Source organism: Myxocyprinus asiaticus, chromosome 15 (assembly GCF_019703515.2).
Source record: "Myxocyprinus asiaticus isolate MX2 ecotype Aquarium Trade chromosome 15, UBuf_Myxa_2, whole genome shotgun sequence".
Classification (NCBI taxonomy): Eukaryota; Metazoa; Chordata; class Actinopteri; order Cypriniformes; family Catostomidae; genus Myxocyprinus; species Myxocyprinus asiaticus.
Window position 1 is genome coordinate 25275141 of NC_059358.1, and position 202921 is coordinate 25478061.

Below are 202921 nucleotides of genomic sequence, written 5' to 3' on the forward strand. Positions count from 1 at the left end.
ATTGCATCAAGTATGCATTCTGTTTTAAAATCTAAATGTTAAAATGTTGGCAACTAAATCAAGTATGCAGAAGCACTTTTGTCCTATAGCTGAGCTAGCTTGCATCTGTTCACAATAACACTCATGTCACTTGTCTACCTCTGAATCAGAAGAATAGCATATGTAACCCCAACCCATATTTGACCTTTTTTTAACAAATGAATGTTTCTGTATTTACTATTTTCCTTTAATTTCCCTGTGTTTACTGCACTCTTAAGGACATGTGTTTTGTGTCATATATTTTCTGCTGATCGAATTATGACAAAACATGCTCTTTCTTTTTGTTCTATAGTAAAAAGTATCTGTCTGGCAAATATATTGAAACATAAAATGTTTTACATGTCTTAAGATAGAATAAAGGAAAGGCAATGTGGCCACATGAACTAGAGAACTGCCATCATACTCCCTTAGGTGAAAGTTTACAGACCAATCTATATTCTGTGCTGGCACAAAGGTCATATCATCTTTACAGTGCTTGATTAAAAATCTAAAAATCTAAAAGGTAAATGGTAAAAGGTAAAGGTTACACATTTTATCTATAAAAAAAAAATAAATAAATAAAAAAACTGTGCAGTAATTTCACATCCCCTTACTCATTATAAAAAGCCCTGTTGAATGTAACTCAGACAAAGATGGAACTGAGGTTAATCAACTGGGGATAAATGAGTTATTATGAAAAATGCTGTCAACTGTGAATTAAAAAATAAAAAAATTTTGAGAGCTCTCATTATTCATTGAATACACTATGACTCTGTGTCTACAGAAAGATTTAAAAAAACATGATCTTTATGGTGGATCTGTTTCTAGGGTTCAGTTAGGAAACTTAGTATCACTAGGTTCAAAGCACAACATCATGTGACAGCAGGCTGAAGTGACAGTGGGGGGAGCGGCACTGACAACATGGCAATGAGTGCTGGACTTTGCTTTTTTCTCTGGACTATTTAACTCCACACAAATATAGATACAGCCTTAGACTATTGGGGCTAACTGAAGCTTATTGGACTAAGAACTCCCGAGAAAAGGCAAAGGGACTTGAAGGTAAGTTAAGCTTGAAAAGCAATTTAAAAAATGATTAAGTCAAATGGGAAAATGTGTAAATCATTTCTATGTCTTTTTTTTTTCTTCTTCTTCTTCTTTTTAGCAAACAACAGTGAAAATGAAATTGTATCTGGTGCTTGCCTTTGTTGCATTCACAGGTAAATCATGCTCTTTTCTATTGTCTCTGTTTGGTCATGATGGCAAAAGTCCACATCAATTGATGAACAGCATTTTAATTATAAGATCGATGTCAAGGCCTGCATTAAAGTTTGGTGTTGAATTTATTTTTTCTTGTTGAATTTAATTACTTTACAAAAAGAACACAACATTAATGAGCTCAAAGATGTGAGGAAAAAAAGGATTGATAACACTGTTAATACCATTATGGTGACATTTAGGGTTATGCAGTTATACTGGGAAAATATAAATATTATACACATACTGTAATCTTTTGTTGTTTGAATTGGAAAACTGTCTGATGGACTTACACATTGAACTGAATCATAATTATTTTAAATGTGTTTTGACTAGGTTGCCAAGCCAACTTGTTCTATGCTGATCAGCCCAAGCCACAACTCGAGCAGTTGACTGATGCATTCTGGAGCTATGTTGCCAAGGCAACACGTACCGCAGAGGACACACTGCAAATGATCAGAGAGTCTCAACTGGGTCAGGAAGTCAAGTGAGTATTGTGAAAAGTTACACACAGTATTCAAAATGCTAAAATTTTAAGTTGAATGAACAAATATATTTCTCCTTTCTATTTCATAGTGCGAGACTGACAGAAAGTGCTGATAAAGCCAGCGAATATGCCATTACACTCAAAAACCAGATGAATCCTCTGGCTGAAGAGCTGATGATCAAAATCACTAAGGAGACTGAAGTGTTGAGGGAACGTCTGGAGCAGGACCTGACCACAGTGAGAGACAAACTGGAGCCCTATGCTGAGAATCTCAAGAACCAAATTCAGCAGAGAGTGGAGGACCTCAGAGCAGCCATGGCTCCATATGCAGAGTCCCTCGATTCTGAGACCCTGAAGGCCACTCTGCTCCAGAGAAGTGAGGAGCTGAGAGGGAGCCTGGAGCAGAGCGTGAAGGAGCTGCAGGCTCAACTGGAGCCCTACACTGCTGAAATCAAAGAGAAGGTGGACCAGCACCTGCAGGAGTTCCAGAAGACCGTAGCCCCCCTGACTGAGGATCTCCAGGCCAAGATTGCTGAGAGAGCCCAGTTTGTCCAGCAGAGTCTTACACCCTATGCTGAAGACCTGAAGGAAAAGCTGGACCCCTATGCCCAGAACCTGAAGGACCAGCTCACCTCCCTCTATGAGTCCTTTACCAAGACCAACTAAATTCTTCAAAGACCTCTTTTGTCACTAACAGAAAAGTTTTTCCTTGCATGAGCATTGTGACTCCAAAATCTGACATATTGAACATTTCTCCAATACCATGCCATAAATCAACGACGTCTAGGCAACAAGCTATTTTTGGCCTGTCTTATATCTTACAGAACACAGACCTAACACTATTGTAAGAGAAAAAGAGTGAAACTTTTTACTAAAATCTCATTAGAGATTTTGCTCTTAGTCTTTATAACGGTTGTGTATTTATTTAAATTTGGCAACTTTGTTTTTCGTGACTGAAAATAATGTTTGTTTCTTCCAAGTTTAGCATTTTCTTTATTTATGCAACAATAAAACACCTGCCATTTATTAACTCTGTTTCTGTTGTGGTGTGAAGATATGTTATGTCCAGTTTAGTTAAACCATGAATATCTATAGATTAGTCCATTTGAGATGTTACATTTAAGATACTATTTGATTTAAAAAAAAAGTGCAATCTTCTTACGATCTAATTGATTAGCCCTTTAAAAATGCACAAGGGCCAAATAATATAAATTTTTATAGAATCTCCAGACAAAATAGGAATCTTATGACGTACTAAATAAATAAATAAATACATACTGTGACAGTCACACATTCTCTTAATAAACGCTTCCCATGAGAAGTGCTTTTAAAATAATATTACAATAAAAACTACACTAAGCAAAATGATATTGCAAGACTTGTGTGTAAAAGCATTACAATACATTGACTAAAAGCTGTGCTTTATAGTGGGATGTTTCTGCCTGGTTTAAAAGATTCAAATGTGGAACTCGACACAGTAACATACTACTACTACAACTACTACTACTACTATTACCATGACAACTTATCCAGTGAGTTGGATAAGTGAACTCATAAGAATGAGCATACTTACAATTATAGGCATATGCAAAATTAATTCCTATTGTCTTTTCACTAGATAAATGTTAGATAAGTTCAAGAATTTTTCAAAGGTGGACCTCTTCTGGTTTATTTCTGTTGTGCTCATTATACAACAGACCATATAGTTTGTTAATATCTCTACTTCATTATCAGTGGTGATGCAGGTGCACACAATAACTAATGGGCCTTGTTGTCCTAACTGACGTGCAGATCTGCACATCTTGGGACAAAGTGTCTGTACACTATCTGGAACAGAAAAGCTTGAAGAGAAAAACAGCCCATAATCTTCCCTCCACCATGGCTGTGGAGGTCATCAAGAATCTTAAAGGTTAATCCATCGAGTGAAGTTTTAGACATAACCCAATGAGTCAGTTATTTGGTGAAAAGATCAATGGATGACAAAAGAAATATACATAATACTAACACATAAACGTAAGAATTAAATGAACAAAGCAAAGTTAAACATTTTCGGTAACACTTTACAATAAGGTTCCATTCATAAACAATAGTTAATCCATTAGGTATCATAAACACACAATATTTGTTACAAATTTTATTAATCTTTGTTAATGTTAGTTAATAAATATACAAATGTTCATTGTTAGTTCATGCTAGTTCATGGTGCATTAACTAATGTTAACATTTACAACTTTTAATTAAAAAAATGTATTAGTATATGTTGAAATTAACCTTAACTAAGATTACTAATATGCTTAATAATTATTGTTCATTGTCATTTCATGTAATGATGTTTACTAATGTTAACAAATGGAACCTTATTGTAAAGTGTTACCAAATTATCTTACTATAACTGAAACAAACGCACGCACACACACACACACACACAAAGACACATACACACACACACACACAAATTGCTTCTATGAACAAATTTCCACATTTTATATGGTGAAACATCTATGGCAACATAATCCCATTCTTGCAATAAAATGAACACAGCAGGCTTAATATATAATAACTTCATAACTTGGAGAGGCTGTATGGGTCTTCCACCTACAGTATCTCTAAACCTCACATTATTCTTTCATGAATGCACACAAAAAAAAAAAAAAATAATAATAATAAAATTATATTTGGCTGAGCTTGATTCAATCATGGACAGTGGTTTCACATGTTTGAAATTATTTTTATTTTTTTATTTTTTTTTATTAAAATTACCAGGTAATATTAAATACTTAAAGTAGATGGAACTAACTGAATCAAGTATACCCAACAACACTTGATAAAATAAAATAAAAAACTCTTACAGTACTTTTGAACTGGCTACCCACTCAGTACGTCGAACTGTTTGACTCAAAAAGAACCGAATGAGATGATCTCACTGACTGTCGAAATTTGCTGAGGAATGACTTTCTTTCATCTGCAGAACTCAAATGAAGATTTTTAGAAGAATTTCTTAGCTACTACAGAGCTGAGATATTCTTCTAAAAATCTTAATTTGTGTTCTGCCAAAGAAAGAAAGTCATACACATCAGGGATGGTATAAGGGTGAGTAAATGATAAGAGAATTTTCATTTTTGGGTGAACTATCCCTTTAAGTAGGCATTTTTACTCAATAATGTTAAAACAAATTATTAATTATATATTAATTTTCTATTCATGTTTATTTTTTTTTATGAGACTTTAAGAATTGTGTAGCCAACTGTGATGAATATTTTAAAGAAAACTGAATTTTATTAACTTATGTGTCAGCATCATTATACTAAAACAATGCTAATAGCCTGAGACTGAATTTGAAATGTTAGAAAGCAATAAATATAATACTTCTAATGAATTGGTTTTCATCCTAAACTCAAGCTCCACTCTTCACTATGATGGTAACCCCCAAAACTACAACATACCAGAAATTCTTTTAAATCTCAACATATCAAAACCACAAACACTAACAAGTTAAAAAAAAACTTTATATTCATCTTGACAAGACACATTTTTAAGTTTAATCAACTTAGTTAATTTAAGTTTCCTTGGTTTCATAATTTTTTGAGGAATATGAACATGGGAGGATTGAGTAAAAGTGCCGACACAAAAAGTTTTTTTGAGCGTGAACACCTATTTAAAATTTCATCAATCTGACTGTGAAGTCTGATTTTTAAATAAATCAGTTTTTTCAAGATTTTATACATCTGAGTTTGAAGCTCAACCGTTATCATTGTTTACATAGAATTTGAAGGTTAATGGTGATGTAAGATACACTTCTGACATTTTGATGTGTTATTCTGACGACAGGGAACTACCCACTTAATTTTGTTCCATTACATTCCCCACAATATATAAACACAGATATGAAACAGCTATTTTACTTGTTCTTCAGACTGGATAGCGTAAATTAAAAACAGACTGACACGGGTAAGATTCACTTAATTTAAAATACAGTCTTTTTTAAAATGCTAATTTGTATTAAAGAACAAGATGTGTGTAATTACTTTACAGGCTAAAAATGGAAACCATGAGGGTTCTTCTGGTGCTTGCACTAGCTGTTCTTACAGGTTAGAAATATAACTATTAGAAATAAATCTAAATGTTTTTCAAAATATGAGATGTTTGTGTTATCTTAAACGCACCTTTCTATTTCTCATGGATAAAGCCTTATACATCATATTGACTTTTAAGAATGATTTGTCTAAAGGACACTATAATACCACATCTATCTTATTTAAATAATCTATAATGGTCAATTTTTGTAACAGGTTGCCAAGCCAACATATTTAACACCACTGATGAAACTATCCATGATAACACTATGTCCAAGGTTGAGGAGGATATCAAGTGAGTCCAGAAAATTTACCAGCAAGATTTTTATAACAATATTTACATTTGCCAGGCATCAATTACACTTTTCCTCTCCACCTCAAAGTGCTACACTATCACAGAACAACAACACAGCCAATCAATATGCCATCACCCTCAAGGACAAGATGAATCCTCTATCTGAAGACCTGATGAGCAAAATCACGAAAGAGGCTGAAGTGTTGAGGGAGCATCTGGAACAGGGCCTGATCGCAGTGAGGAACCAACTGGAGCCCTATGCTGAGAATATCAAGAGCCAAATTCAGCAGAGAGTGGAGGACCTCAGAGCAGCCATGGCTCCATATGCAGAGTCCCTCGATTCTGAAACCCTGCAGACCACACTGATTCAGATAAGGGAAGAACTGAGAGGGAGCCTGGAGCAGAGCGTGAAGGAGCTGCAGGCTCAACTTGATCCCTACACTGCTGATCTCAAGGAATATGTGGACCAGTATTTGCAGGAATATCTGTAGCTCCATTGCCTAAAGATCTCCAGACTCAGATTTATCCTACAGATATATGGTTGCTTCATCTGTTTCTTTACTGTATAACTGTTCGATACTTAACATAACTTTCTTGTGAGTGAAAGAAATGTTTGCTAAGTTTCTTGCAAAGTTTATAATTTTACTTATTAGTGAAAAAACTTCCACCCTGTTATGACGTGTAATATACTATGTCCGGTTTAATAAAACCAATGAATTTCTGTAGAAAAGTACATGTTTCTTTATATGATTATATACTGCTAGAAGTAATGATGCTAATTATATAAAAAAAAATAAAAATAAAAAAAACTTCTCTTATAATCTCTTATTAAATCTGATATATATATATACACAGCCCAGATCACTTGTATTATTGTATTGTAAGTAGTACAAGGTTTTAAAAATTATCATCATTGAAAATACAATATAATCTTTCCAAACACCCCCTCAACACTTGTCAAAATAGGACATGCATTGAACAAATCAAACAGTGTAATCTACAGGCTTTGAGAGAAATCTCTGATAAATGTTTTTCATTATTATTGGTCATACACAATATTTCTTCTCCCTTTTGCCTTCATCATCTAGGAATTTGACAGCAACATATGATGTTGGATTATTTGCATATACAGCTTGATTGGTCGATTTACACAGAAGGAGACTTTAGACCATCAGGTTGCTGTAGCCTTCATGCAGTGATTCCAAATTCCCTAGGCTACAGCTCATAAAAGAAAAAGAAAAAACACTGTTAGTCTCTTTTGTTCATCTGGAATATTTTTTAGAGGAGGCTCAGCCTCCCATGCCTCCTCTCGCAGACCGCCACAGAGCAAAACCCAGGAATAAATTCACCAAGGAATTTAAATTCTCAGCCTTGACATAGAGTTCATTTTCCAGTAAACACTGGGGTACTCTTCTCACATTCCCAGGCTCTGTGAATTTAAGCAACAGCCCTGGTCCAGCAGGACGTGACAAACTATGTTTTACTGTAAAGTATTTTTGTAATTTTGCTTATTAAAGGAATATTCTGAGTTCAGTACAAGTTCAGTCGAAAGCATTTGTGGCATAATATTGATTACCACAAATATAAATTATGACTTGACCCTCCTTGACCCTCCTTTTCTTTAAAATAAGCATAAATCTGTGTTACAGTGAGGCACTTACAATGGAAGTGAATGGGGCCAATTTTTGAAAGTTAAATACTAATTTTTCAAAAGTATAGCTATAACAAGACATAAACAATATGCATTTAAATATGATTTTAGTGTGATAAAATCACTTACTAACCTTTTCTGTGTAAAGTTATAGCGAATTTTACAACTTTGTTGCCATGACGATGTAACAAACCCTGAAACCCTAAAATGACTGCAAAAATTACAATTTAAACAACTTTACAGCTCAAATAATATATGAGTTTTAACAGAGGAATTAATTTAAATGCTTTTATAAAATTTAAGCTTCAAATTTCTGCCTTTAAACCCTCCAAAAATTGGCCACATTCACTTCCATTGTAAGTGCCTCACTGCAACCTTGATTTTTGCTTTTTTAAAGAAAAGGAGGGACGAGTCGAAATAAATTTTGTGGTAATCAACATTATGCCACAATTGCTGTTGATTGAACTTAACTTGTATTGAATCCGGAATATTCCTTTAATGGATGTGCAGCATATTATATAATTGAAAAGAAGCACCATTTTGTTAATAAATTAGTTTTTTATTAAAAAATTTCAACTTGACTTTAACTAAATAAATATGCACCATATACAGAAAAGCAGAGAAAATCTGTTGCAAAAATGTGCTGTATAGGAGAATGGACAATGCATAAATTATAAGAACTTATCAAACATTTTACTCATTTTCTGAGTAAAAAAGGTGTTTGCCCTGTTAGCTCTAAAAGATGGCTTTGGTAGTACAAACTATGTGAATGTTATCCAATAGCTTATGTTAGTGCATGGAATTGGACCGATGGATGAATGAAAAGACGAATAGATAAATCAAATATTTCAGAATTTCATGTCACAATTCTCATGAGAAAATAGTTCTGTTAGTGACAAAAGAAGAAGTCTTTGAAGCATTAGTTGGTCTTGATGAAAGACTCATAGAGGGAGGTGAGCTGGTCCTTTATGTTCTGGGCATAGGGGTCCAGATTTTCCTTCAAGTCTTCAGCATAGGGTGTGAGACTCTGCTGGACAAACTGGGCTCTCTCAGCAATCTTGGCCTGGAGATCCTCAGTCAGGGGGGCTACGGTCTTCTGGAACTCCTGCAGGCGCTGGTCCACCTTCTCTTTGATTTCAGCAGTGTAGGGCTCCAGTTGAGCCTGCAGCTTCTTCACGCTCTGCTCCAGGCTCCCTCTCAGCTCCTCACTTCTCTGGAGCAGAGAGGCCTTCAGGGTCTCAGAATCGAGGGACTCTGCATATGGAGCCATGGCTGCTCTGAGGTCCTCCACTCTCTGCTGAATTTGGCTCTTGAGATTGTCAGCATAGGGCTCCAGTTGGTCTCTCACTGTGGCAAGGTCCTGACCCAAACGCTCCCTCAACACTTCAGCCTCCTTTGTGATTTTGGTCATCAGCTCTTCAGCCAGAGGATTCATCTGGTTTTTGAGTGTGATAGCATATTCGCTGGCCATGTCAGCACTCTGTGTTAGTTTCGCACTGTGATGTGGAGAAGAATATTTGTGATCTCAGGGCAAGAAATTTTCTAAATAACAGTATCCAGCAGGTAAAATTTCTTGACTTACTTGACTTCCTGACCCAGTTGGGAGGTCCTGATCATCTGGACGGTTTCCTCTGCGGTGTTTGTTGCCTTGGCAACATAGCTCCAGAATGCATCAGTCAACTGCTCCATCTGTAGCTTGGGCTCATCAGCATAGAAGAGGTTGGCTTGACAACCTGTTGATGGAGCAGAGCATTTCAATTTGATAAAATTATTTGTTACAGTTATGCCCAATAAACATATTATTCCAGACAACTGTACTCGCATGACATAAATTAAAGGAGACATTTTTAATAACAATCAACAGTTTCATTTTGTGAAAAATATTTCAGCAATTTTCTAACCTGTAAAAACAGCTAGTGCAAGTACCACAAGAACCTTCATGGTTTTCAGTTTTAGTCTGTAAGAAAAATAAACATTTTCATCAACATCTCTATCTTTTCACTCCTTATCAAATTAAAAAATGGTGTATTTTGAATTTACAAAAAAGTAAAACAAAGTAAAAAGTAACAAGTGTGGAGGCACCTGGTACACATCTGTATTTATGTAGCATAGGGAGGGGATTGTGGTAGTGGAAACCCAAAGTTTAGTGGGTAGTGCCTTGCTGTCAGGACTACTCCACATCATAATGTCCTGACTGGACCTTCCGTGACCATAGATCCTTGTATTTAATGCAGATAATCAATACAGTAGGACTGTAAACTAGTGAACAGTGCTGAAATTCCTGTTGGAATTTTAAATGGGTCAAAACGGAAATACACATGATAAAAAAAATAAAAAAAATTAAAAATGAATTGTGAGCTTAGAATTTTTTTTTTAATTTTGAACATTTTAATATTATTTTTTAATCTATTAAAATTATTACAAAAAGTAAAATTCAATCTAAGGAGTCCTGTATAATCTCATTGATTAGAAAGGTGTGAGGTACTTTGTCCAACTTATACAAGACAGAGCCCTGAGTATAAAGCTTTGACCTAATAAAAGAAACAAAGGACACCAGACTTTGTTCACTCACTGATAAAATTTGACACATCACTCAAAGCTTTTGGATGTGTCTGCTGCATTCTAAGCAGTTATATTTTTTCCCTCTGCCCTTTAGCCTTAAAGCTTGTAGTTTAATGTAATCATCAGAACATCTGAAATTTACAATGATAATAATAATAATTATAAAAATTATTATTATTATTATTATTATTATTATTATTATTATAACAATACAAATAATCAGAATTGTTAAACTATAGTAAAGTCGTTCATCATTTTATTATGATTATAATTATTTATTTATTTATTTTTTACAAATTCTAACTACTGAATGATTGATCTAATTGGAATCAGAGTGTGTTTTTGACAGAAACAAATTATATTGGGTCATTTGCATTTCCATTCTGATTGGTCAGTTTACATGTCAGGTGAGTTTTTTTTTTAGGTTCCTCTGGCCTTCATCCACTAAATCCAACTTGCCTATGCTACCTCTTGATAAAGAAAAAAATAAATCAAATACATCTTTATAAGAATCTTAATTATGATGGAATTATGATTAACAGGAGATGGATTAACACTACAGTCAGTTTATTCACTTTAGTTGTTACATTAATTTACACTTTTTCTAAAAGAACTTTTCTGAGGATGCTGAGACTCCCTTGCCTCCTCTGACAAACCTGCACTGAGTGCAGCATAAGAAAATATCTAACATGGATTTCAAATTTATAAGCCTTGACATGGAATACATTTTCTAGCTAATGCAGAGGTACTCTTCTCACATGATCAATGTTCTGCTTTTTGTCAGGAATAATAAGAATATAATAAATGTAAAAAATATAAAATAAAAGATCTAGAATGAATGTATTTGAAAACCTCATTAATGAACAACCACAATATCATCACTGCTTTTAAAAAGACAAGTTTACAATGCCACTGTTTTTATTATCTTCACTAAATTTGAGGATTTGTGGTGATGGCAGGTCCAGTCAGGACGTTATGATGAGTAATCCTGACAGCAAGGCACTACCTACTGGACTTTGGTTTTCCACTAGAACAATCACCTCCCGATGCCATATAAATACAGGGATGTTGCAGACTCATCCACACTTACTCTTTATACAGGATAGAGTGAATTAAAAGCACACTGACACAAGGTAAGAAGAGAGCTTCACTTATATTTTTATTGTAAATTCAAAATATAGCTTTTTTTTTAAACATTATAATGACTTCATATAAGACATAGATGTTCATAAAAATTTCTGTTTTTTACAGACTACAACTGAAAATCATGAAGGTTCTTGTGGTACTTACACTAGCTGTATTTTCAGGTTAGTTTAATTTAGTAAAATGCATTACATGTGTGTACAGTTGTCTGAAAAAATGTATTTATAGGGCATAATCATAACATACAATTTGATCAATTTGAAATGCTCCACTCCATCAACAGGTTGCAAAGCCAACCTCTTCTATGCTGATGAGCCCAAGCCACAGCTGGAGCAGTTGACTGATGCATTCTGGAACTATGTTGCCAAGGCAACACACACCGCAGACGAAACAGTCCAGATGATCAGGACCTCCCAACTGGGTCAGGAAGTCAAGTAAGTCAAGAAATTTTACCTGCTGGATACTGTTATTTAGAATATTTCTTGCCCTGAGGTCACAAATGTTTTTCTCCACATCACAGTGCGAAACTAACACAGAGTGCTAACGTGGCCAGTGAATATGCCATCACACTCAAAAACCAGATGAATCCTCTGGCTGAAGACCTCATGACCAAAATAATTAAGGAGACTGAAGTGTTGAGGGAGCGTTTGGGTCAGGACCTTGCCACAGTGAGAGACCAACTGGAGCCCTATGCTGACAATCTCAAGAGCCAAATTCAGCAGAGAGTGGAGGACCTCAGAGCAGCCATGGCTCCATATGCAGAGTCCCTCGATTCTGAGACCCTGAAGGCCACTCTGCTCCAGAGAAGTGAGGAGCTGAGAGGGAGCCTGGAGCAGAGCGTGAAGGAGCTGCAGGCTCAACTGGAGCCCTACACTGCTGAAATCAAAGAGAAGGTGGACCAGCGCCTGCAGGAGTTCCAGAAGACCGTAGCCCCCCTGACTGAGGATCTCCAGGCCAAGATTGCTGAGAGAGCCCAGTTTGTCCAGCAGAGTCTCACACCCTATGCTGAAGATCTGAAGGAAAAGCTGGACCCCTATGCCCAGAACATAAAGGCCCAGCTCACCTCCCTCTACGAGTCTTTCATTAAGACCAACTAATGCTTTAAAGACTTCTTCTTTAGTCACCAAGCTATTGTCTCATGACAGCACAAATGACTTTAAAATCTGACATATACATCTAATCCTTCATTCATCCATCCACCTGTCCAATAACATGCCCTACTATAAGCTATTAGCCGAAATTCACATAATCTGTCCCTCCTTTGATAGTGTTTCTTATCTCTAACAGCTAAATGGGCAAACAGAAATGTAGAAAATGAGTAAAATGTCATCTATTTTATGCATTGTCCACCCTAATATACAATTAAAAAAAAAAAAGAAAAGAAAACTAAGATTTTCTGTATAATGGTGTGTGTGTTTGTAGTCAAACTTAGAAACTGTATTATTTGTGAGTAAAATGTGTTTGATGTTTCTGACAAGTTTACAAAAATGCCACATTTCTTAATTTATGTATCAATAAAAAACTATTTATTAACAGAATTGTGTTTCTGTTTAATGATAGAATGTTACACTTCCATATTAGTAAATTGTCCAATTAGACAAGGGCTGTCAAAATGTTTCCTAGGATAAAATATTTGTGGGTGTCCCCCCTCACCCAGCTCAATGAATAGGCAACACCATAGAGGATGTTAGTTGGTGCCTCTCATCGCAGGGCACAGGACAATGTTCCCAATTGTCGCACTTTGATAACCACCCTGTGGTGAAGTACTTATACTGAAGAAACTACTTGAAAGTGTTTTATAAACATAGTCCTCTTCCAGTCTAGACAGTTAATTAGCCCTATAAAACTTTAAACAGGTTCTTATATGGTAAGAATGGCTTCTTCCAAAATACCATAATTATTGTTGTGACCTGACTCCAAAGGCTGGCTTCTGTTGTTCATAAGTAGCCAGAGTTTTTTAGTAAAGTTTAGAATCTGACAGTTTTGTTTTTTTTTTTTAATGGTTTGGTTTGAACGTAAGGATCTGTTGTGACAAAATGTCCCTGCCAGGAAGTTTTAATGTGGAGTAATCCTGACAGCAAGGCACTACCCACTGGACTTTGGGTTTCCAAACAACAATCATCTCCCGTTGGGATATAAAAACAGATATGAAACAGCCACCTCCACACTACCACGTCGTACTAGACAGTGTTAATTAAAAGTGTACTGACACAGGTAATTAACTATTTTATTTGATTTGCTTTGCTTTCAGTATAATGTAAGGGACTCACATCTGTGATTTCTTTATAGGCCAAAACTGAAAACCATGAAGGTTCACCTGGTCCTTGCATTGGTCGTGTTCACAGGTTAGACAAATTACAAAAACAAGCTGACTAGAATAATTTATTTATAAGGAATATAGTTACACATTGCATTGTTTGAACATATTATTGACATCTGAAATTCTGTGTTTAATGAAAAGGTTGCCAAGCCAACCTACTCTATGCTGATGAGCCCAAGCCACAGGTGGAGCAGTTGACTGATGCCTTCCGGAGCTATTTTACCCAGGCAACTCGCTCAGCAGAGGAAACCATCCAGATGATTAGGACCTCCCAACTGGGGCAGGAAGTTAAGTAAGTCCAAAATATTAAACTGCAGGACATTGTTATTAGAAATAGCTTTCAGCAGCCATTTCTAAAGGCACACAAGAAACACATCATAATGGTAGACTAACAGATATTTTCTGTATGTCCCAGCCAGCTTGCCATTACCCTCAAGAGCCAAATGGATCCTCTGGCTGAAGACCTGAAGACCAAAATCACTAAAGGGGCTGAAATGTTGAGGGAGCGTGTAGGTGTGGAACTGTACACTGTGAGGTGTGCACTAAAGCCCTACTTTGAATATGTCATCACTGATCCAATTAAGAAGGGAGTGGATTACCTAAGATCTCTGGATTCTGAGACCCTGAAGGACACTCTGCTCCACAGTAGTGAGGAACTGAGAGGGAACCTGGAACAGAGCGTGAAGGAGCTGCAGGCGCAACTGGAGCCCTATTCTGAAGGCCTGAGGGAAAAGCTGGATCCCTACACCCAGAACCTGAAGGCCCAGCTCACCTCCCTCTACGAATCCTTGACCAAGAACAACTAAATCTTTTGAAGACTTCTTTAATTATTAAAGATTATTTTTGTATATTAATTAACATTTTGAATCCAAAAATGAAGATATATTTTATTATACTTTTCATGCACTCAGTCAAACTACTGTTCTGGTCTGTCACCAAAAGCTTAGAAGAAAAATACACATACAGAAAATTTCTAAATATTTCTGAATCAACTACATTCACAGTTGTATCGATCATCTTTGCCTTTCCCATGGTGTTAGTTAAATGTAGGAAATTTGTTTTAGAAAATAACGAAAAAGATGCTTCTTGAAAGAGCTTTTAATTTTCTATATGTAACTATGAGAAACCTATCATTCACTAACACAATGTTTTTTAAATAGATTGGAAGATTTGTTATATATTCTAATTAATAAACCCAATAAATGTCTGCAGAAAATAATTATGAGTCCTCCCACCATGTAAGACAAATCACTTAAATAGTACCACTTGATATGTGACATTTTAAAAAGCACAGTCCCCTTCCAACCTAAAATCTGATAATATTTAAAGTATAATTTTTTGTGCACAGTAATAATGTTTTTTTAAAACACAACAGGAAGTTTTTTTTTTAATTATTATTCTCTTTGTTAAAATTTTACTTTACTAACTTAGGCGGAGGAGCTGGATTGCTGGGTTCATAGTTCGGTCAAGTATTTCTGTAATGATTGGCTGCTGGCAATGATGAAGATGATGACAATGAAATTAAGAACCCAAGTGCAATTTATTAATAAACGTGAAAACCAAAAACCCTAACTATAAACATGAATGAAACATTAACATGAACTTGACATAAACTTGACTTAACATGAACACGTGACAACATTACCAATCACATACAATACTTGACAAAGGACAATGGAAAACATGAAGGTTTAAATACATGGACATGAGAGAACAAACTAATGAACAACAGAACTCTGAACAAGATAATTAAACAATAAACCAATGAAAACATGACACATGAACATGGAGGGAAAACATGAAATCACATGACAAGGGAACCACATGACATGAAACAGGAACTATAATTTTCTAAATAAAAGACATGAAATACAAGAATCAACAAAATACACATGACAGTGATAAAACTTTCTTTAAACTAAAAAAGTTTTTTTTTTCATGAAAGAAATAATAATTGAATACTTTTTAAATGAAGGTATTAATGGCCACACATCTGAATGTCTGAAAGTGAATTAGAATCTTTAGATGATAAAATGCTGATTTGCTTACAGATACTTTGTTAATTGGCTATGTTAAAGATACATTGCGACATAAATCAAGCAACAGCATTAACCAGAAAAACTAAATTATTAACTACAAAATTCCAAAATATTTTACTGTTACATTTCTCCACAGAGTTTCAAGGGTAAACTGTAGGGTATTGCAACATTGCTTATACATAATCAAAGTCATGAAAGCATTCATGGACTGTCCTAGGTTCAACTGCTGTGTGTATACATAATTTTCCTCTGAATTTACAAGTAGGCCTATTTTATCCAGAATCTCACAAGTAATCTAACAATCATGAACTCTCTGATTTCATTCCACTTCAGAGAGTCTTTTCATTTTGTCAAACAAGGAATGCTCCTTCACTTGACCACCACTGAAAGTCATTTCTTATTCCCTTCAAATATTTTCAACAAATGTTACTTTAAGGACTTTAAATTACATTTGAGTATATCCACGTATTACTTTGTAAACGCTCCTTTTTGCCTGAGAAATATTTTAAGTTTTGATGATGAGTGATGCTTTACAAACTCCAAGAAAAGGCTGTGGCATGAAGATTTGCTGCTTACCAATAATGCAACCAATGTAATAAACGACTGTTGCAAACATTATTCTGTGTAACTGTCTGCCTTGTTAAAGTTCCCATGGCCTTTAAATTTTTACAAAGTCAAATATCCTGCAGCAGCAATAGTTTGAATCTAGATCTAACAGTTGCCCTTATCTTTAGGGGTTAAACAGGCATGTACAACCTGGACTGAGTCCTGTGTTCATGCACTGATTGTGATGATGACTACAAAAATCATTTGGGGTCAGATTGATTTGAGTCCAAGGACATGTTAAATCAATTAAATAGAGCAGGTGGTTACTTTAGGAACAGAAACTACCTATTGCTAACTTTAAGACAAAAGGTGGGAAAACATACTGTTCTGTGTCCAACTGCTTATAGTGATTTTCAGAGTATGAGGGTCATAGATGCATCCATAAAACAAGATCAAAAATACCTATCACTTTGAGTGATGTGTCAAATCTTATCAGGAAGTGAACAAAGTCTGGTATCATTTGGTACAGTTATTAGCCAAAGGTCCAAAGTCAGCCTCTGTCTGGTTTAATTTGGATTAAGTACATCAGATAGACCTTTTCATTAATGACAGTATCCAAGATAATGAGTCTTGAGATAACTCAAAACCAAACTATGATTACAAGTTTACATAACACTCCAAGAGAAATCATTTAACATTTTAAATAAACACAATACTGTTGGTTACACTAAAGAAAACTATTTTATTTTTTAGATTTTAATAAAAATAATTTACTTTCTGGCTAATTTTTTTTTTTTTTTTTTTTTTTGTTGTTCATTTATTATAATGAAAGCAAAATTAATAGTCAGATTCCCTTTAAATATTTGTACAATACTGTATGAAATATAGTGTTATGTGTTAACTTTAGTTGTATTTTAGTTTATTGTACAAGAGCTATCATAGGCTTGAATTTAAGGTTTTAAATTTAAGGATCTGATGGCAGGTCCATTAAGGACATTATGATGTGGAGAAATCCTGACAGCAAGGCACTACCCACTGGACTTTGGGTTTTCAATCACCTCACCATGCTATATAAATACAGATATGTAGCAGATATCTCCACACTTGTTCTTCTTACTGGACAGCGTGAATTAAAAACACACTGACACAGGTAAGCAGACAGATTGACTTTTTTTATTCAAAATACAGCAATTTTTTTTCAACATGATAAAGAATTACTATAAAAAACAGCAATGGTAATGTAGAAGTGTTTCGTTTTTTTACTTACAGACAAAAAAACTGAAAACCATGAAGGTTCCTGTGGTGCTTGCACTAGCTGTATTTACAGGTTAGAAATTAAACTTTAAAAAGTATTACAAAAATATTTTTTCAAAACATGAAACTGTGTTATTACCAATGTTTTCGGGTGTAATAATTTATATTTAGGGTTGTGGCAGACACGGCTCTTGTTCGGAAGGGAAAGGAGGAAGCAGGAACCGGGTTGTCAACCAAAAAGACTTTAATAACAACTTAAACACAACACAAACATTGACGCGCACACACAACTCCGTGTGCGTCTCTCTTTCTCTCTCTAACTGGCATCCCCGGCTCCTCTTTATTCCTCTCCCGGTTGATTGGGCTGATTCAGCACTGGGTGTCCATCGTTATGGCCCGGCCATGCCCTCCTCCTCATCACAAGGGTGTAATTACAGTATAATTTGATCAATCTGAAATGCTCTGCTCCATCAACAGGTTGCCAAGCCAACCTCTTCTATGCTGATGAGCCCAAGCCACAGCTGGAGCAGTTGACTGATGCATTTTGGAGCTATGTTGCCAAGGCAACACACACCGCAGACGAAACAGTCCAGATGATCAGGACCTCCCAACTGGGTCAGGAAGTCAAGTAAGTCAAGAAATTTTACCTGCAGGACACTGTTATTTAGAAAATGTCTTGCCCTGAGATTACAAATGTTTTTCTCCACATCACAGTGCTAGATTAACACAGAGTGCCGACACGGCCAGCGAATATGCTATCACATTCAAAAACCAGATGAATCCTCTGGCTGAAGAGTTAATGACCAAAATCACTAAGGAGGCTGAAGTGTTGAGGGAGCGTTTGGGTCAGGATCTGACTACAGTTAGAGAACAATTGGAGCCCTATGCTGAGAATCTTAAGAGCCAAATTCAGCAGAGAGTGGAGGACCTCAGAGCAGCCATGGCTCCATATGCAGAGTCCCTCGATTCTGAGACCCTGAAGGCCACTCTGCTCCAGAGAAGTGAGGAGCTGAGAGGGAGCCTGGAGCAGAGCGTGAAGGAGCTGCAGGCTCAACTGGAGCCCTACACTGCTGAAATCAAAGAGAAGGTGGACCAGCGCCTGCAGGAGTTCCAGAAGACCGTAGCCCCCCTGACTGAGGATCTCCAGGCCAAGATTGCTGAGAGAGCCCAGTTTGTCCAGCAGAGTCTCACACCCTATGCTGAAGATCTGAAGGAAAAGCTGGACCCCTATGCCCAGAACCTGAAGGACCAGCTTACCTCCCTCTACGAGTCTTTCATCAAGAGAAATTAAATTTTGCTAAGAAGGCACAGCTTTGTCACTTTAAAAACTTTCACCAGTTGCTGCTAATGTAATTGGATCTTAGATCCATTTAAATGTGGAAGGATATATTTTCACTGTATGTGGTTAACATTAATAACTGCAGCTGATCTTAGAATTACCTAAAGTATTTATTGACATCAACTAAATAAAACACGAAAGTCCAAGAATGTGTTTCTAGATTGACACTATAAGTTTGTTGTAATGTTTGAGATCTTTTAAATTTAAACCAAAGAAATGTTTTGTCAAAAAAACCAAGTATTACAAAGGGGGCACTTTGCTGGTTACAGATTTGAACTTTGAATTTGTAGGAAGTTCTGCCTATTTGGGCAAAATTGTCTGTGTCATTGACTTAGTTTTGTTTACTGTGATGTTCTAATTTTCAAATATATGAGGAAGGTTAAATGATGTGAAACATTGTCACTTAATAAACAAAAATCATTTGCATTTAAGTTTTTGGCTGATACTGTACCTGTACTAAGCTAAGATAGATGCTAAATTATGCATGAATCCAATTTTTTTTACTGGTGACAGTCAATTTTAAATACAAAACAACAAATACTCTCCATGACATCAAGGTATGGTGAGGTAAATATTACAATGACAAACTTCTGCAGTTCTTCTCAGTTTCAGATATAGTTATAGTACACTGAAGTACACACACACACAAGAAAAACTGCAAACCTAAAAAATTTGCTAAATTAACTGGTTTGATTAAAGACAAAAATATTTTTTTAACATCACTGAATTAACCTGAATGTATAGGTAACACTACAAAAACTAAGTTTTAAGTGTTAGATCAGGTAGAATTAGCTTCTCAAGGTAACAATTGCAGGTTACCGCTTTTTACATAAGGACCAAATACAATGCAGTATCCTTTGTGTTTGTACCTGTTTGCAAACTGTTCTGCCATTGACTCCGTCAATTGTGGTGCACGAGCGGGAATGGGAGGTCTGTGGGGATTCACCCAGCAGAGTTACTCCCATTGAAGTCCCCAAATCGGCCCCAGCACTAACCGTCACGGTTATGTGCCCGTGGGCAGAAGGACCGGGGCGGGGAGCGGCTGGAGTGGCTTTTTTGGACCTGAACAAAGCGAACAAATATTTGTAGAGCAACCTCTGTATGTGACCTGTAAAGCTGGCACTTGCATGCCAATGGCAAAAAAGTCAGAAAATACAATGAGCATGAACCCAGGTGAGGGGAGAAACATGCCCTGAGTATTTATTCACATATTATCCACACTAAATATTATGTGACAAGACCAAAGAAATGCCAGCCCAAGGAGAGTTTTTCATAAAAATTGGATCTTTAGGAAGTTGGCTAAACCTGGCCACAGCAGGACTGAAAAGTGTGAAGTATAGTATAAAAATGATTTTTTAATGGCATCTGATCTTTTTTTGTTTTTATTTTATACTGTTGTATTTTATTTTATGGCATTATTAACTGTATTAATGTTCCTATTCATTAAATGTATTAAATACATTTAATATATTCAATTAAACACATTAAATGTATTTAATTAATACATTAATTAATAAATGTCATTAGTATAAATTTTGTTATTAAAATTATTGGTTTTATAGTAACGTAAAAAAAAATTGCCTCATTAAGTAGCTTCAATGTAGCTAGCTACTTTTTGATAGTAACTTGTAGTGTAGCTAACTGCTTTTTCAAAAGAGTAGCTTGACTGTAGCTTAACTACTTAAAATTATGAGTAGCTTGTAGCTTGTCAAACTACAGTTTCAAAGTAGCTTCCCCAACACTGTCCTCAGGTCTCAGTTGTTCACATCTGCACAGATCTACTTATTTACTACTCACCTGTTTTTCACAGTTTGTGTTTCATGTCAATAAATACCTGCCTTGGGGTTCAACACCATCATCGAGTCTGGGTTTCTGTGACAGTGTGTGTGTGTGTGTGTGTGTGTGTGTGTGTGTGTGTGTGTGATTACACAACTATAAATAAACCATATCAATAAAATATCTTACGTGTTGAGTAAGAAAACATCATGGTTACTTGCGTAACCTCCGCTCCCTGATGGAGGGAACGAGAAGTTGTGTCGATGTAGTGACACTAGGGGTCACTCTTGGGAGCCCGAGACACCTCTGGTCTTTGATAAAAGGCCAATGAAAATTGGCGAGTGGCATTTGCATGCCACTCCCCCGAACATACGGGTATAAAAGGAGCTGGTATGCAACAACTCATTCAGGTTTTATGCTGAGGAGCCGAGACAAGGTCCGGCCATTTCAGCAGGTAGTTCAGCATTGTGGCAGGAGGGACACAACGTCTCGTTCCTTCCATCAGGGAACGGAGGTTACGCAAGTAACCATGACGTTCCCTGTCTGTGACTCACTCGAAGTTGTGTCGATGTAGTGACACTAGGGGTCCCTATACAAAATGCCGCAACTGGCTGAACTGTGTTACATGAACTGGCGGTGTGTGACGGGCAGACAACTGTGTGCCTCATAGCCAGTGCACCAGGCCGACACGTAACCTCCCCCAACATAGTTATGAGTGTCGAACGGCCCTTTGGGGACAAGTCGACTACCCAAAAGATAGAGCCAGGCTAGCCCAGTCGTGGCCTCTTTTCCCCTTCTTTTTTCCACTCCCTAAAAAAAGAGGGATTATCCAAATTTCGCTGACAGAGAACGCTAGCAGGTCTCCTACCCTCATGATGGGAGTGAGCGCACTCAGGGGGGCAGTCTTCAAGGAGAGTGCCTTAAGCTCAGCTGATTGCAAAGGCTCAAAGGGGACTCTCTGTAGACCCTGAAGAACTACAGAGAGGTCCCATGAGGGAACGAGGCGTGGTCTGGAGGGGTTCAGCCTCCTGACGCCTCTCAGGAACATGATGATCAGGTCATGCTTCCCTAAGGACTTACCGTCCACTGTGTTGTGGTGTGCTGCTATAGCGGATACGTACACCTTCAAGGTGGAAGGGAACAACTGCCCTTCCAACCTCTCCTGCAGGAAGGAAAGCACCGATCCGACTGCGCATCTCTGGGGGTCTTCCCGTCGGGAAGAACACCACTTAGTGAACAGACGCCATTTAAAGGCATACAGGCGCCTTGTAGAGGGGGTCCTAGCCCGAGTGATCGTGTCTACCATCGCGGGTGGTAGACCACTTAGGTCTTCCATGTCCCATCCAGGGGCCAGACATGGAGATTCTAGAGGTCTGGTCGCGGGTGCCAGATGGTGCCCCGTCCCTGAAAAAGAAGGTCCTTCCTCAGGGGAATTCACCAGGGGGGGCTGTAGCAAGGAGCATGAGGTCCGAGAACCATGTCTGGGTGGGCCAGTAGGGTGCTACCAGGACGACCTGCTCCTCGTCCTCCCTGACCTTGCACAGTGTCTGTGCAAGTAGGCTCACTGGGGGAAACGCATATTTGCACAGTCCAGGGGGCCAGCTGTGTGCCAGCGCGTCTATACCGAGAGATGCCTCGGTCAGGGCGTACCAGAGCGGGCAGTGGGAGAATTCTTGGGAGGTGAACAGATCTACCTGTGCCTGTCTGAATCGACTCCAGATCAGCTGGACCACCTGAGGGTGGAGTCTCCACTCTCCTCTGAGGGAAACCTGCCATGACAGCGCGTCTGCTGCAGTGTTGAGGTCGCCCGGGATGTGAGTGGCTCGCAGCGACTTGAGGTGCTGCTGACTCCAGAGGAGGAGAAGGCGGGTGAGTTGTGACATACAACGAGAGCGTAGACCGCCTTGGTGGTTGACATATGCTACCGTTGCCGTGTTGTCTGTCCGAACTAAAGTGTGCTTGCCCTGGATCAACGGCTGGAACCTCCGCAGGGTGAGCAGAATTGCCAGCAACTCGAGGCAGTTGATGTGCCAACGCAGCCGTGGGGCTGTCCACAAGGCAGCGGCTGCGTGCCCGTTGCAAACGGCACCCCAGCTCGTCTTGGAGGCGTCTGTAGTGACCACAACGCACCTGGAGACCTGCTCTAGGGGAATGCCTGCCCGTAGAAACGTGAGGTTGGTCCAAGGGCTGAAGAGGCAGTGACAGACCGGTGTGATGACCACGCGATGTGTCCCGCGGCGCCATGCCCATCTCGGGACTCGAGTCTGAAGCCAGTGCTGAAGCAGTCTCATATGCATCAACCCGAGCGGAGTGGCCACCGCTGAGGATGCCATATGCCCCAGGAGCCTCTGAAAAAATTTCAGTGGAACTGTTGTTTTCTGTTTGAACGCTTTCAAACAGGTCAGCACCGACTGTGCGTGCTTGTTCATGAGGCGCACCATCAATGAGACTGAGTCCAACTCCAAACCGAGAAAAGAGATGCTCTGAACCGGGAGGAGCTTGCTCTTTTCCCAGTTGACCCGAAGCCCTAGTCGGATGAGGTGCAAGAGCACCAGGTCCCTGTGTGCACACAACACATCCTGAGAGTGAGCTAGGATTAGCCAACTGTCGGGATAGTTGAGGATGTGAATGCCCCCTTCCCTTAGCGGGGCAAGGGCTGCCTCTGCGACCTTCGTGAAGACACGAGGAAACAAGGACAGACCGAAAGGGAGGACTTTGTACTGATATGCCCGACCATCGAATGCAAACCGCAGGAAGGGTGTGTGTCGAGGTAGAATCGAGACGTGGAAGTACGCGTCCTTCAGGTCTACCGCCGCGAACCAATCTTGATGCCGGACGCTCGCTAGAGTGTGTCTTTGCGTCAGCATCTAGGACGGGAGTCTGTGTAAAGCCCGGTTCAATACTCGCAGGTCCAAGATTGGCCGCTACCCACCGCCTTTTCCCGGTACAATGAAGTAGGGGCTGTAAAACCCCTTCTTCATCTCGGCCGGAGGGACAATCTCATCAGACGTACCGGCGGATGGGGCCTTGCGGTGGGGCGGAGCCTGAGGTGCCACAATGTGTTGTGGCCGTGCTGAGTTCAGGGACATCAAAGTACTTACCTGGCTCCTTGTTCCACGGAACAGCCTGGGATGGGGGAGGAAGAGGCCTGTCCTCGTGACCCGTCACATCGGGGGCGGATTTGTGCCACAGCTGGGCGCTCAGGGGCGGGGAGACCACCGCTGGAGCATGAAACCTGCCAAATAGAGTGGTGGACGGTGGTCGTGATGACAGCCGTGCACACCGGATATGTGACCCAGGGAACAAGGAAACCGCTCTTGCTGCACTCTTGGGTACTGCAGCCACTTGGGCATGCAGCGCAATTAAATGCAGAGGTAACAAAAGATTCTCCTCCTGGCTCTCGACTGGGGGATGGAGTGGTCTGTTTACCAGCTCCAGAGCAGCGGGTTTCGTCATCCCTGGGTCGCCCGTCTCAGGGGCACTTCGAAGCCTTTCGCGGGTTCTTGGCGGCCGCGAGATGGGTGGCGTCTGCTTCCTGTGGTGGGCTCCATGCCAGGGCCGGGCCACAGGGGCGGGCTGCAGCGGAGCTGGTGCAGTCACCGCAGGGGGACACCCTTGGTGACGAGCAGACGGGGTGCGGGATCTTAAGCCGCACCGGGGCAGGATGTGCCGGATAACCTACGTCTGCTGCTTCACCGCTGAGAACTGCTGGGCAAAGTCCTCGGTGTCGCCGGACTGGCCAACTTGGGAAATGGGGACAGCAAGGAACCGTGCCTTGTCAGCCTCTCCCATCTCAACCAGGTTGAGCCAAAAGTGGCGCTCCTGGACCACCAAGGTGGACATCGCCCACCTGAGAGACCGCGCTGTGACCTTCGTCGCCCGGAGAGCGAGGTCAGTCGCCGAGCGTAGCTCCTGCATCAATACTACCCTCGTGCAGTTCCTTTAGCGCCTTGGCGGACTTGCAGGAGAGCCATGGCATGCAGGGTGGAGGCGGCTTGTCCAGCGGCACAGTAGGCCTTGGCCATCAGAGACGACATAAACCTACAGGCCTTGGACGGGAGCTTTGGGTGCCCGTGCCAGGTGGCGGCGCTCTGCGGGCATAGGTGCACTGCGAGCGCCTTTATCCACTGGGGGGATTGCCGAATAGCCCTTGGCCGCCCCACCATCGAGGGCAGTGAGGGTGGGGAAGCTGAAAGATCGGGACCGGGCAGTAAAAAGTGCCTCCCACGACCTTGTCAGCTCTTCATGCACTTCCGGGAAGAAAGGAACGGGGCATGGCTTTGAGCGGCGCCGCGAGCCCAGGAACCAATCATCGAGCCACGAGGGTTCAGGGGAGAGCGGAGGATTCCACTCTAGCCCGACGTTCACGTCAGCCTGTGACTGGGCGACCACACCCAAAGGGAGGAGCCCAGCTGAGGCTTCCGCATCCGACCGGACGAGCCCGCTCTCCGATGCTGCGCTCGAGAGCTCATCACTTTCACGGGCTCCAAATAAGAGGTCAAACTCGCTGTGAGACGAGCCAGCGGACTCATCCAGAAGCCCGATCGGGGCAGACGAGTGTGCTGGGGAATGGGAGGTCCGTGGAGGGATACCCGGCGGAGGTGGTCCCATTGGGGTCCCCAAATCGCCCCCAGTGCTAGCCGCACTGGCCTCATACCCGTGGGTAGAAGGACCGAGGCGGGGAGCCTCTGGGGTGGCTTGCTTTCTTACGAAGGTAAGCCACGACCGCATCATTGCCATGGACATGGTTCTCGCAATGAGTACATGACCCATCCATGAACGCTGTCTCCGCGTGAGCAGTGCCCAGACACGAAAGACAGTGATCGTGACCATCAGAAGGCAAGAGATAACGAGCGCAACCAGGAATAACACACAAAGGAAAGGCATCTTTAAAAAGACGCGTCTTTAAAAAGATGTTCCTTGTATGCCACTCTTTTAGAGATATATACTCTTTTAGAGAAATATACTCTTTTATTTCTGCCGAAGTGCCCAGGGGCATTCTCTGCAGTGCACCAGTGCAGAGGAGGGAGAAGCCGCTGAAATGCGCCGTCAGATCCAGTAGAGGTGAATGAACAGTCGTGGGAATTCAGCTCAGTGAGCATGACCGTTCGGCTCCGAAGAGAAAATCTGAATGAGTGGTTGCATACCAGCTCCTTTTATACCCATATGTTCGGGTGAGTGGCATGCAAATACCACTTGCCAATTTTCATTGGCCTTTTATCAAAGACCAGAGGTGTCTCGGGCTCCCAAGAGTGACCCCTAGTGTCACTACAGTGACACAACGTCGAGTGAGTGACAGATAGAGAAAGCCATTTCTGGGTCACTTTTAAATCTTTTCAGATCTCGGAGTTGTCACCACCTCTGAAAAGCCAAGCTGATGTTGATTTGGGTTTTTTTACGGACTCTGTCACTTTACCTTTTTGCTTGTAGACTCTGCTGTGTTCGGGGTTTCTTTGTTTTTACAACCGGTGATTTTGAATGATCCATGGTCAACTTTTCTCATTCGTTGTGACAACAAACTTTCAGCTTTAGCTTCTCCCACATGCACGCTACAGCAGCCGGACCTTATTTTCTCTGTGTATAGATGTGATGTCAACACGCACAGGCGAATGACTATGTATGCAATTTTTCACGAAATCCATCCTGACAGCTCTAAAATATTTATAATATAATATCATTATTATAGGTTTATCAAAGTGTATTCAGGGTGATCCTCGCTCCACATTCAAAAGCACCTAGCTGTTCAGATTGCAGGTACACATCTTGTTCACGACAACCAGCAGTTTAAACCATTTTTCTGCAGATATTTGTGTCAGACAGATTCAGAAAAAGACTTTAATCTCTCCACAGCACCTCACAAATAAGAGAACATTACTCAAAGCAGAGGGTTTAATGTCAGACAGTGATCGTTTTGAAATGTATTGTTGATGCAGCGCTTTGCTGTAACATCAGCGCATAAAAAGACTAAACCGGAAGCATAAAAGACACAAAACTTATTGCAGAGGGTTTTACCGTGCTGACTGTTACTTACTGTAAAGCACAGCAAGCTATCATCACGTTAAAATGCTTTCAAAGAAGTTGTGTCTCTCATTTAATTTTAGAATCGCATCTACCATTCAAATACCACCACTATAGACAATTAATGTTAGTAGTCGACCCCACTAATCAACTAGTCAGTGGTTGGACGACCACCATAGCACATCCCTGACGTACAGGTATACCTGATTTATATACACAGGCATAGCTAGACCTTATTAAGGGGGGCTTTATGAAAGCGTTCACGTCTCCATAGAGCTCGTAATTACAAGTTTTAAACTCTGAATTCTATGAAAGCTTCGACCTGACAGTCGTGATGTCATGTGAAAAGAACCAATATGGCAGCTGCCTTAACAGTTAAAGGTAGTGAACATATTTCGATTTAATATGCTATTTTATCATGCCACTGATTACTGGAGCATTTCTTTTTGTTCTTAAACATTTATCAAAAGCATATAGAGGTGAATTAATGAAGTGATAAACATTTTACTGTTATCAACAACAAAGTCGTTTTGGCGTTATAAGTGTTGCCATAGATACTAATAACTTATGAGGTCCAACAGCTCAGAGTAGAACCTCCGAGTTGCCATCTCGTAATTACAGTAATTCCAACATGACGTGAACACACCAAGCCTATGTCTTTCATCTCAGTCCCCCAACCCCCAACCAAACAAAATTATAAAAATGCAATTAAATCACATTCTGTGATTATGTGATCTCTCTTCATGTTTTCACAGATGCATTAAGATATCTGAGGTTATTTCTTTAAGCATCTGCCACATATCAGTCGTTAACAGACTTTAAAGTTTGTCACATTAAATATAATCCTTCCTTCTAGATAGTTATGGATCCGGATTTAGGCGACATAGGGCAGTAATGTTTGGCACAAAGCTGGTTCGCATAAAGCTGTCACAGATGCGCTCTCCTTTTCTCCATCTCTCCTCCAAACATTATTGAAATCACAAAATTCAATGCAACTCACTTGTATTCACCTACTGACTAACAGTTGCAAACTCCAATTGTTTATAAAGGAAATGTTCAGTCGAGCACGATTTGAGCTTGTGACCTCTTGCACTTAAAGCCCAGCTATTATAGCCCATCTGAAACTTCCACCGTACAGGTACTTATACAAGCATATATGGGCTGTCCTGTTTACCGAGCGGCTGTTAGAGTGACAGGTGTGATATTTTAAGGCACCTATTTCAATGATATCTGACAGGTAATAAGGACGTTTTCTGCATGTCATTTATTAATAATTAATTAATTAATTAATAATTCACTTACAGCACCTTTGAGGCAAGAAGTATTCCACTGAGGCACATCAGATCATCAGCTGAGCACCTTTAGGACTGAAATCCCACAGTCACCCCTGTTTATATACCAGAATACAGAATTACATATTACAAAAAGGGCAGGATACACAAGTTGGTAGAATGTGACCCAAAATCCAGCACCCAGACAAAAACTAATTTTGCTTCAATGTTTGTTTGTTTACACATTTTGTATGCATTACATATTCATCCATCTCTTTCCTTGACCGCTGTAGTTTTGACGATGACACTCTGTGTCAGATGAGTGTCTGTTCTACTTCTGAAAATGGATGGCAGAGAGTGAGCTCAGTGAGTGAGCTCAATGTCACTGACCACACCTACTTGGGCAAAGAGCCAAATGGTGAGATGTTTAACTGCTGTCACAGTCGGTCAGTCGATGTTGTTATTAAAGAATTCTGATTTTTTTTTTTTTTTTTTTACATTATCAAGACAGTTTGTGCTTTTTCACAGAAAGAGACCTGAGGGAATAAAACAAGTTTAATTTTTAATTGCACAAAATATCTGCTTCACTTCCATCCACTCTTAATACTGCATGCTTGCCTCTATCTACTTGGCAATTAAAATCCACTGTAAAATCTATACATGTTCATTGTAAAGATGTAAAAATAAAAATAAAAAGTCAACTATACACACTTCTTTTATGTAATGCCAAAAGAGAGCTCTTTCTTCCTGCACTTCAACACATAGACTAGAAAAGAGTTGGAATTAGGCAGATTGGAGAGCAAGGAAATGACCCCCAGAAGAGACTGCAAAATCCACTGCCTGCAGTTCTACTATTACCACATTGGCAATGTGTATGACCAGCTCAACGTCTGGATCAGAGGTTACCAGGATGAAAATGATAGCACAGGAACTGTCAGATTTATGGATCAGATCTCAGGTCTTTCCCACTGCTCAGATACATAAAACAAGACTTTATCTTATTGCAGTTCACAACAGTCAACATTGTCATTGTCAGCTTTGCAGCTCTAACCAAACAAAATATATGTAGGCTTATTTTTCTCAAGATGTTCCTCGGGTTTTCATTGTTACTTACAGTTTAAAGGGGACATATTATGCCCCATTTTACAAGATGTAATATAAGTCTCAGGTGTCCCCAGAATGTGTCTGTCAAGTTTCAGCTCAAAACACCTCACAGATCGTTTATACTACCTTGCCTTTATACCCCTGTTTTCGGGGTTGGGGAGTAATGAAATACAAGTAATGGGAATACGTATTTAAAATACAAAATATAAGTAACTGTATTCCACTACAGTTACAATTTAAATAATTGGTAATTAGAATACAGTAACATTCAAAAAGTATTTTGATTACTGAAGAGATTACTTTACATTTTATTGTCATTTGTTTCATTTAATATTTAGTCCTTTCAGATGGAAAAATTTAAACATATAAATCCAAAGTGCATTTGAACGGCGGTGAAACACTTTCTTATGATGTGTTACATTCAACAATCCTATATTGAGACTGCTATACTGTCTGGTTATTAGTCCCTGATTACAGGGTGTTGCCCCGGTGATATTAATTCTTATTAATATATTAATTTTGATATTTGATAGTTATCTTTGATGATTGTTGATTTGAAGGATTGATAAACTAATGTTAATTCTAATTTATGTTCTATTGATTTTAATAATTAATAATTATCTTTAATAATAATTAATATTGATTGATTTAAAGGACTAAAAAGCTAATATTGATTCTAATAAATGTTCTATTGATTTTAATAATTAATAACTATCGGGGCCTGGGTAGCTCAGCGAGTATTGACGCCGACTACCACCCCTGGAGTCGCGAGTTCGAATCCAGGGTGTGCTGAGTGACTCCAGCCAGGTCTCCTAAGCAACCAAATTGGCCCGGTTGCTAGGGAGGGTAGAGTCACATGGGGTAACCTCCTTGTGGTTGCTATAATGTGTGGTTCTCACTCTCAGTGGGGTGCATGGTAAGTTGTGCGTGGATGCCGCGGAGAATAGCATGGGCCTCCACATGCGCTATGTCTCCACGGTAACACGCTCAACAAGCCACGTGATAAGATGTGCGGATTGATGGTCTCAGACGTGGAGGCAACTGAGACTCGTCCTCCGCCACCTGGACTGAGGCGAGTCACTACACCACCACGAGGACTTTGAGCGCATTGGGAATTGGGCCTTCCAAATTGGGGAGAAAAAATGAATTATCTTTAAAAATGATTAATTATTGCTAATAACAAACCCGCTCCTGAACGAAAAAGAGATTTCCACCAAGCGAGCATATAAGTTTGTGCATTTTGGATTTTTTATTTACATCTTTGGTGATGCCACCCAGCAGTTTTTATGCAACATCCCAATATGTGCATAAATATGTGTGTGGAAACCCAGCGAAGTAACAAGATGAGGCCTGAAAGCCTTGTCAGAAATTACCACCGCCCTGTTGAAGGAAAAGTAATATGAACCTAAAACTTTTTCAAATAACACTAAAATAAGACAAGTCATATATCAAAGGAAAGCTCTCATTCTAAGGAATGTGGCTATTTATTTTGCTGCCATAACACCACAATTTGAATGATTAACAAAAGAACCAAAGTGCAACATAATCTATCAAAGACAAACATCTCATGTCTGCTCCGATCACTGCTTCTGTAAGCCCCTAGTAGCCACAAACTTCAAATCAGCACTTTTCTCCAAACTGGGCCATTTTCAACTTGTCTGTTTGCTTGCTTGGTTAAATAATCCCCTATTTTGTGTCTCAGATGTCCAGCATATTATCAGTAAAACATTTTCTTGACTACTGAGGATGTAATACATCTTTACAAAGTTAAGAATCTCTGCTTTCCAACAACAACAACAACAACCAGATTAGCTTCTAGTCCACTCATAGGCTGAGACATTAGACAAAACAGCTGGGTGTGGAATCACAAAAAAGGACTGAATTCCTATGGAGGAGCACAAGGTGAATGCTCAGCTGCGTTAGAGCGCCACCTGCATTTCAGATGTCCATTGTGATGGAAGGTGAAGGAGGACAATTTCGTTTTCATAGTATTTTCTGCCATCTAGTGGAATGAAATACCACTTTTAGTTGGAACACAGAGCCATTTTTCTCAAATTAGACCAATACTTTGATTAGTGCACTGTATGTGTAAGGTGAGCTTTTTGGGTATGAAAAATGCAGGCAGCAGCCAAAACATGCTGAAGATGTTAAAGGAAACATTATTAAGGGAAAAAAGGGCTGATTTTAGTAGAATGGAAAGAATTCAAATGGGCAACTAATTACTCATTATCTTAATAATCTAGACACTTGCCGTTGTGTCAGTCTTTTAGAGAGCATTGAGATAAATGTTGTTTACCAATCCAGAATACTTCTGGATTAGTCTACTAGAGAATAACTCTCTACCCTGCCCAAAAGTGACAGTGAAGAACTTCAGTGTTTCTCCTGATGAACAATCCAAGGATGGATCATGTGAAACAAGGTCAATATTTTATATAGGGTTATACTTGTATTGGGTATCTCTTGGGTTATACATATATATGTGTGTGTGTGTGTGTGTGTGTGTGTGTGTGTTACTTTAATTTAATTTTTTTAAATAAAAAGTTTTTTTTATTACTAAAAGAACTTTGTAAATACCTACAGTATATAAATATTAATATCTAAACCTTTCAAACACTTATTTGTGGCACAAAGAAAATGGAAGTCCGGAAGAGTTGACTAAGCAAAATGAGAGAATTTGGCATTTGATGATAGAAACCTGAGGCATATTTTATTTTTTATTTTTCCAAGAGCCCTTTCCATACCTCAAATGACCTCAACAACTACTACACCAGGACCCACTAAGCAGTAGGCCATAATATTATATGGTAAGATTTTCTTATGGGTAGATAAGTTTGAAAAGACTCTCACAGAAGCAACAGCAGAGTACTTTAATGCATCACCACAATACTGGTACATTTAAAAAAAATAATATAAATAATATATATATATATATATATATATATATATATATATATATATATATATATATATTTTAAATCAATATTTTCTATTTCACCTAGGAGCTACTATTTAGGCAGACAGTGTTTTGTAGTAATAATGTGACATTCACCTCAAATCTGTATTTCTATTCTCTTTTAATGAGTGTATGGACATCCTTTGTAGTTCCAGTGCCATGATTCCCTTATCTCTGATCCTCCTGGTGGTTTTGTTACTTTTGCTGGTGAATTAATCATGAGAAATCGCTATTTTCAGTCCTATGTCTGACTACACTAGATTTCAATATCAAAGTACTGTATCTATCTAGTACTCTTGTATACTGTTAAATGTGTATTTTTAATTAAGTGAACATGGAATATATTCATATAATTAATATGGATATATTGCAATGCAATTAAGGATTTAACATGTTAATCTTTGCCATAAATCTGATGCTTACATTATGTTTCTATGTAAAGCTCTGTAATGACGTACTGCGTGATTTCTCACAATCTCTGTCCGGATTTGCAATATTTGTCATGCAACGTACTACATCATTGTTTAAATGTTATTGGTTGTGAAAGATTAACTTTAAAACGTGAAGTTCTGTATGAATCAGGAAAAAAAAAAAAAAAAGACAAATTATCAGTTTGATAAATATGGCAGAATACATACCAATTTTGATTACAGGAAAGCATCTGTCAACTCCTAAACAGGCCACTGTCATAGTTTATCAGTAAATGAAGGCATTTTACCCACATTAATATTTTGTGCTGTTTGAACAATGTATATATTTCTCTAATTATGATTGTAATAATAGATTTATATATAAGCAATTATGAAATATTTAATAGGTAAATATGGATGAATGTTAATTAAAAGCTTTAATTTACTTCTACTGCTAATGTTTAAGATGAACACTGTGTTGGTGGTTTTGGACACGCCCCCTTTTGTTGTTATTTACATTTGTCTTTATTTGTGTATGAGATTGTAGTCAGAGTTGCCTACATGTGCAACTATACTGTTTTTGACCACATTCTTTGGATAATTGTGTCATTATCTACATGCAGTTTTTGTATTCCTTACAAAGAAACAAAGAAACTTTAAGAATAGAATTGTATTGTTGGACTGAAAATGAAAGCTAATCAGCCACACTACATTTTAAACTTAAGACTGAATTAGTTGCTCTTTAGAAGGTATGCATCCTGGGTTGGCCTGCAAACCACCTACGAGATTTTGGTGCCATCTAGTGGGTATTCCACTTGACTTCAGGTGGACATGAAGAAATGCTTTACTTTAGATGTGTGCCTATATTTTAAATTTAAGCACAAATGGGCCAAAACATGAGAGAAGACTTTCAGGTACACAATATAATGACAAACACTATTTCTGACACCATAAAGACTCTTAATATCTGTTATTATATTGTTATTCTGTACATTGTTATTCTGTTCAGTGTACTTATTATATTTATATGTATGGTTGCAATGTTTGGAACATGCACAAGATTTTCACACATTTCACATGTGTAATGGCATAGTGACAATAAAAGTGAGCTGAGAACCTTTGTTACAATAACTGTGGCTCAAGCGTTTTGACTGGGTTAAACCATAGATCACAAAATTGTAACTCTGTATAAACAAGACAAGCAATTCTTTATCATAACAGTTCCTTGAAGAAAAAACAAACAAAAAAAAAACTTTTGTCCAGCTTTGTGGACAATTTACTCAAACCACTCACACTTACCTACATAACAAGCCCTTCACTCCCTCCTTAAACAGTTCCACCTCACTCCTCTCTGGGACATACTGTTCATTTCCAATTCACCATGAAGTGTAATTTTTTATTAGTTTATTAAATGCATTTTTGATGTAGGATCAATATGAATGTAACAGATTAGCAACACTGATTAAGACCAAAACACCACATCTGTAACAGACAGTATTTTTCAATTTTCACTAACATAGTAAACATTCCGTGTTCAAACAGACAGACAGTACAAAGAGCATGATGCATTTGAATGCATGTACACTTGCCTGATCAGTTCTTTGTCCTCCTAATAAATGCTATAAATACATTTTATAGATTGATGTTTAACTGTGAGGAAGGAATTTTGAGGAATAATCAAAAACATTAATGTTAAACATTGTATTTCACAGTAGTAAGTGTAACAAGTTCTTAGTGTGCAGCTGTATTCCTACAACCATAATCAAAGCTACAAGTGCTGTTAAAGCTTTTTTTTTTTCTTTTTTTTTTTTTATGTTTTTATGCATTTTATTCTATACCTCAAGTAATACTGAGAAAAAGACATAAAAAATAAAATAAAAAATAAAAAACTTCCTGGCTTTTTTTTTCTCCACTTCTTTGCTTACATTTGTTTTCTTTTGTCCCTAGCATGAAACAATTTATGACTAAGCATACAGCAAGCATCATTATGTCAATATAATTTTTGGCAGATTCACAATGCTTCTGTAAAAAGGATTAATTAAACTGTATAAAATGTAAGATTCCACATTCATGTCTGTATCAAACTGATGTCAAATAAGTTCAGGCCATAGTATCTCTGACTGTACTATTACACCAACACATGATATTTTGAAGGTAAAATCTTCAGAGTAGAGTGTTTACAACCATTGTGAAAGAGTGGTAAGACACCTTCAGTGAAAGTGTTCATTAAAGTATGTAGATGTGTGTCAGTGATTGGGTCAAAGAAAGACACTTTTCCTCTGTCCCAGTCCATCTGCACTCTGACCCTCTGTGGCCTTTTCTTTACATCAAGGAGAGACCACACCTTCCCTGGAGAGTAGGTCTCATAATCACCATTATGGAACTGCAAACACCATACTCCATTCCAGAAACCCACCTCCTTCCTCTGCACTGACTGTGTAATCACCCCCAGGATCCAGTATGTACACTCTCCAACATCAACATCCCAGCTGTGCACATTCGAATTAATTACCTCAGAGCCCAGGGCACATGCAAATCTGTCGAACCTCTCTGGATTGTCAGGAAAGTGCTGCCTCTCAGGAGAGATTTTCAGGCAGGTCAAATCCTCAGACAGTATTAGTTTTGGATTTGCAGTATTTGGGTCCAGAGTAACAGGAGCTAAGAGCAGGGTACAGACATAGCAACATTAACCAGTTGCGTGGGTTTGTTGGGGTTGAGCTTCCTTTTTGGCAGAACAATGGCAGAAGGGTACTAGACTTTGGGAAACCTGGTTGAAACAATCATGATACTAGTGGCACAAAAAGTGTGCACTTCACCTTTGAACACTACTTAATCACCATTCCATTTCGTTTTGGTATGAAAGGAATATTCCAGATTCATTACAATTTAAGCTCAATCAACAGCATTTGTGGCATAATGTTGATTACCACAAAACATATTTTGACTCGTCCCTACTTTTCTTTACAAAAAGCAAAAATCTAAGTGACAGTGAGGCAGTAATCTGTAAAGTTGATGAAATCATAGTTTGTATGGTTGTTTAAGGGTTTTAGGGTTTATAATGTTATGTCGTCATGGCAAAGATGTGGCTATACATCTGAAACAGTATTTTAATGTTTCGGATTGGCCACATTCACTTTCATTGCAAGCGCCTCAATGTAAGCCAGATTTGTCCTTTTTTATGTTCTGTTCGGGTCTTATTTTACCATCTAAATGCACCAAAAAATAAAAAAAAATAAAAATGACAAGATTGCATCAAGTTTAGGCGGTTTTACAAAAAAAAGTCACACTCATATACTGTTCCCGAACAAATTTGTCCGACCATAGAAATCAATGGGCAAATCAGTGGGTGAGACCAGAGAGCAGAGACAAAATGCTGCGCACACACACACACACACACACACAGAGAAAGTAACTGGTGAGACTACAACACTGCCACAGTGCAGAACACACCCACACCTACAATAATCCACCCACACACTCACCCACCCTCACCACACACATAGATGCGAAAACACACACAGAGACAGACAGAAATCAGTGGAAATGAAAATGGATGAGACTACAACACAGCCACAATGCAGAACACAAACCGACATCACACATCATCACACACACACATCATCATCATCACACACACACACACACACTTATGGAACTAAATGTTTGACCCCACTTTGGCAAGAGTTTACCTTTTCAGACAAAACACTGAATTTTCTTGTTTTGTTTCAGAAACACTTACATTCCCATGCAGAAAAAAAAAAAAATATTTTTTTTGAATGATATTACTGAAGAGTGTTTGCAAAATAAATGATAGACAACAAAATATTTTTTTCTAAGGCTTCTCTTTGTAAACACATTGTCAGGTTTGGCTGTTCATTGAGCACTACATGTGACATTATTTAAAAAAAATAGCATTCTGAGCAAGTGGTCAAAAAAGGTACAATTTGACAAATAATTGTCTTTTGGAATGCCTACATATACATCCAAATGTAAAAATTATGATAGTAGCTATAAATTAAGTTACAACATTGGGTTGAAGACACCATTCAGCAATAAAGAGAAGACTGAGGCCTTCTATAGCCCATTTTAAGACGGTTTAAGGAAGTGATTGTTTTTGTTCCTTGAACATTTCCTGCTAGTTATGCATTCCAAACATGATAAATCACCCTCCGAAGGGCACTTTGAAGGGAGAACAATCAAGATAGTCATGCTGTAGGGGGCCTGTGTAGCTCAGCGAGTATTGATGCTGACTACCACCCCTGGAGTCGCTAGTTCGAATCCAGGGCTTCACACAGCTTCACTGAACGGCTTCACTGATTAGAACCAGAGACTATTTAGCAGAGACGAGTCACTTCTATTAAGAGAAATTGGAGTGTCCAACAGTCATCAGATGTAGAAAGCAAGCCCATCTGACAGGTAAATGAGCCAATCACCTTTTAGATACAGATATCATCTTACAATCATCTCGCATGCGCATTAGCTGTACAAGCCAGGAATTTTTTCAATTAATGATACCAGTGTTGTCAGATTTTACTTCTGATTTGAAATATGTTCTTTGATTGTAATCTTGACCCACCATTTTGAGGATTTTGGTATTTTCCTATTCAAGTACATAGGCGCTGCACTTGTATGCTGCTTGTTTACATAGAAAATAGCTGTCCGAGAGCATTCCAAAGATGTCTGCTGAGTGACCTGACTTGCTTAAAAATACTTAATTATAACAGGATTGTTCATTCCCAAGCTCTCCGCTGAGGAAATAATTGTGAGCATTTAAACTACAATACAATTTAATTGCCTCTCTCGCGTAGACACTCAGTATCAACAAACCGTCTGAATAAGTCACTTCGGGTAAACATTTGATGTTATTTGAGGAAATTATGTTAACTCAGAGCCGTATTTAAAAGATCTGTTAATGACACCGGAAGTGCTGCAGGAAAACTTTTGTTTGAATTCCTTTTTATTGTTTATATGTTTGAAATGGTCTATAGGCTATACTTGAAATTGCTATGAAATTGTCTTGCAGATGGCAGCAGACACTCCTAATACATGACACATAGAAGCCTTTTCATAAATATTCGACTTTGTTTTTCATTGAATTGAAGGTAAAAAAATGTTTTGCTTATTTCAAATAAAGATTTTATGTTGTAATTTGAGCGTATTGAGTTCTAAATCCATAAAGTCCCCCCAAAATTCAAAAATGTTAATAATAACTATGAAAGCAGTTCATTTAGAGGTATGACAAACAAAATATATAAATAAATGTGTTATCACATATTTTAGAAAAAGACAGGTTACACGAAGACTGTTCTAGTCATCTTTGTCCGGGAACAGTACGAATGTTACTCCAATATGAACAGAACACAAGGGTTAAAGAAAAGGAGGGACAAGTCTAAATTACTTTTCATAGTTATCACAATTATTCCGCAAATGCTGTCGACTAAGCTTAACTTGTACTGAACCTGGAAAATTGCTTGAAAACTTTGGTGTTAAAACAGGCATCGTGTACATGTAACATAAGTAAAAGAGGAGAGGATACTATACTGTACAGAAGCAGTATAAAAATGTTTACCATACTGAACAATCCCTTGCATTTTGCTCCAGATCCTGAACTGAAGGTTGCTCAGGTGTTTCGCCTCATGGAGAAGCGCTCCAGAAACCATCTCTGGGTCAGGCAGTGTGCACTTGGCTCTGAGTTAATATCCAGGGGTCAGTGGTGTTAAGAATTTGCATTCAGAACAAGAGAGAATAGAGATAAATGGCAGCTTACTTACCTTTTCATTGTGTTCGTGAAGTTCTTGGATCAACACACAGACAGGGAGAAAAAATTTAAAGACATTTAAGCAGCTCACGTTTTTAAAATACTTGAAACGGAATCAGAGGGTGTCCATCAGCATGATCTATTTCATGCTGAAAATAAGTTAATTAGACAGAAATATAGATTATAAAGGAACCTGTAGGAAGAGGACATCTGGAGCACTCAGCTCACTTTCCACAGCTCTGATGGTGTCAGAAAGACATGTTATCTCTCTGCTCATCTCCCCGATCTTCTGCTTTATCATCTGACTCTTCTGCTTCTCTTCATCCCTCAGAGCAGCTATCCTGGTTGTCTCTTCATCATGGAGAAACTGATGAAGCCGCTTAAAATCCTCTTTAATCTGCCTCTCTGTTTGATTGGCCTGTGTCTTAAAATGTTATTGCAATGCTGTATTTATAGCAGCACTATTTCAGAAACAACACATTGAATATTTTGGACAATATGTTGTTGATAATGGAACTAGTCACACACTTTTGTCTATACAGTTCGTCAAACTATCAGTAGATTCGTACTTACCTTAATGTGATTTGCTGATTGATTACAGGTCACCTCGATTTCTTGCATTTTATCAAGCCTCCCTCGTAAAGACCTCAATGCACTCTTGAGTTCCTCCTAGAATTAGCAGCTGGTCAAATTAACAAATGCGCAAGTGTTTCCAAAGTGATGGCTAATCTCAAAGGAACACTATTTTTAAACATACCTTCTGGTCATGTGCAGCCTCATCTACAGGGCAGCAGTCGTGATTTTTATGAATCTTAGAAGATAGACATACTACACAAATAGCCTGTTTATCCACAAGGCAGTAGAGTTTGAGTTTCTCATTGTGCAGATTGCAGAACAGCTCTGTTGAAGCCCCCTGACTGCGTTCCTGCAGGAAAGACTCACACACGTTCTTTAACACCAAGTTAGATGGAGGACTGCTCGATTTCGATCGTTTCCGACAAATCGGACATTGCTGTCTATTACTGCTCCAGAAGCGCTGCAGACAACCTCTACAAACACTGTGACTGCACGGTAAGACGACAGGATCCTGGAAAATATGGAGACATACAGGACAGGAGAGATCCTCTGTGCAGAAGGAGTTTTTAGAAGCCATTTTATTTTATAAAGAGACACTCCTTTTATCTACTGCTTCCTGATACATTCAATGTAAATGGATCGCTTTAAGATGTCTCCATATGTCTTCACTTCAAAATGCAGAAATGCTTATTACTTAAAAAGTTATTAATAGCGCTTCTGTAAAATATAAAATAAAAAATACGCAATCACATTTCCGTGTCCAACTGAGAGTATGAGCCAGAGAGAGTGGAGGCGGAGCAGAAGGATGTTTAACCCTGAGTATCCTGATCCATGAGTTTCACCAAACAGTGTCAAAACATGTATGGTCATTAGTACTACGGACAGAAGGTGATGATGACTAAAGAAATATAGGTAGGCCTACATCAGTTAGTGTAACTGGAAATGTGAAAATTATTATTAATAATTGTCTTGTAGGTGTTGCGGGGAATGAAAACACTTAGTGATGGCACATCTCAAGAGATATTTTAATAATAATAATAATAAATGTTTAAAAAGTTGTAGACTGGGTAGTGTTGTAACATTGGGTTTCAACACCTGTAACTCGGAGTGTCTCAAACTGATAACAGATTATCATATTTGTCTGCTGTAAATTAAGTCATTTAAATCTACAACTTATCCCTAAACTGTGTAAATGATTGTCAAGTACAAAGTGCTGTTGATCAACCTACGCACTAATAGAAGACAAGTATTGCATCTAAAGAACTGCATGAATATTCACCACATGGCAGCAGAGCTCAGTTTCTGGTACAAATTTCACATTATCCAAAAACATGCATAAAGAGGTGCAAAGACAAGGAGGCTTGCTATTATACACAAAAGACTGTCCCAATCCTTGAATTTGATTGGCCAAGCTGCGTTCAAAGAGTGCTGATATTTTAGAGCTTCTTTGTTGTTTGTATCACTATCTGTTTTCGTGTCTTCTCAAATGGTGGTGGGGATTTTTGATTCATCGTTATAATTTTTTAGTGACCATTTCTGCAGATGCATATTTACAGTGCTGGGTAGTAATGGATTACATGTAATTAGGTTTACATAATCAGATTACATTTACTTTATGGGCTGCATTATTACATATTAATCAGGCAACAGAAGTAAATTATTTGTAATTGATTTCCCTAATACTTTTTTCTTTTTTTTTATCTGTTGCATAATATTACATAAGACCATGCCTTCTCATGATGAATAATTATGCAAGTTACTAAGCATGCATAGCTGTAAAATACTATAAGTACATAATTTCCAATGACCTTCACTTATTATTGATTCTCGAAGTCTGGGAAAAAATGAGTAAAACACTCACAAAAAAAAAAAAAAATTATATATTCATATTAATATCGTTGTCAATATAGTATAGATTATCCTACTCAAATGCATATGACAGCAAATAAATGAGGTCAGAGGTAATCCAAAACTAATCCAGAAATAGATTAGACTACCTAAAACTGCAAATCAAGAGACTTCGTTACTGATTGAAATTTTAGTCAAGTAATTTTTAATCAGTATCAGGAAGATTACTGCAATTCTGAAGTAATCTACCCACTGCATATTTATGCCAGTCAGTGGCAACAAATGACTGTCCTTTATGTTATGAGTGAGTCATTGAATCATTGACTCAACTGATTCGTTAAAAAACACAGACAGTTGTTCACCACAGAAACATTGGAAATGGACGAGAACGATTCATTTATTTAAAGGATTCATTTAATACACTGATCCATTCACTAAAGAAACACCACTAGATTAAGCCCAGAGTATGAGAGCAGTGAAGAGAGCGGAGTTGTGCTCGATGCTTTGGCTTGTTTTGGAAGTATTTAAGCTGGCGTAGGAAATCTATTAACTAACTGGTCAGTTTTTGTCTTAGCCATAAGTTATTCATCATCATTATTTACTTGTTTGTTGAAGCAAAACCAATGCCTTTAGCCGAATATGTTGATATTCACAACAACTGCAAACTTGCTTGCGTGATATGGCTTTTTGAACATTGTAAAATGTATTTTCCTGTCTCTTTACACTTCAAGTATTAAATGAAAGCTAAGAAAAACAGCACTATCCAGACATGCACACACAAAAAAACACTTCCTCAAAGAGTCAAAGCTTTGCCTTTGGAGCCTCAACAGTATGTTCTTACATTTGAAAAGCACTAGGGTGCTGAGGTATTTATTTGGTGACACAGTTCTGCTGAGTAGGACTAGTGGATCCCCAATTCGGTACCAGAATGCAAAATTTAAACACATATCAGGTCTAAACAATATAGACTGATTTGCTAAGTAAAAACTGACTATGGACTCTCCTTCTCTGTTGAGCTGATGCCATTTTTATCTGTGATTCATGCTCACACATTGCATATTTAACATGTCTACAAATGTTCAATAGTATCCCTGAGGATAGTTTATGGGTTGCCATACAGAAACCTGTATGGATCTCAGGCTGGAGGCCCCCAGCTTGGTATCAATGGAGTGGGATTCACCCTTCTCAACTTAAGGAGCCTCTCGCTGCGCTGTCTCTCAGTTTCTATGGCATTCTGCTCCTCAAATGATTGCCGGATGAGGGTTTTGAGCGCGGGCAGTCTAAGGCCAGTTGTAACAGAGACTGGGACGATGTTTGTGAAATGGATTTGGTCTCTTGGAGTCATGTCCTCAGGAAGGCAGTGGCTTGATTCTATGAAAGTGAAGGATGATTCAAATGGTCTTTAAATCAAGGAAAACTGCATGCACACAATCATCAAAAACTCTTCAAATGTCAATGTAATTCGATAATCATTAAATTTTAGTAAGATTTGCTTGTGGCAAATACATGAGACCACCAAAATAGTTGCAGCATATACAAATCACTGTTCATGTACAGCATGATCCATAGTAATCAGAATTAGACTGCTTTTCATACACAATTGTATCAAACAATAATGCAACCACTATATCAGTCAGAGCATCTACTGTCGTGATGTGCAATTTCTCAGATGCACCTGCTGTACCCAAAATATCACTAAACAAAGGCTAAACCTCAAAGAAATGCATGACTAATATCCTTGACTTAACCCATATCATAGTCTTAATAGCCACTGTTTGGTTCCTATAATGTCTACCTTCTTTGTTCTCCAGCTGCATTTCTAGCTCTCTGAGCTTGCCTTGATTCTCAGGGAGGTCCATCTTATTTATGACCAGGATGGCTGGCTTGGCTAACAGGTCCTCCTTATACAACTCCAGCTCCTGATTAAAATTGAAAATCAAAAGCACTTTATGCAGCACAATCACGTATGTAGGAGCATTGTTTTCAGAAGAGCAGCAGAGTTTCTATTGTAAAGAGTCCACCATGTTGTTATAAATAAAGATGTTGTAAATAGCCCCAGCAAGTATTACCTTGGTTAAAAGTAGCACAGTTTCAAAAGCAGACCTAAATGGGGTGTTATTAGCTAGTTGAAACCCACAGATGTCGACCTGAAAAATCAAAAACCAAACACACAGTGGGCCTCTTTTATGAAACGTGAGCAACAAATTTCTGTGTTAATCATTCATTATCAGTTCTAACGTAAATTGATTAGAATTGAATGTGACAATATATCAAAGAATGTATAAGGCCCAATGTAATACAATGGGACCACTACCACTTTAATATTCAGGTTCACCACATTACAGAATGACCACAGTCGTACCACAAACTGAGCTGCTTGGTTCTCTCCACATGTTTGAGATACTTATGTCCCATGCCTTTGTTCCCATGAGTACCTTCAATCAGTCCTGGCAATTTGGCTACTGAAACCTTAGGGGGGAAAAAGCAGACTTCTATACTCACTCTGCCATTATCACAGTTTGAAGAAAACGTGGGAATGACGATACTGTACATAGTCTCATTTAACTTTTTTTAGGAGCATGCCAAAACCAAGCAACACTGTCACGCAGCTTGATGGAAGATTGGGAATAATTATAACATCAGTTCTTGCCTAATTAAAGGGATAGTTCACCCAAAAATGAAACATCTCTCATTATTTACTCACCCCCATGCCATCCCAGATGTATGAATTTCTTTCTTCTGCTGAACACAAACAAAGATTTTTATAAGAATATTTCAGCTCTGTAGGTCCTCACAATGCAAGTGAATGATGACCAGAATTCCAAAGGTCCAAAAATGACATAAAGCAGGCATAAAAGTAATCCATATGACTCCAGTGGTTAAATCCATATCTTCAGAAGTGATATGATAGGTGTGGGTGAGAAACAGATCAATATTTAAGTCCTTTTTTTAGTATCAATCTCCACCTTTGACCAGCCCCAACCTGTAGGTTGCTGAATGTGAAAGTCACTTCTACACCAGAATGTTGAAGTGAAAGTGTAGATTTACAGTTATATAAATAAATATTGTTATGTTTCTCACTCACACCTGTCATATCACTTTAGAAGATATGGATTTAACCACTGGAGTCTTATGGATTTCTTTTAAGCTATCTTTTGGGCCATCAAAGTTTTGTCACCATTCACTTGCATTGTGAGGACCAACAGAGCTGAAATATTCTATTAAAAATCTTTGTTTGTGTTCAGCAGAAGAAAGAAAGTCACACACATCTGGGATGGCATGAGGTGAGTAAATGATGAGAGAATTTTCATTTTTGGGCGAACTATCCCTTTAACATGACTTACTTGATACCGTATAAAACTAATTTCATCAACCCAGAACAATATATCCAATTAAATTAGACACTAAGACTAAAATTTACTCTATGTTGTCTTCTGAACAGGCATAAAAATGAGTAAACCTCACTGCCGTTGTCACAAATATAAGTCATGATGTGACGACATCCTTCTGAGCTGACCGCATGCTACTAGTTCGTAAAGCACACACAAACACATTTTGAGGCTGTCATCCTACCTGCTTGTGATCATCATACTTGATCTTTCCAATCTCAGGTCTTAAAGTTGTAACTACAGGCAGAAAATAAAGAAAAATAGTAACTTTAAACAACAGTCTTTATAATACTGGTTAAAAAAAAGTACAATTTTATGTAGCAGTCCTCCTCAACTTATTTCACTAATTTGATTACTATTTTGTAATTGATCAGTACTCACAGGGGTAGCTGGCAATCTTCGGCTTAGCATGAGACAAGGCAGTCAGTAAAGACGAATTACCGGCATTAGGAAGCCTGTCAAGATAAAACTAACTTTTTCAAACTAAACCTGTGAAAATGTTTAATGTGTGAAATACACAGTAATAGAGTCTGAGAAGATCCTCCCCACCCCTCGAAGAGGAAGTGCAAACTATGTCACCAAGGAATGACATATAGTAGCATAATTTGTACAAAACATCTTAATAAGAGTATGTGCAATCTGTAGGTAAATATGGCTGTCAAAGTGCAGCTCAAGTTATAACCCAGTGGGACAAGCCAGTTCACAATACAGCGAATGGAGAATAACATTTGAAAGCTGCACTGGAAGAGAAGATATTCTGCAGAGATTACTTATATTTCGGTCCATTCCTTATACCAAGCTATCACTTCAAATATTGTGCACAAGTCATATGGGCTACTTTTATGGTCTTTGTCATTTTTGAAACTTGAAAGTAACAACTAACTAACTAACAAACACATTATTGAATTTTGGATCAGTCACATCTGATTGATACCCGTTCAGTTTAAAAAGGTCAGTATCAGTGCCAAAACCGATCAAGGAATCGAATCGGTGCATTTCTAGTCTCTCTCACCCTATAAGTCCAAGATCTGCAATAAATTTAATGTCTAGTTCAATCTGCCTGGTTTGACCTATACTGGGCAAGAACCCAGAGTGAAGAGTGCAATCCTGACCATCTTTAGTCAGTCTCCTTCACAGTTCAATTCTCCTAAAGAGAAAAGAATGAACAAAGTGTCCTTAAGATATACTTCATTTTCACACAAAAAGAAAATGTAACCACAGTATGCAACATGATAATGAGCAAACAATACACAATGATAATGGTATACATTTTCAAAGATGAGAGAGAATGTGTAGAAGTTAAGAAAAACTTGTCAAATAAATACATGAAGTGATGTGAGATGTTAAATGAGAATAATGTGTTTGGGTGAAATAGCCAGAGGTGTAAATGGAATTACCAAGGAATCTTCCATCATCCGTTGTATCACAGATCCCAGTACGTGCAAAACTTGAGCATCCTCTCCTTTAGCCCCACTCAGAGCATGGATGCTGACAAAACCAACGGAACACAAATTTTACAATACAAATACAAAACCAATACTATCAAAATAATAATAATAATCTTGAAACATAACATGTGGTCTTGTGAAGATAAGCCTTCTAAAACAGGAAGTACTTGCTGATTAATTCAATTACCAAATATTTTAGTAATAGACCAAAAATTAAACTGATATTCACTGAAAATCCTGCTTTTTGTCCTAACTCTTAAATGTTATTCACATCCAAACCTCATTCAAACCAATTGTCGATACAACAGTTCGCTGTTCCTCCTGCTACGTGGAAAATAATTTATTGCATGTATCATAATTTGGTAATGCAAAATGATCAGTGAATAATAACTCCACATTTAAATCTGTTTCTCACACAAAGCTATTGTATGACTCTGTAAGACTTGGTAGATGAGACCGGGGCTAGTTGTCACATAGTAAAGTTGTCATACAAGGGTTATACCTCAGTAATGATTAAATTTGAATGTGCAAATGTATGTTTTTTCTAGCAGAGTTTTTATTTGTTGGTTTCAAACACCTAGTTTAAAACCCTCTAAAAGAAGAATATATTTTTGTGAATTTTACCCTCCAAAGAAAATTTTTACTATCATCATATTTGTTATAGCTCTTAGGTTGACAAGCAAACATAAACAAACCACACTGGCATAACACTACGGCAAGAGTCAATAATATTATGAAGGCACATTTTTAATAAAGGGTTTAAATGTGTTCTTTGGACCAATATATTTTTCATGAAAGTTAGGTCAAAGCATTTTGTTCTTTTTTACAGGGCTGATTTTCACATGTTTTAAATGTCATAAATTTATACAATTTATTATCAAATACAGTATTTGTCAGTCAAAACAATGTTTTGATATTTTACTTTGCTACCTTTCCATTTTTGTTGTTTCAAGAATCTTTTTGTGACTCATAATTGTTTTATATTTTGTTGAAAAGCCAATAACAGGCTGTTTAATGCATGTGTAAACTTAAATGGAGGCACAGGGATGACAGGGGAACGTGTTTCCCCTCAAATGTTCACATGAAACTTACAGCAATGGTTTAATGTCAGGTTCCATTGTGACAACTTACCTCAGATAGCGTAACAACATGCCTTGCTACTGGGGCAAGTTGTCACAAACGTCAATGTGTTTTCAATGAACTGTATCTCTTTTCCTGGCACAATAATAAATGCTTATAGATTTCTTTGTAGCCAAGACTTAAAGGAATGTGGCTGTGCAGAAATTGACTTTCAAAAATAAGCCATCTATCCATACATCCATCCATCTTCGACTGCTTTTTCGGGATCGGGTCGTGGTGGCAGCAGACTAAGAAAAGTAGCCCATCTGTCCTTTTCCCCTGCCAAATCCTCCAGCTCATCCTGATATAATCCCTCCAGCATGTTCTGGGTCTTCCCCTGGGCCTCCTCCGAGTTGGACATGCCCAAAACACCTCTGCAGGAAGGCATCCAAGAGCCATCCTAATCAGATGCCCGAACCAACTTAAATGGCTCCTTTCAACACGGAGGAGCAGCGGTTCTAATCTGAGCCCCTCTCAGATGTCAGAGCTTCGCATCCTATCCCTTAGACTGAGCCCTGACGCCCTACGAAGAAAGCTAATTTCGGCTGCTTGTATTTGCAATCTTATTCTTTCAGTCACTACCCAAAGCTCATGACCATAGGTAAGGGTTGGAATGTACACCGACTGGTAAATTGAGAGCTTTGTATCGAAGTAGTTCTCACCGCTGTTTTGGTTGTACAGCTGCAGTTCTGTGTACAAATACGGCCTTATGGTTTCGTTGGTGTAAACACTTTTGTTCTCCTCCTGAACATACTGCAGCTGTGCTTGGTACACATGCTGGACCCGTTGAACAGTCTGCGCCTGTTGCTGGATGGGCACCTGAGACGCCACCTGCTGCGAACTGACCACAGGCTGCATAGGCACGCTGGTCTGAAGGCGTACAGTGGACCCGAAGTCAGCACCTGCCTCTGGGGTCTGCATGGCGCCTGGACTAGTGTGAGGATGGTAGGAAGGTGCTGGTAAGGATGGAGCAGAGAGCAGGAGGTTGTTGTTGTTATTGTTGGTGGGTTACAGTCACCAGGATTATGGTGACTATGGGGCTGCAGCACAGGGCAACAGCTGCTATAAAGCGCACCGCACAACCAACCTTGACGCTGCTCAGCTCCTTCTTCACCACCATGGTCCAGTACTGCGACACATTACTGCAGACGCTGCACTGATCCGGCAAGGCACAGAGTAACGAATGCAGGTGTCATGAATTGCAGAGGCAGGACCCAAATGCAGAGTGAAACAAAAGAGTTTATTTATACCAAAAACAAAGCCAAAAACCCAAACTACCCCATAGGGGAAAAAACAAAGTCCAAGGTCCAGGATGGTAATCACACAGATGGGTCGAGGCTGGGTCACAAAATTAGCAAAAAACACAGGACCGACAGGACAAGAGAACAAGGTGAACTGGTACAGGACAGCGCACATGAGGAGACTAAAATAGGGAGAGAAATCAACAGATTAATAGGCAGGCTAGGTGAGACAAATTAACTGATAATGGGCAAACAAGGTGGCAGGGTATGACGCTGGAATGAGAGACACTAGGCAAAACAGAAACAAAAGAAAGCCACGTGCTCTCACAAAACACAAACACCTGAATGGCATGAGCGCATATTGCCAAGACAGTAAGGCAACATGCACTCCTGCCAACCGACAGACAGGACGAGAAAATGCATGGCAACACCAACAAAGCAATGCCATGCAATCTCACACTAGACAAAGCCTGAGCGTACACCGCAAGGCAAACACCACGTGATGCACGCAACAGGCGACAAAACGAGACAAGACACCTGTGTGAGAGTTTGGCCACAAATAAAACTGACATCTAAGACAGAAGTGACTGAACCCTAGCACAAGCATCCGGGCTCGCGACCCAGACGCGCAGCGCAAAGCAAGCGCAATTGACGTGAGTGCATGCTGCCAAGATGACTCATGCCGCCAAGAAGAGCAATGCACTCACGCCAATAAAAGACAAGACATGGAGCATGAGTGTGCGGATCCCGACCACAGAACTGAAACTGAACTAAACAGGAGAGTCAGGATCCAGACACCATGCCCTGAACACATGAAACAAGACCGACCGAAGAGCGCACAGCAGGGAAACCACAACCCGAAGCCATGCTCTCACACAGAGACAAAAAACTAAACAACACAGACACAGAACAAGAGTGTCAGAATCCTGTCACCACAAAAACTCAGACTGACAAAGTGACAACATCCTGACCCTACCCACTCTCTAAGGGACGCCTCCTTGCATCCCAAAAAGGGGAACATCAAACACCAAACAAGACAAACAGAACAGGCACTAACAAAGAACAGAAAGAACAAAAGAAGGGGAGGGGAGGGAAGGGAAGGAAACCAGGGAGGAACTGGTGGTAGCTTTGTGCAAATAAAGCTACATGGTGGACCGATGGGAGGTACAAGGGAGGAGGTTTAAGGAAGTGAGTGGGGTCCGGCGGCTAGGGAGGGGGCCTCAGGTAAGGGGCATGGTCTGGGATCCGGGGAGGAGGATTTAGGTAGGGAACGAAGGAGATGAGGGTGGCAAGGACAGGAAGGGCAGCAGACTGCCTGTCCAGTCCCTAGCGGCCGCTGCTCCACCTGTCCAGTCCCAAGTGGCCGCCGCCCAGTCTGCTGACACCTGTCCAGCGGCCGCCACCCAGTCTGCTGCCCTTCCTGTCCTTGCCTCCCTCCTCTCATCCCTGTGACAGGATCCTGACAGTGGGTTGAGATGCATTTTTAACAGTTGAAAGTTCTTTTTAATTTGACATGCTATCTAAAAATACAGTGCTCCTGTAAGAGATGCTAATCATGCTAATCACAGCGAATCATGGCACAGTGGTCAAAAACATCAGTCTAGTGAATATTTAAATGGAAAACAATTGAAAAACAGTGTGGTCAGATGCAAAAAAACATTAGATGTGGACGGCCCCTTATTCACATGACACAGCAGTCGTTGAAGTTTTTCAATGTTTCAGCTGATTGTTGGGAAATATCAACTTGATCCAGCGCTGTTTGTTCTCTGTGCTCTTAAAGCTGAAGTCTTTCTGCAACACTAGCACCACCAAATGGAATTGCAAAAATAAACTGTTTTCAAAACAACTTTCCAAATACACACCCATCTGCCATTGGTCAAACAAAGAGATAGTCTGGGTCGCTCAAAACAAACAGAGGATTTTCATAGCACCACTGATACACAGTGCTTACAGTTTTTGAAAAAAATCAACCAATGAATGGCTTACATATTTGTCTCTGCATATTAAGGTTGGATAGGAGAAAGTATTTTAACACAGAAAAAGTTATATACTTCAGCTTTAAGTATACCCATGCTGTTTTACTGAGTGAGAAACCGCTCCAAGTGATTCAGTGAGAGAGCGTTCCGACCGAATCGAACTGAATCGTGAATCAATTCAGACCTTTCGCAAGCTAATTTAGCCAATTCACTGAAAAGAGCCGACTCAAGAGAATGATTCATTTGCGAATCGGGCTTCGCTAAATAGCCAAAAGAAATATGGGATTCATGTCACTATAGCTGAAATATACAGAGAGAAAATTCTTAGGTCAGTCACTGGGGTTTAGAGTGACATGAGGGTGAGTAAATGATGACAGAATTTTCAAGCTAGGTCTGTATGACCTGTATCAGGCCACCTAAACACAAAAAAGCAATAGGTAAAAAAAGAATATATCCTCAACTGAAATTATATGATTATTGATTAAAAAAAAATAACAATTGTTTAATAGAACAGCGAATATTCATATTATTGCCTTTAAGGGGAATTACAAACATTTGAATTCCAAGTTCCACTCACATATTACTCAGTAATAGAAAGATAAATATAATAGTTTTATCTTATTAATTTTTATATAAATAAGGACCCACCTGCTGTTAGAACCAACACCAGCAGTGAATTGTTTGTTAGGGTGCCTGTCCTTGATTTGCTACAAGGTAACACCATTTTTGGCCATCACCCACACATCACCTCCATTGCCCCCATACCCCCCTAAACAGGGCAATCCCATTCCCCCACTCCCACCCTTGAAATACAGCCATATATTATCCACAAATTTGCCATACTGGAAAAAAAAAAAAAAAAAAAGAGACAGAGAGAGAGAATATATTTACCTACTGTTAGGAGAAATTAAAAAAAAAAAAAAAACACTTTTTTAAAAAGGCTATACAACAGTCACCAAGACAGTACTGTATGTCAGCATCAGCCCTGCCTTTAATAATTTTTTTTAATTAAGTGTGAACACTCCTTACACACCCTGAAAGTGTGGTCTCTGAATAGGATGCGTGATCAATCTTGCTTTTATTTAGCAAAATGGCTTTATTAAACTAAAATATATGGAAGAATACCAGGATTTTGGTGGAATTAAAAAATAGGTACATTGCATTACATGTTCATTATATTCATCAGTAGCATACAAAACAGAGCTATGCTAAAACTTTACAGCCATGACCCAAGCCTAAGATCTCCCAAAAATCATCATGCAGCATACTGAATAATCAATTAATTATGGTCCTTCTTTGGGTGAACAAATTTCATGGAGAAAAAAATATCTAGAGGCTAAATTTGTCATCATCCATTCCTACACAATAAAATGTAGCATAATTTTTTTATTATTATTATTTTCATAATAATATAATAATATACTTTGCCTCCACCATCCTGAAGAGAAAGAAAATGATTCCTTGAAGAAATTTGGGAATAGTGCTGAATGACTACATTCAACATTTTAGGGTTGATCAGTTCACCTGAATATCAGTATCTGCATGCTTAACATGTGATTAAAAAAAAAGTTAGCAAGCGCTTTAGACAGAGAGGACTTGTTATGAGAGAGACGTTACATCTAGGTTGTAAAACCTTGCGAATGTGTTTTGAGACAACCATCCTGCTGCAAAACAGATGTCTTATAAGGACACACCATTCATCCATGCCCATTAAGTGGCCATGCCTCTGGTTGAGTTTGCTTTAACACCAACTGGGCAATTCACACACTGCAACTCGTAAGGCAGGGTGATCGCATCAACGATCCAGTGGGAAAATATTTGGTTGAAGAGGGACATTCCTTTTGTGCGTCCTCCATAGCACACAAAGAGCTGGTCTGAACTGGCAGGTGCACTCAACTTATATGTGTAGCACTCACACAGGTCATAACAAATGCAAGGACTGTTCCTCAACCAAATTAAATGGAGGAGGGAAAAAGGCTTGAAGGTGAACCACCTGCGTTCTGAAGGGCATGGTTAGAACCTTAGGCACATAGCCTTATCTGGGTTTGACAGTGCCTTTTGAAAGCCCCAGACCAACTTCAAACATGAATTGTCAACTGGCAGTGCTTGCAAATAACCGACCCATTTTACCAAGGCCAGAGCCAGCAGTAATGCGGTCTTAAGAGAAAGCACACGCAATTGTAAGCAAAAAAGAGTACAGAGGCTCGAAGGGGGGCCCCGTGACCGCTTTTAGGACCAAAGTGAGGTACCAAGTCGGAACTATAGCCGGGCGAGGGTGGTTCAGCCTATTAGAGGTACCGGCTTTGGGTGCGTGATACGCAGATATAGTCGCAACATAAACTTTGAGCCCTGCATCCAATCACTCTTGAAGAAATGTGAGAATTTCAGATATGGGGCAGTTCCACAGCTTGGGCTGGGGATACCAGATTGTGCCCTGTGCTTGAGAGAGGAGATCCCTCCTCAGTGGTATTTTCCATGGAGGGCCATCCAGAATCTCTATCATTTCTGGAAACAAGGACTGATTGGGACACTTCGGCACAACCAATAGAATCGTTTCTTTGTCCTCTCGGACTTTACATATGACAGAGTAAAGGAGGCACACTGGGGGAAACGCATATTTGCATTTCGCAGGCCATTTGTGGGCCATTGCATCCACTCCTAGCGGAGCTTGGCACTTGGAGTACCAGAGGAGAAAGTGGAGGCAAATAGATTGATCTCTGCTTTGCCGAATATTACCCAAATCCTCAGAACAGTCTGAGGATGATGTCTCCATTCGCCCGGCATCACACCTTGGTGCGACATTAAGTCTGCACTGTAATTCAGACAGCCTGGGAAATTTGTCGCCCACAGGGAGAGGAGATGATGCTCGCTCCACAGGAGGAGGCGAGGCATCAGTCTCAGCATTGGCAAGGAACAAATTCCGCCTTGGCGGTTTATGTATGCCACAACTGTCGTGTTGTCCGAGCAAATCAGAACATGATAATTAGCTATTTCAGACTGAAAGTTTCCCATCGGTGCGGGGCCCGCGCTGAGGCGGCTGCCTTTGTTTGGGCCACGGCTTGCGTGGCTTTACCGGCGGTGACTTTTGGTGGCAGGCGTGGGGTTTTTAGCTGGGTGCTGGCTCAAGACAGAGCGGGAGCGAGCTTGTTGTGATGAAGTACTGCTCCGTTTTGGCATAAAATGTCTCATAGCCTGCGAGTGTTGCTGAGTCGTGACGTAGCGCTCAGCAAATCTATCCACAGAACTGCTGAAAAGGCCAGCTGGAGACACCGGAGCATCAAAGAGAGCGACTTTTTCCACGTCACGCATTTCCGTGAGGGTCAGCCAGATGTGACGATCCAAAACCACCAGGTTGCCCATTGACTTGCCAATGGCCTGTGCTGTGACATTCGTGGTTCTTAGCGCTAAGTCCGTAGCGGACTCTGGATCGTAGCCTTGCTCATCCATTTGCTTGAGAAGCTTAGCTTGGAAAATTGGAGCACTGTCATCGCATGGACTGCTGAACCAGCTTGGCCCGCCGATGAGTATGCTTTTCCAGCCAGTGCAGATGTCAGTCGACATGGCTTGGAAGGATGAACGGGGCATGATTTCCATGCCCTGCTACTCGCTGAGCAGAGATGTGCCGCTACCGCCTCTTCCACAGGGGGTAGTTGAGCATAACATTTGTCTTCACCTTGGTCCACTTTAATGAGGAGAGTGGAATTGCTGTGCTAGCGAGCTGAATAGGGCGCGTGCCAGGATTTTGTGAGTTTGTTATGAACTTCTGGGAAGAATGGGGCAGATCTGCGGAACGCTTCATGACGTCCAGACTGCAGGAAACATTCATCAAGGTGAGATTTTTCAGGTTCCTCTGGAGGAGACCACGAGACCGAGCTCTTTGACCGCCCTTGAAAGGACGCAAAGCATATCCTTGTCAGTGTCGCGTGCACGCTCCTCATCCTTGCTGGGGGAAGGAGCAGTGTCGTCCTCCATTGATTACTCGCCAGATGCGGCGAGAGACATAACATCATCCCCAGCGTCAGAACCGCCAAACATGATGAGGCCGTGCACTCCTGCAGAGGGCCGACACTCGTCAAACACATACTGTATTGGCATAGATTCGGTGCATGGAGATTGAGGGGCTCGCAGGGTGTGCGCTGGCACGAGGTGCACCTCAATTTCATCCTGCTTGACCTTGCCTCCGTGCCTCCTTGTGTGATCCCTCGGGAGTCAAAGAAGAGTCAGGACATTAGTAATGTAAAAAAATACTATTAAATTAGAAAAACATTTTCAGAACATATTAAACTACTTCAAAGAGTTCTCATCAAAAAATCCTCCGTGTGCAGCAATGACAGCTTTACAGATCCTTGGCATTCTAGCTGTCAGTTTGTCCAGATACTCAGGTGACATTTCACCCCAAGCTTCCTGTAGCAATTGCCATAGATGTGGCTGTCTTGTCGGGCACTTCTCACGCACCATACAGTCTAGCTGATCCCACAAAAGCTCAGTGGGGTTAAGATCCATCTGTGTTTCTTTGCCCACTCTAACTTTTTCTTTTTGTTTTTCTGTTTCAAAAGTGGCTTTTTCTTTGCAATTCTTCCCATAAGGCCTGCACCCCTGAGTCTTCTCTTTACTGTTGTACATGAAACTGGTGTTGAGTGGGTAGAATTCAATGAAGCTGTCAGTTGAGAACATGTGAGGCATCTATTTCTCAAATTAGAGACTCTGATGTACTCAAAAACAAACACAAAGACAATGTTAAGCTTCATTTAACGAACCAAATAGCTTTCAACTGTGGTTGATATAATGGCAAGTGATTTTCTAGTACCAAATTAGCAATTTAGCATGAATACTCAAGGATAAGGTGTTGGAGTGATGGCTGCTGGAAATGGGGCCTGTCTAGATTTGATCAAAAATGACTTTTTTCAAATAGTGATGGTGCTGTTTTTTACATCAGTAATGTCCTTACTATACTTTGTGATCAGTTGAATGCCACTTTGGTGAATTAAAGTACCAATTTCCTTCCGAAACAGCTAAATCTGTACATTATTCCAAACTTTTGGCTGCCAGTGTATATAATATAATACAATATAGGAATAGCAATAAACGATATTCAGGCCGAAGCACTGCATGAAAGTGTGTCGCTGAAGCGAGGATCCGTTCACCAACGAAGCGTCAATTGGCGAGGTGTAGAATGTCCGACGGAACACTGCAGGGGAGCGGAGATTCTTCCAAGCTTGCGAAGATTCTGTCCGCTGGCTCGTGTATTTCGACGGTGAAAAATGGAAAGGGCTTTTAAGACGAGAGATGAGTCGCTGTCTTGAAGGGAGAAAATTCTGTGGAATGGTGTTTGTGCGCCCGATTTTGTACCGGACAGCTTCGCGCCTAAACGGGCAGGGCTTAAACACCATAGCCAATTTTAGAATTGCCGTTATTGCAGAAGGGTTTCAATTAGGTCATGTAGAAGGACACTCCCATAGCATCAGCTTAGTGACACGTCAAGTGAACTGAATCGTAAGGGAATAACAAACATATGAAGGACGGGCTACAACAGCACACTGTATGTGGCATAATAACCTAAATGTTTTTTTTTTTGTTTTTTTTACTTGCCAACGTTACTAACCTTCCGGAAACAAACTCTCAGACCATGCTGAAATAACTCACAAAATCAGAAACTGCTCTAAAGTGACACGAAACCTATTTATTCCTTAGTTAAAGTGCAAATGATTCTGCATTGCTAAAGCAAAGAACTAACCACATGTGTTCTTCCGGCAACATGGCAGTGGGTTTGGCTACAACAGCTGTCCATTACACTTGTCTCACCCAGGATACAACGTATCACAATCATAATCTTCATCATTATCTTACTGTTATAAAGTCTTTACAGTGACACTGGTCACAGCTCTATGGTCTGTAGCAGTGGGCATGATTCTTCTGCCAGCTTTTAGATACGACTCTCCATGTAACACACAATAAAATATCAACTTTTACATATAGGCCTACTATAAATATTTTTGGGGTCTGTTTTTTCTTCTTTTTTTTTTTTTTTTACGATATGATCCTTTAGACCTGACTAAATGTTCTTATTTTCATCTATCGTTCAACAAAATATCAGGAGACTTTGTTATAATAAACAACTAACAAAATCATTTAATTCCATGATCTTAAAACAATAGTTCACCCAAAAAAATGTATTCTCTCATCATTTACTTACCTTCATGCCACCACAGAGGTGTTTGACTTTCTTTCATCTGCAGAACACAAATAAAGATTTTTAGAAGAATATTTCAGCTCTGTAGGTGTAAGTGAAGCTCTAAAAAGCACATAGAGGCAGCATAAAAGTAATCCAAAAACACAAGAAGAATGTGAAAGTGGAGATTTACAGTATAAAAGGACTTAAATATTGATTTGTTTCTCACCCACACCTAGTAGGCTATATCACTTCTGAATACATGGATCTAACCACTAAAGACTTATGGATTACTTTTATGCTGCATTTATGTGCTTTTTTGAGCTTCAAAGTTTTGGCCACCAACATTCACTTGTATTGATTTTTTTTTATTATTTTTTTTTTTCAGCAAAAGAAAGTCATTCACATCTGGGATGGCATGAGGGTGAGGAAATGATCATTTTTATTTTGGGGTGAACTATTCCTTAATTTCGTAAACAGTACAAAATAAGTTAATGATGTAACTCACTTCTTTATGCTCTACCCAGCTGGGCGGAAACATGAATAATAGTAGGCTAATCATGAGCTATGAGTACTTCTGTTCAACAAATTGTAATTTAATTATGTTCTTCATCTCAGGTGGTTTACTGTGAGTGGAATGTGCTACAGTCAATACCATGACGCTTGAAACGTGGGCGCGCAACGCTTTAAAGGTCCACATAAGTCTTAAAAGACTCGCTCGAAGCCAATTATTCGCCTCAGCGGTATGAAAGGAAACAGAGGTCTTCAGGTCAGTCACTGGACACAAAAAAGCATCTGTAACCACTTTGTAAGTCAATGTTTTTGAGTCATGTTTTGCATAAAAGCTATTTAACGTGCTGTTGCAGGTGGGAAATGTTTTGCTTTACCAGTTATTGCTTTTCTTGGTTTATTATTAACTTATAAACATAAACGTTAAGAATGAGTAGTGTGTTGAATTAATTTCTGTTTATGATATGCAACAGTTTTCAACTCATAACAGTTTTGACTACTGATTCCAAGGTTTCCAATGGAACGAATAATGGGATTCCTGGACGGCCATTGGAGGCGTCCTCTGTCACTGTGTCTGCTGATGCTTGCCGCCGCATCACCGTCCTCTCTACCCAATCTCGAAATATTGAATTCCGAGGTAGTGGCCGGGGGCAGGGATCCAGGTAGCCTGGGCGAGATAAACCGTGAATGCTGGGATGCATCGTCACTGGCGGTAATACAAGCGCGTAAATTGCGCGTTGCGGATACAGTTGGTGGGCTCTGGGACTTCATGACGTACTTGCGCGAGTCTCATCAACCCAAACATCAAGGCATGTTCATGCAGCTGGCACAGGTCTTTTGGGAGCGGTATGTGGACTGTGTTCTCTCCCGCGCGCATGGACTGGGCAGAAGGGCGCCAAGGCAAGAGTTCATCAACATGTTAACTTATCAGTCAAAAGGGGTAATGATCTAGTTAGTTTGAGGTGTGTAACTTTTCATGTCTGTCAAAATGTAAAAAGAGAATGTAAGAATTTTATTTATGTATTTTTATTTACTTATTTATTTATTGTGACTCTCGTCTTTTAAGCTGCATCTATCCAAAGCAAATTCGCCATATAAATAAATGTCCTTTAATCTGTTGCAACGGTGCATTTGTCAGACACATCACATGTGAACCAAATTACTGGAGGCTGTTAAATTGCTTATTATTTATTAAGAATATGTTGTCGATACCTATCCATTAAAAATGTCTACCACTATGATATAATTTATCTAATTTAAATTCACAGATGATAATATTTTAAAAATCAACACACACATGCCATCACCAAAGAAAAAAGTGTAAGCTGGTGGCACCTTTGAATATACTTCACTTGATAGATCATTTTCTTATTTATTATGTCAAATGGGAGCTGTGATAAAAACAAATGTGGTCTATTCGTTTGAGACGTAATAGTTTGGATGGCCAGGATACATTTACATACTACACCTGGGGCAACAGCACTGATGAGGAAAATTGCCCATACTCAAAATGACGCTTGAGTTCAGTGAGTCATCTGTATAAAACCACCACTCTGGCAGATCCCAGCTGTGCCAAAACAGTCCCAGACAATAAACACAATCAATCGCAATACTGCAAATCAACATCAAATTAACGTACGTGCTACCCAGTTAAAGTCAAATACCTCAACCACTACCTTGTCCACACTCCACAGTGTTACAAATTACACGACGTGTTTACTCGCATTTTCTTTTGCTTAATATAATCTATATGATTTTAGAGTATTTCCGTGATTTTCTCTATTTTCACCTAATTAATATGAGTAGTTAACGTTAAATAATAAAAAAAAAAAGAATAATAATTTGATTAAAAATGGTAGCCAAAGAAATGGTGACTAGTCACAGCACCTCAGATATTAATGTTTCCTTCCACATTCATACAAATGTGCCAGGCGTCAACCCATGTCCAATGTAGTAAAATGATTACTTATTTTTCTCTAATAGAAAATAATGCTGAATGAAGTGTTCTCCTTCATAAACCTTGAAAAGGTTTATTTAACTTTTGAAGTCGATTAAAGCGTGAGAAGGTTGTGTTCTACTTTAAAATTGTGCTTATCAAAGTCCAACATTATTATAACTGCTTACGCCTTCCAGAGGATATAACATACGTGATCAAACAGCTCCCGTCTTCCTCTGTGACCATATTCCATTTTTTTATTCTCGATTGACATCCAACAACTCAAATTCGCTCAAAATAAGAATTTAGCAGGAAGATGTAAAATAATGCAGGTAACTGCCATTACTAGTGGACCGTGGCGAGTAGCAGTACGGATCAGCACACCCACTCAAACAGACGTATTTTCAAACAAGACCGGTGAGAGGCGCGAACAGTTCTCATTGGCTAGTTTCCTGAATGACAGTCAGATTAACCAATCATTCTCAAAGCAACACGATGAGACAACCAATAGCAATTGTTTCAACGTGGTAACATATCAACTATAGGGAAAGACGATTTGTTTTAAAAGAAAGAAAATAAATGCGTGTAATTATATTTATTTGTAGGCTGTTGTATTTAATTTATTTCTCAAATGGTGTTTTCCTTGAAGTGTATGAATAAAAATGTAATAATGTATGGCAAAGTTGTTAATACATATATATTATGCTATAAATGTATATCAATCCTAATTAAACATACTAATCATTGATGTCAATGTGATGTCTATATGACATCAGTTTGACGTCTAAAATCACACACTGATTTGATGTAAATTTAACGTCAAACATATCGGCCTACATATATACATTAAACCAATTTCAGTGTGGGATTAACTTCCTATTTTCACCCAATTACCACTGGAAGAAATTGCCGTCCAAACTGAATTTAAAATGATGTTATACAGCATCTTGATCAAGTCTTGACTAATATTTGACGTCAAATTGATATCAAGGCGCCCGCTGGGTACTGCCGAAGTCAGCCATTAGACCGGACTACTGTTTTTCTCATCTATCACATAAGTGGAAAAAGTTCCATCGTGATTCGTAATGGTTAAGCAATTCCTAGGTGACCTGAATTCATAAGAGGATCCAAGCAATGAACCAGTCTAGCAAACTCTCAAACGAGGGCACTATAACTATGGAGTTACATGTGTGCCACAATTCTGCACGCACAAAATTATATTTTGAGCGCACAAGATGCTATTTTGAGTGCACAAAAAGGTATTTTGCACGCACGTGAACTCAGTTTTGTAAAGCAGTTTATCTTATTGCAAAGATGAATTCACTTTGAGGAAACAAAATAAAATTTTGCACTTGAATAAAGTTTATTTAAATGTGAATTTGCACCGAATTCTGAAATTTACGTAACTTCACTGTTTTTGTGTGTGCAAGATTTCACTCGCTCTCTCCTCCTACCCATTCTGCATGGGCTCATAACTTTGACTGCTTGTTTGCTCAACAAGGTCACAGCATTATAATGTGCCAGAATTTCAGCCAATCATAGATGAGATGGTAAATTTTGATTGGCTGGCTAGACCACAGATCATACAGCTAATAAAAACAAGAGGAAGAGGAGAAGGGGATAGTTTGTTTTCAAGAAAGGAAATGTGTAATGACCACATGAAAGCAACTCTTTTGTTGACTTAACTGTATTTATTTAACCTTTATTAAATAAATGTTTTAGCCTGTACACTGCCAATTGGCTTACTAGCTAGCAAACAATCTGGCTAGCTCTCTTAGTATGGTTCTCTTGGCTAGTATTTGGTTATCTAGGTTACACTTACATAGCTACTATCTTGGCCAGGTTAGCTAGCACTTTCATCTGAAATTACATTAATTTAATCGCTCCCATGTGTACAATTCTTGAAGACTAACAATAGTGTAGTTTTGGGGGAATTTAATTTGACTTCTATCTATCCCACAGGATATTCTGAGAGAGCAGTTTATTAAAATAAAAGTGACCAGATTACAGTCTACCACGGATCAGCAACCACTGAACCTTCTTCTTTTTGTTATTATTATATGAAATATTATTTTCTTTAATAAACATGTTATTTTGTCCACCTTTGCTGTGTCCTCTCCTATTTTTTCGACAGCCTTGTATATTATAAATATTATGAATATTATAAATATTGCCTAAATTAACATTCTGTTCTTGAAAATAAATTCAAAAAGCTGTTTATGTTTGCATTTCAAAGCTGTGGGGTATCTTGAAATGTTCTTGAAATGTCAACTTGAAATGTTGAAATGTATGCTGTTTTTATAAAGTTTATGCATTCTATCACAACCCTTCTGGTAAAATTGATTAATGAGAAGAAATGGAAGAAAAGGAAATTAGACTAATTATGTCTCCTGTCATAGTTTGAGGTAAATTAAATGTACAGTATATTAAACCTCAATTGTTTGAGACAAAAGTAAAACAATGTATATGTGTGTATATATATATATATATATATATATATATATATATATATATATATATTTTTTTTTTTTAAATAGAAAGAAATCCTTAGCATTGCATGATCCCAGGCTACTATATTTTACAGTATTCCTGGTATGTCTATAATCCATGGGGTAAATATCTTTTGTTGATGACTGCATAGAGTATATAAAGTGTGTACTGAACTTGGAGCATTGTGCCTGTTGGCTCTTCTGCTACATTTACACTGAGATGTTCATGGTTGCAGTAGCTACCTCAGCTGTCCAATCGCAGAGCACTTGTAAGCAGCTTCTAATAGCCAATCCTGACGTAAGAGGCAGGATTTACAGTCGGAATATGGTTGGAAAAGCAAATGAGCAGTCTAAAGTTCTGAGCACACGCAGAGGGCATACGAGGAGTGGGAGCGAGTGAGATCTTGCACACGCAAAAAAATGTATTAATCTTTGCAAAAAGATACATTTCTTTACCAAACTGTGTTCAAGCATGTACAAAATATAATCTTGTGCACGCAAAACTTTTTGTGCACTTAAAATATCATCTTGCGTGTAAAATATCAACTTACACGCTCATAATATCATCTTGCATGCACAGAAAATTTTTGTGCGCTCAAAATTCAATTTTGCACACGCAGAATTTTGGCACATATATAACTCCATATATAACCACCCAAGTGAGGGCGCTGTGACCCCAGCAACTTGATCAGTTCTCAACTTTTTTGACTCCATGACCCCCCATTGCCCAAGACAATATCCGAAAGCTGTTATATGTAGGCTTAAATATTTCCTCTTGTACTTCTGCAGTTACGATTACAAAGGTGCTTTTTTTTTTCAAACGTAACAACCTAATGTCAGTAGATACAATAATTAATCGTGATTAATTTTGCGATTCCACAAGTTTCAACTGTGTTTTCTTCAGAACAAACAGTTGTTGAAGTGAGTTGTTGAATTATATTCTGGGTTCAATACAAGTAAAATAAATAAATAAATAAAAATAAATAAATAAAAAATGAATATTTTTAATCGCCCCTTCCTTTTCTTTAAAAAGAAAAAGAAGAAGCAAAAATCGAGGTTACAGTGAGGCACTTACAACGGAAGTGAATGTGGCCAATTTTTGGAGGGTTTAAAGGCAGGAATGTGTAGCTCAGAATTTTAAAAAGCACTTAAATTAATTCTTCTTGTAAAACGTATGCATTATTTGAGCTGAAAAGTTGTTTAAATCGTTATTTTGAGGCCATTTGTGGTTTATATGCGTTACATCATCATGGCAACAAAGTTGTAAAAGTGGATATAACTTTACACAGAAAAGGTTAGTAAGCAATTTTATCGCACTAAAATCGTGTTAATAAGCATACTGTTTACGTCTTATATACTTTTGTAACAGTGGTTATTCTAACGTTTATGAATGGGCTTCATTTACTTCCATTGTAATTGCCTCATTTATATACAGATTTTTTTAATTAATTTTTTTAAAGGATAGTTCATCCAAAAAATTAAAATTCTCCCATCATTTACTCACCCTCATGTCATCCCAGATGTGTAGGACTTTCTTTCTTTTCCTGAACAAAAACTAAGATGTTTAGAAGGATATCTCAGCTCTGTAGGTCCATTCAATGCAAGTGAATGTTGACCAGACCTTTGAAGGTCCAAAAAGCACATAAAGGCAGCATAAAAGTAATCCAGTGGTTAAATCCATATCTTCTGAAGCAGTATATGATAGGTGTGGGTGAGAAACAGATCAATATTTAAGTCCTTTTGTTTTGCTATAAATCTCCACCTTTGACCAGCCCCAACCAGTAGGTGGCGATATGCACAAAGAATGTGCACTGCAATAGAAAAAAAAAGAAGAAGAAGAATGTGGACGTGCAAGTGGCAATTCGTAGTACAAAAAGGACTTAAATACTGATCTGATTCACACCCACACCTATCATATTGCATCTGAAGACATGTATTTAACCACTGGAGTCTTAAAAATTACTTTTATGCTGCCTTTATGTGCTTTTGGACCTTCAAAGGTCTGGCCACAGAGCTGAGATATTTCTCTAAAAAATTTCGTTTGTGTTCTACAGAAGAAAGAAAGTCATACTCATCCATTTTTAACACAAATTTTATTGTTGTTTAACAAACCAAGTCACTCAAAACTGTGCAAGTATAAGAAAAGCAATAAAGATATTGAATACAAGTCTTTAGACGTTATATAGCTATGCTTTTTGGACATTGTTATAGCTATTATTAAGCAGAAGGCGACAGCGAAGATTTATCTACATGCACGAATCGAGTAAATTAATGATCGATTGAGTTTCCTCCCGTTTAATGGAAAAAGCGCACGGTGCTGTATTTGACTGATGCAATGTGTGCACAGCAGACTCCGCGAATCTGGGCTCGCTTTACATGCCTGCCGGTGCGGCATGAGGCGCAGATGATGCTGGATGTAGACTGACGCTGCGCAGCTTCTCCCAATTCTCAGAGGCTGCTGGAGCAATTCATATTGTCCAACGATGTGTCACGTCGGTTTAATATTTTTCAGGTATCACTCATCATGACGTTATTCGGCGGTTACCCAGAAATAAGCTCTTAAAGACAGGATCTTTAAAGATAACTTGTCCATGTCATCCTGTGACTCGGCTTGGATCCTCCCACTAGGGATACGGACTATTTATACAGCTCACAGCATCCTGAGCCTTCTAGAGACACGCTGATCTGAAAAGCAGAGAATCTGAAGATTTTGCACTTGGAGGTAAGAACATCTGGTGTCACTAAAGAACTATGTTTATTACCATTCCAAACACAATTTAGATCTAAAATGACCTAAATTATGCAAGATTCATAACGCGCATCATTTTCTGTTATTCCTACCCGAGCTGTGCTGTCGGCTGAGATTCCACTAAGGTTCTCATTTTAACACGTGTCTTGGTTCTACACTGTGTTGTAAATATTCCCTTCTATGTGTAATGAAATTGGACGGTTTATTGGGGCGGACTGAAAGAGTTAAGAAAGAGGCAATAAAGACAAAAAAATGAACAAACACGTTATAAAATTATGACGATTTTATATTGGGTAATCGCTGCATTTTACATTTTAAAACATTCAGAGCAAGTAATAAAATGCAAACATTGTCACTCCATAAGATAATATCTGAAATGAGTAGTCCTACCATCCAAGTTTAGCTTAAGTTTGCAAGGATTAAACACAAACGAGTGCACATCACACACATTCAACAACATTAAAATGTGCGACAACCAAGTAGCTATGACAGAACCATATCTGAGAAACATTGGAGAGCTCTTCTCATTTTAATGTACATTTCATGGTTTTATCGATCACATGCTTACATTATGGCCTGACATATACGGTATATTCGGGTGTAATGGTTTCTACTCTCACATAATGCAAGATTTTTTAAGTGTCAAGATTTTTAAGCAACTTTGGTGCAATAAAATGTGGTAATTAACCATTTGATCGTTTTGTATCAGTGATGGAGAGAAAACGCTGTTGATTAAATTATGGTGAATTTTATTGATTTGTGGATGACAGAAATAATGTCTATCTATCATGCAAATAATATTTTTTTCAAAAATGTTTGTTTTATTGATTTCTTTTATCAATACTACCATTTAAACAGCACATTTATTGGCACTGTCTCTGTTAAATGCTATAAACATGTTATAAACACAGTAAGGAACCATCCATTGTGATGTGGTAGCCTCTTTTAACAATTCTTTTTGATAACAGGACACACTCATGAGTCTGAAAAACAGGGGCCTGGTCTGCTCATGTGAGTACCCCTTGTGAATGTGGTTAAGAGACTGTTAAATGGGGCAGGGCAGTGAAGTGGAAATGCCAGCTCCAAAACTTGCCAACCCGCCCTTCTACCCCATACAGACCCCTGTCCCGCCATCCTCACCCCCAGTTATGCCTGGAATCCTGTGCACTCTCTCTGAAAAGAGTAAACAACCAGGGTAAAGAAAAACAGGTTGTGATGGGTAGCTGCAATGTGCAGACTGTCAGCATGCCAAGCCCACTTTTTTTTTCTTTTTCTTTTTCTTTTTTTGGGGAAAAAACATAAACACGAGCAGTGTGGATTACAGGCCAAACTGTGGTGTAATCAGGGGGGATTTACACTGTCAGGCTGAGACAATGAGTGTGGTCAGATAGCAGTGCCTCACTCCATAAAACAGATTATAAATTGCTTTTGTCAGGAAGCAGTGACTGTGCTAATGCTAGCATTAGCTCAGGGGAGGAGGGGGTGGGGGGCGGTAGTGTCCAAGCAAGGCGATCTTTGTTTATGTATTTGGTGCCTTTGTTTATTTTTTGTGTACACAAAAGACCTTTTGCACATGAGATATGACAACCTGATGAGAGAAATGACATGGGTTGTTTCCCTTTTAAAACGTTTTAGTCATGTGAGAAAATGAATGGGCTTTTCATTTTTTTTATGTCAGTGACCTAAGCAACATAGCTTAGTTTAAGTAAAATGTAAAAAAAGAATCCAACACACTGTAAAATTGCCATGACCCTACCTAAAGCCTAAAACAGAAGCAACGTATAGCTGCTATTTTTTATATTTTAATTTGAATATTTTATTGTTAAATTACAGAGATCCTGTAAGCTTTTACAGGATATCACAACCTACCATATGTTAACATATATTATCACATAGCTCTCTGGAATCTGGAATACTTGATTCTGACTGGTCAATGGCGCCATCCAGCGGTCAGATATTGTTCTGTAACAACCGCACATCCAGGGATTAAGACATATCAGACCGCTCATCCGGGTTCTCTGAGCTGTCTTTCCTGCTTCTCGGATCACTGTGCGATCTCTACAAGTAAGCTAATAAAATAATTTCAACTCAAATCAATGTTTCATGTGCATTTATTTATTTATTTGGCAAGTAGTCTTGTAAGCTGAATAATGAGTCAGACGGTCATTTTTACAAAGTAAACACCAACAGAACTCCGATGCAAACCGGAGGTGGATTTCAGCTGTTCGGCGATGTATTTCTTCTCACATAATTACAGCGCAAATCAATGTTTCATGTCCATTTATTTATTTATATGGCAAATAGTCTTGTTATAGGCTGAATATTTAGAAGTCAGACGGTCATTTTTACAAAGTAAACACCAACAGAACTCCGATGCAAACCGGAGGTGGATTTCAGCTGTTCGGCGATGTATTTCTTTTCACATAATTACAGTGCAAATCAATGTTTCATGTCCATTTATTTGTTTATGTAGCAAGTATTGGAAGAATTTTTATACAAAAGAGCTTCAGCTAACATCTACGTAGCATTAATGTTATGTGCAAAGCTTGTACAGCCAACACTAATTTTGTGTCGATTGTCTTTTGTGTTTAATAGTGCCAGCTCTGATTCTGGCTGCCGCTATGCCCCTGCTGGAAGAAAGTTCCCTCTCGAGGGACTGTACTCCGACTGTGCCAGTCGTCATCATTGGTGAGTCAATGACAAAGCATGTTATCAGATTCACCATAGCTACAAAACAGATGTTCATATCATCTATACCCATCCTGATGACTCTTAGTTAGTACATATATACTGTACAGCAGGGTTTCTCAAACGTTTTTGAACCAAGGACCCCTTTCATAACCCCAAATTCTTCACGGACCCCTGCCCCACCACCACCATCACAACAAATATTATATTATTTACTAGAAGTATAAAAATGATCTCAGCGAGTTCCAATAAGAATGGCCAGGCACTGCTGTCCTTTTGTGTCAGGCTTCTGTGTGTTAAGTGTTTCACTTACATTTACATCCAGTGATTGTACTGCAATTTACAAGTGAGAAATACAACAATACAAATGATTCATATCAAAGACAGCACAAACAAACACCATAAAATGAAGTTAGGGAGACATTGTGTTGCTCAGTTGAGGTTTTTGCGCCATCCACAGGATTAATCATCACGGAGAACACCACAAAGCTCAAACAGTAGCCTACTGATTTTTTCATAAATGATTATAATTTCCCCCTATGTTCAAAGCATGAGTTTAAACATGAGTAAAGCACCATATTTTTATGAATAAAAATAAACAGTTGAGGACTGATTAATTCGTTTTTATTTGTTACTATATCACATTATTGTTGATAATTAAACAATAGTAATAATACAATAACAAATGATGTCATTGTTAACTGTCACTTTTTGCTTTTCTGCAAATAAAAAGGGAGAATAAAGTTTTCATAAGTAGGCATATTCCTACAGCTCTCTACCATTCAGCAGCAGATGGGATGCAAGTTATATTCACATAAATGACAGTTACACTGAAGTGAAAAAAATATATATACAGGTGCATCTCAATAAATTAGAATGTCGTGGAAAAGTTCATTTATTTCAGTAATTCAACTCAAATTGTGAAACTCGTGTATTAAATAAATTCAGTGCACACAGACTGAAGTAGTTTAAGTCTTTGGTTCTTTTAATTGTGATAATTTTGGCTCACATTTAACAAAAACCCACCAATTCACTATCTCAAAAAATTAGAATATGGTGACATGCCAATCAGCTAATCAACTCAAAACACCTGCAAAGGTTTCTTGAGCCTTCAAAATGGTCTCTCAGTTTGGTTCACTAGGCTACACAATCATGGGGAAGACTGCTGATCTGACAGTTGTCCAGAAGACAATCATTGACACCCTTCACAAGGAGGGTAAGCCACAAACATTCATTGCCAAAGAAGCTGGCTGTTCACAGAGTGCTGTATCCAAGCATGTTAACAGAAAGTTGAGTGGAAGGAAAAAGTGTAGAAGAAAAAGATGCACAACCAACCGAGAGAACCGCAGCCTTATGAGGATTGTCCAGCAAAATCGATTCAAGAATTTGGGTGAACTTCACAAGGAATGGACTGAGGCTGGGGTCAAGGGATCAAGAGCCACCACACACAGACGTGTCAAGGAATTTGGCTACAGTTGTCGTATTCCTCTGGTTAAGCCACTCCTGAACCACAGACAACGTCAGAGGCGTCTTACCTGGGCTAAGGAGAAGAAGAACTGGACTGTTGCCCAGTGGTCCAAAGTCCTCTTTTCAGATGAGAGCAAGTTTTGTATTTCATTTGGAAACCAAGGTCCTAGAGTCTGGAGGAAGGGTGGAGAAGCTCATAGCCCAAGTTGCTTGAAGTCCAGTGTTAAGTTTCCACAGTCTGTGATGATTTGGGGTGCAATGTCATCTGCTGGTGTTGGTCCATTGTGTTTTTTGAAAACCAAAGTCACTGCACCCGTTTACCAAGAAATTTTGGAGCACTTCATGCTTCCTTCTGCTGACCAGCTTTTTAAAGATGCTGATTTCATTTTCCAGCAGGATTTGGCACCTGCCCACACTGCCAAAAGCACCAAAAGTTGGTTAAATGACCATGGTCTTGGTGTGCTTGACTGGCCAGCAAACTCACCAGACCTGAACCCCATAGAGAATCTATGGGGTATTGTCAAGAGGAAAATGAGAAACAAGAGCCAAAAAATGCAGATGAGCTGAAGGCCACTGTCAAAGAAACCTGGGCTTCCATACCACCTCAGCAGTGCCACAAACTGATCACCTCCATGCCACGCCGAATTGAGCCAGTAATTAAAGCAAAAGGAGCCCCTACCAAGTATTGAGTACATATACAGTAAATGAACATACTTTCCAGAAGGCCAAGAATTCACTAAAAATGTTTTTTTTTATTGGTCTTATGATGTATTCTAATTTTTTGAGATAGTGAATTGGTGGGTTTTTGTTAAATGTGAGCCAAAATCATCACAATTAAAAGAACCAAAGACTTAAACTACTTCAGTCTGTGTGCATTGAATTTATTTAATACACGATTTTCACAATTTGAGTTGAATTACTGAAATAAATGAACTTTTCCACGACATTCTAATTTATTGAGATGCACCTGTACTGCATAAATACAATTAAATTACCTAATATTGACCACTATTAGACAGATGGTATGGTTAAAATAAGGGACACTGTGTGAGGAAATATGATTGCGTTTGACGTGAAGCTGGATCGTCAATTGTCATATTATACTAACTTATAATATGACAGTAGCATACTTTATCTAGCAAGATTAACCAAAATACTAATAATTATTTTGGTTAATCTTGCTAGATAAAGTATGCTACTGTCATATTATAAGTCAGAAATGGGGGCCTTGCTAAGCCAGTGCTGGTCAACTGTGGCTTGTGAAGATTCACACACATTGTGGTCGATAACTTCAAATACATGTTGTCAAACCCCTTCTTTTTACTGGATGGAGCAACAGCTACGTGTCTCAATGTCAGATGGATATTGTCCAATGTCATCCGCAGAAACTTCTGTAAATAACGCGTGTAAAGCGATATTCATTCACAGTAGGAGAAGTTGCTATCACCATGGAAATAGGCGGATTTCCCCACACTTAAATTTGCAGTCCAGAATCCACAACTTATAGCCTACAAGGCTGTTCGATTATATTGTTCAAAACTTCTGTTATGTCATATTTTTATAGTAGTCAATAGCTTTATATTGAGTAGTTTTTTTTATTGGTTTTTATTGCCTATTTGCTTACAACATTGCAACACAATGTTCACAATTCAGGGATTTCCCACGGACTCCCTGGCTATTTGAAAAGGACCCCCGGGGGTCCGCGGACCCCAGTTTGAGAAACGCTGCTGTAAAGGACATATAATAATCATCACCACATAAAAAATGCAATCTATTTACCAATAGTTATCAATACCAAAGTTATTGTCTCTGCCCTCACCCCTTTGCAGGTAACGGTCCTTCCGGTATATGCTTGTCATACCTTCTGAGTGGGTATACTCCTTATTTGGATGCAATGGCTGTGCACCCAAACCCCATCCTCTTTCGTAAACTACAGGAAGCCAAGCAGCTTCCCATTACTGAACAGGTAATAAGGGAGAGGTGGCGCCTTATAAAGTAGACAAAAAGGTTGTAAAGTTTAACTTACAAAGAGTCAGATGAGCAATAAACCAGTTGTCTGTCATGTCCACATGTAGGATTTAGAGTATCTCTCTGAGGGTTTAGAGGGGCGTTCAGGGAACCCTGTGGCAGTGCTTTTCGACACACTCCTACATCCAAATGCAGATCTGGGCTTTGAGTTCCCCTCAGTACTGCAGTGGAGGCTGGAAAAGAAACACCACATTCCTCATCTGGTTTTGGGCAAAGCCACACCTGGTGGTGCCTGGCACGTGAGTTACTTTTCTGGCATGGTAGGGCCTATGATACTTCCTGACCAGAGGTGGGTAGAGTAGCCAAAAACTGTACTCAAGTAAAAGTACAATAACTTTAAAAAAAATAATTATTCAAGTAGAAGTACTAACATAAATAATTACGAGTAAGAATGTATCCAATTAAAAGAGTACTCAAGTAGTGAATAAGTTGTTACTTTCACAAATGACATAATAGACGTTAACTCCCTTATATTCCATTACATAATACATATTTAACATGTATTACAGAATTAGTATTATTATTAATGGAAATTCTGTCATCATTCACCATCATGTTGTTCCAAACCCATATGACTTTCTTTCTTCCATACAACACAATAAGGAGATATTAGACAGAATGTTTGCCTGAGTCACTATTTACTTTTAGTAAATGTTGTTTTTTCCTCCATATTTTGAAAGTGAATGGTGAGCGAGACTGTCAGTCCCTAACATTCTGTCTAACATATTTTGTGTTCCACATTATGCAAAGTGTCACACTGGTTTGGAACAACATGAGGGTAGGGAAATGATGACGGAATATTAAATTATGGCTGAGCTATCACTTTAAAGGGATAGTTTACCCAACAATTTACTCACCCTCATGCCATCCCAGATGTGTATGACTTACTTTCTTCTGCAGAACACAAATTAAGATTTTTAGAAGAATATTTGAGCGCTGTAGGCCAAAATTTTGATGCTCCAAAAAGCACATAAAGGCAGCATAAAAGTAATCCATAAGACTCCAGTGGTTAAATCCATTGATATGATAGGTGTGGGTGAGAAACAGATCAATATTTATAATTTTTTGCTAGAGAGCAGGAGCGATATGCAGAGAATGTGAATCACCAAAAACACAAGAAGAATGTGAAGGTGATCTGTTTCTCATCCAAACCTATCACATCGCTAGTGAAGATATTGATTTAACCACTGGAGAATGGATTACTTTTATGCTGACTTATGTGATTTTGTTTAGCTTTAAAATGTTGCCACCAATACTTGCATTGTATGGACCTACAGATCTGAGAAATTCTTCTAAAAATCTTCATTTGAGTTCAGCAGATGAAAGAAAGTCATACACATCTGGGGTGGCATGAGGGTGAGTAAATAATGAGAATTCTAATTTTTGGGTGAACTATCCCTTTAAGGGCTCTTGTCAGATCTGGATTAATTTGTCAATAAGAGAGGTTTGGAAACATTTAGTAATTATTATGCTGAAAACGTGAAAATGTCCCACAAGGACATTATATATAATGCTGAAATATAAACCAAAGCAAGATCATGCTTTATTAAGGTCTTCTTTAGCTACACTATATTGCCAAAAGTATTCGCTCACCCATCCAAATAATTTAATTCAGGTGTTCCAATCACTTCCATGGCCACAGGTGTATAAAATGAAGCACCTAGGCATGCAGACTGCTTCTACAAACATTTGTGAAAGAATGGGCCGCTCTCAGGAGCTCAGTGAATTCCAGCGTGGTACTGTGATAGGATGCCACCTGTGCAACAAGTCCAGTCGTGAAATTTCCTCGCTACTAAATATTCCACAGTCAACTGTCAGTGGTATTTTAACAAAGTGGAAGTGATTGGGAATGACAGCAACTCAGCCACGAAGTGGTAGGCCACGTAAAATGACAGAGCGGGGTCAGCGGATGCTGAGGCGCATAGTGCGCAGAGGTCACCAACTTTCTGCAGAATCAATCGCTACAGACCTCCAAAGTTCATGTGGCGTTCAGATTAGCTCAAGAACAGTGCGTAAAGAGCTTCATGGAATGGGTTTCCATGGCCGAGCAGCTGCATCCAAGCCATACATCACCAAGTGCAATGCAAAGCGTCGGATGCATTGGTGTAAAGCACGCCGCCACTGGACTCTAGAGCAGTGGAGACGCGTTCTCTGGAGTGACGAATCACGCTTCTCCATCTGGCAATCTGATGGACGAGTCTGGGTTTGGCGGTTGCCAGGAGAACGGTACTTGTCTGACTGCATTGTGCCAACTGTGAAGTTTGGTGGAGGGGGGATTATGGTGTGGGGTTGTTTTTCAGGAGCTGGGCTTGGCCCCTTAGTTCCAGTGAAAGGAACTCTGAATGCTTCAGCTTACCAAGAGATTTTGGACAATTCCATGCTCCCAACTTTGTGGGAACAGTTTGGGGATGGCCCCTTCCTGTTCCAACATGACTGCGCACCAGTGCACAAAGCAGGGTCCATAAAGACATGGATGAGAGAGTTTGGTGTGGAAGAACTTGACTGGCCTGCACAGAGTCCTGACCTCAACCCGATAGAGCACCTTTGGGATGAATTAGAGCGAAGACTGCGAGCCAGGCCTTCTCGTCCAACATCAGTGTCTGACCTCACAAATGCGCTTCTGGAAGAATGGTCAAAAATTCCCATAAACACACTCCTAAACCTTGTGGAAAGCCTTCCCAGAAGAGTTGAAACTGTTATAGCTGCAAAGGGTGGGCCGACGTCATATTAAACCCTATGGATTAAGAATGGGATGTCACTTAAGTTCATATGCGTCTAAAGGCAGATGAGCGAATACTTTTGGCAATATAGTGTATTTCATAGCTTTTAAAGTCCTACGTGGATTCTTATTTCGGTGTAGTTACAGTTTTCAGTGTCGAAAGAATTTAGATCATTAGTTCTGTACAGCAGTTCTCTAAACGCAGAGTACGCAGCCTAGTGCCAAATGTACACTTAAAAACTGATGTCATAGGAGCCCATATTTACAGAATCACCCTGAAAATTACCATCACATTACACAGAAAAGCCCGTGTTATCATTAGAGCCAAAACTTACCTCAGCGTGCTGCCTTAAATTGAAGCTGTGATTTTAATCTTGATATATCTGCTTGTCTTGGTGTTAAATGAAGGCATTGCATGACGAAACTATTATTTTTTTCACTGTGCGGAACGAAGAAAGTGTTTCAATTTGTTTGAAGAGTTTGATGCTGCAGCGGTGATTGAGTGACAGTCTGTGACAGCATCTCAGCGCACGTCTCTGTGTGACCTTCCGCTCTTGTAAAAGTCCCATTCAATAATCTCTCAATACATTATGCACCAATTAAAATTAAACCCAGTAATTTAACGACAGGAACGCCGCCCATTGTAAAGAAGACAAAGTAAAAAAAAATGTCATTAGAAATTTACTTGAGTGAGAGTAAGAAGTACCCACTTTTAAAACTCTTAATAGTAAATGTAACTGAGTAAATGTAGCGCATTACTACCCACCTCTGTTCCTGACCTTATAACTCTCAGCCTTCAGAGCTGAAAAGACAGTTTCATTATCAAGAATAAAAAAAGAATAGTAGTTTCCGAGGTATTGGAAGTTGGCTTACTGTCTCAGGTTAATGGAGTGGTTTAGAGTTTGTTACATTGTGAACACCAGTTAGCGGAGACAAATACCATTAATGTTTGTTGAAATGTCCCTCATTAACAATGTCTTCTCTCTCTTGTCTCTAAGGCAATGGAGGGTTCAATGCTAACAATTAGTCTTGGGTTATGGATGGAGTTACCAGGAGTCAACTACAGAGATTTGTCCCCAGGCAAGAGGAGGTATGTACTATGGATGACAACAGCATATATGATGAAGATAGCTTCCATTAGCATGTTTCAAATGTCTTTACACAAAGGATATCCAGAAGATTTATGGGTTTTTCTTAAACACAAAAGACTATGGTTACATTTTTACAAGCATGTCAGGAAGTTCTTAGATTGATTGTGTGTGGGATTTTCTCACAGGGGGGTGTCCAATGATCGAGCCACTCCAGAGGAGATCTCTTCCTACTACAAAAACTATGTCAAGCTCATGGGCCTCCAGAAGAACTTTGTGGACAATACCTATGTCACCTCTGTTCAAAAACTCCACCGCAGTCATGAAAAAAGCACTGTAAATGGTCAGATGAATGGTGTCAAAAATGGGTTTGATTACTGCAATATGAATGGGACTGAGAACAGTCAGAATGGAGTGCTGAATGGGTTTATTAATGAGTTCCAAAATGTAATGGAGAATAATAGTGGAAGGGGTGAGATTGGGGAAGATGAGGATGAAGATAAGAGAGGTAAAGAAGGAGTGAGAGAGAGTATTTGGGTTTCCCAAGGGCTTTCACAGGGACTCTGGGAGGTCAGGGGCTACCAACAGCTCCATGGTGACACTCACATCCCATTTAGCCTATTTGCAGAGAATGTTGTCTTAGCAACAGGGGCATCTGACTCACCAGTTCGATTGGGAGTAGAAGGGGAAGATCTCCCCTATGTGTTTCACAATGTTCATGACCTTGGTGTTGCTGTCAGCTGCCATGGCAACCTGGGCCCTACTTCTGACCCTGTGCTGATAGTGGGGGCAGGGCTTAGCGCAGCCGATGCAGTGCTGTGCGCTCTGAACCAAAGGGTTTCTGTGTTGCATGCCTTCCGTAAGCGTGTCGATGACCCAGATCTCATCTTCAAACAGTTGCCAAAGACAATTTACCCAGAATATCACAGGGTCTATCACATGATGTGCTCCCATGCTTACCCAGCATCACCTGTTGCCAATCCCACAGCCTCTAATCCATCTCTGTTCCCAGACTACACCAGCTTCCCTGAGCACTGTGTGCTCTCTTTCCAGCCTGACATGCACTGTGTGATGAGGGGATTCAACGGTGTTCTAAGAGTCTTAAAAGTCTCTATGGTGCTTGTTCTGATTGGGACCTATCCCAACCTATTTTTCTTGAAGGAACAAGGGCAGTACCTCGGCTTGGATCCCAGTAGGCCAATCTCCTGCGGACAAAATCCTATCGACATAAATCCTTACACCTTTGAGTGCAATGCTGAGCCTGGGCTCTTTGCCATGGGTCCCCTTGTTGGTGATAATTTTGTACGTTTCTTGAAAGGTGGTGCTCTTGGTATTGCTAGCTGTCTGCTCAGGAGACTGAAACAGAGGATGAAGAAGAACAGGAAATTGATTGCGAAGGATGGAGGGTGTGGAGGACGAGGAAGAGTAGGCAGTGGGGGAGGAGGATTTGTCTAAGGGTACTAGAGGTTTTTCATGACTGGAGGAGCCTTGGGAAACATCTTTTTGTCTGTATGCAGTGAATACATTTATTCAAATGTGAATACAATGTTCAACTTTCATACCACATACAAGTACATTGGCAAAAATGAACAGATGCTAGAAGACAGAATTTCTTCCCAACTGTGTCTTAGGCTGACTGTCTTACAAAAAAGGTATTCACAGGTCAGGAAAAATGTGCCAATATTTTAAGTTTCAATGTTTGGTCTAAAATGGAGTATGCTTTACCTCTTATTGTTGCATAAATTGTCAGTTGCCTTGGTGTAACTTAGTTATCTGTTCTTGCAGAAATTACATAAGACAGCGAATCTCACATTCTTGATTACAGTGCCTAAGTCTAGGAGGCTCAAGGCTAGGGTATTTTTTATTTTTTTTATTTTTCCCCTTTTTCACCCAATTTGGAATGCCCAATTCCCTATGCGCTTTTAAGTCCTCGTGGTCGCGTAGTGATTAGCCTCAATCCGGGTGGCGGAGGACGAATCTCAGTTGCCTCCGCGTCTGAGACCACCAACCATCGCATCTTATCACGTGGCTTGTTGAGCGTGTTGTCACGGAGACATAGCGTGTGTGGAGGCTTCACGCCATCCACGCTCAACTCACCACGCGCCCCACCGAGAACGAACCACATTATAGTGACCACGAGGAGGTTACCCCACGTGACTCTACCCTCCCTAACAACCGGGCCAATTTGGTTGCTTAGGAGACCTGGCTGGAGTCACGCAGCACGCCCTGGGATTCGAACTAGCGAACTCCAGGGGTGGTAGCCAGCATATTTATCGGGTGTTCTAGCTCTTCAAACTCTACGCGTTTCACCACAAGCCCTGATGGATCTGTTTGACGTATGGGCACTACGACTGCTTTGTGATACTTTTTAGTACAGTCAACTCCAGGCATATGTGCAGATGATGTGCACAGATGTGTACAAGTAACCGAAACTGGGCTGTGCGGACTGTACTGATGACTAAATTTATGTTGCGCATCGTGTGCGAGATGCAGCGGCATGCAGAAATCTGAAGTGTAAACTTACATAGCCTTCACACTGAGCTGTGTGAGAAAGCAATATCTAAAAGAGCAAATACATTTTAAAGTCCCAGTTCTTGAAAATTAAGACTGCACAGAAGTTTTAATGTGAAATGCTGATGAACGCACAATAAGCACAACATTTCAAAAACCCTATATGATCTAATGCATTTTGTTGCCTCAAAGGTAATAATTATTGCAAATGGTCTTATCCCAAATCTCTTAATTGTCCTCTTTAAATTATGTCCAATTGGATTTGTATTGTAATTTAGAAGAAATAATAGCACTTTAAATACAAGAAACAAGGAAACAACCTTTTTACCCAGTGCTTCACAAGCACCCAAGTATGCTAAGCGGGCTCCTAAGATAACTCTGAACTGTAGACTGTGTGTGATAATGTCGAAGGGCTGATGCAATGAGACACTACAGCAATAGAGCCATGATCTGGACTTGACAAGGCAGGTCTTTAGAGGGATTACTGCTAAAAGACGAGAAGGGAGAAAAGGGGAGGCCACATTTTAAGAGCTGGACTGTGGATCTTAGTAGTTTAATATTCCATCAAACAAGATTCAAACCTTCCTTGTTCTTTCACCAGTAACCTAAAACAAATGTGCACAAGTGCCAAACCACAGAAATGCATTCAGTCCTTAGTGACTGTGGTGTTTTTAAGTTTAGGCAATTTCTAAAATAGATAATGCAGAAATCTGAATTTGTTCAGCTGAATTTATAGCCTTGTTCTTTACCACAGAATTCTGTTTAATCTAGCAGGTTTTAGAGATTTCACTCTCCAAGATAAGACATTCTTGCAAAGAGTCCTACTAACAGCATCAAACAGTGACTCTTATTATTTGAAACAACTCTGTTGTGCCAAATAAATTTAAGGAACATTTGAACTTGCATTCATTTTTTACATCAGCCATTAATTTTGTCAGTTTAGACAGCTGCTTAAGTTATCTTTCTTTTTGGTGTAGTGTCACTGGAGAAGACTAAACCTGACTGATTGATTGATGACTTTAAGACATCAACTGGGCTGTAATAAATCAAGTCAGCAGTCCTTTAACTCAAAGAATGGTTGATAGTAAGAACATGAAGTAAGCAGCTTCACACACAAGTGGGGGTGTAATGTTGGAGTTAAGGTAAAAATTGTGACTGTTCAATTTTGTAAAACTCAAACTTTTAATTTATACATGTATGTTTTGTACACTGTATTTTTATTCTAGACAAATAAACCTCTTATAAAATGGAAACATGTTTTTGCTTTGCAAGCTAATAACAAACCCTATCATGCTGAGTGCAGGACATTGAGGTGTTAGCCTTCGTTATTTGTGGGATTGCCAGAAAATAGGAGCTCCATGACTATAGAGGGCTTGTCTTCTCAGCCATCAGACAGAGAGATCGGCAGCATTATGAACCATTATTCATAATTTCCTGGCAGGTCTAGGGTTGTACCTGAGAGAAAAAAAAAGAAAAGAAAAACATTCAGAGAAGTAAAAAAATATATAGATTTTTTTGTAATTTCTACAGTACAACATTCCCACTCTTGTAACATTCTTTTTATAATGCTACCTCTTTTAACGTTCCTGCTTTACGGTGACAATAAATAATTGAATAACTGAGCAAACTGATACAAACTGTAAAAATCAGACACTGTTTAATAGTCATCAAACCAGCCATCCCCTTCCATAAAACATGTCTGGGAAACTTCATTAACCTGGGAGAAAACTGAAAACTGGCAACTGAAGCTGGAGAAAATGTTGGAAATATAGAGGTGCCATTTTCTTTTCACTCTTTTTATTTTCTGTGTTATGATGTCTCTCCATGCAAGGCTGGCTGAGCATCATGATTCAGAGATCAAACAGTTGTGTTGGACAAGTGTGTGTTTTTCTGCTTAGGTAGGAGAAATGGCACCACTCGAAAGCAACAATTCCGTGCCTCTGTTGAGGCCTCAACCATTCCTTCTCTCAGGAGAGGTGAACAACTGAGACTAAGGAGCTCTGAAAGGGTTTGATTGTACAAAGATAAATATCGCTTGTGCCAAAATTCACAAAGCAAACCTCCCGTGCATTGTCATTGAAAGAGGTGACAATTATTTGCAAAACTACCATTCAAAGAAACAGATATGACAGATATGAGTGAAGCTACTCATTTTACGAAAAGTGATATCAGGACATTGTCCCGACCACAAACTTAAACCATCACTGTATTTTCTGTCTAAATCACTCTGTTTAAACAGCAGGAGCTTGTTAGAAATATCAATAGGTCTTCGTAGCCCAGCGTGACTTCAACTGTGAACAATGATTTAAAAGCAGCTGAGAAATCATTGACGTCATACTTTCCATGCATGCTATGGAAAAATGAAGGAACTGCTAAAAGCAGAAAAAAACCCTTCAACACCTCATGCGTGATGCAATGACACTGTTGATAGGACACAGTGGCTCATCAGCAAACTAACCATATATACTGTATTATAACCATAAAAAGTATTAGTTTTTAAACAAAAGATGCAACATACGGTAAAACTTTTTGTAAATAAGTGAAGCTTTTCAAACGTTACGAAAAATCTGTGTGGGTCTCCCACCAAATGTCTTAATGCGTGTCTGATGGCAAAAACTGACTCAAAACAGGCAACAACACTGGGAACCAGAAGTCCCTCAGCCTTGCTCTGCCCCGCCTCAGTGCGTCAGAGTTTCCCGGTGTTTAAACCAGTGTCAGCCAGTCCATTGTGGACTAAGCCCTTAGTGTGTCATCACTGATGTTATTGTCTTTTTGTGATCCTTGATTCTCTGGGGTCAGGGGTCAGTGTCTGGTTGAATATAGTGTTTGTTCAGGCAGGTGGTGAGTGTCTGTCTGGATGAGGGTGAGGATCATACAGACATCAGACAGGGTACAAATGAGACCGAGACTGAGAGAGTGCTGACGTCACTGGACATCATGTCAGTTCATGCTGGCCGTCCATCTCTTTATGCTCTATTGCTCACACAAATACATAGATGGCATACCTGAACAAATCATCACCCAGTGTCTCCTCTCGCTCATTCTGTTTTTCCTCCTAAAAAAGACAGAATGCCATAAATGAGAATACAACTCTCTGTCTTAAATTGTCCTGCTTCATGTCCCTCTGTCATCTGTATAAGTTATCCTTCCATGTTTCTTACCTCTGCTGCCTGTTTGAGCCATTCCTCCAGTTCAGAGTTCTTGCTGCGATTGTGAGCCACCAGATCAGTGCCTCCGATAATGTTGGGCAGCCCCTTAATTCCAGGGACAGATGTCTAGAGATGCATGTGCACACATAGATACAGATACACACATACCCCCAACAGCCATTCAAACACACATAGACAAATGTCATGTTTTAACAGACACCAAGATACTTAGCCATAATATTATGAATGAAACACTCTTAAAGCAACTCCTCTGACCTTGCAGAACCTTTTGACATTCTTGCCATTGGGATCATGGGTCTGTAGAGGTGTGGGTCTTGATCTGGAGGAGGTGCTCACAGTCAGGGACTTAAACCGAATCTGTAGGAGCCTCCTGGGCAGCTCAGGATCATTCTCAGTTGAGGCCTTCAGATCAACAGGAGTGTTATTATAGGACTAAAATAACATATTAAAGACACTCTGGGAGGAAAAGACACCGTAAACATAGCGATCATGACCTTTCTAAAACCCTGAAAATATATTTTTAACCAGTGAAGGTCACACTGGCTCATAATGAAGTTCTGTGTTAAAACCTCTCACCTGCATTTCATGTTTGGCTACAGCCTCACAGTGCTGGGAAATGCCATTTTGGGGCCCTGAAGCCTGAAAGAAAATTGTGAAGGACCAAGCAGTGAGTTCATACAGACATAGATAGAAATAAGATATAAATGAAACAAGTGATGAATCTCTTCTTACCACAACAAAGGATACTTCGTCCTCTTTGACCTCTTCAAGTTCCAGTCTTTTTGAAGTATGCATGTCCCTCTCTAAACCTGGCGCTTGATTGGATGATCTCTCGGACCGCTTCTCGGAGGCCTGATTTGTTGCAGCTGGGCCTGTCTTGTCCAACTGCAAGTGCTGAATGTATTCTGCACTGCTTTGCTGATTCTTGGTGCTTTTTCTGCTGTTGCCCTCTCGCTGATTCGGTAATTGAGGGTTATTAACTGTGCTGCTCGGTCCTGTCTCAAGACACTGTTTCTTATTAGCTGCTGCCTGCAGGGGCTCATCCATCTCATCAGACATGATGGACTCAAGCTCTTCAAGTGACATGTCGAAATCAGCATCTGCAGCAGGTTCGCCTGGGTCTTGCTCAGGTTCCTTCCTCTTCTTACTGCTAGAGATTTGACTGGAGCTACCAGCCTGAGCCTTTTGGGCCAAACTGTGATCTGAGCTCAAACCCAGACAAGAGCCCAAACCCATACTGGCACTGATTTCAGATCGTGGCACTGAGCTGCGCTGGTTTTGGGCTGTATGTGAGGTTCTGTGAGATCTATTGGTGGAGGAGTTTTGCTGGGAATTAGAAGGACTAGAATCCTTCATCGGCTCATCCTCTTTTTTTTCACCGTCTTTTCTGGAGTGTTTGGCCTCTAACTGGACAGAGCTGGTAGTTTCATCACGTGGTCTACAACAATATGTAAAAAAAAAAAAAAAAGAAAGAAAGAAAAAGCAAGGGTGATAATTTTCCTAAAAATCACATCTAAAAATACTCATACAAAGAGGTATAAAGGTACACTAGGTTTGTGCAGTTGCAACTGTGTCATACACTGCAAACTCATCAACATCACTTTGTTCATTCTTGAAGTACAAAAACCTTTGTAACGTTTCTGTGTATTTGGACTAGATTCACAACTTTGGACTGCCACCTGAACCGCATCGACGTGTCCTGTGTGCAATACCTGTGCCTTGTTCTACCTGCACAGTGTGGCGCTTCTCGTCTGGTGTGCGACCGGCTTAAGGAGATTGTAAGGCTACATGACTGATTTTATGCACCTGTTACTAGCAACAAAGCCATAGCTTAAAGTGAAGTAGCTGAAACAGCCAAGGCTTTGACTTACAAGGAGATGCCCACAAACTTTAGGCAATGTAGTGTATGTAATGTGGTGTGCAATCAGACTTGCCTTTTCTTGGTGACAGACTGGAAGTAGTTTGTTAGAGCTGCTTGTTTCTGGGGGGACTGTTTTAGCATGGAGTTTCCACTGGAAGGAGCTGTCAATCTCTGACAGCCATCTGGTACCACTGACTCCTTGCTCAAGGGAGCAGAACCTGTTTTCTTCTTCTCATTCTTGTTGGAGCTCTCTGATGACATCTCTGTCTCAGTGATGATGCAGGCAGAAGGAGGTTCTGGGCCGAGGGATTTTTTACTGGATACTGTGGGGCCCTGTAAAGCCCTTTGTGTGGTGCGTGTCTTCTCTGGAGTCTCACCAACTGCATGGATCCCACTAATATCCATCCTGAAAAATGTTGACTCACTATACAGAAAACTCTAGAAAGCTATAGTAATACAACTATAGACTAGCACCGAAATGAAATTTCTTGGCAGAAACCAAAAATTATGGCCACGCCGAGCAGAATACCTAAACCAAAAATCCTACATTTAAAGTTAGCCTTTGTTTAGAATAACTACAATTCTATTTATGTTATAATATTTATAATAACACTGGGCTCTAACAATTAAAATCAAATCTGGTTTAAATTAAAAGTCAACTGTACAGAATAAATGGGGACGATCAAAGCAATAATGATTATTCCAAACTCTATTCCAAGCAGAAACCTTTTTCTCTTTTTTTTTTTTTTTTTTTACACACCATTTATTCAGAAACCAGAACACAGTTATCTCAAAATAAAAACAGATTTTTGGCTAATACAAGAATATCTGTACCCTATAATGTATTTCATAAGATATGGTTAGTCTCTCACTGTCTGTACTAAAAACACTTTTTATTAATAAGCCAATATCCATGAAGGCTACCATATCGAATTTTGACCACAATCTGCTTCAATAGTCTTTAGTAAGATTGTTGTGCAGTTGCGCTCATTGCAAACTTCTGACCAACTGGGAATGTGATGAAAGAAATAAAAGCTGAAATAAATAATTCTCTCTACTATTATTCTAACATTTCACATTCTTAAAGTAGTGATCCTAACTGACCTAAGACAGAGAATGTTTTCTACGATTAAATGTCAGGAATTGTGAAAAACTAAGTTTAAATGTATATATTATAAAACTGGATCAATTCACATGCACACTGTTTTTACACCATGTCTAATTTCGGATCTGTTAGTAGCAATTTCCAGTCATAATTGCAGTCAGGATTTTTGGCCTATTTTCTATTTCAGCTGAAAACCAATACATTTCGGTGCAGAATCATGTTATTTGCTAGGCTTATTCTAAAACGACGGAGTTCAATGGTGTTCTTTTCTACCTGCTCGGGTTCTGGGAAGGCACAGTGTTGACCACATAGGCTGTGATATTCTGGGAAGGTGCTGCAAGTGCCGTCTCATCCACAGCAGTGTTCTGAGAAAGTGTTGCGGCAGCAATGACTGGCTTTGCTTTCACAGATTCTGTGGGAAATGTTGAGAAATTGCTACTGATGTGTTGAGTTGAGTTTGGGCTGATAGCATGTCTATTTCTCAGAATCACTCTGAGATTTTAGCTACAGAATTGCACATTATTGATGTCGTCATTTAACACACAATAAAAAAAATACATTAATTCTATAAGTCATTATTCAATCACTGTTAACACAGTGGAAAAAAAAAAAAATAATATATATATATATATTTTATGAGTAATGTTCTGCAGCAGACTGTGTGCACTGGATGTGTTGTTATGCATGCCTACCAGAATTTATAGATGAGCAGGGATTGCAGTATGTTTGATTATTGACATGAATGGCAGCTAACCCAATCTCAGATTCTTTGATGAAGCGCAAGCCATTTCTGTTTGAAAGAGAGCAAACATGTGAGAGAAAGCTAAATCAAAAGTCTCTTGCAGTATTACTCACAAGGCTACCAACTGTACTAAAGTTTTTTTTTTTATTTTTTATGTTAAAATCCTCTCCTATCCCAGCTTTATATTCAGACACACCTAAAAGTAAGCCATTTGTATATGAAGTTCACGAAAAAATTGAAAATCTGGCTCTGACTGTGACACTTTTAAAACACTGCTTTGTTTTTATGAGCATCCCAACCAGCCCATCACAGCAACATTTGCTCAACAAATGGTGTGCGTTTGGGCCGAAACTATTGTCCCACTAATGAAAGTGTCGCACAATGATGACTCCAAGACATTACAGACATTACAGCTTCATTAGCATAATTTTCTATAAAGCTGCTTTGAAACAATGTGTATTGGAAAAAAGCGCTATACAAATAAAATAATTGAGAAACCACTGAGAAACCTTTATTTAAGCAATTCAGTTTCTTAGCAGCACAGAAACTAAACACTTTAGCTTTATCTTTATATGCAACGCAGACACAAACTGAAGCACAGACTACAGGGAGTCTGACCCAAATACACACACACCTGTGCAGAATCTGGCCCACAGACTCCACCCATTTCTTGGAAGTGGGAAGGATCACAGCCTGGGAGTTCCCAGATATCATGTCAACTACACAAGTACTGTTCGCCTCGAGAAGTGAAATGGGCAGAGACCCCTCCTCCAAAAGCTGGCTTACCCCGCCTCCACAATGCACTGCTTGACTCAGACGTTTCATCTGAAAAGAACACAAGATTCAGACACATGAAACATTAATGAGAACAAAAACAATGACTACACAGAAACTTTTTTTGTAGCAAGGATTTTATAAAGCTTCATTTAATTAGAGTAATATTCTGTATGATAAAGGAAAAAAACCTTAAGCTTGCATGTTCAATATTAAAGGTGCACTCAGTATTTTAGTGATATAGTTTGCTAATTGATAATCTTTTAAACAGAAAAAAAAAATTAGCATTTTTAAAATGATGTATTCTCACATTAGATAAAGACTCATATCAATCTTAGAGAAAAAGCTGCTTCATTCTACATATGGTGCAACAATAAAAGCACAAAGAACAAAAAGTACATTCATAAAAAGTTACACATGACCTGAAGCAATTTTGAAGAAGCTTCCAGAAGTTAAGAATAAAAGTAAAGCTGACATTATTAGCCCTTTAATTGTTACTTAAATTTCAAATGTGCTAATAAGCCTAAATATATCCTTATTCCAGGTAACACAGAAAAAAAATGGCCATGTAACCATATTGCACTGCTGTAGTTTCCATCAGCAGGTCTCCACTCCTCTCTGTTATCACACTAATGAACCTGCTGGTTACAGAGAATCTTCACATGGTCTTCTCTTCCTCTGAACTAATCAGTCTAATTCTTCAAACTCCTGATTAATAGAAATGGTAGGGAAGAACTCCCAACTGACAAATTAAAACATCACTCACTCTGCAAATGTAAATGCAGATATGGTTACATACTAGCCTTTGGACTGTATATGAGCCTGAGAAATTAAAGCCTGATCAATTTCTAACTTTTACTTCTGCCAACATGGCAAGAAAATATAAGAGTTTTTATGTAAAGTTTTCTTAATAGTGCGCTCATTAATATTCTTGTTTATGTTGCGGTGACACCTAGCGGTGTAGATGCAGCATCACGCAAAAACAGAAGGTCTCAGTTACCCCTGTCATTCTAAAAACTGCATTCAGCCATTATTAATTTATTGCAAGAGTGAAAGGAATAACCGAGATAAAGTGAGTCAAATTTGGCTGGTCATATGATCTCAACATGGTAGTGCTCATGAATGTGCTCCCAACACCATATGCAGAATAAACTTGCCTTTTCTCAAACACTTCTCTGTTTAAAAGTTTTCCAATTAGCAAATAAAAAAGTAATTAATTAATTAATGCATTTTTATGTCAACAAAACAGATTTCTAATTGGTCTGATAGTGGAGACATTTAATGATGCACAGCTGTTTGTTTTTTCCATTAACACTAAAACCACATTGGTTCTTGCTTGTGTAGTAACCATAAACACTGGGTTCCCACATTTTTTGACCAACGAGTTTCCATTTTTTTTCTTGTAATTACTGATTCGGATCTTTACTGAATTAGCATTTTAGCACTGAGCGTAATAGGAAAATCTATATTCACTATAGAAATTTCCCTGACTTTTTAAAGGGATAGTTCACCCAAAAATACAAATTCTCTCTCATCATTTACTCACCATCATGTCATCTCATATGTGCATTACTTTCTTTCTTCTGCTAAACACAAAGAAAGATTGTTAGAAGAATCTCAACTCTGTAGGTCCTCACAATGCAAGTGAATGGATACCAAAACTTTGAATCTCCAAAAAGCACATAAAGGCAGCATTAAAGTACTCCATAAGACTCCAGTGGTTAAATACATACATTCAGAAGTGATATGATAGGTGTGGGTAAGAAACAGATCAATATGTAAGTACTTTTTTCCTGTTAATCTCCACATTTATATTAAATCTCAAGATTCATAGCAAAAAAAAAAAAAAAAAAAGGACTTAAAAAGTGTTGGTATCCATTCACTTGCATTGTGTGGACCAACAGAGTTGAGATTTTCTTCTAAAAATCTTTCTTTGTGTTCAGCAGAAGAAAGAAAGTCATAGATATCTGGGATGGCATGAGGGTGAGGGAATGATGAGAGAATTTTCATTTTAGGGTGAACTTTTCATTTAAGATTTCTATGACTTTTCCACTTTTGTCACTACAATTCACAATTTTTAAATTCACTGATATTTCCAGGCTATTCATGACCATGTGAAAATAACAGCATATGTACAGGTGCATCTCAATAAATTAGAATGTCGTGGAAAAGTTCATTTATTTCAGTAATTCAACTCAAATTGTGAAACTTGTGTATTAAATAAATTCAATGCACACAGACTGTAGTTGTTTAAGTCTTTGGTTCTTTTAATTGTGATGATTTTGGCTCACATTTAACAAAAACCCACCAATTCACTATCTCAAAAAATTAGAATACATCATAAGACCAATAAAAAACATTTTTAGTGAATTGTTGGCCTTCTGGAAAGTATGTTCATTTACTGTATATGTACTCAATACTTGGTAGGGGCTCCTTTTGCTTTAATTACTGGCTCAATTCGGCGTGGCATGGAGGTGATCAGTTTGTGGCACTGCTGAGGTGGTATGGAAGCCCAGGTTTCTTTGACAGTGGCCTTCAGCTCATCTGCATTTTTTGGTCTCTTGTTTCTCATTTTCCTCTTGACAATACCCCACAGATTCTCTATGGGGTTCAGGTCTGGTGAGTTTGCTGGCCAGTCAAGCACACCAACACCATGGTCATTTAACCAACTTTTGGTGCTTTTGGCAGTGTGGGCAGGTGCCAAATCCTGCTGGGAAATGAAATCAGCATCTTTAAAAAGCTGGTCAGCAGAAGGAAGCATGAAGTGCTCCAAAATTTCTTGGTAAATGGGTGCAGTGACTTTGGTTTTCAAAAAACACAATGGACCAACACCAGCAGATGACATTGCACCCCAAATCATCACAGACTGTGGAAACTTAACACTGGACTTCAAGCAACTTGGGCTATGAGCTTCTCCACCCTTCCTCCAGACTCTAGGACCTTGGTTTCCAAATGAAATACAAAACTTGCTCTCATCTGAAAAGAGGACTTTGGACCACTGGGCAACAGTCCAGTTCTTCTTCTCCTTAGCCCAGGTAAGACGCCTCTGATGTTGTCTGTGGTTCAGGAGTGGCTTAACAAGAGGAATACGACAACTGTAGCCAAATTCCTTGACACGTCTGTGTGTGGTGGCTCTTGATGCCTTGACCCCAGCCTCAGTCCATTCCTTGTGAAGTTCACCCAAATTCTTGAATCAATTTTGCTTGAAAATCCTCATAAGGCTGCGGTTCTCTCGGTTGGTTGTGCATCTTTTTCTTCCACACTTTTTCCTTCCACTCAACTTTCTGTTAACATGCTTGGATACAGCACTCTGTGAACAGCCAGCTTTTTTGGCAATGAATGTTTGTGGCTTACCCTCCTTGTGAAGGGTGTCAATGATTGTCTTCTGGACAACTGTCAGATCAGCAGTCTTCCCCATGATTGTGTAGCCTAGTGAACCAAACTGAGAGACCATTTTGAAGGCTCAGGAAACCTTTGCAGGTGTTTTGAGTTGATTAGCTGATTGGCATGTCACCATATTCTAATTTTTTGAGATAGTGAATTGGTGGGTTTTTGTTAAATGTGAGCCAAAATCACCACAATTAAAAGAACCAAAGACTTAAACTACTTCAGTCTGTGTGCACTGAATTTATTTAATACACGGGTTTCACAATTTGAGTTGAATTACTGAAATAAATGAACTTTTCCACGACATTCTAATTTATTGAGATGCACCTGTATATAGAGTATAGAACATCATGAGGCTGAGTAAATAATGTCAGAATTGTTTGGGTGACCTATTCTTTTAATGGTATTAGTAGTAGTAAAAAAAAATAAAAAATTCTTGCCTGTTTAGAGTTCAAAAACAGAAAGGTTTTTCCCTTGAAGAGACTCTTTCTCTCAGGCCGTAAGCTCAGGTCCACATCCTCTTCAGCCAGGGTGGGCTCATCAACCTGAGGCCTAAATCTGATCCAGACAAAACAAAGGCATCCCACTGGCATCTCTTCTTACACATGTACTGTTTATGTGCTGTGTTGCAGCATGTGTTCAAATTTTTAAAATAAATGGTTAGAAGTTCTTCCGTGGAACACAAAAGGAGAAATTTACAAGAATTTACTGGTCACTCTTTTCCAAGCAGTTAAAATGATTAGGGACTGGAGCTTTCAAGCTTCAGAAACAGCACAGAAGCACCACAGAAGTAAAATAAATGTGGTCCACGTGACTTTTGGTAAGAGTACCCAGTACTTTCTTCAAAATTTCTCCTTCTGTGTTTAATGGAACAAAGTCATGTGGGTTTGTAACAACATGAGGGTGAGTAAAAAATGACAGCATTTTAATTTTTGGGGAAACTACTTCTTTAAGTCTAACAAGCTATGAGTGAGAGAGCGCAAGAGCGAGAGAGAGAGCGAGAGAACTTTTACCCCTCAGCTTTAGGCAGAGGTTGTTTCTGCTGCACAGCTTTGCTAAACACACTGAAGAATTCAGGCTTTACTATGTGCCGACAGCACAGCAATGCACAGATCATCTGCAAAGGAGAGAGATAGATTCAGGTGATATTCAACTGTATTCTGAAGGTTTCATCAGTAACTCATCATTGAATCATAGAAGCCTTCAATTTGATCCTTGAGGGGGATCCTTAAGGGACAAATGATGTGCATAAGAGGCTGTTTTTAAGGGGTCAATGACCTCCTGACCTTTATGGTGACCTTTACAGTGGGCATAACGAGATGTGTGCAGTCAGGTGTCCAGGAGTTGATGAGGCGTCCGCCGACTGAGCGCACATCATGAGAGAGGGAGACCTTCCCTTGATTATTAACACAAGAGGAACACACCACAACACACTCTTTCTCCAACCTGATTGAATAAAAGGGTGGTTAGCAACCCCAACTTCAAATTAACACATAATATTGTCAAAACACCATAAAAGTAATTATTAAATAATAAAAACACAACTTCATGGCAAACCAAGTGTTAACAGTATCAGCCCATTTCTCATGTGTCCACGTACACACACAAACAAACGAAAGCAAACAAACCTGAACTTGCTTTGGAAGACCCCGAATGTGAGTCGGTCTCCTGGCTGCAACGTCCTGGTGGAGCCAGTCTCAAGCTTCTCATCATTGATGAAAGTGCCGTATTTAGAGCAATCCTTCAGTGTGATTGCCTGCCAACAGCATAAGAGCAAAATCACACCATGTCAACGCCAAACATTTGTCAGGCTGAAACACCACAGTGAAGGAAATGGTGCCATCTAGAGTATGAAACTTGCAAGTACCAATGTGCAGAATATCTGATATTTCCAAATAGCATCCCATTAAAAATACTACAAATATTTGACCCTACAATCATGACACATATTTCTATATGTTTATTTCACATTTATAACAGATAGAGGCTAACAGTTTTACATAATGGCTTTGTATGTATAGCATATGACCTCTCAACTTCGCAGAAGATGACAAGTGATCTATTAAAGCACTTGACAATGCAGCATGGCCACATGGAAATGTGTTTTTTTTTTGTTTGTTTGGGGGTTTTTTTGGCTCTTTTTCAGGCAATTTTTAAAGAACTATTTATAAGCATACAGGTTCCAACTCACTGTGTGTTGCTGAAATGTTCTAAGCCAACCTAATTAATATACTAACAAATACTCCAATTCACACTATGTGGTCAGCCTATGCATTATTCTAAGAAGTTTAAGAATGACTTTCTAACAAGCTACTAGTAATATAGAAACAATGCACTGAATTTCTAAGAACAGTTAGAATGACTAAGTGAAACAATGACACATATCATTGCTGTTCTGCACCATAATTAGCAAACAATCGAAAAACAATAATTACAATTTAGAGAAGCCAATAAGTACATTGAAATTTAATTACTTTCATGAAATTATTTTCACAGCACTGCCTATGACCTAATCTTATTATGTTACACCGTATGATATTAACGGACAAGTTTGAATAAGGTCAGAGAAAAACATATTGTCAAAATGACATTTCACCAATGTAAAAGATTAAGGCATGTTTAAAAAGATAATTAGATTAATCTTATACACTTATCTGAACAGCTCCACAACCACCTCTCATTGTTATTTGTTAAATGGGTAGTTGACGCATAACCATGGACTTAATTTTCAACATAATCAAGATTTTAGGTTACATTTTTTATGAATGTATAAGAGAAAGTGTATATCTTAAAGGCGCTTCAAATAAAAAAAAATTTTTTTTAAATTATTTCTTTGTCTTTTTTTATTCTGCTCTAGCTTCTGTTTTACTCTAGCTACTATTGGAACTTAGCAGTGCGATACAGATATTATTAATTTTTGTGTGGGAAAATTGCTTGCTCTCCTCCTCATTTTATTAGCCACTTCTAATAAAAGCATCTGCTAAATGACTAAATGTAATTGCAAATATAATGTAAATCTTTGGTCCTGTAACTGGTCACCATATCTTACAAGTTTTCACTGTTTGTAAACACCTTTTTGCCCCTGCTGTGTGACAGATGAATATTTAAAAGTACATTTGGGGGGGCCTGGGTTTGCACATAAAGACGCTGACTACCACACCTGGAGTCGCGAGTTCGAATCCAGGGCGCGCTGAGTGACTCCAGCCAGGTCTCCTAAGCAACCAAATTGGCCCGGTTGCTAGGGAGGGTAAAGTCACATGGGGTAACCTCCTCATGGTTGCTATAATGTGGTTCTCGCTCTCGGTGGGGCATGTGGTGAGTTGTGCGTGGATGCCGCGGAGAATAGCGTGAAGCCTCCACACGCTCTATGTCTCCGTGGTAACGCGCTCAACAAGCCACATGATAAGATGCGTGGACTGACGGTCTCAGACGCAGAGGCAACTGAGATTCGTCATCCACCACCCGGATAGAGGCGAGTCACTGCGCCACCACGAGGACTTAGAGCACATTGGGAATTGGGCATTCCAAATTGGGGAGAAGAAAAAAAGAAGAAAAAAAAAAAAAGAGTACATTTGTTCCATGTATTCTCTAGATTAATATGAGGTCACAGGAGCAACAGCCATAATAATGCTAAAAGAATCAACTAAAAGCTTTTTAAAATAGTTTTGTATTGAGTTTAGCATTTTACAACACAAGACATAATTTTTCCATAAGTATTTCATTGTCAACTTTCCCACCACTAAAATGACTCATAGAGTGACAGGCGAGGTATAGAACTGTACATATTGGGCTATGAAGCATCTCGTCATAGAAGATGTCCTTTGTTTCTCAATCAAGACAATAGAGCACAGAAATTGTTAGTTTAAGACAAGCTCAGGAAGGGGAGTAACTTGTCTGAACACTCACCTGCTCAGTGACAGTGAGGTGGGCGTGCACACGGCTGATGGACTGGTCATTGGGCAGCAGGATCTCACAGTTTTTGCGACCAACCACATACACTTGACCAGGGAGAAGACACAAGCTTTCCTCTGCAGTGACTGAATGAATGATTTCAGTTGAAAGAAACAAAATAAAGTTAAGTAAAGGATCCCATCTGTCCTGAGCATTATTGCTGGAAAAAGTATAATTGTTTAGCAGACAAGAGCCTTTCCTATAAATCTAAAATAAATAAATACAAATTCACTGACGACTAATACATATAATTGTGTATGGGTCTGTCAGTGACTCTGTGACACAATACTTGGATGGTTGAGAAATTACATTTCCACGATTTTGAAAATAATAACAGTATATAGTTAATAATAGTACTATTTTAGATATAGTAACTTTTACGTTTTCACAATTTTAGGCTCCTTTCTACTTTGTGCCGTTAGCTTACACTGTCCTGCGGTGTGACAAATCATTTTTGAAGCATTATTTGTAGTCTCTCAGCTAATCTGAGGTCACAAAAACTGCATATTATACTTAAAAAATAAATAAATAAAAAACACTTACAATTTTCAAATAGTTTCAGATTAAACACATTACTACAGGACACGGCCTGACATGTCATGTCATGTCGACAACCCAATAACTGATCGTATGATATTAAATAATTCAATTTAAGGCAATCAAACTGCATGTGAGGTGGGATATATTTATATGAGGCAAAGCTGATCTTCCTTCAAGTCGGCCAATAAACAGCACGATATATCATATAAAGATAACACATTTTATGACCATTTTTATTGCCTCTATGGTTGATACCTGGCCTGTATTTGACTTATTGTACTGCATACAAATACTAAATTACCGACTGAATGTGTACACAAAACTTTACCTCCAGATTCGGTTGGTTGCAGTTTCCACATTACGTCGTATTCAAGCAATTCAACTCGTCTTCAGTCTTTTGTTTGTGGTACTGTCATGTACAGTAAATCTCAGACAAATGTGTGTTGAAAACTGAAATGGATTAACTGGCGCGCTACATTTACATCTTCTGGTGCGACGTGATCAACACCCGTTTCAAAATAAAAGTCCTTCACAGACACGCCTTTCAACAAAGTGACTTTTACTTTAGATTTAAATCTAAACGGGTTTTAATAATTGTCGTACTCGTCAAATAAATTTAATGTGTATATATTTATTAACGTGTTCTTTTTTATATTACATAAGTTTATGAAGAAGAGCTATTTTTAATGTTTTTTTTAGGTATCATATTCCCAGAATAACAGTGTTTTCATCAGTCAGTGTAGAAGTTGTTCATAAATAGTCAATAAAATCCTTAAATTACTTAAAATATTTCCAAAGGGCCATAACATGCCAGTGTGCAATAAAGAGGTAGAATTTCAAGCTCATTTTCAGACTTGGTTTCAGTGCTTCAAAGAGTTACTGAATGTGGGTATGAGCGTTAGGGTCAGTGCATCAAAGTTATTTACACATACATTATATGTCAATCGAATCAATGCCAAATTTAGCAACATTGCTTCCAATTCAAAGCTATAAGCTTTCCAGAGCACTTCTAGACAATTTCAAAGCCAAATATTCCTTCATATGTAGATCCATTTCAGAACAGAACAAAGTATTTACAATACATATACCCTCCAGAGAGAAGTCCATGGCTGTCTTTCCAAAGTATTATGCCTAAAGTTTAATCAAACTGTCCAGGTGAATTAGGAAATTCTTATTCATATCAGTCTGCAAGAGTCCATTTTCATTGAAATCTTTCACCATGTGTTCACAACTCCTACATATAGTAACTGTCCAAGAATGTTAATTGCCAAAGAATTCTCTATATGTAGAATCATAAATTCCCTCATACATTTATCTGCATTAGTGACATCAAAATTCAACATCTAGCTGTATACCAGTACAATTCACTATCATGTGTGAGTATTAGTGTGTGTGGGTGCATTAGATGTGCCTTTAGAAAGAAAAACAAAACTTCTCAATACATGCAGAGGCATTCTGTAAGAAAGTATTACACAGACTGGGAACCTCCACAATGTGGAGACAGACAGATGCAAAATATAGACATACCAACTGAATTCACCTAATTGTTTTGGGAAAAAAACATGCATTTCTACAAATAAAGTAAATTAAAATGCTCTCGCTGTGTCATTCTCAGCTATTATGTGAGGTTAAACACAGCCATAATAGAAATGACAGATGATGTTTGGATTATTTTGCTGCTACGATATTCGAAAGGTTAAGACTGTGAGAGATATAGTGAAAAGCGTTCAGTGGTTAGATACACCACAATCAGTTCATTAGTTCCACAATCTGAGAGTGTGTGTGGGGCCGTGCATATTTCCAAGTTTAATTTGCATTAGTGCATTTGAATGAGCTGTAAAGATATTAAGCAGTGTCATAGGTGCTGCATTCTTTCCCAATCCACATAAACACAGTGAGTTAGAAAAAGAAAAATGCATTAGATGAATAAGCATAAAAGTGCAAATAAGCGCATGAAAATCATTTTCTAAACCAGTGATTTTGTCTTGTTTACCGGTAAAAATATCTAAACATCCTTAAAACAAGATTCATTTACTTGAGAAATAAAATTGTTTAAGTTGGAGAATATATCTTACTTTTCTTACCCCACTGGCAAATAATTACATTTTTTCTTGTTTTAAATGTAAATCTAACAAAATGTGGTGAAGTTTATGCTTTAAAAAACAAGAAACAATGGGGTGAGAAAAATATAATTAATTCTAAGAATAACATATATTCTCTAAAAACATGTCTTTATATCTTACACAATTTTTCTCAGGTAAATTTATCTTGTTTTAAGGATGTTCAGAAATTTTTACTGGAAAACAAATACACTGATTCATTATTTTTGTTAATTACTATTATTATTTTTTATTTTATTGTTTTTTGTATTTTTTGCAGTGAAGACGAAAGGAAGCACAAAAGGTTAAGAATCAGCACCAGTGTGTTTGTCAGGCACAGAGAGCAGAGAGTCTAAGGGTTCAATTCAATACAGGTATGTCTTTCTGTTAGAGTTTTTATGATAAGAACAGCTAAAACCTTCATCTAGTGTACTCAGACTGTTATTTAAACAGCATATCCATCTGCTCCAGATCTCAACCACCCCACCTGCAAGATAAACATCCTCACCTCTACACTAATTCCCTCCTATCATTCTTTCCTCAACTTTTCTTTGCCCCTTTCATCCCTCCTCTCCCAAAACTGCAGTTATTATCAATTCCAGAATCCCTCATCCCAAATCAGAGGGCCGATTCTGAGTAAAGAGCCCCTGATGATCCGTGCGGCGGTGGGTGGAGCCTGCGCAGTGATATGACAGATGTGGAACTGAGGTCTCCACAGCTACGCAAGTGGATACCCCCGGTCCTTACAGGGTCATCGTCATGGTGGCGGGCGTTATGGTGATTGTCACTATGGGAGTGGTGGTGTCCACGGCAGTGGTGGTGGACATGCTGCTGCTGCCACCTGGTGGCTCCCCAAGAGTTACGAAGCACCTTCACACAAAAACAAGTATGTACTATATACATGTTGTTTTGTCAAAAATTTAAGGATAGCATTTCAACAAAATGTTTTTTATTACCTGCTCTAAAGGCAGACTTCCATCCCCTCCTGTCCTCCTTTTAGGCCCCTGAGTGCAGTTTCCAGCATGATCAGTTGCAAGGGCTAAGTTCCGTTTTGATCTCTGCAGAAAACGTTGCACTAACACTCTGGTGACCTGAGAGTAAAAGTAGGAAAATGTCACATAGTTTTGGCAACCTGGTCTCATAATGAAAACGTGACTCTATATACATTTTTGCTAAATGTATTATACGTGTCTCCAGGTGCAATTCCCTGCAGTTTCCAGGTGAAATGAACACTACAGGCACTACAACAACTGTGTTTATTCACTTTCACTCAAATCATGACTTTAATGGCTGATTATAAATACTTATTTTTCTCTCTATTACTCAGACCCTGCTATTTTATGATATCGATACATTTTTACTCAAACACATCTTTTGAAAAACGATAAATTTTAATGCTTGTATTACAGACCCACCTACATATATACACTTATTCCAACACAATTAGCTTGTGTGGTAGCTTATCTGATAGAGTATTGTACTTAGAAATGGAGAACCATGGTTCAAGACCAGCCATGAACTCAAGTCGACACGTAACATGACAAAGTCATAGATAAAGTGTCATGAAATGATGTAATTGGTTCAGAAAATGTGATTTTGTATTTTGCTTCTGCATTTTAAAACACTAATGGTTAGGTTTAGGCATTGATTTGGTAAGGATGTCTTTTTTAAATGTCTCCTTTATATTTTAAAACACTATTGGTTAGGTTCAGGCAAAGGTTTTACATTAAGGAGGTATGTTTTAAAACATCCATCTAAAATTCACAGACAAAAACCTTGTCTGAACACGACACCATATTACTTGCTTTTGGCGCCCCCGGCTTGACATTTCACTGGAAACATGCAGCCAAATGTGTTATATACAGCATGTACATTTTGAATTGCAAAAATGTTGTCATGTTCACATAAATGTAATGAGATCAGGCTAAGTTTTGCCTAGGTTATACTTTAGGCCAGGGGTTTTCTACTTTTTTCAGGGCAAGGACCCCTTGGTGGATAAAGAGACACAGAACACACCCCATTTTACATATTGTATTGAACTGAGTGTTGTATTTTAAGCTTGACCATGAATAACATGCATATAGAAACATATTAACCCTTAAACACATATATAACTTCAACCCCATTAAATGCATATATGGGTCAAAAAAATCTAGATGTTTATTCTTTATAAAACTACTTATTTTGTCAAGGAAAATGAACTCTCAAGATAATTTTATTAGTAATTTAAATTCATTAATAGTTAATGTATCTTTTATTAAATTCTGAAGAGTTTCAGACACATAAAGTTGGAATAGAGTAGGAGTTTTGAGTGTGTAAAAAATCCTATATCCTCCTGAGACCCGAGCATGACTGCTGTGTGCATTTTTCATTTCCTTTTTTGATTTGTAACTAGTAGCCCCTAATACACATGCAAAAAAAATACAATAATAAATAACCATAAGAGCAAATCATTTTCCTAAAAATTGATGTCTAAGGGACTAAGTTGTGAAATTTTCAATTATATCATGATATAGAAAGTCAGAGTTTTTTTTTTTATCAAATTGTTTATTATGTTTCCAGAAGTGTTGGTTATTCATGTTTTTAAGATGTTACAGACATTACAGCTGATTTTCTGTATAGCTGCTTTGGAACAATGTGTATCCGGAAAAGCACAAATAAAAAACTATACAAATAAAAATGATTTCACTTGATTTGTCTTTTATGTTACAATGTTTTTTCTGCTTTGGCAAAAAAAAAAACCTCAATGTTCTCTCTTTGCACTGTAAAACAAACAAGTGATAACCAGTGCTGAAGCATTTTACCAATAATAAATTAGCATAATTAATTCTGACACATGTAATGGCCAGCATCATCCAATCACTGCCAACCATGTTAAATAAAATGATATATTTTAAATTCTGAATCTATGAACTGATTATCATTGTTGAGTGGTCCAAACATCATCTGCAGCCTGAAACTGAATTTTGTCAGATGTTAAGAGTGAATGCACTTGGCTGCATAGGAAAGCTATATATGTAGGGTGCTCCCTTGCTCCCTATTTAGTGAACCTCCAGTGTGCTGTCTGTCTGCACTGGTGTCAGAACAGTTCGAAATGCACCTTATTTTCAACCTAACTCCATTTAAAGCCTCTAAAAGCTATTTTTTCACTCAATGTGAAAATGCATACTAAATATAGGATTTCTAAGGGAAAAAAAGGCCTATTGTCCACTATAGTGGTTACTGTGTTTAACAGCAGCTGTTTCGGGATAAATCATATGATAGACGACACTTTAATTTAGGAATACCTAGAGCGGCAGATCAAAAGACCCTTTCATGTAAAAATTATGTCCTAAAAACTAGACGCGAGGTCATTTTTGACCCTCATACTGTATGCATTCTAGGGTTAATGTATTGACATACCTTGTACTGGTGCTTACTTTGGAAAGCCATTAAAATAATCTTTATTGATATACATAACATCTGCTTACATATGCTTGTATTACATAATTACATATACTTGTAAATTACATTTGAATTTGACATAATACATTTTAATGTAGGAGGCACTATGATACATATAGCTGCACTTTAGCTTTTTAGCATTAGTTGGCAGACCCCATACGGTACCACTGCAAACCCCCTGTTAAAGACTCTTGCTGTGGCCAGTGAGTTGTTATGTTTACATTTAAAAGACTAACCTTGAGGTCTCCAAGTGAGCGTGCACAGTCTTTGGGTAAACGCAGCGAGGTGGCTTGGGCCTGTTTTGAGGGTAACCGGCAACTCACAGCCTTAACGCTTCCCTTCCTGGGCAGGGATGCAGGAAGTGCCAAAGAGGAGCGAGGCAGCAAACAAGCTCCAGATGATGGTCCTAGGCCACACAGGTGACACAAACACAGGTAGGAAGACAAAAAAAAAGATAATGCAATTGTATTTGAAAGCAATTTCAATAATTTAATCAAGGCAGTAATATGTTAACAATACACATTCAATAAGTGATACTCTACTGATTTTAATTTAGAGGTGTCTTAAGTGGGACGCACACTGTGCAACTGTTTTGTCCAGCACAGGATTTGTCAATGTTTTGACTGGAAAAGTTAAATAAGTCTTTCTCTAACTCTCTCACACATGTATTCAATTACTGTTCTTCCACAGGTTCTTCATTAGACAGATGTCATAGGAGCAGTCAAACTGCAGGACTGCAACCAAAATTGCTGACACTGTCAGAATTTCGTCAGAGGCTAAGATTCATTGCATACGCAATGAATCGATGAGCTTGTCACTCTAAGCTATTAAAGACTGCAGATTTTGTCCTATGACAAAAAATACATAAAAAAGTCCTGAAATTTGTCTCAAAGGGGAAAATCTTAGCAAAAATCATCAGTAGCTTTAATAAACTTGCCTGTGACTTGAGAATGTTAGAAACTCACCTGTCTCTGATGAAGTCTGAGATCCCCCCACAATGACTCCTTTACTGCCTCCTGTGAGACTGAAATCACCTGAGGACAGAAGAGCACACAAAAACACACACCAACTGTGACATTGTCTTTGTTTTACAGAGTTCTTCAAGAAATACACTTTGACTTTCACTATTTCACAATATCCCAGACAATGCATGCAATAATTATTTGTTTTACATACCTGTGTCAGTAGAAGAGCTAAGCCCTGGTTCACTGTGTGACTTCACAAGGGGTAAGAAGCCATCACTGTCTTTTCGATCCCGCCCAGTTTGCTCACGGATGCACGGCCATGGAAGGAGCACCGGTGCTGTGTGGTCTGGTTGTTCTTGAGCACCACCTGATGGGGTTGTGGTAGGTGGGTTGGTTACAGTGGAGGAGGAGACCTGTCTGGATGGCGTGCAGTGCCGGACTCGGATTTCTGGGATAGAGCAACGCTGAGAGCCCGCTAACAACTCCAACTGAGAGCAACTACTTGCCAACAGAGCTTGATGCCTCAGCACTGGTGACCTATGGAGGAAATATTAAAGCAATATTGTGCCCAAAAATTAACAGTCTGTCATAATTTACTCACCCTCATGTTGTTCCAAACATTTATGACCTTGTCTCCATGATGCAAAAGCACCATAAAAGTAGTCCATACAACTTGTGTGTTATATACAGTAGATAAGTCTTCTAAAGTCATACAATAACTTTATTTGAGAAACATACTGAAATGTAAGTAGTTATTCACAGAAAATCTTGACATTCGCTCAAGCACTCCTTGAGCATATTTATGAGAGTTAAAGAGAAGTAACAATGTTAGATACATGAACAAATCATTCTTTTGAGTCAGATCTTTTTGATGAATCCACTGATTCGGTTCACAAAACCAGTCTGAATGATACACTATATTGCCAAAAGTATTCGCTCACCCATCCAAATAATTGAATTCAGGTGTTCCAATCACTTCCATGGCCACAGGTGTATAAAATGAAGCACCTAGGCATGCAGACTGCTTCTACAAACATTTGTGAAAGAATGGGCCGCTCTCAGGAGCTCAGTGAATTCCAATGTGGTACTGTGATAGGATGCCACCTGTGCAACAAGTCCAGTTGTGAAATTTCCTCGCTTCTAAATATTCCACAGTCAACTGTCAGTGGTATTATAACAAAGTGGAAGCGATTGGGAATGACAGCAACTCAGCCACGAAGTGGTAGGCCACGTAAAATGACAGAGCGGGGTCAGCGGATGCTGAGGCGCATAGTGCGCAGAGGTCGCCAACTTTCTGCAGAGTCAATCGCTACAGATCTCCAAAGTTCATGTGGACTTCAGATTAGCTCAAGAACAGTGCGTAGAGAGCTTCATGGAATGGGTTTCCATGGCCGAGCAGCTGCATCCAAGCCATACATCACCAAGTGCAATGCAAAGCGTCGGATGCAGTGGTGTAAAGCAAGCCGCCACTGGACTCTAGAGCAGTGGAGACGTGTTCTCTGGAGTGACGAATCAAGCTTCTCCATCTGGCAATCTGATGGACGAGTCTGGGTTTGGCAGTTGCCAGGAGAACGGTACTTGTCTGACTGCATTGTGCCAACTGTGAAGATTAGTGGAGGGGGGATTATGGTGTGGGGTTGTTTTTCAGGAGCTGGGCTTGGCCCCTTAGTTCCAGTGAAAGGAACACTGAATGCTTCAGCACACCAAGAGATTTTGGACAATTCCATGCTCCCAACTTTGTGGGAACAGTTTGGGGATGGCCCCTTCCTGTTCCAACATGACTGCACACCAGTGCACAAAGCAAGGTCCATAAAGACATGGATGAGCGAGTTTGGTGTGGAAGAACTTGACTGGCCTGCACAGAGTCCTGACCTCAACCCGATAGAGCACCTATGGGATGAATTAGAGCGAAGACTGCGAGCCAGGCCTTCTCGTCCAACATCAGTGTCTGACTTCACAAATGCACTTCTGGAAGAATGGTCAAAAATTCTCATAAACACACTCCTAAACCTTGTGGAAAGCCTTCCCAGAAGAGTTGAAGCTGTTATAGCTGCAAAGGGTGGGCCGATGTCATATTAAACCCTATGGATTAAGAATGGGATGTCACTTAAGTTCATATGCGTCTAAAGGCAGGTGAGCGAATACTTTTGGCAATATAGTGTATGTTCATGAATCAGACTGATACAGTTCTTGAGTTAAGCTAACTCTAAAATGATCACAGCAATTAACAGCTCTTTGTAGGGGAAGATCTAGGTTAAAAATGACTTAAATTTCGGTCTGTTCCACACACAAATCTTTGTATGGCTTTAAAAGACTTATATCCTATGGACAGAGTTGAATGGACAACTTTTTTAAAGACCCCCTCCAGTGAAAATCAAGTTTTTAACCTTGTTTACATGTCTATATGGTGTTTTTTTATATGCTAGAAGACATACCATGAGTGAAATCAGCAGTTAACATCATGGCTGAGCATTTTTGCCTTGAAACTGCAGTCTACCAAAGACAATCTCAAAAACATGGATTCAGACAGCCAGGGTTTCAAACATCACAAACCTAAGGAACCAGTCCCGTCAACTTGCGGGGTGGGGCTTTCCATATCAATAGCATACACTACGGTGAAGCAAGGGGTATCAGGAGAAGCCAGGTGTAGCAACGTATCGGTATTTTGCAAGACATTTTCTGTTTTCGGATGAAAAGTTGCGAAAGGACAAATGGTGAGCCTTCATGTATTACCAAAGGATCTGAAAATCCGAGATAAATTGGTGCAGTTTATTTGGGTTGAGATGGAGGCGGGGACTAATTTGCATATTCATAGATCCGCGCATACTAAACGAGGCAAAGGTGTAGAGTTATATCTAAGATATTTTAAGGCATGAAGGGATTATTTTCATGGAAAAAATATATTAAATATGTAATTTTGATTAACAAATATGAGTTTTTAGGGGTTAAACCAGTGACTGGAGAGGGACTTTAATTCTTTTTGGGGGGTTTCGGGTTCTGTTTGAAGCTTGAAAGCCTCAGTTCCCATGATTAGCAAATAAAACAACCAGTACATTCTTCAAAATGTTCTCCTTTTGTCCTCCACTGAAGAGAACAACATTAATTTTGGGTGAACTATTCCTTTAAAGTAAGTGATTTTATTTAGTGATTTCACAATTATGTGCTAACTCCTACTTACTTGTAGGTGGAGGTGTTGTGTGTGCTCGGAGAGGAGCAGGAGTTCGATCTCTCCCCTCTGAAACAGTGTATGCCTGGAGAAGCTGCCACCATTCCCTCAGTATGTTGTGTGGAACATCGACAGCTGATATACTCTCCCCCCTCCGCTCCCTCACTGCCTCCCCTGGGCCGAGCCCGCACCCCCACTTCCACGAGACAGGAGTCCTCGGACGGGGAGCTGTCATCTGGAATATCCACAATCTCAGACATCAAAAGAGAGCCACTGTCCATAGACACTGAGAGAGAAAATACACAAATAGCACATTTAAAGATATAGTACTGTTTGCATAAGGACGAACAGATGAGAGGGAAGACTCACCTTCACCACTGAAAGCTGTGGATGTTCCTCTCTCTCCAGACAGCTCACCAGCTTGTGTGTCAAAGATCGTAGCCTACAGACAGAGAGAGTGGCATGACCACAGCATTAGTCATAAAACATGCACACATTTTCTGGATTGTTGATGAAGAATAGCTATAAAAGGACTACTCATTTAATTGGTTTATGAGGAGGCTTGTGCTACCCAACTACATTTCTCATCATTCTCTGTTGTAGCAAGAGAATGAAAAAATAGACAGATAAAGCATCAACCACACACTTAAAGGTGCACTCAGTAATTTTTCCTCATTACAATTTTTTTTACTCCGAAAGAAATGAACTGTCATTTTTTAAATATATGTATAAAATCATGATCACTCACATGAGATGAAGACTCCAGACATATCAGTAACCTTATGAAAGTTGTTTTATTTTACATTGAAACTGGGGGTCCCCTCATGGGGGCTGCCATGTTAGAATCTCATGACCAGTTGAATACTACTCGGTTAATCTCAGACACCACCCTGTTACTAGACACTTTTGCTTTATGGATTAAAATAATCATGGCTGACTGTGAATAGTACTGTAATGGTTCAAGGATGGGCAAGGAGGAGGCAGGAATCGGCTGAACAGTAAACAAAGTTTTAATGTCAAACGTAACTTAAAACAAACATAAACACAGACACACATGCAATGCATCCGCGTGCATCTCTCTCTCAAACTGGCGCCCCTGGCTCTCCTTTATATCGCTCTCCCACTGAACAGCTAATTCAGTGCCGGCCGTGCACCATCAAGGCCCGGCCACGCTCTCCTCCACATCACACTCCTCCCCTGCCCGATTCAGGCCAGGGTGCCACCGATCTCACTAACTCTCGCCATCTCTCTCTCTCTCTCGAACTGGCACCTCTGGCTCCACTTTATCTCATTCTCCTGCTGATCAGCTGATTCAGCGCCAGCCATGCACCAACACGGCCCAGCCATGCCCTCCTCCTCATCACAAGTACATTTTTACAATGGCATCTGAAACTGAAAATTATTGAAAACTAAACAAAAAATCTTTGTTATCTAATCTGTTGCATTAATGCTAAATGCTTCCAGTGTTTTTGGGAAGTAAAAAAGAGATAAAGAAATAAGAAACTGTCTAGCGGGTCAATTTTACAATCACTTGAACACACATCACATTGTTATTACGATGACCAACGTTTAGGCAGGAACTTCTCAGCAGGACTTGAATGCAGCAATAACAATGGAAATGTTTGAGCTATTCAATAATGTTTTTTTCTACTAAATGATGCAGTGTATTATGAAATCTGAAATTTGGTCACTGTTTGGTTCAATTCGATAAAATTATTTCTGTAAGATACATAAAAATGTTACTGAAATATATTAAAAAATATATTTAAAATTGAAGTGTGCAATTCCTGTGCCACTAGCGCCACCAAAAGGAAATTGCGTAAATAAAGATTGTTTTTCGAACACTCCTCCTGTCTGCAGATATTCGCCAATTACTAGTCCCGCCCCAAACTCATTCCATTGGTTGAGTCAATATTGTTGTGTTGGGCTGGATGGGTCGTTCAAACAAACACAGTAATATTTATAGGGCTACAGAGACAGTTTTTACAGATTTTGAGGAAATCGACCTACGAATGGCTAACTTATAGTTATCTCTTCATATTAAGCTGGAATGGGAGAAAGTATTTTAACACTAAAAAAGTTACACACTTCAGCTTTAACTGAGATAAACAGGTCTAGAATTTGTTTTTGGAAAATAAATGAATGCATAACATTGGTATTAGTCTAGTTTTGATTATTAACAAATACAAACATTTACCTCACTAGGAGCCCTTTGACCCATCACTGCCTCATAAGGAGGAGGGCAGTCAGTTGGGTAGAGAGGCACAGGACTCTCCATTGATCCATTATATGTGACACTGTAGGCACACACACAAAAAATGAGGCATGAGAAAAGGAAATGAACTAAACAAATGGTGTGACAGAAGAGCTGTGTTTTGACAGGACAGGCCAAAAGGACAGAAAAGGAGTTAAAGAGACAGCAACAATTTTAAAGACCAGGTAAATGGCATTAATGAAGTGCGACGTTTGGCTATGTGTCTGTGGATCAGGTTTTGCCAACATTGTGGGGACCAGCCAATTTTCGGGGGTAGGGTTAAGAGATAGTAAATATATTTTGCTCACTATAAAAACAACAGAAGTCAATGAAAAGTCCCCACCGTGCTAGAAAAACAAACATGTGTATATGTCTTTTCACCTCTGTGCATCAGTCTCTGAGCTGCAGGTGTACTCAGGAGGGTAGTATGGGGGTGGGGGAATGGGCGGAACAAACTCCTCAAAGTCCATCATGTTACTGAGAAATGCATCCTGAGGAGTGGTGCATTCTGGGTTAACAGAGCGAGAGCGATGGGGAGCCAGCTACAACAAATGGGAGAAAGAGGAGGGAAAAAGTGAGATGCATTTCTATACACGGTGACATCTGAGAGAACATTTAAGATATTAGTAGTTTTACACTCACCAACTGCAGCAGGTCCAGAGAGAAGATATGGATGCTACAGGTGACAGTTGACAGAGTGCAGATAATGGTGGAGAGAATACTGAGACCACAGGCACTAAACAGCAGATCCTACACACACACAAACGTACACTAGTGTGATTAAACTCATCTTTAAAGAACAGCACCAGAGAAGCATATTTGGGTAAAACTTGGAAAGACACAATGATAATAAGAATGATAATAATGGAATGGGGTGTCCACATACTTTTGGCCACGTAGTAGTGTATATGTATAATAGTGCATGCCTTACTATTACACATATACACTACTACATGGCCAAAAGTATGTGGACACCCCATTCTAATCAGCAGGTTTGGCTAGGCCCAGTGAAGACACATTTTAGTGCTTTGGCATACAGAAACATTCTAGAGAACTGGGTGCTTCCAGCTTTGTGGCAACAGCTTTACTGATTTTGGTGTGGAAGAACTTGACTGGCCTGCACAAAGCTCAAGCCCTAATGAACATATCTGGGATGAATTGGAATGGGTGAGAAACAGATCAATATTTAGGTCCTTTTTTTTACTATCAATCTGCACCCTTGACCAGCCCCAACAGATCAATATTTAAGTCCTGTTTTAACTGTAAATCTACACTTTCACTTCCACCTTCTGGTGTGGAAGGGAATTTCACTTTCATATTCAGCCACCTACTGATTGGGGCTGGTCAAAGGTGCAGACTGATAGTAAAAAAAGTACTTAAATATTTAAATGTTTCTCACCCACACCTATCATATTGCTTCAGAAGATATGGATTTAACCACTGGAGTCTTATGCATTAATTTGATACTGTCTTTTGGGCCTTCAAAGTTCAGGCCACCATTCACTTGCATTAATCTTCATATGTGTTCTACAGAAGAAAGAAAGTCATACACATCTGGGATGGTATGAGGGTGAGTAAATTATGAGAGAATTTTCATTTTTGGGTGAACTATCCCTTTAATGCCACATACTTTAGGCCATATAGGGTAGATGAATTGCAAACATGTTTAAAGTCAAAATACATACCTTGAGCTGGTGACGCACCGAGTGGCAATCTGCATGTTGATAGAGCACTAGTGTCTCCTCTTCTGATGGAGAGCAAGTCTGCTTGGGGTCACAGCAAAGACACAGGCCATTCTCCATCTAGAAGGAGTTACAGTTCATCTACAGTTATTTAGGAGAGGAGAGAAGAGGAGAGGAGAGGAGAGGAGAGGAGAGGAGAGGAGAGTGTACCTGACAGGTAAGATATGATCTGACCATCTGTGCATTCTGACATGAGAGCATGGAACCAGCCAGACTGAGAATCACACACACTGCAGACAGCAGCATAAACAGCGACACCTGAACAAAAAACAAAAACAGAATCACTGAAATACTATGAGCAGCAAACACACACACAAACACACTAAAACAATTCAATCAAGATAATAAAGATACATACTACAAGAGTGAAGGGCCTTCTCCATGATATCACACCCACCACTCCTGAGGCCACAACCTTGTTCAACAGAGAAAAAAAGCATGTTAAAGTTTTTTTTCTCCAACATCAAGATTTCATGGGAAATGTCTTATTTTTAGATGCAAACTAGTTTGCTTAAATAATTCTGCAATGAGACAGCAGATTTTTAAAACACCAAATATCCCATGCAGTCTCTCAATTAAATGTGTTATTTATTTATTTGAAGTATATCATGTCACACCGCAGGACACTGCTGCAACTACTAAAATATCAAGATATTCAAATAACTATCAAAGGCCTATCATTATCTTGGAGGGTATGTTTGTGCCTGAGAGGGAGAGACTTACAAAAAAGCCAGCCCAGAAAGGACAGGACTGTCTGACTCGGGGTGAAGAGGTGAAGGCCAGGCTTGTGAAGCTGAAGGCCAGCACCATAGCCCCTAACGCAAGGTGACACAAGCCCAGGTAAAGCAGCACGCGTGCACTTGTCCTCCCAGACATTCCTCTGCGACTACCAGACAGACCTCGAGACCCTGACATTGAGGCCATGCTACTGGAGTCCGAAGGTGAGGGCATTGTAGCTTGTTAAACAATTCCTAAATTATCTGACTATGTAACTCGGTTCAAAACACATAGGATGTTACTCTAGGAACATCATCCGGAAAAGGGAAAAATCGTGCATAAAACTGAATATAGCCTACTTGACTTCAAAAAATCACACAACCCAAACCCTACGCAAAATATCACGAGATTCTACCATTAGGGGTCTACTTAACATTCTAACCACAACTATTAAAACTGGACATCGGTATTGTCACATTTATGTTGTGTCAACATTTATTCCTCTGCGTACTCCTTCATCCCTTGATTCAACTCCGTCCGTCACCCACCTGCCCTCTCTCTCCCCCCATCCCCGCGGCATTGCGGTACCCAGGGCCTTTAGCAGGCCGAGCGGCTGCCGCATCCACAGGCCAGAGAGCAGGTTCGGGCTTCTGGCTACACCGGAGGAGGATGCGTGGAGCAGGACTAAAGAAACAACTCTCGCCCAGCACACACCAAAGTGTATCTCCCACTAAAGAGCCTCACATCCCCCACCAGAGCGCGAACGATACGTCTCATGAAGCAAAACGCTAAAGGTATCAGACGAGAAAATAAATAAATAAATAAATAAATAAATACATAAGCTAAAAAAAAGCATCCGCGTCGAAGCAGCTCGAGAAGAACTGTCAAGCTGTTCTCATTTTCAAATGATGCAAGCCGTTACTTTTAGATGATTATGAAATGTATCCCCCCCGGCGTTTCCTTTGAGGGAGTTTTATCCTGAATCGAGTCTCCCTCTTTTCCTCCCGCAGTCACGAGGACTATCATCCCGTCCGCATCCCGGACATGAGCATCACTGCGCCGAGCGCTACGTAATCGCGCTAGACTTCAAGTGTCTCAGGGCGTTCACGTGTTATTATTCCCAAACGATATCATTACCTTCAGGCACAATGTATATGTTATCCACTATCATTTCAGAGTGCCTCAGTTTTAGAAATATAGAATAGGTCGCGCATTCTGATCCAGAATATGTGTCCAATGCGGCACCACATTTTACCGCGGTATAAAGCTATAAATCCGCTATGTGCTTTCGTAGACATGTAAATAATGTTGCATGTGATTCTTCACGATTTGCGAATTCGGATGACATCATCCTCCGCTCAGCAATCGGTCATTTAAATTTTACGACTCTTCATTTTCTAATCCAAATAGCTCCAAAAGTTGAACACCTAGAAGACTGAAACCACTCTCATCTTGACCAGTCTGAGTTGTGAATTTTTTCTCAGCATTTTGTTTTCCCGTCAACTCTTTTTAAGTCCATGAGTCGGGATGGTGAAAATAAGCGCTCTTCACTTTTAACGGCTATTTCCAGTAAACACACAATCTGGGTTCATGCAGATTCACTTGTATTAGATAGGTTTCACAAATCGGGCTCTTTCACAATCACATTTGGTTGCGTTTGATTGCGTCTTAGCATTAATAATAACAATTAGCAATTAATAATAACAATATAGGCTGAGAGTGTTTTCAGTCTTCTTCAACTCGTGAAGAATCACATGCAACATTATTTACATGTCTACGAAAGCACATAGCGGATTTATAGCCAATCGAAATCTGAATTTCAAACCGCAAACTATCTTTACCGCGGTCCGCATTTTCCCCGCAAGAGGTGCTGATGCTGCACTGGATGGGGGGGTTGCTTGGTAACACGCTTCGACAGTCACAACTGTTGGCGACCTTCCCGCGCATGTGCAGAAGCATCGCATCTCTTTGCACATTATTCCTATCAAATGTTCGTTTTGAATCCACCTTATTTTTCAGCAAAACTAGGTCGCCGCCATTAGCAACACTGAATATGGGATAAGCTACTTCCATCTATTTTAGCTATGCAAAAATATTAAATTTTGCTGCTTTATATTACAGACTGGCAATAAATGTCGACATATTATTATAATTAATTACGATTTTCACAAACTTATTGGTTTTGAGCACATACAGTTTTACCATTTATCGCATTTTGCCATCGTTTTATCATACTGTTGCACTGGCAGAATGAATGAAATCAAACGCTGACACTGGATCGTCTAACATGCCTCCACAAACTTTACACAACCAGCAGAGAGAAGATGCCAGGAAAAAGCTGCTTTAACTTTCTTTGCAACAAAACTGCATCTTGTTTCATCTTGGCAAAATAATAAACACATTTTTCTCTCCGTTCTTGACAGAGAGATTTCACAATTTCTTAGCGGTGTATAGTAAACAGACACGCAGATCTCGCATTCAGCATGGCTTATGAAATGTCGCCTTTGGAAATAAATAAATAAAGGCATCATCGGAGTTTATGCAGGTACATATGAACGGAGGTTTACATGGAGACAAGAAAGACTGCATCGTCACAATCTCGGTAAAGAAAGGAACATATTTTATTACCGTCTCTTCAATAACACAGAGCAACAAGTGAATGATTTACTTACTCTTTTCCTCTAAATGCTGACGTCAGAAAATTATCCGACACTGGCATATAATTCTGCTGAAGCAGAACTTTCTCACATTCGCCGGAAATGCAGCCGCTGCTTCCTACTGCGTTGCAAAATAAGGTGGATGAGTTAAGTATTATTTTATAGTACTGTATTACTGGTTGAAAAAGGCAGAAAATTCATGTAACTTAAAGAAGTGCTAAAGACCAAAATAAGCTACACAAAATGTCAAAACATTATACACTTCTCTATTGTACAATCACAGCTTATATGAAAAAATTCAAAAAATCCCCAAATAACAAAATCATAAAAACAAAATCTCTCTCTCTTTATATACATTATATATACATATTAAAATTCTAATAGATCAAAATAAACTAATAGATCAAAATAAACCACATAAACGTACATTAAAATCAGACGAAACGTAAAAAAATTAATACAAATCTAATGCATATTTACTAGAAAATAATGCGATGTGAAAATTATTTACTTTATTAAAAGCAGTTCAAAATACAAGTTCAGAAAAAAATATTCTGTTGCAAAGCATAAAAAAGAGGGAATAAAAGGCAGTGAGAGACAAAAAAAAAAAAAGACAAAGACAAACGTTATGATGCAAAACCAAAACTCTGTAGATTACATCTGACCATAATCCTTTTGGGGAAACACATGGTGAATTTTAAGTAGAACAATATCATATTGCCATCCATAATCAATGAATTATTTTCTCATACCTCCCAATTAACATCCTAAAATTACTTATTCAATCTTTCTTTAGAGGTCGAAGTCTTTCAAAATTTGTTATGCACCTTTTCTTAGCAGCAAACATTCAAACTATTTGTCAGCTATTTAGAAATAACTCAAAAGTGCTGACTGGATATCAAATTGGACAATATTTGTCCACCTGTAACTATGCATGGAGATACAGTTACATGGGAACTCTTTTCCATTTTTCTACAAGGGCAGTTTTTTGTGTATTTCAAGTAGGTTTACATTTGAAATAATGCTGAAGTGAGCAAAACATTGAGCAAGAAAACCAACTTTGCTGTAAACTAGTCAACTGAACTGTTATTGTTGTGTAGTGCAAACTACCATGAAATATAAAAGTGATATTTTTGTTTCATTTCTTTTGTCAAGTATTTCATTTCACTCTTGCAATTTCAATCATTCTTTAAAAACACTTTCCATGTTCACTTTGCAAATTACTCTCTGGCATTAACACTGCAGTGCTACGTGTGTGTGTGTGTGTGTGTGTGTGTAGTGAGTCTGCCCTTTTGATGATGGTGTCTAAAGAAGAAGACATTTGGATGACTTTTTCTCTGTGCTGGTAAGTTTAACCTCTCGACCAGTAGGACCCTGTAAAACAGAAATATACTGTATGAAATCAAATCTACTTTTTTTTTAGTTTGTGACTGTTTTTGGTGACTTAGAAATCTTCAAAATCTCTCTCTTAAAATCATGTCACATTAGACAAAAAATAATCTACAAAAAGTAAGCAATGAATAGTAATTACTGAATACCTCAGAGCAGAATTATTGTGTGTTTGTGTATCTGTATGAACATGCACACACAACAAGCATCATTACTATTTATTATATCCATGAACATGCAGACTGGAAACTCACCAGTTTCTTATTTGACTTCAGCAAAATGTCACGAGCAAGAGAGTCAAAAGACTACAAAAAGAAAGAAAGAGAGAAGCAAAGCATGTCATAAATACAGATAAAATATGTGAAATTGAACTTGTGAACATTAAAATGCGATCAGTAAAAGGAACATATTCACTATTTAAAGGTGCTGTGTGTAATTTTTTGATATTAAAACACTTTCTCCTATCCCAGTTTAGTGTGCAAAGACTAGAGTTTAAGAAATCTTTAATGACGATGTCGTCTCACTGTTGCCTCCCTTAGTGGAATCTTAATGTGGGTGATAAACCACAATATGTCTGCCTTAAGCTCAACACTGACATAAGATTACCTAAAAATTCAATTTTTGTCACCTTGTTTACTCAGTGAGAACTTAAAGGGGTCAGGACATGCATGCCATTATTTTAATATGTAATACATGTAATTTGCACAACAAAAGCAGACATATATTTGTAAAACATGATAATTTTCCACCCTCATTCTAACCGGAGCGTCAGAAACACTCGATTTTCGAGCTACTTCTCCTTTTAGACTTGACAGTAAATGCCCACTGTTCTGATTGGCTCTCTGCTCTTGACTGACCTGATCTCACTGCTCACCACTACTGGGCGGGGATATGGAAGTGATAAAACTGTGCCGTACTTAGGCACCTTCACATGAATGAAACTTTCTGTGATACGGTGATGTTTCAACATTTATTATGGAACAGAATAATTTTTTTTTTTTAGCTGACTAACTTATTTCTTGGATCTTTCAGTCTGTACCTCATCAACGTTGATGCTCGATTTTGCACTAGTCTCAAAGAATCGAATACCATGTTCCTTTGCAAGCTATAAGGAAAGCAAAAAAATTTTGTTATAAAAGGATATTTTCTATTTTTAAAGTGTGTTTTATTTACATCTTATTCATTATTAATAAAACCAGTGTCATAAAACTTTTTTTAGGGTGTTATTCAAGTAACTAGACAAAAATAAAATCCAATTTAATTTTGATTTGTTATGTTAGTATTGATTGAAAGTTAAAATATGAATTATCAGATTTAACACTGAAACCACATATTATTGGCAAATCTAATTCGGTATGTATGATTGTATGATAGAGCTCACCTTCTCACCAATCTCCTTTGACACCTTCCTTTTTGTCTCGATGTCACACTTGTTGCCAAGTAACATTTGACTTACACCAGCCGATGCATTCTGGGTAACACAGGACATGGTTATGTTCTCACTTCCTCATTTTCTCCATAACTGAACCTTGTTTTTGTTTTGTTTTTTTATAAAAAAGGTCCTGTCTGTATTTACATTGAGTCTCTGTTCTGGTAACCTGTGCATGAGCTGCTTTCTATAGCTTCTTAAGAAGAAATGAAACTCCCATTTACAAAAGCTTGTTTCACTTTATGGATTTTTCATGCAGGATGCCAGACAGCATTAGATTATAATGGTTACGATGGATTATAATGTGCAGTTTCAGGAATTACTTTGTTAATGCTGTAGATAAAAATATAAAGTGCAATATCTTCAAAACCAAAACCTTCGTAATCAAAACCTAAGGTGCAGCTCCTATGATGACCACATTGTTAGCTTTTATCAAGCCTGTATGCCCTAACAAATAGATCAAGTTAAAGGGTGGTTCACCCTAAAATGAAAATGTTCTCATAATTTACTCACCCTTATGTCACCTATATTGTGTGACTTTCTTTCTTCTGCAGAACACAAAGTTTTGAAGAAGAATATTTCAGATCTGTAGGTCAATTCAATGCAAGTGAATGATAACCAGAACTTTTAAGCTCCAAAAAGCACATAAAGGCAGCATAAAAGTAATCCATAAGACTCTAGTGAGACACAGATCAATATTTAAGTCTTTTCTTCCTATAAATTCTCCTCCCTGCCCAGATGCGATTTGAATGAAGAATGAGAATCACCAAAAACAAAAGAAAAATGTGAAAGTGGAGATTACATGTAAAAAGGACTTGATCTGTTTCTCACCCACACTTATATCGCATTTGAAGATATTGATTTAACACCTGGAGTCTTTTGGATCACTTTTATGCTGTCTATATGTGCTTTTTGGAGCTTCAAATTTTTGGTCACCATTCACTGCATTCACAGAACCTACAGAGCTGAAATATTCTTCTAAAAATCTTTGTTTGTGTTCAGCAGAAGAAAAAGACATACACATCTGGGATGACATGAGGGTGAGTAAATGATGAGATAACTTTCATTTTTGGGTGAACTATTCCTTTAACTAAGCAGGGATACAATATGTCATACAGAGGCATGCTAAAGGTTCCACCCACTTTTTCTTTTAAGAAAGTAAACATTGGTTAATTTAAGAACAGCAAAGAAGTTTTTCATTTAGTACCTTTAACGTAGAAAAAAAAAAAAAAAAGAAAGAAACAGATCCAGGTATGACCTATGATGTTTGCTAAATTATTATTCATTCCCTTTCTTGCTTACTTCTTTGATGCTCTTCATCCAGTTCTGAATATTCTCAAAGGATTTTTCATCAGTAATGTCATACACAAGGATGATGCCCTGAAAAAGATGGCCAACACAAAACACCTTTACAGACACATGTAAGATTTGCCATGTTTCATTAAATGTAAAATTAAACAGAGATTTACAATAAGGACAATCTATTAAGTCTGATGTTTAGTGAAGATGTTCATCCTGTTCTCATGGTAAGTTGTAATAATAATACAAAATGTCAAGATCGCAAGAAATCATTCAAGTTAGATTGTAAAAAACTACCGACTTTTATTCCTACACAGGCAGGGAGACAAAACCAGGGAAACATATGCCTCATTAAGCTTTAAATAGCCTTGAGGTGTTTGTATTGCTGTTATCTGTGTGTCCATGCATCCTTAAAGTATGGTGAAATATTTTTTATAGCCTATATATCTAATGTGCTTTTTTGGTAACTGATATGTCAATATGGTATGGTCATGGAAAAATAAGCCATACCCTATGTTTTTGTGAAATGCCGCCACTGCTGGAATACAGAAAAATAAACGAACCAACAAACAATGTTATTAAAATTTGTCCTAAGTTTAAAGGTGCAGCAAGTATGATTTTAGCTGGCTCTTACTCATCCTACTGGTCCCAATATTGGTTTTGGACTCTGTACTGACACCTATTGTCCTGGATTCTCAGTGTTTGTTAACCAGTGCTGCCACTTTACACCAAATATGTCTGTTTATCTTCTGTTTTGTTACTTTTAGTCTGTGTTTTTATCCATCTCATAATACACACATCCCTATAATGGACATTCTTTTCTCTAATCCAAATGTATTTTTTGCGTGTTGTTGTGCGCTACACTGTGACTGTGCAGTTGCGCCTTGCGAGCTCTCCGCCCTGGCAGAACACCGATCGATGTCGCGCTGCTTATCCTTGAGAGCTGCAGGTAGCTGTTTGTTTCGTGGCTTCAAAAAGCACCTCTTGTTTGGACATTTTATCTTTCCACTAGCACTCATTCTGTTTGGACAGTCTGGGGGATTACATTCCTCTTTATCAATACCATACCATTACTCTGGACTATACTGTTGATTTGGGCTCCGCTGTTGTTTGTAATGAAGTATATTGTGTTTGTTGTTTTATTTTTTGGTTTGCTTGTTTTGTTTACATGCATTTTTTTTTTGCCTTTGCTGAAAACGCGTTATAAAGTAAACCTGTTATAATTATTAGTTTTTATTAGTGGCAGTAACTCAGTCAACTGCATGACACAGGTTGTCATGTGCTGTCAACATGGCAGTGCCCATGAGGGGGCGACCCGATCCATGTAATTGTAGATTCTACAAGATGGTGCCGTGGATGGCAGCCTCGATGTGGAGCTCTCAAATTCTTTTGTTGTTTTTGTTTGTTTTGTCCTTTACCAGGGACAAACATTCGGCAGTACATACCAGACAATAATTTCCTGGTTTGGACTATTCGGACGTTTTGCTGGACATTTTAGTCGGAGGCGCAGCTGTGTTGTTTAAGCACGCTATGAGACGCAGGCGAGGGAAGCGAGCCAGCACGCTGGTCAAGCTTCGTCAGCGCGGCTTTCGAACAGCGTTGCCGAGTATTCATCTAGCGAATCTCCACTCTCTTCCCAACAAAACGGACGAACTGCATCTCATCACCCGTACAAACAAAGACTTTTCAAACTCTGCTGCCTTGTGTTTCACAGAAACCTGGCTGAGTGAAGCCTTTCAGCTTTCAGCTGTTCAGAGTGGATCGCATTGCGGAGTTAACGGGGAAAACAAGAGGCAGTGGAACATGCGTTTACATCAATTAAAGTTGGTGTACAGATGTAACAACTTTAAAGAAGATGTGCTGTCCTAATTTGGAAGTGCTCTTTATCAACTGTAAGCCTTTCTACTCGCCACAGGAGTTTTCCTCGTTTATTTTGGTGAGCGTTTATATTCCTCCACAAGTGGTGTGAACGCAGCGCTGCAACAGCTGGCTGATCAGATCACAGACAAGGAACAAAATTAACCGGACTCACTTATTATTACTCTGGGAGATTTTAATAAAGCTAACCTCACCCGTGAACTGCCAAAATACAGACAGCACATTACATGCCCCACCAGAGACAGAAATACATTGGATTATTGCTACACAGCAATAAAGGATGCATATCGCTCTGTCCCTACAGCACCTTTGGGAATCTCTGATCACTGTCTGGTTCATCTTCTTCTAACCTACAGGCAGAAACTAAATCAGCTAAACCTGTAGTAAAGACTGTTAAGAGATGGACCAATGAAGCAGAGCTGGAACTAAAAGCCTGCTTTGACTGCACTTATTGGAGTGTATTTGAGGCTGTAGATACCAATCTGTATGAACTCACAGATACTGTGACATCATATATCAGTTTCTGTGAGGACATGTGCATTCCTACTAGGACTTAAGAGTTGAAGTCAGAAGTTTACATATACTTAGGTTTAAGTCATTAAAACGTTTTTTTTTTTTAACCACCCCACAGATTTCATATTATCAAACTATAGTTTTGGCAAGTCGTTTAGGACATCTACTTTGTGCATGACACAAGTAATTTTTCCAGAAATTGTTTACAGACAGATTGTTTCACTTTTAATTGACTTTTTAATTGACAATTCCAGTGGGTCAGAAGTTTACATATACTAAGTTAACTGTGGCTCTAAGCAGCTTGGAAAATTCCAGAAAATGATGTCAAGCCTTTAGGCAATTAACCAATTAGCTTCTGACAGGAGTTATACTGAATTGGAGGTGTACCTGTGGATGTATTTTAAGGCCTACCTTCAAACTCCGCGTCTCTTTGCTTGACATCATGGGAAAATAAAAAGGAAATCAGCCAAGACCTCAGAAAAAAAAATTGTGGACCTCCACAAGTCTGGTTCATCCTTGGGAGCAATTTCCAAATGCCTAAAGGTACCATGTTCATCTGTACAAACAATAGTATGCAAGTATAAACAACATGGGACCACGCAGCCATCATACCGCTCAGAAAGGAGATGCATTCTGTCCCCTAGAGATGAACGTAGTTTGCCAGTGCGAAAAGTGCAAATCAATCCCAGAACAACAGCAAAGGACCTTGTGAAGATGCTGGAGGAAACAGGTAGACAAGTATGTATATCCACAGTAAAACAAGTCCTATATCGACATAACCTGAAAGGCTGCTCAGCAAAGAAGAAGCCACTGCTCCAAAACCGCCATAAAAAAGCCAGACTACAGTTTGCAAGTGCACATGGAAACAAAGATATAACTTTTTGGAGAAATGTCCTCTGGTCTGATAATAGTTCAGAATAAAAACTGAACTGTTTGGCCATCGTTATGTCTGGAGGAAAAAGGGTGAGCCTTGCAAGCCGAAGAACACCATCCCAACCGTGAAGCATGGGGGTGGCAGCATCATGTTGTCGGGGTCCTTTGCTGCAGGAGGGTCATGTGCACTTCACAAAATAGATGGCATCATGAGGAAGGAAAATTATGTGTATATATTGAAGCAACATCTCAAGACATCAGCCAGGAAGTTAAAGCTCGGTCGCAAATAGGTCTTCCAAATGGACAATGACCCCAAGCATACCACCAAAGTTGTGGCAAAATGGCTTAAGGACAACAAAGTCAAGGTACTGGAGTGGCCATCACAAAGCCCTGACCTCAATCTGATAGAAAATTTGTGGGCAGAACTGCAAAAGCATGTGCGAGCTAGGAGGCCTACAAACCTGACTCAGTTACACCAGTTCTGTCTTGAGGAATGGGCCAAAATTCCAACAACTTATTGTGAGAAGCTTGTGGAAGGCTACCAAAAATGTTTGACCCAAGTTAAACAATTTTAAGGCAATGCTACCAAATACTAACAGAGTGTATGTAAACTTCTGACCCACTGGGAATGTGATGAAAATAATAATAGTTGAAATAAATAATTCTCTCTACTATTATTCTGACATTTCACATTCTTAAAATAAAGTAGTGATCCTAACTGACCTAAGACAGGGAATGTTTTCTATGATTAAAGTCAGGAATGTGTATGTAAACTTCTGACTTCAACTGTATGTGTAAGCATACTTGGCAATAAAGCTCATTCTGATTCTGATGTCAAATTAAACAGCTTTTATTAGGTTTCTGATATGACTAGAGTCTTCATCTATTGACAATTTACATCATTTTCAACATATTTAAAAAAATGCTATTCAAGTATTTGTGTGTAAAATGTTTATTTTAATTAGCAAAAATGTAGTCCACCTTTAACCAGAGACTATTTAGCAGAGACAGGCCACTTATTTTTAAATTAATGGGAGAAATTGGAACGGCCGATGGATGTAGAAAAGGAAGTCCTGCCTTACAGGTAAAAGAGCCAATCAGCTTTAAGATACAGACATTGCCTGTCAATCAACTCAAGAACACGCATGCGCGTTAGCAAGAAAAATGAGGAAAATAGAGTTTTTTAGTGTGATCTGAGCTAAAGAAGCACAATTTATGATACCATTGTTGTAAGATTTTACTACTGATATAAACTCAGCAAAAAAAAAAGAAACATCCCTTTTTCAGGACACTGTATTTTAAAGATAATTTTGTAAAAATCCAAATAACTTTACAGATCTTTATTGTAAAGGGTTTAAACAATGTTTTCCATGCTTGTTCATTGAACCATAAACAATTAATGAACATGCACCTGTGGAACGGTCGTTAAGACACTAACAGCTTACAGATGGTAGGCAATTAAGGTAACAGTTATAAAAACTTAGGACACTAAAGGGACCTTTCTACTGACTCTGAAAAACACCAAAAGAAAGATGCCCAGGGTCCCTGCTCATCTGCGTGAACGTGCCTTAGGTATGCTGCATGGAGGCATGAAGATTGCAGATGTGGCCAGGTAAATAAATTGCAATGTCCGTACTATGCGACGCCTAAGACAGTGCTACAGGGAGACAGGAAGGACAGCTGATTATCCTCACAGTGGCAGACCACGTGTACAGGTACAGGATGGCAACAACAACTGCCCGAGTTACTCCAGTTCCGCACAATCCCTCCATCAGTGTTCAGACTGTCCGCAATAGGCTGAGAGAGGCTGGACTAAGGGCTTGTAGGCCTGTTGTAAGGCATGTCCTTACCAGACATCACTGGCAACAACGTCGCCTATGGGCACAAACCCACCTTCGCTGGACCAGACAGGACTGGTAAAAAGTGCTCTTCACTGATGAGTCACGGTTTTGTCCCACCAGGGGTGATGGTCGGACTCGCGTTTATCGTCGAAGGAATGAGCGTTACACCGAGGCTTGTACTCTGGAGCAGGATCGATTTGGAGGTGGTGGGTCTGTCATGGTCTGGGGCGGTGTGTCACAGCATCATCGGACTGAGTTTGTTGTCATTGCAGGCAATCTTAACACTGTGCGTTACAGGAAAGATATCCTCCTCCCTCATGAGGTACCCTTCCTGCAGGCTCATCCTGATATGACCCACCAGCATGACAATGCCGCCAGCCATACTGCTCGTTCTGTGCGTGATTTCCTGCAAGATAGGAATGTCAGTGTTCTGCCATGGCCAGCGAAGAGCCCAGATCTCAATCCCATTGAGCACGTCTGGGACCTGTTGGATTGGAGGGTGAGGGCTAGGGCCATTCCCCCCAGAAATGTCCGGGAACTTTTAAGTGCCTTGGTGGAAGAGTGGGGTAACATCTCACAGCAAGAACTGACAAATCTGGTCCAGTCCATGAGGAGGAGATGCACTGCAGTACTTAATGCAGTTGGTGGCCACACCAGATACTGACTGTTACTTTTGATTTTGACCCCCCTTTGTTCAGGGACACATTATTCCATTTCTGTTAGTCACATGTCTGTGAAACTTGTTCATGTCTTAGTTGTTGAATCTTTTTATGTTCATACAAATATTTACACATGTTAAATTTGCTGAAAATAAAAGCAGTTGAAAGTGAGAGGATGTTTATTTTTTTGCTGAGTTGATGTATGAAATATCATCTTTGATCGTAATCTTGACTTGCCATCTGAGAGATTTCGGTCTTTCCCCATTCAAGTAGACATGAGCTGTACTTGTTTGCCGCTTGTTTACATAGAAAAATAGCCACCCAACCTGATCGAGAGCATTCCAAAGATGGCTGCCAAGTGGACTGAATTGCCTCAAATAGGACTTTGGTTTGACCCCAATCCCAAAGTCTAACCTAAACCCAACCATGATTTTAATAAGAAAATAACTTGTGTACCATGGAAGAAAGAAATAATCAGGGTTTGTAACTAGAAGAAGGAAGTGTCTTCAAGGTTACTTACATAAATCAGCACTTTGTATTGCACAACTAGAATGACTAACCAAATTTATTCACAGAGGTTTTCTTTATTAAAGTGTTGGATTTGAGGCTGCCTGTATTGTAATGTTGTCTGTTGATTGGATGGTCTCTATGGGAATAAAAGTTGTAGCATTTTGTATAGGCCAGTTCTTATGAGAGAATATGATTTCACCATTTTGTATGAATTATTATGAGCTGTCATGAAACTATGATGTGGATGCAAAGCTATAGCAAGGATAAGAAGATTTTCAAGAATGGAGTGTGTATTAATGTTTGTGTCTCACCATGGCTCCTCTATAATAAGCAGTAGTGATGGTCTTAAACCTCTCCTGTCCTGCTGTGTCCCTAGCAAATAAAACCAGAAATTTAAACCACTTAAAACAATCAGGTGACTTATGGAACAAAAACTAATTTGGCATGTTACAATATACATATGTCATTTGATATAGCAATTGGACTATGTACTTCCAGCTGCCACTCTCGCCGGACATAAATGAGTCTACTGAGTTTGCAGTAGGCCTTTAAAGCCTGATTGTGTTAGACTCAACTGGACTCCACTTTTGGCATATTTGCCCTGAGCTTACTGTTTTGACAGTGCAGTCAAACCAAAATAGACGCTAAAGACATCATCAGTATCTTGTGTACCGAAAACAGAGACATTTATTTACACAGACACTCTGTACATCTGTAAAGAATTTCAGTTATGCTGTTGGGACCATCCAATAACTGCTACAGAGACTTTTCATTGCTCTGATTAATCAAAAGTAACATTGAACTAAAAAAAATACAATTAAGATTTTACCAGACTTGCAGTTTGACTTTCTTCCCCTCAACCTCGATGGTCTTTACTTTGAAGTCAATACCTAGTTGGAAAAAGAAAAACAGTCAGAGAGAGTGGAGGAAAAGAGAGAGATAAAGGATGAGGAGGGACAGAAAGGATGGATGAACTGTTTAATCCCCGAGAGGCACAAACAATGCAGTTCTGGGAATAAAAATGGAACAAAATATTATGGCTACATTCAAAAATGCAGGAAAGCGGCATAAGATACAATGGCCCTTCTAATTGTCCCAGTATTTATTTATCATTATTTCCTGTGGAAGAATAGGAGAAAGCTAAAGTGAGGAAGGGAGGTTAGGGGGTCTTTTGAAGATTTGGGTGAATGCACTATATGCCAGGGGGGATTACCTCCATTTTATGCTGAAATGAAGTGGGTAGGAGAGAGATTGAAAAAAATAGATAGAAGAGAGGGGGCAGGCAAAAGAAAAGAGGGAGAGGGCCATTGTTGTGTCTAAGTCTGTTCCCCCTATGTTCCCCTTTGTCTAAGTCTGTTCCCCCATGTTTCCCCTTTGTCGAAGTCTGCATCTCCTATGTTTCCCCTTTGTTGAAGTCTGTTTCCCCTATGTTTTCCCTTTGTCGAAGTCTGTTTCCCTGATGTTTCCCCTTTGTCAAAGTCTGTTCCCCCTATGTTTCCCCTTTGTCGAAGTCTGTTCCCCCTGTTTCCCCTTTATCAAAGTCTGTTTTCCCTTATGTTTCTCCTTTATTGAAGTCTGTTTCCCTTATGTTTCCCCTTTGTTGAAGTCTGTTTCCCTCTATGTTTCCCCTTTATCAAAGTTTGTTTCCCTCTGTTTCCCCTTTGTTGAAGTCTGTTCCCTCTATGTTTCCCCTTTGTTGAAGTCTGTTCCCTCTATGTTTCCCCTTTGTTGAAGTCTGTTCCCCCTATGTTTCCCCTTTGTTGAAGTCTGTTCCCCCTATGTTTCCCCTTTATCGAAGTTTGTTTCCCTCTATGTTTCCCCTTTATTGAAGTCTGTTCCTCCTATGTTTCCCCTTTATTGAAGTCTGTTCCTCCTATGTTTCACCTTTGTCTAAGTCTGTTCCTCCTATGTTTCCCCTTTTTTGAAGTCTGTTCCCCCTGTTTCCCCTTTGTTGAAGTCTGTTTCCCTCTATGTTTCCCCTTTGTTGAAGTCTGTTCCCCCTATGTTTCCCCTTTGTTGAAGTCTGTTTCCCTCTATGTTTCCCCTTTATCGAAGTTGTTTCCCTCTATGTTTCCCCTTTATCGAAGTCTGTTCCTCCTATGTTTCCCCTTTGTCGAAGTCTGTTCCTCCTATGTTTCCCCTTTTTTGAAGTCTGTTCCTCCTATGTTTCCCCTTTGTCGAAGTCTGTTCCTCCTATGTTTCCCCTTTGTCGAAGTCTGTTCCTCCTATGTTTCCCCTTTGTCGAAGTCTGTTCCCCCTATGTTTCCCCTTTGTTGAAGTCTGTTCCCCCTATGTTTCCCCTTTATCGAAGTTTGTTTCCCTCTATGTTTCCCCTTTGTCGAAGTCTGTTCCCCCTATGTTTCCCCTTTGTTGAAGTCTGTTCCCCTTATGTTTCCCCTTTATCGAAGTTTGTTTCCCTCTATGTTTCCCCTTTATCGAAGTCTGTTTCCCTCTATGTTTCCCCTTTATTGAAGTCTGTTCCCCCTATGTTTCCCCTTTATTGAAGTCTGTTCCCCCTATGTTTCCCCTTTATCGAAGTCTGTTTCCCTTATATTTCCCCTTTATCGAAGTCTGTTTCCCTTATATTTCCCCTTTATCGAAGTCTGTTTCCCTTATGTTTCCCAGGTTAGTGTTCCCCATAGCGCCGTTAAACATTAAACATAGGAGAACGGCCTTCGACAAAGGGGAAACATAGGGGGGTAACAGACTTCGACACTAACCTAAGGGGAAACATATGGAGAACAGACTTCACCGGAAATACAATTAGGGCGGAGGATACATAGGAGAGTGCAGGATGATTCACAGGACAGAATGAGTTGTACTGGAGCAGGCTGGAATGAAATGACGTTAGTACTAGTACTGACATGAACAAACGCCCCGACAGGAGCACTTGTTTTACCAGGAACCTGGCACCAAGGCAAAACATTTTATCATAATCGTTAAGCAGTTACATCAAATAATATTGTAAATCATATCAGATGTAGATAAGTTTACTTTGCACATTTATTAAACACTTACCAATAGTTGATATGTACGTTGAATTAAAATTATCCTCCGCAAAACGAATGATCAAACATGTCTTGCCAACGCCACTATCACCAATAAGCAGTAATTTAAAGAGGAAGTCGTATTTCTTAGCCATTGTAGACTTTTGCAGACTTTTCAGCAAGTTTTAAAATACTTCTCGTTTGATTCTTAACACCCACACACAGATGTGGCGCTTTAAAATCCAGCCGATTGAAAAATGTCCTCGTTCACGCACATGGATTTTCTTTCCCTGGAAAACTGTCAGTGGTAAACTCGCTTTCCTGTCTCGCTCTGTAGGTCGGGATAAGAGGCGAAAAATATTCCATGAAACCAAACGCAAAAAAGTTTGCTCAGTCTCTTTAAAAGCGTCTGCTCCGGGTTTTCAATGCGGATGCCACGCATTCGCCATTTCGGACTAGACTGCGCTACTTTTCTTGTGTAAGAAAGCCGTTCAGTTTTCATCCATACACAGACAACAGTACACTTTTTTTTCTTCTCCTTAAACTTTCCCTTGCCCGAGTTCCCAAAAGCTGACGTAGAGAGAGGGAGAGGTTTAATAAAGCAGTGCCGAGGACAACCGATAACAGTACATGTCAACAGGGAGCGCCATTTGCGCACAAGACGAACCGATTCTGCGATTGCTTTTAATTAAACGTTGTTTAAACGTTCAGGCAATTTCAGGTACCATGGGTTGATTTATATTCAAACTTACAGATTGAGCTGAAATATGAGACAAGTGATGTTTGAAGAAAATAAAGAAAATTAAAGGTAAATAACACTTGTAATATTTGTATACAAGCTGTAACTGTGCAAATATATTTAATTGTATTAAGAATAGCCTACAAAAAGGTTTTCTATGAAATTCGCCTTAGCTTAGCCAGACAAAGGTGTGAGTAATTTCATTAAAAAAAAGAAAAGAAAAAAAGAAAAAAGGTTTGCTATGAAATTAGCCTCAGTTTAGCAAGACAAAAGTGTCAGGCATTTTATATATAAATAAAAAGTGTAATTTTCACCACAAAATTCTAGGACACTTTGTTGGGAATTTTCAGTACTTTAAATAAACAGGGATGCAAACTCATGAAACTACAAACTACACTTACTCAGTCATAGTAAGTGTTCCAGTGTATTTTCATTTTATTTGTTTGTTGTATTTAAAGCTTTTTTAAGTGTTTAAACCCATTTCAAGTGATTTTAATAAATACAATTGGGAAAATTCTACCAAGCAAATTAGCTTTTTACAAAAGGTGAATTTAGCCACACACACAAAAAGTGAATAGTTGACCTGCATAAATCTCTAGTGATGTGTATATTGTTAGCAGACGAATGTAATTCTATAAATTACAATACTATAAATAACTAAATAACTACTGAGAGTGTGAAAATGTTTAAAGAGATTTTATAGAGGTCCATTGTGCTAAAAGTGTCCCAAGTTGAAGAAATACCTACACACATATTTTGTAGGCTATATATTTTCAACATTGCTTGTGTAGCTTTTACTAAGTATGAAAGTGTGTCTATCAAACAGCTTTTGAATATTGTACATAACTCCAATCTTCTCTAAAAGCTTTTATAAAACGACAGTAAAGTATTTCCTGCCCCTGCTCAAAAGCCCCGTTCATATACGCCATGTATTTCCGCTAGCAACCTCTTTGACTGCCGCTCCACTCGCAACAATGCCTGTAAGTCCGTGCTTTCACAATCAATTCCATTTAAAACGTAATCACGCCTGGTTTGTGGATGAAATCGCATCGATTGAACAGAGGAGGTTTTGTCTTTATGATCGCACCGGCTACGACAGCTTAATTTCTTTTACTTTGAGCTAAATTGTAGTACAATTTGTAGAAGAGAACGAAGCGCATGTGTGTGGTAGCGACAAGATGGCTGCGTGCATATGAGAAAATCACATGGAGAGCATAGCTATACGCGCCTCGTGAAGCACAATCAAGATGTTATGTATGTTAGAACTAGTAATAGTAGTGATTAATGGTGTATTACTGTGTATTTATATAGTTTTGTTGTTGGAATATTCGTCTAGTATCCCTTATAGGACTGTCTAGATGAAAAGTGTTCCACTCTGTGTAGTGGCACTGTTGTACATTGTTTGACAAGCAGCTGCTCAGCTGCAGCATCAGGCCTATGAAACTATCGATCATGGAAAGCTAACCAGTAAACACACGTCACTGCGTTTATACGAGTGTCCGTGTTCTATTGTCTTTTTTACCAGTGTTGAAATGACGTTAAGGGGCTGTGTCCTAGATTTTCCTTAGCTTGGACTTAATGTTTTAGTTAATTTAGGTGATTGACACATTTCTCTATCTAACTTTCAGCTTGCAAAGGACTTGCTGCACCCAACGCCAGAGGAGGAGAAGAGAACACACAAGAAGAAGCGTCTCGTACAGTGTCCCAACTCCTATTTTATGGACGTCAAATGCCCAGGTAATCATATTTGCAGAGTACATGTTGAGTGTAAACAAGCAGTATTGTCAAAAGGCATTATGTCATCCTATGTTGCAAGTTCCACTGAATCAAGTCACTGAATTAAAGTGGCCTATTGAAAAGATGTCTGTCTAAGATAATACAGTGTGTGTTTGTGTGTGTATTTGAGTAGGATAAGGGTGGCAGGCAGTGTGCAAGGCATTAAAGGAATATTCCAGGTTCAGTACAAGTTAAAGGGTTAGTTCACCCAAAAATGAAAATTCTCTCATAATTTACTTGCCTTTAAGCCATCCTAAATGTGTATTGACTGTCCTTCTTCAGCAAAACCGAAGTGAAGATTTTTATAAGCAGATTTCAGCTCAGTTTGTCCATACAATGCATGTTAACAGGTGCCATCAGGCTGCTGGCTGTTTTAGGCAGCATAAAAGTAATCCACACGACTCCAGTCGATCAATTAATGTCTTTTGTAGCAAACCCGATGAGTTGTTTCTTTTACCAACCTAATAATTCAAACGTTTTTAACTTTAAATCATTGCTTCCACCCAGCACTGTATTTCTGTTTGAAATGAACTCTCTCGTGATGTTCATTCCTCTCTTGTTTACAAAGCGCGCACTTCCGACTTCTCGTCATGTCACTGATGTGTCGACTGCTGGCAGGAAGCGAATTGCTTCAGAAGACATTAATTGATTGACTGGAGTCGTGTGGATTACTTTTATGCTGCCTAAATGTCTTTTGGACTGTCAAACAGCCAGCAGCCTGGTGGCACCCATTAACATGCATTGTATGAACAAACTGAGCTGAAATCTGCTTGACTTCGGTTTTGCTAACGAAGTCATACACATCTGGAATGGCTTAAAGATAAATAAATCATGAGACAACTTTAATTTTTTGGGAGAACTAACCCTTTAACCTCAATCGACATTTGTGGTGTAATGTTGATTACCACAAAAATTTATTTGGACTTGTCCCCTCCTTTTCTTAAAAAAAATAATGTTCAATGGAAATGAATGGGCCCAATTTGTAAACATTAAAATACTTGCTGTTTCAACAGTATAGCCACAAGATGTAAACAATATGCATGTTAATATAATTTTAGTGTGATAAAATCACTTACTACACTTATCTTTTCTGTGTGACGTTAGATCCAATATTACAACTTTGCTGCCATGAGGACTTGATGCGTAAAAACTAAAACAATGGTTAAAAACAACTTTTCAACTCATACAAGTTTTAACAGATTAATTAATTTAAAGATGAAGTACGTAATTTCTGCACCACCAAACAGAATGGAGCACATAGCCTACCCCCAACTCATGCCATTGAGTAATGTTGTTGGGGTGGGTCATTTAAACAGAGAAATGTTCATAGCGCTTTAGAGACTGTGCTTACAGTTTTCAAGAAAATTAATCTATGAATGGCTTACTTATAGTTGTCTCTGCATATTAAGCTGGGAGAAGAGAAAATATTTTAACAGAAAAAGTTACATACTTCAGCTTTAAGTGCTTTAATAAAATTATAAGCTTCACATTTCTACCTATAAACCTTCCAAAATTTGCCACATTCACTTCCATTGTAAGTGCCTCAGTGCAACTCAGATTTTTGCTTTTTTTTTTTTTTTTTTTAATAAAGAAAAGGAGGGACGAGTCAAAATTATTTTTTGTGGTAATCAACATTGAGCCCATTTCCACCTGGTATTAAGATGCGTCTCGGGTGATCCAATCACATGTGGTCAGATGAGACACATCGCTTTTTACACCTGGTCATTTAAATGCCATTACAAAAAACCTAAACTCACAGCAAATTTGCCACAAGTTTGCCGCTTATTATTTTCACATGCAAATGAGCTAGTGTTTCGCCACAAATGTTTGTCAGGTAAACTTTTGGCAACAATGGACAATTTGCCTCAAGTTTGCTGCAAAGCTCATTTGCATGTGAAAATTATAAGTGCCGATTTTGCCATGAACTATCGTTTTAAAAATTTTTTTTTTTTATTTTTTAATGTAAGGGTACATCTCTTGTAACCACTTGTGATTGGATTTGGAGGGGAGGGACTCGACACTGTTTCATGACAACATACATCAATCAGTATGTCAGTGTGTTCCTGCATGATAATAAACCGCAACAAAGTCAGAAAAGTGTGAAAAAACGGCGTGCTGTTTCTCCCTGATGCAACTGAAATTTAATCTAAGCACAAAATCAACATTTTGAGCAGAATTGTCTGTTATTGTAGTGGATTAACCCATGCTGCAGATGTTTGTGCTTCTCATAAGTCTCTCTGTATGCTTATATCAGACACACTGAAGAACTTTGAAGTTCTCATGTTTGTGTGTATATCCTCTTTTTTTATTTTTCCGATCGGACTGTTATTTCCTTTTAAACCACTCGTAACCGGCAAAGTTTAAACTTTTGTTTTAGCACAGCGGTTGATCGATAGGTGAGGAGTGCTGATTCGCTGCTGCCAGGATGCATACAGGACAGATTAGCATTTATACATCAAATGTGATGCGGTCATATGTGTTTTTGATCACATACGTATGTAGTTTTTGTGATCCGATCACAAAATGTTTTAGACCCTGTTTAGACCTGTATTCAAGGACAGATTAAGAACTGAGAGGCCCATGGGCCGGTACATCATGGAGACCCCCCATGATGTGTCATGTGACTACGTTTATGTTTATGCGCTACAGGACGCTTGCCAGATTTGTTTGGATTTTTCAAATTGAAGGAACAAAAGTTTGGAGCAATATGTACTTTTTAATTGTGAACCGATCCAAAATCATGCGTTAATAATAGGGATGTGCGTGGTATTCAAATACCAAAATCACTATTCAGTTATTCTGCACATGTTTAGAGGTCTTCAACCCGATCTGAGTACGATGGTACAGGTTTTGGGTCAGGTTCAGGTCAGTTTTTCAAGTAGGCTATAGGGCGAGTTACGGGCTGTTCACATGTGCGTCGAGGCCATGTAAACAAGCACTGGATGGATGTCTTTGATCGTTGTGCCACAACTCACATTTTTTAACGTACCGTGCAGGACAGTTGCATTTTTTTAGAGACTGTGTTAAGTTTAAAAGAATTTCAATATTTATTAACGCATCGAGAGACCTGTGTTCTGTTTCACCATTTGTTGCGCTGCATCAAGCTTTTTCAGCGCTGGTGTCACAAATCAACATTCTAAAGTTCAGGTTGGAAAGAGGACTTAATTTGACTTACACATGATTCCAGATTGTTTTTCACCTGGTAAAGTTTCAGCGCTTGATAAACAGTGAGTGTTTCTCTCCCCTTTTGCTCTGGTGTGCAGACAATAATTACACAAGTTAAATGCTGAATTATTTAAAAATCAAAGCATTCTGAAGAAGTCCTATAATCTGTAGCATTCGCTCATGGAAAGTGAACCTGGACGGGGTGCACAACAGAATTATGCATTTTCCATTGATTAAGAATAGGCCTATTATGTTGCAATATTTTTGTTAGACTTTAATGTGATTTTATCATTTGAAGATCTATGTATTGTGCTATTTAGGCTCATAGCTCATTAGCATAGTTTGTGTTTGACGCAATACATCCATGGCAATACACGTACATTATTCCCGAGTCCCGACAAATAACAGAATAACCGTTCGTGAACTCTTGCGGTTAACCAAATATTACAAAATGTTACCGTGCACATATTTAGGGTATTAAGGCACTTTTCTCAATGACTGCTGAGTAGAACTGGATTAACAGTGCTAATATATCTCATAAACAAGTAAATATTATTAAAATACTCAAAAATGGCCCTATTTGATTGTGCTTTTTTACAAAAATAATTGTAACTATCACACATTAAGTTATTTTCTTCTTGTAAGAGAGTTTGGTGACCCCCCATGAAGCTCTGGCAACCACTAGTGGGGGTAGCAACCCCCAGGTTGGGAACTACTGCTATAAGGCATCAGATTATAACCACATATGCAGGACAGAAGACAGGTTAACTAATGGTTCATAACTTAGAGCACACCTGTATGTCTGCAGGCATAGTAATCATAATAACCCAGGGGTCTTCAACTCCCATCAAGAACTGTACATTTCCAGAGTGAGGAAAAGGACCCCACTCAACCTGCCCACTACCTTTTTGAACTGTTGCCTTCTGGCTGGCACTACAGAGCTCTGAGCACAAGAACAGTTTTTTCCGCTCAGGCTATCCACCTCATGGACAGTTAAAACTGCCCCATTGTGCAGTAATTACGTGCAATACACAGCTTAGTCAATTATATTTATTTAACATATCCTACCTCTTCTGCATTACATTCCCTTGCACTGTATATAACAAATTTATATTTGTATGTAAGTGTGTGTGTGTGTGTGTGTGTGTGTGTGTGTATATATATATATATATATATATATATATATATATACATACAAACTACCAGTCAAAAGTTTTGAAACACTTGACTGAAATAGATGGAAACTCCTTCAATACTGTTTAAAAAGCATCCCAGGGTGATACCTCAAGAAGTTGGTTGAGAAAATGTCAAGAGTACATGTCTGCAAATTCTAGGCAAAGGGTGACTACTTTGAAGATGCTAAAATATAACACAGTTTTGATTTATTTTGGATTTTGTTTAGTCACAACATAATTCCCATAGTTCCATTTATGTTATTTCATAGTTTTGATGACTTTACTATTATTATAAATATATAATAAAGAATGAGTAAGTGTTTCAAAACTTTTGACCGGTAGTGTATATTTTGTTTTTTTGTCTTGTGCATTTCTATATATACTTATATTTTCTATTGGCTTTACAAAAAAAGAAAAATTATCTCTGTCTTGTTGCTGTAGAAAAAATCCTTGTATGTGTGAGCATACTTGACAATAAAGCTCATTCTGATATGAAAAGACAAGATATACAGTATATCTAACATAGGCTGTTTTATAAGGCGCACATCTCGCGAGAGTAGGCAAGGACTTAGGTTTTTTTTAAAGATGCTGCAAAATTGCATGTTCTATGTACAGTACTGAGCAACGTTCAGAACAGGCTATCTAGACAAACGAAAGCGATTATGGCAAAGCGTCAGGGAGAAGAGAAAAACAAAAGTGGTAAAAAGAAAAAAAGGATTTATTGGGTTTTATTTATTATTATTTATTTGGCATGAGATATTATCAATGTCTTTTCAACATTAACAGATTGGCCGATTACAAGAGATGACACATTTCAGTAAGTTGTACTGTACTCTTTCAATATAACCCCTGATATTCACGTTTTTTTCTTTTTTCATGCTACGTTGGAGAGAGTGTTGTGCCGCTCCATTTGAATGTGCAGCTGCTGTGATCTGTCACACAAAACAATATTTATTGTTTGGATTTCATGATTAAATTGAAGGCTAAGACTAAAGTCAAGTTTCTCAGACACTTCTGGTTAAAATGTAGTGTGTCACATTTGTGGATATGTAGCTAATAGGAAAATCATATAATAAACGCAGTCTATATGCAATTTAGAACAAAGACAACTATGTTTGTGTTCTCTGGAACAGACAGTCCCTCCCAACAAAATTCTGTATATTTGGTGGTGGGGTTTCGATGTTCCACACACTCTGATGACATTATTATAGGATTATCGCTTTTACCAACAACTCAGGAAAGGGGGTAGTTCGGGGTTAAAATAGGGGTCCCCTGGAAAAAGGTTGGGAACCACTGCCTTATAGTATGCTTGAATATCTTTTCTGACCAGCATCCTTTAACTCTCTCTCTCTCTCTCTTTGCAGGCTGTTATAAGATCACTACAGTGTTCAGTCACGCACAGACAGTGGTGTTGTGTGTGGGATGCTCAACAGTTCTGTGCCAGCCCACTGGAGGAAAGGCACGCCTCACAGAAGGTATCTTTTGTACACATGGACACGCAGTGCTTTACAGGGTAGAATCCCACAGTGGCATTTTCTTCCCAGATGCAGTCAGAGCAAGTCATGTGCTCACAAACACTCATTAAAATATGGCCTTCAGAAGATTACTAATGTATTCATATTTTTGTGTAGGAGAAATATGGCTGGAAGTGCATTTGTAGATCAAAGATACACATACATGCACTTGTAAATGTACCAGCGCCTTGGCAACAGGCCCACACAGTCCACCCTAGTGTTTCCCACTTGATCATTCTCATTCTCTTCATGAGCTGAAGCTTGCTGATTGGGAAAGCTCAAAACCCTACTGCCCTGCTGGCACAAAGTTTTGCAGATTGTTTTTGTCGCATTTAACAGCATCAGCTGATGCCGATATTTATTCAGATTGATATTTTCTATTTTTTAAAGAATTGTTGTTTTTGTAGAATTGTAGTAGTCATTTATCCAAATGATTTTAATAAAATGTGTGCAGGCATGTTATGCACCTACACTCACCGACCACTTTATTAGGTGCACCTGTACACTTACTTATTCATGTGATTATCTAATCAGCCAATTATGTGGCAGCGGTGAATTGCATAAAATCATGCAGGTATGGGTCAGGAGCGTCAGTTAATGTGCTTATCAACCATCAGAATGGGGAAAAAATGTGATTTCGATCGTGGCATGATTGTTGGTGCCAGATGGGCTGGTTTGAGTATTTCTGTAACTGCTCATCTCCTGGGATATTTACGCACAATAGCCTCTAGAAATTACTTAGAATGGTGCCAAAAACAAAAAACATCCAATGAGCGGCAGTTCTGTGGATGGAAACGGCTTGTTGATAAGAGATGTCAATGGAGAATGGCCAGACTAATATGTAATCAAATAATATGTAAGCAGATCATGTAAATAACTACAAACTCCGAAACTGGCATTTCTCTGTGCTGTCAGCGCCTCTTCTATGAGTTGCGCGAATGTCCCGGTCTAAGGGGGAGAGATTGAAACCGCACCCGGCTGATGCACTCTGTCGTGGAGACACTCGTCCCTGGAGTGCGCATGCTTAATGCAGCTAGATTATAATGTGATGGCTTGTGACTTATTGAAGCATAATATGTCACTGTGCATTTCTTATCGTGAAGAAAATTGGCAATATGCAGCTTTTGTTTTTTTTTTTTTTTTTTTTTTTTAAAGAGTTAAAGATGGATTGAAGTGAACAGAAAGGTGAGAGAGGTAGTCTTCGCCCCATTGTAGACGGCAACAAAATACATAAATTTCTAAAACTCCTTTAAAACAACGTACATTTTCTTTAGCAGCTATACTGCAGAAGAAATTTTTTTTATCTGAGAACGTTGAATATATATTAAAAATACAAATATTTTAAAATATCTAGAAATCCTTTAAAAAAAAAAGATGCATTCACTTGAGAAGCAGCATATAAGATATTTAGAATTGCTTTTAGAGAATAGATCATGAATATAAGTATATTTTGTCTTTACTGCACTCGCAGAAGTATAACGAAGTGAAAAAATACACGTATACAAAATACACTTATATTTAAGATACATTCTCTTAAAGCAAGTCTAAATATCTTATGTTGCTTCTCAAGTAAATGTATCTTGTTTTAAGGATTTTTAGACCATTTTAAATGGAAAACAAGACCAAAACACTTGATAATAGGACTTTTTGCAGAGAATTTCTTTACTGAATTAAACTTAAAAAGTTTTATTTTTTTTCAGTGAATGTCATTTAGAGGCATTTTTAAAAGATGATTTTGTGCTCTTTATTGTTAGTAAGCGTGTTTAATACAACCTTTTAAGTCAGGGCACAAGCTGAATAATTGGTTAAGAGCTAATGGTTAATCATTGCAATAATCGTTCTAATAATTGTTAGATTAATCGATTATAAAACTAATCGTTAGTTGCAGCCCTACTCTGTACCTCAGTGAAAATCGACATTCATCAGTCCAGGCTATGTTTTTCCAGTCTTTTAACTGTCCAGTTTTGGTGAGCCTGTGCCCACTGCAGCCTCAGCTTTCTGTTCTTGGCTGACAGAAGTGGAACCTGACGTGGTCTTCTACTGTTGCAGCCCATCCGCCTCAAGGTTATCTGAGTTACCGTAGCCTTTCTGTCAGCTCCAAGCAGTCTGGCCATTCTCCTCTGACCTCTGTCATTTTTTGTTTTTCGCACCATTCTCTATACACTAGAAACTATTGTGAGTGTAAATCCTAGGAGATCAGCAGTTACAGAAATACTCGAACCAGCCTGTCTGGCACCAAAAATCATGCCACAGTTAAAATCACTGATCACATTTTTCCCCCATTCTGATGGTTGATGTGAATATTAACAAGCTCCTGACCTCAATATGCATGATTTTATGCATTGCACTGCTGCCACATGATTGGCTGATTAGATAATTGCATGAATAAGTAGGTGTACCTAATAAAGTGGTCAATGAGCGTATATTTTTTGAGGGGGCAGTTCTGGCTTACCTGGTGCCCTTGGTGAGATCATACATGCATAACGAAAAAAATATTTTTTTTGAATGGCTGCAGTAGAAAAGAGATTTTGTAGGTGCATGAAGCGGACCCCAGCTTGCTCTCTGCTTTGTGCAATTATATTACAATTCAAAGAACACTTTGCACTTTAAATTCTAAAAGATTTGTTCTTTCTCTCTGTTAATAGGATGCTCTTTCAGGAGAAAGCAGCACTAGTTTTTCATTAACCAATATGCAAGGACAAGGGAGACCATGGGAGGAAAGACAGGATTGGACTCTCCACAGGTTTTCAGTGACTCTGCCCATAATGAGGCCATGTTTCTGATCTATAATGCAGTGATGGAGATGAAAGCTAAGCCGAGAAGAGTACAAAACATGAAATGATGACTATGTGCTGTCTGAGCACAGAGCGTGCTGGATTGAGGTGTATAACTACCAAACCTGTCTCTCTCTCTCACATTAAATAAAGGTTCATTTTTATTTATATGCGTGTTGTTGAATATCTCTTGCAAGCCTACTCCCATTGTCACCAATACAAATAATGTATTCATGAAATTCAACTGAAGAGCTTTAGTTTCATTTAAGCTTCTGTTTGACTTTTGTATAACTTGATGTAAGAATATTTTTGTTACCTTGGTGATATGATGTTACTTGTTCTGTTGGACAACTTTCAGATTGTTTTCAATGTTTTACATAAACATGTTATAGATGAAATGTGTGTCTATCATAGGTTGGAAAAACAGACAGTCCTGCCTCAGACTTGCACCATTGGTTGAGCCAATGTTACTATGGGTCCTCAAGGAACATGAAATAGTTTGCACTTGTTTACTGTTGCACTGGATAGATTGAGACAAGAGTTGTACTTGAGATTTTGCACTTTAAATACTAGTTCTGTAAAATGTTAGGGAAGAAAGACGCAATTAGCAGTGCACTAGAAGAAAAAAAAAGACAAAATCTGGCAGTAAATGAAACTGTTAAATCAAAGATAATGGGCAGTCATTTCCTACCATGAAGGTCAAACACACCTGTATTAGTAGTGGTCATGTACACTACAGGTACAGTCTGTATGCAAGACATGGTATTGTATGCTGTGGAAAATCCAAAACATTTAAGAGAAAATTAATGTTGAGAACTGCAGTCAAAATATCAAAGCTTCAGATCCTCTTGGTTCTGAAGAACATGATGGCTCTATACAGAATCATAGGTCATCAAACATTTACAGTGTTGTACAGTATCATTTACGTGTACATTTAGGCATTTGGGAGATGCTTTTATCGCAAGTTACTTAGACTGCATTGAAGGTATGCATTTCATTTTCAGTATATATATTCAGTATATACATAATTTTAAATTCGCTTTGGATAAAAGGGTCTGCTAAATTAAATGTAACTGTACCTGTGTTTCCTGGGAATCAAACCCATAGCCCTAGAATTGCTAGTGCCGTGCTGTACAGTTGAGCTAAAGAAAGCATGAGAAGTTATAACTCTTATGTTTGACTCTACCTATGAAAAGTTTAGCCGTTGTGGCCAGTACAGCAAATGTTAGAATGAAAAATTTCCCAAATTTTAATGCGCCCCAAGCTGGTCTGAACACAGACATTGCAGTGGTTATAAAAACAAAATTTAAGGTATAGGTCAGTCTGTGCCACATCTGTTTATTAAATGTGACTACAATGTATTGTTGTGTAGGCCTATACTGTAAGTAGAATGTATTAGCTGTAAGATGAATCTCTGTCTTGCCCTCTAATCTGACTTTTGGCTGTCCATCAGGCTTATCACCATCACAACATGTGTCTGTGGGGAGAGATCTGTGTACAGGATAATATTTGCAGTTGAAGGTGCCTGATCTAGAAAATGTTTGCTTGAATAGATGAAATGAGGAGGAGGGTGGAGTCTTCAGCTGAATGGGTGTGTTCAGATGTCATGTCTGGGTTCTCTGAGTAGACCTAATTAGTAAGTGTGGAGAAAAGTGGACAAAACAAACAGTTCTACAGACTAGGTTAAAACACTGGTGCTCTGTATAGCAGAGATGACAACTTGCAATAACATTGTGTTTTATAGCATATTCAAAACAGGGCTCGTACTGTTTTTTCTTCTTTCTTTCTTTCTTTCTGCAGGCCCGGCCATGAATGTAAGATATCATGACAGTGCTATTTGGGCAGTGGCAATTCTGACAATGGGCCCAAAACTCTCACACTGGACTTGAACCATCCTAATTTTGGAGCCCTGCTATATAAACTAAATTATGGATTATAATCCCTCTTTCTCACTCTCTGTGCTGAGCATGTCTCTGGTGCCAAACACAGTGATGTCAGCCAAATGCTGCTGGGAGGAAAGGCTGATCTGGGTGACAGGATAATAAAATGCTGGCACATATTGGAGCAGAACAGAAGACTAAAGTGAGAGGTAAGAAAGGGAATGGAAGAAGAGCAGCTGATAGTGTCTGCAGAGAGACAGACAGACAAAGAGGAAGGATGGAATCTGATTGGGGCTGCACAGATATCCTGCAACTGTACTTGGCTGAAACAGAAGAAATGATGGACAGGTTAAAAATGAAACATAAAAGCTTGTCTCCTCTTGTTCGAGTGTGTTATGGTGTTGAAATCAAACAATACAACAAGTATCTTAAACTTTTCACCAATGTCTATCTCAGAAGGGTGATGCCTTAAACATAGTCTGCAGTATTTTGAGCTGTTGGTAGGGGGCACTCAGGTGTAGGGAGCAGTGCAGCTCTTTCTTAGGCTGTAGTTTCTTCTCTATGGTCTCCTACTGGTCGAAAGCATATTGAGCTATAATGAAGACAGAGTCGGTCACAATCGCAAATTTAATCTGATCAATAATCTGATCAAATAAAGTTTCTATCTGTCTGTCTTTCCCCCCATCCTGCTGCTGTTGAATAAATTAACAGTGATTAACAGTTGAATTAAAGGGATAGTTCACCCCAAAATGAAAATTCTCTCATCATTTACTCACTCTCATGCCATCCCAGATGTGTATTATTTTCTTTCTTCTGCTGAACACAAACAAAGATTTTTAGAAGAATACCTCAACTCTGTACATCCTCACAATGCAACTGAATGATGCCCATAACTTTGAATCTCCAAAAATCATATAAAGCCAGCATTAAAGTAATCCATACAACTTCAGTGGTTTAATTAATGTCTTCTGAAGTATGATAGGTGAGGGTGAGAAACAGATCAATATTTAAGTCCTTTTTTTTACTATGAATCTCTACCTTTGACCAGCCCCGACCAGCAGGTGGGGATATGCACAAAGAATGCAAATTGGCAAAAAACAAAAGAAGAAAGTAGAAGTGGAGATTTATGGTAAAAAAGGACTTGAATATTGATCTGTTTCTTACCCATACCTATGTCACATCTGAAAATACGGATTTAACCACTGATGTCGTATGGATTACTTTTATGCAGACTTCATGTGATTTTTGGAGATTCAAAGTTCTGGCCACCATTCACTTGCATTATATGAACCTATAGACTTTGTATTCAGCAGAAGAAAGAAAGTCATTCAAATCTGGAATGGCATGAGGGTGAGTAGCCTAAATGATGAGATAATTTTTGGGTGAACTATCCCTTTAAAGACTGACTGACCTGTGTTTGCAGCAGAGATGTTGAGATCCACTGTGTATTCCAAAGCTTTAGGCCAGTTAGTGAGGAGCCTATCACCCAGAAGAATGGCTACAGGATTGGACACAGGCTCCACTGTTACCTGGACACCACAAAAGTCCTTTAATTTATAACATACAAGATGTCCTGGAAATTATTTTAAATGGAAGTTAGACCTTAAATGAAAAGTCTGTCATTATTCCTTCCCCCTTATTATTGGGTGAACTATTCCTTTAACCCCGCTGCCTCATATGCATGTATATGGTTCGTGAGGTACTGCTTACCATCTGATCCTACAGTAAACCACTACTGTCCCAGAATTCTTTGCAAATGCCATTCCAGACTTGGAGTTCAACTGAAGGATCTGACTTGATGACACATCCCATCTGCCTCACTGAACTAAGAGGGGGAAAACAAAGTACCCTATTACTGTTAAAAGTTATCATGAGTTTTGCGGTGATTGCACTCACTGGTTCTGTCTAGCTTTAATCTCATATGTGTTCTTGTGACTCATCTGGTAAATTGCCTTTGAAATGTTCTATAAGTCACTTTGAATAAAAGTGTCTGCCAAATGAGTAAATGTATCCACTACATAATTTTCAAAACTTAAAGCTTTGAAGTGTAATTGCTGGTGATGCTGGCAATAATTAAACATTAAAACTAGGGGCGGTCACGTGACGCCATGCAAGAAGCAGACGTGCGAGCGACGAGCTCTGCGCACTTTGCTAAATGTTTTATTATTTTCATGGTATAATCTGGTGAAATTTGATACACCCAGTTAAACATTTGCTCTTTGAGGCAAAACATGGCAAAGAAGTCAAAATCCTTGGGCTCTGGAGACATTAAAAGACACTTACGTGTTCAGGATGAAAGCCCCGACAGGCCTACAGACCGGGGACTCGATTTGGATGGTGCGGTGGAGAGGTGATCCAGCGTCAGTTGTCCAACATTTCAGTGATGTTGACGAAGGTTCTTGCTGACTTGGAGGATCTCGCTGTAATACGTCGATTGATTACAGCGATGGAAATAAAATTCTCTGAGTTAGTTACAAGAGTGACTGATGTTGAGAGACAAATCAATTGTCTGGAATCTTCGGAGAGGGAATTAAACGCTAATCCGCCCGTGACCAAAGTTGATTTGGAACATCTCCTTGAAAAGCTTGAAGATCTTGAGAATAGAAGCCGCAGGAATAACGTTCGAATTGTTGGAATTCCTGAGTATGAGAAGGGCAGAGATATGGTGAAATTCCTAGACGAGCTTTTCCCGAGTCTGCTCGACATAACAGGCCACAAGCTGGAAATTGAGCGAGCTCACAGAGTCCCAGCTCACAGATTTGCTGAGGGGATTCTGGCCAGATTTCTGAGATCATCCGATAAAGATCTTCTGTTGCGCCAGGCGAGGAGCAAAGGGAAGCTTTCTTGGAAGAACCATAATATTTTCTTGTTCCTGGACTTTGCGAGTTCGACAAGAGAGAAACGTGATCGGTTCAAGGAATGTAAGAAACTCTTACATCAGCGAAAGATCACTTTTGCTCTGATGTTTCCGGCCAAACTGAGAATAGAAACGAAGGACGATCGCAAAGTATTTACATGTCCCAGTCAGGCAATGTCCTTTATTGAATCAATGGGTGAGTAAACCATTGGGTGTTTCTCATGTGAGTGGTTCGACTCGCTGTACTTACTCTGGATTTTGAGGAAGCTGGGCATCATTTTGGTTTCTTTTTGCTTTTTGCGTTGGCTCCGCCGAGCGGCTGGAGTTTGTTTTGTGAATAACACTTTTCCTTAAAGAAACGTTTGCATTGACGTTCCCGGCCAGTTTGAGAGTGGACACTACAGATGACCGCAAAATATCTACATGCTCACACAAAGGATGTCTTTTATAAAGTTGATGGATTGTGTAAGTCAAGGTATATACTTTTATGCGGCCTCCGAGTGAATTGACTTGACCATCCGGGGAACCGGGATGCCGGTTTTGTTTCTTTTTGTATTGGTTTCGCCTAGCAGCTGGAGCTTGTTCTATTAATAACAATCCTTTGGAACAGCTGTGGATTAATCGTTCTTTGTGCTTATTCCTCCTGCTGGCTGGAGTTTGTTTTGTTGAGTATTTTTACAGGACACTGGAATGATTACATCATCCGCTGAACTCATAACAGCTGGCTCACTGAACATTCGTTTGTCTGTCCGAGGAATCTGAACGGTTTTATATCAGCTGGAATTTGTTTTGTGGAAGATCACACCTTTGAGACAGTTCTGTGAATGAATATACACATTCTTTGTGTTCATTCTTCCTATTGGCTGGGGTTTATTTTACAAAGTATTTTCTGTTATGTAATTTTGCCTCACAAATTGAGCAATCCGATGGCAAAGTTGTCGTGGGGGCTTGTGGGCATTGATGGACCTTTTTAGTTTAGAGTGATTGTTGCCGGTTGGCTCTTTTGTGCGCAGGGTTAATGCGCACGTTTTTCTTTTTTCTGTTTGTTTTGTTCGGGGTTTGATTGTTTCACTAATGGGGAATGTGGTTGGTATAATTTTGTTTTTGACACACAATTTATTTTTTCTACTATATCAAAATGTCAAATGTTAATATGAGTGTACTATCTCTCTCCAAATGGAATGTAAATGGGTTGGGGCACCCCATAAAAAAAGGAAGGTTATTACTTTTCTTAAACGTAAGAAATATGACATAGTGTTTCTTCAAGAAACACATCTCTCCCCGCAGGAAGCTGAAAAATTTGGGAAGATATGGGGTGGACATGTTTTTTTAGTGCTGGCTCAAGTAAGAGCAAGGGAGTTATTATATTGATTAATAAACATCTACAATTCAAATGTCTCAAACAGACTAAAGATAAATTAGGGGGAGTCATTATTGTTTTAGCTGAAATTCAAGGGCAAAGGTTGATTTTGGCTAATATTTATGCACCTTAGGCTGATGATCAGGGCTTTTTTATAGATCTTGAAGGGATGCTGCAAACCACTGGCACCCCTCATGATATAATATTGGGAGGAGACTTTAATCTTTTGATGGACTCAGTCCTTGATCACAGTGAAGCAAAAGTGTGTAAACTCCCTAGTGCAACATTGACGCTTCACAGGAACTTTATAGACACCCTGTAGCAGCGGTACAAACAAATTTAACAGATTATTTTACACTGGATAGGGGCACTTGGCAGGGCTGCCCTCTTTCCCCTTTATTGTTCTGTCTTGCCCTGGAACCATTAGCAGCCACGATAAGGGGGGAGGATGATTTTCCAGGGGTGGTAGCGGGAGGTGTGGCGCATAAGCTTCTGCTTTACGCAGATATTTTATTATTTGTCTCTGAACCTACTAGATCTATGCCTTGCCTCCACAGGATTATTAATTCCTTTTCCAAGTTCTCAGGATACAAAGTTAATTGGTCTAAATCTGAAGCTTTGGCTCTGACAGCATACTGTCCAGTAACGGCTTTCCAGCCGGGCGCCTTCCAATGGCCCAAACAGGGCATTAAGTATTTGGGGATTTTATTCCCAGCAAATTTGTCTGATTTAGTTAGTGTTAATTTTGACCCTTTAATAAAAAGATTTTCGAGCGATGTGGGCAGGTGGGCTTCATTACATTTATTGATGATTGGGAAGGTTAATGTTATTAAAATGAATTGTATTCCAAAATTTAACTACCTGCTACAATCTCTCCCCATAGATGTCCCCCTTTCTTATTTCAAGCAATTTGATAGCATAGTGAAGTACTTCATTTGGAATGGTAAACGTCCCAGATTGCATTTTAATAAGTTACATAGGCCGATTGACAAAGAAGGGCTAGGCCTACCCAAGATTTTGTTTTGTTACTATGCGTTCAGTCTCAGACATTTGGCTCATTGGTCACTTCCACATGAGAGAGCCCCTCCCTGGTTTGTTATTGAACAGGCAGTTCTTGCCTCTATTTCGCCATTACAAAGCATCTCTATCAAACTAAAAGGAAAAGTTAAGTTACACCCCGTTATTTCGCATTTACACTCGGTATGGACTAAAGTGTCCAAATTGTTCAAATTGGAAACTTATTTAAATGTTGCCTCGAGCATATGGCAGAACCCAAGATTATGTATTGGCAAGTCCCCTTTCTGCTGGCCAGAGTGGATTGTGAGGGGGGGTTGCTACACTCGGTGACCTATATGAAAGTGGAGTGCTGAGATCGTTTGAAAACTTGGTCCAACATTTTGGGATCCCCAGACCTCAGTTTTATAGGTATTTACAATTGTGCTACCTGCTTTGTACTATTTTTGGGAGTAGCACACACCCCCCTAAGGAGGCAGATGTTTTGGGAGAGGTGACTGCGGCTTTTGGAAAAGGTCATGCGGCATCAGTGTACTACTCCCTGTTAATTCAGAGTAGGGGGGATGGAGCTTTAACTTCTATTAAGAGATTATGGGAGAAAGATTTGAATTTGGTATTGGAGGATTGAGTGTGGACTAAGATTCTGAAAAATGTCAAGTCTACATCTAGAGATGCAAGGGTTCGCCTTATGCAATTTAAGAATTTACAAAGATTTTATTGGACCCCCTCTAGATTATATAGGCTTGGTCTTAAAGACACACCCACCTGCTGGCGATGCCAGTCAGAAGATGGAGACACAACCCATGTTTTTTGGGGATGTGTTAAGATCCAAGATTTTTCGTTAAAGATTCAGAATTATTTGGGGAGGGATGTTAAAAGTTAAATGTTGATTCGGTGTGTATATGATGTGTTTTTCTCTATTGTGTTTTTTCTTTGAATCAATAAAAAAAGGAAATTACAAAAACATTCATAGTCATACTAGGAAAATAAATCAAATGTATTTTTTAATGTTTTATGCAGATTTGCATGTTACTATTTACATGAGCAAATTCGGTGCCTAACAGTCATGTTTAAGCAGACATAGAAACCCACTTGCACTCAAAGGTCCCCACCTTTGCTGTGCCTCACTTCCTATGGTGCTTCTTTCAGTAGTCGGACTCTGTTTTTTTTGTATGGTGCTGTATATAACTTGAATATATTATGCACATATCCCACCCAATGGGTAGAAAACCACAAGAAAGCATTGTTAATACTGTGATATAATGTATAGAGAATATAAAAAAAACTAAAAATATAAAATAAAAATAAAAACATACAAACTCACTTATAGGTCTGTAGGAAGTACTGAGAGTGAGGGGAAATGAGGATGGATCTGGGACTCCCTGCTGATAACTGCATCTCTACAAACACCTAAGAACAGAGAAAACAAGACAGAATAAAAGTGAAATCAGGGTGATAGAAAGGAGGATTACTATTTCCCTACATGTCTTGTCAGTGGGGTTTCTTTGAGGAAGATGTATTTACCAGTATCTGTATTGTATCGGTGAGATGATGAGAGTATGTCGTGTTGCTGGCATTTTTCTGTTCGAGCTGTACAGACACTTTGAGGCTGGTTTTGCGTGGAGCTTCAGCTCTCACCAGCACAGAGAAATTGTGAGAGGGAGACAAGCTAACACCCACCTGAAACAGAAACGAGGGACATTCTTAAACACATAGAAGCACTTTTTTTGTTGTTTGTGTGTGTGTGTGGATTCAAAGTTCCTTTAAGGGAAGTCAGTTCACTCAGCGGCCATCTACTGTAGCTATTTTCTATGAAGGCAATAGGCACAGCTCCAATCTATTTGAATGGAAAAAGACCAAAATCTCCCAAACTTGTTTTAAATCATGTTTAAATAACATATTTCAAATCAGTAATAAAATCAGACAACAATGGTGCAACAGATCTCAAGTTCTCTTCTCAAGGAGGAAGCGAGGGCTGGGTAAATGTTCAACGCAAGTCCTTTATTTTACACACTTTTCAGTGTAACACCACAAGCTTTGCTTTTCAGCACAACACAAAAAAACACAGAACAACTCTGCTGCGTGTGTCTCTCTTTCTCTCTCCCCTCCGGGAGTTTGGACTGCCCTTTTATCCCTCTCCAGCTCTCACTGCAACACAAAACAGCTGTGTATTTCCCACAGGTCTCAATCCTTACCGCTCTTCCTCTCCACAGACGTCGCTTGGCCAAGCCCCATCACCACATACCCCCGTCATCCGACTCAGACCAGGGAGCCATCCGGCCTGTCACTTACCCCCCCCCCATTTCTGGAGAGGAAATCCGCAACAGCCATCTGTGCCCCCGGCCTGTGGACCACCTCGAACTTAAAAGGCTGGAGAGCTAGATGGGTGGTCCGCACGTTGGTATCCTTCATGCGATGGAGCAGGGCATGGTCTAAACAGAGGGTGAAAACATGGCCCAACAGATAGTACCAGAGGGTAAGGACCACCCACTTGACGGTCAAACACTCCTTCTCGACTGTGCTGTACTTAGTCTCTCTCAATGAGAGCTTTCGACTAATGTACAGCACAGGGCGCTCCTCCCCCTCCACCATCTGGAACAGTACTGCTCCCACCCCCTGTCCGATGCATCCATCTGCAAGATAAAAGGGAGAGTGAAGTCACGCTTCAGTGCAATAACGACACACCGCAAAGTGCAGCCTTCACCCGCGTGAATGCCTGCTGACACGGCTCTGTCCACTGGACCAGATCTGGTGCCCCCTTTTTAGTCAGATCAGCCAGCGGGCTGGTGACGGTCGAATAGTTAGGCACAAACCTACGATAACAGCCGCAATAATAACTGCAATCGCTGCGACCTTATCAATTTGGGGCCGCACCTGCCCAGATTCCGTAATTTTACCCATCCAATTGCACACTTCTTTGGGTTTGCCATGAGTCCCGCCCATCTCAAAGACCTCAGGACAGCCCTCAGATGATGCAGGTGCTGCTGCCAATCATTACTGAAAATTATGATGTCATCCAGACAGGCAGCGTTGTAAGCAGCGTGCGGTCTGAGGATTCTGTCCATGAGCCGCTGAAATGTAGCCGGGGCCCCAAACAAACCGAACAGAAGCGCCACGAATTGGTGCAATCAGAACGGTGTGGAAAATGCCGTCTTATCATGGGACATGGGAGTTAAGGGGATCTGCCAATATCCCTTCGCCAAATCCAGTATCGAATAAAAGCGAGCCGTGCCTAAATGATCGAGTAGTTCATCAATCCAAGGCATCGGTACATATCAAACTTAGAGACCGTGTTGACTTTTCTATAATCCACACAGAACCGGACCGAGCCATCTCTCTTTGGACCAGAACCACCGGGCTGGCCATGTCACTATGGGACTCTTCTATTTCCCCCATATCCAGCATGGCTTAATTCTTCCCAAACCACTTCTTTCTTGTGCTCGGGTAATTGGTAGGGACGACTACATTCCACTACCCCTGGGGTCGTTTCGATATGGTGCTCTATGAGATTCGTACAACTGGGAAGAAGTAAGAACATGTCAAGGGAATTCTCCTTGCAACCTGGCATCCTCCATAACTTGGGATGGTGAGAGGTCATCTCCACAAGTGACCAGGGGACTCGATCGGTGGCTTTTAAATTCACCTCCAGTCTGAGCTCCTCCCTCTCTGGAACCACAGTCGCCAATGTCATGTGGACTGCCTCTCTCCATGGTTTTAGGATGTTGAGGCGGTAAATCTGACTTGCTCTGCCTCTATCTGTTCGTTTTACCTCATAATCAATTTCACCAACTCGCCGTGCGACCTCAAAGGGTCCTTGCCACTTGGCAAGTACTTTAGAGCTCGACGTGGGGAGCAATTCAAGGACTTTATCTCCCGGTGTAAATTCCTATAGCCGAGTACCCCTTTTATACAGCCGGCTTTGACATTCTTGAGCCTGGAGCAAATTCTTTTGTATTAATTGCCCCAGTGTGTGGAGTTTTGCTCTCAGGTCAAGAACATATTGAATTTAATTTTTGCTGTTTGAAGGTCCCTCCACCCAATTTTCCTGTAGGACATCGAGCATGCTGCGCAGTCGACGCCCATACAATAATTCTAAATGGGAGAACCCTGTAAAGGCTTGCAGGACCTCTCGCACTGCAAATAATAGGGGCTCGAGCCACTTGTCCCAATTTCGAGCGTCTTCATGTACAAACTTACGAATCATACTCTTTAGGGTCTGATTAAATCGTTCGACCAAGCCATCCGTTTGGGGGTGGTAAACGCTGGTCTGAATCGATTTAATCCCCAATAATTCATACAGTTCGTGTAGTGTACGTGACATAAATGTAGTGCCTTGATCAGTGTGAATTTCTTTCGGAATCCCCACTCGGGAGATTATTCCGAAGAATGTCTCCACAACACTTCGCGCTGAAATGTTGCGCAGAGGCACTGCTTCTGGATATCGCATTGCGTAGTCCACCAGAACCAACACAAAACAATGCCCGCATGCCATCTGCTCTAATGGCCCGACGAGGTCCATACCAATTCTTTCGAATGGGACCTCGATCAATGGAAGAGGTCGCAATGGCGCTCTTGGGGTGGCTGGTGAATTTACCAGCTGACATTTTTGGCATACCGCACACCACCTTCGAACATCCCCATGAATGCCTGGCCAATAGAAAGGACCATTAGATGGTTCAGTGTCTTTTCCTAAAAAAGAACGTAGATGTTCCCTGTCTGTCACTCACTCGACGTTGTGTTGATTTAGTGACACTAGGGGTTCGATCTTGAGAGCCCCAATAACCTTCGCTTAAAATAGAAAAGGCCAATGAGAATTGGCGAGTTAAATTTGTATGCTGCACTCCACCCTCTGCGTCTTTTTAAAGATGTCCTTTTTAAAGATGTCCTTCCGTGTTTGCGCTACTGGATGTGGCCGTTATCTCTCCCCTCTGGACAGCCATGAAATCTGTCTTGAGTGCTTGGGGCGCCAGCACGCTGAGGCAGCTTTCATGGAAGGGTTATGTTCTCACTGCAAGAACATGCCCATCAGAACTTTGCGGTCGTGGCTCACTTCCTTCTTCATGAAGCAAGGAGCCACCGCGGCTACTCCCCAACCTGCTCCGTCCTGGGCTGATGCTCAGCCGGCATGTGGATATGGGAGCGTTTTTGCCGGCTCAACCCCCGCGGACCTCCCATCCCCCAGCACACTCGTTCTGTCTGGAAGAGCTGTCGAGCGATACAGGTAGTCCGCCTAGGGCGGATTTACTGGGTCGTTCGCGGCTCGCGAAGAGGATGAAATTTTGGTCGCAGCATCGGAGGGTGGGCTTCTGCTGTCAGAAGCAGACGAATCTTCTGAGCTCCAACTCATGGGTGGTAGAGCACAGGATGAAGCAGATGCTGAGATGGCAGCCATACTTGCCCGGGCGGCTGCGAACAACGGGCTGAAGTGGAACCCTCCATCCTGCCCTGAGCGTTCGCGGCTGGATGATTGGTTTCTGGGCTCAGAGTGTGACTCACGGCCACGCCCCCGCCCCAGTGCCTTTCTTCCCGGAAGTGCACGAGGAGCTAACGAAGTCGTGGAAGGCACCTTTTTCTGCCCGTACACGCTTCGCGGGCTCGTCCATCCTAACTACCCTCGACGGCAGAGCGGCTAAGGGATATGTCGAGCTCCCCCAGGTAGAGCACGCTGTAGCGGTGCATTTATGCCCGCAGGGTGCAGCCACCTGGCGCGACCGACCAAGGTTCCCTTCCAAGGCCTGTAAGTTCTCTTCCTCATTAATAACGAAGGCTTACAAGGCCGTCGGTCAAGCCACCTCCGCCCTGCACACCATGGCCATCCTGCAGGTCCACCAGACCAAGGCGCTGAAAGATCTGCACGAGGGTAGAACCGACCCAGGGCTGATGCAGGAACTGCGTACTGTGACCGACCTCTCCTTACGGGCGACAAGTCATGGCACGTGCACTGGGGTGGGGACTCCACCCCCACGTAGTCCAGCTGATTTGGGAGAGATTCGGGGAGACGCAGGTAGGCCTGTTCACCTCCCAAAAGTTCTCTCACTGCCCCTTTTGGTACTCCCTGTCCGAGGCTCCCCTCAGCACAGGTGCCTTGGCGCACAGCTGGCCTCAGGGGCCACGCAAGTATACGTCTCCTCCAGTAAGCCAGACTCTGCAAAGTCAGGGAGGATGAGCAGCAAGTCCTGTTCATTGCGCCGTACTGGCCCAACCAGACTTGGTTCTCGGATCTGATGCTCCTGGACCTCTGGAATCTCCACATCTGGCTCCTGGACAGGACACGGAAGACCTAGCAGGTCTGGTAGACACGATCACTCAGGCCAGTGCCCCCTCTACGAGGCGGCTGTATGCCTTGAAGTGGCGTCTCTTCCTGCAGTCCAGACTGCCAGAGGAGAGAGAGAGCGACACGAACCTGGCTGTGTGTGTGTGTGTGTGTGTGTGTATGTGAGATCGGCTGTGCTGAAAAGCATTAGTGTGTGTATACTGAAAAGTATAAGGAAAAAAGACTCACGTTGAATTGGTTATCCGACTATTCAAGACCCTCGCCAGCATCCACTAAGTGCAACATCAGTCTCTGCTTGAGCTGTGTCTGGAACAGGATCAGCGTATCCAGGTGCTCTTCCAGGCTCAAGCAGAGGACCGGCAGGTACTACGGAGCTTGGTACACCAGGAGGGGTCTTCAGCCGAGACCCTGGACCCACCAATGGCCATGCCGCACTTCACGTTTGCCAAGATGGGACCTCAAGACGACCCAGAGGCTTTTGTCAAGCTCTCTGAGCGGACAGCGGACGCATGGAACTGGCCGAGGTCCCTACTGCCGCTGTTGTCCAGGGAAGCCCAACTCGTGGTCCAACAACTTCCTGCGGCCAACCTCCTGGTGTATGAGGACTTAAAGAAGGCCATCCTGAAACAGGTAGGCCACAGCCCAGAACAACATCGGCAGTACTTCCGCTCATGGATGCTTGGCGAGTGCGGCCCCTCATTTGCATTCGCCCAACAGCTCTGTGACACCTGCTCAAGGTGGCTGCTGGCTGAAGAATGCGATGCCGAGAGAGTGCTCGATCTAGTGGTACTGGAGCAGTTCATCGCCCGGTAACCGAAAGGAACGGCGGAGTGGGTCCAGTGCCACCGCCCGGCGTCACTGGATGAGGCGGTCCAGCTGGCTGATGACCACATGGCAGCATATTCGGGGTCCAGCGAGCCCTCTTCTTCTCTCTCTCTCCCTCTCTCTCTCCTCCCTCACCCTCTCCTTCCCCTCATCTGGTTCCTGTTCTCTGGAAACGGGGAATTCCTGTCGAACCGGTTCCCTGGTCCCGTGGGTCGCTCTCCCCCACAGGCTGGTGAATCCACTTCTGCGGGGGTGGGCATGAAGTCTGTGCCGGTCTGCTGGAGCTGCGGGGGGACCTGGGCATTTCCAGGACTGATGCCCCACGATGGAGGTGGAGACATTGATCCGGGTCCCCGATGTGCCACAGGCTGCCCCCGATTGAGCAGGAGCATACCGGATACCTGTGAGTATTAAGGGGGGTACATATCAAACCTTGGTGGATTCAGGTTGTAATCAAACCTCCATTTACCAAAGCTTGGCTCAGTCCGAGGCTTTGGATAAAAACTGGTAGGTGCAGGTAAGGTGTGTGCACAGGTATATCCAAAATTGCCCTGTAGTGACGGTCACTTTTCAATTTCGGGGACAAAACATAGTGTCTCACCCATCCACTAATCTTGGGAACAAATTGGCTGGCATTTACTACCTTATTAAGGGGAATGTGTGTGGATGGGTCCTGCAACAAAGCGTATCAGTGTGTGGTGTGTAACACGCTGGCTGAGGAGGCAGAGCCAGGGCTGTTTACGTCAGCTCCACATCAAGAGGACGTAAGGGAGGGTGAAGTCTTGGCTTCCCCAGCCCTTAGAGGATTCCCTGCTGGGGATTTCCTTCTGGAGCAGACACAAGATGAGACCCTAAGGCATGCCTTTGATCAAGTGAAAGTGATTGATGGTCAATGCCTCCAGCTAGAAGTTGCACTCACATATCTGTATTTTTCAGTTATTAAAGACTGGTTGTATCGAGTGACACAGGACGCTCAGACAAAGAAGGATACAACCCAATTGTTAGTACCGAAGAGCCGTCAGGAATTTGTTTTATTCCAGATGGCTCATTATAACCCAATGGTGGGTCACTTAGGGCAGGGAAAAACAATAGACCGCCTGATGGCCCGTTTCAATTGGCTGGTCATTCACGGGGATGTTCTCAGGTGATATGCAGCATGCTGTGAATGTCAGTTGGTGAATCCCATGGCCACCCCAAAAGCGCCATTGCGCCCCCTTCCATTGATCGAGGTCCCTTTGAAAGAATTGGCATGGAACTCGTAGGGCCATTACAGCAGATGACACATGGGCATCGCTTGTTGGTTCTGGTGGACTACGCAATGCAATATCTGGAAGCAGTGCTTCTGCACAACAACTCAGCATGTAGTGTTGTAGAGGCACTCTTCAGAATAATCTCCCGAGTGGGGATTCCAAAAGAAATCCTCACTGATCAGAGCACGACATTTATATCATGTACACAACACAAACTGTATGAATTATTGGGGATTAAATAGATCCAGACCAGCGTTTACCACCCCAAATGGACGGCTTGGTCGAACAATTTAATCAGTCACTAAAGAATATATTTTGTACGTTCGTGCATAAAGACGCTCGAAATTGGGACAAGTGGCTCAAGCCCATATTATTTTCAGTACGAGAGGTCCCGCAAGCCTCCACGGGGTTCTCCCCAATCAAATTACTGTATGGTCGTCGACCGTGTGGTGTGTTCAACGTCCTAAGAGAAAATTGGGAGGAGGGACATTCAAACAGCAAAAACAAAATTCAGTACCTTCTTGACCTGAGAGCAAAACTCCACACACTGGGGCAATTAACACAGGACAATTTGCTCCAGGCTCAAGAACGTCAAAGCCGGCTGTACAATAGGGGTACTCGGTTATGTGAATTTGCACAGGGAGATCAAGTCCTTGTATTACTCTCCACATCGAGCTCTAAATTACTAAATTAAGTGGCAAGGGCCCTTTGAGATCACACGGCGAGTCAGAGCATGTAAGATTTACCACCTTAATCTCCTAAAACCGGGGAGAGAGGTGGTCCCCGTGACTTTGGCGACAGTGGTTCTAGAGAGCTCGGATCGGAGATGAACTTAAAAGCCACCAATCGAGTCACCCCATTCACTTGCATGTTCTCGCATCTTCCCAGTCGTACAAATCTCATAGAGCACCATATCGAAACCACCCCAGGGGTAGTGGTACGCAGTCGTCCCTACCGATTACCCGAACACAAAAAAAATAAGTGGTTCGGGAAGAATTAAAGGCCATGCTAGATATGGAGGTAACAGAAGAATCCCACAGTGACTGGGCCAGCCCGGTGGTGCTGGTTCTGAAGAGTGACTGTTCGGTCCGGTTCTGTGTGTATTATAGAAAAGTCAATGCGGTCTCTGAATCTGATGCATGCCTTGGCTTGATGAACTGCTTAATCGGTTAGGTACAGCTCGCTTTTATTCGACACTGGATTTGACAAAGGGATATTGGCAGATCTCCTTAACTCCCATGTCCCGTAAAAAAACTGCATTTTCCACATTGTTTGTCTTACACCAGTTTGTCACCCTTCCTTTCTGTTTGTTAGAGGCCCCGGCTACATTTTAGTGGCTCATGGATAGAATCCTCAGGCCGCACACCGATTATGCCGCTGCCTATCTGGACAATATAATTATTTACATTAATGACTGGCAGCGGCACCTACAGCATCTGAAGGCTGTCCTGAGGTCGTTGAGATGGGCGGGACTCATGGCAAACCCTAACATGTGTGCTATTGGACAGGTGGAAGTATGGTATCTGGGCTTCCACTTGGGCCATGGACAGGTGCGGCCCCAAATAGATCAAACCAAAGCGATTTCAGACTGCCTGAGACATAAGACCAAAAAGGAGGTTGACAGTTCCTGGGGCTAGCTGGCTATTATTGTAGGTTTGTGCCTAACTATTCCACAATCACCAGCTTGCTGACTGATCTTACAAAAAAGGGGGCACCAGATCCAGTCCAGTGGACTGAAACGTGTCAGCAGGTGTTCACACAGGTGAAAGCTGCACCTTGCAGTGGGCCGTTATTGCACTCTCTTGACTTCTCTCTCCTTTTATATTACTTAATATAAAAAAAACACCCATCTTTATACAAGTAGTCTGTCTTTTCCTTCTTACACTGTCTCTGATGTATCTCACCTCTGCGTGCCTTGGCTTGATTTCCAGCACATCCAGTTTACTAAGACTCCAGTGGAAACTGAGGCCAGATTCAACACTGCCCAGAGCTAGAGGATTCTGACTGCTGTTACTGCCCATCACATAAACCGGCTTCTATAATGAAAGATGTATCCATACCCAGTACACAGGGCAAAGATCTAACTGCATAAAACATTAATGAGCATGAAAGAGACAAACCTCTGTTCCTACAGATGGAGTAACTAAAGGAGCCTGTATCCTCACTTCTGTTGGGTTAAACACTAGGGCTGGGAATCGATTCCAAAAATATCGATTCCGAGGCGTGGGAATCGAGAATTGACTCGAAACGTTGGAATAGACTCTAAAGCTGGAATCGATTCCTTTCGGGGAAACCGGCTGATAATTTTAGACTGTTTATTTCCTCGACCACTGATCTACTACACATTTCAGAAGCCTAACAGCACTAAAACAATTTACAAAAGAATTATAAAATGGCTGCATCTTAACAATCATCAACCTGACTCTGAGACTTTTGTAGTCTGTCAGCATCTGTAAATCCGCTCCGTTTGTTCATCTGTATTCACAATCACTCAAGCCCTTCAACATATCTGCTTTCCAGATTATTTGCCAGTATGTTTTTACTGTGGATTAAAATCAAGTAACATGCCAAATTTGTGACAGTAAATTGGCAAACAATAACAAACAACTTCCCCGATGTTACAACACAAGTCTGCAACAAGGAGATGGCAGATTTGAGTTAGCTTCCCAGATCACATCAATAAACTGGTATGTTAAAGTTTAAATGATCAATGTGTGCTGCACTTAAAAGTGAGAATGTAATGCTTCTCTACTCGTTCTGGACATTTTTACAGTGTTTTAAACCCTTATACACATATATATTTTATCATTCAAACCTTTCTAAGCAAGTACTCATGAGTGGAAACAGACAATTTCAATGTAGGTTAAATTATGCTTTTAAGATTATTTGCGGTAGTTCTTTGAAATACAGGCACATCTACTCAAACTTCCCTCAAATGTATCTCATGGGATTGAAGCAACGCGCTTTGGTATGTGCATATAGGCCCTGATTTAATTTTAGAATGGACCTATTAATAGTAAATGTCATTCATGCTATTATAAATAGTGCAAAGAATGATTAGTAGTGAGCTGTTTATTATGAGATTTAACTTTACCTCCCGTTGTTTGCGGAACCAAAAAAGAATCGAAAATATGAGTCTGGATCGACTCTTGAATCGATTCCAAAACCAGGAATTGGAATCGGAGTCCATTCCCAAATTTCTGGAATCAAAAAGCACTATTAAACACCTCCACCTCCACTTCATCCTAAGAAGGAGAAACATGGCATACATACGGCATATAATCACCACAACACTTGTATTCTAACCGGGCACAATGTGACATTGCTTTCCAGCAAACAAGCAATCTGTCCACAGTAAATGCAAAAGTGCTGCAAAGTGACACAGAATCATGGCCAGTTTGAACACATTTGTGAGAAGCAGGATTTTGGAACAAGTGGGTGGGCTATCCAGTTTGACACTGCAGAAATTGAAACCAAGTTATTGACAGAATGTTCTGTCGCTTGCCACTTGTCATAGTCACGGTTGGTTAAGGCAAGGCAAAGCAAGGCAAGGCAAGTTTATTTATATAGCACATTTCATAGACAATGGCAATTCAAAGTGCTCTACATAAAAAGGATAAAGAAAATACGATATATAAAAACTAAATTTTAAAACCAATTAGGAACAAGAAATAAGAATAAATATAAATAAAATAAATGTAAAAATGATTATAAATGAATAAAACAGAAAACAAATACAGAAATAAAATTATGCAGTGCAATCAGTGAGTGCACTACAGTGCTCAGTGAAGAAATGCACAATTAAACAGATGTGCTTTCAGTCTTGATTTGAATGTGGCTACCGTTGTAGCACATCTGACCTCTTCTGGAAGCTGGTTTCAGCTGCAGGTGGTATAATAGCTAAATGCTGTCTCACCTTGTTTTGACTGAACCCTCTGTATTTCAAACTGACTTGATCCTAATGATCTGAGAGGTCTGTTAGGTTTATATTCAACAAGCATATCTGCAAAATATTAAGGTCCTAGGCCATTGACTGATTTAAGGAGTAATAGTGCCTTAATCAATTCTAAATGTAACTGGAAGCCAATGTTAAGACCTGAGGACTGGACTAATATGATCAGATTTTATGGTTCGGGTGAGAATCCTGGCAGCAGAATTCTGAATGAGCTGCAAGTGTCTAATGGTCTTTTTGGTAAGGCCGGTGAGGAGTCCATTGCAGTAGTCCACCCTACTGGTGATGAATGCATGAACAAGTTTCTCTAAGTCTTGACTAGATAAAAAACATCTAATTCTTGCTATATTTTTTAGATGAGAGTAGGATGATTTTGTTATTGCTTTGATGTGACTACTGAAACTAAGGTCTGACTCCAAAATGACACCAAGATTCCTGACTTGATTTTTTGTCTTTAGACCCCTGGAGTCAAGGTATGTGTTCACCTTGGGAGTTTCGCCTTTGTGCCAAATACAATGACCTATGTCTTATCTTTGTTTAACTGAAGGAAGTTTTGGCACATTCAACTGTTATTTTCATCAATGCACTGGCACAGAGAGTCTATGGCGCTGTAGTCATTTGGGGATAGGGCTAGGTAGATCTGGGTGTTGTCAGCATAGCTATGGTACGCAGTTTGGTTCTTTATCATAATTTTGCCAAGTCGAACCATGTACACGTTGAACGATGCAAGAATTGAGCCTTGTGGGACTCCACACATCATGGATGTCCACTCAGATTCATAGTTGCCTATGTTCACATGGTAACCACTCCCTTCTAGATATGACCTGAACCAGCTGAGGACCGTCTCCGAGAGTGCAACCCAGTTTTCCAGTCTGTCTATGAGAATGTTGTGGTCAACAGTGTCAAAAGCAGCACCAAGATCCAGTAATACCAGCACTGATATTTTGCCTGAATCAGTATTTAGCTGAATATCATTAAGTATATTTATTAAGGGGGCCTGGGTAGCTCAGCGAGTAAAGACGCTGACTACCACCCCTGGAGTCGCAAGTTCGAACCCAAGTCGTGCTGAGTGACTCCAGCCAGGTCTCCTAAGCAACCAAATTGGCCCGTTGCTAGGGAGGGTAGAGTCATATGCGGTAACCTCCTCATGGTCACTACAATATGGTTCTCGCTCTCGGTGGGGCGTGTGGCAAGTTGTGCGTGGATGTCGTTCAAACAAAAACAGCTCTTCGATCTGTACATTTCAGCAAAACACAGTGATTCACTCATCCTGTCAACACCTACTCCATCTGCTAACCCCCCAAATGCTCCAAGCGCTCCAAATCAGCTGCTCCTATCCAAAAAAAACATCCAAAACACCTGCAATCCTTCCGTCTCAACCAACTAGCGCCAGTAGAAATAATATTACACGGAAGTGCGGTGCTGCGAAGACTCTCCAGTACTGGAGCATGCGTCACTATCCCCGCCCCCGCTGGACTCCCTCCTCTCTCCCTCTCCAACCTCCCAGCGCAAATCCTTGCTCAACAGCAGAGATTTCAGCAAACTTACCTCCCAATTCACAATCAGATCATCCTCCGTTTTCAGGATTTTCCACCTCACATACCGCCACCCTACCCTCTCTGCTATGACAGCTCCTCCAAATATCTCTGCTTATTCTCTACAACCTGCTCTTTCTACCAATGTTCCTTCTTCTATCCCTCCCTATCCATGGGCTTCTAGAGCGGAATCCCGCGTGAGGCTGCATCCGCAGGAAACTACCGCTCCCGACCTATTCCCCTCTATGCTATACCCCCCTTTTAACTATCAAGCCAACTTTCATCTCTTCGGAACTGATCCTAGCATGAGGCTGCCTCCACAAATGACCGTGTTTCCTAATTCTTTCCCCCATAACACCCCTCTTCCAAACCATCCTCCAACGTTTACACTTCAAACAGCCATACCTCTCGCCATTCCCTCAAATGTTTCAGCTACAGAGTCTCCACCAGTCTCCAATCGCCTTTGCACTCAAATCCTAGCAGATGCATACATAGATCTCTCTTCACTCCTTTCAGCAGTCCCTCACAGTAATGCATTCCGACCTATAGAATGTGGGGAGTTTTCTGTTACACTCAAAAACCCCTCACCCAACTCTTCTTGCACACTCACTCTCGCTGAATTCTGCACCGCATTCAGTCACTACACCGACATCATTTGCTCAATGTTTCCACACAGATGCCGCGAGCTGAACGACTACCTGTCAATAATCGCTGAACTCTCACTCTCTTTTGGTGGTAGTAATTTGTACACGTACCATAGGCTCTTCTCAGCAAAATGCGCTGCGAAAGTAGCGCAGTGGAATCAGTGTCAGTACTGGGTAGCAATAGAACTAGACTTACACATCAGAGTGTTCCTGGGATGCAGAGGCATCTTGTGTGCGGTCTGCAGGTCCATCGAACACCAAACCGAGTCCTGCTGCACGATTACGCCCCCTCGCTCTGACATCCCGGTTACGAGCAAACCAACAAATTACACTATATGGCCAAAGGTATGTGGACAACCCCTTCTCATGAATGAGTTTGGTTACTCCATTAATTCCATTGAAGACAAATAATAATGCTGCTCTATACAATGCCATTCTAGGGCATTGTGTGCTTCCAAATTTGCATCAACAGTTCGGGGAGAGCCCTTTTCTATTCCAGCATGACAACGTCCCATGCACAAAGAGAGGTCCATAAAGAAATGGCTTACTGCATCTGGTGTGGAAGAACTTGACTGGCCTGCACAAAGGCCAGACCTGTACCCCACTGAACTTCTTTGTGGTGAATATGAACATCAGCTGTAAGCCAACACGAATGCCCAACATAAGTGACTGACAAAGCAAATCCATGAAGCAATGGTACTACAAACAGTATGGTGGTTTTGCAATGAAATGTTCATCAAGCACATGTAGTGTCTACAAACTTCTGGCCACACAGTGTATGTCCCTCAACCCAGCAGCAGCCCTTCGGCTTCCTCCTTCAAAGGTTGAACAGTGAGCTACTCAGCATGTAAACAAATCTGTAAAAAGTATAACGACTACGGCTGCACCAAAGCCCAGTGCCGATTCCTGCACATCTGCAATTTCTGTGGAGGTGCTCACGCTCGCTCCATAGGCCCTGTTCAAAAAGCTTAAAAAAATTAAAATCTCGGGGGCCTGGGTAGCTCAGTGGAAAAGACGCTGGCTACCACCCCTGGAGTTCGAATCCCAGGGCATGCAGAGTGACTCCAGCCAGGTCTCGTAAGCAACCAAATTGGTCCGGTTGCCAGGGAGGGTAGAGTCACATGGGGTAACCTCCTCATGATCGCTATAATGTGGTTCGTTCTCGGTGGGGCGCGTGGTGAGTTGAGCGTGGTTGCCGTGGGATTTGTCCTCCACTGGGATTCGTCCTCCACAACCTGGACTGAGGCGAATCACTACGCGACCACGAGGACTTAAAAGCACATTGGGAATTGGGCATTCCAAATTGGGAGAAAAAGGGGAACCATAAAAAAAATTTAAAAAAATAATTTAAAATCTCAAAAAGTACCTCCTGTCATTATTTTTGTCCAAGAAATATTTCTGGCTAACTATCCTTATACATCTTTCTCCCAATTTTATTTGACTGGGCTTATACATGGCTTCAACCCTGGGTTAGAGTATTCCTACCTCAAATCTCACTTATCATAATTTCCAAGATAGTCCACGATCTATTAAGTAAGGAAGTTAAATCCTGCTTCATGATAGGCCCCTTTGAACCACCCCCTTCGAAAACATTCGTATCAGCCCTATCAGGGTGGCCACCAGAAAATTCTCAGGGAGAAAACACCTCATTATAGACATTTCCACCCCCCATAACGGACCACACCCGAGCATTAACAGTGTGATATCAGCTGACGAATACTCTCTCTGTTACCACAATGTCGACCAAGCCATCCAAATGATCAGAAAAGTAGGCAGAGGTGCATGGCTCACAAAGGTTGACATAACTTCAGCTTTTAAAATCATTTAGTGAATCGTCAATTCACTAAATGACCCTGTAACCCTAGACAAATCATGCTGTGAAGACTTGCAACGATGGCTACATTTTCTCAACCACTGGAACGGTCTCACATTCTCTTATGATGATTTCATTTCCACCCCCGATGACATCCATTTGTACACGGATGCAACCCCATCCATTGGATTCTGAGGTTTCTACCAGGGCAGCTGGTTTGCATCCACCTTGTCCCCCAATCTAATTAACTTACCTCCTCACTCTGCTTCCTCCATCCTGTTCAAACTTTACCCCATCATGGTAGCATCCTACCTATGGGGGCCGGAATGAACCGCTAAATGCGGTCCATTGCGATCACATAACCACCGTCCAGTGCATTAACAAAGGCAGACCCCAATCTCCAGAATTGTAACCTTTTCTTAGGTGCCTAATATGGAACTTTATCTGCATCCAATTAAAAAATCAAAAAGTCAGATCACTGACTCTCTCTCTCGCTTTCTCTTCCAGAAATTCAGAATCTTGGCTCCAGAGGTGAACCTGACTCCAACCCCAGTTCCTCCCTATTCAGAGCTGAAATTCCACTAAACCACCCACTGAAACTCCTCCATCAAGCATCTCTGGACTCCATTCTCCAAGCCATCTCTCCGCAAACCCTCCAAACATACTGGACAACCTGGAAATATTTTTAAATTTTTCATGAGAACTACAAACTGCCCTTCCCAGATTTCTCTCTACTTTCCGTCTCATCCTTCATCTCACATCTCAACCAATCCAAAAGTCTTTACACCAGGACTATCAAAGGGTACCTGCGCGGCATCCATTTTCTCCATAAAATAATTTTCGGAAAAAACTCCTCTTCAAATCTCACTCCAAATCATAGGCATCCAAAAAGCCCACCAGAATCAACACCAGACAGCCTCTAACCATTGATCTCTTATCCAGATGCCTAATCACACTCCGTCGGGGTTAAATTTCAGAAAACACCACCAAAATCCTCGATGCCATGTTCATTCTTGCCTTACGATCCAAACTGCCACGCCCGTACACACGGAGGGCCCTCCCATGCGGATGCAGTGAGGGCCCCCCCGGCTAGACCGAAAGCCCTCCCATTCATACCACTGTGAAAGCCCTCCCACTTACATACATTCAAGGGCTCTCCTGTTCGAATTGCAGTGAGGGTTCTCTCGTGCAAATGTTATGTGAGCTAACTTACGTTTATTTGTATCGTGGGCTTTCCTGTTTGTAACACTGTGAGGACTCCCCTGTTCTAATGCAGTGAGGGCCCCCGTTTGATCGCAGGATGGGCTGAGCCCCACAATCGTGGGGTTAGCCTGTTCGCAGCATGGGCCCCTCCCGTCGAATGACTTGCGTCTGGAGGTATGGAATCCCAAAGTAAAAAGAAAACCTGGGTACACATATATAATACACATACATTTAAACACTTAAGCCACACTTAAAAATGTATGAATGTCTTTGCATTTTATCAGAAAATATCAAAGCAGGTGGTATTTATTTAAACAAATAGAGCCCTTTTCAAAAGCAAAACATTTCACATAAAAAGGTTTGTTAAGTTTCAAGTTATAAAACAAGATGGAACTGACTGAGTGTTACGTTTTGGATTCCTGTTATGATTCTTATTTTGAAAGTTCCTTTGTTTCCCTCCATTGTCTCGGTCTTCAGTTCCTTCCTTAATTGTATCCCAGGTGTTCCTCATTTATCTTGTTATCCCATGTGTGTGTATATATATATATATATATATATATATATATATATATATATATATATATATACACATACACACACACACACAGTGGCATATCCAGGACATTTTTACTGGGGTGGCCAAGATGGGGCACAGACCTAGTGTGGGGTGGCGATACCGGGAGAACCTTTATGAATGGCACATGATAAAAATGTGTAAATATCGCATTGCTTTGCTTCAACATCTACACATGTAGAATAAATGAATTCTTAAACTCATGTTAGCATTCACTGAATTGTTTGTATTCAATATCAGACTGTTGTTTTGACATTTGACAGTTTTCTATTCCTGGTCTATTTCAACCTATTACAGTTTCTGGGAATCTCTGGTTATTTTAACATAACATCCATTTTTTTAAATCAGTAATTGTTTAGGAAAAGTCAGTTACACATTTTTAAGAGCTATTCTCATTGTAGAGAATTAATCTGCGTATAACATCAGGTATAGTGTATAATCATACAAAGATACAAGTACAGGTGATAACTGATTGAGGCACAATTCAGTCAATCAATTATTCATTCATTTATTAGCTATAACGGCACTGTCCAGCAGAAATATTGTTAAATTGGGTACAAATCAGTGTGTGAAATTGGCTACGAGGGCTTATAGGTGTCGGTCTGGAAACCCCAAAATTGCAGATTGAACTCTGAATACAGTAAAAAACAAAACTCTATTTACAGTGTCTACTCAGGTTTATTTTCCACATGTTCTGATAGCTTCAATTACTTTGAATATTACCAAATAAAATAGTTAGCCAAATCATTTGCGGCATTTAAGTGCAATTTGCCCTACCTCTGCATATTTAAAATGTCAAATAAGGTATAAAAACTTTTAAGATTTTATTGGTCTGACTGAACAATAATACACATTAAGAGCTCATAAATAACTCATGTAAAGATTTAAAGTACAGTCACAGCACAAACCCTTCCATTTCACACACAGGTTGGCCATATATATATATATATATAAAACTTTAGCTATTGAACATATACATCTGTAAAACGCTTTACACACCTCCGTCATTAAATCAGAAAACATGGCATTTCATATTTCATGTCAATATAAAGATAACATGCTGAATGTGCTGTAGGGTCTAGCTTACTCTTTAACCTAGCTACTGTAACAATGAAAAAATATTTTCACATTCACATGGAAATTCGGGATAAATTAAACGTTAGATTAGATGAGCATACCTCTCAAATAACAGCTTTCTTTTTGACCACAAATCGACGTCGTCAACTCATTGGAAGTTGGAGGTAGACGCTAGCTCGTGTCAGCTTCGTGCTTCTGACTGACCATTATACTCCAGACCTGCCGCCCGCTGCACGCGACCTGCGGCACCTGCCTGGCCACCCGCGGCCTGCCCCTCCCCCCACTGATCAAAGATCAGCTCAGACAGCTTCAGTCCCACCACTACTATAATGATCAGAAATATAAAACTGACCCTGGGTCAGTGTGGCTCTAAATCAACAAATGACCCGAGATGTCATCTTTGATTGACAGGTGTTTCTATTGGTTCTTCGTTCTTGTGTTGATGAACATGATGAACTACCAATCAGTTCTAGGGTGGCCAATGAGATTTCAGGGCCACCCCCTAAAATCGCCACTGTGTGTGTGTGTGTGTGTATATATATATTAATAGCAGCATACTACTGATGTGTTTGTTACCTTCTTCTTCATATGATACCTTCATAGTTGTATTCGCTTCTTTTGTTTATTATTAAAGTTCTGCATTTGGATCCTCACTCTCTTGCCTCTTCCCTTCACGAACGCTGACACCGAGTACATCCGAAAAACAAAAATAAAAAAATCACCCTGACACCAGCTGGTTAAATTCACGTAAGAAAAGTTTAGTCAGTTGTGAGAAAAACTCTAGCATCATTTGTTTGCAGATGCCACTTACTTTGTATTTCGTATCTAATGAAATAACATTCAGACATTTTTGAGTGTATTTTTTGGGGCCTGAATTTAAAATATATGTAAAATAAGGCTGGTACAAAACATGTGTGTGTACTCACTCCACAGAAATGATGGATGCAGAAGGGATGAGCGTGAGATTCATTAGTGACAGGAAATGATGGTGAAATGGCTGATTGTTCGAGTCCAGAACGTGCACTCGCACTGAAGCAGTCTGTCTGACTGACCTCAACATAAAATGCATGCATACATTTACATTTATGCATTTGGGAGATGCTTTTATCCAAAGCGACTTACAGTGTACTTATTACAGGGACAATACCCCCGGAGCAAGCTGGAGTTAAGTGCCTTGCTCAAGGACACAATGGTGATGGCTGTGGTGATTGAACCAGCAACCTTCTGATTACCAGTTAGCCCACTACGCCACCACGTCATACAGTGATTCAGTGAACATGACATGATACCTCATGGGAGGAACAAATAAGTGAAACAGAGGTGACATAAATATTTTTCTCTACACTTAAGTGTATTAATGTTGAAATAATGAAACGGATGAGGATGGTCTTCTACAGCGTACAATATCCAAGATGTTAATCTGGAAATATTGTCAGAAAGCTAAAGCCCTGTTCACACCACCAGCGACATCACGTGAGACAACGACACCATCCCATTCATTTTCAATGAGAGTACAGTGACTTCAACTAAGCCCCATTCACACTGCAGGCGGCATGTCGCTAGACTTTGCGATCTTTGTCGCTGGTGGGCGTTCCTAGTGCTGCCGCCACTCTAACGTTATTGGTGGACTGCACAACTGGCCATAGTAGCGTTTGAAATGCTGTTTACAGATGATAGTGCTGATAAAATTAAGATATCATACTATTTTGACAAGTAATCAGTTCTTTTGCCTCTAACAATGCACATTCTGCAGGGGAGAGTATTTTATATAACATGCAGCAGTGATTAATGCATCATATTAAACAAGACAAACGTTATATCAATATACGAATCAAACTCACTCAGAATGTCGATATGGTTTTCCACACATAATTTTATTAGGCCACATCTATGTATGTGGTTACTGACAAATGATATAGAACAGTGAAATCGCTCACAGAAACTTTTAAAATCTCCACCGTGTTGCCTGCACTCGAGTCGACTCACAGATGACATAAGCTCCTCTGTCTTCACTCTCATTGGTAGTCGCTCGCGAATGTCGCTTGTCATTTGAATAAAGTTGAAATTTTCTCAACTTGTCGCTCCCCACGCCGATCTCTGTCGCCAACGGAAGTCGCTGTGCTCTCATTAAAAATTAATGGGATGGTGTCGCTTTCTCACGCGATGTTGCTAGCAGTGTGAACAGGGCTTTAGGATGCCACAGCAGATTTAGAGGTCTGACAGAGGTCACAAGCCAAGAGAGTGGAAGAACCAGGCCGAAGTGGGGACACCTGGGAGAGAAAGATTCTAACCACACTAGTTTCATTTGTATTGCAAAATACTTTAAAGTGACAGTTCACCCAAAAATGAAAATTCCATCATCATTTACTCACCCTTGTGATGTTATGAATTTTAGGCTCAGTCACCATTCTCTTTCATTGCAGCTTTTTCCATACAATGAAAGTGAATTGTGACTGAGGCTAGAATTCTGTCTTACGTATTTTTAGTAGTTTTGGGGTGAGTAAAGGATAACAGAATTTTCAGTTTGGGGTGAACTACCCGTTTAACATATACTAATTCTGTACTCTCACTTGTATTGTAAATTATTTGAACATGCACTAGGAGTACACTTCCACCTGTACTATATTGGTGTTCTCCAAATGGGTGATGTTGGCCTTGTCTTGTAGATGGACCTGAAAGTGACCTGAACCATGGATCAAGGTCAGATTTTCCTATAGAAAAGACCGGATCGACTGATGAATAATAATAATAAAAAAAATAATCAAATAAAAAAAATAAAAAGCAAGAAAAAACAATTATAGTCCAGTTGAAATATATTGGATAATATGAATGGATAAGCTCACTCACTGTGACTTTTGGATGGTTGAACAGAGTTACAGATTGTCTGTCCCACTGCACGTTGTCTACCAAATGCAAATTCACACACTGAGACAATAGAGTTGTCTAATAAACAGCACATTGTTCATTTGTTACATATGTTATACAGACATACAAACATGAATATACAGTGGGGTCCAAAAGTATGAGGCCACTAGAGAAAATGCTTCTACTTAGCATTTTTCTAATTTAATTCAGATTTTTTCATAACAAATTATATTATAATCATAAAACTCTGAGTGAAAAGTTGCGCTGAAAAAATTTACATGAATTTCAGAATTGTTTTGTAGGCTATGTGGTACACCCTCCTTTTGCTTTAATGACAGCAAGAGCTGGCATGAACTCCACAAGTTTGTGCAAAACCATTGTGCATTCTTCAGTGTAAGCATGGAAATCTTTTGTTTAAAGAAGTTAACACGGTCAATATCACAAATGTGTTTATTTGATAACCTAGAAATAGTGCAGAAGTTTCTTTGTTTGAAATGTTTCAAAACCCTAAAACTTACTATATACTTCCAAGTTTAAATCTAAAAATTAGAGTTTCAATGTGGTCTCAGAATTTTGAATCCTGTTGTATACACATAACAGCCCAAATCAAAATTAAATGTGCATCTCCTACACCTCTGGACATCTGAGAGTGACACTGACAGTCACGGTTCCTGTCTGTCCATGTCTGAACATTCCAACCAATCAGTGATCAAGATCAAGCAATCAAATTCTACTGTGATTAAAAAAAACATTGTGAGAACTATGAAATTGCAGCTGAACCAAAATTAGACCAGACAGTGTAAAACAAGCCCAAACACACCGTGTAGTTGGTAGAGTTAATTTGTCAGCCACTTTCATTTTGGATTGGGGGGACACAGAGAGGAGAGCAGGGCCAGAGGATGTCCATCTCACTGAGCAGGCCGAGAAATTATCAAACTGCACCCCCTTCTGGTCAAACACAGACAACTGCAATGTAGCATCCCTACTGCTGGACACAGACAACTTAAGAGAGAGAGAGAAAGACATTACAGACATGAGACATCTTCTACATCTCATCTGTAGAATACTGGGGTAAGCCATCTGGACCACCAAAACACCTCACTTTATTTCACAATGACTTCTTTCACTATAAGCTCTTGGAATATTCAAGGCCCCTACTCCACAATCTTAGGGGCCAAGACTTTAAAAACAGAGTTTCTGAAAAACATTTATAACCAGGATTTTGCAAGAAATATGGTGCAGATCAGACATGGACAGTCACTGCACCTTAGGATACAGGAATATTGTATGGCCATCACTTAAAAGCTGTAACGTGAAACGTGAAAGAGACTCTGATGGGGTAATCATTTGGTACGAAGAGACTTTAAAAAACAACCTATTAATCATGAAAAAAAGACTCAACACAGGTTTGGCTTAAACTCAAAAAAGGCATCATAGACTGTGATAAGGACCTTTACATCTGTGCAGCCTACATACCTCCATCAGAGTCTCTGTACTACAAGGACAATCATTGTGATCAGCTTCAGATGGAAACCAGCCAATTCCAGGCCCAGGGGAATGTGATGTTATGTGGGGACCTAAATGCAAGGACAGGTTCAGAATCAGACATTATAGATACCCATGGGAATACATCTAACCCCCACCACTACAACACGGAACAATCCGGACAGTACAGTCAACAAAAACGGTTGTTTCTGTCGAGGCCTGGGTCTGTATATGCTTAATGGTTGGATCCGAGGGGACTCTTTAGGTCGATTCACATACTGCTCAGCTCTTGGGGCTGGTGTAGTTGACTATGCCATTACAGACACGGACCCCTCCTACATACATGCATTCACTGTCAGACCACAGTCTTCCTTATCAGACCACTGTCAAATTAATGTGTTCCTAAAGAAAATTCAACAGCATAGAACAGACCAAGAGCCCAGCAACCTGTTCAAACTAAACCCAACATACAAAAGGTCCCCAAAATTTGAGTCCAAATTCCTTGTGTAATTAGCTCCAAAGAAATGTCCAACCTATTCAATAGATTTCAAATAACACAGTTTATGGCTAACAAGATTGATGTAAATTCCGCAGTAAATCAAAATCAAATCAAATCACTTTTATTGTCACACAACCATACACACAAGTGCACAAGAGCAACATAGCAGTCGTGACAGTGATGAGACATATAACAATCTACAATAAACATCAAATTTACACAACACAATTTAAAATCTAATATACACAATTACACAACACAATATACAAATAATAACATACAATGTACATTATACAATACACACAATATAGACACACATTATTAAATTAAAAAAATAGTATATATATAGTATATATAAAATGTACAGTAGGTTGTATTGTACTGTATTGACATTCAGGCTGTTGGCTGATAGTCAGTTGCCAGTGTGTTGTTAAGAGAATATAATTTATGACAGTCCAGTGTGAGATAATAAGATTAATAAAGTGCAGTGCTGATGTATATTGATCGTGAGAGATCAAGAGTTCAAAAGTCTGATTGCTTGGGGGAAGAAGCTGTCATAAAGTCAGCTGGTGCGGGTCCTGATGCTGCGATACCGCCTGCCTGATGGTAGCAGTGAGAGCAGCACATGGCTCAGGTGGCTGGAGTCTCTGATGATCCTCCAAGCTTTTTTCACACACCGCCTGGTGTATATGTCCTGGATGGAGGGAAGCTCACCTCCGATGATGTGTCTGGCAGTTCGTACCACCCTTTGCAGGGCTTTGCGGTTGTGGGCGGTGCTATTGCCATACCAGGCGGAGATGCTGCCAGTCAGGATGCTCTCTACAGTGCTGGTGTAGAACCGTGTGAGGATGTGGCGGTTCATTCCAAACTTCCTCAGCCATCTCAGGAAGAAGAGGTGCTGATGAGCCTTCTTCACAATGGCCTCAGTGTGGACGGACCATGTGAGTTCCTCAGTGATGTGGACACCCAGGAACTTGAAGCTGCTGACTCTCTCCACTGGTGCTCCATTGATGGTGATGGGGCTGTGTTCTCTTTCTCTTCTCCTGAAGTCCACCACAAGCTCCTTTGTTTTACTGACATTGAGGGAGAGGTTGTGCTCCTGACACCAGCGTGCCAGAGTGTGCACCTCCTCTCTGTAGGCTGTTTCATCATTGTCAGTGATCAGACCTACCACCGTCATATCATCAGCAAACTTAATGATGGCATTGGAGCTATGTGTTGCCACACAGTCAAGTGTGTACAGGGAATACAAGAGTGGGCTAAGAACACAGTCCTGCGGAGATCCAGTGTTGAGGGTCAGTGATGAGGAGATGTTACTGCCCATTCTAACCACCTGGCATCTGCTTGACCGGAAGTCCAGGATCCAGCTGCACAGCGAGCTGTTTAAGCCCAGAGCCCGGAGTTTCTCATCAAGCTTGGAGGGCACTATGGTGTTGAATGCTGAGCTGTAGTCTACAAACTGCATTCTCACAGAAGTGATCCTTTTTTCCAGGTGGGAGAGAGCAGTGTGTATTGTAGATGCAATGGCATCATCAGTGGAGCGGTTGTTGCGGTAAGCAAACTGCAATATGTCCAGTGATGGAGGCAACACAGAGCAGATGTAATCTCTGATTAGTCTCTCAAAGCATTTGCTGATGATGGGGGTCAGAGCAACAGGACGCCAGCCATTTAAGCAAGTGATTTTGGATTGCTTTGGTACAGGCACAATGGTGGACGTTTTAAAGCATTTGGGGACTACAGACAAAGAGAGGGAAAGGTTGAAAATGTCCGTAAAAACACACTCTGATGATGCAGCCCGGAATGCCAAGGCTTTACGGATATTCACCCGTCGGAAGGATCAGGTTACATCCGCTACAGAGACGGAGAGTGAACTAACCTCTGTAGGTTCGGCCGCGGGAAAATAAATGATATTTATCAAAGGTGCTCAATCAAAGCAAACCTACTCCGTACAAAAAAGAAAACTGGGGATGAAATTTGATTTAATAAAGAGTGTCAAATTAAAAGAAAACTACACAGACAGCTCTCCAACCAAAAACACAGAGAGCCACACAAATCTGAAACCAGACAGAATTATTGTGAAGCACTCAGGGATTATAAAAAATACAATACGCCACAAAAAGCAACAACATCTTAACCACACTCTTAATGAAATTGAAGACTCAATTAATGATAATCAGTTCTGGGAAAAATTGAACACTTTGAATAAACACAAAAGCCAGTACATAGCCATACAAAACTGAGAATTATGGAAAGGCTATTCTAAAAATTTATTGAAATTAATTTCTCCAGAAAATCTCACACCTGACCAGAAAAACATGCAAAATAAGCTGAGTCATTTGGAATCTACAATAAAAAAATAACCAAAACCCTTTAGACTATCAGATTAGCAGAGAAGAATTGACAGATGCACTTAAGAAACTAAAACCCAGAAAGGCATGTGGTTTAGACAACATTAGAACAGAAATGCTGAAGCACAGCCCTGCAGTAATGCAGGAGGCCTTGTTAAAACTGTTCAATCTGGTTCTGCAAACTGGCAAGCACAATGTCTTGAGTAAGAGTCAGATTGGATTCCTACCAAACCACCGCACCACCGACCACATTCACACAATAGTCAACCAACACGTTCATCAAAAAAGCAAAGGCTAAATTTATGCATGTTTTGTTGATTTAAAAAAAGCATTTGAATCCATTTGGCATGATGGTCTATATTACAAAATTCTACAATCCGGTATTGGGGGTAAAATGTATGACACTATCAAATCTATGTAATCGGACAACAGGTGCGGAGTTAAATTGGCAATAAAAGAACAGAATTCTTCACTCAAGGGCTTGGAGAGAGACAGGGCTGCAGTTTGAATCCAACTCTGTTCAACTTTTACATTAATGAGTTAGCAGTGCTACTGGAACAATCTGCAACAAATAATTCTGAAGTTCAATTTCTTCTCTATGCAGATGATCTGGTGCTGCTATCAGCTACTGTACAAGGGCTACAGCAGCACCTGGACCTGCTGGAGAACTACGGTCAGAACTGGGCCCTGACAGTCATTTTGAAAACAACTAAAATTATAATCTTCCAGAAAAAAAGCCAGATTACAGGAAACCAGATACACAATCACTCTGGGAAACACTGCAATAGAACACACCCTACACTACGACTACCTCTGTCTAAAAATCAGTAGTTCAGGAGGTTTTGGTCTCACAGCGAATGCACTAAAAGAGAAAGCTAGAAGAGCATTCTATGCTATTATGGGCAAATTTACCCAAATAAACATTCCTGTAACAATTTGGTGTAAAATCTTTGATAGTATCATTATGCCTATTGCTCTGTATGGATGTGAGGTTTGGGGCCCACTCTGTCTGGCAGATTACTCTAGATGGGACAAACTCCCCATAGAATCCCTGCATGCATAATTCTGTAGAAACATTCTAGGAGTTCAGAGTAGAACACCTACTAATGCATGCCGGGCCGAACTAGGCAGATACACCCTAATTATACATATTGAAAAACGATCCCTCAAATTTTGGACACACCTAAATTCAAGTTCCCCTAACACACTGCGACATGAAGCCCTTAAAACCCAAGAGTTGAAGCCTAAAACTAGTCCTCTTTGTCAGCTGGCTCTAAAACTCACAAACCCACTAACAACTAACAAACACCAGTTTCAGACCAGCACTGCTGAACAAAACCAAATAAGAATAAACCAAATCATAAAAGAAAGCAAAAATTCATATTTGGACCACTGGGAAAATGAAAGTAAAAACCAAAGCAAATTGGAATGTTATTGGACCCTAAACAGAAAGTATAATCTGGCAGAATATCTCTACACTGTAAGAGATCCAAAACAGAAACGGATCCTCACCAAAAGACTCAGTGATCCCAGTCTGGCCATAGAAAAAGGAAGCCACAGACAAACATGACTTCCAAAGGAAGAAAGAGTCTGTGCTCACTGTGACACTGGTGAGGTCGAGACTGAGACACACTTTTTCCTTCACTGTAAGAAATGTACAGAGGTGAGATAGAAATACTTTGACAAACTCTCAAACCTCATGCCACAGTTTTCCAGTTCAGCAGAAACAGATCAATTGCAGGTGTTGCTGGGGGAGGACAATCATGCATCAGTTGCAGCAAAATTCATTTTTGAAGTGCACACCCTCAGAAACCAATCACTACCTTAATGTACTTCATTCACAGTTATTTTTTTATTTATTTTTTTATGTTCATAATGTCTTGTTAAATGCTATTTCATTTTATATTGTATAGTGTATATTGTTATTATAGTATTTATTTTATTTTATTCATTGCCTGGCACCTCATTTTAATTCTATTTTTATTGTTATTTGTTACTGTTTTATTATTATTTTTTGTCCTGTTTTATGTATTAGTGCTTTAGCAATATTGTATGTAAACACAATCATGCTAATAAAGTACTTTAAAATTTAAATTGAGAGAGAGAGAGAGAGAGGAGTTATGACATGAAAGAATATGGTAATGTCACCTTTAATTATATCAGTGTAATTCTAGGAGAATAAAAGAAGGCCAAACACCGAGAGAGATAAAGCGTGACCTTGTTAAATAAATAATGATAAAATCACACTTCACCTGTCTCACTGTAGAAGACACACAGACAAACATAATTCAACTATAGCAGAAAAGCAATAAACTATTGATTAAGTGCTCTATAATCATGAAAATTAAACTGTGAACCTAGTTAATGCATGAATGAATCTTTGAACAAAAGGAGGCAGAATTATCAGTCATACTTAGATGAAAGGGGGCATGAATGAATGAGCAACTGTAATATTCTTTCTTTGCCATCAGTAAGTTTTAAAGCAGCATTAATAATTTTAGTGTTCATGTTACTATGTATTTACATATGTTATTACACAGTAATAATAATGACCTACATTAACTTACTGGGTAATCATTTTGTGTAACTGTTTGAACTTACATATTGCTATTAGTACTAAAGTAATTCATGAAAGAAACATGTATTATGTGTAACATGGACACTGTAATGAATTATAGAGTTTTACTGCATTAACATATCATGGCCATCTTGGTGCACACACACACGGAAAGCAGGCAAAATGCCAGTGATTGCATGCTCAATTATTTACAGACAATTCCACAAACCATGATGAGTGTATGTGTGTGCGCACGCGCGTGCACACGTGTTCGCTTTGACTAATGATTTGGTTCATTAGAATGAAGAATCTAATGCAATTTCTGCCTCTCTGATGTGATTCTGTAAACGAAAAAAGACACATGACCAAAAACTAATGAAAACTAAATGATCAAATAGCTAAGTTTACTAGGTGCACTATGAGGTTTTATGATGTTTTGACATTTCATACACCAATATAGTTTAGTTCACCCAAAAAGGTATAAAAATGTTGTCACTATTTACTCGCCCTTGTGTTGGTTCCAAACCTGTATGATTTCCTTTCTTCCTTAGAATACAAAAGGAGATGTTAAAAGTGCTGTGAGTGATTTTTTTCATGGAAAGGTATGCCAAAAAAAATCCCTGGGGGGGGGGGATTGCAGCATGAAGCATTTACATGTTTCCATCCCCCTTGGAATCTATGCCCCTGGTTGCAGCGAATTATTGAGACTTACTGCCTTTAAGCCAAGTTGTTTATAACAGTTGTCTGTTGAGTGCGCTATTTTGCTGCTGTTGTTTTAAACAATCATTTCTGCACAATGTCCGTCTTAATAAAGCTCATTTGTTATCTTTGGAGTGCTGGGTTTTGGAAAAATAGGGCATGGTTAATTCAATGGCTCAATCTCGTGGATGCAGAATGGCTGAAATCGCTTACAGCAACTTTAAGCAGAATGTTAGGGACTGACAGCCTCAGTCACCATTCACTTTTTGCATTTTTTTTTTTGTTTTTTACATAAAATGAAAGTGAATGGTGTCTGAGGATGTTATTATCCCAAATATCTTCTTTTGTGTTCAACAAGAAAAAAGAAAGTCGTGGGTGAGTAAATGATACCAGAATTTTTTCATTTTTGTATGAACTATCCCTTTAAGTATATTAGAGACAATATATTGATTGCTAGTGTTTCGACACTGATCAAAGACTTTGCACAACCCTGTAACACACACACACAGTGCTGAGGCCCTACGCATGCAGTTACTATGGAAACACTTCACCTTCCATATCACACATAATTGCATGGCAAATAAGAGCGGTGGAAAGAGGGAAGGAGAGACGCAGGTTTGCTGTGGGAGTAGGGGTGAAATAGAAAGAAAGAGAGACACCTGGAGGGTGAGAAAATGAAAAAAAGAAGAGGTCTAGGCAGGTGAACGAAAGAGAGGAAAATGAGTGAATCATAAGAGTTTGTGCGAGGATATAAAAGCAAGAGGGGACAAAAAGAGAGAGTTTGAGAGAGAGTATAGAGTATTACTCACCGGTCCACAGGGGTACTGAGGCTGGGTGCAGGAGTAGTGGTGGGAGCAGGGGCAGACTGGCCATAGGGAGAACCAGGACTTTTCCTGGTGGACCAGCCACGAAACGGGGCCGAACAGGCCACGATAAGATGAAACGGGCCGCCGTGTTATGCCGAATGGGTCGCGACAGGCTGAAGAGGGCCGCAAAACGGCGTTGCGATACACCAAAGGGGGCTGCAATATTCAGAAAAGGACCGCGACACCCCCCTTCCCCCCTCTCCACAACTTTTGGGCCAGTTTCTATGTAAAATCCAGGGCCGATTTCTCTTCCCAATCCGCCCCTGGGTGGGAGAACAGAGGGAGGGATGGAGGGGAGGAGGAGAGAAGAGAAAGAGAGAGAGTACACCAGGTACTCCACATGCCACCTGGACTCTGCTCTCCTCAATTGCGGGCATCTCGATTAATGGGCCTGGAGTATTACCACACCTAAAGACCAACCACTAAAAATACATATGGAAAAACATACTTTGTGGTCCAAATGTCAGAAGCCACTAATAAAAATGTATATATATTTTTTCTTCTTTTTTTTAATGCATTTTTTTATTATTGCACATTGTATCATCAGCATAATAATGAGTCGCTTACCTCTTAAATAGAATTTCAGAATTTCTTATTATTTGATATGTCCCCTTTTGGCTTTAACAAAAGCATGCACTTGAGCTGGCATGGACTCTACAAGATTACACAAAACCTGATGATCCATGTTACCTCAGCATGATTTGAGAATGTTCCAAAGAGCATATTGTGCTTCAATTCAAGCAAAAATTGAGCTAGCATGGTCAGTGTCACAAATCTGCTTTTTTAATTAGTGACCTTGAAATATTGCAGAATCTTAAATATTTCATAGTCATTTATCATAACGTTTCTTTGCTTTACATTTATAAGCCCCAAAACTTTGTTTACTTCCAGATTGTTAGATTTTGAATCCCAGATTTTTAATGAGGTCTCAGACTTCTGGATCCCACTGCACATGACAAGAAGGTTTCAACAATCCACCTACATTGAACATGAAGAGCTTATGCTGAACATATGAGCATGATATTGCAATCTAAGACATTTTCCGACCTGTTCTCCCACAGCGGTGCACATGACCTGATATGCATTTTGAGGTGGCCTTGCTTTGGTCGGACACAGCGCCTCAACATAACTATAGAAACACACACACACACGCACACACACACACACACACACACACACACATATATATATATATACACTGTCAGCCAAAAGTTTGGAATAAAGATTTTGCTGTTTCGGAAGGAAATTGGTAAGTTAATTCACCAAAGTGGCATTCATCTGATTACAAAGTATAGTCAGGATATTACTGATGTAAAAAACAGCAAAAAAAGTCATTTGATCAAATCTAGACTGGCCCCATTTCCAGCAGCCATCACTCCAACACTTTATCCTTGAGTAATCATGCTAAATTGCTAATTTTGTACTAGAAAAATCACTTGCCATTATATCAAACACAGCTGAAAACTATTTTGTTTGTTAAATAAAGCTTAACATTGTCTTTGTGTTTGTTTTTGTGTTGCCACAGTATGAACAGACTGGCATGTATTAGGTCAATATTAGGTCAAAAATGGCAAAAAAGAAATAGCTTTCTCTAGACACTCATCAGTCAATCACTGTTTTGAGGAATGAAGGCTATACAATGCTTGAAATTGCCAAAAAAATAAAATACATACAAAGGTATACACTACAGTCTTCAAAGACAAAGGACAACTGGCTCTAACAAGGACAGAAAGATGTGGAAGGCCAGATGTACAACTAAACAAGAGGATAGATCAGAGTCTCTAGTTTGAGAATGAGAGTCTCACATGTCCTCAGCTGACAGCTTCATTGAATTCTACCCACTCAACACCAGTTTCATGTACAACAGTAAAGTGAAGACTCAGCGGTACAGGCCTTATGGAAAGAACTGCAAAGAAAAAGCCACTTTTGAACAGGAAAACAAAAAGAAAATGTTAGAGTGGGCAAAGAAACAGACATTGGACAACACATAATTGGAAAAGAGTGTTATGGATCTTAACCCCATTGAGCTTTTGTGGGATCAGCTAGACTGTAAGGTGTGTGAGAAGTGCCCGACAAGACAGCCACATCTATGGCAACTGCTACAGGAAGCATGGGGTGAAATGTCACCTGAGAATCTGTGTCAATGCTGCACGTGGAGAATTTTTTGATGAGAACTCTTTGAAGTTGTTTAAGAAGTGCTGAAATTTTTTTTTTTTTTTTCAAATTGTAATAGTAATTTTTCACGCTATTAATGTCCTGACTATATATTGTCATCAGCTGAATGCCACTTTGGTGAATAAAAGTACCAATAAAAGTTCTTTCCATAAGAGCAAAATCTGTATATTATTCCAAACTTTTGGCCGCCAGTGTGTGTGTGTGTGTGTGTGTGTGTGTGTGTATACACTACCGGTCAAAAGTTTTGAAACACTTGACTGAAATGTTTCTCATGATCTTAAAAATCTTTTGATTTGAAGGCGTATGCTTAAATGTTTGAAATTAGTTTTGTAGACAAAAATATAATTGTGCCACCATATTAATTTATTTAATTATAAAACTAAAATGTAATAATAAAAAAAAAGTTTTTGAAATTGATGACTTGGGCCAAATAATAAAGAAAAGCAGCCAATAAGTGCCCAACATAGATGGGAACTCCTTCAATACTGTTTAAAAAGCATCCCATGGTGATACCTCAAGCAGTTGGTTGAGAAAATGTCAAGCCTTCGTTAGTAATTCAAAAATGTCACTTCAGAAATAGTATCAGGGCTCGTGCTGTTTCTACCAAGTTATTGGATAAACAAGGATGGATGTGTGTGTGTGTGTGTGTGTGTGTGTGTGTGTGTGTGAGTGAGAGAGAGAGAGAGAGAGAGAGAGAGAGAGACGGAGCATGTGTGATCCCCTGTTGCCACTCCCAAGCAGAGATGCTGTCAGCTTTCTGAAGATCAGCTTTCTCAGTGGTAAAATAGCCATTCAAGCGGGGGTATTTCTCCCTATTTTGTGGTAGCCGGTGCGCTAGAGTCATTCACTATAGAAACCGCAATGTCCTCCGCCATTTTAAACAGTATTTATCCAATGTGGAAACTCCATAAGAGGTAAGCGCCTTGAGTTCTGTAATCAGTCAGTCTGTTGTGTCTCTCAGCTGTGATGAGCCGTAATGCTGAAGTTGTTCGTTTAAAGCTGTTTAAAGCTATTTCCTAGCTTTAGTAATGTAGTAGCGATCACGAGAGCTGTTGTATGTAAACAGTGGCTGACGCGGATTCACTTCACGTCACCAACTGGCTCATATTACACACAAAAATTATCTTTTGACACCACCTACTGGTTAACATATGTAATGTAAAAAAAAGACAAACAGTAGCTCTTAACACATATGCACTGCTCTTACACTTTAGTTTAGTATGGCACGAACACAAGCAGAGTGATACACACACAGTGAAGCGTCCGAGTGCTGATGGTGTCAGACCATCAGTGCTCATGGAACGTCTCTCATCCAATCAGATTCGAGGACCGGAACTAACTGTTCCTAACTGTGTGTGTATATATATCTCTATCTATGTGGCAGCGGGGGCGTGGTCAAGCATCCGTCCGGAGAGAGAGAGAAAGCGGTAAGGGTGCTTGCACCTGAGCTAAATTATGTCTAACACCTGTCTCTAATTACAGTGAGCACGGGGAGCGCGGCATAAAAGAGCCACACCACCAGCAGACCGGAGAGAGAGTCTGGGTCGTGAAGGTCTTCGTAAAGCTAAAGAGTGTTGTGACGCTAAAGAGTATTGCGGAGCTAAAAAGTATTGTGAAGCTAAAGAGTATAGAGTAGAGAATACTGTGAAAATGTGAAGCTGACATGTTGTGGCAACCCTGTAAAAACCCCAAGTTACGTTATTAAAAAAAAAACCTCCTACCTGAGGTGAAGAAACCTGGTTCTCCGTGTCCTCCTTGAGTAAATCTTCTACACTGGTGCCGAAACCCGGGAACTTGGTTGTAGATGGATGGAAGTCGCCCCGTAGAGTCCTCCCAGTTGGCGGAGATCCTCCAATCCCTCGCTGGCCTACATCAGAACCACTAGCAAACCCTGCTTGCGCTCCGGCAAGACCAAGATCGGCAGTTTTTGGAGCCCCTTCGGGCTCAAGCAGAGGACCGGCATGCGATCCGGAGCCCCCTCAGCCAGGTGGCCACCCCAGCTGTGACTCCGGACACCCACACGCCATTGCCCCCACCCGCGTTACAGAAGATGGGGGCGGGAGACGACCCAGAAACGTTCCTCAATCTGTTTGAGCGCACCGCCGAGATCTGGGGCTGGCCGCTCGGCCAGTGGGCGGCCCGACTTATTCCGCTGTTGTCCGGGGAAGCCCAGCTCACAGCTCAACAACTGCTGGCAACGAGCCTCCTGGCTTATGGTGACCTAAAAAAAGCCATCTTGCAATGGGTTGGTCGGAGTCCGGAAAAGAATCGTCAACTCTTCCGGAGCCTGAAGCTGGAGAAATCCGACCGCCCGTTTGCCTTCGCCCAATGGCTCCGCGACGCCTGCCGGAGATGGCTGCTAGCGAGGGACTGCGGCATCGAGGGGATCATCGACCAGGTGGTACTGGAACAGCTGATACATCGACTGCCAAAAGGGATGGCGGAGTGGGTCCAGTGCCACCGCCCGGCGTCGCTGGAGGAAGCCGTCCGGCTTGCGGAGGAACACATGGTGGCGATCCCGAGGGTGGATGAGCCCTCCTACTCTCTCTCCCCTTATTGGCTGCTTTTCTTTATTATTTGGTCCAAGTCATCAATTTCAAATACTTTTTTTATTTTTATAAAATTTTAGTTTTGTAATGAAATTAATATGGTGGCACAATTATATTTTTGTCTACAAAACAAATTTCAAACATTTAAGCATACGCCTTCAGATCAAAAGATTTTTAAGATCATGAGAAACACTTCAGTCAAGTGTTTCAAAACTTTTGACCAGTAGTGTATATTACCTTGAATAAGATGTCTGAAGTAATAAAGTTGTGTACTGTATATTCACGTGTATTCAAGGTGCAAGGAAAGTATTTTGGTATTTTTTACTAGATGGATAGACCACTTGGCATTTTTAGACTCATTAAATAAACTTTTGTAGAAAATGGTATAAAGGTTTTTTTAAATATAGAAGAAACCAACATAAATACAAAGATAACATTTCTAAGAACTTGGCTCATGTGTTTAAAACTACAGTATATTATAAAAAGATATAGGATATCTTTATTTGTTATTGAGTCCATGATATCCTTGTTGAAGTAGTTGTTGTGTCTACCATTAATGTGTGACTGACAAAAACAAAGCACTGATCCTACAAACTGTCCTGTTAAACTCCCATGAGTGTGCTTGGGAATGTTTGCCCTGGACTGAAGAGCACTGTTGCTCTGTATGTCCCTGACATGCTACAGTCCCATACATCAGTGATAAGGAGAGCTCAGTTTCAAATTAATCTTCTCCTACTCCCTAACAGTTCATTATCTTAATAAATAGCCACCATAAGGCTGATAAATTACACTTTATACAGACATGGCACTTGCCACAAATCAGACACACATCCCCAGAAATGCACACACACACAAACACATTAACAGCATACTTTAAGAGAGCTGTAGGCCACTTGTTGTCTCACTGATGCTGCATTCCTCTGTTTCCACTGTGATCGTAACAGCGTGCCCCGGTGAAAGAGCCTTCAAATGGACCCCTCAGAATCCAGCACCTTGAGATAGAGACCCAGAGAGAGAGAAAAGACACCACCAATGATGAACATTTAGTATTTTAATGGGTGCTTAAATACTTTTACTATATTTGTATATACCATAATTTGTATGTAAAGTCATCCCCATTGCATTATTATTTTTTACTTTATTTCCTTTTTATCTTGCCCCTTTAATTTTCCCCTTCATTTCCTTCCTTCTTTTTTGGGATAGTTTAACCAAAACAGAAAGTTCTGTCATTATTTACTCAACACATATGTTGTTCCAAACCCATATGACTTTCCTTCTTCTGTGGAACACCAAAGGTGGTGTTAGACAGAATGAGCCTCTGAGCCTCAGCCTCTGTCACCATTCATTTTCATTGTATGTAAAAAAAAAAAAAAAAGGAAATAAAAAAGATGTTAAAGTGTGAATGGTGACTGAGACTAACATTTTGCTCCTTTCATGTTCTGCAGAAGAATGTCATACAGGTTTGTAACAACATGAGGGTGAGTAAATGATGACAATTTTCAATTTTGGGTGAACTATTACTTTAAAGGTGCACTCAAGATTTGTTCCATATTAAAAATGTTTACTCCTAAAGAAATTAATTGTAATTTTGAAACGTGTATAAAATCATAACCACTCACATGAGATGAGGACTCTAGTCATATCAGTAAACCTTAGAAAGGCTTCTTTATTCTACATGGGGCAGGGGCACCCTCATAGGGGCTGCCATTTTAGAATCACATGACCAGCTGAATATTACTCGCTTAATCTCAGTAACCATCTTGTCATTGGACACTTTCACTCGTGGATTAAATTAATCATGGCTGATTGTGAATAGTGAATTTCTACAATGGCATCTGTAACTGAAAACTACTGATTTTTAATGATGCAGCATCCACACCACTAGGTGTCACTGGAAGTCCAAGATGACACGAGCAAAAAGTTACTGAGTGCACCTTTAACTTAACATTTTATTTTCTGTATGGTCTATTTCAGTTTTATAAGTATTATACTGTATATGCTTTTACAATATTGTGAATGTTAACAATCTTACTAATAAAGATTTGTTGAATCTCACTCTGAGAGGCAGAAACAGAAAGTGAAAATTTGTTTGGTTGTCTTGCTGTTGCTGGTTTAAATCAGTTTGGTACAGTTAAAGGAATATTCCAGGTTCAATACAAGTAAAGCTCAATCAACAGTATTTATGGCACAATGTTGATTTCAACAAAAAAATTAATTTCGAATCATCCCTTCTATTCTTTAAAAAAAGCAAAATCGGGGGAGTCACGTGACGCCATGTGAGAACTTCGAAGGATGTGTGAACGGCGACCTCTTTGCTAGTTTTAACACTATTAATGTCATAAACCAGTGAGATTCCATACACTCTGTTCCATAACTGTTCTAGGAGGACAATATGTCAAAGAATTCAAAATCCTAGGGCTCTGGAGACATTAAAAGACACTTACGCGCTCAAGCTGATGCTCCTGAAGCCCCGAGCCAGGGAGCCGATTTGGTCAGAGAAATGAGGGAAATTCGGTGAGAAATGTTGAACATGTCGGCAATACTGATGAAGGTCGTTGCTGACTTGGAGGATCTTGCTGTAATAAATCGATCGATCACTGCCATGGAGACTAAATTCATTGAGGTGGGGGATGTCGAGAAACAGATCGATTATCTGGAGTCATCGGAGAGGGAATTATCTGCTAATCAGCTAATGACCAAGGTGGATTTAGAGCGCATCTGGGAGAAGTTGGCAGATATGGAGAACTGTAGCCGGCAGAATAACGTCCGTATCGTTGGAATTCCTGAGGCCGAAGAGGGTCAGGATATGGTGAAATTCCTGGACAGGCTCTTTCCGAGTCTGCTCGACATAACAGGCCATAAGCTGGAAATCAAGTGAGCTCACAGGGTTCCGTTGAGGGAGACATGCCTGATCAATTCTGGCCAAATTTCTGAAATCATCCGATAAAGATCTCGTGTTATGCGAGGTGAGGAGTAAAGGAAGGCTTTCTTGGAAGAACCACAGTATTTTCTTGTTCCCAGACTTTGCGAATTCGACAAGAGAGAAACATGATCAATTCAAGGAATGCAAGAAACTCTTACGTCAACGGAAGGTTGCTTTTGCACTGATGTTCCTGGCCAAATTGAGAATAGATGCTAAGGATGGCTGTAAAAATGTCCCCAGCAAGCAATGTCCTTCATAAAGTCAATGTAATGAGCAAGTTATTTTGTGGTACTCACATTGTAGCCGAATGGACTGACTCACTGAACATTCACTTGACTGTTCGAAGGAACTGAATGTCTTTTTTGTTTCTTTTTGGTGGTTCTGCCTAGCGGCTGGAGTTTGTTTTGTGGAGTAACACACCTTCAGGACAGTGTTGTGGATGAATCTGCACATTCTTTGTGCTTATGCCTCCTATTGGCTGGAGTTTGTTTTATAGATTATCTTTTGTTGTGTAATTCTGTCCCACAAAATTTGTATAGAAACACCGGACTTGAGGAATCCGACAGCAAAGTTGTCGCAGGGGCTCTCGTAGGCGTACATGGACTGTTTGAGTTTAGAAGGATGGACGCCAATTGGCGCTGTCATGCGCGGGGTTAATGTGCACATTTTTCTTTTTTCTGTTTGTTTGGTTCAGAGGTTTGATTGTTGCACTAATATTGGAATGTGGTCTTTATAATTTTGTTTTTGACACACAATCAATTTCTTCCTAATATTTCAAAATGTAAAATGTTAATAGGAGTGGATTGACGTGGAATGTGAATAGGTTAAGGCACCCCATAAAAAGAAGGAAGGTTATTTCTCTTCTTAAGCGTAAGAAATATAACATATTTCTACAGAAGTATTTCTACAAGAAATGCATCTTTCCCCGCAGGAAGCTGAACAATTTGGGAAGATATGGGGTGGACATGTTTTCTTTAGTGCTGGCTCAAGCAAGAGCAGGAGAGTCATTACACTGTTAAGTAAGCATCTACAATTAAAACGTCTCAAACAGATTAAAGATAAATTAGGTCATTATTGTTTTAGCAGAAATTCAGGGGCAAAGTCTTATTTTGGCTAATATTTACGCACCTAACATTGATGATCAGGACTTTTTTATAGATCTTGAAGGGATGTTGCAAGCCGCTGGCACCCCTCATGATATAATACTGGGAGGAGACTTTAATCTTTTGATGGACTCAGTCCTTGATCATAGTGAAGCAAAAGTATGTAAGCCCTCCAGAGCAACATTGACACTTCACAGGATGTGTAAAAATCTTGGTCTTACAGATATTTGGAGACTTTTGAACCCATCTGGTAGGGACTATACATTTTTTTTTTCATCAGTCCATAAGATTTATTCTAGAATAGATTTTTTTAAATTATATCTAAGTCCCTCATTTCATCTGTTGTTGATTGCTCAGTTGGAAATATTTTAATCTCAGATCACACCCTGATGAGTTTAGAGGTGTTGCCACATATGGAGAAAAGGAAATCATATAGTTGGCACTTTAATGTATCCCTTTTGCAAAATCCTGAATTCCAACAAATGTTAAAGGCTGAAATCAATGTTTATATGGAGACCAACTGGTGGTTTGGAAGGCACTTAAGGCGGTTCTTAGGGGCCGGATCATACAGTATGCCTCATTCACCAAAAAATCCAAAGCACAAGAACTCGTGGAGTTGGAAGGGAATATTAAAAGTGCCATGGCAGAGATGAAGTGCCGAATGTCGTCTCAGAGAATTGACCGGATTGAAATACAGATATAATACCATTTTGTCGCGGAAGGTGGAGTTTTGGCTATTCAGGGCAAGACAGTCATACTTTGAGTCAGGGGACAAGGCAGGAAAACTTCTGGCTAGATATATAAAACAGAGAGAGTCTTTTTCTACCATTCCCTCAGTGAAATCTGCTAGTGGTGAAATATTTACCTCAGCCATTGATATTAATAATGTTTTTAAAGAGGGGCTTGGGTAGCTCAGTGGTAAAATACGCTGGCTACCACCCCTGGAGTTTGCTAGTTCGCTAGTTAGAATCCCAGGGCGGGCTGAGTGACTCCAGCCAGGTCTCCTAAGCAACCAAATTGGCCCAGTTGCTAGGGAGGGTAGAGTCACATGGGGTAACCTCCTCGTGGTCGCTATAATGTGGTTTGTTCTCGGTGGGGCGCATGGTGAATTGAGCGCAGATGCCGCGGTGGATGGCGTGAAGCCTCCACACGCGCTATGTCTCCGTGGCAACGCGCTCAACAAGCCACGTGATAAGATGCGCGGGTTGACTGTCTCAGACGTGGAGGCAACTGCGATTCGTCCTCCGCCACCCGGAATGAGGCAAAATCACTAAGCGACCACCAGGACTTAGAGCGCATTGGGAATTGGGCATTCCAAATTGGGAGAAAAAGGGGAAAAAATCCCCCCAAAAAATAAAAAAAATAATGCTTTTAAAGAATTCTATCTTGATCTCTATAGTTCCATGTCTTTGTCTACTGATGAGGATATTAGAAACTTTGTGGAACCATTAGAACTTCCTAAACTGACGGCTGAGCAAAGAATTCTCTTGATTCTGAGATAACCTTGGAGGAGCTTGGCGAGATAATTAAGGCCTTGCCTACAGGCAAGGCTCCAGGGCCAGATGGCTTTGCCACTGAGTTTTTTTTTAGATCTTATGCTACAGAACTGGCTCCACTTTTGCTAGAATTTTATATGGAGTCATTAAAGAATGGAAAGCTTCCGCCAACCATGACGCAAGTCCGGATCAGTCTGATTCTTAAAAAGGACAAAGATCCAAGCGAGTGTAAGAGTTACCGTCCAATTTCTCTGATCCAGCTAGATGTTAAAATATTGTCAAAAATTTTGGCCAACCGATTAAGTTATGACATCTCTTATACATATAGATCAGGTGGGGTTTATTCAGGGCCATAGCTCTTCTGATAACATTAGGCGTTTCATCAATATCATGTGGTCAGTGGTGAATGATCAGACTCTGGTCGCTGCCATCTCACTTGACGCCGAAAAGGTGTTTGGTATGGTAGAATGGTATAATCTTTTTAAGGTTTTGAAAATGTACGGGTTTGGGAGTACTTTTATTGGTTGGATTAAGTTACTTTATAAACACCTGGTAGCAGCGGTTATTTTCAGATCATTTTACTCTGGATAGGGGCACCCGGCAGGGTTGCCCTCTTTACCCATTATTGTTCTGTCTTGCCCTGGAACCATTAGCAGCCATGATTAGAAAGGACGATGAGTTTCCAGGGGTGGTGGCGGGAGGTGTGGAGCATAAGCTTTTTCTTATGCAGATTATATTTTATTATTCGTCTCCGACCCTACTAGATCTATGCCTTGCCTCCACAGAATTATTAATTCCTTTTCGAAGTTCCCAGGATACAGAGTTAATTGGTCTAAATCTGAAGTTTTGGCTCTGACAGCGTACTGCCCGGTAATGGCCTTTCAGCCGGGTGCCTTCCAGTGGCCCAAACAGGGCATTAAGTATTTGGTTATTTTATTCCCAGCAAATTTGTGTGATTTAGTTAGAGTTAATTTTTACTCTTTAATAAAAAGGTTTTAGAGTGATGTTGGCATCATGACATTTATCTGTGATTGGGAAGGTTAATGTTATTAAAATGAACTGTATTCCAAAATTATATAGATGTCCCCCTCTCTTATTTCTAGCAATTTGATAGCATAGCAAAGTCCTTCATTCGGAATGGTAAACGTCCCAGACTACATTTCAGTAAGTTGCATAGGCCGATTGACAAAGGTGGGCTAGGCCTATCCAAGATTTTGTTTTGTTATTATGCATTCGGTCTCAGACATTTGGCTCACTGGTCGCTTCCACCTGAGAGTGCCCTTCCCTGGTTTTGTATTGAAAAGTAAGTTCTTGCCCCTATTTCGCCATTGCAAAGCCTTTCTATCAAACTAATCGGAGAAGTTAAGTTACACCCCGTTATCTCGCATTTGCACTCGGTATGGACAAAAGAGTCCAGAGTGTTTAATTCAGACATTTATTTAAATGCTGCCTCAAGCATATGACTGAACCCAAAATTATATATTAATAAGTCCCCTTTCTGCTGGTCAGAGTGGATTGTGAGGGAGGTTAATACACTCAGTGACCTATATGAGAGTAGAGTGTTGAGGTCCTTTGAAAATTTGGTTCAACATTTTAGGATTCACAGATCTCAGTTCTGTAGGTATTTACAGCTGCGCCACCTGCTCTGTACTATTTTTGGGAGTGGCATACACCCCCCTGGAGTGGCAGATACTCTGGGAGTGGTGATTACTGCTTTTTGAAATGGTCATGAGGCATCAGTGTATTACTCCCTGCTAATTCAGAGTCTGGGGGATGGAGCTTCAACTTCTCTCAAGAGATTATGGGAGAAAGATTTAAACTTGGTATTGGAGGAGGGAGTGTGGGCTAGGATTCTAAAAAACATCAAGTTTGCATCTAGAGATGCAAGGGTGCACCTTATGCAATTAAAGATTTTACATCAATTCTATTGGACCCCTCTAGATTGTATAGGCTTTGTCTTAAAGACACACCCACCATGAGACACAACTCATGTTTTTTGGTGGTGTGTTAAGATACAAAAATTTTGGTTGAAGGTTTGGAGTTTTGTGTGTGATGTATTGGGTACTCAAATTTCATTTTGCCCCAGGCTCTGTATTTTGGGCGATGGGGCGGTCATCAATATAGGGAATAAACACATGGAAAGTTGGGTCCTGAGCAGTGTCATGATTGGCAGACAGATCATTCTGAATGGATGGAAGTTGGCTGATGCACCCTCATTTCGGGAGTGAAGCACGGAGATGGGCAGGGTGGCAGCATTTGAGGAGATGTCAGATAGAACGCTGGGCAACCTGAGGGTACTTGATATGAAGTGGGGCAGCTATCTGACCTTTTTGGAGGGCTCTCGGGGAGGGGCAGTGGAGAGGGATTATAGTTTGAATGTGTGTGATTATTATTATTATTTTTTTTTAATATATATATATATATATATATATATATATAAAAAATACTGTATATATTTGGTTTTTGGTTTTTTGTGTTTTTTTGTGTGTGTGTGTGATTTGGCTTTGACCACAGGGATGTTTGTTGGGGGTTAGAGTGGAGCTGGGGATTGCGAGGGGGAATAATGGGGGTTAAAAGTTGATTCTGTGCATTTATGTTTTGATTTTCTGTTTCATGTGTTGGAATTAATATTTTTTTTTGACATTACATCGTCATGGCAATGAAGTTATAAAACTGGCTATCCACAGTTCCCTATTGATTCAGTTTACTTGACATTGCAATGAACGCTATGGGGAAATGCCTTTTCCACGACCTAGTTGAAGCCCTAGTATCATAATAGCAATCTTTGATTGGCAATGATGTTTGAGCCCCACCTCTTTAGGCGAGCATTTGCCCTATATACAGGTGCATCTCAATAAATTAGAATGTCGTGGAAAAGTTAATTTATTTCAGTAATTCAACTCAAATTGTGAAACTCGTGTATTATATAAATTCAATGCACACAGACTGAAGTAGTTTAAGTCTTTGGTTCTTTTAATTGTGATGATTTTGGCTCACATTTAACAAAAACCCACCAATTCACTATCTCAAAAAATTAGAATACATCATAAGACCAATAAAAAAAACATTTTTAGTGAATTGTTGGCCTTCTGGAAAGTATGTTCATTTACTGTATATGTACTCAATACATGGTAGGGGCTCCTTTTGCTTTAATTACTGCCTCAATTCGGCGTGGCATGGAGGTGATCAGTTTGTGGCACTGCTGAGGTGGTATGGAAGCCCAGGTTTTTTTGACAGTGGCCTTCAGCTCATCTGCATTTTTTGGTCTCTTGTTTCTCATTTTCCTCTTGACAATACCCCATAGATTCTCTATGGGGTTCAGGTCTGGTGAGTTTGCTGGCCAGTCAAGCACACCAACACCATGGTCATTTAACCAACTTTTGGTGCTTTTGGCAGTGTGGGCAGGTCCCAAATCCTGCTGGAAAATGAAATCAGCATCTTTAAAAAGCTGGTCAGCAGAAGGAAGCCTGAAGTGCTCCAAAATTTCTTGGTAAACGGGTGCAGTGACTTTGGTTTTCAAAAAACACAATGGACCAACACCAGCAGATGACATTGCACCCCAAATCATCACAGACTGTGGAAACTTAACACTGGACTTCAAGCAACTTGGGCTATGAGCTTCTCCACCCTTCCTCCAGACTCTAGGACCTTGGTTTCCAAATGAAATACAAAACTTGCTCTCATCTGAAAAGAGGACTTTGGAACACTGGGCAACAGTCCAGTTCTTCTTCTCCTTAGCCCAGGTAAGACGCCTCTGACGTTGTCTGTGGTTCAGGAGTGGCTTGACAAGAGGAATACGACAACTGTAGCCACATTCCTTGACATGTCTGTGTGTGGTGGCTCTTGATGCCTTGACCCCAGCCTCAGTCCATTTCTTGTGAAGTTCACCCAAATTCTTGAATCGATTTTGCTTGACAATCATAAGGCTGCGGTTCTCTCGGTTGGTTGTGCATCTTTTTCTTCCACACTTTTTCCTTCCACTCAACTTTCTGTTAACATGCTTGGATACAGCACTCTGTGAACAGCCAGCTTCTTTGGCAATGAATGTTTGTGGCTTACCCTCCTTGTGAAGGGTGTCAATGATTGTCTTCTGGACAACTGTCAGATCAGCAGTCTTCCCCATGATTGTGTAGCCTAGTGAACCAAACTGAGAGACCATTTTGAAGGCTCAGGAAACCTTTGCAGGTGTTTTGAGTTGATTAGCTGATTGGCGTGTCACCATATTCTAATTTTTTGAGATAGTGAATTGGTGGGTTTTTGTTAAATGTGAGCCAAAATCATCACAATTAAAAGAACCAAAGACTTAAACTACTTCAGTCTGTGTGCATTGAATTTATTTAATAAACGAGTTTCACAATTTGAGTTGAATTACTGAAATAAATGAACTTTTCCACGACATTCTAATTTATTGAGATGCACCTGTACAGTTGAAGTCAGAAGTTTACATACACTTAGGTTGAAGTCATTAAAACTAATTTTTTAACCACTCCACAGATTTCATATTAGCAAACTATAGATTTGGCAAATCGTTTAGGACATCTACTTTGTATGACATGAGTAATTTTTACAGACAGATTGTTTTACATTTAATTTACTATATCACAATTCCAGAGGGTCAGAAGTTTACATACACTAAGTTAACTGTGCCTTTAAGCAGCTTGGAAAATTCCAGTAAATGATGTCAAACCTAATTTAGCTTCTGATAGGCTAATTGGAGTCAATTGGAGGTGTACTTATGGATGTATTTTAAGGCCTAGCTTCAAACTCAGTGCCTCTTTGCTTGACATCATGGGTAAATCAAAAGAAATCAGCCAAGACCTCAGAAAAACATAATTGTGGACCTCCACAAGTGTGGTTTATCCTTGGGAGCAATTTCCAAATGCCAGAAGGCACCACGTTCATCTGTACAAACAACAGTACGCAAGTATAAACACCATGGGACCACACAGCCATCATACCACTCAGGAAGGAGATGCATTCTGTCTCCTAGAGATGAACATAGTTTGGTGCAAAAAGTGCAAATCAATCCCAGAACAAAAGCAAAGGACCTTGTGAAGATGCTGGAGGAAACAGTTAGACAAGTATCTATATCCACAGTAAAACGAGTCCTATATCGACATAACCTGAAAGGCTGCTCAGCAAGGAAGAAGCCACGGCTCCAAAACCGCCATAAAAAAGCCAGACTACAGTTTGCAACTGCACATGGGGACAAAGATCTTACTTTTTGGAGAAATGTCCTCTGGTCTGATGAGACCAAAATTGAACTGTTTGGACATAATGACCATCGTTATGTTTGGAGGAAAAAGGGTGAGGCTTGCAAGCCGAAGAATACCATCCCAACCATGAAGCATGGGGGTGGCAGCATCATGTTGTTGGGGTGCTTTGCTGCAGGAGGGACTGGTGCACTTCACAAAATAGGTGGCATCATGAGGAAGGAAAATTATGTGGATATGTTGAAGCAACATCTCAAGTCATCATCCAGGAGGTTAAAGCTCGGTCGCAAATGGGTCTTCCAAATGGACAAAGACCCCAAGCATACCTACAAAGTTGTGGCAAAATGGCTTAAGGACATCAAAGTCAAGGTACTGGAGTGGCCATCACAAAGACCTGACCTCAATACAATAGAAAAGTTGTGGGTAGAACTGAAAAAGCGTGCGCAAGCAAGGAGGCCTACAAACCTGACTCGGTTACACCAGTTCTGTCTGGAGGAATGGGCCAAAATTCCAGCAACTTTTTGTGAGAAGCTTGTGGAAGGCTACCCAAAACGATTGACCCAAGTTAAACAATTTAAAGGCAATGCTCCAGGACATGCCCATTCTGCGCTCTGAGCTAGTAAATCTCCTTGTGAGAGAGGGGTTGTTTCCCCTACGGTGCACAGAGAGAATGTCACAGCCGTTATTTTCTCATCAAATGCAGAAAGATGGTGGCCTCCAGCCTATCTGCATCTGTGACATTTGAATTAAGCCCTCTTTGGGTTCTGTTCATAATGATCACATACAAACAATTCTCTCTCTTATGTTTGCACGCTCAAACCATACCTTAGTGTACTTATTAACTTTGGCACAGAACCATTCTTGAGAATTTGCCTTGCTTCCCCATTTCACACACTGTGCACAACCGCTTCCCAATGGTGAGATAATTAGTGTCAGATATAAAGCGCCTGCTATCCCATTACGTGAACGTGTGGGGGGTGCTCACGGGCATGTCAGATTGGGTGCTAAAAATGATCAAACATGGGTATTCAATCCAATTCGCATGCAGATTGCCTCGCTTCAACAGCATTTTGTCCTCGACGGTTCCGTCATACGTGCCTGTATTATGTGCAGAAATTCACAATCTTGCAAAAGATGCGATAGAGACTGTTCTGAGCTGCCACGCCCACAAAGGGTTTTACAGCTGCAACCCTTTCTTACAGAAGAACGGTGGCAGGCTCTGGCCAATTTTAGATCTGAGACATTTGAACAGCATGCTTGCAAAACGGCCATTCAAATGTTAACTCAGAAACAGATCTTATCGCACATCCGCCCACAGTACTGGTTTGCTTCAACAGATCTAAAGGACATGTACTTTCATATCTGAATTGTACCGCATCACAGGCTGTTCTTGAGATTCACGTTCGAAGGGATGACATATAAATTCAAAGTCCTTCCCCTCGGATTGTCTCTGGCCCCACGCACGTTCATGAAATGTGTCGATCCGGCAGTCGCCCCTTCGAAGATGAATGGCATGTGCATTCTGAATTACCTCGATGATTAGCTATTACTGCCATGATCAGAGGCTCTGCTATGTGAGCACAGGGACTTGATACTCAATGTCAACTGGGCGAAAAGCACACTTTCTCCTAGCCAACAAATCTCCTTTTGGGGGTTTGACTCAACTCCATGAGCATGCGTGTGCACCTCTTGAGCGAGCGCGTCAAGACCATTCACCAGTGTCTGTCTCAGTTCAAACTGGGGAAAACATTTCCACTGAAGTTTTTCAGAAAATGCTGGGTTTTATGGTGGCAGCATCCCCTGTCATACTGTTTGGTCTTTTACACGTGAGACCTCTCCAGTGCTGGCTCAAACACCATGTACCGAGTCACGTCTGGCACCGGGGGCACATGCGTGTCACCATGACTCGCTGCTGCCTGGCTGCTCTAGTACCATGGACAGCTCCAAACCTTTATCAGCAGGGTGTGATGCTGGGTCAGGTTTTCACATGAAAAGTGGTGACCACGGATGCGCCCAACATGGGTTGGGGCACGCTGTGCGATGGACACCCGGCTTTCAGCACTTGGACAGGTGCGAAATGGGCATGGCACATCAACTGCTTGGAAATACTAGCCGTCTTCTTAGTGGTGAAAGCTTTCCATTCCGACATAGTGAATCATCATGTTCTGATTCGTTCAGACAATATGTTAGTGGTAGCGTACATAAATCACCAGGGCGGCACTTGATCGCTACCAATGTTGAGCCTGGCGAAACGCCTCCTCGTGTGGAGTGCGCGCCATCTCCTCTCCCTGGGCGCGACATATGTACCGGGCCGTCTGAACTGCTGAGCGGACATGCTATTGCACCAGGGACCAATGGTGGGGGAATGGAGACTTCATCCTCAGACGGTTCTGAGGATTTGGGAAATGTTCTGCAAAGTGGAAGTCGACCTATTTGCTTCCGCATAGACAGCCCACTGCCCTCTTTGGTACTCCATGTCCCAAGCCCTGCTGGGAGTGGATGCCTTGGCCCACAAGTGGCTGACAAAATGCAAATATGCGTTTCTCCCAGTACATCTCCTCCACTCTGTCATCAACAAAGTCTGAGAGGACAAGAAAACGGTTCTGTTGGTTGCACCAAAATGGCCCAACCAGCCATGGTTTCCAGGAATTATGGAGATATTAGGCGGCCCTCCGTGGAAATACCACTGAGGAGGGATCTGATTCCTCATGTGCAGGGCATGATTTGGCATCCCCAGCGGGAGCTGTGCAACCTACACTTATGGCTCCTGAACAGCGAATGAGCCCGAACTAGCTCAGTCTGTAATGAACACCATTTTGCAGACTAGAGCACCGTCTACAAGATGCACTAAAATGCCGTGTGTTTGTGGATTGGTGCTCTTCTCGCAGCAAAGGCCCAGTGAATTGCTCCATAATGGAGATCCTTACACTCCTTCAAGAGCAGTTGGATGCAGATCTTACTCCGTCAACGCTTAAGGTCTATGTAGCGACCATATCGGCATTTCACGCCCCAGTGGCTGGTTCCTCTATTGGCAGACATGATCTGATCATAAAGTTCCTTAGGGGAGCAAGGCACTTGAACCCCCCTCACCCTGCTATGATTTCAATATGGGACTTAAATCTGGTGCTGAGTGTGCTCATGAGCCCCCCGTTTGAACCATTGGAATCTGTTGAGTTAAAGACTGCACTGCTGTTGGCTCTGGCCTCAGTCAAACAGGCTGGTGATATACAGACGCTGTTGGTTGACATTTCATGTCTGTAATTCGGTACGGGGCTTTCAAAAGCCACCATCAAACCCAAAAAAGGCTATGTGCCTACGGTGATTTCCACACCCTTCAGGGCTCAGATAGTGTACCTACAAGCTTTCTCTTCTCCACTGTCTAATTCGAATGAAAAGTTATTGCTTTTATTATGCCCCGTGAGGGCATTGCACACGTATGCGGAGCCCACTCGCCAGTTTAGACTGTCGGATCAGCTCTTCGTTTGTTATGGAGGATGCACAAAATTATTCTGTGTGTATTATATGACTCATATAGATCCTCAGATTAAGATTAACTTTCCATCTGGTTTTCACCATGAGGGGTTATTCATTTTCATATACACTTGAAGACATATAAGTCACCGCCTGAAGGGCCCGTGACCTCATATACATATATACATATAAGTGTTTCTACCCTGGTACATCTAAGGGTATGACGTACGTAGTGTGGCGTGATGGGAGTCCGTTCCCCATAGCGTTCATTGCAATGTCAAGTTAACTGAATCGATAGGGCTACTCATGTAACCTCTCCGACTACTCATGTAACCTCGGTTCCCTGAGATGAAGGGAACGAGACATTGCAAAACTTGGCCGCACTATTACATCAGAGTTTCAAAGGATGAGCGATGCGTTCTAATCCCTCAGTCGGAAAATTCTGAAGAAATTATGTTTGAGCGCCCACTTATATAGGGCAAATGAGTGCCTAAAGGGGCGGGGCTCAAACATCATTGCCAATCATAAGATTGCCATTATGATACAAGGGATTCAAGGAGGTCGTGGAAAAGGAATTTCCCCATAGCGTTCATTGCAATGTCTCGTTCCAGTAACCGGAGACGTTTTCCTGAACAACCACTGGGCCATGATGATTCTAATTTCTTATTTTGTATTTCTGGTCTCAAGACGCCAAGTAAAAACTGCCAAAACGATCAATCCAGAGGAGAACAACAACCATTTAAGTGTTGCTTAGTGTAAAAATGAATTTCAGGCTCAACTTGTCCAGTTGTTGGCTGTCACAACTCAGAATAATTAATGATATCAATGTAACTAACCTCAGACCATCTCTTCATGTTATCTACACACTCAGGTGAGGCACATGTCTATAAAAAACGGTCATCTCGACTCTGTGAAATATCGACATGTTTTTTGCAAATGTAATATCTTAAACCATACATTACCGGCTAAGAATATACACTGATGCGAGTGAAAACACATCGCATCAAAAACAATATAACCCCATTATAATCAACGATGCTGTCTACACTGGAAGGGTCCATTGCGGCGCGTCCATCGTGCCGACAACAAATGGGTGTCACGTTCCATTTTGCGCTGCCTGAGCTGGCGCTACTACACAAATTAAATGGTGTACAACGTTCATGTCAAAGCGTCCAATGTAGACAGCCTCAAGCCGTTGCGGCGCGTTGCATCAATGGATGTGCCTGGTGTAGACAGGGTGTTAGGGCAAGACATCATGACTAATATGGCACGTCTATGTGTGTGTTTTGGTTCTACCACTTTACATTACATTTCTATACTATAATAAAAATATAAATTTATATTTCTAGAAAGCCTACTGTGTGTACAGTGACAACAGTACGTAAAAGATATATTTTAAAACAAAAGCCTTTTTTATTTATTCATTTATTTTTGCTTTTTGAGATTGCACAAGACAATGTAACATCTCAGGAGGGCTTTTCACACTTGAAATCGTTAACCCTGGGTTAATATATCCTGGACTATCCTGTTTCACACTGTACATTCTTAAACCCCGCATTGCATGTTTTGTGGTGTCAATTACAATGATTGGACGAATACAGCTTGCAATGGACACGCAACTTGTAAATGGAGCTGCTCTTCTGTGGAATTGTCGCCAAGCACATCAGCTGTGTTTGTCTTTCGTCTTCAGAAATATACCATGAAAACATGGAATACTGTCTTTTCATCACCCCTGTAATCGCGTTTGCCACCACTGTTCGACACTTTACTGTTTTTTCTCAGATGGAGAATGTAAACAGTGCATGAATATTTAGTGAGGTAAACAGTAAGGCATTATATGATTTGTTGTCTGTTGCTAAACAACTTTCTAAAACATTCTAACACTGCATCGTTTCACACTGTATACCTTTGGCACCGCAATACAGGGTTAACCCCGTATATATCTATACATAGATACCTTATTAGCAGCTGTTCCAATGGGCCGCGATATGTCGGCACGTCCGCTATACTGAAAAGGTCAAGAGCCGTCCATCAACACATGAAAGTAAATTGATATGGTCTGTAGCAGTCTAGAGTCAGATTATCTGATTTTCCATAAAAATTGGGCAATATTTTAGATGATATAAAAATTCCTGACTTCACTTCTAAAACAGGGGTTTTCTTCATAGCAAACTGCAAATAAAGTCCTCTTCAAATGAATATATCATGGCAAACATACTGAAAATTAGCATCCAGTCAGTCAATTCATTACATGATGAACTGTTTCCACACAAAAGCAGTTTATGCAGCGGTCTGAGGCTTCTTCTACATTCACTTGCATTCAAACCGCTCTCCTTGTTGACCATTACAAAATAGCGGCGCAGTTGATATATCCGAACCAGCCGATGAGGCATCTACGTATGTATATCTATGGTTAACCCCGCAAATGCAGTGCTAACCCTGCTCCAGAGCAAGGTTTTATAACCCCGGGTAAAAAGCTCTGCTAACCCCCTTTTGAAATTACAAGTGTGAAACTTTGCTTTACCCAGGGTTAAAAGCGGGGTTTAGAATGAAGATAACCTGGGGTAAAGCGCAGTGTGAAAAGCCCTAAGGAGTAAGAAGAGTTAATTGTTGTAATTATACTATTGACTTAAAGCAAGAAAGAGAAGAATAAAGCAAAAGAAAATGAAAAAGAAAACAAGGGAGAAAGACACAGTCAAAGAGGTAATTTGATCTTGTAATTCAACATTTCCATCACGGACAGTGTACAGCATGTTTACCTAATGTTTAGAGATTGTGAACTCATGAAATGTTATTCTGGTTGAACTAACGCAAACTGTGTTTTAAATATGAGAAGTTTTACTCCTGGATTGTTTGCTGGGATTCCCATTACTTCAAGTGCTTGATTCACATGCCAGACAGCTAAGCAAGTTAGTATCGGTACATAACTCCTCTGTCAAACACAAACACGCACACATTCCATCAACTTGATGTTTATGCGCTAATGCACTAAGCAGATTACAGAGAGAGAGAGAGAGCCTATTGATTTTCTCAGTACTTTAAATTAAATCAGGAGAAATTAACTAATTAATCCTATTTTAATTTGTGCACGCAGTAGAGAGGAAGTCCTAAATAAGAGAGGGGGCAGAAAGAGAAAGGGAGAGAAAGAGGGTGTCTGTGTGTGACTGGGAGTAGATCACTTATTCCTCATGTTCGATGTGGCCTGAAGAAAAAATCTTAGAGCAGGCGGATGAATGAATATGGTGCCATCTGAACAGAATACTGAAAGAATCAGTAGAGGGTGGATGAATGGACTATATACAACTGACTCTTAACTAAGCTCCATTATCCTTGTTTACGGTTGCTCGCTCAGACAAGCTTTACTGAAGATGTTATCATTACACGGGCTGTCGTTTTTTTTTTGTTTTTTTTAAATGAAATTGTTCAATTACACAGTAACACAATTGGAAACTATGCAGACTGCAAAAATGAGAATTGAGGCAAATGCTTATCACAGTCAACTGAAAAGATATCATCTGATAGAGTTTACAATTGATAACAATAGTATAAGTGAACAAAATTGTTCCTATGTTTTTACAACCTACAGTGAACGTTTTAACTTTTAAGTCTCTATTATGATCTAAATCAATATATAAATTAACGTTAAGTTATAAACATTAATTTACTTTAAAGCAAAAGTAGGTGTAGGTGGACATGTTAAACATGTCCATTTGGGCATGAGGGCAGACATAAAGCTTGATTGACAGCAAATAATTCTCAAGATTTATTTAAACATTTGGAAAGGAAACAAATACTGTCTGTACCTTGTGTCACTATTATAATTACCCAGGCAACAACTTTTACCTATCTTTTGGATAATTCCTGTAAACTTCTTTTTAAAACTATCCAAACACACAGGTCTGTCCATATACTCACTATTAGAAAAGAGTAGAAAAAAAGAGCAAAAACTTGTTTAATAAGGCAGATGGCAACAGCTGCTTAGGTAAGACTGGTTAGTAACATTTTTAGGCAGGACTTAGTGAAGGGTCAAATGCACTGGTAGAAAGGGGACAAGACTGGGCAGGAGGAATACTGTACCTGGCACATGTGTGAAGACACCAGTGGGTTCAGTGTGGATGTCTAGAGAGAGAAAACTGCAGTCTGTGACAGGCACAAGATGTCTCTCCTCCAGTACAGAACCTCCACATTGAGTACTGTGTATTACACCAGTGCTCCTGTAATTGTCGAACATGTATCAAAGTCATTGTGGGTTTGAGAGTAAGTGTCTGAGGGGTCCTGGATGCCCCACAGAGCCAAGGGAAGGTCTATACTGTCCCACACTTGGCAGTCAACCCTCTGGGGCATGAATTGCAACCAGCCAGGCATCACAACCATCACCTGTACACAGACAATGAGAGAAGTATACAGTGGGATCCAAAAGTCTGAATTCACATTGAAAATATGGGATTCAAAAACTAATTTAAACACCGAGATAAACTTTTGAAATAAAATTGGAATTCTAGAATTTTAGGAACATTATGATAAAATTGAATATTTTGGTGCAGACATAATTGAGATTCTGTACTATTTGTAGATCAGTTATTAAGCAAATGTGTGACTTTTACCATGTTTGTACAAGAGGTCAGATTTCCTTGCTTCCATTTAAGCACACAAGATGCTCTTTTGAACATTCTCAAATGATGCTTGGGTAATATGAATTATCAGGTTTTGCACAAACTTGTGAAGCCCATGCCAGCTCAAGTGCATGTTGTCATTAAAGCAAAAGGGGGACATAGCTTATCATCTACCAAGATATTCTTATATTCACATAATTTTTTCTTTGTTGATAATATACTGTAATTTGTAATGAATGAAACTAATGTCATCACACTGTATATGCTCAAATATATGATAGTGTGCAAAAAATGTAAATGTGCAACTGCTTTACATAGCTGGGTTTTGCAATCTGAAGCCTGAATTTCAGTCTGGCCCCTTTACTGTTACTGTGGCAATTTCACTTGTGGCAGGCACTTCCCAACGTCACAGAGCCACTACCTCCCTCCACCTAATAAACACATAATCTATAACAGCAAACTGTCATTCTCCCCCAACACATGTACTTAAACAATATTGACTCTTACTCCACCTGAATATTGTTCTGGTACAGCTTTTTGTGGGGTTGCCATGGAAACAATCACAGAGGGCTGCTCGGTGAGGGGACTGAAGATTTCCACTTCCTGTCGCACTCTGATTGGTGGGATGACAGGCCAATTTACACCATCCTATTACATAACACATGAATTTAGTTGTATGTTATTAAAAAATAAGTCAAACAGTCAGGCAAACCAAAAGGCAACACCATAGCTTTCACTGTGAAAGTCTGAAAATGTATGCATGCCTGAAGGATGATTTCCCTTGGAGGCAGTTTGGAAAGTTTTTCCTCCCTTTTTGTTCCATTAATCTAATGGATGATACATGATACTTAAGAGTACAGGGATCGACAGGAAGTTGCAGACCGAAACTAATGAGCAGCGTTTCCCCGGAGCTCATCTTGCTGAAACATAACGACTGCATGACGATTGAAAAAAATCAAAGTTACCTTTCTCAAAAGCCTGCAGTGGCAGTATCATGGTACAGTGATGGTACAATAAGTTTTACAATATGGTAAAACCTTGGTATTTTTATTTTATTATTTTATAATATAAAGTAGGCCTATATCATGGTATTTATATGGAAGGCTACTCCAAAGAACATGTCCAAAATACATAGCATTGGTTTGGCTTTGGTACTTTTAAGAGCTTTCATGTAATGCAAGTGTTTTGATACACTTTTATTTAGAAAGTATCTTTACCTGAAGTAGACTCGCACATGATCTTCATCACTGGCAAACGACTGAATCCAGCTGCAGGTTTTGTTTCAGTGAATGGTAAGTAAATATTCACTTCATTCACTGTTGTTTTTGTTCTCTGTCTTCTAAAGCAGTGGTTCCCAGCCTTTTTTTCCTTGAAATAATATATTACAATATAATGATTTTTTGGAATGCGCATTCTTTGCCATGCGGCAGGATTTTGCATAACAGCAATAGACATGATACTTTAACATTTCTTGCTGTTAACTCATTTCTACTGGTATTTCGTCCACCACGGCGCAGATTCCTGCATTCGTTTGATTGTCTTCTTATAATGCGTTAACACGTCAACAAATGCAGTTCTAATACATTTTGCAGTCTTGCAGTGCGTGGTTATGATGTTACAGTTATTCCAAAATCCAAGAAAAGTAAACTCACAGGCACTTGGCCATGTGACAGTCAGTGTACCTCCACAGAATATATTTGATGCGCTTCATCTCATGCAGTTTTATAAAGAGGCTCTGGTCGGTTGAGTGACATTTCATAAAGTTTTGCTACAGTTGCCAGGGTGTCAAGTCTTTGCACGTTTTTTTTTATTGAGATATTGCTTATCACATTGAGTTAGACGAGGAAGCTGACATGCTGTCATACTGCATCAAAGTACGCGAGGTTCCGCGCCCCCCCGTGAACTCTGCCGCCCCCCTAAGGGGACCCCTGGTTAGGAACCACTGTTCTAAAGCATCCCATTACTGTTTTACTGTATGACAAATAGCTTCAAATGACTCAGCCCGCATGTTAGACAAATTCATTGAGAAGAACCGACTTAAAAGACTGATTAATTCACGCATCGGGCATCACTTCGATTCACGAGCCCCGCACTCGTGAGTCTATGGCTGTGTTCACAATGGCATACTCTCCATTCTACTCTCACTGTCTCACAGAAACAGTAAGACTAGTATGGTAGTAAGGCATTTAGTACACAGCCTATTTGTTCTGTGGGGGGTGACACAACACATCATCGGAACACACAGGGTGCATTTTGTTCGACACAGATTGAACATATACTTATTGGCATGGTAGATTGGCGCCCCCGAAGCGATGCCGCCCTAGGCGGTCGCCTATGTCGCCTAATGGGTTGACCGGCCCTGATGCACCCTCATGTGAGGCTCCTCTCTAGATCTGCAAACAGCTTGTGCCATTTACTCCAATAAGACTGAACTGTACTTTTACATAATTGCTTACTGAACCCTTCACACTGAGCAACTGAACAGAATAAAATCCCAGCAGGAAATTTGACATTTTATGTGCCATCCGTGTGTGTTAAATTACATCAGTATTGTGTAATTAAACTTTGGAAACAAACAACTCTCATTGAAAATGAATGATTTCTGGATGCTTTGTGGCAGCAAATTGTTGTCAATGTGAATGGTGCTTTAGTGTGTATATGTAAGCATGTTACCTCTGAGATGATGCTCTAAAGTGAGTCCTGTATTAAGGTCTTTCCTGTCTTGGGAGTCTGCAGGCAGTGGCAGGAGGGAGCAGAGGAAGAATCCACTGTCATGAACCCCTCAGTCTCCTCGACAAAAATCACTGCATTCTACACAGTAAGAAGTGGGGTTCAAGTTCAGATGTTATGCTCCTGTCAGGTGAGGAAATGCAGTGGAGCAAACAGAGCATAAATTGATGACTGAGAAGCACAACCTGTGACAGGTGAACCACATGGCCCTTGATGTCATGGATAACGACAATCAAATAATACTGCTGCCCCATCTCCAAGACCCATCTGTCCTCTTCCACTTTAATACTCAATGCTGAGACAGACATACACACAAATGCATATAAACAGACAATGCAGGTACCCTCAGGAGGGTGTAGCATGGAGTGGGTTGTAGATCTTGCATTTGAGTTTATGTATGTACTCACTCATGAAACTGGGCTCCACCACATGTACAGTAGCGTGAGGGAGGTGGCAGATTATTTCAGGGGGCAGATCTGAGTCAGCATTGAGCTTTGAATCATAATATACTCTTATGCACTACAACAGGAGTATTTTAATGACTCTGCCATGGAAGCATCCAAAACAAAGTACATAAATACATTTCAGTCTTGACAACTCTCCGAAAGATTTAACATGTTACTTGCTCCAAAGTGCCATGTGCACCTGGTGTATGCTAGCTAGGTGTGCCTTGGCCACTGGCCAAATAGTGTAACGCTAATAGACTTAATTTCTACGTGAGCCTCAGCCTGCTTAGCGTTTTGGTGATCGGATCACATGTGGTCAGCTCTAAATACAGGTCTAAATGGGGTCTAAAACTTTAGGTGACCGGATCACAAAAACCAAATATGAATGTGGTCTAAAATGCATGTCACCACATCGCATTTGAGGTGTAAATGCTAATCCGTCCTGTATGCATCCCAGGGACAGCATAAGTGCCACCCCTCACCTGTCAATCAACCATGGTGCTAAAGCAAGAGTTTAAACTTTGCCAGTTATGAGCGGCTTTAACTACTTTTAGGAAATAACGATTCCATTAGAAAATATAAAAAAGCAGATACATACACAAGCACAAGAATTTCACAGATCTACTTCAGTGTGTCTGATATCAATATGCAGGGACTTATGAGAAGCACAAACATCTGAAGCTCCATTAATACAGTTAATACACTAAAATAATGGATAACTCTGCTCAAAATGTTGTGTTTGTGCTTAGATAAAATTTTAAATGTACCTGGGAGAGACAGTGCACCATTTTTTTCATGCTTTCTTTGTGTTTTCTGACTTTGTTGTGCTTTAATGTCATGCAGTAACACACTGACACAGTGATGGATGTATGTCCTCATGAAATCAGAGACCCTCCCCTCTAAATCTGAACACAAGTCTTAACAGAAGACGCTTTTAAGCAACCAGGAGTAAACACCTTGTTTATTTGTCTCACCTGACCAAATGTGATCGGATCACCCGAGGCACATCTTAATACAAGTTGTAAACAGGGTCAGTGTGTGCCAGGCTAAATTTGCACATGGTTTACCTTGTTAAAGAAGCGCTTCTATGTGTCATGGCCAAAAGCAGACCTTACCATGCAAGCTGATAGAAGGAAAACCTCAGCACCACCTGAGCAAACAGCATTTTCAAAGAAAAACCTCTCATAGTGCACTGCAGTGAAACCGGCTTATCTGCAAAACGGAGTCATTTAAATGTGAAACAAAGAGAGAGAGGCAAGTTGATTGGCTACCCCATTACATGTCAAAGGACCAGTCAGCTTACACCATGCGAGCCAATTGGCTTAACATGTTTCATGTGAGCGAGCCAATTGGCTGACAGACAGACAGCAAGACAACAAAGACCTATCAGCTTGCAGCACAGAGTTTCATGGCTGAACATTGGTCATTCATATGGTACTTTACGCATGTTATTATAGGCCAGGTTTAAAATGTAACACTCAATATTACATAATTTGTAACATCACCAAACAGTCCTTAGCTTAAGACCCCTGCCCTACAACATAACTTTTCAATAAAAAGCACAATTGTGTTGGATACTATTGTGTGCAATGGTTAGTGTCATACGACCCAGCTTGAGAGTGGTTATAGTCTCCCGGTCAACCCAGATGATGTCATAATTATACATTCTGCTTTCATATCCATCCACAACCAGACTGTATCCATCCTCAGAAAGAGTGACTTCTACAAACAAACAGGACAGCGAGAAATTAAATACAGATGTTAGAAATTTAACCTATCAATCCTGATCTATGTAATGTTGCATTCAAGTGATAGTATGCATCTTTAGAGGTGTTTAGAGTTGTGAAGCCATGTGGTTAGGGTGTTAATGTGTGATTACAAGGTTTAGGAGCCATTACCTTGACATACTGCATTAGTAGTCTCAGCTGTGTGTGTGAATGTACGAGTGAGGACACTGTCTGATTGTCAAATGATTTTCTTGCATTTAATTGGCTTTATATTAATGGTTCTTCCAAAAAAAAAAAAAAAATTTTAAGAGAAGCTCAGACAATGATTCTGCAAAAATTTTTCTTTTGCTGTTCCACGGAAGAAAGAAAGTCAAATGGGTGTGGTACGACATGATGGTTAGTAAATTATGACAGAATGTAATTTTTTGGGTAAACAATTCTTTTAAAAACACGTTTAACACAACCCAGGACTGTCCCAATGTGCCCTCTCTTACAATCACACAGTACTTTAACTCTATGGACCCGTCTGCCAGTCCAAAGAGGGGGTGCTATATCGCAAAAAACATTTACACTTAAAATGCTCAAGTCTCCATATACAAAAGTCAGGCATATGTGGTATCGTTTGAAAGCTTAGAATCTGAACTTTTCAGTGATACCCATCACTTCTGCATTTATGTTACTTAAAAATAAAAAAATAAATAAGGCCTCAAAACGTTGAAAATAAGCGCCCACTAGAGGTAAAGGGGTAGAAATATTTATAGCAAAATAAAATTCCTTCACATAGCACCTTAATGGACATGTCATATACCAAATGAATGTGACAGTTAATTTTGTTGCCCTAATACCACAGTTTGAAAGATTTTCAAAAGTAAAGTCAAATTAGAAATTTGTAAGATATCAAAAACAAACGTCTCTTTATGCACCTATCACTGCTGCTGTAAGCCCCAAATAGCTAAAAACATTATATCTGCATTAACATTTAGCAATTCCCTAAAAATGAGCCATTGTTTACTTTTCTGTGAGCTTGCATGCGTGAATAATCCAATGTAATATCTTAAATGTCCAGAACAAAATTTGCGGTCCCACAGGAAAAGTATGCTAAACAAATCATCGGATTTTGCTCTTATGGAAAGAAACTGGTACTTTTATTCACCAAAGTGGCACTCAACTGATCACAATGTATAGTCAGGACATTAATAATGTGAAAAATTACAATTACAATTTGAAAAAAAAATGTCAGAACTTCTTAAACTACTTCAAAGTGTTCTCATCAAAAACTCCTCCACGTGCAGCAATGACAGCTTTACAGATCCTTGGCATTCTAGCTGTCAGTTTGTCGAGATACTCAGGTGACATTTCACCCCACACTTCCTGTAGCACTTGCCATAGATGTGGCTGTCTTGTCGGGTACTTCTCATGCACCTTAAAGTCTAGCTGATCCCACAAAAGCTCAACGGGGTTAAGATCCATAACACTCTTTTCCAATTATCTGTTGTCCAATGTCAGTGTTTCTTTGCCCACTCTAACCTTTTCTTTTTGTATTTCTGTTTCAGAAGTGGCTTTTTCTTTGCAATTCTTCCCATAAGGCCTGCACCCGTGTCTTCTCTTTACTGATGTACATGAAACTGGTGTTGAGCGGGTAGAATTCAACGAAGCTGTCAGCTGAGGACAAACTAGGGACTCTGATGTACTTATCCTCTTGTTTAGTTGTACATCTGGGCCTTCCACATCTCTTTCTGTCCTTGTTAGAGCCATTTGTCCTTTGTCTTTGAAGACTACAGTGTACAGTTTTGTATGAAATCTTCAGTTTTTTTGGCAATTTCAAGCATTGTATAGCCTTCATTCCTCAAAACAATGATTTACTAATGAGTTTCTAGAGAAAGCTGTTTCTTTTTTGCTATTTTTGACCTAATATTGACCTTAAGACATGCCAGTCTATTGCATACTGTGGCAACTCAAAAACAAACACAAAGACAATGTTAAGCTTCATTTAATGAACCAAATAGCTTTCAACTGTGTTTAATATAATGGCAAGTGATTTTCTAGTACCAAATTTGTAATTTAGCATTATTACTCAAAGATAAGGTGTTGGAGTGATGGCTGCTGGAAATGGGTCCTGTCTAGATTTGATAAAAAAATACTTTTTTCAAATAGTGATGGTGCTGTTTTTTTACATCAGTAATATCCTGACTATACTTTGTGATCAGCTGAATGCCACTTTGGTGAATTAAAGTACCAATTCCCTTCTGAAACAGCAAAATCTGTACATTATTCCAAACTTTTGGCCACCAGTGAATATGTTATCAACTATTGATGATAAAATGTTTTATACCACTTCAAAGTGATCAGCTTTCTAATGACCCCTAGACTGAGCTTCTAGTCCACTCAGAGGCCGCGATATTCAATGAAACAACGAGGGTGGTGCATGAACTGAAAATTAGACTGAATGTCCATGGATGAGCACATCTGCGAGGGCTAAAATGCATCATAGTGCCACCTATGTTTCAGATCGGCATTTTGTGACGGAAGGTGATAGAGGTAAAAAAATTTTAGTACTTCCTGCCATCTAGTGTAATAAAATAAGACTATTTGGAGGGAGCTGGGGTGAACAGAACCAGAATTACATGCTTAAAAAAAATAAATTAATTTATCATAAGACTGTAAACATACAGTACTCTGCAAAAGTTTTAGGCACATAAGATGTTTCACAAAAACATTTGTCTTAAGATGGTTATTTATATATTCAGCTTTAGTGTGTCAATAGGAAAAATACATTTTAGACTCCCAAACATTATTTTTTTTAAACACTTTTGCTAATAGAAAAGATTAGAATAGAAGAACAGGACGCTCTGCAAGAGATGGCATTGCCCCCACAGAGCCCCCCACTGAACATTGAGTCAGTCTGGGATTACATGAAGAGACAGAAGCAATTGAGACAGCCTAAATAGATAGAAGAACTGTGGTGAATTCTTCAAGAAGCTTAGTACATCCTATCTGCCAACAACCAAGAAAAACTGTGTCCAGGTGTACCTTGGAGAATTGGGGCTGTTTTAAAGGCAAAGGTGCCCACACCAAATATCGATTTAGCTTTTTTATGTTTACTGGACTTTGTATGATGTTAACCGATAAATAAACTATTTATGGCATTATTTTTGAAGACATCCTCACTATGTAACATTTTTCACAAGTGCCTAAAACTTTTGCACAGTACTGTATACAATATTATTTATGAATAATTGGAATCTGTTTTTTATTTGGGGGTTCTGTAAAAAAGTTGACTAATTGCAAAAACTTGTAGATCAGGCATAGATCAGGGGACTTGGGCAGAGGAGGGCCTGGAGACAGGCGTAGACCAAGGGACCAGGGTGGAGCCAATGGCCAGGGAAGTGGCTACAGGACGTGAGCGGGGTCCGGCAGTTTGGGTGGCGTTTCCAGGAAGGGAACGGGGTCCGGTGGCCTGGGAGGCAGCTCCAGGAAGGGAGCCAATGGATGGTTTGGAGGCCTAGGAGACAGGGTCTGGTGGCCAGAGATGTGGTTGCAGGTAATCCAGGTGGCCTCCATGGCCGCGAGCACTGGCAGAG

At 40.0% G+C, this 202921-nt stretch overlaps 13 protein-coding genes and 1 pseudogene across 15 annotated transcripts; 8 read left to right on the forward strand and 6 right to left on the reverse strand.

Moving 5' to 3' along the window:
• Positions 1-973: 973 nt before the first annotated feature.
• On the forward strand, positions 974-2794 carry LOC127452451 (apolipoprotein A-I-like). The gene is made up of 4 exons (XM_051717899.1): positions 974-1077; positions 1181-1235; positions 1609-1759; positions 1849-2794. The coding sequence occupies exons 2-4, from the start codon at positions 1196-1198 to the stop codon at positions 2423-2425; spliced, it is 768 nt and encodes a 255-aa protein (XP_051573859.1). The 5' UTR covers positions 974-1077; positions 1181-1195; the 3' UTR covers positions 2426-2794.
• Positions 2795-5636: 2842 nt separating this feature from the next.
• Positions 5637-6896, forward strand: LOC127452462 (apolipoprotein A-IV-like). The gene is made up of 4 exons (XM_051717914.1): positions 5637-5707; positions 5792-5847; positions 6049-6127; positions 6216-6896. Exons 2-4 carry the CDS (start codon positions 5799-5801, stop codon positions 6616-6618), a joined length of 531 nt encoding a protein of 176 aa, XP_051573874.1. The 5' UTR covers positions 5637-5707; positions 5792-5798; the 3' UTR covers positions 6619-6896.
• Positions 6897-8697: 1801 nt separating this feature from the next.
• LOC127452447 (apolipoprotein A-I-like) lies at positions 8698-9962 on the reverse strand. The gene is made up of 4 exons (XM_051717894.1): positions 9832-9962; positions 9680-9735; positions 9361-9511; positions 8698-9274 (listed from the first exon to the last, which is right to left on the reverse strand). Exons 1-4 carry the CDS (start codon positions 9960-9962, stop codon positions 8698-8700), a joined length of 915 nt encoding a protein of 304 aa, XP_051573854.1.
• Positions 9963-11420: 1458 nt separating this feature from the next.
• Positions 11421-13021, forward strand: LOC127452453 (apolipoprotein A-I-like). Its single transcript, XM_051717901.1, has 4 exons — positions 11421-11473; positions 11592-11647; positions 11767-11917; positions 12004-13021. The coding sequence occupies exons 2-4, from the start codon at positions 11608-11610 to the stop codon at positions 12578-12580; spliced, it is 768 nt and encodes a 255-aa protein (XP_051573861.1). The 5' UTR covers positions 11421-11473; positions 11592-11607; the 3' UTR covers positions 12581-13021.
• Positions 13022-13601: 580 nt separating this feature from the next.
• LOC127452460 (apolipoprotein A-IV-like) lies at positions 13602-15022 on the forward strand. The gene is made up of 4 exons (XM_051717911.1): positions 13602-13697; positions 13773-13828; positions 13945-14095; positions 14219-15022. Exons 2-4 carry the CDS (start codon positions 13789-13791, stop codon positions 14607-14609), a joined length of 582 nt encoding a protein of 193 aa, XP_051573871.1. The 5' UTR covers positions 13602-13697; positions 13773-13788; the 3' UTR covers positions 14610-15022.
• A 2466-nt stretch (positions 15023-17488) lies between these two features.
• LOC127452452 (apolipoprotein A-I-like) lies at positions 17489-19407 on the forward strand. Its single transcript, XM_051717900.1, has 4 exons — positions 17489-17538; positions 17658-17715; positions 18120-18270; positions 18357-19407. The coding sequence occupies exons 2-4, from the start codon at positions 17676-17678 to the stop codon at positions 18931-18933; spliced, it is 768 nt and encodes a 255-aa protein (XP_051573860.1). The 5' UTR covers positions 17489-17538; positions 17658-17675; the 3' UTR covers positions 18934-19407.
• A 14488-nt stretch (positions 19408-33895) lies between these two features.
• LOC127452436 (E3 ubiquitin-protein ligase TRIM39-like) lies at positions 33896-39633 on the reverse strand. Its single transcript, XM_051717874.1, has 6 exons — positions 39029-39633; positions 38845-38940; positions 38465-38695; positions 38285-38307; positions 38083-38201; positions 33896-35171 (listed from the first exon to the last, which is right to left on the reverse strand). Exons 1-6 carry the CDS (start codon positions 39422-39424, stop codon positions 34642-34644), a joined length of 1395 nt encoding a protein of 464 aa, XP_051573834.1. The 5' UTR covers positions 39425-39633; the 3' UTR covers positions 33896-34641.
• Positions 39634-41082: 1449 nt separating this feature from the next.
• On the reverse strand, positions 41083-56067 carry LOC127452664 (GTP-binding protein 10-like; annotated as a pseudogene).
• A 1009-nt stretch (positions 56068-57076) lies between these two features.
• Positions 57077-57499, forward strand: LOC127452665 (protein FAM237A-like). Its single transcript, XM_051718295.1, has one exon. The coding sequence runs from the start codon at positions 57077-57079 to the stop codon at positions 57497-57499; it is 423 nt and encodes a 140-aa protein (XP_051574255.1).
• Positions 57500-62102: 4603 nt separating this feature from the next.
• On the forward strand, positions 62103-77238 carry LOC127452425 (oxidative stress-induced growth inhibitor 2-like). Of its 3 annotated transcripts, XM_051717846.1 has the most exons (9): positions 62103-62266; positions 63485-63694; positions 64690-64732; positions 65618-65785; positions 66317-66409; positions 69706-69842; positions 69952-70143; positions 73622-73713; positions 73900-77238. In XM_051717846.1, the coding sequence occupies exons 3-9, from the start codon at positions 64699-64701 to the stop codon at positions 75164-75166; spliced, it is 1983 nt and encodes a 660-aa protein (XP_051573806.1). In that variant the 5' UTR covers positions 62103-62266; positions 63485-63694; positions 64690-64698; the 3' UTR covers positions 75167-77238. The 3 variants fall into 3 exon arrangements, with proteins under 3 accessions (XP_051573806.1, XP_051573809.1, XP_051573808.1); XM_051717848.1 differs by lacking the exons at positions 62103-62266; positions 63485-63694 and having other exon boundaries at positions 63716-64732; XM_051717849.1 differs by lacking the exons at positions 62103-62266; positions 64690-64732; positions 65618-65785 and having other exon boundaries at positions 63231-63694.
• A 142-nt stretch (positions 77239-77380) lies between these two features.
• LOC127452421 (nibrin-like) lies at positions 77381-92267 on the reverse strand. The gene is made up of 16 exons (XM_051717843.1): positions 92081-92267; positions 91168-91298; positions 88890-89017; positions 88548-88707; positions 88275-88378; positions 87702-87819; positions 83735-83925; positions 83051-83148; positions 82632-82770; positions 81327-81659; positions 80125-80830; positions 79969-80031; positions 79648-79794; positions 79384-79497; positions 79228-79277; positions 77381-77677 (listed from the first exon to the last, which is right to left on the reverse strand). Exons 1-16 carry the CDS (start codon positions 92109-92111, stop codon positions 77647-77649), a joined length of 2544 nt encoding a protein of 847 aa, XP_051573803.1. The 5' UTR covers positions 92112-92267; the 3' UTR covers positions 77381-77646.
• Positions 92268-92363: 96 nt separating this feature from the next.
• LOC127452423 (protein ENTREP3-like) lies at positions 92364-107179 on the reverse strand. Its single transcript, XM_051717844.1, has 14 exons — positions 106146-107179; positions 105781-105837; positions 105573-105680; positions 105366-105482; positions 104323-104430; positions 104062-104222; positions 103624-103723; positions 101796-101868; positions 101439-101712; positions 98472-98797; positions 98261-98329; positions 97532-97701; positions 94808-94942; positions 92364-94721 (listed from the first exon to the last, which is right to left on the reverse strand). Exons 1-14 carry the CDS (start codon positions 106371-106373, stop codon positions 94470-94472), a joined length of 2178 nt encoding a protein of 725 aa, XP_051573804.1. The 5' UTR covers positions 106374-107179; the 3' UTR covers positions 92364-94469.
• A 1562-nt stretch (positions 107180-108741) lies between these two features.
• Positions 108742-122844, reverse strand: LOC127453395 (ras-related protein Rab-13-like). The gene is made up of 8 exons (XM_051719719.1): positions 122206-122844; positions 120017-120077; positions 119499-119559; positions 112917-112994; positions 111567-111656; positions 111225-111290; positions 110440-110490; positions 108742-110170 (listed from the first exon to the last, which is right to left on the reverse strand). Exons 1-8 carry the CDS (start codon positions 122327-122329, stop codon positions 110102-110104), a joined length of 600 nt encoding a protein of 199 aa, XP_051575679.1. The 5' UTR covers positions 122330-122844; the 3' UTR covers positions 108742-110101.
• A 991-nt stretch (positions 122845-123835) lies between these two features.
• On the forward strand, positions 123836-133485 carry LOC127453275 (40S ribosomal protein S27). The gene is made up of 4 exons (XM_051719513.1): positions 123836-123893; positions 124542-124650; positions 130394-130504; positions 133189-133485. Exons 1-4 carry the CDS (start codon positions 123888-123890, stop codon positions 133215-133217), a joined length of 255 nt encoding a protein of 84 aa, XP_051575473.1. The 5' UTR covers positions 123836-123887; the 3' UTR covers positions 133218-133485.
• Positions 133486-202921: the final 69436 nt, after the last annotated feature.

Excerpts from the sequence above, each read along its gene's own strand:
- LOC127452665 (XM_051718295.1), top strand. The coding sequence starts at position 57,077 with ATGGGATTCCTGGACGGCCATTGGAGGCGTCCTCTGTCACTGTGTCTG.
- LOC127452460 (XM_051717911.1), top strand. The coding sequence starts at position 13,789 with ATGAAGGTTCACCTGGTCCTTGCATTGGTCGTGTTCACAG. Across the intron at positions 13,829-13,944 it reads TGCATTGGTCGTGTTCACAG|GTTGCCAAGCCAACCTACTC; the intron begins GTTAGACAAATT and ends TTTAATGAAAAG. Across the intron at positions 14,096-14,218 it reads CAACTGGGGCAGGAAGTTAA|CCAGCTTGCCATTACCCTCA; the intron begins GTAAGTCCAAAA and ends TGTATGTCCCAG.
- LOC127452423 (XM_051717844.1), bottom strand. The coding sequence starts at position 106,373 with ATGCCCTCACCTTCGGACTCCAGTAGCATGGCCTCAATGTCAGGGTCT. Across the intron at positions 105,483-105,572 it reads GATCATATCTTACCTGTCAG|ATGGAGAATGGCCTGTGTCT; the intron begins GTACACTCTCCT and ends AACTCCTTCTAG. Across the intron at positions 94,722-94,807 it reads GAAGTCTGCCTTTAGAGCAG|GTGCTTCGTAACTCTTGGGG; the intron begins GTAATAAAAAAC and ends TTTTGTGTGAAG.
- LOC127453275 (XM_051719513.1), top strand. Across the intron at positions 124,651-130,393 it reads TATGGACGTCAAATGCCCAG|GCTGTTATAAGATCACTACA; the intron begins GTAATCATATTT and ends CTCTCTTTGCAG. Across the intron at positions 130,505-133,188 it reads AAAGGCACGCCTCACAGAAG|GATGCTCTTTCAGGAGAAAG; the intron begins GTATCTTTTGTA and ends CTCTGTTAATAG.
- LOC127452436 (XM_051717874.1), bottom strand. The coding sequence starts at position 39,424 with ATGGCTTCTAAAAACTCCTTCTGCACAGAGGATCTCTCCTGTCCTGTA. Across the intron at positions 38,308-38,464 it reads CAGATGTCCTCTTCCTACAG|AACTTCACGAACACAATGAA; the intron begins GTTCCTTTATAA and ends TGTTGATCCAAG. Across the intron at positions 38,202-38,284 it reads TTCACGAACACAATGAAAAG|AGCCAAGTGCACACTGCCTG; the intron begins GTAAGTAAGCTG and ends ATATTAACTCAG.
- LOC127452447 (XM_051717894.1), bottom strand. The coding sequence starts at position 9,962 with ATGATGTGGAGTAGTCCTGACAGCAAGGCACTACCCACTAAACTTTGG. Across the intron at positions 9,512-9,679 it reads TGCACTAGCTGTTTTTACAG|GTTGTCAAGCCAACCTCTTC; the intron begins GTTAGAAAATTG and ends CTCCATCAACAG. Across the intron at positions 9,275-9,360 it reads CAACTGGGTCAGGAAGTCAA|TGCGAAACTAACACAGAGTG; the intron begins GTAAGTCAAGAA and ends TCCACATCACAG.
- LOC127452453 (XM_051717901.1), top strand. The coding sequence starts at position 11,608 with ATGAAGGTTCTTGTGGTACTTACACTAGCTGTATTTTCAG. Across the intron at positions 11,648-11,766 it reads TACACTAGCTGTATTTTCAG|GTTGCAAAGCCAACCTCTTC; the intron begins GTTAGTTTAATT and ends CTCCATCAACAG. Across the intron at positions 11,918-12,003 it reads CAACTGGGTCAGGAAGTCAA|TGCGAAACTAACACAGAGTG; the intron begins GTAAGTCAAGAA and ends TCCACATCACAG.
- LOC127453395 (XM_051719719.1), bottom strand. The coding sequence starts at position 122,329 with ATGGCTAAGAAATACGACTTCCTCTTTAAATTACTGCTTATTGGTGAT. Across the intron at positions 111,657-112,916 it reads GGATGAAGAGCATCAAAGAA|AATGCATCGGCTGGTGTAAG; the intron begins GTAAGCAAGAAA and ends TGTGTTACCCAG. Across the intron at positions 110,171-110,439 it reads TGAAGTCAAATAAGAAACTG|GGTCCTACTGGTCGAGAGGT; the intron begins GTGAGTTTCCAG and ends TCTGTTTTACAG.
- LOC127452452 (XM_051717900.1), top strand. The coding sequence starts at position 17,676 with ATGAAGGTTCCTGTGGTGCTTGCACTAGCTGTATTTACAG. Across the intron at positions 17,716-18,119 it reads TGCACTAGCTGTATTTACAG|GTTGCCAAGCCAACCTCTTC; the intron begins GTTAGAAATTAA and ends CTCCATCAACAG. Across the intron at positions 18,271-18,356 it reads CAACTGGGTCAGGAAGTCAA|TGCTAGATTAACACAGAGTG; the intron begins GTAAGTCAAGAA and ends TCCACATCACAG.
- LOC127452425 (XM_051717846.1), top strand. The coding sequence starts at position 64,699 with ATGAGTCTGAAAAACAGGGGCCTGGTCTGCTCAT. Across the intron at positions 70,144-73,621 it reads CACCTGGTGGTGCCTGGCAC|GCAATGGAGGGTTCAATGCT; the intron begins GTGAGTTACTTT and ends CTTGTCTCTAAG. Across the intron at positions 73,714-73,899 it reads TTGTCCCCAGGCAAGAGGAG|GGGGGTGTCCAATGATCGAG; the intron begins GTATGTACTATG and ends ATTTTCTCACAG.
- LOC127452421 (XM_051717843.1), bottom strand. The coding sequence starts at position 92,111 with ATGTGGAAACTGCAACCAACCGAATCTGGAG. Across the intron at positions 89,018-91,167 it reads ACCTCACTGTCACTGAGCAG|GCAATCACACTGAAGGATTG; the intron begins GTGAGTGTTCAG and ends TGCTGTTGGCAG. Across the intron at positions 80,032-80,124 it reads ACGAAGTATCCTTTGTTGTG|GCTTCAGGGCCCCAAAATGG; the intron begins GTAAGAAGAGAT and ends ATTTTCTTTCAG.
- LOC127452451 (XM_051717899.1), top strand. The coding sequence starts at position 1,196 with ATGAAATTGTATCTGGTGCTTGCCTTTGTTGCATTCACAG. Across the intron at positions 1,236-1,608 it reads TGCCTTTGTTGCATTCACAG|GTTGCCAAGCCAACTTGTTC; the intron begins GTAAATCATGCT and ends TGTTTTGACTAG. Across the intron at positions 1,760-1,848 it reads CAACTGGGTCAGGAAGTCAA|TGCGAGACTGACAGAAAGTG; the intron begins GTGAGTATTGTG and ends TCTATTTCATAG.
- LOC127452462 (XM_051717914.1), top strand. The coding sequence starts at position 5,799 with ATGGAAACCATGAGGGTTCTTCTGGTGCTTGCACTAGCTGTTCTTACA. Across the intron at positions 5,848-6,048 it reads TGCACTAGCTGTTCTTACAG|GTTGCCAAGCCAACATATTT; the intron begins GTTAGAAATATA and ends TTTTTGTAACAG. Across the intron at positions 6,128-6,215 it reads AAGGTTGAGGAGGATATCAA|TGCTACACTATCACAGAACA; the intron begins GTGAGTCCAGAA and ends TCCACCTCAAAG.